We start from the raw sequence: 288358 nt of genomic DNA on the forward strand, positions 1-288358 counted from the left end.
CTAGCCCTGCACACACAAGTTGGAAGTCCAGTGTCCTCTATTAAACGCTTTCAAAAAACCACAGCTCTCAACAGCACAGTCATCAGTGCCTGTGGGTCTGTCCAAGAAGGATTTCAGCTCAATTCATGCTGCTGATAAACAGCATAAACAGGGATGAGCATTCGTAAATCTACTGCACAACATCAAATGAGTCAAATGAGAAACATGGCTCAGTAATTTTAATATGCTGATAAATTCTGTGGTTGAAGGTCCTTGCCTGTGTTTCAGGTACATGAGTAATGCCACCTATTATCTCCAGAGCCACTGAAAAATGAATGCAGGCAAAACAAGATTTCCATGATTCAACTGGTTAATCAAGGGATCCCTAATACACAGAGTTGTTTTCGGCACTTTGGTATCATCTCAGCAGTAATAAATTTTACAAGACTGCACCTTCAAGCCTTTATAGTTTTCAAGTTACAAAAAACTTCATAAATATGAATACATTCACTGTAAGAAATGCTGCTGTGAAGTAGCCATTAGTCATACTGCATAGAGGGGGAGGCTGAAGCATAGTGAAGTTTACCAACCTGCCAGCTCTCATTTTCCCTAAGCAGGACTAACATCCAGGAAACCAGATTCGTTGGTCTTTATTGAAACATGGGACCATGTGCACCATACTCACTCAGTTCTTTTATGGGGAGAAAAGAGGGCAGCAAGACACACTGGCAGCCTAAGGGGTGTCTGTGATCTGGCCCTGGCCTCACCATTCTGGGAGTTCATGTTTCCTCAAGCACTGCCTGGGTTCTTGGCCTTCCCCAGCCTCCATACAGCATCTGTGTCCAGCCTCACTCCTTGGATGGTTAATTTAGGCTATGGAGTTCCTCGGAGAACAGCCACTGTTTTAAAAGTGGCTGGCACATTAATGTCTCAGTGAAGATCAGAAACCCAAAGTAATGCATTCCGTGTACAGCAATTTCTGGTTTCTTCAGAAATACTTTTGTAAGACAAGTGTGTGAGTTCAAGTTTTGTTTCTACTAATGAACACACCAGTGACAGTGAGAGCCATAGCCCAAAAAGCTTGCAGGAGTTATTCTTGTTTCCATTATATATATAAAACATACCTACTTGGACTGGTCCTAGTGCATAGTGGAAGCCCATGCCAGAATCAGTAACCAGCAGTCACCCTCAAAAATGTCATTGGTATGAAAAATGAGATATCTTCAATGTTTTAAACAGCAGATCAACTTCTCAGAACTTCTGAGTTTTGCATCTTTTAATTCTTTTTATCATGATGATGATGATGATTATTATTATTACTGCTATTGTTATTGCTATTAGTTCTTTCACTTAATTATATCATACTTGTTCTTTCCTCCCTGAGAGTCCTGTTCTTGACACTTCAGGACTGACCTTTGGCACTGTAGAAACTGACCATTTCTTCTTTCATCCAATGAAATTTTTATGCACTCTTGCACATTTATCTTCAAATGCAACTAGAAGGGCTATGGTGCACTATTTTACAATTTTACATCTGAAAGTTAGACATGTCTTTGAAATTAGTTGAATGTAATCAAGGTACAGTCAATTGACTGTAAGACACTTTTTCTCACCTGCTTTTATAACTGTTTTGGGTAGGATGAATCACTTCAGATGATTCTATGCATAAATATGATCATCACTCTCTGAAAGCAATGCTAAAAAAAGTTACATATAATGATGAGATTCAGGTTTGCTTTAAAGTTGTTTATACAGTCATCTGTACATAACTTCTACCTGACAGCATGTAGTGAAACCAGCAAAGATCTCATACAAGAGGGCACCTCTGTTTACTTCTGTGCTCTCAGCTCTTGCCATGCAAGAGGTACCACTGTGAAAGCACAGGATCACCTCATTACTGTAATGCTTGTTAAATGTGAGTGTATAATAAAAACCACAACCTAGCCTACAGGCACCCCCCAAAAATTTCCAATAGTATTTACTGTTTTACCGTTTTCATCAGCCCTAGGTACTGCATTCTGCAACCGGGAAAAACACACTCTGACTGCACAGACACAAAACAGAGTTTTAACTGCAGAGGGCGTGAAAGAGCTACTGAAGAGCAGAGTGTTTTACTTCCAAGGCATGAATACCCGCAACATAATTTTCTACAAGTTCGAATTTTTCCACATTGGGTATCTATAATATCACATTTTTGTCCCAAAAGATCCTCTGAGGATCCATCTGAATGCTTTCTTGTGGAAAAATACAAACCTAGTAAAGAACATAAATGATTAGATTCATTCTAAAGGATATTTCTTTATGATAATCATGGACTAGAAATCCTTCTATTACCCTCCCTGAATCTAGTGGATGTCTCTTCTTAAGGAGATTTTCTTTCCCATTTTACTTCATACTCAGACCAGGTTTTTATTTCATTTGCATGCAGGATTGGTAATGTAGGATGGGCTTACATTTACCTGTTTCCCATTTATTGCCATTATTCCCAGGCATTCATTAATGCTCACTTGAGTCATGGACCACATCTATCCCAGTGCAGTACAGCCAATGTTTTCTAGGTTTTTTCTGATGCTTCTAAGGTTTTATCAAATTTGGCTTAAGATTCATTAAAAAAATTTAAAAAATAAAGAAAAAGACCTGAGATTTTCACTAAAGTACAAAATAGCACTCAAAAAACCACTTGAATATTCGTAATTTGAACACAGAATTGTCCAGAACTTGCCCATTTCAGCTGTAATTTAGGATTTTCCAGAAATCTGAAATGAATGTTACTCAGTGTGTGTTTAGAGCAGAATGAAAGAGGTCTGCAAAAAACACTACCAAGAATCCAGCCTGAGGCAGATACATGTTGGCAGGACCTGTCCCAGACGATAAAAAATGCTTTGCCATCCTCCACCCACACAATCTGATTAGCATGAATCCCCATTTTTCCATTAGCCCACATGCTGAGGGTGTTTTCCAGCCTCCTCTTGAAAGAAGTTGCATCTTTGTTTTGCACTTTGTAGTCATTAGGGCAGATGTGGGGCCCATAGCTGCAGAGCCGACACCATGCCCAGAGTTCTTTCAGCCCATCTCAACACCTTAGGTTATTACTGCTGGGAATCAGAGAAGATGGAGAGAAAAATATTGGCCCTTCCTCTGCCATCAGCAGTGTTTGTTGATAGTTAGCTTGGGGAAGATTTTGGATAAAATATTGATGGACACCAGCAGAGGGTGCATTGCTGCCACTGTAATGAATGTTCTTATACTGTAAGTAACCATAAGTAACCATGGTGCAGCAAAGCTTTGGACAAATCCTGCACATTCCCAGTCTGTGGAGCTGCCTACACAAAGGTGCACAATCAGAAGCAGGATTCAAGACCAAATTCAGTGAAGACAGTTGCTTTAAAGATTAAGAAAAAACCAAATAACCAAGGAGAAGTGATGTGTGTTTTCTGCTGTGCACTCAAAGCATTTTGCAGCTTTTCTTGAAATACCCTTCATAAAAGTACTTCTTTGATCTGCTGTAAGCAGCCACTCCCAGAAGGGGTGAGAGACACCTCGTTTCCTTCCTTCCTTTTCTTATCCTGACCTACCAGTCTGGAATGCAGTTCACCTCTGAGCATTTTCAGATGTATCATTTTCAGAGAGGTCTGCATGTCACAACACACAACCAGGCTCACTTTGCTGCTCACAAAGCCTGCACATGACAGCCAAAGAGAGGAGTCACATCCAGCTCTGACCCTCCTGCACCTCACCCACGAATATATGCCCTTGTCTGCAGAAGGGGCACAACGGTGTTAGAACAGCAAATACTCATCTCACCCTCAACATAGGCAGGACCTGAAACTGCAAACTTAAGAAAACAGTGCCCCACGGGTGACTCACAGTTTAGGCAAATCTGTGATTTTATTGCTGCAGCCCTATGTGCCGCCAGCACATCCCTTTGCAGCAGGAATCACAATGTACATCCTGCCCCAAAGTCATCCCACCTGGTGACTCTGGTGAGAGCTAGCCACTTCTTGCAGGATTAGTTTCCAGACAGGTAACAGTTTTTCAGCTTCTTTGTCTGAATTTCTACACAGCAGCACAACCCTAAATGCTAGCATACAGGAGAGAGAGACGAAGTACAGTGTCCACAAGAGGCCAAGTCTTTTTCTAGTTCTGCACAAAATCATCCTTTTTGGCTTATTGTGCTGTCACTGGATTCAGAGTGAGTATCAAAGAGAGATTTTAAATTCAGAACTGTCCTTCACAAGTGCCCCTATAACCCCACGTACCACAGGCCTGTGGGTGTTTAAACTGGAGTCACAACTAAATTCCAAACATTGTGGGCATTAATCAAGGCCACAATGTTCCCTACCAAATGGCAAGGGAGTTGAGCACAGCATAAATACACACACAGAACTGCAGCACAATAAAAATAATGATGACAATAATTATAATAATATTAATAAGCCCCCAGCATAACCAGCACGGTTATGTGTGGGTTAGCTGAAGATGGCCAGAGGGAGGAGATGCCATGCATTCTTGAGTGTGCTGCAAGGAAATTTCAGTCCCATTGACTTCAGGGGGGCTTCAGTGAGGCCATGTGTCTGCTGTGGAAAGGAACTGCTTCACACAGCATCGTGGGGTTCCTTGCTTTTTGTCTCTGAGCTACTCCTGGCAAAGCCACTGGTTACTAAGTGAAAACATACTTTTTCCAGTCACCAGGACTGCAAGCCATACCTGGATTTGGCTTTTTTTTCTTTCACTTTTTGTTGTTGCTGCCATTCTGATAGATTTGCAAATCTGGCTCCTTGACTAGGTGCTGACTTTATGAACCCAAGTTTGGTTACTGAAGCAGGGGAAGAGGGGTCTGACCTTGGGGCGGATTATTCCCCCTCAGTGGGATGGCTCTGCTTACAGCTTGACTCCAGCTAATAGGCGGCATTCAGTGTCAGCCCAGCAGCTGCCATGCAGGAGGTCTGTCCCTCCGGGCAGCTGCTGCTCATCTGCCGGCAGCTGGCAGCGGAAGTGACATCTGTTTTCGGTCCCAGCTGTGAGCGGTGCGGAGGTGCCAAAACCCAAATGCCTCAGTTCTCGATCCAGGAGCGAGGAAGGGCTTCTGATGCCAGACCACGGCCTGGCTTGCAAGGGAAGGGAGGGGGGGATCGTCTCCTTCGACGATGGTGGGCAGGGAGGAATGGAAAAAGAGTGACAAATACAGAGAGAAAGAATAAGCAACAGAAGCAGGGGAAAGGATGGGAAAAGAGCACAGGAGAAAACGGGAATGGCTGAAATGAAAATGAAATATGAAATTGGAAATGTCCAGTCTGAGGCACAAAAACAAAAGGAAGGAGGCAGAGTAATGAAAGAGAGGCAGAAGTAACAACAAACAACTAACCAAGGGAGACGATTATCTAAAATGGCTGCTGAATAGAAACATGCCTTGCTGAGCTGCCATCTGAAGTGCTACTGAACCTGGACAGCGTTCCTGCCTGCAGCCTCTAGCCTATCGTGCCATTCAAGGGGTCTCCATCAAGCGTTTGCCATCTGGTGGAGCTCTGATATATTCTCTCTTGCCTCCTTGCTTCTCTACGCTATTTAAATTCACAAACCCTTTTTTCTTCTCCAAGTCTCTTATTCTCTCATTTATCTTTGTAACTGTGTTATAATTCAGCATTGTGGCATTTTAACTGAATTATAATTTTAGTTTCTGAGACAGGAATAGGTGCAGGATGAAGGACAAGATCCATTTCAATCGGAAGATTGAAAGCATATTAAAATTAACCTTGGAATAAATATATCGAGAAATTGCACTTTGCTCCCCAGGTTGGTGTATGCAAGACAAGTGACTTATTCTATCACGAAAAGTATTTTCACAGTTGGGACTGTTTCCTCAGCACAGGTGCTGAAATTGTGTTTTTTAGATCTCTAAACTGATTGAGTATTCCTGGAAAAAATAATGAAAGAAAATGTATATTTAACAAGTGCTTTACAGACCTGTCAATCAAAATCAACCTACTCTGGGAAAAAATGCAGTGTCAGTGACTGCTTCTTTTCCTTGGTGCTTGCCAGAAGCACAAGATAAACTGAATTCTGGTAAACAACTGGGCTGGGGAATGGGCTGAGGGAGACAGATGTCATTAAAAATTACCCATCTGAAGTTGAAAGTGCAGGCATTGGGGCACAAAAATTTCAACCCACTTTCACACTTTGGTATCTCATTGCAGGCACCCAGAGGAGGGCATTCCTCATTGAACTGTGTGCCTTTACAAATTATTTAAAATCAGGTGCAAAAGATTGGATTGATTGAGTTGGGCAGGAATAATCTTCCCCCAGACTCTGGCCTACAGGAACACTGTTAACATGAGCCTATTCCTGAACCCCCAAACCTTCCTCAACAGAAATAAAGGGATTGTCTGCACATTGGTAGATGCTTGGTAAGATGAACTAGAATTTTTCAGATCAAAGTAATGGATGAAGAGGAAGGAGATACAAAATAAAAAAGCTTTTGCATGTCTCAGAGTGAATGTCCTCTTCTTCAGAAATAAAAGCCAAAGAAAAAGCAGTGAGAAGTGGCAAGTGTCTGAGGCAGGGAGAACAGAGCAACCAAAGTATGACGCTTCTCTGGTGGAGAGACAGGAGAAGTTGCTGTATCCTCAGAAATTGCCAAGCACTAATTGGAAACTGTACATGTCTTTGGAAGTTTCTCTTTGGATGGCACCTAGAACAGCACTGTGGAGATGATGAGACTTTGGTGTCACATAGAAACACAAATTTGATTACACCAAAAGCTCCATGGCAACCAGAAAATCTTTGTTCTGCAGCCTACATTAATTATCAAGGTGAGCTCAACAAAAGTTGACTCTCCTATGCCACTGATTACAATAGGTAACATCTCACTTCCTCTCTCTTTACTTTTTGGTATAGTTTTGGGGTGTTGGGGTTTTTTGTTTATAATGCCACTATCCTTTTCATTTCTTTCTTCTTTAGAGGACCATCAAGCCATTTTTTATTTTCCAGCTAGGTTGTCTGAAAAGCTAAAAAAAAAAAAGACTAACTAGAAAATCTTCTGCCTAACTGATTGAAGACAAAGTAATACAGATTTCAGATTTTGCATGAAGCTGGTTAGTTTCAGTATACAATTCTAATTAATTCAACTTTGCAGTTATGAAAAGTATTTCTAGGGCCACATTCTGCATTCTCTTTTCTGATGAACACTACCCAAGGAATACTAATTAGAATGCTTGAGGAGTAAGGTACGCAAGGCTGGCAGAGTCTGAGCTTTTATTTACTTTCTGTTATCTCTGTCCAAATGTTCAAAGCAATATGGGTGGTGACTGATTCACTAGCTAAATTCAAAACAGCATGTGTGTACAAAAGGCTGCCAAGTTTCTCATGTATACTGCTATTTGTGAGAAGCTATGCACAGACAAAAAACAATCAGCCAGTTTCTTAATTTCATTTTATATCTTTATTCCCATTGTAAGTACTAACAATCACCCAAAAAACCATTTTAATTTGGTTTGGATACACAATAGCATTAATCACAGTCCAGTTTCTATCTTTTTTTTTTAAATTGCAGTTTTAGTATTTTGTGATCTGTTTTAGTAATTCTGTTGTTGGTGTATTTGCTTCCAGCAAAATGGATTTTTCAGTGTTTGTCGAGTATTTTAAAAGATTGCTAAAGATTAAAAAGCCATAATGCAATGATTAACAGTACATTAATAAAGCTTATTATCTTCCATTTAGGATTAGTACTAAGTATATTGGATGACCCAAAACTTATTTTTTGTAGTGCATTGTTTGTTCTGTTTTCAAAATAAATCCATAAACAACTATATATTTTTTTTTTATTACAGCAGTTCATTGCAGTATCATTTTTAATTGGATTGAATTCCTCTTAGGAGAATGAGTTAAGTAAAACAACCCTAAAAAAATAAAAGCTCTGTTTAAGCAAATGATGTCATGCACAAACCAATGTTAATGCAGTATCACAATGTATAAATTAGAGTGGATAGAAAACATGAAGGATTTTCTAAATTCACCTTCTTATTATTTGGGGAAAACACACCAGAGATTGCATTTTAATCTTCAAGCAAACAAGAAAAACAAAATACAGTCAAAGAGACATCTTTCATCATGTCTTTTAAAAGCCTATGGGACAAATTCCTTCATCAAATTTATTAATGTAAAAGCACATTCAGAAAACTTATTTGTGAGAGCTGTCCTGTTAAATTATGAATAGCAGTAATAAATTCTTTAGTTCTTCATTTATTTGCGTACTCCGCATACGAACAGACATGAATATATGTATTAATAAAATATGCCTATTGTGTAGCCATACACAGAGCTAATATGAATGCTGATGTTGTACAATGTCAGAAAAGGACAAATTATTAATCAAAGTAGAGAGAAGAAAGAAGCAAAGAAGAAAGCAGATGATGCACAAGAACTTTGTTAGTTATCTTTGCATGACTTGTGTGTGGAAAAAAAGTCTGCTTTGGATATAGAACTGCCAGCTAACAACTCTTTATTTTATTCTGCAATGAAGGAAGTTTGGGACCAAGACCAGCTTCTAAAAGCGATTTAAACCAGAGATATAAATAGTCATGTGAAGGGAAGGAGGAAGGGGACCAAGCATGGAGGTTGTTATCCTAAGTTTTGTGTGAGTACCAGAGGGTGGAGCATAGTGGGAGTAAGGGGAGGAATGCTGTTTTTAGAGGGAAACTTGCTGAACTGACAGTGACAGGCTGAATCAGGGATTCACTGGACACCACTGGTGGGGATACTTCTCCAAGACCTTATTCCAGCCATAGCAAGTATGTAAGTCATTAACCTAGCCCCTTCACAAATTGCAGGAGAGATGGAATTTCTGGGTCTGATGCATAGGGAAAGACATAGGTTTCCAGGGACTCTGCTTGTATTGCTCTTAGTGATACTTCACATACTGATCATTCACCATTTCATCTTCCTGTCCCAACTGTCCACACCTCACTATCAATGTTGTGTATCTTCAAATTCACAATGCTTAGTCTCCTTACTACTACTTACTATATACATCTGCTAACCAGCAAGAGATGAGAATTGTATTCTGGTACATGAATTTACAGACTCTTCCTATTTCAGTGGAGCTACAGGAGCTCTGAATGATGGCACAGGGGCACTGGAAGAAGTGTAGCACCAAGGAGGCTACAGCCAGAGTATACTGCATCTGGAAAACTGGGGGGGTAGCACCTTGTTGTATCCATGCATATCTTTTCTTTGATTTGAAGTTACCTTCATTCCACAGAGAACAGGTACCTAACCATTCCAACCCTTCCTGCAATATACACTTCTCTTGATGTCAGGAAAGCTACACTCTGTAATGAACTCTATATTCACTAATAAGTATTGCAGCAGCAATTTTTAAATAATTTCACATAAAGTAGATGAGCTGTGCTTTAGGATTAATTTATCAGAAATAAAATTTAATTCATGCAGTCCCAGAGTACAACACACACACGGTTAAATTCTGCATGAATGCTTTGGTGTCCTCTGTGCACCTTTTTAAATTATGAGTACCTTAAAAAATATTTCAGTATCATTCCTCATAGTATATACCCAGTGTATCTCAGAATTATTTGTATTTCCTTTTACATTTTATACATAATATTATACTTGTATTTTAAATATCAAAAATATGCTGTTAAAGGATCTTAATAATAAATGGCATAAATCCAGAGTTTTCAAGAAAGAATAAAATGGCTTAAGACCTTTGGTGAACAGATGATGAAAAACTAACATTTCCAAAAGCCATGATTTATGGTCTTATGCTACCAACAGCTGGCCAGTCAGATCCGGGTTTCTGTCCTTTATTAATGCCATGATAAGAGAAGCAGCAGAATTTACTGTCTCCTGAAGCAGCAAAGAGTCCTGGAACAAAAAGAAAAAGAAAGAGGGAGTAGGGAAAACAGTATATTTACAAAAGTGAAAAAAAAAATATTTAAAATCAATTTTCAAGTATGCCAAATTACCATATGATTGTTGAAGAAACAAAGCTCTTTATTAGAAGAAGAACTTCTAAAACTTTCATTTTAAGGAACCGTAATTTCATAGTAATAACCATTTTCTCCAATCTCCTTGATGCAAAACTGCTAGAATGGTATGTACTAGAGACCACCAAAAAACTTGATTCTGTCACTGGCTTCCTAAATGAATTTTAAAATCTAAAAGGCAGCAGAAATTCTGGGGTTGAAAACGGAACAAAATACAGGATTTAATCGAGTAGCATAGTTAAAGACCTGCAACTTTAAGCACCTACTGAATCCCATCTGTAGTCTACCAACTACTTTAACTCACAAAGGCATTTAAGCACTGGGATTTCAATGGTTTAGGCTAATTTTTGTATCGAATAACTTCAAAAAGTAGTCTGGTTTTGATAGGCAAGTATAGAAACCAACACAGGAAACAGCAATAAAATGAGACATTGATTCTGTGCTTCTAATTGAGCACTTCAGCTCACATTTGAAAGAGTCTTTTGTCTAATTACCAAGTTTTTTTGATCGTATGGACTACAAAAGGCTGGCCTCTTGCTACCAGTAAGATTTCCATTTGTGCACTGGGAAAATAGCAATAGGTGTAGTCAGGCATGGAGACATCCCAGGAGTGAGAAATAGGAGAGAACAATTTCTGGGATGCAATGGAGAAAAAGAAAGGTCTACAAAACTCTAGGGTGGGGAGAATCTACAAAGAGAAATCAAGAGCTGTTCTCTATAGCCATGATGGATAAAACAATAGGTTTTATCCATCCATTTATTCCATGATGGAAGCAATAGGTAAGGACTAGTATACAATGGAACAGATTATTGGACAGATCAAGGAAACTCATCATGAGGGTCCCATAACATGAGATTCACATCCATCTAAAATGGGATATAGATAGGGGTAGGAGGATGGAGCAGTCTGATTCCACATCTTTTCACTCCTTTTTTTAAGATGCTACATGAAGGAAGAATTTGTAGAGAACACTTAAGAAACTTGGACTAATGGACAAAGAAGAAACTGTTTCCACAACTTATACAAAAATACAATATCAAAACTTGCTTTTTAATAAATAAGGCAACTGCTGGAGGGACCTACCTATTCAGCCAGCACAGAGGGGAGCTGGAGACTAAGAAGTTGCAGTTGAAGGAAAAACTGAAAGGGAAAAGGTGTCCCTGGAACATTCTCAATGTGGAAATAGGTCCAGAGGAGAGCCACAAAAAATTATGAGGGCTGGAGCACCTCTCCTATGAAGAAGGGCTGAAAGGGTTGGGGTTGTTCTGCTTGAAGAAGGGAATGCCCTGGGGTGACCTTACTGCAGCCTTTCAGCACTTAAAGAGGACCTACAAGAAAGATGGGGTCAGACCTCTTAGTAAGGTCAGTAGTGACAGGACAAGGAGTCTGGTTTAAACTAAAATAGAGTCAATTCAGACTAGATATAGAAAAGAAAGTTTTTATGATGGGCAGGTAAAACAAAAGAACAGGTTTTTCAGAGAGGTTGTGGATGCCACATCCCCTGAAACATTCAAGGTCAGGTTGGACAGGGCACTGAGCAACCTGATCTGGTTGAAGATGTCCCTGCTTACTGCAGGGTTGTTGGAGTAGGCAACTAATCTTTAAAGGACCCTTCCAAACCAAACTATTGTATGATTCTATGATAATGCTCTTATTAGCTTTGCCACTTATGTAAATGAAATTAAACATGCCAGAGAGGTAATTGGATCAAATTACAAATAGCTAGTTTATAACGGATTTTTTTATCATCCCTGAAAAAATGATTTTTTATTTGACTAGAATTTTGTCCTAAATATCATCAACTAAGTAAATTACAATTTGTAACCTTGGAAAAGATTACACTCCTCACAAATTCATGTTATATACTCCAATATGCAGTAAAATTATTTATTAGAGTTCTAAAAAAATGTGGTAGTATAAAAATGTACATAGCGTGTCTTGCTGGTCACTGAGTGACACCTTCTATCAGTTAAGCAAGGAGTGTGGAAGTCTACTGAGGTCCTGCTCCTTCAGGACCTTTTGTCATGGACCAAGGGTGCAAAGGCAAACTCAGAATCCACTGCTCTGGTTTGGCAGGGCGTTCACTCCCTCATTTCCCATGGGTATAAACTGCTGGATAAAGTACAAGGAGAACGGAAGTCATTCACACACCCACTCAGATGGCAAACACTGCAGTTGCTTTCAAAATCAAGCAACACATTTCTGGCTATTCAGAAATGCCAAATCTCCTTGTGCCCTTCATCACTTTTTGTTCAGTTTATCTCAAGAAGCACTTCACAATTACAGACACTCTCTTCCAAATGGGCTTCCAGCCATATCCGAAGTTGGCTGGAGCTGTACAGTATTTTTTTTCAATTTCACAAAAAGAAATAAAATACACCTGGCCAGGAATGCTCTTAATGTTTCTCCCAATAAATCTTTCCACATCCTCTGTTGGTTACTGTCGGTACACATTCCTTTGCAGTAATAAATTATTCAAGTTTTTGAACATAAAAGGAAGTAAGAGAAAGAAATTTAACTTTCACAGGAGAGATTGAAAGTGACACCATAAGATTTCTTTAGACTGAAAAAATCCTTTTCTAAAGCTAAACCTAAGGCTTTAGTGCTAATTTCCATGTTCTATAGGAAAGACATGCAAAGAATCATGAGTAATATTTGTAAGGCAGGCAATGTGGCAGAGTAATTTGTACAGAAACCTGCATGCAGAAGTGGTCTAAAACCCATTGAAACTGACTGCTGAACTGAAATTGGTTCAAAAACAGAAACATAGTAAATAAGCAGCACAAATTAGAACTGCAAGATTTACAGTTACTTCACTTCTAATAATCCGATTATTAATATTACCATTATAACTCTTCAGGAAACCTACTGGCACCTGTGTAGGACTGGTCACTGTAAGTCTGTTTTTTGGAAATAACCAGAAGTGTTTTTCTTTAAGGCAATATACATCAATTCATTTAGGATAACAAATGCAATAGAAAATATATTCTTATTCTAAGTACAATTACAGTTGATGGTTTAACTACCTCAGGAAGTATACACTGAGGATTTCAATAAGGCAATCTTTTAAAGTATTTATCATAGGGGTTACTAATTTTAGATTTATGCTGATGCTCCTTCCCAGTAACATTATCCCATTCTGATCTCAGGGTCACCCATTCACTGAAGGGTGTCCAGCACCTGGGCCCAGGAGACAGCCTCTGAGCACAGGAGAAATCAGTGCCACAGAGGTTAAGTATGTGCTGACTTTAACTTGCTTTACTCTCACAGGCACAGTCTTACTGGAAGGAGGTAGTAAATAACACGATGAACTGCACTCCCTCCAGGAATTTCAATTTGTATCTTTCTGAGAATCAAAACTCATTCTTGTGATACAAATCATTATTGTAGTATCTGATGGTCACTGCCTGTGCATAATTTAAAATTCCTGTTGATAATTTCTAGTCACTATCACAACCCCCTCCCCCCCAAAAAATAACAAACCAGAAAAAGAAATTTTAGCAACTGAAAGGTAAACACATTGTTCACAGCGTAGGCATAACACTGACTGATGTGACCACTACATTATATCTTAGGTATTCTTTCTCTCTTCCAAATCCTGCTAGGACTTTATTTCATTTTAGGCCATTAGTCTGCCTGTAAGCAGATATTTTCAATGTAATTTGAACATCAGCAGTTTTTCTAAAGAATATTAAAAAAAAATAAAATTACAGAATTCAACAATAACCCAGGAAAGGAAAAAAATCTTGTGAGTCTTTATTAATTTAAAGTTAAACAAACAAGTGAACACTTCAAGTCCTCTCGCTATACCCTTAAAACACCCATGGTTTTGACACTGCAATGTTATTTCTGGCAACAATGCTGACTACAGCTGATAGTGCCTACAGGGAAGCTTCAATAAGGATGCCAGGACAAACTTAATCTACCACACCTAACTCCATTGCACATACAGGCCTCCAAACTTCTTTTATATTCAATGGCATAGCACTAAATCTTTCAAAAATCTCATTATTAGTTGCAGGAAGTCAAATAATCAAGCAGAACCATGTCTTCACATGTTTAATTGCCTGATGTGTTTGCCTATACTGTAACCGCACTAAAACCCCGGATGTCAGAACAGGAGGATCAATACAAATCCTCATGCAGCCCACAAGAGCTCCCGCACGTTGCTGCTCAGCGCTGCAAATTCCAAGCACAGAACATCCTTTGGCATGGCAGTCAGTGAGTGCACAGCCCTGCACACACTGGATGGATCAAACAGGAATAGTTCTTCTCCTCATTAAAAAAATCCTTAAAAAAGACTGTGACCTTTAAAGAAGACTTGGAGGCAGTAATGACTTTAATGGATTAATAACTGGAAGTTCCACATGATCAACTGGTGTGCCACGAACTCCCCCCAAACCATTGTGATATTCACTGTCTATTAATTTCATCCAGTTGATTTAAATGATTCTCCTGTAAAAAGAAAAACGAATCCCCCCAAACATTTCTTGGCCATTAATAAATAGAATTTTTTATTGTTTGAACAGATTATTAACTACATTTATAAGCTAAAACCAAAACTTTTACCACTTTATATTTATGTACTTTGGAAAAGAAAGTACTCAGAAACACTGCCAATGTTATAAACCATAAATCCACATAACAGCACTTTGATTCCAAAATAAAATATCCACTTTGTCTGTTATTAAATAGTAAAAATACTCCAACATAACCATATTGTGTGATGCCTGTAACTCATACTCAGAATTTATTTGATGTAGAGCTGTGACTGTAGGGGTTTTCTGGTCTGCAGACTTAGACTGGGAATGGCTACAGGGACAGAGTTAAAGTTGTATTTGGAATATGCAATCTGATATTTTACAAATGTGCATTTATTTAAGAAACTGTGAGGATATCTGAATATTTATTGACATTTCCCTTACAATTCATTTCCTTGCTTCAATCTGTTTAGGATTTATTTTTTTCCCCAACTGGAACTTCACATAAATGCATTTCAATTTACATATGTACTAGTTCAGTTTAAGAGTAGCTTGAAAAACACACCTACCCTTTTTAGGTCAAAAAAAGAAAGTCTTTGCACGTGTTACCTCTGTCTTGTACTGCCGAAAGAATAAAACTGCCATGTTCCCTTATTTGCACTCTGTCAAGCTGTAATATTACTTGACATTACATTTAATAAAGATTTTTAAAAGTAACAGAATTGTACAGTCCTGATTAAATGGCTGACAGAAAGCCTGAAAACAGGATTTAGAGACGCTGCTAAACTTAGGCAATATCAGTATTAACACGGTTATGTTTGTATCGGGAACAGAAAGAGGGCCGGAGCATGCGCTGGCATGCTGGCATGCTCCTGCCCTTGCTGTTCCATTGTAAGCCTGCTCCCTGGCACAGTTTTGGCTCCTGACAGCTAACATGTTTCCAGACAATGGCTGGGCATGGTTCAGGGGACAGCACAGGCTAAGGAATGCTCCCAAGGGACAGGCTGAATGTGGCCACCCTCTTTTGGGAAGCAAGAACATAGCCATATGTAGATGAGGCATGCTGTGCCTTTTAGCCCTAGGACAAGAGAACCACCCCTGGCCTGTTTCACTTACCACTATGGATACAGCCTAGTACCACTGGGAAGTGACACTTGAGCCTTTCTCTCCCTACCAGATGCATCAAGAATACATAGAACCACAATCAAAGAGTGCCCCCGACACTGAGGCACAAATCCCATGTTGCTACCACATAAGCACAGTCAATAAAAAAATAAAGATTAACTACTCTGTGGACACCTTTCCCACCAAAACAGAGGAGAGAGAGATGAACCACACTAGAAGACATTAATTGTGCTGTACTGCACATTTCTGCCACCTTATGGAAAAAGGCTGGAGCCAGCAAAAGGAACTCATGCCCACTGCTCCTTTTCACAGGGTGGATATTGGTGCACACCAGGTACACCAGGAGACAGGGGAAGAAGAGAAAAGTGCTGAAACAGTCTCTGTTCTGGCAAGCATCTTGAAAAAGACTATATTGGCAGTACAAGAGGAGCTGCTGGTAATTTAAAACTCCACTGAATGCTGCAATTTATACAAAGGCTATACCAGGTCCCTCCAAAATGCACCTGACATCATATACTGAGTGTTTTATTTGCACTCAGAGAAACTGAGTGGAGAATCTAGCCTCAAAAACCTCAATACCTGAAATTTTCTTCTTCAATTAATACTTTTAACTCAAACAGTTGTTCTGAAGATGGACTGAGGTTCTTCCACTAGCAGAAATCAATGATCTAACATGGTTTCTTGTTTAATCACACCATGAGGAATTCATCAGTAGGTTCACAAAGAAGCATTTTTTTCCCCTCAAGGTATGTACTGGCATGCATCAACATATTAAAGCAACCTCCATTTCAGTAATAGTACAAATTAATCTGAAGTCTCCTTACTTCTTAAAATTCTTCCACATCACATTTTTTAATCCATGTGCCAAAGGATCTATTGGTAAGTGTTATCTCATACATAATATCAATGCAACAATTTATCTCAATAAGAAGCTAGCTATGCAGATCATTCTAAAAGATAAGAGAAGTATTTCTCTGAATATTTTTAGGTTTCCTTTCAAGTAATACATAAGTAATTAAGGTAGCACTTGAGTTCAGATAGGTAGCTGGGCTCAAAATTACTCGAGCAGGTTCACAATTGAACATCTGTACACATAGCCTTCCTTTCTGAACTAAGAAAATGCAATCAATTTTTCATTAGTGGATACTCCTCAAAATATAAATTTGAAATCTATACACTGAGGATGCAATGAGGATTAAAAAAAGGTGATGTGGCACTGGAAGAACCATGCTGTCACAGTGCTAATGTAGTTTAGCAGACCAATTAATTAGTGAATTCTGATAGATGTGAGTTAATTCCCTGCAGTTAAATGGTCATACATTCATGCTAATCAACCCAAACCTGGATAAATTGTGTATAAATACATGAAACTGTACTGTAACTCTCTCTCGTACTTTTGATCAGCCATGCTTCTTATAGTTTATACAAAGAAAATAGAGCGCCATCAACATTTAAAATGACTGTGTGAATACTCTGAGAAGAAACAAATATTTTAAATCTTCTGGAGACTGTGAGGATTATAAGTCTCTAGTGCTTTTGCTTTTATCTTTTCATGTAAGATTCTGTCTTGGGGTGACTTTATGATGTATCTCTTATCACTGCTCTATGCCCAAAAATTAATTTTGTGCCTTTCTGTGCCTTCAAAGTGAGCCCGAGAGGGGGGAGAGAGAAAAAACCGAGCGAACTTTTCAAAGCAGTTGTTCAAAGACACAGATACACTCCTCTCTTTCTGCAGCAGCAAGAGTGGAGGAAGCACCCTTCTTGCTTTTCAGCCAGCTTTTGGCTCCTTTTTTCAGGAGGGAGACAGAGAGTTGAACTTTGTTTTCCTGGGACTTTGGTTTTTCCCTTCTTCTCTTCTGGACTGTTTCAACATCAGAACACATCGGGAGAATTTTCCACCAAGGCCCTAGAGGTGGGCTCACGACCCAGCTCTGAGGAGGAGGAGAGACACTACTCCTACAGAAGGACTCTGAAATCTTCCCAGGTTTCTTTCCACAGTGAGAGGTTTTATTATTTAGCATTATTATCCCTTTGCTGTCTGTTTTTTAAATAAATAGTTTTTTTATCTCTTTCACTTTCCTCCGAGGAAAATTATTTTTTTTCCCGAACCTGGTGGGGGAGGGATGGTTGTAACCTTTTCCTCCAAATTTGTTCAAACCGGCACAGATTCACAGATTTAAATCCAAAGGTAAATGTCACTCTTTTGTTAAAAAAAGTCCAACAAAACAGCACAAACGAACAAACAAACAAAAACTCAAATAGGATTCTGTTCTCTAGTATGATAAGAATAGACAGATTCACCCTAAATCAGCAGGTTTAAAACAGCTCCATTATCTACATGTTCTACAGCATGTAGGTGACCAGGGTTCAGTTCCCTTCTTCAGTTCTCCAAATCTTTTTTTCCCCCTGTAAAAAACACTGTTAGCATGATCATGCCGAATGATCAATAAAAATTCCTGGACCAAAAAAATTCTCTGAAGAGTTTGTTATGAAGAACACTTTCAGCACATTCAATCACTGCAGCTTATGCAAGCGTTTTCATTCAGCACTTACCACTATCTGATTGAAGCTCTTGGCAAGAGTGAGTGCGCCAGCAGTGACATCCTAATGCCTGTCAACCATCTTGCCCTCTAAGTTGCTCCAAAAGCTACCTAATGCTTGAGCTAGCAGCCAGTTCTGCCACCTGTATGGGACTGGTACAAAAGTACTGGCAGACATAGGCCATTTAACAGATGTGGTCGCCTGCAAAACTACATTATGTGTTTGAGGTGGTCTCTTAATACAGTATGTTACAAATAATTCTATAGTATGAAATGTATTCATGTTAATATATGTTACTGTGCTACCTAGAGGATCTATGAGGTATCACTCTGGTAACCTTGTAAAAAAGACCATAAGAGTTTTTAAGGGGAAGGAAAATATTATTCTTGTCATCAATACAGGAAAACTGAAATGCTCCTGAGGCACAGAAACCTTGCTTTCCTCTCTGACAACCTGCACTCTGCAACCTGCTGAAAATCTAAGATTTGTCTGAAGTCGACTGAAGCTGTAGCAAGTCATTCCTCTGTTTTCAGAAAGTTGTGGATCAATCTGATTGCACTAATAAATTCAAGTGGAAGTGGGATTTAAGCCTTCCACATAGCAGCAACATATTGAATCACAGAATCACAGACTATCCTGAGTTGGAAGGGCCCCAAGGAGATCACTGAAGTCCCAGCTCCTGGGCCTGCACAGAACAGCCCCAAAAATAACCCCATGTGCCTGAGAACATTTTCCAAACACTTCTTGAGCTCTGCCAGGCTTGGTGCTATGATTTTCCAAACACTTATTGACCTCTGCCAGGCTTGGTGCTATGACCACTTCCCTGAGGAGCCTGTTCCAAGTGCCCAACCACCCTCTGGGTGAAGAACCTTTTTCCTGATATCCAACTTAAAGCTCCCCCGACACAGCTTCAGGCCATTTCCTTGGGTCCTGTCACTGGTCACCAGAGAGAAGAGAGCAGTGCCTGCCCCTGTGCTTCCCCTTGTGAAGAAGTTATGACAGCATTTCCCTCAGTGTGTTTGTGTGGTGGATTCTCTGCTGTCTGTTCCACTGTGAGAGTCTATGAATACTTTGATAGGCTGCAGCACTAAGGTTTGCAGCTAGCCAGGAATACAGAGCAGACCCACCACACACACAGATGCAGAAAAAATGGGTTAAGAGGTGCTGGCCTCCTACAAAACATAACACCCCAATCATGCAAATCATTTACAGACTGCTGCAGTTCTCCAGGCACCAAGCAAAGGCAGAGCAGCTACAGATCTGTACGACTGCATTTGACACGTGGGGCTAGCTAGTAGCAATGCAAAAGCAGTTCAGCACAGATTAGCTGGTTTTCTCCAATTATAAACAGAGAAATGCAGCACTTTCAAGCTCTGTTTCACTTGATGACTGGTGTTTTAGCCCTAGCTGGCAATAAGGAGGAAGACAAAAATGAGTATGCAGAGAAGACAGAGAGAAGTGATGGGGGAGCAGTTCAGAAGGGGGAAAAGGAAAAAACACAGTTAAAAGTTTAGGTACCCAACTATCTCAACCCTGAAAATATAAAAAATACACCACTTCTAAACATCTGGTGAGATTATATCAATGTCAGAGGCTCTGTCTGATAGGTAAACTACATCATATACTGCAGATGAAATAAATAACTTTAAAAAAGATCTTCAAAGAAGCACATAGGACATTTCTACCCAGTGAGATCTGGGGTCATCAGTGTAATTGTATTATGAAAGAAAAAAATAAATTACAAAAAAATTACAAAAACTACCCAATGGGGACAGAGAAAACAATACAGCACTTCTTCAGTAAACTTGTACCACAAGCAAAAAATACATATCTATGGTATATTTAACACAGTAGATTTCAATATTAGAGGTTTTTTCTTGCTATACCATATTACATTGACAGATGTAATTTGACATTAGATTGGTTGTGTCACTTCTCAAGAAAACAAATGAACACAGTAGTTCACAAACATCTAAGTTGCTAATAAGCAGTACAAGACATGAAATGCTTTAGCTATCCCAGGTTACAGAATTTTGCATCCAAATGTGCTGCAGCAGTTTCATATACTTTGTGACATACAATTTGTGATTGTGACTACCAGTGTTTTATAAAAAGATTGGGCAACTTTAAATTAGTGACTGTAACAAAATGGTAAGGTTTTTGGAAAGAATGAGTGATGCATTTGAATCTCCTGGGGGGTGCTAAAAATAAATGCAGAGGAAATGTGAGCATTTTTTTCCTTTTTCCAAGTCTAAAGCACATTTTTTTCCCTTCTATATGTGCTAACTTCATATGTAATATTAAGCATAATAGACATCCAGATCTCCAAAATAAGAGGTATGTGTCCATTCATTTAAATGGACACATGCCAACATTCAGTCATTAAAATCTTCATTATACAACTCCTACAGACCGTGAATAATCTGAAATACAAGCACACGGCTGCAGTAACTAATTGATTGGAAACATTCCTTTTGAATACAGATAATTTATTTGAGATGGTTCAGAGGAACAACTGTATGGCCTTCCAAAAAACAAAATAAAAAATTCTCCTTTGGGGAAAGAAGAAAACAAAACCCAAGAGATACTGAGGGACAAAGTATGCATAGACATGTGCTGGGCTATTGTGCACATCCAGCCTTGTGGCTTCCAAAGTTTTAGGATGATAAAATCAGTTCAGTGGGGTAAAGGCCACATTCCAATCCTGGTTACAGAAATACAAACCAAAGTAATGACAGTATGACAAGCCTGGTTATTTTGCAGTTGCAGAGACTGAATTTCAACTTTAAACTGTATTTTGCTACAGGAGATCTAATATGCAACTGGTTTTAAACTGTTCTCTCAAAATTTCAAAAACAGCTTTAAAGTGATTCAAATGTCACTGTTTTGGGCAGTAAGACACAGTGAGAGGGAGTGGCTGTCCAGAAGCTCATTGTTAGTCATCTGATATCGCAGATTTCCCTAATTTGATACTCTTAATTGAATCTAGCTAGTTGCATGCAAAGTGGCTCTCAAGTTGCATCATCTCATCATTCTGTGAGGAGGGACTGATTGCAGAATAAATCATAAAAACTTCATGTGTAAGTTACACACTGAAATTTGAAAACATCCTTGAATCACATCTGAATGTCCATCCTACAGTTTTCATCTTATCACTCAGACCACATCTCTGTGATAATAAGGCATAGTTTATGTCCATCTCTGTCTTTTCCTGTCTACAACTGAGGCTCTACAGCCTACTGGAATGCAAAAATATAAATTCCTTGCAATTCAAGACTTTCATGTAGGGCCAAGCTAGTTTACATTTAACAAAAGAACTCAAACCAAACCAAAAAAAAAAAAGAAACCAAACCAAAAACTTCAACAACAAAAAAGCCCAACACAGATTGATGAAAAAGCATCCAGAAATGAGACAAAAGGTTACAAGGACATGAGGTGACATCTCTCCTTGGAGAGTACGAGGAGAGGAGTCATCAGGGGTAAAACAAGTTACAACAGAATTTAGTAATAAGATTTATTCCCTTTGTCTCTCACACCAATATTAGGTTTGAACACATCAATTTCACAGTAATTTTGATTTTTCTCAACATTCTTTTGCACAAAACACAAACTTGTTCCCAGCTCCAAAGCAGTCTTCACACAGTGAATATAATAAGTAGAAAAGGAACTTAAACTTCTTGCAAGCCTGAATGATTCCATGAGCAAAGTACCTCTAAGCACAGGTATGCTCAAATACACTCAAAACTCCTGCGAATGGAGAAAGTGCATGTGCACTCTATTGTTTCCCTTCATGTATTTTGCCTGCACAATGTTTACCTACTCCCTTAAGACTGGACAGTTTATCTGAACAGCACTCTTGGACATGAACTGAATGAATGCCTACTCAGTAGGTACAAGGAAATAATAATAATAATTTCTGAAAATGTTGCTCCAAACTCTCAATTTCTCTATTCTTTATTTCTTTGTCATCCTTAATCCATAGTCTAAAGTCAATGCATCTGTCCTTCTTAAAGTTTTCAGCTAAGCAATGGTGGGAGCTTATGAATTTTGAATAATTAATCCTAGAGGAATTAAAATCTGGTGTGAGCAGAGGTTCAGAAAGCAGCAGTGAACAGTCTGCACCTAATCCAACAGGTGGGGCAGGAAAGTATAAAAACACACTAGGAAACCGTGTGGCAAAGTACTCAGTTTTCACTGAGCAGCCAAGAGGAATGGCAAGCACCATATCTTCCCATGGAAGCGTGGATGGGAGTAAGGCCATTTCCTCTCTACAACTCCCTGAGAGGAGGTTGTAGCCAGGTAGGGGTTGGACTCTTCTACCAGACAACCAGCTACAGGACAAAGAGGAAACGGCCTCAAGTTGCATTACGGGAGGTTCAGGTTGAATATTAAGAAAACTTTTTTCACTGACACAATGGTTAAGAGTTAGAACAGGCTGTCCAGGGAAGTGGTAGAGTCAGCATCCCTGGAAGTGTTCAAAAAATTAGTAGACATGGCACTTTGCAATATGATTTAGTGGGCACAGTGATATTCTGTCAAAGGTTGGACTTGATTTTGGAGGTCTTTTCCAACCTTAATGCTCCTGCTGTGATGGCTGTTCTGAGTCTGACCCCTCACCTGATCATCCCTCTACTGTTAAATCAAATGGAGGAATCTCTCCTACCACTAGCTACTGATTAAACCATGGCATAGCTGGAGGGTAAATAACCAGTTTCCAAAAAAACACTTTGAGTAAAGCCCAGTGGTAGGAGGGCAGACAAGAGCACATAACTTGCCTTGTAGCAAAACCATGGCAAACAGATAAAGCCATTAATAGCATTCCTCAGGGTTCACCAGTAAATCCTTATCCTTAAACTCAAAATGTATAATCCTTATAGTTGTAAGAGGACAGATGTGATTGCTTTTAGATACTAGTTTTCTCTTAGGCTATGAGGGTCCAGCTACACCACAAAGATAGAGCTCACAGATGTTCTCTTACATAAAAGTCAGGGTTTGCCAAGACAGGCTTCTCTCTCTTCTCTGCCAACAAGTATCTGCCCAAATCATGTAACACAATAGCCTGTCTATATACAAACAAAGGCACTCAAAATGAAAATATATCCAAGTGATAAAACTCTTGTAAAATAACAAAAAAATTGTGCTCTTAGACTAAAGGCTATTTTAAAGCTTTAAAGAGAAACAGCAAGAAATAGAATAAAAAAAGAATAAAAAAATGAATGAGATCTGCTTTAGCAGATGGATTAATTTTACTCTATAACTAAGATATTTTATTAAAAATAAGGCATATGAAATATTTTGTTAGCTATGAACACATCTGGTTTTCTGAGACTAGCATTCAGTGTTAAGACTATTCCTCAGGTATGTAGTATCTTGAGTTGCATAACAGAAAAGACTATGTTTTACAGCCTTTAAGACTTTCAACTAAATTGTTACCAAAGTTCCCTTTAAAAAATCCTAAAACCATCTTGTGCCTACTTGCAACTTAAAATATGTCTGTGACTGGCTGCATAGGTAAGTTTGGTTCTCCCTAGTACGTTCTGTAATAGGTATTTGATTAAGAAACCATTTATGGCCGTTTCCAAGGGCACGATTAAACCTGATATGTAAGAGTTTGTCACATCACTCAGTCCTCACTTTAAAATTTGAGTCATCCAAAGCTAATTGAAATCCATGGGCTGAACAAGTGACCAATGTTATTTTCACGGTGATGGATGGCACTAGTATTTTTCAGAAGAAAATGGATTGCCATTTTTCCAAAATAATAAGGTAGTAAAAGTGACATTGTAGACTGTCTTGTAGACAGCCTGCATGTGAAATGGCTTTGGCTCTCACCTTTCCCTATAAAAATTGAACACCCATCTATATTACTGTTGCCAATATTTAGAAGTGATGCAAGAATCATGATAATCATGATACTTGTATAACTCACTTGCAAAATGTCTAAAGTTTTTTAAAATATGCTAATTTTGAACAATATTTAAAACAAACTGAAGAACAGTCTAGAGAATTTAACAAAATTGTTGGATTATTCTCTGAATATAACAGTCAAAAATGAAAGCAAGCAAAACACTAAGTGGCTTCCACTCTCATAGCAACAATTTGACAGCATCCAACCAGTACAGATCCTGGACGTAATACTGTCTAGGAATTTTAAATTGATTTTAAAAAGTCAATTTTTTTTTTTCTAGAAACTGTATTATAATAACAACATTTATGTTTAAGGGAAATGTAGTAGCTTAATTTTGTGGAGTTCTGGTCTTGGTATCCACAGCTACCAAGGAAATAATACTCATGAAATGGTCAGTTAGTCAGATGGGAACACTGGATGGCACAGATATGAATCCCAGCACTCACCATGTGAGCTCAGTTATGAGACCCTACAGAGTTATTATGTCATAGATTTGTTTGGTAAAAAAGGAAAGGAATGTAGCTCTGTTTAAGCCTTATCCAGAACTAAAAACCAGTTCTTCTGTTCAAATAATTTACGTGTTAGTTTCAACTAGAAAGCACAACTTTTACCCTTTCTCTGACTTTGACTCACTTTTTTTTTTTTCCTTCCAGCTTCAGTATTTGCTTCCAAGTTCACAGCTGCATTTAGAAGTGCACGTATCTTTTTACATGGGCACTGATTTCACATTGTTCATCTCCTCAGCCTGTATCGATTAGATGAATGTGTGGTTTGGCTTTTCATGGATATGCTTTAGAAGTTTCCTCCGGACAAAAGAAGTAATCTCTGACTCCATTTCCACTAATTCCTCTCTTCATTCAATATCTCTTTTGTCTTCAGCAAACTGTATTCCCTTGTGCCTGCTCTTGGCCTCAGCTTTTACCCTGCATGTTCTGCTTCCATAAATCTGCTGCCTATTCAGTCAGCAGAATTATGTCTGCAGCAGTACAGACATGACACAGCCTCATCTCTTGACACTCCCAGTTGTCCTCAGTCACAATGTCCCCTTCACAATAACTACTGAGATTATCTTTCCATTATTTAGTTGAAGCTTACCTGGTAAGAACTTTTGCATTAACTTTTGCTGCTTAATACCCTTTTATATGCTCAAAATGAGATTCCATTCCCCCAGTCAAGCAAATCTAACAGCTATACGTTGCCTTCACGGTCCATTAGGAGAAGAGTGTGTCTTGTGCTTGAGATTGTCTGTGGACTTGTTCCAGCCCAAAGATAAGACTTAAAAATCCTTTCTCAGTTACTGCTTTTTGATTATTTCCTACTGGTTTCTGCATACCCTTTCCTATAACCAGATCAGATACTAGCAGAAAGGATTTCCTGAATTGTTTAGACTAACCCTCATCTGAAAAAATATTCTTGTGTTCATGCCCCAGCGATTTTACTCTTCTTATACCATTAATGGTGCAGGACATATTTTTACAGTATATAAACTAGACAACCTTATGGAAAACATGTAGTAGAAAAAAACCTCCTGTCTTCCACTTCCCTGAAATTTTTGAATTTTTTTTTCAAAGCTTTTCTCTCTTACCAATATCCTGGAAAACATAAGCAATGAGTTCCAAAATCTACACTTTCACGACACAGATCTCGCTTCTATAGAGAGAGTCATTAAGTCTAAACTCACTATTGACATCTTTTATACTTGCAATATATATGCCAAGAATATTATTCCTACTGAGAGTACATTGTCTGACATATTTTTCCTTTAAAATATTTCAATTTTTCCAATATAGTTTTATAGGATTCTATTACTAGAATGGAAATTTGAAGTGTCAATTTTAATTTTTGTGTATTTCTTTATGACCAATCTCAAAGCCTTGTGAGTATATACTAGATTTAATTTGTTCAAACAGAATCAAAAACAAAAAATGCCATTGTATAAAATGGTAATAAACATCAGTTAGGGGCAATTACAATTATAATTTTGTAATGACATTTAAAATGATTAATCAGGAAATCTTTAAACATCAACCTAAATATCAGAAAAAACATATTTTCACATTCAGAGCTATTTATAAAATAAATGGTAATTATGCAAAAAATCATCTTTCCCAAAACTTTTCTGAATTCATTCCATGTCATAAGGATGCATTTAGGGAAGTAATATATTTTAAAAGCATTGTATATGAATCCTTGTTTCTGCAACCACCATCATATTAAGTAAATAAATCACTGAATCATCAAGGTTGGAAAGACCTTCAAGACCAGCAAGTCCAACCAGCAACCCAGCACCACCATAATCACCCCTAAGCTGTATCTCCCAAGTGCCACATCCAGACATCTCTTGAACACTTCCAGAGACAGTGATTCCACCATCTCCCTGGGCAACTTATTCCAATGCCTGACCACTCTTTCAGTGAAACATTTTCTTTTCTAATACTCAATATGTGGCAACCAAATTCATATTCTGCAGTCAGTAAATACCAGGAGCTCTAAAGCCAAAACAGTCAGTAGAAACAATCCTCTATTGTGCTTAACTGATAATGTTCTGAGAAAGCTGCCATGGACACCAGACAATTCTCTGGGTCCTTGTGTTGGCCACTGTGATGTTATATTCTGCTTTGACTTTAGTATGTGCTTAAAGGACCCAATACTGTATTTACACAATAGATAATACATAAACTGTAATAAGTTATGACAAGCATTGTATTTCAAGACAATTATAATTTGTCTCTAGTAGATTTATAAGGCATGAGACTAAATACCTATTGAGTTTTACCACCCAAGAAGTACTGTTTTGGACTAAAATGCCTGGATTATATTACTGATATAAAACAGAAAATAAACTTCAAAATAAGGAAAACAAGCAATAGACTGATTTGTGAATGATGTCATTGCACACCAGCTCCAGGACATTAATTTTATCAAATAGCCTGAAGCTGTTTATAACAGCAGTTGCTATCAGTTAATTTTCAATTTCTTATAGTGTTAGGCAAAGAAAAATACAGTTCAGATGAAAATAACTAGAAAAGTCTCATAAGCAGCATTACAAAGCAGAACAATTGCATGATTGTGAGATTCTGCCAGCACCCACTGTTTACAATGTTTAATCACTAGTATGATCTGATTTGATGACTTAGAACCTAAAAACTAGATTTTTTTGAAGTTCAGATTTACAGAATAGTGCTCATTCATGACCAAACAGTCAAAATTCAAGAAGGTTAGTTGCATGCATTCATTAAAAATGACAGTCCATGAATCCATGTATTGCAGTCAGGTAATTCAAACTGCTGTGTCACTTGCAATTGCATTTAAGGTTTGTTACTTGTAGAGTCTTCTAAAGTTTATTTTTGAATCAATTCCTTCTCTTGAAAGAACTGCAAAAAGCACAAAAAGCATCACAAATCACCAGAACAGATTAGTTAGCTACTGCCCAGGCTGCCAGTCCCACCTTATGTAGAGACACACATCCAAGATTCAACATCAACAGATCATCAAGACTTGGTTTCATCTATTTCACTGGATGAGACCAAGTCCCAGCAGAGGCTGTTGGCAATAACAAACTCACTTAACTTTACAGTGGGTAGATATGTACTTTCTGACATCACACATCGTGTACTTCAGGTACGATAACTGAGAATGGCTTCTGGCCAGTGCATTGCAAGGTTCTGGTGGCATCCCAAGAACAGCAGCTTTCTGGGAAGGCTGTGAATATGTCTGATATGAATTGCTCATTTGTCACAGGTATATCCACAGTGTACTTAATCTAGGATTCCAAATCTTATTGGTTTTAAGACAAAGCATTATTGACAAGCATCTGTACCTCCAAAATATTTTAAAATAGTCTTGATAAAACATGTAAAATGCATACCTTTGTTTCTACTATAAAAAATTTCAACTACATCTTCAAATACCAGCCACCAGAAGGAGAAATCAGCATGAATAATGTGTTCATCTAAAGTGCATTTTGTTCACCTCTTCTGCTACCTGTCTATTGTTTTCTCTCCTTGGCAAATTCTGCTTTTCAACTGTGGCTTCAGACATCACATGAAAAGTAAAGAACAAAATCCAGAAGGTAGAACACTATTGTGAAGCTTAAATGAGCAAACTATAGAGTACAATTACATAAATAAAAGTAAAAGTAAGAATCGGATTCTAAAGGCAACATTAAAAAAAGTGAGAAATCTGGCTTGTAAACAGGTCAGAGGTACTCTTTCATATTTTACTTAATATGAAAGGTTCTGAAAGTAACAGTGAACTAGAGCCTTCTGGGATACATGTATCAACAGCGACTGAATGACAGCAGAATTTACCAATAAGGATAATATAACGTGCATGTGATTATTCATAAAACAGGTTAATAGATCAATTGATGTATAGTAAGAATAAAGTCAACTTTGGAATACAGATCGCCTTTATTTCATAAGAATTCTTTTCTTAATTTTTATTCCATGCCCAAGAACAGAATAGTTTGCAATAGTAAGTTAAAGGATTAATGCTGAGTTGATACAACTCATAAATAATCCCTAACAAATCTATGTAATAATTTGATCTGACATATACGGAAAATGCTTTAAAAGAAAGGTTTTTTTAAATATCCTTCTGTACAACATATGCAGTTCTGAGTGCTGATCGGGATGAAGGAGCAATGTAGCTACAAAAGCTTTCTTCAAAATCAGACAACCAGATTGACACAATCCACAAGAAAGTCAGAATTACAAAACCAGGCAATGGGAGAACAGCTCTTAACATAGTTACTAAAATTCACGGCTACATTAGATGACAGAATCCAAAAATATACCAGACTTAGACACAGATTCACAGAAAACTTCTCGGTTTTCAATAGATCTTGGACAGAAAAAGGTGCATGAGTCCAGAAGTACAACTTTCCAAATCCAAGGACACCTGTGATTCACGTAGTTCATGTGTTTGACACTATGATCCTGATATACTCTGCTTTTAGAAGAGACAAACTGCTAAACATGGAATGGCTAAACCTAAAATCTACTCAAACTCTGTATACTAAGTTGTCTGACTTATTCCACTCTAACATTACCTGCACTAAAGTGGATGGCTAAATCAGGAAGCTTTTTCCCCTCATGCCCCTTTAAAGATATAAATGAACCTCTCCTTTCTTATAAAGTGATTCAGATCAGGAGCCTAACACCCACAACTTATTTAGATATCATACCTGGATGTAATAATCAAATAATCCACAATATGAAAAGAAATTATTTTCTCTTTTTAAGATACCATAGAGAAGCTTGTATTTGTTAGAAAACCTCATCTAGCAGAGAAAAATTCTTGTGTGGAAGAGGGGTACTTAAAAAATTATTTTCTAAAGGCACATATAACCTGATATACACATATAAGCAGCAAAACACCAAACTAAGTCGCACAGATTCTTATTTTTCATAAACGCTGCACTTCGTCTGTTGTGATAAAAGGTAACTTATGAAATTACTACTTGAATAGTCACTGAAAAGAAAAGCTGTATATTGCAAAAAGTGTTTTTTCATCATAAAAATATATGTACTTCTGTGCCGGCATTAGTTGTCACTCATGAAGAGAAAATTACAATAGAACTTGATAGATTTAAATTGCTACAAATAATACGTAAGAAGAGGTTGGAGTTTGTTTAAATTGTACTTCAGAGCAGTTGCTATAGCTCCTCATTAAAACAGGCTTGTATTTTCTGCCTGCCTTTCTCTTGCAGGTTTATTTCCAATTTCCCATTTACTGAGTGTCTGTGTAAAAGTTCTACAGGTTAAGTAACAGGTATTTTCTTAAAAACCTGTGATTTTCTGTCTTCAATTTAATTAATTTGTTCAGAACTTTGTATATTATGCAAACATAAGGAAATTCAGATGCCAGACTACTTGATTCCAAAGGTAGTTCAGTGTAGCAAAGAAAGTTCTACCATGCAAAGCATTAAGTTCAAATATACAGTGGTTTAGTTTATATTAAAAAAATGAGAATTCTTAGAGGAAATGTATTTTTACAACTACATTCTGTTGTGTTATTTTTCCAACTTTCATAAACTGTCTGTATGTAGAAAATTTTGTAACTGAAAACACAGAACTAAATATTTATATTCAGTAAGAATGCAGTGGAATTTGAAATATACCAATAACAGGATGGAGATAAAACAAATTAAAATTGTTTAAACTGGAAAAAGTTTCCATTCTTCCTTGTGGTCCGTAAAAGGAGTGGCTCTGCACATTACAAGTCTCCATTTGCAGTATTTATTACACCAATCCCCCAAGATAAAGTAAGACAATTAAACATTTAAGAGTCCTAACACCTAATTGAGCATAATCAAGATGAGAAGTTCCATAAGTTTCAGTGAGGGTCAACATAACATTAATCTCATTTGCATTTGCTAAATGCCTAGATTTAATAAATGAAAGACAGCATATCAGAAAAATGAAACATGCCTGCCAGATACTGTTGCTTAATTCATGGAAGGTATACAGTGAAGCAACAGATAAATGACACATACTCTATGTAACTCACAGATACTGCCAGTTCACTTAAAAGTTCATTTTAACAAATGAACAAAAAAGCTCCAAAACTGTCAGCTGCTTTATCTGTAACTGCATGAGTTCATTGGGTCTATTCGCAAGCCATACCTATCACACCCATTCAGTTAGGCAAAGACAATTGTTAATGAAGAAATATTTTCTAGTTCAATCTGCTCAACCCCTGCTACCAATCCTTATTCAACAGAGCACTTCCAAGTTGCCTGAAGTCAAGTTTTCAAATTGCAGACAAACACACTGGAGGGAAGAAACTCCACTCTTCTATGCCATACCTTGTTTCCCTATACTTCAAAGTTTGGAACATTTCTCAGGAAGTATTTTTCATATCCCTTGTCAAGTCCAGTTCTATATGTGCCTTAGCTTTCCTGATCCTATCCTTACACATCCAAACTGTATCCCTGTACACTGCCAAGGCTATCTGTCCTTGCTTCCACTGGCTATGCAGTTCTTTCCTACTCCTCAGTTTAAGATCCTTGGTCAGATCTCAAGACATCCAACCTGAAAAACATTCCTGACAGTGCTGTAACAGGCATCAACCTGCAGGTATAACTGTCAGCATTTACCAGAATATGAAGCAAAACTGAGGGCAAAACACCAATACAAAAGCACAATGGACTTTATTGTCATACTTTCTAAGCAGCACCGTTCTCAGCTACATAACCCATCTCAGTGCACCAGTGAAATCACTGCACACATATATCCTCACTGCTCTCTTAACAGACCTCTTAACAGACTTCTCTTATAATTTTTAGAATGTTATTTTGCATAGAGGTGTTTACTCTTCCATGTCATATAAAACACAGTCCTGCTTGCTTAAGTTGGAGTGTGTGTGCTTCAAAAATGTGGCATTTACAGTGCAAACAAGAATATGGGTGGAGATACTGTATGTTGCTGAACAGTCCTCAGTAATTTCATTCTATAATACCACAAAAAGATGATAAAGTTTTAGCTTTCTGAAATAGTGGAGTAGTGTGCTTACCCAGGGCACGGTAATATTTTGTAAGGTATATGCACATTGCAGCACTAACTTAATATTCCAAAAGTAAATCTTGGTGTGGCTCAATTTAAAACCAGTATTATAACATAGTTTTCAGTTGATCATGTACTGCTGCAAGAATGGGATCAAGACCAAAGCCTCAAGTTTAGTGCTATGACTTGATCTGTTTTGAAATTCTGAGCAGTGCTATCAAAATCACAGCATGTGCAAGTGTTCGGGTTCGATGATAAAGTTAATGTAGATATGGACACACTTCTGTTACAGCTTCACTCATGGAGTTCAGTCCCCACCATCCTGAGTTTTCAGCAAAACTTTGTTTTAACAGCAAAAAAGTTTAAATGGCATTTATGTAGAAGATGTTTAGCAAATACCTGACAGAACACGTTACCTGGTTGTTACTAGGTTATTACTGATACTGGCCTGTACGAGCAATAGTGTGGCCAGTAGGACCAGGGCAGTGTTCATTCCCCTGTACTTGGCACTGGTGAGGCCATACCTCAAATCCTGTGTTCAGTTCTGGGCCCCTCACTACAAGAAAGACATTGTAGTGCTGAAGCATGTCCAGAGAATGAAGCTGGTGAGAGGTCTGGAGCACAAGTCCTCTGAGGAGCAGCTGAGGCAGATGGGGATGTTTAACCTGAAGAAAAGGAGGCTCAGGGGGGGCCTTATCACTCCCTAAAACTACCTGAGAGGAGGTTGTAGCCAGGTGGGGGTTGACTTCTTCTCCCAGGCAACCAGGGACAGGACAAGAGCCTCAGGCTATGCCAAGGGAGGTTCAGGGTGGACATCAGGAAGAATTTCTTCACAGGAAGGGTTCTCAGGCATTGGAACATGCTGCCCAGGGACGCGGCGGAGTCGCCATCCCTGGAGGTCTTCAAGAAAGTGCTGGTTGTGGCACTTTGTGCCATGGTCTAGTTGACAAGGTGGTGTTGGGTTGGATTCAATGTCCTTGGAGGTCTTTTCTGACCTGAACGATTCTGCGATTATTCTCAGACAAGCCTTACAATTGTTCATCCAACCAGCAAGTCGCCAGCTGCCTTGTATATGTTGTGAGATAGATGTTTACACTTAAAAGAAAAACACATTCTGAACTCTGAGCATTAGGGCCAACTGTGTAAAACTGAGCATTAGAGCCGTCTGTGTAAGCAGACTGTGTAAAACTGTACAAAGTTGCTATGTTAATACCAGCTGGCTTTAAATGTCCCTGCACACTGTGATAAAATGCTTTTTTGGTAACTGCACTCCCATCACTTCCAATTTTAAAACATTCTCTAGTTAATGACCAAAATACTACTGAACAATAACAATGCTTATTGTTTCCACACTCTTTTCATCTTCAGTCTATCAAAGTAAATTGTCATGAAAAAAGCAGATGATGGAAGCCTGTTTCTACCAAGACAAGATTCTTATCTACATAATTCTTTTTAAATTATGAATTGAACTTCATGAAGCATTTCCCATCACAGTTTGCACTCAATTTTAGGCACACAGTACCTTTACCATCTGCACTGTCTTCCTCATAACTACAGTACCAAGCACAATCCTGCATATCCACGAGGCAACTCTGGTCTGTGTAGGCTGCTCATCTCACTGTAAAAGCATATGAACAGCACTAAAATGGAGCCACCAGCTCCACTTAGGATCCTGCTGCTCTTGGGTAGACTGCAGAATGATTCAGATTACCAAACATACTCAAGGGAGAGTGCTTAGTGAACCTTGGGATATGTCAGGAAGAATTTCTAATTATCAATATTTGAGAAATACTACCTGTTCAGGCCAGCCTGCTCAGAATATTTTCTTTTGATGAGGGATATGAACAAAATAACATCTGGAAGTCTTTTATAACCCCCAGCCTTGCTTAAAAAAAAAAAAAAAAAAGCTATTGTCTGACTTGGTGATTCACAGTTGTAATTTTTCTAGTAACTGTCAACTTTCTGTTGCCAATTATTTAAATATCAAAATAATATATTCGCCTGAGGCAATAAAAGCAATAAAAATAAGAGTTGGCAGTTATTACTTACATTATAAAAATCTTGATTCAAAGAGTTCATCCAATTAGTAAAAGAATAAATGGCATAGTGTATCTTTTAGCTAAAGTGTTTAATTCTGTTTTCATTTAGATCGTATTTGTGTTCAAGTCCAATAACATTGAGTGAGAGTGACAGGGATCCATTTTGTGGATCCTGCCATCTGGCACAGGATCCCTTGGAAGAGTCACAGAACATCTGTTTAAGCACCAGATGCTCTCGAGGCAGACAGACTACTTGTGTGAGGGGCACCGAGGGTAAAAGGTCAGTCAGATGGGAGTCTCACTGGGCTGCAAGATGTCTCCTCCAAAGCACAGCCTCTATACTAGCAGCATCCAGGCTTTTTAGGTTTGACTTGAGCAAAACACTCATTCCAGACCACTTCTGCTCCATACCAGTAGCCAGAAACACATGAGCTGAGTGGAAATTTCTGGACAGAGTGGAAAGGTAAGGGAAACAAAGATAATTTAGAGCAAATAATAAAAGTAACAGGTAATTCTGTTCCTGAAGGAAGTAAGGGAAAGTGACTACTTGATTATACAAAAGATGCTGCTGCTACAGGTGAAAGGAAAAGAGAATTTCCTGTACTGGAAAGATGAAAGGAACAGGGAAGACTGCCTGTCAAGAAAGAAAGGTGAGCAGCTGTTGTATGGAAAGCAGAGTTGCTGCTGCTTTCCAGTGCAGAAGGGACAGAAAACTGCAGCCCAGGTTAGTGTTTTAACCCAAAGAATCCAGGAAAAGAGTATTTCCTGGGGTTTCCTACATTCAGATGTCTTCACTAAGTAGAGCAGTACAGTAAGAGCAGATCAATGCAACAATGCAGTTGCTGCAATTACACAATACACATTTTGCAGATTTTACTTCAGTCTAGTTCAAATCTGAGGCCTAGATTAAGTGTTTTCACTGCAGCAATTCCAAGGATAGCTATCCCACAAATCTTTGGTTTCCAAAGAGCAGATACATCAGGTGGATACTTGATGAAGCACTTTATCATCCTTCACCATCTTTTTCTGTCACACATGGTAATGCCAGGTGGAAGAGGCAGTGACACATATCTCCTTTATAAACCTCATACATGGAGTCAGCCCTTTCTGCTTGTCTTTTGTCGCTGTTATCCCCCAGAGAACAGCAAAAATCACGACATAAGTCCAGGTCAGATGACATGGCCAAAGTGACCTCGTTTAATCACCCATAACCTTTATAGCATGGTTTGCAAAAGAGAAATTACATGATTGGCCTATTGACCCACCACCTCTCAAGGTGATAGGTTGAGCAGTAAGACACCCATTTCCAAATATTATTCTTAAAGAAGGAAAATACTTTTCACAGTTCTCACAACAACTTGCAGGTGCAGAAAGGGTTTACAGTCTCTCAAACTGTTGTTCATTCAGTTCGCATGAGAACGAAAGCTTCCACAGAGGAGCTTTCAGATTTCTCTAGCTGCTCTCTCATGAGAAAGACAAGCTTCACAGTAAAATTCCTCTGCTAGCCCTTGCTAGCATCCACAGTCTTTGTTTCTGCTTTGAGTCTTCCTGTCTTTCCTTACACTGAAGTGCCAACATAAAGCCATCAGAAGCTCCCTGTTCATTCTGATCCTCCCTCTCCTACTCTTTCATCCATACTAGTTACTCCGTCAGAATACCCCAGATGAACTGACTTAATGCAGCCACTTGCATCTGAGAAGAGAACGTTTTCTAGGAGCCTCTAGCACCACTGCTACTTTGACTCTAGTCTGGTACCAGGTGGAGGTGCCAGAGTCTCTGGATGAGACTGCATCTTCCTGAGCCATGGGATGAAGCATACAGCATATGCAGAACTTCAGGATGTAGAGGCTTACAGTCAAAGCCTTCTGCTATGAGTTGGCATCGTGATTTCACCATGCTCATAATAAATTTCAGGTGCCTACAATTTTGTTCAGTTACAGTAGGCAAAGGTATAATCAAGACTGCTGGGAGCATTTTTCAAACCATACTTTTTTAATCGCGTACACATAACTCTACGGAGAACATCTTTTCCTCACATAAAGCAGTATGATATGATCAAGTCTTGAACCTAAAGATGTTCACATTACTCTTGAAAACTCCAGTGGAACTGGCACTAGAGGGACAGTGACCAGTGACAGTGATGTCACTATGAGCTTTATTAGTCTGTGATGGTATGAGCAGACCATTTCAGCAGTATATTCCACATGGAGCAATACAATATAGTATGATTCCACAGAGATTCCCTTTGTTATACTAGTGCTGCTACTTACCAAAAACCAAACAAAAAGGCAAAACACCATTAACATACTTAACATTTGTCAGCTGTGCTAAGGTACTAGAACACCAATACCAGAGGATTATTTTGGGAAGATCCACCTGGGGCTCTTGCTTCTATTCTGCTCAAGTATTGAAGCAGCCTGAAAACATTTCTAATTTGACAGCCTAAAGCAGCAATGAATAACTAAAAAGTTCCTCCAAACCCTGTTCTGGTGAATCACAGTACAAAACTAGAATTTTACAGTAAAAATGTCCAGAAAATATCTACAACTCTTATGGGAGAAGTTTCTTATTAATGCAAGAATTAGCAAATCTGTACATTTACTTTGGGGGTAAAATTTTACTTTCCAATTTCAAAGGAATAAATAGCCTTGCCATTGCTTAGCGTCACTTTTATAATCTTGCTTTAAAATGTTATCATCATTAATAATAAACTTTCCACTGTCTTTCAAAGTGAAAGTTTTACTTTGCTAATGTTAATTTTTATAGTATTAGCAACCAACCTTCAAGAACAACGGGGTTTTTTTTCAATAAGATATACCAGCATCACGGCAGAACTCAGTTAATTGACACTGAAATTATTTTTCCTTCAGCATCTTCCTTTATCTTCTCAGATGATAATTGGGTCTCTACTGAACATCTTCATCACTCACTGAGAAAAGCTTTTTAACATGCATATGCAGGGAAATATGATGAGTAGTCTGGCACAATCATTTTCATAACTGAGTAGCTGTTATGAATTCCATTTTTGTAAATAGAAGAATAAAACTGGAGGAAATCTCCCCAGCTTTCCTGTGCAAACTCTTGCTCCTGAGCTATCCAGATATTGAAAAACTGAAGTACCATTACTATGCCAACATGGACCATAACACTAACTAAACCCTGCTTCTTACAACCAGACAAGCAGACAAACCCTCCACCCTCCTAGGACACCCAGGTTCCAGGCTTCTACCCAGCCTACTTTAAATTCAGCTTCCTTGAATATAATTAACCAAACCTCACATTGTTTATATACATATATAATTACTAGAATGAGGTATCAAAATAAATTCTGAAATACTGCATAATTAATTTGCATGCCACTAAGAGAATATATTTTAAAATAAGTGTTTTTCTTAAGCACCAAAACTCTGAAATAACAAAGGAATGAAATCAATCAAAATCTTACAAGGTAAAAAAAAAAAAAAGGCAAAACAAAACAAAAAAGAAACCAAACCCCCACTATTCAGCCTAAAAGCTCAGAGTAAGGTAGAATCTTTCCTCTGTTCCAAGATTATGGTAGCGAATTCCTCACCACTTTTTCTTTCTCTCAAATCTGACCCTGTATGTTCATTCCTCCCACATCTTCTTACAAAAGATGACAGAGACTAAGGTCTGTATCTCCAGATCTGGCCAGACACAGCATTCCCTAAAATGTGTTCCCCCACACTGAGCATAGCATCAGTGGTCATGTCATCAATCACAGATGCAGAGAAATGAATATAAACATGATTCTTTCTAAACCTGATAGCTTGTTGATACTTGAAAAGCAATAAATCACTCTACAAGTATCTCATAAATAATGTTCACTTACAATGAAAGCATTAATAATTGCAATAGTATGTATGAAGATCCACACAGAAAGCTATTCACCTATCAGAAGGTGTGGAAAGAAAAAACTAATAGCATGAACAGTTCAAACACTCTAAGACACAATAGACTTAAAAGACATAAAATTTTGTGGGGAGGAAAATGTGGAATTGCACTAAAAACTTGTGAAGCTGTGAATCCGTACGCATTCCACTCTGCTGCAGATACTGGCCCACGGCTACTATATGTCTGAAAGAGGGTGTCTGTGGGGAGATTTACGAATTAACTGCACTTCATTTCCAAAAACTGCTATTCATCATCACATGATGTTTTCAACGAGGGCAGTCCAGCTAAAATGCTTCAGCTGAAACCACTAAGTATTTGCTAACTTGATACTGATGTCAATTCCAGGGTGGAGAAATTAAGGATCGTGGTAGGCCAATTTCACAGGAATTTTGCAGAGAACACTTATTTTCTGACTTTTACAACTCCTTTCTGCTACTTGAATTTTACTACAGCTCACTCTTCCTCTCTGCTTATACTAAAAACATTGCATGCTAGTTTCTTCTCTACTGAAAGATGCTGATAATCTCTAGCAAGTGGGAAAGATGGACTAATCTTTCATACAGAACATAATCTGCATCACTGGTATTTTTATTTATATCTGACAGATTGAGCAAACAAGAGCACTTTTGTAGTTGCTCCCACTTTAGCCTTCTCTACACCGTGACAAACAGATGCTGTTAAGAGCACCGTGTTTCAATATATGGTGCATTTATAACTCCTGGTAGGCCTTGAGTGTTCCTGCACAGATAAGCATGTTTAGGAATGTCTTGTTTCAAAATAAATATTAGAAACTTGAGTAATAAATATATAATTATCATCTGGATAAAGATGCCTAAAATCCTACTGCCTCTGACTATAATTATAGTAATAAAAGTATTGCTGACTGATGAAGAAATGTACAATTTATGCTGCAGGGATTGCAAATCAACACTTTTTTACACTCAGTCAGTTAAAAATCCAGTCTGCATTGTAAAACTTCATTGGTATATAGAATAACTCACCTCTGGACTGCAGTGATTAATCCTTCTGGCTTTCTCTTCCTGTATTATCTTTTTACTATGATCTATATTATTGCCATGATAATAGACTCATCAATTCAAGACAATACTCAGTCTTTACTGGATAAGACATGTTTATGTAAAATGCATGCTCATTGTCCTAAATCACGTCTTCAAGATATCTTTCATATGTAGTAAAACATTGTCTCAGTAGATTAGAGCAAATATTTCCAAACATGCCTACAAAGCACAACCCTCAGAAACATCTTATCTTATTTTAATATCATATCTTTAATCTTATTTTGCTCACTATATCCCCGGAGTGAATATTAAAAAGAAGACCTATTTTACAGTTGCCAAGTGGGGATACATCATCTGAACTGCAAATTTTAATTTAAATGCTTTAGATCTTCTAGAAAGATTAAAAACGTGAGTGGTATTTTCATCTATATTTATGAAGTACTTATTGATAGAGTTTCCAGATGCTGTCAGTAGGAGCAGAAGAGCCTTCCCTCATTCAGAGATGATGTGGTTATTGCAATGCTTTTCCTGTTGTCAGTGGAAAAGTTGGGGGCCGTGGTCTACATTTAATTGAGCCAGCTTATAATTAATTTTACATTAGACAACTTTTTGAGAAAATAGAGAGGAAATAAGCTGTTCTCTGTATCAATTTTCAATTTTAAAATACAAAGGTTAACTCAAATGTCAGAAATCAAATAATTAAGGAGTTTCTGTGTAGACTATTTCAGGATATTTTTGCATAAAGCATTTTAATAGCATATGATTATTCACTTTTTGCCCCACAAGACCCATTGAGAACATCACTAACAAGTGTGGCAAACTACCAAGACTGGTAAAATTATCATGGACTCCACCGTCTACTCCACCCATGCCATAAAAAGCCAAGTTCATTGCTGCTGCCCTGCTCCCAGTCTTTTTTATTTCTCTGTCCTGCAATGTTCCCTCCTGTCTTGCCTTTTTTCTCCCCCTCCCACCAAAATGTCTCTTTACCCTTTATTCTCTCTTCTTGACACCAGGTGCCCAAGCTGAGGGGGATTATGAACACATGAAAACCCCCTTTCAACTAAAAGGCCAAATGGGAGCAATGAGCTGCAGTGTGTTCCCTGGGAAAAAATGGGGAAAAAATGTGAAAGCCTATGTGGGGTCTGTTCAAAGTTTTTTTGGAAAGTACAGCCATAAAGAAAGCTGAAACCCAGGAACAACAATCCATGATGAATACAGAGGAATGTCGGCAAATTTCAGGGCTGTAGCTTTCACTAGCATCAACTGTGTGTGTACAAGAGAGAGATGTTTATAGAGCTGAATCACTTGGCTAAATCTGGATTAATCATCAAATCATATAATATCCTGAGTTGGAAGGGACCCACAAGGTTCACCGAGTCCAACTCACAGGACAGCCCCCAAAATTACATCACGTGCGTGAAAGCATTGTCTCACAAGAAAAGAGTAAAAAATATTCCTAATATTATGTTGACTCTCCCTACCATTATCTTCCTCATCAAGGAAAAGTGGGAAAGAAGAATTTAAAATTAAATTTAATTCATTTACTGTAGCTTCCAATCCCACCTTAGCTCATTGCTCAGCCTGGGCAGAGTCTTCCCTAGCAGGAACTCTATCAAGGATCCCTGTGAATGGACAGAAGCCAAGACACTTTATAGTGGCTGCACAGAAGGAAGAGTTCATCAGATCCATAAGAAAGTATGCCTAATGCATATAAAACCAAGCTATTGCTCACTTTTTGCAAAGCACAGTGTTAGGACAGGCCACAAGTATTTGGTAAGTGAATGAATCACATAGCTCAAAACACACTGCATTGAGTAAATCCACTTTATCTGCTACGAAAACCATACAAATAAGAACATTCCTTTCTTAATTGGAGAACCACCTCTATGCATAGCCAAGAGAGTTTTTCTTAATGTTACCCAAAAAAAGCATCCTATTTTTAAGTGGAAAGCTTTCGTTCAGTTTTACATTCACCTTGTACTTACCTTGATTACCAAATCAAGTCAAATCCTACAGATAACATGAATTTAGAGTTAACACAACTTGTAAGGGTATCAATTTACGGTGCTTACTAAAGCTTGTAGAAATAACAATCATGCTGCTACCAATGATAAAATCATAGGAACAAAAAGAGCCATCGGACCAGTACCATTGGAGTGTACTAGCTAAGCCCAATACCAAAGTACACAATCATAGGACCACAGCATGGTTTGAGTGGGAGGCACCTCTAAAGACCATCTAATCCAACCCCCCTGCAATAAGTCAGGACATCTTCAACTAGACCAGATTGCTCAGAGCCCTGTCCAACCTGACTGTGAATAATTCTGGGTTCTGGGCAACCTGTGCCAGTGTTTCACCACCCCGTGTAAAAAACTTTTTTATTTAATCTAAAAAACTCCCCTTCAGTTAAGAACCGTTAAAGTTACTAGAGCTTCTCTGCAATAACATCACTTTTGCCTGTACGCTTGAATGCCTGTGTTCTTTGGCTGAAAAACATCAGCAAGGAGACACCATTGCTACATTATCAGGATACAGACAGCTTTTTCTGCAAAGCACTTGCCCTAGGATAAAAATTAAACTTGTTGCTCTACTTCAGTATGGGAACAATGTCAAGAACCATATGCAAACACTCCATTTCATATTAAACTGATGCTGCCTCAAATTATTTAGAGATGTTCACTGAGTATGATTCCCATTTTGGCACAATTTGGTGCAAGCTTATGCTATAAATTAGCACTCCAAGGCCCTCTGACCAGTGTTCCCATCCCAAGTGAATCTGATCCCTCATATCCTTAATTATACTGGCAAATACTCTCTTAAACACAGCTGTACTGCTTCTAGAAAAATGGAATATTGATACAGAATCTTGGGAAAAAAAAAACCAAAACCAACCCTTGATGGTTTCAACAGTGCTTCAGAGCCTTTAAGAAAAAATTCTTACTTTAGAATAAATTTCCCACTCTCTTTTTCTGTAAAGAAAAACTTATCTTAGCTCTGTCCTGTTGTAGCACTTTAGTTTGTGGTGGTCTTTGATTTGAGGCAAGAGTGAACATTATTTTCAAAGGACAGCATGAAGAAAGATCCTGACTTACAAAAAAAGAAGTATGTTACTATGATTTGGGCAGTTGCCTTTCAATAATAACCCTGAACATTTCTATATGTCTCTGTGCTCAAAAAGATGTTGCTCATGTCCCACTTAACCAAGAACATGTAGGTGGTAATTAGGCACAGAGCCAGTGAGTCTCTAAGGAGTTTCTCTTAATGCTGTAATATCAATTAGTACAAAATATGCCCTTGCCAAATAGAAAGGGAGAATGGCCTAATTTATACCAGAAAAAATTGGAAGAGGAAAAATATACGGAGTTAATTACATAACAATGTTTGCCAAGCAGTGAAAAGCTGAAATAGATGGGTATACAGCACAAATGCATGTTTCAGATGAGCTTTATCAAGTAGGCAAGATGGATAAAGTCACTAAAACCAATACAAAAGGAAGGCAAAGACAACGTTTGCTTAAAAGAATAATCTTGCACGTAGAATGAAGGAGCTGAATGATCATTTTTTCTGTCACTTAATTCCTATTTTTCTATGCACGAAGAAAAAGAAACACTATTAGCCAGTGGTTTTGTTCAGCCGTGAACATTCAAACCCACCTCTTTTAGAAACATCAGTTTCAAGCGCTTATGGCTACAAGGAGTTGCTGGCACAGGAAACCACGCTGGCCCTTCCACTAGAAATGCAAACCCTGTTAACAACAAAAGCAGTAGTACAGCTGACAGAACTAACAACTTATCTTTGCTGTTGCTGTGTCTGACACACAACCTGTCTATGAAAACTTTCAGCAGCTATTTTCTTACACCACTAAATGTCATCCCCACTCTCACTCTACTATTTCAGCAAAGAGATTGAATTGTTTAGCATAGAAAGACAGGTTTTTCCAATTCATGCCTGAAAAGCGGGGTGGCAAGGTACTTTGCAGCAAAACTTTGATCAGTCAGTTAAGGAATTAAGGAAAATGAGGAAATCATCTGAGTTCACTAGGCCAGTTATTCAATAAGCCCTAGAAAGATCATAATTAACATTTGTTGGCTGATTCTAGGCAGTAAAATGCATTTTTCTCTATCATCAGGGGAAAAAACTAAACAAATGGCAAACAAGTCACCTAAGCTTTAGCAGAATGTTGAAAAGCTAAGAGGCTGCACCTACAGTTAACTGTTACCTTGTCCAAAATTTCTATTTATTGCAAAATTTAAGTAAAATCTGAACATGCCAGTAAGAGTCACTAGTAAGTTAATGAGGAAAATCTTACATCAACTGGATGTAAATGCCTGGTTAGCTCTTATTTAGTAACAGCTAATTACTTAAAATTGGGTTTGGAGTAAACTTTAGTAAGTGGAATTTTGACATACAAACAAACATGCTTAATGGAATTTTGGAGTGCAGTAAATCACCCCAAAACATTTTGAAGCTTCAAAAACAAAGCAGACTCTTCTCCCCTCCAAAAGATTTAGAAACAGCACATGCAGAAAACATATAATTCCATAAAAAATTAACTCTCCATGCTATTTCTTCTAGAGAAATCCTAGTTTAAATTATTTTCATAAGAAGAGTGTAGAGGGCACAGAAGCAGTACTGTCAGTTTCAGTATAACTTTAAAACAAGGATTTGTTATGACTTTATGGGAATGGGCTTGAATTTACTCTTGAGCTACACTATTGTAAGACACACCAGAGTAAATTACCTATAAAACCTGAATCAATATCTAAGGCACTGACAAAATTCTGCTTTAAATTTAGCACACAACTAATACCGAGCAGAGCTTGTTTTTCAGAAGTAGGTTTTCATCAGTAAACTCTAATCAATTAAGCAGTTAGGACATGTTGCAGAAATGTCAGTTTTAAACCTGCTGAAGGTTTATTCTCGGTACAAGCAGGTATCAGTCACAGACTGAAACTCTCTGAGCATATCTATTAGTTAAAGCACAGTTAGTCTCACTGAACCTTCAACTTTGCTCATTCAAAGTAGAGAGCTCTTAAACTGCACACCCATCACAGTATCAGAGTAATTATAACTGACCATCTACTCTTATGCATACAATTGAAGCCATGGTTTCTATCAGAACAAACCTGCCTGGCCAGAGATGAAGGGTGGGATCTGAAACTGACCCACAGCCTTACATGTGTTTCCCATGATGATTTACCTAGAACCACGTTCTGTTTAGAGTTTCATTTACTTCACACTATCCTACAGGACCAAACACCCATATAAAAATTTACTACATCATATATTGAACATTAATACTCTGCCTTACCTCCCTTTGTGTTCCAGAAAATGTTCATGTGATAAAATATTGGCTGATACAATAAGTTTCTCCTAAAGATACACATGCAGTACAGCATAACAAAATGGGCAAGCAGTTTGAAGAAATATGTCACAAATACATCACAAAATCCTTTCCTATCCTAAAGTATCTCCCTGTTTAGGCTCCAATCCCCTAAAAGGAGTCTAATAATATTACTTTTCTTTCTTTCCTGATGGATAACACAATGCTTAAAGAATGTTTTCAACATAAAACATTTTATTGATAACAAACTCATCATCTCTGCTTGCATAATTTGAGAATACTCTGAATAAAAACTTTTCACTGGAAACCTTCTCCACACAAATTTTTGGGTAACTAGCCCTTTCACACCAACAAGTGTTGAACAGGTTCTGAAAAATCAAAATCAGCAATGTTAACTGTAGATCCTCAATATTTCAGTCTCTTTGCAGAAATGTAATTATTTTTAGGCCATTTTCATATCAGTTTGTTAATTATTCATCAGGAAGCAAAATAAAAGTTACAGTCCTGACTAACACAAGCATCTGCAGCATTGTATGGATGATTTTAAAAATCAATGAAATAAATGCAAATTCTGAAACATGAATACCTTTGCTTCAGTTTTAATATGGAATGTCAGACTTCTCCTCAGTTACTTTTAAGAAGCAGAATACGGGATGTTTTATCTCTAGTCTGGGTAACTGCATCATATTTCACCCAGTTTTCCCATGGTAAATATAACAAGGACTTACTTAAATCTCCAAAAGTTATGTTGCTATATACATATACATCTCGCAGAGGAGAAAAAACGTTCTAATTGAAGTTTATTATCTAAAAAATGAGGAAAAGCTGCACATGAACAGGAGTCTGCACAAGAAATGGAGCTTCACCCTGACCCTTTCAAGTCCTTGAAAGAAGAAATTTAACTTTTACAGAAGGAACTAACACCCCCTCCACTTCCAAAAGCAGAGTCAAAAGAGAGAGGAAGTTCACTCGCTACTTCAGAGGAAGAGGCACATGCTGTCCCTTTTGACACCACCAACTATTTTGGTTTATGAACTCCATGATCTCATAAACATAGTTATGCCACAATTCCATGGAAGAATCTTTGTGCCTTGAACATGGCAAGCATAGAGCACATTTTGAGGACAAAAATAAAAAGCTGAACTATGGAAATGATATCTGACCTAGTTGAAGGAAAGTTCTGAAGGCATTTTACCTCATTTTGAACAATGAAAGACCTCACAGGACAGGGAGAGGCATCTAAAATTGCACAGTTCTGGGAGCAAGTGACCATAAAAGTTGGTGTGCAGTCAGGCTTACACAGTGTACTTCATTATACTGCTGTTGTTTAAGTAGAAATCACACATCATCCTCATCTTTCGTATAATTTGCTAAAAATTTCCTACAAAATTCAACACCTAGTCTGCTAAATTTAAGCACAGAACACTGGAATTAAATACACAAGTGTAAGACACTTGAGCTCATAGCTGCATAAAAATGGAAAGACTGAGTCAAGGAAAAAGTTGAAGGCAGAGGCTCTGCCAAAAATGTGCATTCATGCTGCTGCCAATACCACACAGGTTGAATAAAACTCAAATGTAAACAATCTCAGTTTTTAAAATATTCTGCTTGGTAAAAACTTCAAAGATCAAAACAGTTATAAATCAAGCAGATTTATGTAAGTACATTGAGAAGTAATGGGCCCTGATGCTCAATAGAAACTATGACCTCTGACCTGGTGAGAAAGTACACTGTAAGGCTTGGAGTATGGTTAAAATATTAGTTAGGAGGATGAATAAAAATTGGCTTAGGAAAGCAACTCCTCAAAGAATGTTTTAAAATCAAATTTAATGAGTTCAGACTGAAAATGCTGGAAAATCTATAATGGTGACATTTTCCACTTTTATTCAATCCAAGTATTCGACTGGAAAATAACTTCCAGGAAATACTTCACAACAAAATTCAGATGAAAATCACTACCCAGTGGAGTTTTTCTATGATCTTTCTCTGACTTGTGTTAAGCCTCAATCCATGCATTTCCATGTTTTAAGAGAACAGTTTAATCTAACTTCAAACGCTGTGCATCTTGAGATATGAACATATTTTCATATTCAGATGTTTCAAAACATATTTAGATGAAAGTCAGCTGAAATGTTTAGAAACTTAACATTAGTGAGATGAAGATGCCATGAGATTTGCTCCTGTTATCTTTGAATGTTAAAAAATAAATAGCCCTCAGCAACCACAAGCCAGCAGCAGAATGCACTGTGATTGTTCTGGTCTTGTCATTAATGAAGAGAAGCAACACATTCCTACTGGTGTGCATCATCTCTAGTTTAAAAATGGGCTTAGTAGGCACAACAGTGTGGTAATAATTTCCAATTTAAAACAAAAAAATTCTGAAAAGATACAGTGAACTACAGAACAGAAAGCCATAACTCTGTGCCAGACAATTTAACAAATTATAATTTAAGAATTAAATAAATACTTAAGAGTAATTGCAGAGAGCAAGTTAAGATGATAAAGTCAACATGTCTTTGTTTTTAAGCTTAAATGTGAATTCTTACTGTATTTCTTCAAAGAAATGGGGGACAGTTGATTGAATTTACTGGGATTTCCAGACTTTCAGCAAAATTCCTCCCCAAAGGTATTTAAGAAAACTAAGGTTCCAGAACATAAGACAGAAGACCTGCCAGGAATAAAGCCTTGCTCAAAAGACAAAGTAGAGTGGGTAGGAGTAAATGCTTAGTCCTCAGAACAGAATCCACATAGTTCAGGTGGGATTTGTTATAGCATCTATGTTGTTCAACATATTCATAAACAAATTGGAAAAAATAGTAAGTAATAATATGATATGAATTGCTTATGATATGAAGCTCATTAGGACAGTGGTTGACTTGCTTTGAATGCAGGAAGATCATTATAAAATGAGTAACTAGACAATAAAATTATAAATGAAGTTGAATGTAAGTGAATGTAAACCAATTCATCTGTACTTCAAATTTTAAATGATGAGAACTCAGCAGACCAGAAGCAAGCCCCTGTGCTTAGGACACCACTTAATCACCTCTTTGTTTTTCAGTCTATATAGCTGTTCATTAGGGGACACAGGGGAGGCTAAAAGTTTACACAGATCTCAGAAGACAAGAGCAAGGAACAGAAACCCATCAGGGCTAATACTTCCTCTCTGGCTCAGGAAATACTTAAGCTAGCAATTACTGAGTATAAGGAGAAAATTTAGGCGTGCTCTATATGCTTACCCTGATCTGATTCTCTCCTAGGCATTTCCTTACAGCTGCTGTCAGACACAAGACAATGACATAGATAAACTGTTCTGGTCCATTATGGCCACCTTTGATGGCGACATACTGCAGCATAATAAATCCCACGGCAGAGAAACCCACACCTGGGATGTATCAGGACAGATACTTCCAGAGGAGATGGGTGACAAATCTGAAAGAGGTTCAAGTGCCCAAAGGAGCTACTAGGATAGACAGGTGTCACTGGGATCTGATGGTAGTGCACAGGCTGGAGAATAAGGGGCATTTTTCATTCTTGACATTATAGAGCCTTTGCCATGAAGTGTAATATCACATATTATTTTTATATACTTAAGCACTGGGTATGATCCGTAATGGATGACTTTCACTGAACAATCAGACACAAGCAACAAATAAGATGTGGAGGTTAGTATCTCAAATACAAAAACCCCAACCACAGCTCTTCCAGCCCTTCTAAAGAAATCCCCCAAAGTTAGCCTAAGGCTGCATTACTTGACTTCTGCTAGTATATAGCAGGAGAGAACAAAAGAGGAAATTAATACTCCCAATATAGAGTTGATAGTGCCTCTGCTGCACAAATTTTAAGAATTACCACACCACAAGGACTGCAGCAAAAGCCATAGAATGGTTACAGTCACTACAATGTACAGCTCGAAGGGATTTTCTTTTTCTGTTTAAATGCCTGAAGAACTTATTAAGTTTTCCTGGTCCAACACAGTGATGAAAATTTGCTACAAACTTGGCATATTTTCACTATAAAACCAAATTTTGCATCCAAACTGGAAAAAGTTATCTGAAAAATTTCAGCCATGTTTTTAATTGAAAAAGTGCATTGAAAATACAAAAGGTCATTAGAAAACTAACACAACAGCAAGCTGCTAACATTTTCAAAATGCCTCTTAAGCAAACAGAACAACTTTAGTAATCTTCTTTGTTATTATTGTTTTATGTAATCAGATCTAAGCCAGAAAAGTCAGATGTATTCTGCACTATAGGTATTTTAGTTACCTGCTAAACGATGCCTCTGGGGGACAGCATGGAAGCCAAGTGAGAAGACTAATTTTTGATGCCCAGCTTAGACAGTAAAAGAGCACAAACATTGCTTTAAGTGGAGAATTGTAGCACTAAAAACTAAAAAGTGCAACTATCCTTAAACAGATGCAGGGAACTTCAGAGGTTTCTGTCAGGCAAGCTAGCAATGGAAAAAAAAGTTAAAAGCCATTTGTTTGCAAACAAAATTTTTTGTCAAAATCCTTTCATCTTAAATGTTTATGTTTCCATTAAGAGATAGCAGGTCAACATCAAAGCTTTAATAAGAAATAAAAATCAGAATAACTCATACTATCAGATTTGAAGATAAAACTCAGATTTGATCCTCATAGTATTTGTTTTTGCAAATGGTTCCAATTCAATGTTTATTTCCTATGAAAATAAAGCATCCAGAATAATTAATACCAACATACTTTTCTAAGTTGCCATATTGTATATTACATATTTTCCTTTCCACTAGAAAGTCTGGTATTTCACCTTAAATCCACTTGTTCCCCAAAATTCCAGTCCATACTACGAAGCTATTTCAGAGTAATATGTTTTATACAATTAAAATATCCACAAAAGAAACAACTGGCAACCTTTATTGACTAACATTGTCAGAATGGCTGAACTGAGGTATAAAAGGAAGGATGTTTAAAGGCCATTTTATGAAGTCACGACTTTTAAGATATGTCTACATGCCTTAATCATTTTGGCTGACAAGTTGATGGAAGAACTCTGGTTTCTCCAATTATAAGTTCAATAGCTGAAACAAGTCTAAAAAGGTCATGTGTAAAAGGCATAAAATATTAACCTCATTGTTTTCTGTGCAGCTCGTTAAACTCCTAGAACTTGTAATAGCAGAGACAAATTGAGCAACTTTCTGACCTTTCTCTGATAAAAACCTACACAGTTATTTAATGAAAGCCCAAAAGGTTACCAATTATTCTTCTTAAAAGCCCATCTTCCTCAGACCAGGAATTTGGCACTGCATTGAGAAATTAGTTTGTGGAAATGCTTCATTTGACTGCTTTTAGAAGAGTGGCAAATCTGTAGAAAATCCTCTGGTTTGTTACCTGTTTTGGCTAGAAGAGGCAGAAGACTTGAGGGGAAATGAGAACAGAGAAAGAAAAGTGGCTAGAGAAAATGAGCAAGAAAATAAAAAGAGCATGTATGCATGCATTCCAGGTAGACATACAAAACTCTGAAATAAAAGAACAGTAATCCCAATTTGTTGATCAATATTACCCAGTATCAAGCTTCAGGATATCTACTAAAATGAGCAGCAGCACAGCCAAGCAGCTGTGCTTCCCACAATGTGACGCACAAGAGCGTTGCAAGCAAAAGTGAGGCTGCAAAGTTCTGTGTTTATGACCCTTACTGACTTAAAGCTCAAAGCTTAAAAAACATTTTGGTAAAATTTGAACTAATACATTTCTTAATTGACTACTGTGCCAGAGACATGTTCTTTTTTAATTTCTTGACATCCTCTGAATGGTACAAAACAGATGTGAAAGGCTAGTTTGATCAACTAGATTTCAGTTCAAAATACAAAGCCATCAGGCTTATTTATCATTTCTGTATGTATTACATAGTTTAAAAAACCACTCACACATCAATGTATTTCTTTGGAAGTACTAAGATTTCTGTCTTTCAAACACTAAATTTAGAACTGATTTTCTGTAGTTAAGTAATATAAATGTTTAATTGACAGAAATCTTAGGAGGACTTCCAAACAGATTTGTTACTAATGTGTAAAAGTTATAGAAATATGCTAACAGGCAGTTGTTACAAACAGTGTGACTAAATCTGTGTTTTAAAACTGTACTATTTGCAGTTCCTGTAGTTATTTGTAGTTTTATTTTACAAATCCATGTTTGTAAGTCTTTTTCATCATGTGAGTTCTACTTATTGCAAAATATGCATTCATGGCTGATTGCAGATAGTACTAATAATTAAGGATAAAAATGTGTCCAGCCTCCATAAATACCAGTCTCTGGTGAATGACTGGTGATGAGTTTGTATTAAGAAACCCACAGATTCTGATTTCTATGAGGCTATCCATATAGAAAGTTTCAAACGGATTTGGTTTCCCTCTTTGTCCCAAACTCAGTGGAAACCAGATCACTCTGGCTCATCACACAGTTTGCACCATTTTCCTTGATGAAAGAGTGAACAGTCCATAGGATCATGATATTTAAAAGTTCAACTTCTGCCTCTTGAAAATACTAAACAGTAATTACTTGACCTTAAGGATTTCTACAAATAAATGTATATTTCCAGATTCATGACAATCTATTATGTCACTGCAGCTGAAATAAAAATATGTTATCTTGAGAAGGGTGAGATTTCCAGGCAGCATCCCAATCATTTTAATCAGATTGCAACCATTTGACCAATTCTATGTTGATTATTAAGTGAATTAAGAAGCATGCAGGGGTCATGTAGGGCAGAACCTATTCATTTTTAATGAGTTTCCAAAGTTTTATTTTGTGATTTTACTTCATTTGGCCCCTAGGCTCATTATCTCACAACTGGTTGCCAAACCACCCTCTACTTTGTGGATTACCCCATTGAGGGGTGTGTTCCCTCTTTTGAGAAACACTGACTTCATGTTTACCCATAATACTATTTTAAGGGATCTTTGATGAAAAAGAAATCATAAATGTTTACCTTTGGGGTTTACCAAGTCAGACATAAAACACTTCTAGCACACTAAGTATTTCTTGAGCGATCAACCACACTGCAGATGGGCCTCTTGTCTTCAAAAACTCTTTAAGGCTACAATAAGTGTCCAGTATGTTTGCATAAGAAATCACCCACAGTTCAGGCTCCTTTTAGTTTCAAGCAGCTTCATAACAATTATTTTGTTGCATCATTTGTCTCTTTTTAGTGTACGTACTGTGATTTTTCTGGCTGTCAGTGAATAGTTCCTTTATCTTAACAAAATAGAAGTTTCAGAGGCTAAAGTATTTGGGCTCACCTTAGCCTTGGCAAGCCTTAGCACATATTTGCTGCTCTGACACAACATTCTGTCACTGCTTCTCTGAAGTATTTTAAATTAATACAGTTCTATAACCAAGATATACTAGCGTTACTTTCTTATTTTAAAGCTTTCTGTGGCTTCCTGTGTTCATCCAAATGTGCTTTATTTTGGATGATTACTGTTCCTTTTTACTCCCTGTGAAGAGTAAGGAAGTTATTACTGAAACCTACAGACCAAGGTTTTATTCCTGTAACCTTTACAAGCTGTTGAATTTGAACTCCCATGCTAGGAAATGCTGCTTATATTCTCTTTTTATGTGTGCTGATTATTTTTTGCAATTCAGTCATAAGAAATTATTATTATTATTATTTTAAAAGGGAGAAGAGCACTAAATAGAGAAAATGGGTTATTTTTAAGCATTACTGTCATATCCAAGCATAAGGCCATTCACTACCTAGAATATGTTTAAAGATAATAACGTGTGTGTGTGAGATCAAGGCCCAATTTCAGTATTACTCCATTGCTCAGAATATAGAACAACATGCAGCTGAGGTGTCCTCTCAAATCTTGTGGCTCCAATGATATAAATCAGTACTTTTAATATATTTCCAGCCCTTCATGGATGCAATGATTTGACATTAGCTTTCATATTCTTTGGGTTTTTAGGAGTTCTTAAGACTCCTTAAAAGTAAAACTTTGTTTATTTAAGAATAATTTGGCTTCTTTTTATAGGTTTTCCTCCTAATATCCTGAATTTGCTTTTTCCACTACATCCCACTAGACTATTATTAAAATAGTCTTATTTTAATGTATAATAATACCATGCCAGTCATTGCTATTTTCAAGGTGAACTTCTCACTAAATTAAAGAGTTGGAACTTTACTAACCTTTTCATCAACACATGCCAGTAATATCTTCTATAAAAAAATGGACCTTTCTCCCTATTTTTAATTCACCTTGCTTATCAGCTATTTCCTTCAAATTATCTGAAAAATCCTCAAAAACTAATTCCGTAAGTTCAGACTCTGCATACTGAATACTCTTTTCCCCTTTGTACTTTGAACACATAAACCATTTCTAATAGGGCAGAACTGTTTTAGAAAAGAAAAAAAAAAATATTTCATAAGTGAGATTTAAATTAACAGTATTTTCAGGATGCAAACAGGAGGTTTTATGAAGTGGATCCAGTCTATACATCAGTATCAGTAATGGGGTATTCTATGCATGAGGTTTACAAGAGAAATAACTATTTGTGTACCAGCTGTGAACATGCACTTGTTTTGAGCAAATGAAAGGTAAAAACAGGTCACATATACAGCACATTAAAGCCTTTTCCTTTAATTCTCCTGATTAGCTTCTTGGTGTATCGGATAGTCATAAAAATACTTGATATCTTTTTCTAAATACCAAACAAACACTGCATTTAAGAAATGAAAATAAAGATTCATACTTCTTCCTTAGGGCGTCACAGCTCCTTCAGTACCATCAAAACTGAACTCCTTGGTTCCAAAAGCATTTAATTTCAACTTCCGGAATATATTAAAAAAAAAGTTGTATTTTCAAAAAATACTTATTTCAACAAATTTGCTTTTCTAATCGAAAATCTGAAAGACTGCCCCCATATTCTTTTATATCAACATATCCTAACACACAATATATAACCCTTCTAAACATAATATAATTTCATCTGAATTGTACTATGGCCACATGTCTCAATAAATTCCCTTTTTTTTTTAAATTAGTAAATGTGCATCTATCAACCATGTATGCTTGATAGTGATGACATAAACCTGTCAGCTAGAGGAAAGCTCCATGAAGTAACCTGTCATCACTCTTTTCCTGAAATAAACTATAGCTTTCTGGGACTTCTAGAAAGCATAGTGACAGAAGTTATTGCAACAATAGGCTATGCTGCACTAGTACAGGTGCTTTTTGAGTTTCTACTTCTTCTGGACTCCCCATCATGCCTATATGAAATTCCATCCTCAAGCATGGCAGTCACCTACAGGTTCATCTATTAATGGCTTGTACTAGAAGTAAAATACCTTGGTGACTCTCAAATCAGGCTTTGGACTTAAGATTAAAAAAAAAAGAGACTGTTTTAAAGATGTCTTTTCATGTAACAAATTGCTTTTGTTCACAGTCTCTCAGACCCACCCAGACTAACAATAAATTTTGGGTTATGTTATTTCTGGATTTGTACGTCGAGGCTTTCCATACGTCTTCACCTAGAAACAATTCCCTTCTCTATAGATCTGCAGCCAAAAGTAAACTTGATACATATATCACATATATACAAACGATCTGTAGAACCTATTCTTTTGTTATCTATCAAATACTGACAAGCAGGAACTCAAGACTATATCCTTGTCTTTGTGAGCGGCAACACGTTTTAAATCCATTTTAAAACAAGACAGCTAGAACTAGCTTACTTTGCGAAGTGTTTTACTCTAATTAAGACCTTTTCCATGCTAATGAGTGATAACTATTACATAATGATTCTAGCTTTTTATTTTCAAAAGATGGAGGCAGCAGTCTGGTGCAATTCTCTTATCACCACAGATCAAGAATTCCCACTCAGATCTCTTACTGCTCTTATACGTGTCCGTTAATATTAAAATGTCTTGGTGCCATGCCCATCAAAATCCACTAAAGATTATTAAAGATTTTGTTTTCTTCCAGTTAGCTTTACTAACATATCCACGTGTCTATTTGATTCACTTGCATATAAAATCATATAAACACAATGAAGCCTAAAAGGCAAAAACTGCAGTTAAACTAAAGCAATATTTGAAGCGTTACTTTTTACCATGATAAGGTGACAGAGCTATGTTTCAATAGTTATTCAAATTATTTTTACCAAAGGAGGTCAGAATTCACCCTGAAAAAAAATGGAGTTTGATAGCACCAGAAAGAAAACCGAACAGTTGCATGCCCTTCACTGTTTTACAAGCAAGTGACAAACTAATGCCATATAATAGCAATATTCATATTGTGTTGGCATTAAAAGTCTATAAAAGCATAAACTGATAGGTATTGATACTCCCAGCTCTTAATAAAGCAATAGAATTTGATGGGAAAAATCAAGTCCTTGGTATACCAGAAAAAGATATAAAACTAAAGTCACATTTAATCAATTATATATAAACCCAAACACATAATTCAACCTAAAAAAAAAAACAGTTAAGATTACATTTATTTTTCTTTATTAAAATTTCCATTGAATATCTAACTTCCTTCTTCCTTCACTGTTGACTGAGTTAAGAAGCTGCAAAACTATATCTGCACTGGAGGCAAGGCAGCCCACTCTTCTGGTTGACAGAACATGTTTCCCAGGCAAAATAGTTTATTTTTAAATAGCTTTTGTGAGTACAAAGGATGTTGGAGTACTAAATCTTTTTGCCTCCAGCTGAGGCAATTTGCTGCTATTACAGACACTGTTTCAACACCTATATGCTATGCCCTTCCTGTCACCTGAGTACCAAACTCTGTTTTGATGAGGGACATAAAATACTGCAGAACCACTGACTGAATGTACTTTCACTATTTTTCTTTTTTTTTTAATGCTGAAAAAAGCAGGTTCCCAAGCAGAAAAGCAAAAAGGGTCCTGATGTTTTAATGGATTTCTAAAAAATGTTTACCATTTATTCCTCTCTAATCAAAAAGCTTACATTTTTGTCTATAACTACAGGCTTGTCTGAATTTTGAACAAGAACAGGCAAGAATCTTCGCAAAAAAATCCTTTTCATGTCATATATATTTCCCTTTGATTTTGTTTTAAATGAAGATTCTATCATTAATCATATAAATTGCAAAAGAAGATAATTTGCACACAGAAAGATAATTACATACCTTACATTGGATAAAGAGACCATAAACCAAAATGTTTTTCTTTTTAGTTTCTCTTGCAAATTTCTTGATCATAGTTAGGTCTTCCATCCCAACGCTGAAAGAATTATTTTCTGAAATATCCAAGTGCACCTGCAAAAGAACAAATGAGGAAAAAACAAAATCCACTTTTTCCACAGTGTACCATTTTAGACTGATGGTTTTTAGTATCTCATTTTTATGTGTTAAGCACACACAAAAATACAGACTAACTGTAGTGGTTTAAGACTTTTCTTAGATAGCTTCTATTACTACTTCTATTCCACTACTTACTTATACATTTAGTGATATGAAAACCATTTCTTTTCAAAGCACGAAGAAACCAATATGCCAGAACATGTCATGCATCTCAAAAATATTCAATTAAATTAGAAAACAAACAACATTCTTTTATAAGCTCTAGACTAACTTCCACAAGGGTTTTTTTGTTTTGTTTTGTTTGGGTTTTTTTACTATCAGAGCACTGTAGAATACATGTGTCTTCCTTAAGGCTGCATCTTGAAGGTTTTCAAGACAGAACTGAATTCTTTGAAGTTTAATTGGAAATTTACTATCCTTTCAGTATAGCATATTAGTTGCCTAAATTGGATTAATTTCAAGGTAACACTTCAAGTTTAAAAAGCAGAAACTACCTCAAAAGGTAGGGATATGACTGTCCTGAGCTCTTGGGCAGGGAAAGGCAGGTCTCATTTCCATCAGGGATGCTGCAGAAACATGGCAGGTCTTACAGGACCTGATCTGAGCTCAAGAAGCATTTGGACAACACTCTCAGGCATATGGTGTGATTCTTGAGGTGTCCTGTGGAGGGCCAGGAGTGGGACTTGATGATTCTGATGGGTCCCTTCCAACCTGGCACATTCTATGATTCTATGAATTCTCTCCTGGGTATCTTGTGCAGGGCCAAGAGTTGGACTCAATGATCCTTGTGGGTCCCTTCCAACTCAGAATATTCTGTGATTCTGTAACTGGTATTGCCAGGGACACATCAACTAGAGCTCAACCCTTTCCCAAGGCCTACATGTTCCATATTTTAATCAATTTATCTTACAAAGCTTCTATTAGCTGTAGAAATCAAAGTTAAGGATGATGATTTTTACATATAAGGTTTCAGTATCTATTAACAGTAGAAGTACCTTTACCCCTAGAAGAGAGAAAAAACACTCTCCTGGCTGAATGATTCCATCACATAAAACTTACCTGTGACCACTACACAGAGGTAGGGATATAGAGATCTCTCCAGAGACCAGTGCTTAGAAAAATTATTTCAAGTTCTCTTTGTACTTTATGTTCCATTTATACTGACAGAAAATAGGTCCTCATGCATTTTCCCTTGCAACACTTTTTAAAAAAGCTGTTTATTGTCTAAATGCATACTCACCAGAAGCAAAGCTATTGTCTTCTACTACACCAGCAGAGATTAATTTTCACACATACTCATTATTTTGTTATTTTCTACCCAAAACAAGGCTAAGGACTACTCATTTACAACTATTTACAAGAAATTACAAAACCTATTAATTTGAAAGAACTTAACCTAACTCCTCCTTACCATTAACCTCTTTGACAGCTTTAAAAAGAGGTTTTTCTCAAACTTACTTTGGTACTGAAATGCAAATAATTGTAACAATGGAGCTGAAGTACTAGCATTCCTGTCTTTCTAACCCTAAGCAAAGCAACAACATAAAAATCAAAGCCATTCATACCATCTACAAACATGAAAATGTATTGCTCAAAAAAGTAAAGTCAGTATAAGAACACAATTTGTCTGGTTATAGCATAACTGGAGAGGATACTGGCTTGATGCAAACAAATAACTGAAGTTTACCTCTGTGCTTCCTACTTCTCCTGTAACATTAATCTTCCCCTTTGTCCAGATACAGTAGTCCAATTGGTGCTTCAGCTTACAGCTGCCATAAAACAATCCAGTCAGGCACCAGGATAATGGACAGACTTTGAATCTGTGGCAACTGATAGGTGGGATTCTGGACAGAAGTCATCGTGCTCACTTCAAGCTCATCCTTTTATTGCAACAATGCTCCCTGGGCTGCTTAAACAGAGCATCTGGCACAATAATAACACCTGTCATTTTTACAACTAAAGAAGATGACTATTGGAAGGAAAAAAACCCTTTTTTTCTTAATTATCAGATTATTACAAAAAAGTTATTTTTGTCATGAAATCAAAGAATAGACAAGAACTTTCCAATTACCCAAATCCAATTACATTAGACTGTTCCTAGTTATGAGTTTAGAATGGAAGCAGTCAGTCGCTCTCCCCATTTATCCTTTCAATTCTTCACTACCAGAAAGACTTTTACTTTTGAGAGTAGAAAAACACATCTCCCTTACAGGCGGTACCTAAGACCTATGCATTAAATGTCATCATACTGCTTAAAATTCTGATTCCATTTGTCCAAGAAATATTAATATGTCCTTCTACATTGAAAGAAAGTGTATTATAGCACTGTTCATGAACAATTCATTCAGGTAATATGTTAAAAAAGCATATAGGAAAGAATAAAGTTCAGGAAAATCCCACTCATGAGCCTTAGTGAAGAGGACACCCAACAATGAATTTAATTAAAGACTGCGGAAGGAAATTTCTGTTCCCCATACCATCTGTAATGAGTTTTAGAGATCAGAAGTTTAAAGGGCTTCAATATTTCCCAGTGATTAATATGGGACAATGATTTGTTAAGCTAATTCTTTAGTCACTGAAAACATACCTTCCAGATCTGCTTTTTTTCCCTTCTGGAATTTCTAACAGATAGTGTGGTACTTCCATCAAATGAAAGTGTAGCACCAGATGCCCAAGTGCAATTAGGCAATATACTTTTAACAAATATATTTCTATCAGTGTTTTAAATATTAGCAACTGTTTCCACCTAGTTATGAGATTTTTTTCCACTGTCTAGTTCTGGGAAATGTCAAGTAGTTGTCAGAAACAACTGATGGATCTGGAATATAGTAAAGGGATTAAATGTATCATTTTCTCCTAAGGCTATTTTAAAAGGTGTCCACCTAAATAATTTGTGCATGCTGCAGGCTGTTCAAGCAAGTACAGTTTCATTAAAAATGGTTGTGGGTTCTACAAAGACTTCAAGGTCTAGTATCTCAGGGGAAAAACTCAAGTTTCATGGGGAGATTGTGTAAGAATTACTTACATTCATACCTATTTCTTAGGAGATATTAAGACCAGAATATTTACAGCTACAACTATTAAATCAAAGTTTTCACATTCCTAGCATCACATTTAAAAAACTATTTAATTCGAAGTCCCGACTAGAAAGTGCTACCAGCTGGGCACAAAATAAGCATGCTTTTGACACCTTAGCATTAGCTAGTTGATTAACAATTCCAACTTTATCTTCACACCCTCAAAATTCAACACAGACAGAAATAGTTTCTTATATTCTTGATAAAGGACTAATGAAAACATTTTCAGTCCAGAAAAGAGCATTTTTCACATCCAGTGGCCTTGTAAATGACCAACAGAATTGGAGACATATAATTGCTCTGATTATGAAAGGCAGAAATAATTTATCTTTGAGAATTCAGCAAAATTAAAGTTTTACCCTAAAGTTCCTCAGAAACAGGGTCAAGAAAAAAAGGTGGTCTAGAAAAAAAGTGCTAAATATTGATGTTCATAGAATCACAGTAACTCACTCCAAGAGAACAGCATACAATAGGTAAGGATATAGCAGGTTGATAGGTTTGGCTCTACAGCAGGATCAGGACAGGCTGGATACATGGGCGGAGGCCAAGGGTATAAGGTTTGAGAGGGCAAAGTGCCAGGTCCCGCATTTGGGTCACAACAACCGCACCCAGCACCACAGGATGGGGCAGAGTGGCTGGAAAGGTGCCCCGTGGAGAAGGACCCAGGGGTGCTGGCTGACAGTGGCTGAACATGAGCCAGCTGTGCCCAGGTGGCCAAGAAGGCCAACAGCATCCTGGCCTGTATCAAAACCAGTGCAGCCTTCAGGATCACACATCATTAAAAAATAAAGCCACCTAATTCTGTTTCAACTGAGCATTCAAGCACAGCACATGCTTCACAGCATCCCCAGCAGAGAAAGAGCACAACACCAAGGCAGGAGTTAACAGTTCAGTACAACCAGCCAGCCACAATGAGCCTTTCACAGAAATGTATAACTAACTGTCATTTGCTAGTGTCACTTTGTTTCCTGACAGGATGCAGTACATTTGTTGAAGTGCAAATGAGTTTTTTCAGAGACCAATTTGCAGTCTGAATTTAAAATTTTATTCTGAGTTAGCAGCAGTTTAAACCTAGTCTAACTTAAAAAATATTTATATTAAATATGACTTATATTTGCATTAAATACTATTTTAAAATATTTAATGAGATACTTTCTACAGTAACTTACAGGAGTTACCTACCGAAATAAGGACAACTGGATATAAGAGAGGAATATTTGATTTTTCCAACATATCCACTAGTTCCTGGATTTCTTGAATGGCACACCTTTTATCCTAAATTAAAATAAATGTTTAGAATTACTGAAAACAACAATTATTTCATAAAAATGGAATTCAAAGTTCTGTTATTTACCAAAAAAGAATATACCTCACTTTTCTGGTTTTGGGGGGGTTTGGTTGGTTAGTTGTTTGTTTTTAATATACTTGCAATGGTATTGTCTGGCAAAATTATAGATGTTGGAAAAAGAATGAGATTACCCTTTATATACATATATATATTAACAAAAAAACAAGATTAAGGGTCTTGATTGGTCTCAGATATGGTTCATCTAAAACCAACCTGCTCCCATACAAGGACCCAGATACAGATCACATGGCACGCACATGTCCTGAATGGGAAACACTACCTTACACTATGGTAGCAATGAATGCACAGTTAGATGACCACATGTATGACAGGCCTCTCCTTAAAATACAATATACACTTCAATACAACATCTCTGAAAGGAAATTTTGAACTACTTCCAGTTTTATCCCTATGGTTTAAGAATTCATGTCTGTCACAGTGACAGAAGAGAGGAACCAGAGGAGAATTAATAGACCAGTATCTCAAAGGCCTAGTTTAGTGCACATCAGAAACACAAAATATCAGAATGGACAGGGAATATGAGGACAAAAATAACAAACAACTTATTACTCAAATATTTAATTATTTACCACTACTAATAAGTTTAAGTGCAAATTAAAAAGCATGCATCCTTACTACTTACATTTACACAAACAAAATTGTAGCACTGTCCTGAAATGATGTTTTGTAGATGGCTATCATTTTTGCTTAGAGATCGTGAAATAGCTTCAACCTGATTAGACAAAAAAAAAAAAAAGTCAAAAATTGTATCTCAGCCTTAACTATCTGCTAAAGCTTCCCCCACTGTGGCAGAGTGTGTTCATTCAAATTATTTAAAACTGGCAATTATTATTTCCACTACAAAAAATGAAAATTGCTCAGAATTTTGGGGCACTCAACCGTGAAGCATGGAGCCCAACATATGTTGAAGTATACTCCTTAGGGAAGCCATTCCAGAAACAGCTCTAGAAGCATCAGGCAGAAGTGCTGCTGCTGGGGTTAGGATGTTCAACTGTTTCCAGAGATGCAAACACTGTCCATAAAATGATCTAATTATTTTAGATGTCTAATTCTGAGAAAACCTCTATAATACTCAAATATATACATTTTGTCTTCATGAAGTTAAAAATTAAATAAAATAAATGTGCATGAAAGACCACGTGCACTGGTGTTCCAGGATTCTGCCCAGAGCAAGGGTACAAGACTTGACTAGAGTTTCTCCTTAAAATAATTTCCTCAACGAATATTTTAAAATACTTTCTTAAGTACAGACATACTTATTTTGCAGCCTTTTACACAAGCTAAGTAACCATCTTATCCCAGATAAAATAAAAAGTAGATTCTACTGCATTATCAGCTTCAGGATTGCCTTAAGTAAAACAGTAAACCAGGTAGCAGAGGGTGAATCTGTTCCCTAAGAGCAGATTATAAAAAAAAAAGAAAAAAAATCTTGAAATTCAGGAGAAAAAAAATCTTCATGTTGCTTCCATTAAATCAGCAAATCCCACTGTTTCACTATACAACTGAGCTTTATTTCTGCCCAAAACACATATTAAGTATCATAGAACAGAAGCAATACACTGCTGTGTTCCCTTAAAATGCCGCTTAATCCACAATCCAACAGAAGTTCCAAATACAACATTTAAAAAGGCTTTGCAGTGTTATGTAAAGCTGTATTTGTTAATTTTTGTCATAATCAGGAGCTACCTTGTTTGCAAAGGAAGGTGGTTTGAAACCAAAGAGTTGATATTTTTGCTCTAAAGATTTTAGAAACATTTTCGGCTCAAAATTTGATAGCATAACCACAAATAGCTGACATTTAATCTTTTAAGATTAAAAAAAAGTCACAGAAGGTATGAATTACTTCAAAATACTTGGCAAATGCAATAATCCAGGGCCCACCTGGCTTGAACCTCTGAAGATGTAAAATCAGAAATCCCTGGTATCTTCTCAACCTTGCACATACTTCGATGAACACAAGCATACTGCAAGCCAGCATCTTTTCTGAAGGTATTTGGAACATGACCCAAGGCAGAAGGCCTACTTTTATATTTTCCTTTGAGATATTACCATATGTGATGCTTAAGCATTGATGAACATTTAAAAATTCCTTCAGTGTATCAGAATTTTTGATTTAACTTGAACAATTTTATTAAGTACCACAGTAGCATTTTTTAACCACCATACTATCCAGCAAAAATGAAATCTAAATTCTCTGTTGGAAAAGTAAGCACAGCTGCCTAAGAAGAAGCTTCAATAAATCATCAATTAACTAAAACAAATTCTTATTCTATTTGCATTTTATATCCTATTCAATATTACTTTTTTTAAAATTAAAATTAATATTAATCAATGTTATCAGCTATGCAAGAGAGCAAAAATTACCTAAAAATACCACCTTGGTAAAAACTGATTGTCACATAATAGTTCAGTGTTTAAATAAAAAGGAGTATATGGATTTGCTTTATTACTTCTGGTCCTTGTAACAACTGATATTCTTGAATGCTTTTTTAATTACCAGATGCCCTGCACTGAATTTTCAACTTTATTCAGCATCAACTTTCATAAAATCAAAGATTAATACCAGGACATTTGGAACCTGTAAAAGTTATTTAAATTATATCAGAATTTAAAATCACAATTAACACCAATGCAGCAGGTGGACAATGCAACCATTAAGGAACTGGTGAGTTTCTACTAGCGAAATGATAGTTCTTTTTCTATTTGAAAACAACCAAATATTTTTATATGCTGCTCATGGATAATTATCCAGTCACAAAAATGACACACAACTTCATCCAGCTGATTCCATTTCATGTGACAGAAGCACTTTGTCACTAAAGAAACAGGAGTACACAATTTCCAGTGACAGAAGAAAACACCTTCAGCTCCCATTTAGGTTTGTTTGCTTCAAAAGAAAGGGCTAAATAACAAATTTAAGGAAAGACTCAAGTTATGTCTTTAACAGTATGATATCTTTAACAAAACATTCATTCATTAGTCATACTGTTTAAAGTAACACTGATTAAAGTACTGTTAAAGTACTTCACAAGCAACAATGTAGCCATAAAAATTTTTAGAAAAGCTTTTCTTTTCATTTTCTTTATCTTATTAGTTCAATTTTTAGGTCTTTTTTCCCCTGTTATTGGCATTATCATGTTATTAGAGCTTCTCTCAGAAATCCTTCTAACAAAATTTCTTTTTAATTAACTTTAAGGATATATGTAGAAGTTAACAAATACCTCAGAAATAAACATGGCTGCTACTGAGAACTGGAGTATCAAAAGTATCTAAAATGTTAAAATACTGGACCCAGATAATATGTGCTCTACTGAATTATTCCCAGTTGGTCTCCTATTTAGATTAATTACCTTCCAATTATCCCTTTGAAAAGCCCAGCTTTCAGTGTGGCATATCTATATTGCTTAAAATAATTATTTTGCACAAAATCAAGTCTCTCTCACATAAGGTGCTGTGCTTCATTTGAGAACACACAGGCTTGTGCATATATTGTTTCTAAGTTTAGAAGTTCTGTCTATTGGTAAGCTTAAAAATTAACTCAGAGATTTTATTGTTTAAAAGTATATGGGTAAGTGATGTCTTCCTACTAATAGCAGAATAGTTTACACAGAGATAAAAATGAGAACTAGCAATGGATCTGGTGTCAGTGAAATGGAAACATACTTCTGTCCCATCATACAGCTATTCAGACAAGAAAAGATCTTATTCAACTCTGCTAATTTTTTTCACTTTTAGATGCAGACATTTAATAGATATAAAGTATGATTCCATACTAAATACAATTCTTTCCAAACAAAAACTGTAAGTACAATGTCCAATGACATTTCCAGATATAAAACAGCCATACAGGTTGGTAGAGAAATATAGCCTTCTAATAATTAACACACCATGCAGAAGATCAACAGACATAAATAAAACATTGCAGAAGTAACAATATGCAAATCAGAAAACCTGTATTTTTGAACAGCTATTCCCTGTCTGTTTCTCAGGGTAACAGGAACATGTGATATCATCACATAAGATATAATTAAGACTCACCCCAACACCAGTCTAAATTTAAGCAATTATCAAATGTTAATTGCCTTTGGGAAAATGGAAATATGATAGCTCTATTAGAAAGAATAATGAAAAAGATCGTTAAATGCCAGTAGAACATTCCATCAATATCCTAAAGCAAAGGCTTCAATGAGCATTCACTGTGAGGGAAATGTACCCCTATCGCTCTACAAAAAGGCTGATTAATTTGATTTTGCATTCACAGCTCTGCAGGAAAACAACACACTCTTTAATTGGTTCAAACTCCAAGCCAGACTTCAAAGTAACAAAAGCATTTCCTCTGTAACATATTTGTAACAATTTGGTCTTACTGAATTCATAAAATCTAAAGAAAATTGCCTCTCTGTTGTCTGGATTCAATTTCTCCTCTAATCTAATATGGACATTTTAAGTGGATCTGTAAGATCCCCCTGTACAGCACAACTGGGCAGAAGATGCTTCCTTCTTGGTAACTTCCACACCTGTTGTTAATCCCTTGTAATAAATACTACAGTGACACAGGAAGCCTCACTTTCTGTTTTCACATTATTTAGACCATTTCTTAGGAGCAGTGGCAACCAGAAACATTAAATTAATCGTACAGTTGAGAGCCATAGAGTTGTACTTACTTTTATTTGGCTTTTCAGAGATTCAGGAAGGAGAAAACCTACTTGTGTAAGAGTTTCCTTCACATTGGTGATAACACAAACTTGTTGTGATAGGTTGTCTGTGATCAAGAAAAAAACCTTAGTATTTCATGCAAAAATAAATTAATCCAAATTACTAATCTGCTAAACATTACCTTCAATCCACATATTGTTGTTTCTTGACAGAACTTTTTCAACAGCTGTAAATTTAATGGCTACAAGGTACAGTTAATGTAACTACGTAATTTATATAACATACATCTCAAAATTCAAATTATATTTTATATGATTTTGTACAACATGATATCATTACGTAAGGCCTGTCCCCAAAGCCCATTTAAGTCTACTAAAATGTATTTGTTTGGGTCCATATTGACACTAGTTGACATCAAGAAAACTTTCTGAAAATTTCATCTCTCTTATCATTTCAACAGATCACTAAATGCAGTGTTAGTAATATTGAGTAAATTAAGGGGGAAAAAAGCAAAAAACCCCAGGAGATAACATAAATCCTATTCCCAACAATATATACTAAAAAATAGCCCAAAAATTTATTGATGATACTGTTTAAGGAGACAGAAGATGTAACTGTTCACCTCAACAGCAAAGAAGTTGCAAAGTTAGTGGCAAAGATCCTGGCATGGGCAACTTCCTAGATGTTTCACTGGGGGGGGGGGGGAGGCAAACTACAGTATTTTGTTGCTATCAAGAACAATAGTTTCAAGTTATTTCCTGATCTGTTCCACAAAGCCAGTATTTCAGAAAATTAGTAATTTCTCTTGTTATTGACTACAGGTTTTAGATTCAGTGAACATTTTCCTTTCTTTAAGATAACAAATCAAAATTCAAGTCTGAAACTCTCAAATCTAATTCAGGACTTTACCCTTTAGATGCTGAATTAACACACAGAAGAAAACATAAGATTTCCAATGTTTTTGGGGTAGCCATTCCATAAGCAACTAGAAATTTCATAAAAGTAAAGTCTAATTATATTTAAAGCGGACTACAATGAACTCCAGGGACAGAAATATACCAAACATCACCACAAAATAAATTAGGAGTGAAAGACAAGAAAAATTATAAAAATACGGGCTAACTGGTCTTCAAACAAGTCTGGATATAAACCTATGTATTTGTTGCATGTGGGAAGTTATTTCTATAATTACATACCACACAATAAGTTTAATCAGATGCATTACTTCAGCAGTGCAGAAACATCTCACTTTCTATTGTAAACACACAGACTTCTTTACAAAAATAGACATAAAGACCTGAAAATTAATTTTAAAGCTGCTGTAAAGTCAACATTATTGGAAAGTGACTTGTGATTTTTAAGCAATTTTCTGTGAGCAGGAAAAGTGAATTAACCACTGAGAATCCCAAAAGATAATTAGAATGATTTTTTGAATCATGGGTATTTATTACGTCCAATATTTATAATGTGACAACAAAAATAGTGGTGGCAACTGACATTGTATTAAGTTAGCAAGAATGGGGAGGGAGGAAGAAAGAGAGAGAACAATAAACATCTGCTTATAAACCATCACAACCAGATGGAAGTGCAAATGAAAAAAATGCATGACCAGTTCTCACAGGACTGGAAATCACAGGATACCACAAGTGTGGGAGAAATTATCTTCCCATAGATTCACTGGGCAAAAAAGTATACTGAACATGGATCACAGTTGGCTTCTACTTAATACAGAATAACTTTACAGTCTGAAAAATGGGAAACCATATTGAATTAATTTCTTATCAGCAGAAAGAAACCAGTGGGTAGATTGAAATCAGATCAAGAGCCACTTGAATTTAGTACTGTACACAAAGTGCAGATACAAGATAGACATACACAATAAACCAGACTAGCATATCAGATTTCAAGAACTCAGACTCTATTGAACTAAGTAATTTAATGAAGATTGGAGCTATTACAAAAATCCACATGTGGAAGAAGGCTGTGGAGTCCAAAAACGCACCATAACTTAAGCTCAAACAGTTGTTTTTAAAAAGAAGTCTGTAATCAACAGTAAGTGTCAGAACTATTCTTACAAAAGGCTGCTCAAAGGCTGCAGCTATAAAAACCCATCTCACTCCTCTCTCCAGCCCTCTTAGATCTCTAATTTCCTGTAATATAGATGAGAAAGGAGAGGCAATTACAAAAAAGCAACTAAGACTTTCAGGTTGAATTTAATAAAGAAGAGAGAAAATCCAATGAAGTGTGGAAAACTATTTTTTATCTGGAGGAGGAATGTAATGTTATAAGGGGAAAGTATGTTAATAAAGTAGGAGAACATTAAAGTAGTAATAATACCCACATTGAAAAGATGCTGCATGTTTTTAAATGATCAAAGAAATGAGTAAAAGAAGTCTGGGAAATCATCATTTATAAAATCATCATAGTAAAGCAACAGTTCTGTTATAGTTGAGGTTTGAAACTCAACTTCCATTTAAATCTAATTTCAAGTGGTCAAAGATCCATGTGTTAATTTAGACTGCACCTTTGCTGCACTGTGGGAAGGAAGACTGAATGGCGCCTTCCTCCCCAAGATTGCCCGTGTCCCACCTCTGCTAAGATGATGGAGCTCTGTCACTCAGCATAGTCATGCTGAATTCAGTGAGCACATCTGGAGTGCTGGCTCGTAACTCCAGGGATTCCATGAGTTTTGCTGCCTGCCAGTAAAGCTGTGTGCAGCATTTCATTCCTGCTTTTCAGAATTCTGTTTGGGTGAACGAAACAGTTATACTGGAAAGGCACGACACGGCCATGTCACCAAGAATTTTAATACTCGGCTAAAAACATTTTGTTTTCCATTGGACCTCTGGATAATTGAGGCTGGAAGGAACTCCAGGGTCTCTCATTCAAACTCCTTCTCAAAGCAGGATCACCCATGAGGTCAGGCCTGTCACTCAGCCCCTTACTGCTCTGGCATACAATCTCTCTGGGCAACCTGTTTGCCGCTTGGTTGTCTGTCAAGGGTGAACGAGATTATTCCTTTTACTGAGCTGGAACTTCCCTTGGTTGGGTTTTTGCATCTCCTCCTGTCCTCCCACAATGAACCACAGTTCTACTTTACTTAACTACTTTCTGCCATAACTTCCTTTTCATCTGCCCAATGTTTTTTTTCAGTTGTTTTCTCACTACTACATTACATATCAAACCCTCTACCTTGCTTTGGCTTCCCCTTCCTCTACTTATTTAAACTTATTATTTCCCTGGAAATTTCCTCTCCCCAACACACATCACCCAATTCCAGCTGTACCTGATAATGGAGTAGTGTTCCCCATTCACATGCATCACATTTGATCCCATCCATCACTTTTAACATGCACTCAGAGCATATTTTTTGCATGAAATAAGAAATAGTTAAAACTTTACACTGTCAAATTTAAACATTAAATTTCTCAATCAGGAGTTTTCTTCATTAAACCTAAATTTGACACAAGATTTCAGAATTCATTCCATAAAACGTCATTTTTCCTTCATCAGGAAACTTGATTTTCAATGTTTCTACGCCCTCCTTTGATATCCCAGAAGCTTTAGATGACATTATTATTCACCAACACCTGCTGCAGTCTTTATCCTAGGATCATACCCAATCATAAATTAAAATGTGTGCATGTTTATGGAACTACCATAGTTAGATGATGTATTAAGTGTACTCTAATGGAAGACTTAGAAGTTTACCTTGAAGAGCATGCCACAAATAAGCAGCAATTAAAATAATACTTTGTTTGAATAAAGATAATAAATATCACATCCTAGGGAATTAATACCATAAGAAAAAAAATGCATCTGAATGGCAAATAGGTTTTAGCCTACAGACATAATTTTTTTCTCTTAATTGCACATATATGTGTGTACATACACTTGTTTTTGGAAACATGCTCATACCACACCACTCTTGGTATGCTATTACAATTCCTATTGCTTCCTATTTTAGAAGCACATCTCATCAAAATACTTTTGAAGTTTGCAGTGAATTCCAAGTAGTAAATTAATTTATCAGAATTCCATTTGCACTTTCTACATAGCAATGGCTTGACTGGTCTGGAAATTCAGTATGGTTTCCCCTGGCATCTTTAGAAACATCTTTGTTATGAGATGCTACCACTGTAAACATACAAAAAAAAAAAATAAATACTGCCACGCATTTAGTTCATTCATGCTCAACAGAATGAGTTGAAATTTTTATTTGAATAATATAGGTAACCAAAAAATCTAACTTTTTTTTGTTTGTTTACCCATCCCACATGTCTCTGTAGCCACAAAAACTAAAAACCAAACTTGACACTGCCTCCTACCAATATTAGTACACAGGAAAGAAAGGAAAATTTTGTGGTAGAAGGCAAGAAAATAGGGTTCTTCTCACTTGACAGTAGCTATTCCAAGGAGTATTCCCCACCTGCCAGTCTATTTCTTTGGCTCAGAGCAGAGAACAGCCACTGGTTCATGAGTGTGCCCATGAAAATGCAGCCTACCTCACATAAGTTCTCTGCCCTTTGCTCAATTTCTATTTTTATAAAAAGTCACGTGGTTTCTTCACAGAACACAAGTCATAATATGTAGCTCCCAACAGTCATAAACAGTTTGAAGGCATTACAATATTTTTCTCGGCACTTGCAAAAACCATCATTTTATCTACATCAACAGATACTTCTTTAGCCAAATGTGAGGGCAAGTTATCCAATCTGCAAATGCATGCTCTTGTGAAAAAGTTACTTATAAAGTAAGGCCCTTGAGAAAAGAAAAACAAGGAGGAGGAGGAGGAGAGAGTCAAACTGTAAGTTACAAACCTCTTCTGAGAAGCACCGTTTGAAGTTTACATGTTGGAACTAGAGTTCAAAATTATCTACCTCGAGGGCAGTAATCCTAATGGAATTTTTTTAGGATGTTTTGTATTAGCCTGATCTTAACTACATTTCTAGATGAGTCACCCTTATTGTAAGACAATGTTTTCTTACTTCAAGACTATTCAAAATAGGCGTGTGCCACCTTGTCTGCATGCTCTACAAGTTTATACCTGTGTAACTAAAGAAAAGCATTAAATTTGCTTTTTACAAAACGGTTATAAAAAGAGATTTGAGGAAGTGAGGAAACTAAAAAGAAATGTTTAAAAAAACAGTCTCAAAAGAAAAATAACTCATTAGTCTTTTTACATCAGTGAAATGTTTCTTTGCCTTGAATAAGAATTATATGCCTGTGTATAAATATCTAAGGCAAAAAAATGTATGTAGGGATGCATGATTTTCTTACTTCCACCTGATAAGTTTAGCAAGCTGAAATTTGTTGAATTCCTGAAGAAAACCAAATGTTTTAATCACTAATAAACTGCAAATGACATGAAATTTGGAATTGTAGTCACAAAATCAAATGTGTACACTCAAAATTTCTTCATCACTACTGAAATCATCCAGTGAGAAAATGTGTGTCCAGCACAGTAAACTGGGTAACTTAATAATAAAGAAATCAGCTGTAAAGACTGAAACAGCAGTGGGGAGCCAGTGTGAGGCCAGAGCCCTTGGTTCCCTGCACCCTCCTAACCCACACATTCAGCTTCTGGGACATCTCCAGAGGGCCTTGACAGCATGCAAAGTGGCATTTGGAGAGCTGGCATCTTGCAACTCAACTTGACAGCCATGTAGGACTTCCCCCTCAGGCACTCTACATGGCACAAAAAATGATAAGCAAGAGCACATCACTTACAAGAGCATGTAGTGATATGGCAAGTGGGAATGGCTTCAAATGGAGAGTAGGCTCTGACTAGATATTAGGAAGAAATTCTTTACTGTGAGGGTGGTGAGGCACTGCAACAGGTTGCCCAGAGAAGTTGTGGATGCTCTGTCCCTGGAAGTGTTCAAGGCCAGGTTGGATGAGGCTCTGAGCCACTTGATCTAGTTAAAGGTGCCCCTACTGATGGCCAGGGGGTTGGTCTTTAAGGTCCATTCCAACCCAGGCTATTCTATTGATTCTACGATATAGCACCATGTAGTGGGTTTTGAACTCTCAAGAAAAGCAAACACTGTCATATAGTCAATTACCCAGCATATAGGAAAGGCCTAACTGAACATGCCTTGGCTTGCAGGATGGTTGCCATTCTCTAAGGTGACCTATCCTTGAAGGTTTCCTATAGGTATAGCACAACACAGCAGATCATAGCTAATAAGATTTCTTCTGTAAAACTAACCATAAGAGTAAATGACGCCATACAGGGGTACATCAGGATGATGCTCTGAAGGACAAAAACATATTCTCCCCTTAAATATGCTTTAAGTGTGGAATGAACTGTGAATAGAGCACGTGCCTAATATTAATTCACATGGTTCAACTGTCCACTACCAAAATGATTCATGCTACAGCAACCTGAAGATCTGAGATCTGAAGCCTTTTGAAGGGCACAAAATAGATAAGGCACAACTTTCAAACTGCTGTCTTGGACAACTAACAGTGCCAATTCAAAACCCCATTAAAGATAATTAATTATGTAAGATAATTCTGTTATGCAGTGTCCTAATTTGCTATGGAGGACTCATTATACTGCTTGCATAAGGAGAAAAGAACACGTACAGCTTCTGCTTCCTGAACTCACACAATGCAGCAAGAAGCAAATCTAAACTTCAGTAATCTTAAAGTACAGATTTTCATAGAAACCACCATAGTAAGACTGCTGCGGTTACTGAAGTAGATATATTGCATGCTGCCACAGCAAAGGGACATTAGATTAGACATTATTAAAGGGATTAGCCTGACTGACCACCATGAAGGTCTTCATATTTACTTTAAACTACACAAGCTTTTTATTATAAGTAACAGCTGAAAAAGATTGTACTGGCTTTAAAGAAAACAAAAAGATGTGATAACATTACATATGCTAAGAAGGCTATGGTGCTGGTGAGGCGTAAATACTGCTTTGTAAATTCATGTCAACTAGTCCCTGCCACCCTCTTTTCTTCAATATGCTTGGAATTCCTAAGCTTGAAAGCTAGGAGTGTGGAACATCTAAGAATCCTACAAAAAGTAATATTTTCAAAAATCCCAGGCTTCTATCTATGAATATGAGAGCCCATTGCCTGTCAGAACCAGAAATTTCCAGGCTTCCCAGCCCTATCTTCTTGATTTGTGCCTGAAAAATTCAGTTAAGTAATTCTAATAATGCATCTAATATGCAACATTTGCCCACTATAATAACCAGAGTGGACAACTAGCCATTCACTCACCATGCCTCAACAGAACAGGTTTTGCTCTGGTTTTCTTAAATAGGAACTTCATTCTTTTCTCTGGAAAGGTATTTTTAATCCAAAAGGAAGTCCCTTTCTCTTCATCAGTTTCTGGGGTTTTATCCCTCAGTTCTCAACAAGGAGTCAGGCAAGAGTCCCCTGAATCACTGCCTGTCAGTTTACAATAACCATCAGTGTGGTCATTATACAGTATTTGAGAACTCTTACTTTCTACATTGTTTTTAGAGTGAGTCAACCTAGATAAAGGCTAAATCCAGTCTTTAAGTTAAACTGCTATGAAACCACTGCCACTGGAAAAAAAAAATATTAACAAACTGTTCAACAAGATATTTATAAATTAATGAAGTATCTCAATATCACATAATTGCCACATCAATTTAGGCAACAACTGACTGTATGTAAAACAGTGACGAGCCCTAAAGAGTTAATATTTAATTTTCACTCTACAATGTAGAATAGAAAGATGGAACATATTCAGAATTGACCTGCAAATGAAAGAAAAAAATAGATTGTTTATTCCTTATAAAGTCCTTCAAAATTAATCTCTGTTTGACTGTAATATACACAGCTTTTTATAAGGTTCTGTATTCTAAGAGAAGTAAATAAATATGCGTAATACAAAGATTCTAGTAAACGAGCTAAAACAACTTGCCTAAGCACATTTTATCCATCATAAAACTTTTCTTAAAGAAATTTCAAACTATTGTACACAAAATCCTTAATTATAATCAGGAATATGCAAACTGACAGTCACAAGGACGAACACATACCCTTAATGATCGATTCAGCTGCATACAGATCCCGCTTGTAGGTCACCTAAAGGACAGACAAGCCTCATTAGATTTAACACAGCAGGAAGGAATGTAAAACCAATAACACAATTGCCCTGAAGGCAATTCTTTACATTTTAAATACCATAAACAAGTGATATTGTCAATTTCTTAATTTGGTAAAATATCACTGGCAATTTATGAGAACAGAGGTTGCAGAAAGTACTGGAGACTTGACAAAACCCCTTTCCCAAATACTTACATCTGCTTAGAACTCATTTGAAACCTAAAACTATTTTCAACACTTTGAAAAATCACAAAAACATAATAATGCATCTATTTTTTTACATATCAATTCTATGCTAATTTTATTGCAGAATAGATTAATTTTCAACAGGACTTGGGATCATAAAAATGACAGACAGGGAGAAACCTTGTTATTGCTTTTACTAATGTAGGTGCAATTTTTCAGTAGTGCAAGACTCTTTTTGTTAACAAGAGTCCAATCAACCAGTGGGAGTCAGTGAGACTACAAGTAGACTGTGCATGAGTTTTCAGAGAATTAATAAACATCAAGTTCACCTTGAAGACATTAATCAGATCAAGTTAGGTGAACAATAAGATGCTGAATATTTACTTGGTACTTGCAAAAACACCCTCTATATCTGTCTTTGTACACTCATGGTGGCTGACAGTCCCAATCACAGACTTTGCAAATAAAATAACAGAAAATTAAAGTCAGATCTACCCAAGACATTAACAGTGTTTGCTAGCACTGCCTTCACAATAACAAGCAGTGACTTGAACTGATATGACTTAAATATTTGTATTTCTTTTTACTGTAACTTCCTGTAATGCTAAATAATATTTACTGGATTTTCTGTTTTTTTTTTCTCTAGAGCCTGAATAAATATTTCTTTCTTTTTGAAATTAACTGAACAGGATTCCAACAGCATTAGTGCTACAAAGTAAATCTTACACCAGGATACCATTAATGGTATACTTAGTCTCCAAGCAAGTGATTATTTGACTTTAACATAAGGATTCTTGTGACCACTTTCCTTCCAATCTCATAAATTAAGCTCTGTATTATATTCAGAAACAGATGAATAACATCTCATGATTTCCCCAATGCATTACATTCTTTTAAAATTTAAAACTAACTTAATTCCCTATAGTTTGTCCTGCAGGAGGAGCAGCCAGAGAATGAATCTATCCTGATAAATCTTAGGAGTATCAGTTTACAAACAGACTTTCACATTTCTACTTACTGTTGGGAAGAATCAATGCCTTGAAGTTAGATTTAAGGATAGAGTGACCAACTGAGTGATTTTGCTGCAAAGTTTCTTTCTATTCACCAGACTCTAGAGGGCATTTATATTGAATTTTCAGTAAAGTATAACAGATTATAATCCCAAAACCTTTCAAGAAACAAGACTAAGGTCTGTCAAAAATGGTGTCAAATACTCTAACATTTAAGGTCTCTTTGAGGTGCAAAAGTATTTTTGAACAGCCTGATCTAAAAAAATGGTAGGTGCAGTCTTCAAGAAAACAGCACAGGCGAATAAAAAATTAAGAATGAACCTTTAAAAAATCTGTTCTGAAATTCTTAGACAGACATCAGCAAATGCTTTGTTTCCTAGAGAAATAAATCATTGAAGACCATATCACATGCTTCGTATGTATTTCTTTCATAATCTTTGATTTTATAAGCTAATTTCAGATAAATGCTCCTATAAGTTTTGTGAAAATTGCAGAGTTCACAGGAAAATCCTTCCAGATACCATATGTGACCACCCCTTACCAGTCAAGGAGGGAAGGTTTCTCTACACCTCTTTCGAGTAAGATGCTGAATTCAATTCCCTGAATGTTCCCTATTTATAACAGTTGCACAGAGCTTCAGCCCAGATTTGTCCATAGCATTCTAGATGCACTTGTAATACTAGAACCTCTCTTCTCTAATTTCATATTCTTGTTTCTCTATCCATGGCTGACATATGGTATTTTGCCCACATACTTGGGAAACTTGCTACCCTCTGTGATACCTACACCACATTCAAAGTCACTGCCTTCCAAGAACAATCCATTAAATAAGACCTATACTTCATTTGTTTCTAAAATCAGTTCTTGATATTTGGCTGCAATGAAAAGCATACTTTTTTCTTTAAACTGTTTGCTAAGCAATCCTTATAAATAGGTTACTTCTGATCAATTATATTTTTATTTACAAATCCTTAAATCTTTGTCTGCAAACTTTACCAGACAACTATTAAATACCTTAGAGACAATAACAGCTTCTGCAGAAACTGGTGAGACATGGTGAGAATTATCTTTTGAAATATATCAATTATCTAATTTTTCATCTATTTAATGAGAACTAGTACAGTTACAGTCATCCTATTTTTAATTAAGATGTCATGTAATTACAAGTCAAACTTCTGCCAGTTGTATGTTTTATCAGCAGCACTATCTTTATCAGTCAAGATTATAGACTTGTAATAAAGTCTTGAAGTCAATTTCACAAAATAATTAAATTCCATGTTGGTTCACATTAATTACATTAATCCCTTGACTCTTTAAATAACCAAGTTTTTCCTGTAGCAGTGCACCTTTTTGTTTTGTTGATCAATATCAAACTCACAGGCTCCAAATTACTCAAATTCTCATTCTTTACGTGACAATATTAATTTTCATTTTGTCCTCTTGGACATCCAGTGCTCCAAGACTTTAAGAACGTTATTGCTGCAATCCAGAATATCACTAGGCCAAATATTAAAACTCAACACAAATACCTCACAGTCACAGAGCATGAAAACATGAACTGCTTATAGGAAAGACAGAGCAGTCTTACTTAGTAAATGTCTCTTCTGTATAATAAATACTCTATTGTACTTCTTTAATAAAGCCTCAAAAATCATCAGATGAGTTTGTTTTCCTGTGTGCCCTTTTTTGTTAATTGTCAGACTGTAAGTTTTCACTACCTAGGAAGATGTTCTTTTAAAAGTTATTCCCCAAAATTACTTCCATGTAATGTTTAAAAGTCTTCTTCAAACTGACTTAGCTTGATGAACAGTTCAGACTTACAAAAGTGGACATCAAATGCAAAAATACAACTCTTTACTGAATAAATACAATAAAGTTATGACCACACACATACACAAATGTACTGAATTTCAGTTTAATGAAGTTTTTCCTGTCTCTTATGCTAAGACATCATACAGATCTCCTTTGTATGGAATAGTTTTGTAGGATTAGAAAATAATCTGTTGCTTTTTAGAAATGTGGATTTTTCACTCTGCCAACATAAAGTCTATAAATCTGCCTCAAATTTTAAAAAATGTTCTTATACTGAATTTTTTATCTACATTATGCATACACACATATATCAGAGTATAATACATTCTGTTAGTTGATTTTACACTTTAAGAGCATATTGTCCCAGAATATTTAAGGTAATTTTACTTTCAAGGTATCAAACACAGAGAAACTAAAAATGTGGTGTTGATAGTCTTTCTGTTTCCTTTTTTGGCTGTCCTGACCTCAAATACCTTATAAATAGTTATACAATAACTATCTTTAAAATAGAATTTAGGAATATTTATAATACTGAAGTAATTTGAATTACTTGGTTGTTTTCACTACAAAGAATGATTTTAATTTTGTAGTTTGTTCCCAGAAAGTAAACTATCTCTTGCTTTAGCTCCAACAGTGACTTTGAAATGTTACTTTTCCTAATGTAGAAGTGCTCAGGTAGAGTAATTAGTGTTAATTCAAGAAGATAATATATAAACACACACAACATTTTCCCACAACTTTGAGTCATTTAATGTTATGTAGGTTGTGCATCTCATGCATAAACTGAATTCTTACAAATATCTGATCTGCTCTTTAAAGATTCAAGATCCACATATGATGAAACTTGTTTTTAATACTTGAACTTCAGAAACTGTTAACTGACTGCAGTCCTTCTGTTACACATCCTCTGAAACCTCAACTGAACGAGGATTATTTATTTCAGATTATTTATCTGGATGGAATATCTTTTTGCCTTGTGTTGAAAAATAAGGCTGGAACCATTGGGAGAACATCAGTTCTTGGCATATGAAATTTCATTTAGCTCAGCATTAAAAACCTAGCAGAAAAAAATAACAATATATTACAAATTACAGTATTATGACAGCTAATGAAAGATTATTGTGTTTCTGAGAGCTGACTAGTAACAGCAATAGTTCCTAATCATTTTGTAAGCAAGTACCACTTGAGAAAACTGGCAGTCTTCTGCACTTCATCAAACCAAAGACTGAGCATGACTGTTCTTTAATGGTACTGCTCCAAATCACCTGCCAAACACCTCGGTACAGAGTGACCGATGCTGGGTGCTCTTCAAGAAGGAGCTGTATTGCTCTGTAGGCTCCAAACTGAAATCAGTATTTCCTGCAGAAACAACGTAATATTTTACATACCTCATCATTTTTATGCCTTTCACTCTTAATGTCTTTACAAGCCACAGAAACACCAATGACTTTTAGCTACAAAAATTAGACAGGGCATAGGATGTGAGAAGGTACTTTAATGACCTGGCACCAGCATCTTTGTGTTTACTGTATGTAACATATTCACTGCTCTGCATGGCCTGCAGCACAGTGTCTGCACATAAATGGCTGCTCTTGCTACTGTCACACTCTACACAACACTGTCAACACTGAGACTGTGCTGGGTTGACCTTGGATAGATACCAGGTGCCCACCAAAGCTGCTCTGTCATTCTCCTCTTCAAGTGGATAAGGAAGAAAAAATATAACAAAAGACTCATGGGTCAAGATAAGGGCAGAGAGAGATCACACAAACCAGACTAAACTCAGGGAAATTAGTTTAATTTAGTTTAATTTATTACCAATCAAATCAGAGTAGGACAACAACAAATAAAACCAAATATTAAAACATCTTCCCCACCCCTCCCTTTTTCCCAGGCTCAACTTTACTCCAAATTTTCTCTACCTCCTCCCTTCCAGTGGTAAATGGGGATAGGAAATAGGGGTTGCAGTCAGTTTATCATACAATGTCTCTGCTGCTCTTTCCTTCTCAGGAGGAGGACTTCCCTTCCCTTCCCTTCCCTTCCCTTCCCTTCCCTTCCCTTCCCTTCCCTTCCCTTCCCTTCCCTTCCCTTCCCTTCCCTTCCCTTCCCTTCCCTTCCCTTCCCTTCCCTTCCCTTCCCTTCCCTTCCCTTCCCTTCCCTTCCCTTCCCTTCCCTTTCCAAGTTATCGTTTTCCAAATGTTTATAGGCCTCTTTAAAGTCCAGTGCTACGGCAATGTGTTCCACACACTACAAAGTTAATAGGATCAGGATTTTGTTTCATTAACAGTGTTGGGGTGACACTGACACTTCAACAAGTGTCTTTTAAAACAGAGATGAGCACAAGTTCAAGTCCCAATGAAACTGGGGACTGGTTACTAATACTACTCCTTGGGGCCTGATACTGGGGACAATACTGTCTAATATCTTTATTAACAACCTGAGAAAGGGGAAATACCCTCAGAAAACCAGCAGATGACAACAAAGGAACAAGTATTCATTCAATATGCTCAAGGGTCCAACAATAATTTAGAAGGATCCTGAAAGGCTGGAGAAAGCAGCTGAGAGAAACTTTGTGGTCTATAACAAACATAAATACAGCATCCTGCATCTGGGACAGAACGACCCTGGGCAGCAGCAGTCCATACTGATGCTGAAATATAGAAAACAGCTTTACAGAGAAGGAGCTTCTGGACAAGCTGAGCATGAGTCAGCAGTCTGGAGCAGTGGAGAAAAGGAATCAAACAGCTGTATCAGTAAGGAAGTAGATCTCATTACGGGTAATACAGGGATTATTTGGCCCTTTAGAAAACACACCAGAGTACTGTTTTTAGTTTTGGGCTCCCCAGTATAACACAAAGAGGAACAGAAGGAAGCCAGTAGAGGTCTGCTAAGATGGTGTGAGAGAACTTGGCTTGTTCAGCCCAAAGAACAGAAGATGGAAGATGGGGAAGGGTTAATTCATGGCCATAGAGAAGAATAAACTGGACTTTTCTTGCAGAACTTTTTGTTGGCCTTTCTTCCTTCTCCAGTGCAAGACGCAGTAAGGGAAATGTTGATGAAATAATATGAAAAAAGTCCCCATACAAGGGTGATATTCATTAGAATTGCCTTCCCCAGAGAGGCTGTGAAATCTCCATTCTTGGAGAATCTCCATTCTTGGAGATATTCAAAACTTAGCTGTACAAGGCCCTGCACTGCCTAATCTAACTAACCTGGTCCCACTTTCAGCAAGGTGTAGGACCAGATAACATCTATCTATTTCATTCAGACTTAATTATTCTGTCATTCTAAGCCACATTTATCTGCTGGGCATCAATAGCATCTACAGATAGCAAAGAACCAGATGAACATTATTATGAGAAAAATGAGCATTATTGGTGTATTTTGCTACCCTTCATGTAACTATCATGCTTTGCAATGCGAACAATGAAATCATCCAAAAAATTATGTAATGTAAATATGCATGACATAATCTGTCCCTTAGAAGACTGAATAGGAAAACAGACCATATACAGTTTCAGAAAGACTGTATGTCCCCAACAGGATATCAAAAGAAGTTCTGTATGGAACCAATGCACAAGTAAATTTTCCTGTTAAATTGCACAGGAAATGTGCACTGCAGATTCAGGAAATTACCTTTCTGTGTAAGATTTATCGTTATACTTTTAAAAATAATGTCTCGTTGGAGGAAATGTACTGTCAAAGACAGATGCAGTGATTTGAGCTGCTTCCAGATCTTTCAGTGTGGTAATGAATAAAATAAAATAAAATAAAATAAAATAAAATAAAATAAAATAAAATAAAATAAAATAAAATAAAATAAAATAAAATAAACTTTAAAATTGCTTGACACAACAGCCACTAAGAAAGAATAATGTCCCACCATCCAAAACAATGAAACATGATACTTTGGAGTAGAAGGGACATATACTTTGGCACCTGCACACATAGATGTTTTGTCAGTCATCAGGAACCTACCAGATTACCAGACAAGGTAAATGATGTTTAAAAAAATTTAAAGTATTATTTGAAAACGTCTTAAATATTACAGTGCTACTGAATGTAATGAACTACTCTAAAAATCGAACTGTTGATAGCCAGGTATTTGGCATCAGAAAAAAAGCAATGTCCTCATAGGAAAAGTAGAGGAAAATAGACAAAAGATACAGAAATAGCAGAAGAAAGCCCGTATCATAAAAGAACATTCTTAGTTTGGGGGATTACAGATTTATAGTTTTACAGATTCTTAGGTCATTCAAGTACCTAGATGTTTTTCCTATTTACAGGAAAATACTGTCTTCATTGATTATCTCAAGTAAAAACTGTCCAAGACACTCTACAATACTGAGCTCTAAAAAGAGCTCAGACAAAACCAATTCTGAAATATGAAACAGAAAAGTTTAAATTACAGTTGAAAACACATCTGAATTTTTATGGTAATATGCAAATTTTATTAATTTTAAATTATATATATAGAACTAGATATTATTATTGTCTTTACCTTCCAGAGGTCAGCTGTTCCTTCAACAAGTTTGGCATTTGTTTTACAGTATTTCAGAACCAGATGCAAACATTCAGTTCCATAATCCAGGTCATAGTCTGTACACTGTAGTAATTAAAAACCAAAAATATCCTCAATTAGTCTTCGATACTTCTAAGCAATAACACATTTTCTTTCATTAATTAAACTTTACATCTCAACAGTCCTATCCACAGTAATACATCTGTATTAGGCACATAGGTTTAGGATAGATCAGAAATAAAACCGCTCCAAGAAGCTTATGCCAAATTGTGGCTATTCAGCAAAATGTTATAGAAGTAAACAAACACTTTACAAGCACAGATGAAATCAGTTAGGTGCTGCTAAGCCTTAGTATCTTGCTAAACCTTTACACTGTTAACTAAACGAATGAGAAGTTACATGTATAAAAAAATTCTTGACGTAGTCAAGAGAGGCCTCACCAAAAGACACCATTAACCTTTCAGTGACAAACCTTTAGAGTATGGGAACAAATCAATAGATGTAGAAGCATGACTCTTCAAATGCTGGGCCTGTTTTGGTTATTGCAGCATCAAAAAAGGGATGGTAGTAACCTCTGTATTCCTTACGTGATTCCCTCTATTTTTTTCTCCAGTTATCTGCACAAAAAATAGCAGTCTCATGCTGCTCCATGATCCTTACAGATTAAAAAAAAAACAACAAACAAAAGTTTGTCTACCTTTTAGGCATCTAGAAAAGATATTATTCTCTCAACACACCCTTCCCAAGCAGTTTGGCTTCCTATTGATAGCGATTGTAAGAATCTCATTAATGAAAAACTGAGTAGGGAGCAGAATATCCTGAGCCAAAACATAGGTAGAAAAGCAGGAACTGGGAGCTTATCAGTCAGGACTACCTCAAGATGAATTAGCCTGACTAAGATAAGAAAGTTCTACTATTTTCGTATTGCTAAATTACCAGTCCATACAGAAACACAAATGCCATGTAACAAGGAAGGGTAACTTAAGATAGCATCTTTATAAAAAAAGGAGGTATTTGAGAAGATCAGAGGCTGGCTAGCACCATAGCCAGTCTCTATTTCAGAGTGACTTGTCAACAGTAAGTAAGAAAAAACAAGGCAATAATATGTTCTTACCTTCCCAGAATGTTCCCTTTGCCTCATATAAAGCTATTATTCTGGCTTCAGAAATCACTTTAATAAAAACTCCCTGAGGGACACACTGAACCAGAAGCAACTGCCTTAACAGTACTCAGTGAAGTACAGGAATCCTGAATTCACCCAATTATTTTTTGAATAGCAGTATTTTTTTAGCAACTGCAGCAGGGAGTATCTCATTCATCACTTTTTTCATCGCATGCTCTATTACTCTGACAGAAAAACCACCTTCTCAACCCTTCAAAATGCTCTACCACATTTCTTCTCACATCTTTCCACAGATAAAGAGATCAGTATTTATTCAGTCATTTCATGTGTGGAAACTACTTCAAAACTTTGATCAACGCTTTTGCCCTCCATTTATCTACACTTGCCTATGAATTTTATCATAATATCCTTCTACAAACCTTCTCAGTTAGCCCTCATCTCCATTACACAGAAAAAGAAAGGGTACCTCCACTTCCTGTTCCAAATTATTTATGAACAAAATAACTGCACAGGTCTCAGTACAGACCATCAAGAAACTCCACTGGTGATTTACTGCAATGAAAACTGGTCATGCACTTGACCTTGTTTCTTATCTTCTAAAAAATAATCTACCCTGGTAAATCCTTTCTCTTATCCCAAATCTGTAAGAGTCCTTCAAGAGTCTTTGGTAAAAGCTTCTGTGAAACATCTTATTAAGGCACTTAGGTTGCTATCAGCTCAATCAACCTCAAACAAGATGCCAGTAAGGTCCTTAAGGAATGACAATTAGCTCTGCAATACATAAGCTTTCCTTTATGAACACTTCCATTGTGTAAAATTTAACCCTGGGTCCATGTTTCAAAGATACTGTGCTCAGTAATTTCCAGCCCCTCCAGGATTCAAGAAACCAAAATTGCCAAGCACGTAAAAATTTAAGTGGGTTAAAGAACCAAAAGAGAGTACTGCAACACAACCTGCCTTTCTTTTTATTAAGTTTCTCAAGAAGTTTATTAAAACAGATGAAGAAATTTTTTTTTGTTCTATTCTTGTTTTATAACATATCAGTGAAATTCAAGGAATTCATCAGCATTACACATCTGAATTGCAATACTCATACACACAGATATCTTAGAAAAAAGATAGCTATGACTTTTATATTCTTTAAATCAGTAATTTCTACCATTTAATTTGTCAGCCAACTTTAAAAAGTACTTTAAATATTATTGTTCTTTACAGACTTTTAGCTGAGTTACAAACCAAAATTGACACAAGAACATAGAGTAACTTAAAAAGAAGGGGGTTTCAAAAAAAACACTTTGGAACATTTTTTAATTAAGCAGAAATTTAAATAAATAGGATAGAAAAAAGGTGAACAGAAAAGATAAAGGAAGAGGGAACTCTAGCTCCAAAATACATAAAAATGCAGTGATCTTCTAAGTAAAGCTATCCAGAGATAAAGTGCCAGTAAAACCAGAAATGGCCTAGTCAATTCCAAATATTTATTACCAAAATGTTTCCTTTTTCATTTTGTTTTTAAGGAAAATTTTCTGGTAGAACACAAACTATTTTTCACTAATGTGAGTAACATACAGATTAAAAAAACCCATGTATTTTTATTTTTGCTTCAGAATGGAAGAGAAAACTTCAGAAATAAATTTGGCTGCGAAAGAATTTACTCGGCAATAAAATTGTTACATTTTTTAATATATGGGTAATGAATGCAACTAAGACAAAACAAAGCAATTCCAACTTTTTAGCAAGGTATTAATCACATATAATTAGTAGGGAGTGGAGAAGTTCCATAAATGGGCTAAGGCATCTTGAGGGTATTGCTTGCTTCAAGGGATGAAATATGACACAAAGCAAAGTAATAATTAAAAACATATTTCACTAACACTTGTATATCATGACATTTACTACTCTAATTATCTGTAATTGTTTCAACCTAAACATATTGTCAGAGTGTACTGTTCTCCAAGTCTGATACACTGATGTCAGAGAAGAACAATGAAATGAAGTAGTAGCACAAGGCCAGCTGTTTATATACAATCTACATGCTAAACAGTTTCACATGTGAAATTTTAAATCCATATTCAAAGAGCAGAATTCAAAAGCTTCTATACTGCTCTAAGAAATTCAGTTAGCAAATTAAGCATTATCAGAGAGCTCCTATAAAAAAAAGTCCTGCATCAGGCACGGTATCCCCAGACAATTGAGGGCAGGAATTGTCCTGCTCTGCTCTGCTCTGCACTGGGGCAGCCTCACCGTGAGTCCTGTGTGCAGTGTTAGGGCACCTCAATATAAAAAAGACATTAAACTCTTAGAGAGTGTCCAAAGGAGGGCAACGAAGATGGTGAAGGACCTTGAGGGGAAGACTACAAGGAGTGGGGAGACGTCATCGCAGTTAAAACTTCCTTCCACAAGGAAGTGGAGGGGCAGACACTGATCTCTTCTCTTTGGTGACCAATGACAGGACCCAAGGGAATGGCCTGAAGCTGAGTCAGGGGAGATTTAGGTTGGATACTAGGAAATGGTTCTTCATCCAGAGGGAAGGAGCAGGCTCCCCAAGGAAGTGGTCCAGCACTGGCAGAGTTCAAGAAGCACTTGGACAATGCTCTCAAGCACATGGTGGAACTACTGGGAATATCCTGCGCAGGGCCAGGAGCTGGATTCAGTGATCCTTATGGTCCCTTCCAACTCAGGACACTCTCTGATTCTACAAAAATTCCAGAATATCTGTGAAGAAAATTCATACTCACCCAGGTATACAACCACTCTCATCCTAAATCTTCTGTATGTAATTCAGTGTACATCTAGATTCAATTTACAATACAAAAATCTGTTTAAAACTCTTACTCTTTCTAAAGCCCCTTTATGACTGAAAGCCTTTTTAACATAAGTTTGACAGTGTACAGTTAACTGAACTTGACATGCACACACAGCTTTGTGAAACAATAGACATAGTTTTAGTTTCACACCACAGATTTGAAATGATGGAAACAGCTGGAAATACTGGCAGAAAACATATCCACAAAAGAAAGAAAACATAATAGTTTAGCTCTTTAAATGACACAGAAGGAAATATATTACTTAAAAATCCTTTTGTAGTGTTGAATATTCAAAGACATTATAATAGGTAGCTTTGGGAAGACTTTTTTGTGGGTGTTTTTTTGTTTGTTTTCCAAGAATGAATAAAGTTTGAATAAAGTGCTATGAGTGGAATGAGATACAGATTTTAGCATTACACAAAGTCTTCTTCCTCTTCCTTCCAAATTAGTTTGAAAACATTTTGAAAAACACTACTACTTCCTAAAATGCAAGGTACATTGTTGTTCCTTATATGTAAACATAGAGTAAGAGGTTAGAGAAAAGAGCAGCTATGCAGCCTCTGTCTCCCTGGTATTTACTAAGAGTCCATATGCTCACTAGTTTTGAATACAATACTTTGAACACTAATTTACTGGATCTTTATATGGGAACTGGTAACCATACAACGGAACCAGCACAGATGAAAAAAAAAAAAAAGGTTCAATACAGCACTGTCACTTTCTTATCTTTTCATAATTCCTTAGTTTATAAGGACACAAATTAATATTCTTTATGCATTAACTAAAAGAAAATCTTCAGATTTGCTCCTTTACACAGGTACCTTTAACGCCTGTGTTGAGCCAGCATTCACACTTCTGTAACCCTTGACTGTGTGACCTTTAGCACTTTTTCCACTGCCACCAGCATATCCATTTTATTCTCCCATGTAAATCCATTCAGTAACAATACCAGAACACTTGCATTTAAAATGCATAACTAATCAACAATAGCAGAGCTTGAGGATTTTTCCAGATCCTTGCAAATGAAGTTTCCACTGCTGAAATGCCAGAGGACGTCATGAACATTCATCATCAGGAACATTTAACTGAATTAAGAAAAGAAGCAGACACAAGCTTTCACTGCACCTGAAGTGGTCTATTTTTATCCTATTTTATAAAGATTTTTTTTGCCATGCTCATTACCATGGAAACCAAGAAAGTGCTGAATCCAACAGTGGATTTGTAGCAAGCACTCAGCCTACATCAATATACCACAGCTAAATGAGAGATAGCAGAAGCAGCAAACAGAATGAGGAAACGTGAATGAGGAAACACTGAGATCAACATTAAACCAGATAATCTCACCTCTGAAGTTATTTTTACTGTAGTTAATTATTAAAACTGCTATGACATACATCCAGATGCAGTAGTAGTGAAGAGAACAAAGATACAGCAATTTAGTCTCTAACAGAATTAACCAAGCCTGGTTTCACACAGATTTGTATCTATATCCCAACACCTTTCAGTGCAGTAACTGCAAGTGCCTTTTCTGTACATGCCATGATTTCCTGACAATTAGACCCCTGAACACTTCCTGATTACACATTGGAATATTTTGGTACTCGTGTTGCTTCCAAGTACACGAAATACCCATCTTTCAGTTACAACATGAAGAAATAAGAAAATAGTAATATTCTATGTGACAAGAGTAGTAGTCAAAACACTGTGTTAGGACTCATTGTTTACACTTTTTAAATTATCTTGCAAATTGGAAAAATACTTGGGAAAGAATTATTTGGACTAGACAAAGACAAGAAAAATCTTGCCCTAATGCAGAAAAATACAGATTTTTAGGTTATTCTAAGAAAATCTGAAGAAGTAATTGTTCACATTCTCCCAATAAAGAGATTTCTAAATATATCATGTTCAAAATTAAGAAACCAACAGATAATTTAATCGAGGTCGGAAGCAGAGGTAAGCCAAATTCAGGCCAAGCTAAAATGCATTTTTAAAATTTAAAATATTTTTTTTAAGAGGTAAGACTATTAACTCTTGAACAATTTACTTCAGAAAAATCACCTCTTGAATTATGCAAAATCATAAATGGTCCTTTTCCTTGCCTTTCAATACACCAAATTGTCAATAACTAGGAGATTAAAACCTCTAGCTTCATTACCTTGTCTTCTTTGTTGCTATCTCAGAACAAGCAACAGATGACAATGTAGGTGAGTGGTCTCCCATATGCGGGATACCAAGATCCTCACTCAGTATTCAGCATTTTCTGAGCCTGTGCCAAACAGGTGATTCTCATGGATACAGGACACTTACCAGGGTAAATCAAGTAACACAACAATATTCTCATAATCCAATCTAACTTCCAACTTGAATATTTGCATTGTGTCTCCTTAACATACTCCTTCCAAATTATATCTGAAGACAAAATACCTTTTCACAGCCATAGAGATGCTAAATTTCACCCATGGAGTGGAAGCTTTGCACCACTGCAGCAAACAGTTCCAAGAGCTAATATGTGAATTTGCAAAGTTCTTTGAGATCCTACAGGATGAGGAGTGACAAAATGGAAGTAATTATCCCATTAGCAAAAATACTTTTTTTCTTGTGCAAGGCATTAGAATCTCTCCAAACATTCTTGTGGCAGAAATTAATTAGGGCAAGGTGGGGATTCAGACAATATCCTGGTTCTACCATTGCGCCAAAGAACTAATCAAGTACAGAGCTATCTAAACTAGCACAGTTTTCTCCAGACCACCAAACTAGCTTCAGTTTTTGAATAAAAGAAGGCATTACTGACAAAATTTCTTTTAGCATATTGACCCTGAAAAGTATTCTGTAGAATTGGGTAGGCTTTAAGGATAGGAAAAAAATTATTTATTCCTCTAAATCTCAGGGCAAAGTTGTCAGGGTAAAAAGATGCCAGATGAAATAACTGAGATCTCTTTGGAAGGTATCTCAGAGCTACAACCTGTAGACTGTACAAATAAGGATATTCATTTAAGTGAGGTTGACAACCCTGTATTTAAGCAACAGTCTGTGTGCATCAGCCTGACAGTGATGCACACTGGAATGTGAATGGAGAATGGAGAAAGGCAGAACAAAATCTCCTGCAAAACTGCATTATTAAAAAATTAGCACTGTAGCAATTTTGCATCCAAACAAGAAAAATATTATCAGTTTTCAGCATGCATTAAATGTAGTTCAGTAGAACTCAGGTTCTACTGAAGTTCCAAATATTTTTTTTTAAAATGTGACTAAAGTCATAAAATCCAAGCTGAAATGGACCACAACAATGAAGGGGTGCTGTTAATTACACGAAACTTCTCATGTAAGAAGAAACAGATTTTCTTTTAACATTTAGGAGCTACACAGATTTCCTTGTCAAACAATCATATCTAAAATCCTAATGACCCATGAAAAAATCAGAAAGGCTTCCTCTTGTTAGATTATTTCATATGCTTAGACTGTACATTGAAAAATTCACAAATTCATACTAGCACTACACAGATAATTAAAATTAGGGGTAGGAATATCAAAAAAATATTCAGTTGAGTATCCAGCCTACTTGGATCAACCAAGTAGGTAGTTACACTAAAACTGTAATTACCAGTTATATTTCATAGGCAGATGGAAGAATGCTGCCTTTACGACTCCATACAAAGAAGAACGTTGGGTTGTAGTACTGTCCTCGACAAATTGTACTACAAGATTACTATCAGTCTAGCCAGCTCTTGCCTAACTCACAAATCATTTCTTGATTCAGTATTTCAGAATACCTTTAATGAGAAGGAAGAAAGCCTATAGACACAAACTTGAATGCAGAATTAGGACAAATACAACAACAATGGCATATATTTATAAGACCTGAACATAGAACTATAAACTACAAAAGTAAAGTGGGTGACCAGAGCTGGGGATATAGCAAAGGAAGTGGACCTCCATATACACACATAGAGCATACAGAAACTGCAAAATCCATTTGAATAAGAATGAGGTTAAACAATCATCCTTACAACACAATACACTTAATGGAAGATTTCTGATGCTTTTCTTAAAAAGACAGAGGCCAAGAAACAACCCAGTACAACTCATGATAAAACCTACATATCTTACACACTTTTTGTCATACGTTTAAAACAATGGTGATGCTTTTACACTACAAAAATGAACAGCCCTGACCCATACCACTAATTCATGATGGAATAGAGTCAGACAAAAAAAAATTATCTCCAAGTGAATTCTTACAGGAAGTAAAATATTAATTTGGTCAAACTTGGTGACAACTTACATGCCTTGACATACACAAAGTTTCACGTTTGGTGAATGTTAAAAATAAAGGTTAAGGTGCCTTGAAGATTCAGATATCTTTAATCTTGGCAAGGGGATGAGCAGTGGTTTTTTTCAGGATTCCAGCACTAGAATTAAATGCCCAAATTTTATCTCACTAACATCTTGACCCTTCAGTCCTTTTTCTGAATCTGACCCTTTCCTCCAAAGTCACCAAAGTTTTAGTCAACAATTTGTCTGCTACTGTTCATCTAATCGCTTGTTGCTCCTGGCAATAATAATTTGACAGACATTGATGTTTTTAACAAAGAATGAAGCCACAGGAAAATCCCCAAATCAGTCTAGACATTTTGCCTCGAAGGACTTTGCCTGACTTATGCCAAAATATTGCTAAACTGCTACAGCTGACTCCGCTTCCCTGCTACAGAGGATACTAAAATGCTTCACACATGTTTGAAGAAGAATCCCAGTAATGTTGTGCCCTTTCAAAACGTACTTTAGAAGTTTACAAAATCCACATGGAATACACTCCCTATTATTTACATACAGAAAAGACAATACTTTGAGCAAATACTTTTACAGTGGCCCTAACAATAGCCAACTTCCTTTCTTACTCTGGCAAAATCTTCCCTGAACATTTGCAGGGGTTTGTTAGAGGAGAACCGTTTTAGGATTTTCTTTTCTTCTATTAATGACCAGGTTGGACAGTTTGCAGACTATCTCTTCTCCCTATCTCAACCCAAACTGTGGACATCTTGTAATGATTTTTTGGGGGAGTGGAAGAACATCTGCCTCCCAGAATTCAGCATCAAAGTATGTGCATGATTCTCTCTGACACACTATTGTTTTGTATCTTGTCATTACTATGTTTATATATAGTCATTCTCTCCTATGCAGGCAGATGCTGTAATGGCCCATAAGTAAATGTAATTGCTTAATATTCAAAGAGTGGTTAATGTTGGCTATGAACAGATGCTGTAATTTAGTGTAGTCTCAAAAAGAACTAATCTCTACATATTTTCTACACAGATTAGAAAGAATCCTAGTATCAGCTGATCTGTGTGGATATCTGTAAGGAGGTTATAGACATGAATCAGAGAAATGTCTCTAAACATGCTTAAGTTTATTCTCCTTCGATGAGTATTCCTGCTTCCTATTTCTATTTTTTTTTTAGCTCAGCTCCATTGTTCTGATTAGCTAAATATAAACTTCTATAATCTGCAAAAACTCTATTATCAACAGATGATTAACTATATATGCAATACAAACACCCCCCCCTCTCCCCCCCCCAAAAAAAAGTGTGTCACTCTTGCAGTAAATTTCCACAGGTACAGCAGATCTTGAGGAAAATTTTAAGATAATGTATAAATGATCAGCAAGCAGAAAAAAAACCCAAAAGTGTATCACTTTTTTTTTTTTTTTAGTAAGATTCTTATAAAGCTATCCCTCAATTTTGAATTAGTGATCAGACTTTGCCTTGCCACCCACATATGAAGGATTCCTAAAGAATAGCATTCTAACATGTCCTGCTCTTTTTTCAGCTGTTTGTAGCTATTCCTTTCACAAGGTTCTCGGCTTCCCTGGACTGGTGGCATTGGTGAGCAACTCTCTAGAATTCCCTGAATTCATGCTGACAACTCCTTAACCATCGTATCGTCTTCCCAGGGCTGTTTGTTTACATATCTGACATAGAACCTGGTCACAATCTTCTACCTACCACTCCTCTTCTGCTTCCATTTTTGGTTGCTTCTCTTCCAGATCATGAAAGGCAAAGCTTTTTAAATGTTCCTGCTACCTTTCTTGCTTTAGCAGAAACATTTCAAGCGTTCAATGCTTTGTTAAGTTTGGGTATTTCAGCCTTTATATATTGTGGTTGTGTTACTTTGTACAAACACATGATATGACACAACAAGATGCTTTGTGTTAAAGACAAAAAACTTTGAGATCTTTGCACATTTCACAGTATGTCAAAAACAAGTATTACAGAAATCAGTCTCAGCCTACTCTGATTAAAGGAAAATGGTAGTCTACCTGACTTCCTGATACTCTAATTCTTTTAAAAGGTATGCTCCAGGGAACACTTGACTTCTGGAAAGTGAAGTCTTTCCCCCACCCACCTCTTCCCAGGCTTGCAGGATCATACTTCACATTTGTTCCTATTTAAATTAAGAAGCAGAAAAGAAACATGAAACTACCTTAAGCAAAAATGAACAAGTCTGGTCTAAGAAGTCTATCCCTTATTTGCTATCTTTGGAAAGGGTGGATTTTCAATTAACACTTAAACTTTCCCGAATTTCTGTGGGATTTATAAGGATAGAAAAGAAATATGTATTTTCAAAGATCAGGAATTTGTTATTAACATAACAAAATAAAAATAATAATAAAAAAATTCAACTGGCTGATTTTATCCCAGGTAGTTTAGAATTGAAGTAAATCATGGATTCTGTCATTTTTTAACAACAGAGGTTCCAGAGGTTTTACTAGTTATTAGAGATTTGCATTTTTGATTTTAAAATTTTTAACTTGTTCATTACTAATATTTACCGTGGTTCATTACTAAGAACTCACAAATTAGGACATACTAGAACTAAGAGTAGTGCTGCAACATAACATTTATCCCCTTAACAAATTTATATGTCCTTTTACCTAAAATCCCAAGGAAAACCCCAGAATTTTGCAAGTTTGTGGTCAATATATTTAGAGATCTTACATTCACGAACACATCTGGAAGTAAACACTCTAGACCTATCACATCAGATGGTGCATTTAAATAGAGATGGAGTTTAAAAGCAGTATTGCACCTTACCCACAGTGTAACTGAAAAGCCTGTGTTACTCAAAGCACTAATTCAGATGGACAGTTTCTTTCCAAGGAATGCATGTTTGACTGTTGTTTTTCTCCACACTGTTGTTGCATAAAGGTCACAACTGTATAAAATACACAGGCATAGGATCATGATCCCATGTGGAGTCAGCCAAAATTAATATCATTCCCAGCTTTGTGAATGACTTGCAACATGAGTAACAAAATTATTTTCTCTTCTTTGTTCATCTGTACAATGATACTTACCTTCATCAGGTTGTGGGAATTGATTAGGGATATGTTAATATTTAGGAAGCATCATAAGCTGCATCCATTCCTACAAAAATCTGTCCTACAGTAGCTTGACTAGGTTTTTCAGGACAACGATTATCTGTCTTTTTTTATTTGTTTGTACAGTTCCCAGAACAATAAGGTCTTAATCCTTGACTTGGACAGCTAGACACCATTGAAACATAAATAATTAGGAAACAATATGAGTTGAGAGATTTTAGCAGAGTGTTATACTTCCCAAGGGGCCAAAGCACAGAGCATTTAAATGGCCAGAATTTAGCCAAAGCTAAGGGAACTGGGGACAAGAAACCATGGCCTTGGTTGCTTCTAACAACTTTGGTGGCTTGTTCTTGAAAGAGCAGGGATACAAAAAAGAAGACTGATGGAATGCATATGTGAGAAAAAAACTATTCAGAGGAGCATAGGAACTGCAAATATAGTTGTCTTTTGAGTGAGGCATTTAGGGCAAGAGCTTTTAATGTATCTGCCAGCTCTACTGTATTTGCAAATCATGAGCAAACACGGTAGAAAAAGTACTGGGTTGTTTGGGGGGTGGGGAGGGAAGGTGGTTTCAAGAAACAGCACATAAACATGCAATTTCCCAAAAGATACACACATCAAGAAAGAGTTGTATGACCAACAGTAGCAGTTGTCTCTTGAGATGTGTTCTTATGCACACAAAGGCTGCACTTCTTATGAGTATACCCACTACATTCCAGGTAGAATCTCCAAAGTATCAGCTGTGTGTCATATACTAAGAATACCTCCCTGCTTCCTATCAGAAGCAAAAAGGTTGAAGCCAGTCCAAGCACTTAAGCAGCTCTTTATTTCAAATAGTCCTTCATCTTCAGCATCTAATAGCTTCAAGTATCAAGCATAAAGGGTATGACATGGAATTTGTGCCAACATTTCTAAGGAAAACAATTACTGAACAATTAAGTAACAGCTTCTTCATTGCCTGTCCTCACATTTTTCTGTTGTTAGTGACTTCTAAGCTTTGTACTCTCTGAAAGTGAGTATCAGAAACTTGGGCTTGTTTAGAATTGAAAGACTGATGGGAAGTATGACTGCCAGCATTAACATGAAAAATAATTCCTTCCAAGTGACAAAAGAAATGCTCTGTTTCCAGTCAGTCTGGAAGATACCTGGAGGACAGGCAATTTCCACAAGGTGATGAATGAAAAGGAAGTAGAATGTCGAGACGAAAGGCTGGAATGTTTCCAGTAAACTGTGAATGCAGGGTGAGGCAAATTAAAGCAGTCTTCAGGGCAAATAAAGGCAAAAGAGTCAGGGTTTAATACACTACCCATAACTTTAATTCTCTTTAATAAAGTTAATGTTGAAGCAATATATTAGGAAAAAATGAAGAACTACAACAGAGACTAAGTAAATATTATTTTCAGCCACTAATCAAAGTATGTATAATACACATGCAAAAAGAAACAAAATAAACATTTACCTAGATGTAGCAAGTTATATTATCTCAGTATTTTAGAACAGCCTGTATCCCACTAAATTACTATAAAATGTCATTATTACACTGTGCATCCAAAACCCTTTGATACTCAGTCAACAATACATATTTTATATAGACACCTAACTTAAACATATAAACCCACTCATTTAAGTAATACATTTAATGTACAATAAAAATTAAAGAAAACTGTCTTTCCAGCTATCAACCCCTCTTGTATTTGACAGTTAACTAATCATAAATTTGAACACATTAGAATGATAAGGATTTTGTTAAAAGACTCAGAAGATGCATACAGTTTGATGTGATCGGAAAGAGATGCTGAAGCTCTGTTCTTGAAAGAAGAGAAATAAAGTTACCTTTTTTTCTTTTTAATTGGAGTAAATGGAAAAAAGGTCTTAGAAAGTCTTAATGTCTTACCTGTTGGTATGCTTCATAGATTGTATCAAACAAGAAAGCCTGAGGCATTTCACTCGCTCTGTACCTGGCACGTTCCAGTGAGTGGTCTAAGCAGCCATCAGCAGCAGAGGCAATAACAGTAGAAACTAAAGGACGGATTGCTCCAGCTGCCTGTGAAAGAAAACACAACACGAGACCTCAGTGTTATTAATATTAATTTATATCACATAGCTTTAGTCAAAAAAAGCTTGAAATTTATTTTTATCCCTTCTTTATCTTTCCTGTATCTTAAAATATATAAGTCATACTACTTAGTCTGTATGAGACTTTCAAGATTAATGGAGCATGGAAGACTATGTAAGTACACACTGAGGGACACCTTACCAAAAAAAAAAGAAATCTTAAGCCCCTCATAAACATCTACTGCAAATACATGCACAGATCTGAGATGTTCATTCTTCAGACTTTCTTCTGTATACATAGTAGGCAGCTTCAGTGAGGACAGTTCTAGGCCTATTGTGATAGCAAACAGCAGCAGACAAACCTGAGAAGCCTTGACAATCCACAACACCTATTGCTTTCACAGATCTCAACTTGATCTAAATAGATCTAAACTGATCAGAACCATACTACAAGAAAAGTTTAAAAAAATTGAGCTTGTTCCTCTGTGTTGAATTCACCCTGTGAAATGCCAAGTAATCACATTTACCAGTGAAATCAGAGGGAACACAGCATATACATCTGAAAGCACTCAATAACCAGCAGCACTGTGCTGCTGAACAGATATTTAAATGCTTATATTTCAGTTTCAGTTTTGCTTAGATTTGAAACCAATTAAACACATACCTTTGATTTTTTCATCAATATATAGTATTAAAGATCTGCGGCATCTCTGAAACAGAACTCTCCTATGTGGATTTAGGCATTTTGATACCAGAAAGTTACTCACACTACATCAGTGACTTATCAAATGCTCACATGCTTTGGATGTAGCTCAAAAAAACTGGGACAAGAGTGGTTCATACAATATGAAGAATGTAATGGCAGAACACTGCTTACGAAGTCACAGGGCAAAAAGCATGCTCCTCATCAATGCTAACCACTGAGAACAGCATCTTCACACTATACTGCTTATTATCAATTTTTAAGAATAATAAAAAAAGAATAATTGATGCTTCTTCAAAACATGTGGAATTATCCAACATCTTAAATCAGTATACCTAGAAAATCATTCCCAGTGGTGAATTCTGACACTTTTCACTGAAGTCACAGATTTTCTGAGGTTTAGTGAATTTTGACACAGAAAAAAAAAGTCCCTTATCACATATCAGCACTGCTGTTATTGATATTACTTATCTCTGTTGGCAAATCCTGCCCTAATATGAGTCCTGTCCATTCTCAGAAGATTTCTGACCTCAGAAAGAGAAAGAACAAGTTCTCTTCTCTCCCCCTTTTACACTACTAAACAATTAAACAAAGAGTAACGCAGTCCGCGTGTTGAGCACTTTATGAGCTCTAAACTACAGTTTAGTAAACTACTTAGTTCATTCTTTTACAGAATGAATACAGAGATGTGAACCAATTTCTCATGCCCAAAGAGTTCTGATATGCATGAGCAACCAGGGCAGGGTGAAGGAAGTGAAAAGATACAAAAGATTCATGTGACAAGAGATATATCTGAACTACTTTCTCAAAATCTGAAAAGCACTTTTTCTTTCTAATACATGGGAAGAGATACCTATATAAAAACTACATGGAGCAAAACACTATTATCCAAAGGCAAAATGTGGTACAGAAAGACCAGTAAAAATTGTGAAATCACATAATAACTGTCTGTAAAGAACCACAAGAGGTCATCTAGGCCACCTTTCTGTCCTAGACAGGATCAATTTTATTTCTGTAATAGAAAAGACAAACTGAGAAAACTAAACATCACTACAATTTTAATAATATGTCAGGGTATTAAATGAGGTGTAAATTTAACGGACGTACTTAGAGCAAAAGCTGTGCATAGCAGAAGTAGAGAGACTAAATTATCTGTAATTTGTCCTCCCTCTATTTCTTGTGATTCAAGGACATGCATTATTACATCTATATCCCAGCTGCTGGGCATTTGGACTATGTTATTTTGCTCTGCCATCATATTTTAATTGGTCATACACACACAAAATTATAAAATTAGAAGGTCATGGGAAAAGAGAGAGAGCAGCATGCTACCCACAGTTTTTCTGTAATTAGCTATATATTTGAATTTTTTTTTCTGGAACAGTTACCATTCCAGAAAGCCATTTAGCCAAAGAGGATTCCTTAGGCTGATCCAATATTTTATTACCGTTTTTAACAATCCTGTCATGTTACATTTTCAGCATAAAACCGGCTGGAAGAATACAATGTGACTTGCGTAACCAAATCTCACAAGTGAAACATGCACTCTGAGGAACAAAAAACCAAACTGCAATTCTAAATAAAATTGAATACTCAGAATTATGTTCTTAAAAGAACTCTGAAACACATTGTTTTCTTGCCATCTGGTTAATTGCACAATAAAAAATTATGAATATCTGTATTGGTATCTTTGTGACAATACTGAACCACAACTCCTGCTCTGCTGAGGCCTAGCTCTTCCAAACAATTCAGAAAGACCTAATTTCTACTAAATCCAAATGCAACATTTTTTTAAACTCTGCAATTAACTTCTCAAGTAATTGAAAGCTTCACGGCACTTAACATTTAACAAGTGCATTTTTCAAACAACTACAGTTTTCTTTTACAATACCCCATAACTGAGTCCAGCGTGGCAGGCTGAGATTTTCCTCTTTCTTCCCACCACTTCAATAAGAAATTACAAATTGGGCACAGGAAGATTTTTTTCTGCAGCAGGTCCACTCAAACTATACCTGACACTGATTGAAAACATGAAATTTAATACAAAGAATAAGATTTATGCCTGACTTTTGATCATGCAAAGGAGAGAAATTCTGTGTATTTAGAAACAGGATAATAAGCAGTCATCTGATTTAAAAAGAAACCCCCAGCTTTTATTACAGAACAGAACAACCCAGTCCATGACTGAAAGCAGAACAGAGAGCTCTGGTACTTAGTAAAGCCAAGAAATTTCAGCTGCTCAGAAAACCTTCATATGATAAGGAGCTGCAGCCCAAAAGCCCCAAAAGCTGAGCTCGAGCATACTTGCTAAGGTGCAGCAGTATTAATACCTTAAAATCCTGAGACAAGATCCAGAAACTGATTGTCTGTTTTGCTCACTACTGGCTCACCTTTCCACAGGACCTTTCCCTGTCTCACAAACACACACAGGCTCCCTCAACCAGATGATGTGACCCAAAACAGGACTGCATTTACCACCCCAGTGACACATGAACTACACTAGTTCCTAAGGCCACTTTCAGACTGGGTGAAATTGGGACCAAGCAAGGGAAAATACTGGCCTGTGGCCCTGCACTATCTTCTTACAGCACAAGAGAGCTGCATCCCAAACACAGGAAACCTTGCATCTGCAGTACTGCTGGCAACATCCCTGAGCTGGTATAAGCCAACAGAGCTGCCAAACCCACACTGGCTCACACAGACCTCACCACATGTGCTTCTGCTTCCAAAACTGGCTCATTGTATCTTCATTCATGGTCTAAGCATAATATTGGGCATGTAAAATCAAAAGAATTGAGCTGTGAGTTTTGTCTTATATGCAGGCCAAAGAGGGGCAGACTTTTAAGAAGTATGGCTCATTCTGCAGTACTTCCTTCTGGTTAGCACAAGCCTCCCCCCAACTCTGAAAAGCACAAAGCCTTTCTGAATTCCAGCTAGCAGCCTTGCAATGAACTGAATGGAAAATTTAGGAATTTAAGACAGGGCGACAGACTACATTTTTTAGTTCAGAAACTTAAATATTAGGGCACAGAAGGGACAATAATACAATAACGCAGTATTGTAGTTAATGGGAGTTCTGTCCCTGATAATTGTGGGGTGTAAGTGAAGAACACAATCACTCAGCTAGTCCACATCTATTCAGTTACAACAAAAAGCATTTTAATTTTTGCAAGGAATTTCCATGTTGGTTTTTGTGGTTATAAATTGGTAACAAAAAATTATTTCCATATTACTAAAAGAGAGTATATACTGAGTCTCAGGTATTTGAATTTGATTTGTTCTAATTTGAGAGGCATTGACTTGCTCTTTATGTCAGGAATGCACAAGTATTTGGCCCAGCTCTCACGCAAGGTTCAGACATGAACTTAAAAATGAATAAAACAAAGAAAACGTGTCCTCATTTAAAATTAGAAGTACTTGCTAATGTCACTGTAAAATCTTTTTTGTACTTTGAATTACCATAGCACAAAATACAAATCCTGTGAGTCTAAAGCAAGTGCCTGGGTCTTAGCCTGACATTTCTCTACTCAGAGTACTTATCTTCTGATTTCTAATAGTTTTGAGTCAGACCTCAAGGAGGTTTCAAAATCATAGATAATGCATCATACACCCTTCTTCAATGTGAATACTTAACAGAGAGTTAAACTGAAATTCTTTAAATGTTCACTTTACAGCCTTCAAGCCACTCTACTTTGCACTAGCTTTGGCATGTCCAGGAAACGCATTTCTTTCCCCCATTTTTGCATATGTTTTTAAATAAACCAGTTAAAGTATTCAAATATGAGTGGACAAGCTCTTAAAATACTCTTTTATAGCCTAACAGACATTGAAATAAATACCACTAACGGGTTATTTTTCTTTTGTATTGGAACACATTGGAAGAAAAAACATCCTCCTAATCTATTACTTCCTTAAAACAATGCTAAAATGTCCTAAGAATAGAGAATTCTATCAACTTCAGGGGAAGTGACAGACTCCTGTCACTCAGAAGTAAGCTCATCCATCGATCTGGTGAAACTGAACCTGCTTCCAGATGCTTTTATAAACAACAGGTGTCTTTTATGACCCATTTTAGACCGCACAAATCAAAAACATTTGCAAAAAGTTCTCAGTTTTGTGCTCCTCTTTTTTGCATAACTGCCTAGACCACAACATGCATTCAAGAATTAAAGATTCAATGGTGATTGAAAAAAAGGTAGAGAATGAAGTGCATGATGAAGGTCAGTATAACAGGGTATTTTCAATGGATACAAGGTGTACTAACCCACCTTTTCACTAAACAGTAACATATTGTTCTCAGTTTATCATACTTCCATTCTAACAAGAAATTGTTTAGATGTATGTATCCAGTGAATCTGTAACCAGGGTGTGCTTAACGATCAGACAACATAGTCAGTTCAATGAATGTTGGATCCAAAAAGTATTAATGACACTTTTTATTACAAAATGAAATATGAATTTTTAGATCACAGAAGCCGCCACACAACATAACAACTTGGCTAACATAATGCAGTGTAGCTTTCTGTTACTGAATATTCATAAACGTTTTAAATACTCATTTTTATTTATAATAAGGTAATATTAGGTAATAAAATGCAAACAGAACCCATTAAAATTATCATAAGGATTAGGCAGTGAGATGGAGCTTTTATCACAAGAAACAAATTATCCAGCTTACAGATATCCAAAGCACAGTGCAATATTCACCTGGGACAAACACACCCCACTTACATCACAACACACCAAGAACAAGTTATCAAAGACCCAAAAGCTCCAAAAGAGCATGAAAACCAACACAACTGCATTGCTGATTTGGTCTTTTTGGGCAGCCAGAGTTGAAACAGAACAATGCTAAATAGCTGCAAAGCTCAACAAGTTGAATGACATGGACTAGGAAGAAAAAAAAGTTGTAGTGGCACAAAATCCTTACAAAAAATGTCAGAACTACAATTCCTTTTGTTTTAGAACAGTGTGGTAACAAACTCAGACAACCACAGATCCTCCAGGCTGGCATACTAAAAAAAGTATGCTGTCTTTGGCATGCCCTTGTTCACAGTAAGCCCCAAGTACTAATGCAGACCCACAAAGTCCACTCACACAGCCAGTCTGGAACCCTCAACTTCAAGTGAGTGGGAATGACAGCTTAAAACTGTAGAGAGTCTAGTCATAAACAGGCAAAGCCTTCCACCTCTCTAACACGACTTCTTTTCTACTTTTTAATTACACCAACAATACTTTCTGTCTCCATTCATAGCCTCTGTCTGCCATGAAATTAATTTTCCCTATGCTATCTTCCCAGCCTCTAGTAGCATTAAGAAAGTGTATATTTTATGTTTTCTTTATTTTATATTTTAATCATCCCAACTAACAATTCAATGTTTTAATATTACTTAGGAATAGGCCTGATATGAGACATAGAAAAGCAAGCCTATGAGTGCTAAGCTTAAAAGAATGTTCCTACTCTTAAGCCCTTACGTGTTTTCTCAATATTTGTATTCATAAATTTTAATTCTTTATTCAGAGTTGTTTTCACCTCTGACAAGCAAAATAGAACTGGAGCAAGGCTCACAAATAATTTAGCCACCCTGCTTTAGAAAAAATAAACTTGGCTTGCATATATACACTGAAAATAGAAGTACATTAGAAATACATTTTCATAATTTCAAAGCAGCTAACTTCTTTGAAACTGTATGATGGAGATGGTGGGGCTTGTCACACTTAGTAGGACAACTATATCCATCTTGGAACTCCATTAGAGCCAGTTTTATAATTGTGAACTTGGTAAACATACAAGCAATTTTATCTTGCTTTTCCATGAAGACAAGGATTGCATTAGGACACTGGTGAACTACATAACAATAACAATCAATGGTAATCTAGACATGCTAGGTATCTAACAGTTTACAAATATGTCCTGGAATGGTTTTTGTTGGGTGAAAGATTATTTATATGTTTCCAAACACTACCATCTCATAAGCATTTCAGTCTAAATTAGGTCTGGCTGTGAACCAGCAGAAGCAGCTCAGAATAACTATGATTAATTTCTTCTCATTTTATTCCATCAAACTGTTTCCACATGTTACTACAGGGAAAGTATTCTTTTACACAGATCAAACTACTTTCCAGGAAGGGCACTCACAGCCATCTACAGTATGAAAAAAAATACAGAAATAAACACAGTACCTCTGATTCATGAAACAGGTAGAAACTTGCATTTCTATTCAGACATCTGCATTCAAACTAATTGTATCTACAGTAATCAACATACTTCAGCCACACTCAGTAATTATCATTTAAGTTAGAAGAGTAGTCTCTACTGAAAGATTTCCTATTTCAAATTTATCAAACAGAACCTTCAAAGGAAAAATTCAAAAACTTAATTATAAGATTAAAATATTTCACATATTTAAGAGGAAGTTCTTCTAAATTTCTTCTATATCTAATAAAACAAAGGCATATAACCATTTTTGTAAAATAAAGCAATTAGAGAATTACTTCTAATGCACATTTAAGGTATAGCATTAAAATACCATATCTTAACCTTATCTTCTTGTTTCTTTTTTTTTTTTTTTTTTGCTTTTCATTTTCTGTATTTTGTATCCAGCTCTTATCTAGGGATACATTTTTTTTTCTATAACCAAAAGTTTTGATCTATGAGTTTTATGATTCCAGAGCAGAGATGGAAGATTTAGAGTATTTCCTCCTCCAATCTACAGAAATCCTAGCAAAACAACTCTATTTCAACAGACAAGAGGGAGGCAGAAACAAAGTCATGACACAAACCATAAGCCACCACTCCTGTACAGAAGAGCAGTTGAAAACAACAATTCAACTACGCAAGCAAAGTTTTCTAAACTTAGGTGTGAACACTTGTTCAAGCCCAAACTAGCCAAGCTTCCAAACTAAACTAATACAAGCCTGGACACAGTCCTCAGAGTTCATAACCTCATTCTGGACCCAGAACCCACCTACTTTCTGGATAGCATGGCAAGGCAGCAGCTTGGTTGCATGGTTTCAACTCAAACCTGTCACAGTCTGCCCCCATAACTCATTCTGTAAATGTCATGTCCAAAAGACCCCCCCAAACCAGCTGTACACTTCTCTTGAAGGACCAGATACTGCAACTAGTCAGTCAGGACTATAGGACAAGCAAGATGACTCAGTAAAGAACAGCGCACCACAATAAAGGTAGAGGTACTGTCATTAGCATGCAGAAACACAAATTTGAGTCCAGGGCATCACATACTTTCACCCACACTCACACCCACACCCACACTCACCCATGTAGCAGATACATAACTTATGTGACTGTGCTGTGGTGGGATCAGGATTCCTTCTACTTATTCCTTCTACTGACAAACAAGCACAGTCTGCAACCTGGGTTGTGTATCCATTAGAAATTAAGGCTGACGAAAAAGGACTACCTTCTTCTGCAAGGGTATCTTCTGTTAAATTCTTTAACAAAAAGAGTAATTCTAAATTGTCTTATTTTGAATTTTGTGGGGAAAAAAACCCCAAAATTCATAATCTTTATGGGTACAGCATGTTTGATTCTCATTAGTGAGCACTAAAATTTCTTTTATGTAGGCAGTATCACCAGCCAGCGCAATTTCAGCTATCTTCACACATTTGCACTGGCAGCTTTTAACTGCCCAAGGACAGAACTGGTTGAAATGTTAAACAAGCCTAGTCTTACACAGATATTAAACCTAATCATCAACTAGACAAAAAGAAGGTTAATTAGAACACATGTAAGGAGTTTTGAACACTATGAAAAAAAGGCTTGTATGCTAAACTTCACCTAATTTCCTTAAAGTCTGTTTACCCAGCTGGCTAGAAGCAACAGTCAAACTCACTAAAATTGGGCACATGTTAATCTTAAACCAACACCAGGAAGGAAGAAGTTATAATTGTGTTTATTCCTAGCTGAAAGAGAGGGGATGTTTAATCAGAAATTTAATATACACTTTGATCCAATGTTAATGAGCTGACACTGTGTTGTACATTGAAATGACTTCAAAGACATAGGATGCCTTAAACAAATGTAATGTATATTTATGACACTGTTTAAGAAAAAGAAAACATTTCTTCTAATGAGGTCACTTTTATCAGAGCATACTATCTGAGTAACTGGGTATAGCACATGTACATCAATACATGTCAGAGCCCCAATCAGCTAGAGCAAAATAAGGAAGATAACAGAAACTGTTGCTCAAAAATTAAGAGTGCACATGTTCTTTTTTACTTTACATAATTTCCGTTCTTTCATAGTTAAAATATTTACTTCTAAGCATCAGTAAATATTGTTTTGGTATTATCAACCACATGCTAAATTCTAAATGTTATTCTGTGGAACAACTAAGATTTCTCAGAGAAAATAGAAAAGATCTCCCTCAAAAAGAGAGAACAATAGGAATACATAACTGAATATATATATATGTTTAAAGTAGAGGAAGGAAGCAGAACTAGGTGTATCACAGGCTGCAATTTTTCAACACACAGCACTGAAAACTAGCTCAAAAACATAGCATAAGTGGAAAAGAAGCAAAGCCAAGTACATAAGCACTAAGAAAAAGAGTGGTACTACAAACAATGACACAACATTTATGTGAACATTTGATTTCATAATAAAATTGGATTTTTTTTTTAAAAAGCAGACTGAAAGTAAGTCGTAAGAATGTCATTTACATTGTCCTTGTATCATGAATTAATGACATAAATTTTTGAAACAATAAAGCATAAAATTATGAAAGTTAGCAGGATTAAACCAGTATATATATATTTAATGCGTCATACAAATTATATAGCATTTCTTCTACTGCATTCTTTATCTGTGCATTCCTTGTGAGAATTCAAGAATGGTGAAGGAAGTCAGTGTTTTTCATAGACACAATAGTACAGAACATTACATAAAATAAATTTTGTCATATTATTAGCCAAAAAAGGTCTTACTATCTTAGTCAACCTATTTAACTATTTTTTTGTCACAATGCAATAACTGGTAATGTTTAACAACATCCTCTCATTTAATAAGGTTTTGTTTTCCTCTAGACAGGTTTTTAAAAAATATTTTAAAGTTTGTGATATAGAGTCTGTATAATGGTACTGAAGATCCATATTAAGTATATGATGCAGACCACACATGGCATCCCACACGTAAGAGCAGCACACGCTGGTGCAGAGCTTCAAGACTTTCTTATGACCTATTTATTCTTTTCAGTTGTCAGCAATAATTGTACATTATACACAATTATGATGGATTCTATAAGATGCGTAATTCAGTCTAAGCAATTCAAACATTGCAAAGCAAATCACGTGGCCAGTATCCCATCATCAGTTTTCAATACTTTTTGAAGCATTTCAAAGCATACTTACAGCTTTACATTTTGGCAGTCACTCAAAATAACTGACACTAAGATGAGATACCAGCACTTTCTTGTTCTAACTCATACTGCAAATCTAGGTAGCAAAATTTAAACAAAACATTTGCTCTAAAATTAATGAAACACAAAACCAATAATTTTTGCCACTAAAATTAACAAGACTGTTTATTTTACTTTGACTGCATAGTCTCCCCTTGCATGAACAAGTAATGAAGCACAGCTTACAGGCAGCAAGACATCTTTCATACCCCACATACTGATTTACATTGCAAAAAGCTATCAGTGATCATGCACTCTGCCACAAAGGATTTTGCATATTACAGTAAATCAATAGAAGGATGAGTTAGCACTTGTATTCAATGGAGCAGAAATCTTGACATAACTGCCACAGGAGTGAAAATTGTTTTTAAGAAGTTTATACTTTAAGAAGAATATTTTATCTCCAGACAGTGTGCATCATTACAAAATCAACCTCATGATGTGAAGGCTACTGATCCACTGCCTGTCATTAAACACATGATTTGCATCATTTTATAAAGAAGAAAAAAAAATCTCTATGTGTTGTAGGAAGACTCTTGCACAATTTAATCAACCAAATGCAAAACTGCAATGTTTAATTAATAACTCTTTCCCACACATACAGTCCTGAGCAACCAAACCCACAGGCACTGGAGTTTGTGGTCATGCAGTGCCCTAAGCAACTCTGCACTTGCTTATCAAATGCCTTTGCGTTATGAACTTGCTCAGCTGCTTCTCTCAGAACTGCTTGTGCCTCTCCTTGCAGCTCACCTTGGACCTGAGCTTCTTTCCCTTACAGCCCATTAGATTCAAAATTTCAAGTTACCTCTTTATACAGGCTTCATCTAATACCTTCTGTTATCAAGGGCCTTGTAAAATGGATCATTACGCCTTACCATGACAGTTTGACTCAAATAGTGACTTTAATACATGTATGTGTGGATTTCATACCTCATGAATTCTCTCCTACATGCTCCAAGGCTCCTCAAGGCAGTTTTAGTTCTATCTGTACCACAGCCCACTTACTTCTTGGAAACAGGAGGATAAGCACAGAACCAGTCCAGCAAACTATTACAGCATATGAAACAGGCCAATTTGGCTTTCTGAAGCTTCACCCAACCTGCAGGGCTGGTGGTGTCCTTGCCACAACCACTCAGATCACAAACTCAGCCAAAATGCAGCTGGGAACATTTCTGCTTGAAAACTCAGATAATCTTTCTTTTCAGGGCAATATTTGGTGAAAAGGGGTAAAATTTACATGCCTAACCCTTAGTCACAGAGGTATGGCTAAGAACCTCTTCCAGATCTTGCCATGTAAGAGTTGCTAGAATGATCCAAGGTCTTTATTCAGCTTCTCATGCATGCTGGACAAGATGAGATTTCCCTTATTTTAAGGAACTATTCTTTAAAACTTTGATCTGCTGCAGGAAGGAGAAATCTGAGGGAGTTTTTTTGCACATCTTTGCTTAAGGTTGCTTCATTTCCCAAACATAATATTGTTTTCTCAGATGAAGCATATAGATTTTAACTAGCCTCAAATCAACAGCAGTACCATCTATGCCATTTCTCTAAATTTGAAGGAGGTACATTTTATAGACATAACAAAAAATTACGGCAACAACCACTTAAATATAGGAAACTATGCTCAGAATTTATTTTCAGGATAAACTAACCCTATTAAAAAAAAAAAAGGAAGGTAAAAATTAATGTGTGTAGACTTTCAGAAGCTAAAAAGTGGTGGATTAAGCTTTTAAAAATACTAGTTTTAGTACTAGGCTGGTTCTGATAGTACAACATACAAATGCTGCAAAGAAAAAAAGGGAGATTATAATTCAGGTTTCTGTCTATGATTTAGGTATTTCAGTTGGCTGAGTTGCATCCTTTCTAATAAATGCAGTGAATCATCTAAATCACTTAAATTGAGACTGGGAAATGACAGAGCTGTTTCTCCCTTTACCAATGCCCTCCCACTGTCAAACATTACATCTTGTTAGGACTAAGACTACAAGTATTTACTAACAATGCATCAGTTCTCCATTCAATACAGAAAAACATTTAGCAACTTGGCTGAGAAGGTTTTAATTTCCATGGGACCAAAAATGCCATAAGCTATGGAAACATCACTATGCTTTCGATAGTTATCCATTAAAAAGGAAAAATGCATTGTATAACTGGTTTTTGTACAACAGCAAAACCACACTTCATTTCTTCACACATTCAGGCTACTAAGGAGCTTCTGATCTTTACAATAACATAGAATCATAGAATAGTTTGGGTTGCAAGGGACCTTTAAAGGTCATGTAGTCCAACCCTGCTGCAATGAGCAGAGACGTCTTAAACTCTGAGTGAGATCATGTTGCTCAGAGCCCTGTTCAACTGGACCTTGACTGCTTCAAGGGATGGGGCATCCATCATTACGGCAGCTGGTGTGGGGTCAGTAGCTCTGACTGAGGAAGCTGTGACCAGTCCGGAGAGATGGTCCCATGGAGGATCGTCTTCCTAAGGCCCGGTGTCTTCCCTCAGCTGCTGGCAGGAGGGCCCATGCAGGAGCTGTCAGCTCTTTAGTGATTGTCAGCTCAGCTCTGCAGGGCACCTCCAGGCCAGACCAGGGAGAGAGACAAGAGGCCCACGTAGCTGTTCTGCACGAGGTAGCTTTATTGGTCTGTACTCCTGTGAAGGGGACGCCAGGGACGAGCATCGCTCTGCCCTCGCAGGGGCAGGGGGCTAGCTTTATAGGGATACAGGGGGTGGGTGTCAGAGGGTAAAGGCCAATGGGTTACAAAGGATCTGCATAGGGTCTCCCAGAAGATTCTGGGTCTGTCTTCTTCTCGTAACTGAAGAGTAGCTGCCTTCGCGGGGGCATCCTGCTGGGAGATCGAGCAATCTTCCTTATCTCAGCAGACGTGCCTCCAGGGCAGTGGCTGGGCATACCCCACACATCATCTCTTTGGGAACTCTTCCTGTGTTTCACCACCCCCACTGTAAAAAAATATTTATCTCTATCTAGTCTGAATCTACTCTTTTTTAGTTTAAAATCATTACCACTTGCCCTATTTCAACAGAGCCTGCTAAAACGTTTGTCCCCATCTTTCATATAAGCGCCCTTCAACTACTGAGAGGCCACAATAAGGTCTCTCCAGAGCTCTCTTATCCAGGCTAATCAACCTGAACTCTCTCAGCCTTTCATCATAGATGTTCAATCCATCTGATCATTTTTGTGGCCCTCTGCTGCACCTGCTGCAACAGGTCACATCTTTCTTGTGCTGAGGGCCCCAGTGCCGGATGCAATATTTCAGGTGGGTTCTCACAAAAGTGGAGTAGAGGGACATAAACACCTCCCTGGACCTGCTGACCACACCTCTCCTGGACCAGAACACAGTTGGCTTTCTGGCCAAAAGTGCATACCTGTCAGCTCGTGACCAGCTTTTCATCCACAAGCACCCCAGTCCTTTTCTGAAGTGTCCTCTCAATCCTTTCATCCCCCAGCCTTTATTGATACTAGGAATTACCGCAGTAGAGCCACAGGAGCTTGGACTTGGCCATACTGAACCTCAATGCTCACCACCAGACCACTGCTTGAGCTTGTCCAGGTCCCTCTGCATAGCATCACCCCTCTGGCATGTCAACCACACCACTCACCTTGGCGTCATCTATATATTTGCTCAGGGCACACCTGATCCCAATGTGTCTGTGTCAATGATGAAGGTATTAAAGGGTATTGGTCCCAATATGAACCCCTGAGGGACACCATTTGTCACCGATCTCCACCTGAACACTGAGGTGTTAACCATTACCCTCTAGACACAGCCATCCAACCAATTCCTCATTTGAACAATCTGAACTGTCCACCCATAAAATGCTTCTCTCTGCAATTTAGAGATAAGGATATTTTGGATGACTCTGTCAAAGCCTTAGGGAAGACCAGAGAGGCAATATCCATAGCTCTTCTTTGTTCCACTGATGTAGTCACTCCATCATAGAAGGCCTCTAGGTTGGGTGTGCAGGACTTGCCCTTGGTGAAGCCATAATGGTGCTAATCCCCTCCCTGTCCTCCATGTGCCTTAGTAGGCTAAGAGGATGTAGGTCTAAAATATTATTTTATTCTCAAATTGATAAATAACACCCTACAACTCATTAATAATTATTTTTACATTGACATTAGTCACTCTCCTAAAGTACAAAACTCATTCCATTCATGTCGAGATGGTAATGGTAATACATCATCAGTTCTTGATTCTGTTTTTGTACAGGAGTCTGACAGGACAGTGAGAGCTCCCCAAAGCACCAAGCATACAATGAAAGCAGAACTTCTAAGAACACAGAGGATAACTTCAGATGACCCAGTGTATAAATATTAATCAAAAACAGTCTTGTCACTGATGCAGCCTTTGCAGCTGGCTAAAATCAGTCTTTGAATATAACAAAGAGGACAAAGACCACGTGTAAAATATTCTATACATGGCAAAACCGGAGGAGATAACAAAACAAAAAGATAATTGCTCCAAGAGAAAAAGTGCAAAGAAAGGTCAGAGTGGGCAGAACCCTGCCAGCATTCTGTTCCCATTCAAGTACACCACACCAGAACTTCCTATTTATCCACCCAAGTCTTCCTTTACCATCAGTGGAGGGAAACAGGTAGCTTTTGGTTTGCCACCCACCAAGTTTTGCTAATGTAACTCAGCAACCATAGATAGCAAAAATAAGTGGGTGAAAGAACAGGATCCACAGGGATCTGTGTCTTCTGCTCCAGCCTTCCGCTACAGTAAGAGTCATAATGGCAGCACGAGAGGAACAGACTGAACACAACACACAGTGTTTTCTGTCTGGGAGTATTATTTTGACTGCCTCTGTGAGTAGGAGACCACGAGACTGAGTAGCACTGTACAGCTGTATTGGCATGTAAACTTTGTTCAGGTCCTTGCTAAAGCTCAGAATAAAGTAATGATGTTAGACAGCTTCCAGAAACCAGCTTTTAAGAATGCCATTTCGACTTAGTCCTTTCAACATAACAGACTGTACTTTCAAATCTAGTTTATGTTAACTAGAGAAAAAAATCTTTGGATGTGCCTTCTTTTTGTAAACTTTCAATAGAAGAACTGACAAGTTCCCCCCCCCCCACCTTCCTGATTTCTTTTTCATGTAAGTATTTTTCATTTTAGTTATGTTGTTTAAAATGCAATGTTGGCAATGAGATATTGCTAGAGGCTTTGGACTGATGCCTTCTGAAGCTTCCACTTTTCCCAGCTTTTACTAGCTGTAAAAAAATTGTTTCTAGAAACATATAATTTTAACTGCAAAATTACTGCAAAAACATAAACTGAATTTAATTGGTTACAAAGTAATATTTTGACATAATCAAGGAATTGTTTAGGGGGTTTAAGGCATAATTTATTAGTTCTGGTTAAGGTACACATTTTTATTCCCACAGGCAAATAACAAACTGATTAGTTAGTGTAATAAAGCAGTTTATTTGTCTGACAATTGGCAGCTAGAAGTGCAGCAACTTACTTGATCAATTGCCATTTTAAAGAACATTAAAGCCTCTCATAATTATGTTATCCATATGGTATGCAGACATAACAATACAGCATTACCCCTGTTAACACAAGTTATTCAATATGATGTTTCTGCCAGGTTCTGTACCTTTCTACATAACGCAAGAGGAAGTAATTACTTTTTGTACTGAAAGATTGAAGAACTGACATCCTTTTAGATATGCAAAGAATTTGACCATAGGAAGAACTAAACATGATAGCTGCTCTTGATCAATTTTTTTTTCTGATATTCAAAACCATGCATACGAGTTTTGAGAAAGTCCTAGCTTTCCAGTTAGTTTTTCAGAATTCTGTAGTTCTCAAGTGGAGACAGCCACCTGTCTCTGGGAAGGTGGTTTTCCAATTTGTTACATAAAATGAAATTCTCCTCATGCTCCTTAATTCCATTACTTTGCCAGGTAGCATCAATAGCACCCATCTCTTAGAGATTTAGAGCACACATCTCTCTGAAGGCCCAGCCTCACTGAATTCAGTGGATCTAAGCCAACACAGAAAGCCACCACAGAGCAAAGGAATATCACACACATTTCAGACAAACGTTATACAGTGGAAAAGACTATTACACATGTACACTATCACCTTTTTGAGATCAAATGATACTTCAGTGATCTAGGTAAGGAAATATTTACCAGTCAGAAGTTCAGATGAACTAGAGTACACGGACATGAGAAGGTCAATGGAGATTACCTTGGTTCCCCCTACTTTTTTACTGAAAATACCTTACCTTTCTTTTAAAAAGAAAACCAGGAGAAAATATTGCATTAAAATCACAAAACTTTCAAGAAAAAAGTGAACAAGTTAAACACAAATTCAAATGAGATATGATACACCTTAACATGCAAAGACAACACAAACACATTCCGGAAAGTTATTCTCATTTCAACCCAAAACCAGTACAATTACCTCCATTCTTCTACCACTCTCAAAGAATCACATTTAAAACTGATTTACAAAGAGGATTTATTTTAAAGTCTTTGGCAGAGAATCAATTCTGGAATGCTATTTTGTGCTTTATGAGAAAGGTCAAAAACCTTGTTAAAATTCAAGCAGAATTTAAGTTTTAATGACTGGAAACTTATGTTCTATATCACTGAAAACTATAGTGCAGAGTTTATATTTTATTGCCATTTCTTATTGAGCCTATCTACAAAACTACAGGCCTACTAGGAAGAGGCTCGATATATTTAGATTTCCAACAGAGTGTTCTGAGAGGCTTGATATAATTCAATTTTCATAATAAAAATTTTAAAAAGCTATATATTGCCCTCCCACACTATGAACTTTCAAAAAAAGGTGTAGGAGCACTAAGGAAACACCACGGTTCATTCTTCAGACTCATTATTCCACTGTCAAAATTGTGAACCACCTGTCAATTAGCTTATCTTTCACCACATTTTCTGGAAAAGACAAGCAGTGGTACATTTTCCTAGTTTTCTAGTACCCAAAAAATCTGTTATCACTAATGACTTCTACCTCAAGCCATGTCCTTGAAGCAGGGAAGCATTATGCTATCTTATTAATGGAGAATTCAAGAACAAATTAAAGATAGCAAATTTTGCAAACAAGCCTGTGGCTTAGTTGTGATTTCTTACATCTCTGACTTAGCCAGTTTATCTAACAGTTCCTCCTGTTGCTGCTGCATGCCTCTCCTACCCTTCTACTTGCGTAACACAACTTCAACCAACGCTTCTCCTTCATATATCACTTACTTTCTCAGAAATCTTTTTAGTTTCTATGAGTAATCCCAGTCCTCAGATGCAGTGATAAACAGAAGAATACCCAACCTACAGCTGGAGGCTTCCTACTTACCAGCAGTTTGCAATGCTCACAGGTTCTAAAACAACTTAGCATTAATACAGAGACAGTTTTTTTGCTGCTTATTCAGGATTTGCATATAAGTTTGAGACAAAAACACAAAGCTTACAAGTCAACCAATGCAGTACACTCTTTGGCTATATTAGTAATCACTAACAGAACTGCTAGCATTAGGTGATAATTCTGCATGGAAAAAAAGGTAAACTGTGATTACATAATCTACCTTTCAACTAACAAATTGCTGATTAATTCAATCTCTCACTGACAGTCTCTATGGCAATAATTATCCCCTGTAGCAAAATAATACCTGCGGCATTTAAAAACGTCAACCTCCCCCACCTGACTTCTCTGCATAATTGGGAACCTGGATCTGTTCTACTTAGAAAATACCCATCACACATTAATAGAATTGCTAGAAAATTCCTTATTTATCAATCATGATTTTATGCTGTACAGTATAAAGCACATTGCAGAGTTACATTGCTGTATAGTACATACCCCATGTTCTTTAGCAGCTATAACCACTTTTGCAACAATATCTTCTTCAACAAAAGGCCTCACAGCATCATGGATAATCACTACTTCTGGCTTCTGGAGCAAATGGCTGGAAAATTCATTCTCTGCAAATACTTTCAGTCCGTTGAATATTGACCGGTGACGAGTTATTCCACCTTTTACTACTGTAACTTTTTTGTGGCCGTATTTTTCAATTATAGTCTTCATTGTTTCAGTATTTTCAGGAGAGACCACCACAATAACATCAGATATCCAACTTATCCTAGAAAAACCAGCACAAAACCAGAGAAAGTAGATATGAATGACCAAATAAAAGTGGAGCTATATGAAACAAAGAAATTCATTACAACAAATATTCAAGGTGGCTAAATAAAGCATCTCTCAATATACTCAAATCCATGTTTTTGTACTCCACTCCTTAAGGGAGAGCTATAACAGATTTATACCAATAACACTGGAGTTCTGTGAAGGGACTTCCTTCCAACAACCACTTTGCAGAGGGGCACATTCTGATAACTCTTCAAAAGCCTTCAAAACATTTCTTACTTCAGCATCATTCCTAACTTCAAGCAGAACTTCTAAATCAAACAGTGACAGTTTGCTAATCAGTTTCTAATAAACTGGTAAATCCTGTGACCTGGTATACTCCACGTTCCAGTGAAGTACACAGTGTACAAGGGAATAAGACAATCAAGAAAAAGTCTGAAAAAAGATCACTATCAAGACAGGCATGAGCAGTAATTTACAGAATGGTAGTGAATGAAAACTGTAACACTTTAATATTGACAGGAAACATTATACTGGTAGTTTGAAAAAAATACATATTTATAAACACAAAGGTTTCTGCTTTAGGAAGCTAGAAAAATGTAAAAACATAGCTGTGCTAGTTAAGAATATCATATCAAAAGTACATTTTTAGAGATGTCCAAGATTTTACTGTTAGTATCAGTCAAGCTCTACAACTGAGGGGTTGTATGGGAAGAAGTGGATGACCCACAGACCACATGATTAAAACCAGTCACAACTGAAGCTAGGTTGAAATCATACTTCTGTCAAAGTATCTAGGAATACAAATTCTAGTCATATGTGGCATACTGTACTTCAAAACAACAGAAATACCGTAATTCAAATCCATTGTAGTGTCTTATTTTTGAAATGCCTATGTAGAGAACATAAAAACAAAAAAAAAATTGTGTTCCCTTTCTGTTGTCTCCACAGATGGCAGAAGAGCTTTTTAGCAAGTCAGACAAGAAACTCATCAGATGAGCAATGATTAAAAAAAAAATTACGATGTTAAAATTACCCATGGGTAGCTTACACATCCAACTGTGGAGAGAGACAAGTACAATACACTGTCACAACTAAAACTAGCAAAACTACTGAAACTAATTTTGCAGACACCAGCAGAACTAAGGTACTAAGAACTAAATATTTCCAGCTAGAAAAATCAGAGTAAGAAATTCACAGTTCAGAAATACACAGGCTCAGGATACTGATTTCTGCAATAACACATGAGTAGGCATTGCCTGGGAACTATCCTTACTTCAAAAGCAAAGTTATCTGTGTTAGAACCAGTCCCTTAGAACTACGTGTAACAACAGAGCATCTTCCACCTTATGTACGGAGAGGGGGGGTTGTAATTAGTAATACATGGAAATTGTATTCAGCTAATTGTAAAATAACTATTTAAAATAAAGTACTATTACCATTCTTCAAAAGAAAAATATTTGTCCTTATGTTCATTTTAGTATTAGCAAAGGTAGAAAACACAGCCAAACCAATATATTCTCAGCATTCTTTAAGTATTGAAGTAGCTCAAATGTGAAATCTGAAGTCATGTGGTTTCAAGTTTCATTTCAACTTGTCACTCACCACAGGTCCATCCAAAGGTTTAAAAATCTCTCATATGATTTCTGGCACACATTTAGCTACAAAATGTAGCACTTCTGCATGACTTTAGCTTGGAACTAGGGCAAACTAACTGGATTCATCTCAGTTCTTCTTTTAAATACCGAGAGTCAGTCATTTAAACAAAGCAAAATTCAAGAAGAGCTATTTCACACTAAATGAGAACAAGAGCTCTGCACTTCTATTTGCAGAAAGACTGTAGCCTTATACAGTACCCAGAAACTGGACGGTCTGCACAGTCACTGTGACTGTGTAAGAAGAGCACTGACATTGCCCTTTCTGGAGTTAAATGAAACAGTTTATGAGGCAACTGGGTAGTAGTACACAGCATCTTCTGAGAAGAGGGGAAGAGAACACAAGTACTGGCCAGCCTGTGATAAATCTCTACACAGAGGGGTGGAATGGCTCAAGGCCTCCAGTGGTACAATACACCAAAAAGTGACAGGATGCGGTCACAGCTCCACCCTGTGTCTGCATAAACACATTTGTAAACTTGAGTATGTCCTCCTTAAACTCATTCCGGACCCACATTCTGTAATTAGAGCTGGGATTTAGGGATGTAACATATTCATGTAAGAGCATAAGTATATCCTCTAGATTGACTACATACAAAACAGCTTAGGTTTTGTCCCACTAAAACTCATGGAAAGTACTAATCCAGTAAAGTATGCCACAAATCTTAATAAATGAGAGCTGTGCACCATACAGGTTGCTTGCTCTTCTGAAGATCTGCTTATGGAAATGTTGCAAAATGTTTTAAAGAATTAGAAAGATATCAGCATACACTCAATCTGGCAGTAAATGAATCTTATTTCTCTCCCTCAATTTGTCATATCCTTTCCTTTAGAAAGATTTCATACTAAAATAATAACCTACTCAGGACCTGCTCAAATACAATTTAAAAACACAATTTCAATTTTAGAACTGTAATATTGGATCAAGCTTCAGAAAGAATCAGCACAACACATGAAAAAGATCACAATGCTGTACCCCAACATGCTTTAACAACACACAATTCTAGTGCTTCCAATAAACCACAGGCTGTGGTTCCAAAGTGGAGAATCAAGTCTGACCAAATGAAGCAAAATGACAAGCCCAGTTACAATCACTTTACAACTGCCTTGGGAGGACCCCAATACTAGCAGAAAGCAAACAGTGAGGCAGAAAAGGACTATATGTTTGTTTCCTGCATCTATCCTTCTTGTCATCACCTACAGACAGATTTATTGCCTAGTAGAAAATAGTACTGTTCCACTAAATTTCAAACAAAAGTACAAACACTTACACTAGCTGAGTTAGAACTGAAAGTAGAGGAGCTCATTAACTCAGCAACGGATTAAGCTATTACTTCAAAACAGGCTGCAGAGGAAATGAAATAAACCCACTTTGAAACTGTATCCCCTAAACGGCATGCTGAAGTCCAAATGTGACCCAGGTTTAACCCTCTATCAGTTCACTGGCATAGAAACCAGTGCTGAAATCTGACATAAGGCTTAAATACACTCAATCTCCTGCAACAAACTATTCAATATAAACAACTGACACCAGCAAAACAAGGCCAGAACCAGGCAGTCTCTGCTGAGATGGCTTTAGCAGTGTTAGACAGGATCTTTCACTGCCACAGAAACTTTCAGAGGTGCAAGATTAATCATTATATTACTTTTGCCAACCTTACCAAAAAAACAAATGAGAAAAAGATGTATCAAGAACAAAATGCATTTGCAGAATGCAAGCATAACTTCTTTTTGCTCCATAACAGCTTTGTTATGAATTTATTGATATATGAAAAAATATATTAATACAAATATATCTCTTACAGTACAAAAATGGAAGCAGGAAGCTTTTATGGCATATTAAGAAAGTCTGGAGGATCTCATGTACAGAAGCCACCCAATGTTTTCCAGAAATAAAATGCTCCCTATGAGTCAGACATGATAAAAAAGATACCTCCATAAATTTGCTATAACTATTTTTCGCTCATAAGCTATTTCAAAAATAAGCTAATGATAATGGAACAAAAAGAACTATCAGAGTAGAACCATTTAACAAAACTGTAATTGTGTGACCTATAGAGCCAGTGAATATGCATCAGTCAATGGAGAAAAATACTTGGCAAATAAACTATACAAGACACTTCCAAAGAGGTGCTCCTTTGGGAGCTTCCCCAGGGGACTTAAGAGACGTCCACCTGTTTTGAGATACTACAATAAAGTAAACAAAGCTGCCTGAAACCTCTATGAAAAATTTTAATTCTGCCAGCGAAGATATTAACTCTGCTTTTCCTCTTTTATAACTACTCACTGTACTTTCAACAACTGGTGAAATATGAGCACAGCAAGAATAGCAACAGTGTATTTGTTCCACAATGATTTTAAAATCAGTCTTTACCTTAGTTTGTTTTCCTCTCTATAGCTTTAGTAAAATATGCATGCACATGTGCATACAGAGCTAGGATTCCTCCCTGTCTCAGAAAAGGAACTGAAAAAGTTCTATTCTAAACAAACATACACACACACCAAAAAAAAAAAAAAAATCAAATGAAGAAAGAACTCTGATAGTTGCTACAGAAGCAAAAACAAGGAATGCCATTCTAAATCAGTTGAACTTGTTGCAAAAGCCTTGCATAGTTCAACAAAAGCAAGAACAAATCCAGAGGAAAAAAGAGACATTGAAGTTTTCTAACACACTTTAATTTTAGTCTGAAGGTAGGGCCTGACCTTCCTATCAGTGCCACTGCACTGGCAATTAAAACCAATGATTTTTCCTTACCCTAGTTCTGCTCGCCTCCTCTTCCTCAGGGTATCATCTGTGATTATTATTGGCAGGCCAGTGTTCTACATGCTGTTATCCTATGCAACAGGACGCACTGCTTATTCATTCATGTCTGCCTTTGTCTCATCCGCCCAGTTTTCCACATTGATATTCAGTCTCACTACTTTCAGCTGAACAGCATAAAAATATTTTTCTACTGATCTTTAAAAACCACATGCAAAGCAGCTGCACATCGTTGAACTGTTCGTGTATTTCATGTCTATACACTGCTACCTTTTTTTCAGATTTAAAGAAGCTCAAAACCAGTGGCAGTAGCTGAGATACTCAGTTCAGTTGAAGTTATTACAGGCCACCCATTCAATTACATCAGGTGAACAACAGACATGAGAAGATAGAATCAAGCTAAACACAAAATCTGCCACTTCTGGGCAGATTATGGGATGAACTGCAGTTCCTCAATTTTACATTTCTGCACTTACATTCGCACAAAGTAAGAACAAGGTACATCCTTTGCAGTTTCAGTGCCAGAAGTAAAAGTGTTGAGATGAAAATGAAAGCCATCCCAAGCTTTGGAGTACATCTGTTCCTAGCTGCTCATACACATCTATACCAGTCAACACTCTAACTCAGCAGAGGTGGCAGGAAGCTCTGCCTGCCAGAGCACTGGCAGCAGTTATTGCACTCCTAAGCAAAAGCATCAAGCTGTTACCTTCACAATCAACTTGGTTAAACTGTACAACTAGAAATCAACCTTCTAATTTTTCACAGCTTTAGGACAAATATAACGCTGTTGCTCAAAGTATGGCTATTTTCTCAGAGCTTACTGGCAGTAAAAATAGGGGGGGTTTTTTTATGCATAACATTTCCTTCCCAAACCCCCCTCTGTTCTCTTTTCCAGGTCTCCGATACACTGAGTGAGGATATAATTCTTCTCTGTAGATTCCCATGACATTTTGGCAGAAATTACAGCCGTGGCAAGCTTTGGATTGGACGCTTTGCTTACTGATGTGCTTAGCTTTGCCACTGGCTACTGTTGAAAATTAAATAAAGAAAACAAGCAGTACTTCTTTCATAAAGTAACAAGTGACCTGAGGGAAGCCTCTCTGGGTGGGAATGGAAAAAGAGTCCCAACTGTGATGTGTACAAGTTTCCATGTGTCAAGAACTTTGGGAGATGCTGGCAATTTTATTTCTTTCACCAATCTCCACTCCTCCCCATTTATTCTCTCTAAGCTAAAGGTTTGTTTTCCTACAAGTTACTGCAACATATCCAGAATTCCCCTTGACACCCTGCTCCTACCTGCTGTGTTTCAAGTGACACTAGATACAAGACTTACATTATGTTAACATTTGACAATAATATATTAACTGTCAGTCCCATGCCTAGAACTCAACAGCCTTATGAAAAGGAAAAGCCTGGCTGCTAAGAAATCCCATTACTTTAATCCATTGCTCCAACATAGAATCATAGAATGTTAAGGGTTGGAAGGTACCCTAAAGACCATTTAGCCCCAACCCCCCTGCCATCAGCAGGGACACCTCCCACTAGACCAGGTTGCTTAAGGCCCTATCCAGCCTGGCCTTGAACTCTACCAGGGTTTGGGCATCCACAACTCCCTGGGAAACCTGTTCCAATGCCTTACCATTCTCACAGTAAATAATTTCTTCCTAATATCTAACCTAAATTTCCCATCTTTCAATTCATACCCATTACTCCTTTTGGTATCACTACAACATAAACATGGAAAAGTTACAAAGGAAGCTTCACTCTACATAAGCCATCAGTTTCTAGTCCAACTATAACTTAAATATTTGTGCTTTAAACTTCCTGCTGATGCAAGGTATTTTACCATGGGCAAAAGTGGAGTATAACGCAGTGCTGTACACCAGTGAATTCATTCATCTCATCATGAGGATGTAGATCATTTTTCGAGGCCTTTGGACATTATAAAGATCATCTCTAGTGGCAGTGGCAGTAGAGATCTCTTTTCAGGGCTGATGGATAATGCTATGACTGTCTCCAACAGCTGCGGTGGGCTCATAGCTCACCAAACCAGCCACTGTAGCTACACAAACCCTCGAGCTTCGAGGCTGAGGGGCCTCGAACAGATGATCTCCATGGGGCCAAGGAATGCGGCACACCCTCGAAGCATGGGCAGGGCTGGGGAAGGAGGGCGGAGAGCCGCCCGGGATGGCGGCGCTGGAGCCAGGCTGGGGTGGGGGAAGCGCCAGCTCCCGCCCGGGACTTCCTCCCAGGTGAGGGGGCCCACACACACCTCGTTCCCTGCCCGGTCTGACCGGGAGGGGAGGGACGGAGACACACCGCAACGCAAACTAGACTCGCCGGGGGTGCCAGGACCTGAGCGAGGGCAGCGGGGACTGCCTGCGGACTCTCCGGAGCACGGCTAGGGCCGGCAGGAGCCCGCGGGGCGCGGTCGGGAGCCGAGCGGCGCCGGGCTCGTTACCTCTCCATGGCCCGCACCGCGTAGCTGACGAGCGGCCTCCCCTGCACGGCGCAGAACTGCTTGGGGGTGGCACCGCCCAGGCGCTCCCCGCTCCCACCCGCCGGCAGCACGGCCGACACCGACAGTCCGCCGGGCGCGGCGCCGCGGCTGCCGAGCTCCATCTGCGCTGGGCCCGGCGGCGGCTCCGCTCCGCGCCCCCCGCGGCAGGAACAGCGCAACTGCCCGCCCGCCTGCTTTATTCGCCCACGACGTCCGCGATCCAAAGAATCCAGCGCCCGCCCGCCCCCGGCGCGCACGGGCCCTACCGCTCGCCCCCCCCGCACTACGCAAGCCCTCGCAGAAGCTCCCCCAGCCCCATCAGCCCCGCAGGAACGACCGGGCCGCAGCAGGGAGAGCCCGGGGCAGCACTACACGGCTACAGCGGCCACACAGCGGCACCGCCCGGGCACCGCCGCCATGGGCCCTTTAAATGCCGGGGCGGGGCCGCACTGAGGGGCGGGGGAGGCGCGTCCCGCCCTGTCCCGCCAGGAGCCGCGGAACGGGGCGGGGGGGTCTGGGCCCAGTGAGGAGACGCACACAGCGCGTGTGGCGCCGAGGGAAAAGTGGGCTGAACCGTGGGCCTTCCCTCTGCGTGAGAGCCCGAGAGCTGTCTGGGGCCACCTGCTGAAACGTGGTGATTGTTTCCGCTCATCCTAGGAGAGGGAGATTGGAATAGCATCATATTGGAATTCTTAAGGTTGGAAGACCTCTTAAGTCATTGAGTCCAATCGTTAACCCAGCGTGTCTGTAGTCACTGTTAAACTACATTTCCCAAGTGCTGCATCCACACACTTTTTAAACACTTCCAGGGATAGCGACTCCACTACTTCCCTGGGCAGCCTGTCCCAATGTCAGCCCTTTCAGTGAAGACATTTTTGCTAATATCCAACATAAACCTCCCCTGGTGCAACTTGAGGCTATTTCCTTTTGTTCTGTCCCTTGCTACCTGGGAGAAGAGACTGAGCCCCACCTGAGTCCAGCCTCTTTTCAGGGAGCTGGAAGAGCAATAAGGTCTCCCCTGAGCTTCATTTTCTCCAAGCTACACAACCCGAGCTCCCTCAGCTGCTCCTCATAGGACTTGTGCTCCAGACCCTTCCCTAGCCCCATTGCCTCTCTCTGGACATGCTCAAGCACCTCAATGTCTTTTTTGAAGTGAGGGGCCCAAAACTGGACACAGCACTCAAGGTGTGGCCTCACCAGTGCCAAGTGCAGCAAAACTACCAGTTTTCTGGTCCTGCTGGCCACCCTATTTCTGACACAAGCCAGGATGCCATTGGCCTTCTTGCCCACCTTGCTCATGTTCAGCCACTATCAACCAGCATCCACAGGTAAAACACAGCAGTAGTCAATTCACTGGCAGGAACTGGGGTGTTCCAGCTCATCTCATGGTGTTACTGTAAGCAGTGATGGCTGAGACGTTGTTTGGAAAATTCCCAGGGCTGATACCCATTAAATGGCAGAGGAGACACAGTCTGGTGATCACCTCAGTGAGGTGCCAGGTCTCAGGGCAAGCCAGGAAGGCGAGCCAGTGAGTGCGAGTCAAGGTCAGGAAGGCATCAGACCAGGTGCCGACACAGGGGACTAACAGTAAAGACTGCTTAAAAGTAGCTCCCAAAGCAAAACGAGGAAAGGAGGGTTGAGAAGAGGGTTGCTTCTAGCTTTTTTCATAACAGTTCTTACTAGTGGAAGAGCTGAGTTTGCACTTTACAAGTTAGATGCTTTAACTCAGTCATCCAAGCTTGAAAGTGGATGCAGTCAGGGCCCTGGCCTATGCCTCTTTCACATTATTTCAGAAAAAATTCAGTGTCTTATGTGCAGGCTATCCTAAGATGACCAAATTCTTTAGAGTCTGCACAATTTCTTTATGTCTTTGAGAAGATAGCTTATTTACAGCTTTTCAGGTTTCTCTTAGCTGTGTTAAGAGCAGCCTAAGAAAAACACAGAGACCTTTCTGAGGAGTAAGTCTGATCAAAAGAGCAGCATGAAAGTTTATGTGCCAGCTGAGCTGCTTTGTCAGTGCCAGCTGTGGACTGGGGTAAAATGATAACGGGCTTGCAGAGGCATCATAAGTAGGAGTCATACAACAGGAGTCAAGTCATCCCTCCTAGCAAAGACAAGACTTCACAGGTATTCTTGATACCTGCAGAAGTAGGAAAGTCATGGACAACACAGGCACTTTACATGCAGCGGTGTCTTGACAATTCTGGCAATGAGCAAAAATCACATCAACTTGTACCATGCAGTGAAACATGAGAGGGACTAATGTCAGACATTTTGAATGCAAACATACAGGTGAGCCTTCTGGATAATGATGTCTCAAAAGCTTCTGTAAGGAACAAATGTATTATGGGTATTGAAAAGGGGCATGTATACAAGAGGAAAATGTATGACTTACACAGATTGCTGAAAAACTTTTGGAATTGAGACTTTCCACCAGAGAAGGAATTAGCTAGAAATTGAACTGCCTTCCTCCCAACAAGTGTTGGTCTCATTGTCTTCAGGACAGTTTAGCATGTGGGATTTTTTTTTTTCAACCCATTGGCTCAGCAACTATATTAAACTGTTTATGTTCTTTTTTCAGCAGGTCTTTTATTTTCTTTTCTTGGAAAGTATTTCACTACCTAATTTCTGACTGATGGCATGTATTTTTGTGTTGTCTCTTTTCGGGACTTGACAAGTTTGTACTGTGAGTCAGCATCACTTCACTATTATTAGATGCCCAAAATTAATTTTTCTTCTCAAGCTAGGCACCTCCAGTATCCACAATCATCTTGGATTCTAATCTTTTCTTGCAGCAGTTCTATACAAATGCATTCATGGCACCTTATTCTGCAGCATTCCCACTTTTTCATTTTTTTCAGTGTAACAGATATTCTGAATTCCTGTCTCAGATCTTCATGCTTTCATTCATAAAGACCACACCTCTTGTTTGCCTTTCTATAAGGAACAAAATAAGTTCTGTTTAGTTCCATGGCTTCTCACACTGTACATGAGTTCTGAGGGGTAGGTAAGACATTACCAAACACCAAAACAGCCTTCAGAATAGTTCCCCCTTCCTTCTTGACATTGTGGTTTTATATGTCTTCACCTACACCCACAATCTGTTGTGCCCAGTACCTTTTCTCTTGTCCAGCTAGTGTTTCCCCACTTCATTTCCTTCATTAATATTAACTTATTCTGTGAAGGAAGAAAGAGCATATGCCGATTTGGTTCTGTTCTTGTTCTGAAGTCCATGTTCCTTACCATGCTAGGGATATGAGACTTGATCAATCCAGCATAAATTATATTTGATGGATGGACTTTGATGGATGCAGACTTCAGTGTCATCAAATCTGTTGTATATTATGGTGAGATTTTACAATCCAGCCAAAAAGCACTTTGAAGCTGCTTTTGGCTGCACTTGAACATCGAATGCTTCAGAAGGTTTCATGCTTTCCATAGTCCCTACGGAGTCAAAAGATTCTTGTCTGGTGTCGATAGCACCTGTTAGTTTTTCCAGAAGCCCGTCAGATTTTTGGGATATTGGTTATACTTGTTACTGCTATTTCTCCTTGATTTTTTATGTTTTCTTAGGCAATGATATGGAAGGAAGAGCATATTTAATAATCTTATCCATGTTTTAACATGGGTTGAGAAAACTGGGATTTGGGGGGTTACATTCTTTTAATATTCATTTGTTAGTAACATGCAGTGAAGCACTTTGTGACTGCAGCAACATTTTGTGAATACATAATTTATTTTCTGTTCCATTCCATTATACATTTTGTATTGAATCAATCTAATATTTCAGTTGCTGTGCATATATATGCATGCTCATATTGGAGCATGCATATAACATTGGAAGTGGGTAAAATGTAAATTCACACATATTGGAAGAAAAATTTTGCACAGTTTTTGGTTGGATAAAAAGGGACAGAGGCAGCATTTACCTCAAAGCAAGTAAAGAGCAGGCTAATCCATCATTTCTGTGCAGGGGTATAACATCTGAAACCATAGTTGTAGTTTGCAATTATGCAGTAAATATGCCAATCATATGTTTGAAAAGAAAAGTGGTGGTTTTTTCTTTTTTTTTTTTTTAATTGAAGAAAGAAGATATGTACAAATTAGAATCAAATTACAGTAGTGAAATTCACCTGACAATTTGACTGCTGGGGGAAAAATCATCTGTTTCTATGACTGAAACTCATAATAGGATTGTCAGAGAACATTAAGTTATGGGAGTGGTAGAAATCATTCTGGAAGGTTTTTGTGGGAAAATTAGTGAAAGAATAAGATTTCTTAATTTAAAATTGCAGTTGAGTCTTCTGTAGATGTGGTATAAATTAACTGAGAAATTATCCTGTTTTCAAAGTATCTCTAAGCTCTTAAAGCATTATATTTTTAATGCAGGCAAAATAAGATGAATTTGCCTTTTCCTGACAAGCAGCAAGGTTCACTATTGTGTGTTTTAAAGGAAAATGCATGCAATCAAGTTAAAGTAAATTGTAAAAGCAAAATTACAAAAAATCCACAATGTGGAAGTGCAAGATCTCTAAAGGACAGCATAAAACTAAAAGCATTAAAAATCTGAGAGCCCTTCTTGAAGCTAACATGGTATCTGTAGCATTCTGAGCAGTTGTGCAGGCTTTTAACCAGAACCTTGTGTTTGCAGGATTGTATTTCACTAATTTTATCCAGATATATAGATTATTACTTCAGTGGTGGCAAGCCATAAAATGAACATTGAGAGCTGTAAGGAAGGAAGTGGAATACCAGTTCTCTTCAGACAGTTTTTCTGTTCAAGTAGGATAGCAGCCTTTGTTCTCCCGAAGTCACCAATAGCTGTCTCTAATTATTGAAGTCACTGTTTACAGAAATAGACATAGGTTCTTTGCCTATCTAAAGAGATTAGAAAGTCCTCCAAAATACAAAAATTTCAGTTTTTATCTTGCATGCCTGTTGCTATTTGTAGCACTTTGCACAAGATCTCAAAGTGTTAGGCTTCATTGAAAGCATGGTTATTGTTTCCAGGTATTTTATTTCCATTCTGATTGATCACTAGAAAAAATAATCATGGGACAGTTTTATTTTATGCTCTTCACAATTTTCTAGTTGTTGCCTGAGTCTGAGGTCTGATCAGCCCTCCACGTGGTCCTTTTAGACTGACTTACATCTTCACTATTTCAATCTTTGTTGCACAGCAGCTGCCTCAAAGTATTTGCTCACTGTGGTGACAGTGGTTTCCTTGTCAATATAGTATCATAGGGAACATAGAGCTTGAGGCAGTATAATAAGTAGGGCAATGTTGGAAAAGGCAAAAATATTTTCTCTCCAAAGCATATTTAACACCTTCAGGGAAATCTTCTTGTATTTTCCATTAGTATATATTTATATTTGTATTTTTACAAATATGATTGCAAAGGGTTTTTTCTTGCTCTGAGATTCTTTGATGAAAGATGCTATAGATGTGTGGAATATTTAGATAAAGTTGTGCTATTGATTCACTCCTATTGGTGTATGGAACTGAGATCAAAACAGCAGCTACAGCAAGGAAGTTACACACATGCACAACTTAAACGATGTAAATGTTGACTATCAAATATCAAAGAGTGCTTACATACCTTATATACAGTGTGCATAGAGCCACCTATAGATCAGAACCCTAAGGGAAATTCTAAGTGCTATTTCCTTTATAGGCAGTTCTGAAAAATATATTTTTTAATAGTTGAAGTGGAAATAGAGAATATTAATGCTAGAAATGTAAAGGAAATGTGGTCTTTGAACAAGAGGAGTGTTTTCATGCTTGCATGTCGTAGATATGTTGAAAAACATGCATTGAGTTTCACGTGTTGTATCCTATGTGCTTTACATGTGCAAACCCCTTTGGCATTGTTTTACGTGGTTTTGGTAGGTAAATTTCTGCTATGAATACTTGATACACAGAGGAGGCCTCTTGCTTGTGTTCTGTGCAAGTGATAGAAAAAAATTGAATAACATTGAATTTGATGTTTGGCACACATTTAAAAGCTAAAATGTTACATTTCCCCTGAAGGGTTTATCCATTCTCTACCTGATAATCCTCTAGGCCTCTAGGATATGGAAGGTTATTTTAGGAGCTAATGAGCATTTTGTGTACACAAAGTAAAAGAATTTAAAGATAAGAGAATTACCCTATAGTAATCCAATAATTAATGAGAGTGAAATTCCCTGACTGCAGGAGAATTTGTGAAATTCAGAAAGGTTAAATATTTGAAAAAAAGACTTCTACTGCTTTGGGGAGTGCTTCGGCAAGTAGGTGATGAGATGGAGGCCTCGTAATTTTTCAGAGGCCTTGTAATTTTTCATTAGAAATGGTTTACTAGTCTTAAACACTTGGCTCTGGAAGGCTCTTTGTAGATTCTAGGTGTGTTGGTCAGATGTTCAGTAATGCCAGGTTTGGGTAGGCCTGCCTGCTCAGCTTTAACGTCACCATGTATTGTGCTGGTGTATAGGAATGGTGGTTTAGGGTCTTTGGCTGTCAGAGTGCGTTGGATGGTGACACTAACGAAGATGTGCAAGTTGAGGGATGGAAATCCCTATGGCTGTTTTCCACTGTCACTGTGATGTAAGAGCAGGCACCAGCCATTAGGATAGTGCCCTATCATGTCAGTAAAAACAGTTACCTCTGAGGAAAGACTAATGGTAGTTTCCTTTTCCAAAGATGATTCAAAGCAGAGATAGTCTGTGAACTGGTTGAGTGAGTAGTGTTGAGCCACAGATGTCAAGTCACCAGTGATATAGAATGATGTAATAAAACATTAGAGAATATATAAGAGTTGAAGTTAGATTTGGAATATAATTGGGATTTTCATGCTCTAAGTCTTTGTTTTAATTTTGGTGTGTGTATATTATCATGCTGTGTTTTATTCTTTACCATCTTCTGTGTTATTTCCATGGAATGTGTGTGAAGGAATATGAAAAAATTCACCAAACTTCAAGTATGGAGAGAATTAAATAACACCAAATAAAATTTGCAGGTTTGGTATGCATAGGTGTACAAGCCTTACTATTTATTGCTACACTGAAAGCATTGTTTCTGCATCTCTTGTCATGTTTTAAACCGTTAAAACCTTGCTGTAAGAATACCAGGAATGTTATTCATTAGCCCTGTGTCTAAGGACTATAGATGAAGTCAGGTGCAGGTAGTTCTTTTTCTTCTCTACTTTTGATTTTTTAGTGTTACTTTCTAACTCTTTTGGTAGTTGGTAAGGGAAGTGCCTTAAAAGTGCCTTGCAGAAAGGTCTGTGAATCCTTTTTCCAAACAGTTGCTTTATAGTGAGCAAAACATGAATGATGATAGTCCCTAAAAACAGTAGTCTTGTCCTAATCTTTTGCCTCATCCTTTGCTGACTTGTGCAGTTCTAGCAGGAAAATGTCAGATTGGAAAGGGTCAATCCTTTGATCCTGTACAGTTTTTAGAAAGATCAAGGTTACAGATTTTTCCCAACTGCAGCAATGTGGCTACCTGTCATCCAGCAATTATACAGAGACTCAGCTTGTTTAACGTACACCACTGAGCAACCATCAAAGGTTAACCATTTTCCAACGTACTAACCTAGCTGGATGCAAACCAACTACTTAATGAAAAGTGCTCTTTATCCTGCTCCTGTTTTTCTGAGTAATGCAGTCCAACTCATTTTACTTTAAAAAGTCTTCCTGGCACTTACCTGTGCCAATACACTTGTGTTTTTCATATGTTGCTTTCTTCAGTACTGAACACTTCAGAAAATTGATTAAAGAATGCATCCTTCTCTGTGTGTGTGTGTCTGTGTGTGTGTGTGTGTGTGTGTGTGTGTGTGTGTGTGTGTGTGTGTGTGTGTTTTGGAAACAAACTGTGGGACAAGTAACCTAAATACTGGAAAGAAACAAGCCTGGTCATTGTGACACCATGGGAAAGAGGATTTGATTTTGCTAGAGCCAGAAGTTTCAAAGGGAAGGGCAGAAACAAACAGATTTGCAAGGGACTGCATTATTTGACTAGATAAAGGGTACCACAAAGTGCTATGTTCCTAAGATTCAGACAGTGGTGTGAGTGGTCTGTCTAATGCGGGTTTTTATGGAAGACATATGCCAAGAAGTATTTTAATTGAGCAAATAAAAATGGAAATCCTTAGTATTTACTTTATTCTTGGCAAAAAAGGTTGCAAAAATTTTCTTCTGGGAGAGATGTCAAGATTCATAACTGATTACAAAAAGATCAAAAGAAAATATGGGGACAGTAGTTGCAGAAAACCTAGAAGAGGTTTTGTGGATAACTCACTAGGGTGTTTTTGATGGCATTGTTCACAAAATCAGATTACTGCAATTTTATACATATATATGGCATGCAATATATTTTATGAAGGTGGTAAGCAGGATTTTGAGACAAATTCTTCAACAAGGAAGTCCAGGTGTGTGACAGACTGATAGCTTTCTAAGAAACCTGTACATGAATCTGGTCAGCTTAGGCAGTATTCATTCTCCTCAGAAGTAGGAGGCTGTGGTCACCCACCAGAAGATGTGAACAGTGCAGTGAAACATGCATTTCTGTGAAGATGGTAGATTCTTAAGTCTCCCTGACTTCCCTGGTTCAGTCCCTGTGGAATGGTACAGACACACTGTGCTGTGCATTCTTCCCTTTGCGTGGGAAGTGAAGACACAGAGACAGTCAGAAATGTTTTTTTGCCACGTGTATTTAGACTTGACAGTCTGCTACAACAGCAATGTTCATGGGCTATTGGGCTTGGCAATCTGCATATGGAGCAAGTCTTTTGAAGTCTCATGAAAAGTTGTGAGGATCAGAAGAAAATGAAGGATGCACAGCACATGCCATCCTCCACATGCCATTTTGTTCCCTTTTTTTGATCCATCTTCTCTTTTCTCCTCTTCTAGACATACCCAGGTTCAGACATTTCAATATCTGAAAAAAAAAGATGCAGTGCAGTGATACAACTAGTTCCCAGGTGCTATAAGCTGTTCTGGCTACTGTCCTAAAAATTGCAATAAAGATGCACAGAAGCAAAAGTTTCAGCAGGCTTTTTCGATGAAGAAAAGAAACAAACACCAAAAGCAAGTGTTCCTTGCTAAAACCAAAATTTTTGCAGCCTTACGTTTTAGAAACACTCAGACCTCTGTTCTCCATCCCAACTTAATGGCCATAGGGAATCTAAAATGGCTTTCTCCAACCCATCCCAAAGTAAATGAATAAATAAAAAAGCAAATAAGTAAAAGAATAATCTAACAAGCAACAGATGTTTAAACTTGCTTCAGCTGCAATTAAAACAAAGTCTTTGTGCTACAGAGTGTTTTAAATCTTTCCATAGTCACTCCATTTCTCAGTGGCTGTTCTTGTGGTAGGGCTAGTACTTTTCTCCTTAGGCCCTCTCTCTCAACTCTCCACTGTTTTATATAGAAGAGCTTTAACTGTGCCTGGATAGCTCTTCTTTAGCCAACCAAACATCAGACTTCACAGAATGGTTTATGCTTTTACTAAGTTGCTTTACAACTTCCTCACTAAGTCACTTCTCACTGGGGCTAACAAAACAAATCAAATGTGGAACTCCTAAGCCAAGTCAGAGCACTGCTTTTCCTCCCAGCACTCAAAATGAAAAAATAATGCATCCAGACAGTCTAAAAAGAGATTTAAAATGTTTATGTATCAAAAGCAAGTGTGCTGTAGTAATATATTTCAGAACTGCTATGGGTTTAAACAATGAGACAATTACACACTAGTGTACTACCACTAGAATAGAGCAGGGGACAAGAAATAGACAAAGTGTTCAAAACATTTTTGAGTGGTTTAATATTTTTTACTTAAGCGGATGGTAGTAAAAATCAGTCTTTGACAGGAGTTATCATTGCAGGTTAGTAAACAGAACTGTATTATCCTTTCAGGGGATTTTGATTTAGGCTTCTTTTCTGATAGCTGACTTCTTTCTTTAAATTTTATTTTCCATTACATTCAAGAAGTACCATATTTCATAAACATCCCTATTAAAGAAGTTGTCCAGATTTTCATTTCTATTTCATTTCTATTTCTTTGTGGTTGTAATGAAGGATTAAGAAGGCCTGAACTTTAGGTAATGTAACATTACCTCTTTCACCATCATATCAAGCCAAAGGGAGGTAAGAAAATGCAAACTCCCAAAATGGAGTTACAGTCCAGTGTTTCTAGAGAATTCTCTCAGCAATTAGTAGAGACAACTTATTTTCAGAGCATGTTGTTCCATAAGCATTAATTAAAAATGAAGAGTATTTTCTTGTCATGGAAGTACTGAGTAAGGTAGATTTTTGATTATTAACTCAGTGGTAGGCAATATCTCTTGTAAATCACACTTTTTTAGTGTGTCAGCCCACATAACTCATAGAAGGAGTGAGCTGAAAGGCTGTCTTTCAAAAGGATGTCTTTCAAAAAGATGCATGGGCAGGCTTTTTGTTGTGGGGGCGACGTTCAGGCAAAATTAACAAATCCAATGACAGAATGTCTGCTTAACTCATAAATCTCTAGAGAATTTTCAGGTTTAGCCTGGAGCGATGTTTATATGTATGTCAATGAACTTAAAATCAAAGCCCTTTGCCTACGGGAAAGGAAATGCATCATGAGAATAGGATACCTTCCAACTCTAAGGATTCCTTATAATTTTCAACTGAACACCTCCAGGTTAATACTGTAGCAACAGGACTCTCACAGTGGAATGTATTGAACAGTCCTTTCTTGATTAATGTTGTACTTCTTCAGGAAGGATATAAAGGTCAAGGTTAGAAGGACTAAAGTGATTTACTAGCAGAAATCTGTTAGGTATTTTGAAGGGTGTTATTCAAATGTCTGCTTTATTTCCAAACAAATAACTGAGCTTGGATTGGGTGGTTTTGATTCCAAGGCTGTTGGAGACAGCAACAGATTTGTTACTATTATTAAATAACTGAATAAATAAACTTCTCAAGGGCCTTTCTAGTCTAGATTGCAAATGTCAGGCTCTTATGACTTCCACAGTTGATAAATGTTTTAATGACACATACTATCTACTACTGCCTCTATGAAGTGTGCCTCTGAGTGCCTCCATGCTATCAAAACAATAAGCATCTGGCTAAGTCTGTTTCTAGTGATGTCTGAGGAAAATTGATTTCCACTCATTATAAAACAATTTACCCCTTAGCTGGGAGCAGATTTTATCAACTCAAAAGTAATGAAATAGTGATGGCAGATTAACAGATTATTTCTAATTTATTCCCTTTTAGTTTTCTACAGAAGCAAATATGAGAAATTATAAAATTATTCGTTTCTTTTTTAGATGTTTGAAATGCTTTATAAGAAGCCCTCAGAATTCTGATCTGCCGTTATGATTTAACATCACTGAGAGAGTCAACTTCTATATATTTTTGGTGTAATAAATCTAGACTATTTATAGTCTAATTTATGGAAAAAATTATCTAATCTGTCTCTACATTGTACTTTTTCAAAACATTTACATACTTCTTGTATCTATTTGACTCAATACTTTAGGTGAAAATTTTAGCATGTTTGTCTTTCCTTTTTAACTCTGAAGCAAACTTAAAATGTATTATATTTAAAATTATTTCAGTTTAAGTAGTACTATTTCACCGAGTCTTTGCGAAACTTTAGTCACTGTCGTCCACAGGAGCAATGGCCCATATCCTACCCACTGCAACTTTACATGTTGAAGATTCTCCAAAAGAAACTAATTAGATGTACTTGTATAATGCCTTTTGTCTGGATCCTTGGATAGACCCCTGTGAGTTCACATGTGACAGGATGAAACAGAAAGCAGATAGTTTAGGCCACATTGAAGCATTCAGAGCTACAAGTTGCATCACAGAGTAACATTATTCCTTCTATATTCTATATGAATATTCTATATTCCTTCTAAATTCTATATGAACCGATTTCTAGTGCTGCTTTCCTGCAAATCTCTCCCACAAAAGGCCACTCATGGCCAAAGAAGAGATCTTAGCTAACTCAGGCAGCACATCAAAGTTAAGTTGCTGCTGATGGACACAGCTCCTGCTGGCTTCCCTCATGTTCCCCCAAATATGCCAGACGTAGAGATGGGCCCTGTGGTCTTTCTACAGCATGTCCACCAAATTTTCACAAAGTCATTTTAGCAGAAGTGTGTCAGATTATTCGCCTTTGAGTAGTTCTGTGTAAAAAGGCAATATAGAAGTTATAATCTCTATTTCTAAATGCAAGCTCCTGTCAAATGTGTATTTTGTTCCTACAGCCCAACTTCACTGACTGCAGAAGAGTTATGAGCAAGATATGCAGTTTTTTCACCATTCTTATTTCTGGAAGTTAAGCACAGAACAGGTAGGGCAGCTTTACTGATTTTTAGTGACTACTGGCCTTGAAATTGGTTGAATTTTGGTCCATTATCTCAATCTTTTGTGCTTTATCATCTTGAATAAGTAGCTGGATAGCAATTTGAGAATAGATAGATGTTTGAAATTTGGGAAAAATTCTTCTGTCGTGAAACGATTGAACGAGACTATAATGTCTGTTAAAATAAAAAAATAATAAATCTGTGAGTCTGCTGGACTGATATGCCTAGAAGCAACGTAATTTCAGTTCTCTCCCTGCTAACTCCTTTATTTATCATCTTTCCTTTTATGCTTAAAAGAAGCACCTTTAAGATCAGAGAATTTAAGTATAAATGGTCTCTGGTCTCATCATTTTAATATTTTCACAGTCACAAAACTGAATTTGAAACAACTAGGTCATTAATGCAATGGGGTTTTTTAACTGTGCTATCATGTGGATCACTTAAAATTTAATTTAAAAGTATATATCTCTTTTACATATGGCAAATTTTAAAGTGAATTCTTGAAAGTAACTTTGAGGAAAAATCATTGCATTTTGTCAATAAAATTTAAGATTCAGTAAGTCAAGTCAGGCAGCAGCAGTGATTTTCAAACAGTTCTACATTAATGACCAAGATCTCTGCCAAGAACTTCATGATGAATCTTTTGGAATTAAAATGCAAAATAGGATGAGATAAAAAGAAGGTCAAAGAGAGCTTGTGTGAGACCTTATCAGGCAAGATTTTTCATTACTCTCCTCTTCTGTAATTTTTACTTTGGGTGCAAATGGATTGTAAAAGTTAATGATTTAAGAACAGCAGAATCCCATGGTGGAATCTTGCCCAGTGTTTAAATATAGCTTGAAGGATTAAGAACAGGTGATTCATGGCACTGTGTGTTGAAAGGTAGATTAATTACTAATTTTCTGATACATTTTATAAGAATTTTTGGATAAATGTGCCAGACTCTATTTGTTCTGTGGAAAAAATGAAACCATATGTAATTTATACCATTATTCTGACTTGATCATCACTAATGAAAAGAAAAAAAATGGTGATGTCTCACTAGCTTGTAAAACTTCTCAAACATACACTTCTTCTGAAATGTAGAGCTTGAGAATTGTTAAATAAGAACCTGGCTTGGACCAATAAGCACCATCTGTTAAACGGTCATATAAGATTTTTATATCCAGAAAGATTGTTTCAATGTTAAATTTCATGGATAGACTTTTAAAAACCAAATAATCTCCCTTTTTTTAGGTATTGTGACTGGTTAAAATGTGTGCATTTTCATAGAGAGCCAGACAATACAGTTTTTTAGCAGTGTTTATTTTTTGTAAAAAAAAAAAAAAAAAGAAACCAATGAATTTGAAAGGAAGTCATATTTGTCTTTTGATTGCACACTTTTTAAACAAAAATAATACAGGGTGAAGAATGAAAAATACAGTTTTTATGTTGCTATGTCAAAATAACACCTAAGTCTATGAATGTTCAAAATTAAAATATATATACCAAGAATGCTAAAATGTCTATTTTACATTATCTACAAAATGTATGTTCTAATCCAGCCCCAAATCATAGGAAAATACTTTGATACATATGAAAAGCTATAAACATAAGGAAATTTTGAAGGGAAATAACACACATAAAAGCTCATTAAATAATTACAACAACAAATAAATAGTTTGTTCAGCTTTACTTTTTGATTGCTGCCATGCATATTTTAATTTTTGGTATACTGAGATAAGGGAAAGGTGAGCATGCAAAGCACTTTTTTTTAGAATTAATTTGAAAGCAGATACAAGGTGGTGTATTTTTAAGCTGTTGTCAGAAGATCATAAAACATGATATAAAAGGCAATAGATGTGATAACTGTTCTCAGGAAAACACACAACAAAGCATCATTTTACAAAATTGACTTCAGTGAATACTCTTGGCAAATTTTCTTTTCTTCCATGGCTGGAGAAAATGTAAAAGTTTATAGTGTGGTTTTGGAAGGCTTGTATTATTCCCCATCTTGAGCATTTGGAAAATCACCCAAAAGGTCCATATGCTGAGAATGCCCCTTTTGATTTTGGTCAAAGCAGTAAGCATGTAGTGTCAACTGAGAACACAGCAATGGCAGACTTGTCTTTAAGCAGTCAGAATGGTAAAGCAAATGGTTACAGGTGAGTTCAATTTTGGCACAAGGAGAGAGAGATGAGAGAGCAGAGAATGTCTGACTTCTAACTTGTACTATGCTTGCTGGATTTACTGGCTCTTTTCCTTTCTTTGTGGTGCTGGATGGGTTTTGCTTGAGAGGTTCCCTCGAAGTTGTGGCTGGACTCATTGTGCTGCCTGGTGTATCGCTTGCACTTGCAGGCCGTGACCACAGTTATTTTGTAGGTTCTTATACTTCCATCCTGGCACTGAAGCTGGATCCTCTGAGTGCGAGTTTTGTCATTGACACACCTCCACTCTTGCGAGCTCCGCCTGCTCCAGTACTTGGTTCCGTAACCTCCTCCAATCCAGTTGGGGAGCAGTGGCAAAGGGAGGCATTCACCAGCACACACCAGTTCCTTCAGGGGATTAATGCTGGTGCACTGGCCATCTGAGATGTACTTGGTAGATCTCAGTTCTCGACAACCAACTTGAACGCGATCTGCAGAATGCACAGAACAAGAAACATTGATATTCAGAATGGAGTGATGTCCTTAACCAGTCATTTTCACATTAATCAGGTATGTTTTGCAGAAGTTAAAGTAGGCTGTAATCTTTACAGGGCATCTCTTTACTGTTGTGTCCCCCATCACAAGGGCCTCAAGTGCTGATGGTATCTCTGGATAATACCACAGCATAAAGAAATCCTAATGACATGCACTTCAGCAGTTGTGGTAGAAGAGGCAATTTTATTCTCTATCCTTCTTCTCAGGGACATACCTTTTAGAAGAGGAAAAAATGCCCCAAGGGAAGAAATGTTTCCTGCTTGTTCTCAGTCTAGGGAATCTGCTCTGTGATATTATACCACTTATAAATGATACCATTTATAACAATTATGTTGGATCAGTAGCAAGGGGGAAGACAGTGCTTTGGAAACAGTTGAAGTGCTTTTAAATGAATTTCAAATAGTGTGTTTCTTCTCATTCCATGGTTACAGTGGACTGAGTCTCCCATGAACTCTGCAGCTCCAAGCACACACTGCAGAAGTAGTAATTGCTGAAGTTACCACAGAATGGGGTTCTGTCTATGAATGATTAGCAGTAACAATTTCAGAGGGGTCGTTTTGCCCTCAAGAGAACACCATCTTTGTAACCGTAGTAGTGTGTATATTATATGTAACATAGAGGATCCTGCAAATTCTCTCAGGCAGCTGACAAACTCAACATGCAGAGCTTCTCATACAGGCATGTTTGTACCCGTCTATATGTGCGGCTCTGCACCCTGCAATAAACACAACTGTTTATTTCAGTAATTACACTTTGAAATAAACGCCCACAGTGTGCTTAATTTTAATAAGCAATCTTTACTGGCTGTGCTCTCCCTCTTTCCGAAGGACAATTACGGCACAGATTCTACACACAATGCAATTAACTAACGCTTTTAAAATAGAAGTAATTACTAGAAACATTTCAGAGTGAATCATAAAAGGCTTTGAAGGTACATCTACATATCACAGCTACAGGCTGCTTCTGTTTCTACTTGGATTTTTGGAAGCAAGTTCTGAACTGAGGCACTGCATTAAGATTGCTTCACCCTGTCCTCTGTGTCTCAGGGTGGGCAGGCAGAGAGACTGTAAATCTGCAGGCTGATCCTAGGGACTATTGACAGGGCTGCTCTACTGCCTGCTTTGCAGAAAAGATTCAAACCTGCCTTCCGGCAGCTGCACTCAGGAATGTACCTGGAAGCAGCTGGTCACAGCTCTGAGTTTGTCTTTCCTTCTGTTTTTCTGTCTTCCCTGTCTCAGCTTTTCACCAGTGACAGCTCAGTGACAATGAATACCTACTGGGCTGTTCCAGTAATCTCATAATGATGAGATGTTTCCTGTGCATTTAAACCCTTAGCATTCATAGAAGCTGACACACCTGGCTTAGCTGAAAGGTACCGGTGTCACTTGTTGCCTTCACTTTCTAGGGATGACTATTTTTATCAAGTTGCTGTGGGTCGGTGTGCGTGTGTTTCTCTATTTGGATTTCTTTCATTTTAAGAAGGTGGGCAGGGAGGGAACAGATAAAGTCAGCAGGTTTCCAGATCTGCACGTATCTGACATATATACATAAAACTCAGAAGGGAAAGACGGCATATAAAAAAGGCAAGTTAGAGCAGAGATCATAGGTAAATTACGAGCTGATTTGTTTACTTTTGCTGGAGGTGTTAAGCGGGTAAGTGCTAAAGCAGGAAGTAAAACTAAACAGCGGGAACAAAATTCAGAGTTTTTTATTGCACTTGAAAAGTAGCCCAGACACCTCCCCTGCCCGCAGTGGGAGGTGAGTTAAAAAAGAGAGCGCTCTGGAAATGCCTCTCTCTCCTTTTCCTTTATCTCGCTTCCCTGCCGGATAACCCATAAACCCTGCATTCCTGGATGAACCTCCCTCAGGAAGTAACCTGCCCGAGAGAGCCGGTCCTACAGGACTTCCCAGCACGGGGGTGGGAGGGCGGCTGGCTCGGGGGCCGCCCGGCGAGGCAGATCCCGGCCGGGAACCAGCAGCATCTCCCCGTGGTCCGGCTTCCCGCAGGCGCCGGTTCCCTGGAGCGCCGCGCTCGGGCAGGGGGGTGGGGGGGCCGGGGCGCTGCCACGGGATGCGCAGCTCCGAGGGGCTCCGCTCCCGCTCCCGGGGCCGGGCCAGGCGGGGCTGCCGCCCAGGGCTGCGGTGGAAGTGCCGCCGATGGGATACTCACTGTTACGGTCGGATCCAGTGCTGGTGTAGTGCCTGCCTCCGTTCCTAGCTTGATTCAATGTACTGTTGCTGCTTGGGCTCGCCGCAGCGGGTTTAACAACGTGGGAATAAAGTATCTCTGTGGCATCGTTCTTGAACGCCAAGGAGCTTCTCGTGAAGATGCAAGCCAGGAGAAAGCCGTAGAAGTGAATGGCAGGGAGAAGCATGGCTGGCTCAGTCTCTGTCTGACAGAGCTGGATGAAATCTTTTCCTTCTGCTTCTTCTGTGTAACTGAAATTGCTCTTGAAGGTTTCCTTTATATATTCAGAGAGGTTTGGCATTCATTCAGGTGTAAAGTTGTGGATAGCTTCAGAATGAAAACCCACAAAAGGGGTGGGGTCCCTACATGAGCTGCGAAGACCTTTCACCAATAGGAGAGAAGCCTGCAGTAAAGGAGGAGTTAGATGCACTAATTGCAGGATTCCTATTTGGGGATTTAGAGAGTATCAGAAAACTCTTAGGCACCAGCACACAGCAGCATTCGGGCTGAGACCTAGAGACTGCTGGCTCTACCCTGCCATTCCCTATGGTCCTGCGTGCCTGGCACTTTCGCGTGATGTGACTAACACGGCGTCAGAATGAGTCTCTCCTGCCCCTTCTATGCAAAGTTATGTACCCTCTTCTCAAACTGAGCTGATAGGATGCATCTATAAGGATGCAAAAATTTATAGAACTTACAGAAGACTGCTAGTTACACAAATACTGTCTGCAATATGCCAAGATCATTTAAAAAAATATTGTGAATAATTTAAATCTGCCTCTAGATGCTTTAAATTATGCAGCTTTGATCAACAGGGAGTACTGCAAGAGAAAGTACTTGGTTTAGGGGAATATTCTCTCCCTGGTGTGCAGAGTTATAAGTATGTATTTCTGTATCACCACACATAAAAAGTATCTCCTCTAGGCTCCTTAGTACAAACATATCCATATTCATAGCCTCTCACCATGCTCATTCACCAAAGTAGTCTTTTTTAGTTTTGTACATTGCCTAGAGCATTCTTATATTTTAATGTATTATTTCATGTGATAAAAGAAACAAAGAGAACATGTGCAAATCTTTTTTCAAAATTTCAGGAAAATAATCCTTACTTTGACATACTATTTTATTGTGTCACACACTTACTTGATTTTACATAAAATTACATGGCCCAGATACACACACCAGTGTAAACTGGGATTTACCACTAGGCCAATGCTTGTCTGCATCATGGTGAATGCTCTATAGATTTTCAATATAAATAAAACAGTGATCAACACTGAAGACTCTAGTGTTCTAACTAGAAACTAACCTTTTTCCTGAGAAAAAGTACAGCCTTGCAGAAGGCCATACTATGTAAAGGTTAGACTCTAATCTCACTTACATTCTCTGTAACTGAGTTGATATCTAAAGTCACACTGGATTTTATTGCTGTAATAAAATCAGAAGTGGAACACAGGTTAGTTACATCTACTGCCAGGATCAAAATCTCATTCATTCAGAGAAGACAACTTTGTTTCACCCTAGTCACAAGCAGACATTTGTCTATATCAGCAACACTTTCCTCTTGGATCATTAAGAAAGTTATCCTGGATTTCAGGAGTAAGGACAGATCCACAGTGAGTGCCAAACTGATAGCTTTTGCTTAAAAGACGCAGAAAAAACAGGAGTGTTGCAAGGTGAAGTGAGTTTTACTGGCAGAGCTGTGTGTGGGGAAGTTGAGTTGATTGCCTGCATCTATTATGACTAGCCCAACCCAGTTCTGGAATAACAAGAATGTTGCAAGGCAGAGTGAGATCTTTCAGAGGAGTAATGTATGGAGGAGTGGGATCACTGCTAACCCCTTACAAAGCTCCAGGTTCCACTCTCATGAAACATCTTATCTAACCACAGAAGCAAAGATAGGCATTTTACCTTCCCATTAAAAAAAATAAAAAATCTTAAGCAAATTACCAAAAAAGATATGTACATTACAGGTCATTAATATTTGAGCATTATTTTTTTTTTTAACAGCAGTGAACCTTGTTGATGTTCAAGTCCTACTTCATTTTTTCTCATATTCACAGATCATACAGATCTTTACACATCTCACCTTCCCTGCAGGATAGTCTCTGTGCTGAACTGAGCCACTGTAATGAAAAGCATGGAACCAATTTTTCAGTTATCCACAGTACCTGTGTATACCAGTCAGGAGAATTCTTCCTAGTAGAGAGATTTCCTCACATTAGACAAGACTTAAGAAAGTCAGAAGTTTCCTTGAGGGCTGTTTTCTTTGAAATAAGGCATATAATCTTCTCACAGGGAAAATGAATGGGACTTTGGAGTCGTTATAGGGTCTACAAGGAGCTTGCTAGGCCTCAACCTTTTCAGGTTTCAATGAAAGTTAATGATCATCCTTTCAAATTTAGTCTATATGAAACCATTAAGTTTGTCACGTACATCTCTTGGTCTTGTCACTTGGACAAGGAAGACCTCAAGAAAAGCTTCTTACAGCCTTTGAAAAGGAAAAGGTTGGCCCTGAATTTGCCACAGGAAAGATAATACAGATTACCTCATTCGTTTTTTTCTGAGCACTAGACACAGAGTAGACATTATTTTATTTTTACTTTTATTTTCCACTTGTTACAAATATTATATGAAAATATTGTGATTTCAGTTTCTTGTCCAGTACTGTCAGCCTCCCTGCTTTGACAGGTAAGCAGGCTTCTGAGGAGTTTGTCAGTTAATTTGATTTATACATTCTTTATCAAACCTAGAGATTGCAGTCTTTCACTTTTTCTGAGTCTCCCTGAGAGAGATTGGAAGTTGCTTGAAGGAATTCTGATCAGACAAATTTGGTTATTCTTTCTCAGTGAACTTCAGAATCAAAAGGTGTTCTTGCTTAGCTCAGAATGAGTTCCCAGACTTAAAATAAATTTACTATCATTAGTTAGATGTTGTGATAAGTTCTCAAAGGTGAAGGCTCTAATCCTTGTAGCCTCCAAAATAGACTTTTACAATGTATAGTCTGTTCTCATTCTAGTCAAATTCGATGTCTTGTGTAGAACATTGCTCTGCTTAATCTGTAATACTGGCCATAAGGAATACATTACACAAGGTCTTTGAAGTCTGTACTGGCTTCCTTTTTGCCCCCGGGCATAACTCAGGATGTTCTTATTGATCTATAAAACTCTATGTGCTTTGAGTCCTAGGCAATAAATTCTCTCTCCTTTATCTTCCATTATGATGCTTAAGATCAGCCAGGGCATACTGACTATACCTGAGTGTCTGGAGAGGTTGAATGCTCAGTATGAAGGGTCCAGGAGTCTGGATTTCACTGCTCCCAAGGATACAAGAGAGCTTTGTTTTGCTTCTTGGCATGGTGTAAAGGCCCTTGTTTAGTCAGATGCTTGAAGAGTGACTGTGGAGAAGGCACAGGGCAGAAACCCATTAGCTAGATTAATTTAAATGTTTGTACATGTACCCAGGAATAAAGTGCTACATTTAACTGCATGCTTTTTTCAACTTAACTGCTCCTCCTATCTTAACAGCCTTGCTTCTGAGTGAACCTTAAACACAGTGGTAAAGCCATCCATCACTCTTCAGAGAGAATGGTATCCAGAGGTATCTGCACCTTAAATCTTGCATTTTCCATTTTCTGTGATAGAAAAACCACACTCTCTCAATGGATGTGGAATAATATAAGGCACACGTTCCGTAAAGATCCCAAAAGAGAATTCCCTTCTTTGTGGTCATTTATAAGTCTGTCAGGATCCCATTCTCCATGTTTCTTAGACACTCTAATGATGTCCAAAGGGCAAAGTTTTGTGCAGAGTGCACACACCTGTCTAGCAGCACAAAACAGCCACAGGGAATAGAAGAGTATGCAGTGACAAGTACAAATGACTTCCAGAGAGCCTTACGAACCACATGATCACGGAACATGCACAAAAAAAAGAAGGAATTCTCAATTTTTCATAAAACATAGGCCTGCCCTGTTTTAATAATGACAGAAAAGGGCCCCAATTAAGAATGAAGGCATCATGGAAAGAAAGGTTCAAAATTTGGGTTTATATTTTTATTGTTAGTTCCAAGAAGAAGACCATTAGAGCACTGCACTTCTATCTTGTTCCAAAGCCAGATACTTTGAGAGTAAGCACAGGCTCAGATAAATGACTGCAAAAAATAAATTGACATTTATTACTTTGCACCTTAAAACAGAAATGACTGTCAGGCTATTTTCTGTTAAGCAATAAGTATATTAGTAATGTACTTCAAAGGTGCATAAAACTTGATTTGGAGCTTGATAAGAGAACTTATCTGAAAGTGAGGTAAAATGGTAATAAACACAACTGTTGAGAACTTGTAAGCTGTTGTGCAACAAGTTAGCATAGTTTTAAAGCTCATACAGAAAACTTGTTAGAGAACCAAGATACCCTCCCATGCTGCAAATTCTAAAACCAAAGATTTTTTGGATACTGAGGTTTTTATGTACTGACACTTTTTCATTTTTTAGCAAATTACATTTGAGAGACTCAATGGAAAACATAACATATATTCTCATTAATAAGAATGACTAATTAGTTCTGATTTCGGTCTTCTTCATCTCCCATAGATGCCATATTACAGTTTTATTTTTTTCTGCTTGCTCTTATACATAACACAGGCAGAATAATTTAGGTCAAGCTGTGGCTTCAAAGGAGGTAATTTATCACTTTTATCAAAAAAGACATTAAATAGACTGAAAAGGGAGAAATACCTTTTTTTGTTTTTTTTAAATTCTAGGAAAATTTTAAATTCTAGGAAAATTTACAGAAGAGTGAAGAACTCTTCTTGAACATTTGCAGTAAGATTTTAAGACAAGTTTGAAGACAGTGTGGCTTATCATCCGAAATGTATTTTATGATTTCTGCATGCATTGAAGAAGAAAGAGTAACAAAACATTTTACAAATGAAAAAAAAAAAAATAGAGAATAACAGCCTGTCCATTTGTGATAACATTTTCAGAAACTCTTAGATGACACTGAAATGTTGCACTTCTATTTTAAGGAAATTTCGGGCAGGAAAGATGGATTTTTTTTTTTTTTTTACTACACATAGACACTGAAGTCAACTGGACTTTGGTATCTACATACTTTGTAAAGTGTTGCCCTAAGGAGTGAAAGTCCTATTGATTTTCAGTGAGCAAGTCACTTAAATGCTTTTGAAAATTTTACCCTCAGGTTAAAATTCTGAAACTCCTACTCAGTGTTAAATAGGCAAAGTCCCATCAGCATGCCCCAGTTGCAAATAAAACAGAAACTGAGTAAAGGTTTTGAAGTCTGACTTGTTTCTTTATGTGTAATTAACTGAACTCTTAATATATCACTATGTTTCAGTAAACTGCTTTGTGTTTCTAATTATGTGGTCTGAACTGATTACAGTGTATTTAAAAAATGCACACTACTACAAACCAGCTAAGAAAATCTGGCACCGTGTCAGGATTTCCTAGGCAAACACTTGCCAAACCTGTTGTTAGATCCAAAGTCATAATTTAAAAACAAGCCTACAAGGTATCTGGAAGAAGATCCCTCTTTCCTTCCTTCTGCTCCATCTCCCACTCCCTTTACAAGGAAATCACTTTACGTTATCAAAACAGAACAGTTACTGACATTTGTCTCCTGGTAGGAAACTTATCCCTGCTAGTTCAGATTTTAGATTTGACTAGTGCACATTCTTGTTAAAGAAAAAAGTTGCCTTCACCAAGAATGATAGTGTCCAAATTCTTCAATCAGATAAACATGCACAGCTCCCTGCTGAAATTAAGGAAGTTCCTGAGGGCAAAACCTGGCCCCAAATTAGAATTTTAATAACTGTAATACTGTGTAATCCTTTCCCTGCCAAGAGACAGAAATGGCCCATCCTGCACAACAAATTCACAGATTTACTGCACACTCAGTATCAGGGCTTCACTTTTAACCCATGAACCACAGTGTAATTGATCAAAGTGTATAGAGCTTATTTTGTTAAAATTAATCCGTCCAATATGATGGTGCATGTGTTCAGTTCTGAGAAGTTCTTACTTGCACATGTGGGATCTCCTATAATCCAGCAAATGTTTTCACATTATCATCCCAGACACAGTTTTAAACAAATCTGCCTCTGTCTCGAAGGATCTATCTTGATGTGTTCGTTTTTACTCTCGGCTATGGAGAGTACCAGAAGTTAGTTTCAGTCACCTAATTCTCTTTTAAGTCCCAAACTGTTTCATGCAATAAAGGAATGAATCAGTCTAAATGAAATTAAGACACAGAACCAAGTATCATCTGACTACACAGATACTACAGCCCATTCCAGACTTCCTTTCCAGCAATTTTAATTACCTTGAATTCACATGTGAAAAGAAAACATAACAGGAAGAGCTGATTGTGATCTCAGGGGAATGCTCTAGAATCTCTTTTAGAATTACATTTTTACTGAACTAAAGCTTAGTAAAACTTACTCTGACTACAATACAACCTTAACTAATAGGGTGGCAAAATCCACAGAGAGTCAAGTTTCCAAAATTCTAAGGCTAAGTGCCTAATAGTTTTTAGGCATTTTTACAGTGAGAACATTTTGTTGTTGCAGTTGAGTCATGTCACTCACAAATATAATACAGAGAAACACATGCGCAGTCTGTTTGGTGAGGAGTGTGAAAAATGTTATTGACATGAAGTTGAGAGGTGGGAATGAATATTCAGTACATTCCACCCATTCTCCAGGTTCTATGTAAAATTTAATATCAAAACACTTCAGGGAAGAACAAGAACAGCAATTCTTTGCAGCCATAAATGTCAAGATTTCAAAATCTTTTCTTCAATCCAAGTCAGAAAAAAATCTTCACATTCTGAAACTCCTTACAGAAGAAACTTCAGAGAAAGAAAAAAATCTAACCAGATGTTACTATTTTTATTTTTTCTTTGATTAATCTTGAATTTTAATAGTGGCAGTTCAACAGCAGTAGGATAATCCCTGCCTTAGGTTTTAAAGGATTATTTCTCTCATCTTATCTAAGCTTAAAAGTTACTTAGTATGCCTTCATGGTAATAAGTAATTATTAGCTGTACTTGCTTAATCACAGAATTTTAAGCAAAACAATCTTCTAGCCTGAAGTGCAGTGGGATTTCAGTTTTCATCTAATGCTCTATATATCTATATGATCACAACAGATTAGCACTTTGAATTAAAATGTAGTTAAAGTTATATGGTTACAAAACAACAATGAGGCTGCTGTCAGCAGAGATAATCAGCAATGATTATTTTAAAATTGCTACTTCTCTGAAGACTAAACTTTGTCCATACTGCTCAAAACTGGCCATAACAGTACCTCTTGTCACTGTTGCACCTCACATCACTGTCCAGGAACTAAATAGGCTCAGCAACAAATGCATGTTACCCAATATTCAAAACCTTGCCACTATTTATGCCTGTAACCTTCAGGCAATGAAGACATTCTTTTTCCAATGCAAAGCATGGTTGTTGTGAGCGACATTTATTTTGGGACTTCAGTCTTTAGTCTTTGGAATGACAAACTGGTTTAGATGACTTATAAACAGTATTCAAGAGAGGAAATGTAAGAACATTCTGTTTGTTCACTTGGCCTTTCTGCAATTCTTCAAAGCTTTTCAAAGAGTTGCTTTTCTAAAATGTATCCTAGCATGGAAACGTTAGACAAATAAAGCTTTCATAACTGTCACCATCTGAGTTTGTTTTTCAGGAGGAATATTTCCAATAAATTTTCACTCTGAAGAAAACCAGAGTAGTGTCCTTCCTTCTTGGAGTTTTCATCTAAAATGTAGCTCTCATCTCACATATTCATGCCTGCCTGATTAGAACAACAAAACAATTTTTACTGTAAATGGAAAATCCTGCAGGTGAAAATCCCTGGCCTGATTCTTCCGTGATGGTAACCAGACTGGCCTCCTGAAAGTTTTGGAGATGTCTATTTCCTTTGTATAGCTGGATGTATCAAGCCACCTCGGTATAAACAGCCAGCAAGAGACGGTATTTTGTTTAATTTTTGTTTTTCTCATTACGTGCTACCTTTGCTACCTCTTAGGAGGGTAAGATCATGAAATCTTGTCTTCCAGCCTCCCTTCAGAGTTTTGTATCACAGATGCTCATTTCCATCCACCTCTTGCACAGCTGAATGGAATTAGCGCCCCGTGCCGACTCCCTCCTTTTCTTCTTCTATTGCAAACTCTGGCAAGCTGTTGGATCATGAGAGGTGTGATAACAACTGCCTGGCATTCCCGTGTCTGGCCCCCTGGCTGCTCTGTGCGGGAAGCACGTTTAGCAACCAAGAGAGGAGACAGAGGACTGGAGCGCATCTCTCCAGAGATTTTTTTGCACTATTGAATTTTCAAGGAAGGAAAAGCATTTGAAGTACCTATAAAAGCTACATACTTGCACAATGTCAGAAACAGCCAGTAGATCAGGCAGGTCCAGGAGGCAATCTGGGGACAAATGTTATAAATTCAGAATTCTGAGGAGATTCTCATAACTAGTAGGTGGCAATGCATTTTGCACCCATTTATATAAAATAATTTGTGAAAAAAGGATTTTACAAATTTATAGGATTCATGAAAGTACCTGTTGCTGTAGAGCTCCTCACAACAGTGAAGCAGCATATCTATGATAGCTTTCTTACTTTACGCAAATCATATAAAGGAAAACTAGTTAAAATTTGCTTCTATATGTTTAAGAAGTTATAGCATAATTTTTGTATTTTATAGGTGTAGAGGATGTCAGTAAATGTTATAGCTCAAATGCCTACCTGAACTGTGAAGTTTTGCCTGCTCTAGCTGATGTAAAGTTTCCCAACTGCTTCTTACTTGAACTGTTCCACATTTACAAATGTAGCCTCCTATAAATTGTGCATAGAATAGATCTCTTTTGCTCCTTCTAACAAACAATATAAAGAACAGAAAAGAGAATCTCTTACGCAGAATAAAGTGTTTTATTTTGGTCAACCCAATCCATAATTCTTGTCAACATAGTATCAGTATAAGGTCTATTAAAAAAAAAAACCCTAAAACTGAAGTGCTGGAGCCAATTTATTCATTAATGACTTTCTCTGTTTTAAAGTGAGGAAAGTTGATATTCTATTACTATTAATTCAGTCAACAAGTATAAACAAAAATGAAAGGATATGATGGTTACTTAGGACAGAGGAGTGTATGGCAATGAATTTTATTGTACATTCTAGAAAACACCTTCAGAAATAAACTGTTTAAGTTAGATAATTTGTTTTCTAAACTGTCACAAGGAAGAGCCACGCATGCTTTTTGCTTCAGCATTAGGGGTCCAATCTGAACCTTGCTGAAGTCAATGGAAATCCTTCAATCATCTCACAGGGAGTTGTGTTTAGAGCCTCCATGCAGTAAAACACTCATCAAGAGAGTAGCTGGCCAAGTTCTGATAATCTGTGTTCTGAGCATGCACTTTAAAATAACCCAAAACATCTTTCCAGTAGGTGGCACATGAGATTTCAGAGTCTACAACGTAAATACAGCAATGGCATGTCACCACCAGCCCACAAAGCTCTTACGTAACCAGTTTGGACTTAAAGGCCAATATGAATTTTAACTGTCTATAGGCAGCAATCAGTATGGTCTTTTTACTGGCTTTTGCTTAATTAGCATTAGATTCACATTTCCATGTTAAAAAGAAACATCATATTTATGAATGGCATGGTTATAAAAGTTTTGATTTATCCAGCTTGTTAAAATAGTTTACATCTTTTCAGTGTTTCCATTACTTAATGTTTATTACTAGTGTCAGCACACTTGTGCTAATTACGTGATGGCAGCCCTTCCCAAGTACTCATTCCAAACATCTGAGGGAGGATTTTTTTCATTCTTCCTGGTAGAAGTGTAGTCTGCTTTGAGGTCATTAGTGAATGTATCATATCCTTCCCCCCAATATGCATTGCTTCCTATGGACATTCAACACTGAGGCTCCAATTTGAACCTCATGCCACAGGCAGTAATGCCACTATAAAAAATCTGGGACTGTCCTTGAAAGAGAGGTTTGGGAATCCTCCCATTCCCATTTGGGTCCTTTTTGTATTACTAACTGTTCTTTATTTTGATACAGTAGGTAATGTAGCAGTGACTTAATACCACGTCACCACTTAAGACTTATCACACTTTGTGAGACTACAATACCTGAAAGAACTTGAAAATATCTTAATTATCCCACACAGAAAGATTAAAGGAAGGAAGACAGGCCCAGGAATACAGAGGGTGCTTAATATAATCATACTTCAGGATTATTCTTTGTTATTAAGGTCCTTTTTGGCTAGGGGTGTTGCAGAGGATTGAAGTCACTGATTGTTTGCCTTATTACCTTCAGCAAAACATCTGAGGAGCAGGAACACTGAGTTTGCTCTCCAAATCTAACCTTCAGCTTTGTGGCACACATAATCTTTGCATGGTAAAAGTTCAGACTGTATCTTGAACCTTAATTGGTTTGGGCTCCAGCATCAAAAGATGGCGGCGTACTTGAAAATATCTCATTAATCTAATCACATTATTTTGGGACCATTACAATGCTTTTTATGTCTAGGATTTGCATCTCTACTGTCAGGCATGTGTGGATCTTGAGAAATATTCTCAAGACCTAACTCTCCCATAATTCACACCACAGACCCTTAAACTAATACCAAGGCGTTATTTAGACGAGTGCCAGGAGGTGGAAAAACTCTCACTACACTCAGAAGCACTGATTATACTCAGTGGCTTTGTGTGGGCCAGGCTTTTGTTCAGGCAGCCTGCCTGGCCTGCGCCCAGGCAAAATCAATCATAGTAATGGTTCATCAGCTAGTACTGGGGAGGTTGGTTTTCTTTGTAACAGTGTAAATTATTTAAAACCAAGCTGTGAGTAGGCTATGTACAAAAGTAGAGATGGAAAAATTGTGGGACATGTGGCTTAGGGTGCCCATATGTGCAGTCAAACCCACTTTTCAGTTTGTAGTCTAGACATGGCCTTATGGCTCGGATTTGGCAATACTGAACCTCACGGAGATGAAAGTAGGGTTTAATACCCTAAGGCAGATAGATTGGAATGTGGAGAAAACCTAATAATGCAGGTTACTTTAATGTCTGCAGTATGACTGTGGTCAATCCCTCTCTTTTAAATGGGGAGGGGGAATTTCATGTCATCAAAATTTGGCAGGTACAATTCAAGACAAATAGTTTGAATCTCTAGCGAGTGTGGTTTGGAAACAAAATTAAAGTTTCTAATAAATTCCTGTAAATTTTCTTTCTGAATGTTCAGCTAAACACAGCTTCTCTCTTGGAAGCAGCTGTAATAATAAAATATTTTACATTTATAAAGTGCTTTTCATCCTGAAAAGTCCCAACAGACTTTGCAAACTGCATTCAATCAAAATCACCTAAATATGACTAAAGCGCATGGGGAGCAACAACCAGACATGGAGGCACAATGCATACCTTGGACCACAGGAGCTTCAGCCATGAACACTGGACTAAAATTCCACCACCATTGAATGAATAATACAGTTTTTATTTACACGAAATGGCCAGGACCCTGGATTTTTCAAAATACTCAGGTGATTGTAAACTTTACCAGTCCACTAAGTACCTGGGAGGGTAGAAGCAGTGAAATTATTTGGTTGGGATTTGAATACTACAAATGTCTTAAAACTAATGCTTAGAGTGTTAGGCTTTCCTTGACAGATATATCCGGATATAAATGTTTTGCATGCAGATGAGACAGTTGTCAGGTACAACGCCTTAGTGAGGCTGCAGACAAGCAAAAGTCCTTTCTTACAGGAGACTGAATTGAACGTTACTAGTATTCATTTGCCAGATTGGTATGCTCTGCTAGAAATAAAAAATACTAGACATAGCAGAAACTTAGAAAGAAAAGAAGTACTTCATGCAAGCAACTGATATAGAAAGTAATATTGGGTGAATGTGTATATTAGAATCAGGAGCTTTTTCGTGAGAGTGGAATTAAAATGGAGGATATAGGGAGCGCTCTTTTTGTTCACTTACAGACGTGGCATTGTATTTTGGCATCAAGCATGTTGGAAGATGGAAAAATGCTTGACACAAGTCAGGACTGAAATGTCTGCTTCTTTAGAAGCAGGAACTCTCACACAGTTCAACTGCAATTGTGCATAAGCAAGGCAGGATCTAGCTTGCTGGAGAGTGGCTTGAAATGCTGAAATGCATTAGTTAAGACTGGAAAAGTAAAGGATTTAGTAAATGGCATTAGAAATACTAAATCAAATTAAAACTGCACTTTTGTGTATTGAGGCAAAAGTCTCAAGAAACTAAAAATGTATTTCACCCAAAGAAACAGATTTTTGGTTTATATACTCCATGCTAGCTTACTCCTGCCAAAGGTCCAGTCCTTATCCAAGCACTTTATGTAAATTATCAATAGAACACTTATGGACAAAACACAATGCATATGGTACAGATGATAAACACGTATATAAAACATTTTAAAACATACATTTTCTTCTTCCCTTTCAAATTGTAAACTATAATCTACATACTTTCTTTTTTCTTTCTTTCTTTTTGTTTTTTTTTTTTTTTTTTTTTTAAATGAGATTTTGGAAGAATGTTCTTAAAATTGGACCAACTTCATTTTAAAAGAAAGTCAGGATTACAATTGATGTTACTTTTTGGGACCTATTATTCATTGAAACTTTTTTTAGCTTTCCACACATGGTGTACTGGCCAAGCTGTGTATGTTGTTCTGTGCCACAAGCTGTAAAGTCTTTGACAGTATAGCTTTGTTTCAGGGATAACTCTTTAGAAAAACAGCAGAAAAGTACTCTTTTTTAAAGTGTATGGAATGCAAACTTTTCTTGTTTCTGATTTTGTGTTTGTAGGAGAAACATAAAAAAAGGAAAATTGATGTTGGATTAGGTCTTTAAAAGAGCCAAAGAAAATCAGCTGTCCACTTTAATTGGTTCACAAGGATGGTTTCTTTTCTATTAGCTGGACATTTATCTGAAAAAGACAGTCACTAAAGCAAAGCACTATTTTTCATTAGAGTACAAGAATATGAGACTATGAAAGCCACAAAAATATAGGTAAATTATTAATTCTAAAGGCTATAGATATGGCAAAATACTTGGCCTACACATGAAAAGTATTCAAATGTTATTTGTTACTCTCTTTAAAATGGAAGTGTAAACAGAGCATAGATCCAATTTTACTTCATTTCTCAAGGCTTTTTTAAGATTGGAGGGCCAGGGGAGATTGCCAGGTGATTTTATAAAATACATCCAGGTTCTTCTGTACCTGTATTTGACTAAAGCATGTGTTTCAGAAAGACACTGAAATGTGAAGGAAGACCCCTTCAGAGATGTGTAGTCCATCCTTTCTGCTAATTTGAACGTTCTCCCTTGTTATTAAGAATATATATCTTATCTGTAGCCTGAAGGTTTGGGATTTCATTTTTTGGCCACGAAGAATTCTTGGCTATATTGCCTAGAACTTCCCCTTGTAAAGGTACAGGCAGTGCCTTTACAGTGATCTCAGCGATCTCTAAGTCTTCTTTTATTTCTCTCATTTATCACTGTTCAGTCTCTCAGACAATGCCAAGCTACTCAGCTGAACACAAAGGAGTTATTTTTGTCTCTAAGAATATGGTATGAGGCCTGCTATACACAGAGTACAAAACATCAAGGCATTCATGACAAAAACCTAATATAAGAACAGTGCCATCAAATTCTGAGCAGTGTTAGAGTGAAGAATACCTTGATAAAAACAGTTATATCTGTCTCTACCTTTTACAAGCTTTGCTTCATTATGCAAATAGGTACCTCTAGAAAATGAATTAGTTGAGGTGGACCCCCCTTACCTCTGTTTGTTTGGGTTCTTTAAAAGATCATATAACAAGAACTCGGCCTGTTTCAGGCTGGTTGCTAAGTTTTCACTGGATGCTGGATATTTGTACCTCTGCACAGTCCAATTATGCATTCTTTCTAGAATCATCCTGCAGTAGAAATTCCAGATTCATTAGACTGAAATGTACTGGTTTATGAATAAGTTATACAGACATTGTCTTCGATTCTAAAGCTGTGCACAAATTGGGAAGTTGGTGCTTTCGTGGACATGAAACAAATGTGTTCCTAGAACTTGTGGGATGAAGGTTGGTGTCATTTGATGTGAATTGGGAGGAAGGTTGCATGTTCAGGCGAGTACTGTGGTTTCAGACCAAAATTTCCATCCCCTAGAGGTATTTCTTCTGTATTTCATCAGGCAAACTCATGAATCTGCAGAAGGCCTTAGCAATTATACTGATGCCCCACATACCAGCGGAGTGCGACAGTCCAGGTGCACACCAAGGAATAAAGGCAGTGAATGCTGACATTTTAAACCATGTAAGGGTACATATAATTGCTCCTCATGTTTCATAAGTGCTATAGAAGTCACTGAGAAGTAAAAACCCTCAAACTTCTACTAATAAACAAGGATCTAACACAAAGATAGGAAACTAATTAGAAAATCAGACAGAATATAGTGAATAAAAGAATGGAGCATACTATTAAATAGGGTGCCAAGTAGTTGCACATCAACACTAATCACTTTATACCAAATTAGGAGCTCTACCTCAACTATTTCATAGAAATCTTATGACTTAAATCCAAAAGAAGCATGAGTTCTTGGGCCTTTCTTCTTTTTTTTTTTCTTTCTTTCTTTTCATGTAGCTATTATTTATTTGTCACTCTGTGCCAGTTCTCTACATAGGAGGTCACGCCCCACAAATCATGCTGCTTGAGAAATGGCTAAAAGATGGATGAGGCCAAGGCATAGAGCTGTGCTGGGGGAATGTCTGTTGGGAAAACTGCACAGGGCAGAAGCAGAGGGAGGCCATGAAACAGTGAATCCACCTCCTGAACCATGATAACTCCAGAACCTACCTCCCTCCTCATCCAAAGCAGAAGCTGGAGAGTACACCAGGAAAAGAAACACTGATGCTCTTCAAAGTTAACTAAATCAATCACAACCGTGAGTGTGGGATCTACATGGTATGGAGTCAACCTTTTTTTAAATCATGACTATGTATCTACTTGTCCAACAGAGAAATTGCCTTTGGCAAAAGTTTAGTTTAGTGTCATATACATAATGAACCACACACTACAAGAACCATAGATTCTATTTTTATTTTCTACTTGGTTTTCCCTGACTTACTGTTTTGCTAGGAGGGAATTTAAAGTGATATGGTATTCTTTCATAAACATAACCAGATTGCACTCAAATATACACCTACATCCCCATTCAGCACAAAACCTTAAATTCTCATCTTGTGGTTTTCTGTGAAATCTTTTCAGTCTGTCACATTTCCTTTCCCTATTGTTACTACAGACTCCATGGGGTACCATAAGTGAAGATTCACCAGAATGCTCTATTGTAAGATCTTTCTTTTGTGCTGGCTTTTGTCCTGGCAGGAGATAAACCATCTCCTTCACTCTGTCTGGGACACAGATGGGTATGGGCAACATTCTTCCACTATTGAGTCATTAATCAAAAGGATCTATTTTTCCCCTTTTTAGTGGCCTTCCTTTCTCAAAATTTTGTCACTGAGTAGACTGTTGAATATTTTATATTTATATAAGCCTGATCTTTTCCTAAACCAGCTTGAATTGATTAACTTAGTGTCAATATTCTCTAAACCATGCAGAATTTCTTCAGTTCTAATAAAATATGGACACTTGAGATCTTCCTGACTCCACTGCTTGTTGAAAGATGAAAATGGGCAAAATGTAATGCAGCAATAAAGAGCACTGTTTACCATGGGTTTTTTTCCAGACGTGGCAGTTTGATAAACTGTAAAATTTGTCCTTGAGCATTCAAGTATCAAAAAATGTTTGTGATTTTCAAGAATCTGCTGTTGGTATTTGTGAAATAGGCACACAACTGTTCCTTATTCCTTCAGGTGGGTCCTAAGGGCTATGTTGTGGGCCATCCATAAGGCCTACACGTACTTAAAACAAATGTTTATATTTGCAAGCAAATACAGAATCTTGTACTATAAAATTTGGTTTTGCTCAGATATCTTACCATTTCATAGCCATATTTAGTCTCATGTTAAAGATAAGAAGCAGTACTCTGATGAAAATCCTTCACAAGCATGTCCTCTAAGTACCTCAGACTATTAAAGACCTTTGTGCTTAAAGTATTGAAATGTAACTAATTTCAAATGTTGATGATACCCATGACAGCATTTAACCACTGACATTTTAGCCTGTGCTTCTTGCAGTATTTATCATGCTTTTATCTGTATCATAAAACAATCTCAAAGCATAGAAACCAGGTAGCTTCTAGATAAGATTGATCTAGAAGATATGATCCAAAAGCACACCTAATGTTCTCCAGCCACACATCCAGGCTATCTATCTATCTATCTATCTATCTATCTATCTATCTATCTATCTATCCCAGAAACACCTTCCCAAATCCTGTGTGATGTGGCTGTTAAGTTCTCAGCAGTGACTCATGCCATAAATGCTTTCCCATTAGCCTGCACTACTTACTAAAGTAGACATCATTCACATGGCCCACCTCAACCTATCTGCAGAGCAGAGATTACCTAGATGGGCTTTGTGAATCTGACTGGAAATTTCAGCCCATCCAGCAAAGTGAACTGCAAAATGGAAACACAACTGGGGCAGGCTCTTCTATGCTCGAGGATTCATTGCATGTACCTGATGTATGTAATGTAGTAGCTAAGTAAAAAGCCCTGGATCAAAATTTTTCTCCTTAGTCAGACTCCAGAACAATTAATTTCTAGAATATGCTTTTTTTTGCCTCCATGGTGTAATAGGATGAATGTTTTGAGAGATTTCCTTAGAAGCAGGGTATTCTACTGAACTTCCTAGCAGCAAAAAAAAAAACTTCGAAGAAGAATTTTGAAGACAGCATTATTGACAATGTATGTTATACATTTGCCTGAAAAATGCATTTTGTCTGCTATGTTTGTATTTCTCATGAAGCATGCAAAGAGAGAGATAGGGTGTCTTTTTTGATACAAGAAAAAAATGGAGACAGAATCTCATCTGTGTATAATTATAGCTGATGTGCTGAAAATTTGCAGATCTATTGTGAGCTCATCCTCAGCAAAACCTCACACAATCCCCCCTTTTTGTGCCAACAAATGAGTTAAATAGCCTGGACTTTTCCACATTGCAGCAGTGTTGGGAAACATTACCAACACCACTATATTTCTAAAGAGGTGTAATACATTTCTGTATGCTGGTTTTTAGGTTAAGTTTGGCTGTAAATTTGTAAGCACATGCAACCATGTAGTACTTTCCCATTATATGATACAATAAGAAATCTTAAAATACACAAGCTATATATTTAAAACAAAGTAACCACAAATTCTTACAATTCAGAAAGCAGCAGTATTCCTGTAAAGGGAGGACATAATTTACTGAAATTATTTTTACTAGGCAAGCCCAATTTTTACTTTTATGAGGTCAAGATAAGTAACATGGATGTCCTAAGTTATTTTAACAACAAACTGCACTATTCAAGCTTTACATTCACTTTTAGGATTAGTAATGCCTATGAGATTGTTCCTTGCATTTACCTAAAGCTCTTAATTTAATTTTAAGAATGTAAGAAAGGTTTTACTGGGTCAGACCAATGGTCTATCCAGCCAACTTTTCTGTCTTCAGAAGTAGGAATGTCTTCAGCAATAGGAAAAGCTATTCAGTGATTAACAAACCCAGCTGTTCTCAGAGGCCCATTCCTCTTTCTTTTACCATGATACACCACTGTTTTGTCAGGGTAGCCAGAGGTACATCCTCACCCTATTGTATTTTCCATCCATTTGTCTAATTCCTTTTGGAACTCTTGATGCCCTGACATCCCCTGTGATGGCAAGTGCCAGAAGTACACTACTTTGTGTCTAAATAAATGCATTTTTTTAATTTGGTTCAGGCTAATATTCTACAAATTTCAAGTTGTCAGATTATAGGATAGAATGAACAGAAATTTTACTTCTACCTTATCCAGAATTCTCATGACATCATCACTTCTCTTCCCTGCCTTTTCCTTTCACTGCTGAAGACTCCCAATCTTTTAAGTCTCTCCACATAAGGTAGCTGCTGAATTCCATATTCATTTAAGTTCTCCTTAGAACACGTTTTATACAGAATGCCAAGACATTTTTTAATCTTTTTAGAGCTTCTCATCAACTTTGAGATTCAACTGCTATACTGGTTAGAAGAAAACTGAAGCTTTCCATATTATCAATCTGATAGTCGCTTTTCTAGTAAGACAGGTAACTTTTCCTTATTGTTTATGCATAGAGGTCCAAAAATTACTTCTGGAGAATACACTTTGACTTTCCTCCATAATAATTTCCAACAACTATTTTGTATGTAATGCTTTTCATTAACTTAAAAGCTAATATTTAAACAGTACCTAATTTTTGCTATTGCAGGCTATTTAGCTGTGCTTAAGCTAAATACTTACACTTTCCTCCGGTGTGCTATTTGCTTAGTGCTTTAGTGCATTTATCTGTATCTACTGCTCTTTTAATTATGTTAGGCTCTCCTGGAATGTCTTTAAAGTGTTGCTCAAAGACTGAATCATGTATATTCGTTGCCTTCTCTGACACTCAGTATTGCTTCTGCTCTAGTAACTTCAACTGAATACTTTTCACTTTCATTTGAGGGGTGTTTTTTCCACCTCATCTGCTAGAGATTTAATTTTGCATTAGTAACAGGTATTATGTACAAGCACAGAAGCTTACGGCCACAGGTAGTTATCTTTTTTTCCTCCCAGGAGAAAAATACAAGCATTGTGCTGGCTGTTAGTGATTTATAGAACACAAAGGCCTCATTCATTCTCATTTCAAGGTCATCGATGTGTGATCTTCTTTGAACAACTTGCAGATAAGCATCAAGAAGTCCTCATGAATAACAATGACTAAACTGTCAAGGCAGTAATAGTGTGATTGAAGAGAGCATCCTCTAAATGCAACATATAGTCAGGAATGTGGAGAAAACTTCCATGCCTTACAGTTGTGATAAAATGGCAAGTCCCATTTTTAATATAATGGTGAACTGGAATACTGATTGTAATCAGGTCTTAAACAAATGGGTTATTAGCCAAGAAGAGAGGGGGGTTGCATTTTGGATAAAGCAGAGGGATGTGCGGGAAGCTTGGAGAATACAGTATCTATCTCTGGCTCCTTTGTTCCTCTGTGGGAGGCCACTTTATAGCATTCAAGGACATGCCCTGATGGTGCTGCTGAGCTTCATATGAGCACATTGACAGGATGCACAGTTTGGCACAATTGCCTATTTCTGATCTGAATTACAAATAGCAGTGGTGGCAAAGATCCAAACTGACCTATACTGGTGGAATAATTCAAGTAATTATTCAGGAAACTGTAGTGCAAACACATTTAGTTCTTTACTTTCCTGTGGGGTTCGAAATGCTGCAAAAATCTCATGGTATGCTACACAATCGTGATTTCCATGCTGCACACGTAGATTAATAACGTGGTGAGGTATTTCATGAGACTGAGACAAGAGACACACAACAAGGTTCTAAGGAGTGATAAACTGGGTTTATTTAATTCCTGGATAAGTTTCATGGAAGTAGGACACATGTGAAAATTGGATGGTAAAGATTCCCATGCCCAGATCAACTAGGAATGTCATGTATACTAATTAAGCAAACAGAAACAAGAAAATAGTTTCTATGTATTTTTGAGGTGCATACAATTCAGGTTTCCAGTCTCAGTGCCAGATAAGCATAGTCAAAAAAGATAATTGATTGGTTTTATGCACCATTGCACAGTGTCTAAAGGCATTCATAATCTATGGTTGATTGCATTTTGAATATTGCCAAAATGAATACAATCCCCTCACTGTTGGACAAGATCACAATATTTGACAATTGAGAACTTTGAATAATACATGGTCCCATCACGTCTTTTCTATAAAATTAAGACTCTTTTATGTCTGAAATCAAAACCAGTCCAAATAGTTAGGATTTTGACAGCATTTTTCAATTAAAATTGCTTATTTGTATAAGTTGTGCCTTTGTCATATAAATATACATTCTCACAGTATGAACTTGGATACTATTCAACTTTCAGTTTTTCTTATATGTTCTTATAGTAAGCGGTCTGCCCTCTCAAAATAAAGGGAGTTCTTAGTTTGTGAGACTGAGAGAACAAAACAATGTTCCCATTTTAAAATTCTGTCTCAAAAGTTAGTGTCAAATGTGGAGACATATTTCAAGAAGAGTGACCAACATTCACTTTACCATAGCACAAGCTGGGGAAAGAATATGTTCTATCTCTGAAAACATCCTGCTTCTCAGTCAAAATTTGGAATACAAAGCTATTTTATTCCAGCTATTTAAACATTTCTGAGGGAACATGGGAACAATCACTATAACCCGTGAGTGTCCCAGTCAAGCAAGAATGCTGAATTGCTTTTAACATACCAACTTTCAGGCACTTCAAAAAATTATTCTCAGGTTCAAACTTCACTGCATGCATTCAAGTATTTCTAAAGTTTTTAAAATAATTTTATTAAAATATCCTTCAATCCACTTCCTTCCCCCTCTCCCCCCCTTCTAATTGCAGAGAGCTCTGCTATTTGGGCATCAAGTTGAGAGTCAGTAGATCTTAATTTTGTTTCCATCACTACTATTTTGTGCTTTGAATTTTGCACTGATAAAAATAAATTCTTTAGTATAAAGCTTTGGGATTTATTGATGAAAATATTGATTCACAGAAACCAATGAGATTAATTTTGGTTGCTGGCTCCCAAAAAAAGCTCTAAGTTATCTAGATAGCCTGGAAGAAACTTGAGACCTAAAACCACACCAAAACCCTAAGTGGAGTAGATTTGGAATAAGTTCACCATTGCAGTATATCCAGTGAACAAGCAGCTACATTTTGCTCAACTGAAATTCCTGCCACAAATCTGACAGAGGAGCAATCTGAGGGGGTCTATATGCATTGGACTTGGGGCATAAATGACCTCCTTGGAAGAAAGTACACACAGAAGGACTGATGGACCTGGCATGTTGTGCTGATGCTGGAGAGCCTCTGGGACAAGGGGAGTCCCTTTGGGTACTGGTGCCCCTGCCCAAAACTTACCTCTGAATGTTCTCCTCATTCTTTACAGGCAGAGGAAGAGGGAACTGGGGTGCTTTGGGCACCTAGCAGATGTCAGAGCTGCAACTTGCATTTTCTGTTGGCTAGCTTAGCATACAATCTGCACAGCAAACTGATTTCAATTAATTCCCTTCTAGACAGCTAATTTTTCCAGCATGGCAAGTTCACTCAAAATTATGAATTTCTGTAAGTTAGAGAGTTTTCAGGAGTCAGGCACAGCAATACTAAGTTTTATAACTCATATATTTCCCTTCTATATAAGTCTTCTGCTTGTGAGTATTGCATAAAATTTTCACAAGATTACATTTCATAATGGGATTATGAAGACAGGGACACTTATTTCTGATATGTTTGATCTTATCTTTTATCTCTATTACTTAATTTTTTTCTTTCTTCTTGTCTACCATTTCTCCAATACCCTTGTGATACAAAACGGCATGGGCTATACAACATAAGTGATAATAGATTGCTGATGAAAATGCATTGCTGAGAGTCAGGGTATAATGAGAAGCTGCACAATTAGGAACTTTAAAGCCCAACAGTGAAGTTCTGAAGGCCACCAGAGCACTGAAGATAGAGGTGTCACACCATGGTGCTGTCAGGAAGGCTGCAAAAGCACTTGTCCACGCTGGCTGTTCTGCGAGGGCCGTGAGGTCTTACTGCCTTGATGAGGTGGACAAGGATGCTTTGAGGTTATGGAACACCATTTTGGAATTTTACTGTGGGAAGTCTCAGGTACCAGTTCCAAATATTAATTTATATCACTTTTGAAGTTCTGTGAGAATTCTGCAGAACTGCTTTCTACCTTTGTTGACACTGTTTCCAAAACATTATTTGGGACTCCTTTGGTTCTTTTAGGCAGTATGGGAGAATCAGAGAAAATTGTTCAGGATGCACTGTCTAATTTTAGCACGCACATTGTATGTTAGAGTTGTTTATGTATGTGGTTAGGTTAGCACAGCAATAGAGAAGGGGGAAAAAAACCCCAAACCAGAAAGTCAGTTGCAATGAATGGCAGTTCAGCTTGTTCTTATTTGTGGTGGAATTTTTTGCTGGTAATTATTTTGGAAAAAACCCAGTCTTTAACTATAATCCCAAGTAGTCAGCACTGCTTACTAGTGACCTAACATTAGCACTAAAAAGCATAAGTGTTACTGGCAGTTATTAATGTTCTAATAGTATATGGTTTAGTCTGTTCTGAGAGTTAAGATGATACTGTATAGAAAGCTTGCAGATATATATCCAGCTCAAATTCCCAACAATGCACTGACAGACACAGGTAATCTTGTAGAAAACTGTCGCAGTGCAGACTTCGCAATATTTTATTCCTGCCCTTGTTGAAGAAAGTATTTTAAACATGTGAAATACTTTTTTTTCAAAGGAGCATTTTTGAAATCTGGAAGTTCTTCTATTACAATTCTCCTTTCCATTCTGAAGTTACATGTTTCCTGGATCTCTAGGGCTTTCTAAAAATGTTCAGTTTTAACAAAACAGTATATTTGGGTAGCTTTTTTAAGGTAAAAATCTTATCACCTTGAATGAGCTAAAGTAACAAAAGCCAATGCTGTGTCTGTGTCTTTGAGTGTGTGTGACTAGAATTTTTTTTATTGCATGAGACATATACTTTTTTAATGGAAAATTATTCCTAATCCTCAATCCACACAAAACAAGGAGCTCCCTTGTATCAATAACCTTTAACTAACAGCAAATCTTCTGTTCCCTCAAGGCAATCAGGTAGCTCTGACACTTGCAGCTACTGTAAATTCACCTAAGAAGAAATCAAACTGGAGGGAGCCTGGGGAAATATAAATACAGTAAATGGATTAAAAATACTTCAGCTGGTGCTTAAGATTGCATAATCATGAAGTACTACATTTTCTAATAAAACAAATCCCTAGAACTCACTAAAAGTTAGCCTGCCGTGGGGTTGGAGCAATTACCAGATACACTTAGAAGAGGAGGTGTAGTATGGATTAAAGCCATGTTCATACACCAAAATATTTGAAAGTAGAACAGTTGTCTAAGATGACAATTCCTTTTAAGGTCTGCTGGCATACTTTACAGAACACATCTCACACATTTTTTAAAAAAAACATAGATCTTTCTGTAGAAGTGGAAATGGGCTCTATCCATATGTGATTTTATAACTTGTGCTGGTCTTTTTAAAAAGAAATCACATTCATGCTGACAGACAAAAAGTAAAATTCTCAAAAGTACCAGTGTACTTAGAATTCCAATTGTCTAAATGTTCTTTATAATTCATGTTTTTTCAGCAATTACTCTACGTTTAACAAATTTCCAAAGAGTGCATATTGGATTCAAATTGTGTTCTCCTGCAAAGACTGTTACTTGCTCAAGTTCCTTACCACTTTTACAGAAATACTCTCAAATATTTTTCTCCCCAGTACAGTTCTGTGAACTTGAACATGTATCTTTGTTAGTCATGGGCCTAAATAATGCCAATACATATCAGTATACATACCATACCCCTACATATCATTGAACAAAATTACTCTGAAAAATGAGAATATGGGCAAAAGAAAATTTTAATCTAAGTTAATTAAACTGTTCCTCTGTGAAAGGGAAATTATCACGCCTACTAGCTGTAGAAAAACCTCTGAATGAGTAACAATTATGTAGTTTGTGAAAATCTTGAAGTTCATGAAGCTGCTCTTCAAGCATCTCCTCCAGTGTTTCACCATTCAACGTTACCTGCTCCCTTCTTCTTCAACATGAAGAAAGAAGAAACAAAATCAGAAACAGTTGTGAAATATAATTATGGTATTTTCATTCTGCTGCTAATTCACAAAAATATAACAAATTTATGAATGTGATTACATGAACATAAGAGGAAAACAGTGGACTTGATCTAGAAGATCTGTTCCAAGTCTAGATCCTATTTTCTGTGCAGGACAGTACTGCAATGGTGACTTTTGCCACGTACAAAAATTTAAGAGACAACTGAGAATTAATCCATTAATTGCCTTTGATGCACTGCTATGCTTTCCAGATGTCATTTGACCCTAACTCTTTTACTAGGTTTAGCTAATTTTTAGTACCTTTAGCCTAGGTACAGTACTGAGTATATGGCAAGAATTGTAGAATGAGAACAGTAGTAGTAACATAGTGTGTAAGTAATTCATTCACATAGTTTAGGTCAGTAGAGCTTTGAGAGACTAAACAACAGTTACAGGATCTCAAAATATCAAATCAGTGAGACAGATGAGTCAGAGTTTTTCCCAAGGCAGAAGGCGTGAAGAAACAATTTCAGTGCCAGGTAGCCAAGAGACATAATGTAACCCATATTTAGATTAAGATGCATGATCAGTATTATATAAATAAAGACTTTTTAATAATTCGGATAATAATTATAGGAGTCCTGGTATTAAGATTGCACTCCTTTTCCCCTGAATGAATGTACATGCAAGTTCTTACATGGACAAATTCAAACTCTTCTTCAGACTTTAGTTTTATTTTGTATTGCATATAATCATTTCCATCTATTTAATATTACAGTATGAATTCAGCACAGGGCATGTATTTTCCATGTTAAATCTTCAGGGCATTAACTGACCAATTAAGTTATTACACTTTTTATTATTGGGAATGCCTATGCTCTCTGAACACATTCTCTGAACCCTCCTGGCTACACAGAGAGTGTTTAGGGGTCAGCAATGGACACAGACCCTCCAATACCCAAGGAAATTCATTTAGAACTGCTTTTGTGCATCTCTGTGTGACACAGTCTTGCACCATATAAACACGGTCTCATTGCCAACATTTTAAGAAGACAGAATACTGGAAGTTTACATTGAAAATTACATTGGCAGAGGTCACTATTAAATATTATTTGAAAATTAAAAGTTAAGGGCTTTTTTTCCATACCTGCAGGTTACAAAACAGCCCACTGACAAAGAATTCTCTGAACTAACAGGGGCACTGCTATCAGTCATCAGTAAGAATAGTATTGACTTCTCCTTGTAGAGAGCTTTGCAGATATTCTTCTAGAAAACAGTTATTTCTTAAAGGTGAAGGTAGGCAACTTTGTTAGGAAGTAATATTTAAAGTTTTAAATGTGCATAGTATGTTCTTATGAAAAACACCAACCTTAGCAGAATAGCTATAAACCATTTTGGAAGTGCACATACAACATTTTGAAAGATCAGGATGAAATTTCTGAGACTAGACTTACAGGATCATTTGCCATAAGGATGTTGTTTACAGAATGTTGTTTACATACCCATAGAAGAGCTGCAACAGACAATAATTTCTTTTCTGACTGTTGATCAGACTTGGAAGCCAAACTGCTGGAACATTCCTGCATGCAAAATGGCCAGGGAACAAAGTTAAGAGGGTATGTTGAAATGAAAGATACATCCAAATTGTGCTGATAGAAAAATAAGACAGAGTATAATAAACATGTTGGACCTCCTCTCCAGCAGACCTGTCACATTAGTGGTGGTGGTCTTTATTCTCCAGGGTAGTATTCAGTTATCAAGTCAGAGTGAAGCTGGATTCAAACGAGGTGGTTCATCCACATGATGCAGTCTGCTGGGACAATTTCGCCATAGGTTGCATCTGGACTGTTTTATCTTCTTTCCTTATTGTGTGTAATATATTAATTTATATTACACATAATACTAGAAAAATTAAATAATGTTTTTCAGGCAGCAGCCTAACCATACCAGTTAATCACTACCTTCAAACTGAAAACAGTCTGAACTGTTTAGATATAGGCTCAAGTTTTTATTATTTATTGGGAAAAAAAAACCCTCCCAAAATTCTGCTCCTGAACCTGCTAAAGGGTCACTGGGATGTCATTGGTGCCATCAGCAAGATTAATAGCATGAGTGAGAGAAGTGATTCAAATTCCTGAATGCTTTAGACAGTGCTGAGTATTTGAAACATCTGCACAGGGCTTGCAGCTACTGGACCTACGAGAGAACTGTACTTCTCTGGAGCAATAGCTGGAATGCAGGTGGGATATCCTACTGATCTTTCCTCAGGCTTCTGGCTTTCACCAGATAAACACTGATAACATATTTCCGGTTACAAGAAGAAAAAAAGGAAATACGCATTTATCTACAGTATTTTGCATTTCACTTTCCAGGTGAAATGTACTTAATAACCTAGAAAACAAATTAATTGTACTAATTTTTTATGTATCATTAGTATAAAACAGGCAATTTAAAATTTGTCCCAGATAATACTTTTGTTCTTTGATGGATGTTCTGTAAGCAGCAGAACTGCACAAACATGTGAGATGGAAAATAATTCTGTAGTTGGATCTACTTTCTTGGGGGGTTGGACTAGGTGACCTCCAGAAATCCCTTCCAACATAAGTTAGTTGAGTCTATAACATGTTTTTAAAAATACCCTTGTGGAAAAGCCTTTGATGAGAAGTATTTAATCATAGAAGATAGTAAGGAACTGTGCGGTCACCATACTGTAATGATATATATAATACCAATTTCTCCAAAAAAAAGGGGGATGAGTGCCATCTTACTGCTTTGTTTTTCACTGTTATATATTTTTTTCTTTTTACACTGAATAAATGTGCTCTAAAAATGCAGGTCTTCTCAGGGAGAGGCATTGAAACACTCAACATTAAATTGAGGTAAATAAGACTACAAAGGTGAGAATAATATGCAAGTAGTTTAAGCTGTAGGTATGAAAATAGATCATACTTAAAATATTTGGGACATTGCATTAAAAAAAGCTTACTTATATATTAAAAAATGCAGAGCTTCAAAATGATAATTTTAGAAATTATAGGGGACTTGAAAACCAGAAATTGACTAAAAACCCTGAAAAATAAAGAACAGTTTTACTATCATAGGCAAAGAATAACTGAATTCTAAAGATTATAAACTTTGGTAATTAAAAATATCATATACTAGGCAGTGGTTTTAGTATATTTCATCTTTCCAATGGCTTTCCATTCAGCCATTGAACAACAGGTTAAGTTACAAAGAGCTATTGTTCTATTGGTTTTTCAATAAAGCCCTGTCAAAATCACTGGGAAGTAAAAAAATAGCAGAATGATTTAGCACATCAAGTCCAAGTGTCAGTTGCTAGACTGTGATAAAACTTTTCCACAGAAGAGTTTTTCCCAGAGAGGGTGAAGAATGTGGGCAACTGAACAAGAGAGCATCCAACAGAGACAGATTACATTTTAAATCAGGTTTAATCTGAATTTTATTGTCCCTAGCAAATCCATGTTTCTATATGTGGTCTCTAAAGTAATACAATGATAATCTCCTATACCCTTGGTGTGTGGCTGAAGCATGGACATACCAGGAGGCTTCTGAAGTAGGGAAGAAAAGATGTCACTTCCCAAGGCATCTGTAACCTGATGATTTACAAAATTAGTAACCTCCTGTTCTGCCCTATCACCTTTGTCAGTAAAAGCAGGTCTGTCTGTGCTTTCCCCTATTTCTATGTTCTGTTATCTCATACTATAAGGTCATGTCTTGTTGCAACTGCTTATCCATGCATAACCACATTAAGCATTTTTAGTACATAAATATGAGAAGTTTTTGAAAAAATATGTATAGCAAGTCAGTCATTATTCTGAGTAAACCAAAGGACAAATGATCATTCATTCACTTATGGACAGCAATCCAGGAATAGTAATAAATAGGTGATAGGCTATGTATTTTGGAAAAAAACCAATATGAACCCAGTGTAAAATATGGTGACAGTTCAGTCTGAATAAAAAAATATTCATTTTCTGCCCAAGTTTCTTTTAACTTAGTGGGATGTTAAGAGTCAACTTGCAAATGCAGAAAGAAAAAGATATTAACTTTACTGAATTTTAGACAGTCTCTATTTAGTCATCCAGATTAAGTCTGTAGCTACCAATTGTTGATAGATACAAGCACCTCAAAACCCCAAAACATATCAAAAAAACCCCTCATCCCACATACATCACACCTCTGCGAGGAAATACAACAAAATACCCTCCAGAGGCTCTCTCTCTCTCACACTCTTTTCCCATACTTTATTACTGGATTTTCCTATCTTATCATGTTAATTAGACTAGTTGATAAATCACTTTTATTATTAAAGGTGACTTTAATAACCACCTTGCCTTTCATAATTCTAAACTGGTAGCTCTATCTTGTTGATTGAAAACACTGAACTTGAATATAGAATGAAAAATGTGCAGATCTCTGTACCAGTTTCTTCTCCATTACAGTTCATCTTTTCATGATTTTAAATTCCCTAGAGATATTTTTAGAAGTTAAATAAGGGATTAAAGGAATTTCTCTTGTCAGTTTCATACCTTTAAGATGTCTAGTTTTCTTATTTGAGGTTTCTATTTGTTTAAAAGCTACCTAGCTAAAATAGAAGCCACCCACATAATTTTTTCCAAGAAAATTAGATATTTGCAATATAATACTTTGTACTGTAGCTCCATTCCTCCATCATACACACTACATCTAGCTTCAGTGGTCTGAACAAGCAAAGGCATGCACATAATTAATTCCATGAGGGACAGCTTATTCATATATTTGCACACACAACTCTTGTCCTTTGTATATCAGTTACACATAATTTACAATGACTATTTCTGCTAACTTGAGTACTCTGCGTAAATTAAATTCTAAATAAAGCTCCAAGTTTTCAGACGTATTTTTGTTGTAGCTTGATCAAACATTTTCTATTGTTCTACTTGCACATGAGTGCGTGCACACACACACACTGGAAATGGCTTTTTCTATTCTTTAGCTTGTGCTATGCAGTAAAATGGTTATAAAAATAGCAACATGGCAACAGTTGCTTGCACATGTGGATGTCATAAACATTTTGTGTTCCTTTACAGCCCAACTCAATCCAAGGCACTGTCGCAGCAGTGGGCCCACTCCAGGAGCCGGCACGGGAGAGGGGCTCTCAGGCACCAAGGTGATTTGCAAGTTGCAAGGGAGTAATACATACGGTGTGAATTAGCTGTAAATTAAACGCACAAGTGTTTTCTTTATAAATGACATATATTTCAGAGGAATTTCTTCTCAGAAAGGGTGATTAGACATTGGAATGGACTGCCTAGGGAAGTGGTGGAGTCTCAGTCTCTGAAGGTTTTTAAGGAAAGACAGGATGTGGCACTTAGTGCCGTGGTCTAGTGGGCATGGTGAGTTTTGGTCATACATTGGACTCAGTGATCTCAGAAATCTCTTCCAACCTAATTAATTCGGTGATTCTGTGATACACATATGTGGACATAGGATCTGTGCTTAAAAATAAAGAAACCATAGGAATATAGTTTTTTAAAAAAAAGCAAGCAAGCACACTTTTTCTGTGTTGAGAACAAATATGATCCAGGAGACATCCCAGAGGCATCAGAGGTCTCTCCCAGCTCCCCTTAGCCATTGCCCACCAGGGTCTCCTGCTGACCCACCCAGCACCCCTCTCCGAGTCCTGGCTCCCAGTGTGGGCACCCCTCGTTCGCCATCAAACTCCGTCCCCAGCATGAAGCCCTGTCTCGATTCACGCCCAGGCTGGGGCTCCCATTTCAGTGTTACTCCATTTCTACTGCACCCAGGTCTGGGACCCTCAGTTCAGGAAGGACATTGAGGTTCTGGAGCATGTCCACAGAAGGGCAAGTGTGATCGTGAAGTGTCTGGAGCCCAAGTCCTGTAATGAGTGGCTGAGGTTGATGCCTTTTCCTGGTCTTAAAATCAAGAGTCATACACGGTTAGAAGGGGAAAAGGGATTTTACCTTGGTGTTTATTTTTAAGGATCCTTAGGTGTACACATCCAGGTCATATGCATCGAGATGCACCCCGCCGAGTCTATCCCCCCAATATTGGGTATAACCTTATAGGTTTTACTAATTAGCATATCTATCAAAGATTCCCCAATGAGAGGCTCAAGTGAGCCCCCCTCCCCAAGGAACCTTCCCCTGGATGGTTCTATCTTCGTTTACAGAATGTGTTCTGGAGAGGACCTTGGGGTCTGGGGCACACTGATCCCTAGCTATGAAGCTTCTAAAATGTTTAGTCTCTCAGCTTGACAAACAAGTCCAAGAATGTAGGCAAAAAGCAGTAGGAATACAGAAGTTGTAAAAAGGTATAACGGGGGTATAAAAGAAAAGGCAAAAATCTTCATGGCATCAAGGTAGCTTCGGGTGTTTAGCCTGGAGTAAAGGAGGCTCAGGGGTGACCTTACTGCTCTCTACACTGCCTGACAGGAGGGTGTACCAGGTGAGTCTTTTCTTCCACGCAACCAGCAACAGCACCAGAGGACACAGTGTCAAGCTGTGCCACAGGAAGAAATAATTTCTTCACAAAAAGGGTGTTTAGACGTTGGAATGGCCTGCCCAGGGAAGTGGTGGAGTCACTGCCCCTGGAAATGTTTAAGGAAAGACTAGATGTGAAGTCAGTGGCATGGTCTTGTTGAGGTGGTGGTGATCAGTCATAGGTTGGACTTGACGATCTCAGAGGTATTTTCCCAAACTGATTCCCTGATTCTAGAGGCGCGCTGGAGGTCCTGGCCCCAACAGCCCGGCCCAGCCCGGCCCAGCCCGGCCCGCGGCTCGCGACCGTCCCCCGCGGCCGCCCACAGCGGGTCCCTAAGATGGCGGCGGCCACCACAGCGGGCGGGCAGGTGAGCGGGCGGGCCTCGCCCCCCGGCCCGCCCCGGCCGCGCCGCTCCCCGCTCGGAGCGGCGGCAGCCCCCGCCGGGGCTCCTCGTACCCGTAAGGCCCCAGCGCCCTCGGCCTCGCCCTCTCGCTGTGCTGGGCTAGGGGGGGCTCGGCAGCGCCACCGCACCCCGAGGCGCGGCTCGCTCCGTCCTCCCGCGGCGGCGGAAGGCGCTCGGCTCCCCCACACGGCCCCGGGGCGGCAGCGAGCGGCTTGGATCCTCCGAGAGAGCCGGGGCAGCCTTTCCGAGGCAGCGGCTGAGCACACGTGGGCCCCGCTGGGGCCGCCCGGTGCGGCGGCGGAGAGCCGGGGCTGACAGGGAAGGGGGGGCTCCAGGGTGGGGAGGACATGAGATCCCGCATAACGGAGGGTGCGAAATACAAATCTTTGAGCACAGCCTTCCTGAGTGTGGAACGCGCCACCCGGGATTGCTGCTCTCTGCAGTAGGTGTGCGTTCACCGTTGTCACGTCCGCACTCCCCATCGGCGTGTCCCGCAGTGCCGGGGCCTTACATCGGCACGCTTGGGGTCTCTCACAGCTGCTTTTCTCCAGAGACCACTTGGTGGTGTTCCATGGGCAGATTTTGCACGCATAGAAAGACAACTATGGCCATTTGTCCCAGATCTTTCCCCTACCCGACAGCTGCAGTTGACAGCTGGCCGTACCGAGTTCCGGGCAAATGGCAGCGTCCCACAGCCGCTGTGTGGAACAAGCAGCCCTGTGAGTGCCTGGCTGCCTCTGGTCAGAGAGTGCCACAGGTCCCACACATTTGCAAGTTATTTTGTGTATGTTTAGTACACCCAGAACACGCTGGAGTGGTTGTGCAGCCAGTACAGGCCACTCTTGACATGCCTGTCCGTGTTTCCAAGCCATTTTGTACTTGTAAAGTTGTATCAATTTTGTGTTTTAATAGTGATCATAATGACGTTGGGCACAATAGCTCATGTGTTAAACCCATTTTTTTCTGACACACAGTTTAGTTTTTATCAGCCACTAGTAAGAGAGATCCATAATTCTTATGTTGATGGATTTTGTTGCCTTGCAAGTTATGACACATCAGTAATATACTCTGAAAATAAAAATTGTCTGCATTTTTCAATGCTAAATGTACAAGCAGAGTTTTTTAGATGCGTAGCTTTAAAATGTCACGTGCACAGTTTTAAAGTAAAGCCGTGTAAAATAAAGTTGCAACTGTAATGCAAAGTAAGCAGTTGCCTTGTTCATCACAAGTACTGGGTTAGCTGACCTGAGTGAGAAGCCCATTGTCCAGTTAATGTACATTAATTTCTCACTTCATGTCTACCAACCGTGATTCTCCACAGGAAAAAAAAAATAGTGTAAGTGTAACCTAATCACTGGAGTATTTTTGTCAATATAAAATAGAGACTGTCATTTTTTACCTCTTTATCTCTCTTAGACTATGCTAACAGTTTGCAAGGTGCTGTGATACATATATTAATTTTGGTGTGCACATTAAACTCTAAGTTCACCTATGTTACAATGTAATGAATCCATAGTGGTGTAGTACATTATACTGACAAACGTACTGTATACTGTCAGGCAATAGAAAACCAGCTGAAGATCTGTGGCTATAAGAGCAACATGGATGTCGTAGCACTGCATCTGGCTAGACAGTAAGTAAAATGTTTCTTGTTTTGACTTTTACTGAAGTTGAGCACACAGTAAATAGTAAGCTTTCATAGTGCTTTCTGTATCAGGACCTCTCTGAACATTATGTATATGTGAAATGCCAGTAGTAAATCATAGTCTTACGTAGTTACATACATGTTGTGAATGAAGAAATGGTGAGGGTACACCGACACATAGCAGAATTGTGCTACAGCTAACAGCCTCATCCTTAGATACACAGTCTGTCTCCAGCAACCCAGAGTTGCTTGAGGGTCTGTGAGTTCACAGAGTTGTACATGAATTTCTGCCATGGGGAGCAGAGGAGTGAGCCTTGATGGGCCGATCTCTGCCTGTTCTAACAGGCTTGTAAGGCTGGGTGGAAGGAGTATCAAGAAGGCAAACAAAAAAACACAGGACCTGCCCAGTCTAAGAACTGCCAAATTTCTGACCTCCCTGAAGAAATCTGTTACTGCAATGGCAAAACTCAGTGGTACCACCTTTGAAATTACCTGCGTCTCTACTGCTGAGAACTGAAGGGAGGGCAGGGCAACATGAAGTGAATATAAGCACAAGAACGGTTATTTTGGGCTGATGAGAGAGCTGATCTCCTCTGAGAGCTTTATGAAACAGCTTGAGGTGTGGGGCAGATGAGGAGAAGAAGATGTGCTAAGTGAAGGAAGGCAAAGCTTTCATGAACCTGTGGGTGATCTAGGTTGATAGAGGTGTATGCTGTAGTATGAACATGCTGAGAGGCTGCCATAGAGGGATGGATACATGACAGGACATACTTCAAAGTTTTGGGAAAGCGTGCTTTGAATTTCTGGCCAGGGCACAATTCCAAGTGTTGCATACCTGTCTGCAGCCTCACAACTGCATCCACTGCTCACATGGTTGACAGCATATAGAAAGAACTAATGTAGTTTAATAATTCAGGGACAAGGTTTTCAAGGTCTCTTGGTCCAATGAGTGAAAAAAAAAGAAAGGTGTTAAGGGATTTCAGTGTTGTCTAGTCTGTTTTTGATGGAAACCATATGGTCTTGAAAATCTAAATGTGCTCACTAGTATGCTTAAATTTCTTATCCTATCTCCTGATTTACACCAAGAAAGTATTTGATAATTTGTGATGTAAAACATATAGTTACTGTCAATTTTTTTAAGATACGCATTTTAGAAAGAAGAAAATGTGTAAAATTTAAGGGAGAAGTTGAAGTAATGAGACAATTAAAAGGTGCATATATACATACTTTCTAAACAATACAATTATTATACTGCATATGTAAAGAATTAAGTCTGTGTATACAGTCTTAATTGGCATATTTTCTGTTCTGAAATGCTTGAATGTGTGCCCTCACTGGCTTTGAAATATTTTTTTTTTTGCTATAGAATAAAAAGAAATGTTCGCATGGTAGATACAGAAGTCATCTGTCTGCCCATGAAACCATTTTGATAAAGATGATGCAAGATGGATTCTCTGATGATTGGATAGAAGTGAACTCCTTTTATTCTGTATCAGTTTATATAAACTTGAACCTCATCCAAGCTCAGTATCAGATCATGCCTCCTTTACTGTTGGTTTGACATATTTTTCTGCTAGCTGAAATAAGAAAATGGAAACAAATAATTAAAGTCAATCAAATGAGAGAGAATGAGTTTATATTTTAAAACGACTACTATTAAAGGGACATGAAACAATGTATTTTGGACACTGAAAGCTGTCCTCCCAGGAAAACTGCTTAACTTAGCAGTAGGTAGAAAAAGAGTGCTGCAGGCCAAAAAGGATCAGTTTATAAAAGACATACAAAGTCTGGAAGGCATCTAGAAAAGGACAGGCTCTTTTAAAATGTTGGAGGAATTAAGCTCTACCTGGGGCAAATTAGATGCCTTAATATAAAAAAAAAGCCACAAACAGCAAACCAGATTGAGGCTTGGAGATAGTGAAGATGGGGCTGTTACTAGACAGGGAGTAAAGCCAATTAAATGTAAATCTGTAAACTAGTTGTAGAGTGGCAGTGGCCAAGAATGTAAGAAATTTTGTCTTTGCTACCTGAAATGTAGTTCAGGGGTGCACAGGAGAATCAGATAGGAGCTCTGTGTGTCCTGTCAACAGCCATCTGCTTGTCCCTGCTACTTACAGTGGTGTCTTTTTCTGTTAGTTGTGACAATAGACACATTAAGTTAGTTTTTATGGCTTATCTGAGAAAGCCAAATAAACAGTTTAACAAAGTAACAACATGAGAGATAATCTGATTTTCAGTAATACAAGGGACTAAAAGTATAGCACCTCAACTTTGTAGGGTTTGCTCTTGACTGACTTTCATTTCCAAATGCAAGATGAGAAAAGGCATCCACCCACCCTCCCTTTGTCTGTACCTGGAGGGTGTGTTGGAAAAAAAAAAAAACCCAACAAATAAAATGACAACATGGAAAGATAGAGACCAGGTTTCAAAGTTGGAAAACAAACATGACTTTAGCCTGATGATATGAGGTTAGTTTTTTTCAGTCCTGTTACTTTCTGAAACACTGGCCTTAGTCTTGCAACACATTAAAATCCACAAGGAAATTTTTATTATGGCAATTAAAAATTGTCGAGTAAAGGTAATCTATAATTTTTCTAGTGGAAATTAAGAACATTTATTTAAAGCAATGAAAAATAAAGAAGAGCAATTAGTTAAAATTCCTTGGCACCTCACTAATATTTTGTGGTCAGTAGGTAATTTTTTATTTATAGTACACTAGCAAACTCAAAGTGCTAGAAACACAATTTAAAAAATAAAAACTTACTAGCACATGGGAGATCATTTCAGCCTCAGTGGATGCAGTGGATGTACTAAGTTTCTATGAGGACAGGAGTGGAAAAAGGGCAAAATATTTCACAATATGCACTAATATAAAAAATAATAAAAAATGCACATTGACATGTTTGATGTCTGTCTTCTGTTGGCTTCTCTGGCACTCTGGTTGGACAATCCCCACTGCACCTTCAAAGCAGTTTTCCTTTTAGCTTCATGTCCCCAGGGTGCCAAACTTCTCCTCCTGTGTGCTGAGCAGGATTTCTACAAACTGCAAAGTACATGTGACTCAGACTCATAACTCATGCTGTTATGGAAAAGCAATTAATGTATCACTTATTTTGTTCCTGTTTCTTTACCACCTGCTGCCTCGTTATGCTTGCAGGTGTGCAGATTGCTTACACTGTCTCTGCCATCTTGTTCTTTTTGTCTTTTTCTGCTATAAATTCTAGGGAAGTGTGCCTTTCTAGTTCTTGTATAATATTATTTATGAAAAAATAAAATATTTATAAAATTACTAAGCACTACTGATGTTAAATTTGTTACTCTTTTTTTTTTTCCACCAGAGGACTAAGGAGTATCCCAAATCTATCACAGTTTCCCAGATTAAGGTATTTGTGGATTAACAACAATAAGGTAATAAAATACTTCTTTAAAGAGCAGAACAATGCATCTGTACTCCCTGATTATTTTTTTTCTAACACAGTATTATATAATTGTCAAACTCATCAATTACTTTTAATTTCCAGGCTAATTTAACTGTCAAATATAACAGATTTGAAGAAACCTTATTTTTTTTTAATTACAGAGTATAAGCTAATGTATTTTCCTTTAGATTGACATCAGATTTATCAGTTCTGTGTATTTAAGAAGCAGAGGTTCTGTGCTAATTCCTCAGTTCCCAGTGTAGCTAGAGTGGGCAGTTCTTGGAACAGACCGAGGGGTGATGCGGCTGTAGGACAGGAGTGGATTGCAGGAAATGCATGGGTCTTCTTTGCCCTTGCAGACATGCACAGTTTATTTCTTGGCAGGCTGATGGTCGAGGTCAAGTTCGTTTTTGATGTCATGCACACAAAAGTGACATAAAACTCTGGGAAATGAGCTTCTCCGTGTGCACGGGAAGCAGCACTGCAGTTCTAGGGATGATGGGGTATCTGTTGCCCTTACACATTGTGTCACCTAAACTTGGTGTATTTAAGAGATTTCCAGACAAATGGTTGGAGTGTGACATTGGGCCACATTAATTTCTCTTGTTTCCGATGCAGTGTAAGGTCCTAAACCAGTTACACAAACCACGTGCCTCACTTTCTCCATCTGTGCAAATCTGGATCCTAGTGTTTATCATATCCTCCATGGGTTTTAAGACAGTGTTCTGTTAAAATGTCCAGACAATACAGTTTCCAGTCAATTGTAAGCACATTTTGTTTGACACAAAATCATCTACTAGACAGTAGAATTGTCTGATTTAGAAATCTACATGTTCATAGCCAACCATTACTAAATGGTTGAATTGTATCCAAACCCTCACCATTAGTCAATGGTAATAAAAAGCAAGAAAACTAATAAAACCCCATAAAATATTTTTTACTGTACAGTAGTTTACATGACTTTCACAGTGAACCCAAGTTCTTAAATCACCAGAATTGCTTGCTCAGGTAAGTAAGTAGATCTGTGAGCAGCAAAAAAAATAAATTTACATTCCATGTCACTTCAGAGCACATGTATATCTGCTGCCCCAGGCTAGCATCAGTTACATGGCATCTTATGTCCAATTCATCAAAAGATCTCTCTTTATCCAACTATTTTCAAAAAAAGCAGAAGTATAGATATATTAAAATATTGAACTAAAATCACAGGTATAATAAGGCTTTTCCTTGTATAGCTAAAGGACATTAAAGAAAAAGAAGAAATGGCCTGATGACTAAGCAGAACTGATCTTGCTGATCAAAAAAGATAAATTAATTGGATTTTTGATCACTTTCCTACCTAAGCAGTAACAAAGAACATTCTTTTGTTGTTCTGTGTAACTTGTGTGGAGAAGTCACTCAGTGGCTTTTCATAGGAAAAGCCTTACTTAAATGCCTCAATAGGAGGAGCATATTTTTCTGTACACAGTAATTTTATCAAAAAAAAAAAAAAAAAAAAAGAGCAAACTTCAGATGATCCTGAAAACAAAACTTGCCAAAGATAGGGAAAAGCACTGTACCAGGGAGTGGGAAAATTTCTGTCTTAATTCTCTTCCTTCCAGCTTTCAGATACTGTTAGTGCACAGAGCAAAGCACATTTATTTTGGAGTCAGTGGCAAAATTCAAGGACTGAAATAATTCCTTCCCTAACAAATTATTTCCCATGACAGAATTCAAAGAGTCAGGAATAACATTCTGTTTGTTGCTCTTGCATTTAAACTGTGGGATAAAAAATTCAGCACCATTAGTGCTCCCAGTTCTCAGCGATTATAAAGGTCAGCTTGTTAACCCACTGCAGACACTTTACCTTGCACTGGAGTCAAGCAGTACTGGAATTGAGCTTCTCCAAGCAAGAAGGTGTGATTCCATAGGGACTGAAGATAACTCTTTATTGGGAATACACCTCTACACATACTTACTTTTTTTTCTGTAACTCTAATTGATTCTCTAAATATGATTAGATGACATTTCTGAAAAATTAGGACAAATTCGTGCTCTTTAAGCCTGCTAGTGAAAAAATAATTTAAAAGCAAGAGGCTTGGTTTATTCCAATGATATATTTTAGGAATATTTTTAAACCAACATAGAATTATTGTGCTCTACAAGGGTCTTCTCACAATAAAAATTATTTCAAATGTGGATAGAAGGAAAGGAGAATGTGGAGACCAGGGAATTTCAGAGAAATGTCCTTCCAAATACAAATGTTAAATCTGTATTTCAAAAAATTAGATAAGGCTGTACTGCTTGTATTTGATGTGTAATTGGTATTTCTAATGAAGGTTGAACTGTCAAGAGAATCCTTAAACCAAGAGTCTTAAACAGAAATATAAGAAACTACTTGTGGTTAAACAGTTTTCAAGAGGCCACATTTATAATTCTCTGACACTGTATTTAGACTGACATATAACACTTTGCCTAACTCTGATTTCAGATCCAAGATTTAACCTTCTTGGTCAAAAACTATTGCTTGACTGAACTCTATCTCAACAATAATGAGCTGACAGATATATCAGGTACCAATCTTCCATTTTTAGATTGTTGAGCAGAGGCCTATACTTTCTTTTCTCTGTATTGGCTTCAAATTCATAAAACTGGATGACAGGCAAGTAACTTATTGGTTGAAAGCTCCTATGTATGCATAATTAGAGTGTGTTAATTATTAGATATTTAATTTTTCCAGCATACTTGAGTGGCAATAAGGTGATATGTTTATTCTGGTATAAGGGATGAAATGTCATTCACTTTATGTCAGGCAATTGTGAAAAAATTTTGATCTTACATGACCATATTTAATACTGAGAATTCATAACCAGAAGTATTTTGCAAAGTTACCACCAAACTTGGTTTATTGTAAAAATGCATCTGTCTTCTATTTCAGTTTTGCTTGCCCTTGTAGATTGAAATGGCTTTACCAGACTTGTGAATTTGTGAATGAACAGACCAAAGCATAATAGATTTCTAAATATTTTAGACATTTTAAATGTTAACATTTTATTTTTCTCTGTCTCTGTAAAATGCTGGGATGAGAAATGATCTTGATTAGTTTCTGTGAAATTTTGAGCTAACTTTATTTTTGAAAGACATAAGCATGGATACAAGAGACAATACAGATGATAACAAAATATGGGTAGAGAGAAGGGTATCATTAGTAGAGAAATGTGGATAAAATACTGTATATAGTTTGGAAAATGGGATGTCTAATCCTGATGTGTGAGGATGTGAACACATAGTCTGGGTCACAACAATATTTTGTAATGGCTTTTAAATACATCAGTAATTACTTGGAACTGAACTATTTTCTAAGGAATTCACTGTTTATTATTTGTGAGGCAAAGGCAGTATTAGGGATATATTATTGTTTGTGAGGCAGAGGTAATATTAGGTCAAGGTAAAAGGAAGTGAATTAATCAAATATTATAGGGATATAGGAGGAAGGAAGGGAGGCAGAAGAGAGGTTGCAGTTGCGGCTGATTTGTTGATGCAAGGGTGATGTGGACAAATGGAAAGAATTGAAATGAAAAAAAAAAGTTAGGCATGTGTTTAAAGGATGTGACTAGAAAGGTGAAAAGGACATTAAAATCTCTAATTTATTGTTTTAATTAATATCTCATGCAATGTGTTACCAAAAGACAGGCATACATAGATAACTAAAATATCAAATTTGGTGTACAGCATAGCAAAATAATGTTCTAGTAAAGGTAGATGTGGTGAGAATGATTAATTATTTTTCATTTTATTTCAGGTGCTCTGAAACACTTATGTTCATTGCAGATTCTGTTTCTTCACAACAACGAGTTAAAAAAACTTGGCAAAACAGTGAAGGAATTGAAAGGAATGATAAGCTTGCAGACTCTAAGTAATACCTTACTTTTATTTTGCAGAACAGCAAGTAGTAGCTTTCTAGTTTCTTATCAGGATATTTCTTGTCTGTTTCCGCTCATTTGCTAATAGCTTTTGAGGCTAATTATCAATTTAAACCAAATTTGACAGAAGAAAGAGATGTCTAAGACATGAAAATTCCACAAGGAGTACCTCAACTGAGGAAAAACTGCTAAGTGAGTTCAGAAGTGAACTTTTTGGCTGCTGGCTAGCCAGTATCTTGGATGAGTAGCTTGGAGGGTGTCTAAGCAGTTTACAGCTGCCTCTTTGTAATGGAATACAGGAGTACAGTGAGATTGTCATAGAGGTGAAAGGAGTTGAGAAATGGGTGTTATTGCTGTTGAGAGTGTGAGTGATAGGTTATAGAACCCAAATTCCTGCCTCATTAATTCTCTTGCTTATAGAACTTCCTATCTGCATCTTTTTGGCAGACTGGATTTCTAGAACCTAAGAATAAATACACTTTAGGTATTATTCATAACAATGTCTTGTTAAGGAGCATACACTAGCTGGAAATGGAAATTTCAAATAAGTTATACAAGACAGTGTTGGCACCAGTAAGTTGCAATGTAAGAAGTAGCCTCCAGGGAAGGTAGGATTATATGCTATTAAGATATTGAAAGTGAAAATATAAGCAGTCTTTTTCCATGATTCCTAAAGGAATGTCAACATATGCCATGCCAGGTGCTTGGCAAAGAAGAAGACAGGAAACAAGTTCTGTGCTGTAGTGACATGGTTAAGGAGGTGAATGTCAGAATGTCACCAGGCCGTAACACCTCCTTAAGCATTCAGAAAACTGAATGTCTGATTGTGGGAAAGGAAAATATGAATGGAAAAGTAAACTTTTAATTGACTTGACTTTGGGCCAAAACTAAAAAAACAAATCAAGTATTTAGGAAGACAACATGCCAGCCAAACTACTGATATTTTTTCATTATATGCAAGATAGAAAAATTAGTCCATTTAAGAATTCAGTCGTTTGAAGTGATTAGGCAGAGTCTGGAAAGACATCCTATGTATGAATGGTGCAGTCACGGTTTTAATGTTAGTTCTACGAATTAATAAGGAGCTTCAACAAGCACAGGAAGTTTGTTGTACTTGTTGCAACCATCTGTGGGAAATACCTAGCAGATAGTTAAAGTGCTGCTGAGTTATTATGAATGGCAGTTACAAAGGCATGGTGAAAATTGGATGCAAATTGGACTGGCCACCACCATAGAAAAGGAAGTGTTTGAAAGAACAGTCAAACAATATATGTAATATACTGATCTACCCTAATTTAAAAAAAAATGTTGTTTAGTTCAAAGATTTGTACAGTACTACAGTAACCAGTGGAAGAAGCTTAACAACCTTAATAACCATAACTTTAAAGTCATTCTTTCTTGACCTTTGCAGTCATGAAAAAAATTGTCAGTGTGTTTGCTCCAAGGGGATTTCATAATAATGAGTTCTCGAATTAACAGGTCTCTATTGGTTTAATAAAATGCCCTGTCATATTTGAACTAAATTAAATCAGTAAATGAACAAAATAAATTTTAAAAGTCATATCCTATACATCATATTACTATATAATTTATCTGCCTTCTTGCATTATTAATAAATAATAAATGGCTGCAGAATTTGCACTGTGTAGCTTTGAAAAGGGCTGTGCCCATAGATCACTTTTATAAAACAAAACCAGTGAGACTTCTCACTGTTATGAGGTAGATCTTTTTTATTGCCAAACAATCTGATTTTAAAAAAACCCCGCTTGCTAGCCTTCAGCAGAGCTCCTGGATGCTTAACAACATTTTATTGTTTTGTAGCTCTTGGGGACAATAGAACTATTAAAACACAGTATTATTGTTCACGTCAGGAGTAGCATCCAGCTGCCAAAATGTTGCATTTTTCTTCCTGAAAGCTCTGTCATGATTTTAGCCACTGCCCTGCACTGGATGTGTAGCATAACAACCATCCTTCATCAGGTGTCTAGGGAAGACACTCGGCTTTAAAAGATTTACTGCACATGCTGCTCACAACTGCAGCCTTTTGGGAGATTCAGAGTGCTTCTTTATGGGCTCACCTTGTGCTCACATCTCCCTTTTGGAATCCAAGATTTTTGTTACGTACTCTGTAAATTGCCTCAACTGATTTATTGTCCACAGCTGATAACATCCTGCTGCTAGACCTCAGAAAACTCTCTTGTTCACTGTTTCTGCCCCATGTGGCAGAGGCACACTGTTTTCCTACACTCCAGATAGAGAAAACAGACAAAACTGTGGAGGAAGAAAGCATTATCCTAATTTGTAGAACTAAAATTGCATGACCTTGACAAGAAAGTAGATAGCTCAGCCAGGAATTGATCCCAGATGTTTTGTAAAACAAAACCATCTTGATCTGTACAATGGTTGAATTTATTGTAAAAGTAAGTAGTAGAAAAATTCACGTTCTCTAAAACAAACCTACAAATCAGTGTTGTTGAGCAGGGATGTAGTCCAAGCAGCATCTAGATTCACAAGTGTTTAATATCAGACCTGGTTTGTGCCTTGGAAAAATCTCTCTTGAATCATTATTCTATTCCACTACCAAACATAGCTGCTCTTAGAGATCTTTCTGAAACATTTTTCTCTTTGGAATGCTGTAGTATATTTTCTTGACTCAAAAACAGACTTATCAGATACATATGTAATATTCTTTCTGATTAACACTTTCTAGGAAAAAATAGATACATATTACTTTGTTCAGTAAAAATAGAACTTTTGCTGCCACCATGTGGGTTTCTTACTAATTTTAAGTACAGTGATTTTAAAAAAATTATTAAAGAATTAAAAGTTTTCCTCTGCATACATGGGACAGGTGTTTTCTATGTAGGAAAATACATAGACAGGTTTATTCCAGCCCTGTTACTTCTCAAAAATATCTGCTAAATCCCATCAAGCAGTGAGCCCTCTCAGCAGCCATACTTGTCCTGAACAACATGAAATTGCATCCCATAGTTTACAAATCTGTGTGGAGTATTTTCAGGCTTTTTTCTTCTACTGTCTCTTATTCAGTAATACCATCTTCCTCTCCCTAACTGCTAAAATGATATTATAACAGAATTTTTTTACCCTAGAGCAAGTCCTAGCCACAGGCTCTGCACAGAAAAACAGATTACTGTAGACTGTAGCAGAAGTTGTAAAAATTATTAATTTAAGATTTTTTTCCCCCACTCTGATCTCAAGGTGACAGCCTCCTGATTTTTTTTTTACTGTCTTAGAAGAACAGTATTTGTATAAGGACATAAATAGCATTATTATGTTTTTTATTTAGAAAAGAAGCCCCACCCCACACCACTTGTTTGTTTATTAGCTGATCTGTGAATGAACCAGTTTCTATTTTAATCAACCTCAGATATCACTGTCACTAAACCAACTGATTTGGCATGTGAGCTAGGCTAATGTTCCACACCTGGCAAAGCAGCAGCACAGGACTGATACCTGTCTCTGTGTTGCAAAGGTTTGGTTATACAGGTAATGTGAACCTGAACATGAACATTTTAGCCAAGTTGCTAATGGGCTTTTGAAGCTCAATATCTCAAGCCTCAAGGAAAGCTAGTGGGACACAGGGTGTCCGGAATTTAGGCCCTATGAAACATTTTTCTCTTAAGTTTCGTGAGTTCTCAAACTCATCATCTGTCAAAACATCAGAAGGCTTTGTATTTACATTTTATATTGTGTCTGTGGGATACAGCCTTTTATCAGCTCTGATAAAGTCTTAGATGTCCTAAAGCTCATCTGATATTAATAACTCCGTCCTCCTACAAATGTTGTGTCTTACGTTTAAGCTTGTCACACCTAGAAGACCATTGTTATTTAAAATAGGCACTACCTAACAATATGTGAGAAAATCAAAGGGAAACTCTTCAGTGTTTTTTCTGTAGATCTTAAAAAAACAAAAAATACTTCAAAGGTTTGGAGTGCATGATGGCACCTTCACTCAGTTCTTGCCTGTGGTATTTTCCATACTCTGCAGTAAGTCAGTTCCTGCAGTCCATGTTTAGGTGAGTAATTTCACATGTGTAAAGAGACTGCTTTGTTTACCCAGAGTAAGAGCAACTTGAATTTTATGTTTCATACAAAATCTTTTGCTCCTAGTGACCTTTAATTTTCCTGCCTTGCAAAGTGCTTCTTTCACTGGGTTTGGTTTTTTGTGACATTGTTTTTTTCTGCATGCATTTTGCAGACCTATTCCAAAACCCTCTGGCATATGATCCAGACTACCGGCTTTATGTGATATACTTCCTTCCTTCAGTTCAGCTCCTTGACAGGAAATGTAAGGATTGCTTTCCTCTCTCACAAAGCATTGGCCGTTGCTTTTGATTTTAACCAGTTTGAAAAAATAGGTGAAATTATCTTAGCTGTTCTTTTACATACATTTGTTGATAGAGAAAAATGACTAATGAACAAGATACTCGTATTTTGCAAGATTTGTCAAGCAAAAAGAGTTTGCATGGCATAAACACTTTGTTAAATGCTTTTGATTTCTTTTTCTTTTTAAATTGTTTAGGTTTTTCTTGTATATTTGGGTAAAGATGAAAGCCTGTGCTTAGAAACATGTACCTACCTCTGTGCATTCAGACTGGTATATATTAACATGGGTGAGCGTGCTTATTTAGGTATGGATAATATCCTGAGCTATCTATGTGTTTCTGTACATTTAAATGTGTATATGAATGTTTCTTGGTAAGGTAAATGCAGACTAAGCTTTCAAATATAATAAATATTCACAAGTCATCAAGAGATCTTTCACAGCTTGTTTGCAGATTGTAAATTCTACAGAAAAGAAAAATTTCTTAAGAATACCCAGATTTTAAATCAGTGAAGCATAAACATGCCACAATGTACTCAGAAAATCAGCTTTGGTGATAATTTTGTCTCTGGTGTTTGGAGAACTGTGTGACTGGCACGACTAAAATTACTGGAGAGCACTGAGAAAATAGTTGATTCCTACCAAGCTCTAGTTTAGAAGAGAGTAACAAGGAAAAATCAGTGCCTTCTTGAAAAGGGACTGAGCAAGGCAGATGCAGGATATCTGCAGGTGCTGGGAGACTGTGCAGCTGTCGTGAAGGAAAGCTGATGGATGGGCCCCAGCAGGTGCCAGGGGGTGATGAGGAGTTGCCGGATCTCACCAGGTGCCCATTTGCTCACACAGTCATTTTGCACTGGTACCTCCACTCTCCTGAGTATTTGCTCTTGTGTTAAGAGTTGTGCTTAACACAGCTGTCAGGCTGTGTTGCTGAATATCACTTTTTGACTGGGAAATGATGACTGAAGCTTAATGTGCTGAAAAATACGTGTTGCATTTACATGTCTAGAAACACTTCCATAAAACTTCCTGGACTTCATCTCCTAAATACAGTTCTACTGTAGTCAGTCCTGGATTAAGACTTGAAGCAGTAATTTGTGTCAAGCTGTATCCTGGACTTTCTATTTAGTGAACTATTTCTCTAAAACATTACAAAGCTTCTTCACCATCTGTAGAACATTACCAGAGCATAGTCCTGGCTGTCTCCTTTACACAAGACATGTGCTCATGTTCTCTTACCTTCAGGCATGACTACTGCAGTTCCTTCCTAATTGGTCCCCTAGACACCATGACTCCAAAACTTCCCTGAACTGAAAATGCTTCTGCCAGTTACTTGTTCTAAAAGTTTAGCTCACTTCTGTTCCATAGCTGAAGTACTAGATTAGTATAGAGTTCATATATTTGAACCTACCATCCCCAATTTAACAGGCTCAAACTATTTGTTTAAAAATTAAAATTATTTCTTTTAAAGTGCGGAACAGGAAGAATTTAAGCTTTTCTTAAAGAGATTGCACTCCTAGGGTTTTCTCTGTAATTGACCAATGGGAATTGAACTGGCCTTAAACCAGGACTTGTTTTTGCTATTCATAATCAAAATCTTTACTGACTTCTGCAGTAGGTCTCATTTAAGCAGCACACAAAGTCTTGCTTTCTAGCAAGAAACTGCACTCAGAAGAAAATATTTTATTGTACAGGGCTTCACCCTGAAGCCTTAGAAAATACCACTCCATGCTCCCATTTTGAATTGTTCTGAAATTGTGTCATTAACATCACTATTGTTTAAAAACTGCGCAGAAAATACATGAATCACCTTTTGTATACAGCCTTTTCAATTGATAGAAGAAAATTATATTTTTTATATCCCTTTTAACAGCAGTTACACAAAGAGAAAGGGAGTCAGCGCTTCATCTCTATAACCCCAAAAGGGCTTGGGTCATGCAGTCAATAGCTTTTGGGAAGAGAGTAGATACATCCCTGGTGACTACGGTGGGATCTAGCAGATGCACTCAACCAGCCAGAAGACCAATAATGCCCACAGGTATTTACAATACTGGAAGGAAAAGAATACATTTTTAGGTGATTTGAATTAGAAACATTTTTTTCATTCATCTGATAAAATGTTATTGGTTTTAGTAATAAAATATAAATGCATCAAGAACTCATGAAGTAAGTAGTTGTAGCAGCAGCAGGCAACAAATGAATCCTTCCACTTGAGAGTATTGTGGCAGATAATTTCTAATCAAACACTTTAGTTACATTATTGTCTTTAAAGACAGCTGAACAAAATTTTTTGTCAGTATGAGTCTTGTGTTTAGTTTTACCTTTATTTAAAATGTCTCAATACACTTCTGACTCTCAGTGCTCAGCATCACAGAGTTTTGATGCCCTCTAGTGCTTTTACAAGATAATCTCTTGAAAATATTTTCTTCTAGTGTTCTAAATGTTACATATCTTGCCTGGTTTTGTAAGCAGATTCCTCTTTACACTTTCTAAGCTGAGAATATTTTAATGATGTCTTATAATAGCATATAAAGCAGTTTTTAGAGTTATTAAACCATTCAGATCTGGAAGCGAGAAAGCAGGTGAATACCACCTGGAACCACGAGACTTGTATCACAATCCAGAACAAACTTTGAAATTCCACCAATCTTGTCATCTTTTTTATGTTTTAAAGATAAGAAAACCACCATTGTGCATAGATGACTGAAATAGTAGTATTTTAAATAGTGTAGATGGAAGTCTGGAAAGTAATCAAATACCTGCCAGTTTTTTTAAATGTATATATCACAATAGTAAAACTGAAAGCACTGTATTTAACAATGATTTTGAAGAGGTTGGGAAAAGGAGGATAGTTTAAGCATATTTAATAAGTTTTTGCTGATGATGATCAAAGTGGGCTGACAGCTGTCTTTAGCTCTACCCTGCAATCATGCACATATACAGTGGCATCATTATCTGTGAAAGAAAACAAAGCATGGCTGTGTATGTCTATAGGAAATAAAATACAAGAAACTTAAAAACACTTAATGAAAATAAAATACAAGAAACTTAAAACTACATACACTTAAAACCCAACAAATACTTGCTTCCACAGTAATTTAGTAAAATATTATCTTAAATATTTCAAATCATGTGCTAGTTTTCAATTAATTTGAACAAGCAATTTAGGATCAGGATAGTAGTCAATCCTCAGCTATTCAAATTGGTGTACAGCCATTAACGTCATAATTTGAACTTTCTGTTATAGGTTGTGAATTTGGAAATAACACAAATAAGTAAGTACTGTTTTGGCTTTCTTCTTCCTTTTACATCTCTGAAGCATTTAATCTCCTCTTACCATGCTTAAAAAATACCCTAACTAGAGAAAATGTCCAGTAAAAATGAGCTTTTGAAACAGTTTCAGGTCTTTGTATTTAATATAGCTGCAACTCTACACTAGGTTTGATGTCTAAAATTTAGTATTGAAAGGTATTCCACATTTGGAAATTGGTACATAAAAATGCCATTTATTTGTAAGATCAAATACTGATCACTAGAAAAAGCATGCTCAAAGTATTAAGAGCATCAGAATAGCTGTTCTGTATTATGTCCCAGAAAACATTCTCCTGACTGGCTGTTCAAAAATACACTCTCTGGAAAATATTATGACTTGTAGAATGAAACTTTTTTAGTCTGTACATGATGTTATTTTTATTCTGTTCAGTTTCAAAATCATAGAAATAAATGTAAAACTTTTATTTCTGTGTCTGGATCGAGACAGGAGAAAGGTTGCATTTTAATGTGACATTTTAGATGCACACTTTGTAAGAATAAATCTACAAACTTTAGGTATCAGGCTTGGCTTTATTTTCTAGCTTTACACATGAAAAGATTTGAAAAATGCATTAAAGGAATTAATAAAACCCTACATGTGATATCTTTTAAAAGTACTCGGAACACAGATCTTTAAAATCAAGCTTATTTCTGTTGAAAAATTAATTCTTACCTGCCTTCAGTGGAGTTAGCTGTCCTCATTGATAGAATGGATGTGCAGCTGCCTCGAGTCTTACAGAAATGCTGAGGCTTTGCAAGGTGCCTTTTCGTGACAAAGAGCATTATACTTAGTGGAGATAGTCCTGTGGCTTATATGAGGTGTGTTACTACAGGGACATCTTTAAGAAAGAAGTTCTTACAAGATAGTTTTAATATTGTATCTGAGTTGGAAGGTTTTGGTTCCTTGTCAATCCTGCTTTGACACTGTGAGTCTGTTGCTTTTCTCTCCCAGACTGCAGCTGTGGCAGGATACATGAACACAAGCTCACAGGGATCTGGATTCAGAGCTTGGAGAATGGATATTTGCCTGAGGGCTAGTTAAGAGATCCACAGTGAAATACATGTGCATTTAAATTAATGGGTATAAAATCACTTGAATCACGTCCATTGAATCAGAGCATTAAAAGTACACAATTACAACTTTTGTGGGGGAAAACACTGAAAACAAAGAAACATTTTTAAGTCTACTATAAATGTATTTAAAATAATTTATAGCATGATCTTTTCAAATAGAATCCTATGACTCTGACCTATTCTCATTTTGTTTTGCTGTCTTAAATTTGGTAGAAGAAAACCTTCTGTAAATTTAAAATTTTTAAGTCCTCCCTCTTAGCGACATCATGACTGCTACTTTCACTTTCTACACAGCGTGTGTTGTAAATTAGTCCTGAAGTGGTTTGGAAATGTTCAGGTAATGGACTTGCTTTGTTCTTTTGGCAGAGTACCATTTGAGGACCCCAAAGATGCGGTTTTAGCACGGGCAATGACAAGATCTCTAATGGAATTTTCAGCTGTGGATTGGAACAAAGTAGCCACCTGCAAAGAAAGACGGCTTTAAAACAAAGCAGAGGAGCCCCTTGAGAAGCTGACAGTCCAGTTTAGATGAGAAAAAAACAATTTCCCTCTCTAGTGTTAACCCCGTAAGTAGGTTAACATCTCAATAAAACAAGTACACAACATGCCTCTAATTAAGTGAATTTCCAGAAAAAAATTGTTATTTTTTATACTACATATGTAGTATAGAGAGTGAAGAAATTAAGATAACAAATGATAAATAGTGGCAGTGTTATAAAAAACGTTGCTTGAAATGCAATTTACTGTAATTTTGTTATCAGAAAGTACTAAAATGCACACTGATTTTTAAGAAACTAAGGATAAATACTTTTATTTCTTATAATACATTTCCTCACGTATTTCTCCTTCCATTCCATCAAAGGCCTAAAGTCAATGATGCTTTCTAAACATATCAAAGCCCTTCTTTCAGGTTGTAGCTTGTCTTCCGAGTTCCTTCCTTCTCTCCTAAGTTAGCACAGAGCCACAGGACAGTCTACATTGGCAGGGATCTCTGGAGCTTACCCAGTCCAACCTTCCTGTTGAAAGCAGGTTGGAGATGAGGTTGTCTGGTGGCCTGTCAGGGAACCAAAGATTTCCAATGAGCAAGGCACCACCACTGGGAGAATGAAAGAAGGATTTGTGCTGGGGATTTTAGCACTCTTCCAAAACCCTGACTCTTTTGCCCTAAAGGGCTGGCATTTTCAGAGAACCCTTGAAGAGCAACACATCCCTGTGAGCCCCAAATGCTATGTGTGGAACAGGGAAGCAGCAGCACTTCTGCATTCCCAGAGCTCAGAGTGGAGGGTGACTACAGCATGACTGAGTACAGATCTGAGTTCCAAGCAGGCAACTCGCTTGCCAGCTGTCATCAAGTTAAACTTGTATACTCAAGCTACAGGAGGCCCTGCATGTCACATGAGAATGTCACCATGTTACAGACACAGGAAACAGAATTGCCACATAGCTCCTTTCTTTTAAAAAATTTCCCTTTATTCTTCACAATCTACTAATCCTTGAAATTAAAACACAGGTACATTCCCTGCACAGGTGCATTTATGTATCCTCACTCTTACGGTTTTCAGAATATTAAACAAAAACCTTCAACATATTAAACAGTAAAAAAATTAATAGCATTTTCCCTCTGTTTTGAGGACGGTCCTTGCTCCTTTAATTAGAAGAACACTGCCATGTTTAAAACACCAGTGATTCAGCCAACAATAAGACAGTCTCCAATTTTGCCATCCTTATGCAGCAAGTGGTATTTTCAGTTGTGGCATTCCCACTGACTTCATGAGACACAGAAATAAATCTGAATGAAAAGCAAAGTTGAGGGAAGCTATTTTCTAGATCTGGTATTTAGTTGAAAGCTGAAGTGAAATCCCAGTTGTATCAATGCACACATGAATTTTCTCATTTAATTCACTGTGACCAGTTCAGCATGAAAAATATTAAGCATTTTTATGTTTATGAAATAATTCATAAGCAACATCCCAATGTGCTCTAAGGCATCTTTACCTGAAAAATGATTTAGAATGCATTATTCTTGTCAGTCAAAATATTTTGAGTCATTCTGGTCTTCCCTTCATTAGACTTTGGAATATTTCTGACCAAACCAATAGTGAAATACACATTTCACCATCAGCTTGAGATACCTGAAACAGCAGTTTAGTTTTAGACACTATTGTTGTGCTCTCACTAGTCAAAAATATTTACAGTAATGTCATGAAAAGTTGAGAGTTCAGATGAGTATCTTCAGAAACTTAATTGCTACTGAATTCCTTCAGATAAAGCTTCATAAAGTGCTGAAAAAAAAAGCAATTTAACAGTTGGCCTTCCAGTGCTTTTAACTACAGGTCTATATATTTGCAGAAAAAAATATTTAAATTACAATTAAAACAAGTTTTAAGTTAGGAAAACATGAATAATCCAAACCAATGCTTTTCATTTTTCACTAAGTGGTTCATTAACCACAGATATTCAGAGTTTCACTAGGCTTATTGTTGGTATACATACAGATGGATCTATGCCACTCTAGTTTTTAGCAGATAATAAATACCTATCTTGACAATTTACAACAAAACCTGGAGTATTTATAGACAAAGTAGGCAATATTCTATCTCTTGATGAACAGAGACATTCTGTCTTTTAAAGGAAGTCTTGCATAAGCCATGCTTTAGAACTCAGACATGGTCAGCATAAAAAATTCTTTAGTACCCTTGAGAACTCTCAGTCCCTTCCTACCCTCTTCTTACTCCTCAGAATCTTGAATTTTTTGAAGATCAACGTCATCTAAGGCAGTCTCACTTTCCAGTGGACTTTCAGGTTGCAGGGCTAGTGCCTCCATCTCTTTGGTAAATTCAGGTTCTTCTGTTCCATCAGTAGGATGATTTGGATCCACTTCTTTTGTAGGATCTGGACCAGGATCTGACTGTTGTTCACTTGTAGAACTACCCTCTACTAGTTGCATTTCATCTAAACAAAAGAGAAATCACACAATTAATAAACACTGAACTCATTTGGAAGCAAACATTTTTATTACTGAAGAACAATAAACACTAGGATACTTTGCATCAATTACAGAAGTGATTAATGTAGTGAATCTTCATTGAAAAAACCCAAGATACTAAAGCTTTGTTTAAGTTGGTATAAAGTTACTGTGGAGCTATACACAGCTCTCATTTATATATCTTCCATTTTGCCAGACTTCTTTATAATAAAGAGAGAAGCAAAGTAGGACACAACAGTTATTTCAATGTTCAATTCAAATGCTTTATTGACACTGTTCTTATCATCAGCTTTTCAGAGAATGGCTGCAGGTCAGTTAAACACAGAGTACAGGTGGGGTTTGTTTTCAATCAAAAACCATGTACACGACTACATAGGAAGCATTTCTGCATAAAACAGACTGAAGAAATTATGTGCTTAAAAACAATGAACTTTGGTTGAAGTGAGCCATCCTAAAATTTATAACTTGACTGCCTGGAACAGAATCAGCTATTGCACCTTTACTCTTCAAGCAATGTTTTCTGAGAAAAAAAAAGTTATTTAACAACTTTTTTACCCTGATTCTACTAAGTAGGGCTTGCATGCTAGCAATTCTGAAAAGAAGGAGGGGAAAGCCTAATTGGGAGCAAAAGTAGTTAAATCTTGGTTTCTTGTTCTCTGTTGTGATTGATAGTCAGCCAAAAATTGTCACAGCTAGCCACAACTGCCAAAGCCCTGCCGAGGTCTTACTTGGCTGTGAGCTAACAGCCTTCAGCAAAGCCTGAAGTGTGGACTTCCTTGACACTCACCCTTGCACAGTGGAAACGCTTAAACCCTTGGGTTTGCATGTAGTTGCAGCTGCTGCATTTATTTTTTTTTTAATTACTAATTTCCTGATTTGCAGGGGGTATTACAGGATTTGCAGGGGGTATTACTAACTTTCTGAAACAAAACTGCTGTTGATATGAAATGCTCGGATACAACACCATTCACAAGGTGACCTGAAGCCCAGATGACTTCAGTGTCTTGCTAACAGTGCATAATCTGATAAGGTCTAGAGGGTGCTGGCCATGTACCTGAAAAAGTCAATGAAGATGAACATGTAGATAATGGAGTAGAAATGTAACAAAAAATGTTAGCTTCCCTTTTTAGGTAAGGAGGGAGAAGAGTCATCTACCAGGATTCTGCCTCTCCCTCTGAAAAGGACAGCACCTGGCCATTGACTCCTTCAGTAAATATCAGCCTGCAAGGGCAGGTGTTTGGCACCAGTGTGAGGCATCACTGCTCACAGCTCATTTAGTTTTGTTGTATTGGTATGCAATACCAGGGATTTCTAATATCTTTGCCTTCAACTTCCACAGTCATCCTAATCCCATGCAACAGCAGCTCTTGTAACAGGATCAACATAGGAAACTGCTGAAAAATTCAATTATTACTAATTTATTACTGATTTATATCCTGTTATTTTGAGTACAGCTCTAATGAACGACATTACCATTGTAAGGCAACCATGATTTGTGCAGTGCACTTCTACAATCCTTAAAACAAAGGAAGGGAAATCCAGTAAGTTGTGAAAGTGAAAAAGTGATTTCATCCCCAACTTTCCCATTATTTCACTTGGAGAAACATTGCATTAGAGTAAGTTAAGGGAAGGGGTGATACAGTGTTTTTTCTGTTACTACATTTTAATTACTTGTTTCTTGAAGGGAGAAAACCAGCATGAGCAGTTTAAAGACTACTGCTTGCTTTCCTGACATTCGAAGCACACAACACAATTAACTTGATACTGTGATTATGAAGAGAAAGTATTATGGGACACTTAACACCTACATTAACCTTTACAACTACAAGGAGCAGGCTGCTTGCTTATTATCCAACTTCTCCTAACAGCTCCAACAAAATGTAGAGCAGCATGAAACTTCGGCATGAACTTGATTAAAGATCTGAATTTTGAAACAGTGTAATGTAAATCAGAATGCTTTCATTGTAGAAATGTGCGTTACTGTAGCATTAAAAACCATGTTTGGAAAATATGTGGCATTTTTAAATTGAAAGGCCAGAATGCCAACAAACTCAGCTTTGCTGTTACGTTTCATCGAAGATTTTTCTCCCAACCTCAGCTGTTACAGTTTTAAGACCTGTTAAATTGCTCCTTGTGATGAAGTTAACACAGCATTAGTTTCAGCAAGGGAAAAACAGATCCTAACCTTTCTTTTGCTTCTTTTCTTGTTTCCTTTTCTCTTTGGCAGCTTCTAGTTCTTGTTTCTCATGAATTTCCTTCAGGGTCTTGCAGACTTTCTTGTGGGTAAACCAGTGTATTTTCTGGCAGTTCTGGTCACAGTACATCACCTGAAAGTTAGCAGAGTTATCAATTCATTTTCATGTACTAAAAAAATAGAACATTTCCTTGCATTTCTTAATGCACCAAGTTAAATGTCTATGTATAGCATTTAATGGTATTTTTAAGCAATTTGCAAGGTCATATGGAGTGATTCTAACCTATATAAGAATCTATAAAGAGCAGTTTTTTATTAATTCTAAACATACAGAAATTTTACTCCTTCTCCATTCTTAGGCATACACACTTTGATTTCCAAGTACTCCTACTTGTGAATTTCAGGCATCTTTCCCAGAAGTAGATAGCTTAAATGTTTTCAGGGCAGGCATGCATGCCATTCCTCCTAAGTCTACACAGTAAACAGGGAAGCATTCAAAATCCTCAGCACCTCAGTGGCACTATTTTTCTGATTCTTACCATCTTACATACTGAACATCTTTTGTCTGCTCCCTTTCCCCCACAAGTTGTACAGAATTCAGCATCCACAAAACCCACTTGGCCGGTAATCGCTTGTGTAAGTACAGAAAAAGCTGTGGGGTCAGAGCCCTGAAAGACAAGAGGTGGTGATGAGATTAAAACCCAGCACTGTGGCAGAGAGGGACACGCAAGGGAAGACCAGAAGCAATTAACACAAGCGTCAGCCTCACTGAAGCTGTTGCAGCAGCAAGAACATAAAACCAAATCACAGAACTTAACTAACGTGCACAACTTAACATTTATATCTTTAGATAAACTTTTATTTAAGAAGTTAAGTCCTAAGCTTCTGTAGAATTTCTTCTGTAAGTTATTACTAAACTCCATGTTCTTTACATCTGTAGATCCTATGCAGCAGATTTTTGCAGCTCAGTCTCTGTGCTGGCATACACAAAAATGTTTCATATGTCACTGTTGTGCTCAGTGCATGCAGATGCTACAGACCAGATCATCAGAACTTGAAATTTTCAATTATTTGCATATTACTATTTAGATGTTATTTGCAGCATCCTTCCCATGCGATGCAAGCAGTAAGGTTTAGGTAACCATACATTAAAACTATTCTTTTGGGCAATGATGTAAAAGAAAAAAATGCCAAGCTGTTCTGGATGTAAGTAATTCCTTAAACTGTTAGACTACCATGGAATATATACAATCATAACTACTACGACAACACTGAGATGCCCAGACTAAATCCAAACAATTGTGCAATGACAAAGGTCAAAGGCTTCCAGATCAATAAAAATCATAGCATCTCCTCCCTTCTAGTTCTGCACAATGGACAGAATCCAATGGAATAACTGTCACTTCTTTAAAGGCAGGAAAGACTGCAAGCTCTCCTAAGAAAAAAGCAACAGGAAGGAAAATGTTTACTCTAAAGCAAGTTGTAATGCATCACAATGGCTTGTTTTCACACTGTGTTTATCTTCCTGGCTTAGACAAACAGTAGAGGCTGCACTAAGCCTCAGGGCATTTTAGCAGACCTGGAGCCACTTAAGACAGAGGCTATTTTTAATTGACTCAGAATAATCCAAACACGTCACAAGATTGTTCCACTTCCCCAGTGTTTGTGCGTACAACATCTCACTCTAAGAGACCAGAGAGAACATGCTTAAAAAAGAACAGCAACTCTCGTGAAAAATTTATTATGAAGCAATAAACAGTCCTAAAATGAAGAGTGTGTTAGCAAAGACATAAGAGGATAACTGAGGTTAGATTTGTAACCTGTAATTTTGATTTCCTAATTTAGGTATACATTTTGCTGTACACTGCATCATCTTGCCTCTCTCTCTCTCTGTGATAAAAGGAACCTCATAGAATGTTTTTCCTTTTTCTACCATCATGTATCACCAACTTTTTGTGTACAATAGAACAAATGAATGCATTAATTCTAGGAAATTACTCAGTCTTAAACTGAATTTAGACATTGTGAAAACACTGCAAATTAAGCTTCATTTTTGTCTGAATCTACCATTTCAAAAAGTGAACTGGCATAGAAAAACTGAACAGACATCCCAGAGGAGGAAAGGAAAGCTCAGAGACAAGAAAAAAACTGCTTCAGTTTTCTTTAAAAGCTGAGGTGTTTAAGCATTTGTTATGAGCACATGAAAAAAATACTACTTGAAGTATTTTAGAGCATTTTCCTGCAGTATGTAAAATCTAGCTCCAGTTAGCCAGAGAGTTCAGGGACATCAAAAACCTTTGCTTAATGTAATATGCTGCAGAAGCTGAGGACAGAAAGATGGCTCAATCTGAATTTATTATGCAAGTTACTTAGAAAGGATTTTCTTGACAGGAAAAACTTACTATTTCAACAGGAGCAATACTTCTCACAAGCTGCTGGAGCAATGTAGCTTCACAGTAAGGAAACTTCCGGATACTTTCTCTAATTAGCTTCTCTTGATACACAGGGAAACCATCTTTATCTCTCCCTTTCAAGAGACTAAATTTTTTAAAACACATGTAAAATAAGAAATCACATAGTAAATATTAAAGAACAAACACATACAGCATGCTGTACTCTGTCTTCTTTCAGACTATAGGGAAGAATTCATAATAATTTGGCAACTTCGTATGTCAAGGTGTGTTTAAAATGCAAATGAAAGCATTTTTATTCTAATGCACAATCATTATGAAATTCACAATAAATAAATGTATGCTCTGAAACCATGACTTACTAATTCTACCACAGAGAAAAATAATCATCTATAGGTGGACTATCTACTGTCTACATCTAACTAAAATATCAAAATGCTTTGTTTAAAAATTATCACTGTAACAATAAACACTGATAAATGAACAATACCTTAATATACAAATTCCATTTATTATGTTTAATAACATGTTATAGTCCTTATACTCTTTGGCTGCTATTTTTTTATATGGATCACTGACAAACTATTTCATTTCACTATGTGAAAGCTGACTTCATAATTTATTTTCAGTCTCACAGAAGATTTCAGTAAAAATCCACAGAGGCCTACAGGGAATGTGATCCTTCTAAAAGCCAGGTACTTACTTTGATATTTAAGATCAGGCAGCTGGGTTTGTTACTCAGTAGATTCTGAATACCTGTCTAAGAGATTTAAGAGTCTAAGACTCACCCAGAGTCTGTGGGATTTGCAGTTCTCACTTGCTTAAGTGTTTTTGAAACAAATCTCAACCTGTATGACTGCTGGAGAGCAAAATGGCACAAGAAGTGTTCCCATATGAACCATTTTGACATGGAGAAATTCTTTTTTCAAGCCTATCACTCCCCTTTTTTTCCATCACACACTGCTGTCTGCTGCTTCACAGGGTGTATGTGAATGCCAAGTTCTCACCAGTTCCAGCAGAGAGCTGAAATTCTAGGAGTGTTTCCTTTGTGCCCAGGAAAGAACAGTGTCACTTCAGACACAGAGAAAAGGGAGTCAGTGCCATCCTGAAGTAAATGCAGCTGGGATTATTTAACAATTTATTTGTCATAGCCTTTATCCAAGGCAATCCAATTTATTCCTGCAGTTGTCTTTTCCCTGGTACCTGTAACACTAGGGCATACATGTGCTTTCAGACCTCTCTGTAGAAATACACACCTTTTGATAAACCCATCTAGTTTATCCTCTCGCTCTTTTAAAAATGTAATGCATTTCTGGAAGATGCAACTGATATAGTGCATTTTCATAGCAAGAACTTCATTCATGTCTTTCTGCTTCATGCATTTCTCACAAATGAGATCCAGAACCCTGTAACATTTCTGCAGTGCTTCTACTTCGGCCAACAGAGGGTTCTCTTTCACCAGCAACACGATCTAGAAGATTGAAGAAAATGTAATCCAGTTAAGACTTCTGCATAAGCATTAAAGCTTATATAGCTCATTGTAGCTAAATTTCAGTGGAGATTCTAATAATCTTCTACTTCCTTCTTATGTAGTCTTCCCTTTCTTTTTCTAGTCATTATTTAGCATTATTATTCAGTATACTATAATTCACAGTTCCCATACAAGAAAATATTTTAAATTAAGACTGGTATTAAAAATAGTAAGTTTGCTTGGTTGGGTTTTTTTTTAGAATAAGAACCTGAAGAATCAAAAACACTTCTAAAGAAAATTACAGAAACTACCATACACTATCCTAAAATCTCTTTCCTTTTGAACACCTAAAATAAACTGGACTTGTACGATTTAAGCAGTTTCACAGAACACATCAACCTCACATAATCCTGGAGTACTTTGTGAAATGAAATGTTCTAAGAGGAAACTCTATGCTCTACTCACTCAATTAGCCACTGGTGCACTACTGTCTGTGTACACTGCAGATACCTGGCTGGAAACTGTTGACAAATTCTGGACTTTGACTGGCAAGCCCAAGGAATTTGTATTTGAATTTAGGTGTATTCATTTCTCTGAACTATGCTAGAGGAGCAAACCATAAAAGACATTATTGTCAGCAATATCCTGGGAAGTAAAAATAAACATTCTCTTGCACATACTTTCAGAAACAGCAGCAGTGCTAGATGTTACTGTGGCAAACCAGTGATGAAGGTAGGAAGATACATGCTGAGAAAAGCATTGAGAGAACAATGAGATTTTGTTAAGATAGGAAATTGTTCTGTGTTTCCACTTCAAGAGGGGCTGGGAAATAAAGCCAAAAAGACAGCTATTTATGGTTACTGATATAAGAAGTAAGAATCTCTCCACTTAAAGGTGTTAGCTCAAGATTCTGGTGTATACGAACACTGAAATAACTTAATTTTTTAATCACATCTAAATGTTGAGCCTGATTCTTCCTCATTTTTAGAAGTAGCTGAATTAGTAAATAATGCTTTTGATTTTGGTTGAACTTGCAGAAGAGCTGAATGCTTCTTGACACAAAGAAACAGCTCCCATGCCAACAAACACATACAATTTACACACTACTCCACCTTAACAGGATGCATGTTGGTAGTAGTAATAATTTTATGCAGAGGCCCAGCTAATTTGACTGGCAGTTTTGGTTCTTTGTCTAAGCCTTGTGGTTTAGTATAGTAGTCCAGCCTTTCACGTGGAAAGAAGTTGTTGATGACAGTCACACAGTCATGTTGACCTAAAAGCACAGAAGAAAAAAATCACCAGTGAAATAATAACCAAAAAAAAAGCCTAAACCCAAATCTAATATAGGCAATACAAGTGAGAATTACCCACATGCAAAGGAGCTTTGCATGACATACTTTGCACTGCAAACAGGTAACTCTTGTCATTCTCTTGTGAGTAGCTTTAGTAAGTGTTATTAACTTACTGACTCCCAGCAGGGAATGCCCTCATGAAAACTCATTTTGAATATTCTGTCCCCTTCCTGCATCCTCTTTCCCTGGTAAGCCACAACTAAGAGAATAACTATTTCTCCCCCAAGTTATACTATACTAGTAGTCTCATACTGGTGTTACAATTTTTCAAGGTAAGATTTTTCCACTTTGTACTTCTAAAATTAATGACATTTGCATTGAGACTCTGAAGTTGTCAGATTTGAAGCAGATATTAGTATATTGACCTAAGGTGGGAGAAGTTATAAGAACCGAACATGCTTAAAGTTTACCAAAAATAAAAGGGCTATGATGAAAGTAACAAGATGAGAAAAGTTACACCCTCTTCTTGTTTTCCACATCTGACAATATAATGGATTACTTGACTAAAGGGAAAGTAAAACTTATCTTCTCTAGTTCAAGACCACATTCTTTAAATTGATTGATTTGTCTTGGCATTAATCCTATAATCAGAAGAAGACACAGCCAACCAAATTCCAGCATTTAAAATCCTCCACTGTTTTAGAAGAGACAGTTCTGAGCTAATAGAGCACAGTGTAAGACAAATGACAGGGGAAGAAGTATCCTCACTTCCCACACACAGGCAGATGAATTAATGTTGATTGGATGAAGAATAAAAAAAGAACAGGAATAGATTCCAATGTTCAAACTTTTACAGAGTAGTGTATCTCAGTATGCCTGAAAATATTTATGCTACCTTGGTGATGTGATGAGATTTTAAACAAGAATTCTCAAAAATTATGTTGGAGATAATATTCCCCATTCACTTAACTCCACACAGCATCACATTGGAAAAGACTCTCCAAATCCAAAGGATAATTCATAGGAATAGACTTCTCTGATACATAAGTCAATAGTTGAGGTTTTGCTGCTCAAACCTCAAGTGAGCAATGTCAACCTTTTCTTCTATAAAACAGCAGAATGAGATAAAATGGAAATTGAAACTTAGCACTAAATCACTATTCAAGGAAGTAAATCTAAATGGCAAGGTAGGCTTGAATCCAGAACACCTAAAGGACTTCAAAGGGAGTTCTCAGGCATTTAAACACCATGAGAGGGTTGTGTTTGAAAGGAACTACAGGTCCACATTTTTGGTTTTTGGGAAGCAATAGCTGTGCCACTGAAAATGACTCCACTTAACCTCATAATGTTTTATCAATTCTCCTAGCTAGAAATAGAGAAAAAGTGGAACATTAATCCAGGAACCTAGTACTGCCAAGGTGGGCAAAAAATTTAAGAAGGGCTTATAAAAACAAACAAAAAGACAAGAAAAAGAAACACAACAACAGCAAAAAAGCCTGTTGCATGTTTTGCCAGGGATAACTCCACATGCTGGAATGACAAATCTCTATCTTACTCTAGTGAAGTTCAGGTCAGTAAGTAGTGACTACCTCAGAACAGGTTCCAAGACTTCTCCCTCTCCCAAAAGCAGGGAGGAAGAGTGGGTGGTGGCTCACTGCCAGCACACAGCTGCAAAGCTCAGCTGAGTTCCTGCCTCCTGGCACTACAGTTGTTCTTTCCCACAAAGGAAGCTCCAATCAGCACTTGGTGCTGCACTTCGGACACCTCCAATGTAACCAACTTCCTCTATTTTCAAAGTGGTGACATTGCAAAAACTTATACACATCAACAGCAGCACCTGTTCTCACAGGTAAGATCATCTGTGGTTTTAGGAAATCAAACATGGGAATAGAACACAAATTGACACTTACATGAGGAGATGTGGAAAACAAAGCTCAGCAATGTGTCAGTTCAGAACAAGTCATTAAATAATGTTTCTCCAACAAAAAGCATCAGAATCTAAAACTTTACTTTTTTAGGAGTTTAGGAAATGATAATAATTTTCATCTTACCCACAAAAGCAGCCATCTGAGCTGCTGTCCTTCCCACAGAGTTGACAACATCAGTTTCTGCTCCAGCCTCTAACATCATCCAGGTGATTTCTTTATTTCCTGAATTTGGAGGAAAGATTTGGGGAATGAGCAAGGACAAATCAGAACTTGTAATTCTCTATGTTTCAGAAAAAGATGTACTGAATTTCTTAAAAACCAGGAACAACACTGAGGAAAATCAATGTTCTTAATGTTGTTATTTTAAGAATGGATTAAGAGAAAGGCACATGTTTATTTAGAGTTCCAGAGGATGTAACTCTGCTCTCTGTAATGCACACTCAGCTTCCCATGGAGATTATGGGAGTCATACTCATGTAGCTACACTAGAGCCTGGTCCCTCTGGACAGCAGTATAGAAGGAAATTCTACTCATCTAGTTTGACAGTTCAACTATATTTGCTATTCTAAGAAAAACACGTTCAGGACTATGATGTAGCAGGAACACAGTGAACAGAACAGATTGTTCCTTTCTCCACAGTGGGAACTGGGTGTTCAGACTGGGCTACATACCAAGTAAAATGAAGCTAAAATTTGATGGGAAGATTAGATGACTTAATTGGTGCCCTTCAGAGACTAAAAAAGGACACTTGTCACCACTCCTGCTGGTTCTGCTTTCAAAGGTATTATTACTTTATCAGTTTTTGTGCAGATGCTAAGTACAGAAAAGTGAATACAAAAAGGGGATGGTGGATGAAAATTAATGTTTAAAAACAAAGTCACTGCATCAGTAGTGCTCACGTACCTTTTGCACTCACAGATAAGACACTAAAGTCAACATTCAGAAGCATTCACACCCAGGATGACAGGTTAAAAGCTCAGCTGTGAGAAAATGGTAAAAATCCAGCATTTTCCATAAAGCAGCAGTCATTTGAAAGCCTCTAAGAGTTTGTTATCATCTATCTGCTGCAGCTGTGATATTGCTCAATACCACAGGATACTGAAATTTCCCTAATCTTTTTACCTAAGTTTTACCTGAAAAACAATCTGATGCTCTAGTTGAGGTTCATATACACACATAAGCCTTTTTTATATACTTATGATGAAAGAAGGCAGTTTAAACTCTACCTTCTAAGAAACCTGACTTCCCTAGAATCTCATTTTTGGGAAGACATAAGTGGCCTAGTAAAGAAGATACTTAAAATAACCTAATATTCCCAAATATCATCTTTTCCCCAGAAGGAACAATATTTTAATGTAGTGTCTTTTTTTCACTCAAGGAAATTACTGTTCCTGCCATCAGGGAAAAAGAATGGCAAGAGGAAAGCTGTAAACCACCACTTGAGACAGGAGAAGATACATACAGCTATAAGCGCTCTGATTAAGAGTGAAAATTAATGTAGGAAAACATGTTTTTAACACTTACTAAATACATTTTTTAAAGTCCACAAGATAGTTGGGAAAATAGCGTAGGAGAAAGACAAAATTTGAAAAGTACTGGATTGAGAGGTCTCAAATATTACTAAAAGCTACTGATTTGCAGTACTAAAAAGGCAGTCTGGTGCAGCATAATTTTCAGTGTAACACAGTCTGAGTAAATAGAATGTACCCCATTGCACAAGAAAACTGTCCCAGGAAAGTGAATGTTGAGATCTCTAACAAACAGGACGAAGTAGGTACAGGACAAGCAGCCTGAAAATGCTGAACAAAATCAATTTTTATATGAGCCTGAACAGTAGCTCTCCTCTTCCACTGCCCACAGGATTCTACTGGTCATGATGTAGTTGCACGGTTCATATAAATACCAGCAAACCTGAATAATAAAAGCATGTCAATACTTCCTTTTAAAATATTAATTTATGGCACATTGTACCCATTGATGTCATAAAAATCAATGATCTGAGTTTAGTAGGAAGTTACCTGAAAGTCCAGCAAACATCAAGGCAGTGTATCCATGCTCATGTTCATTGCAGTTTACATCAGCTCCATGTCTCAAGAGCAACCTGCACATGTCCACCTTCCCCTTGTAAGCTGCGTGCATCAGAGGGGTCATGCCATGCTACCAAAAGAAAGGAGAAGCAAGTAGAATGTTACATCTCTTGATCTTCATACCACTGATCATTTTTACTTGGCCATAAACATTCAATATAACTACTAAAGCCTCATGTAATATCTTATTTACAAAACACCTCACAAAATTGTTGTGAAAAAATATGGTTACTAACATGCAGCAGATTCCTATTTCCAAGTCACTTTTCTGATTATGCTGTGCTATCGATTTGAAAACAGAGCAATGTATGAAAAACATTCACAGCCAATTTATCATTGTCCTTTTCCATAAGACATTAGTGTTAAAGACAACTAATGTTTCTGCTAGTTGGAAAAGCTTCATTTCAAAAACTTCTTAGCTTCCTATGTTAGTCTTTTCTCCCCTGCTGTAGCTTATATGATAAGAAGCAACAAAATTAGAAATAGGCTGTTGTTTTAAACATTACAAAGATTTGCAGTCTCTGAAACCCATCTTGCTCATTTTTAGTCATGATTACTGGTAACTTTGCCATCCACCTCTCTCCCACTTCTCCACTCTTTTGGCACTGTGTCCATGATCAGCCAGAGCTCTGAAAGCCCTTGTGAAGACACACAGCTCTCGTTAGACTTTAACAGTCACAGCCTCAAGCCCTGCTGGTTTGATCAACTGCCCCAGCAGGAAAAGCATTCGCTTCAGCATGGGAGGACTGAGGTGTAACTATAAATGTAAAGCTGGGCAAACCCCAGAGGAAATTTTCAGAACTAGGGTGAACTGTCAGTGCAGGCTCTCTCCCTCTTCAAGGGCAGGGAGAAGCATGTTGCTGTTTGAGAAAACTGCATGACACTCCATTTTTAGAATTTAGTATGCTTCTTCCAGTATGCTGTTTATTTTCACTTAACATCAGGTCAGGATTCATGTTATCAGCCAAGACACTTTAACTGCCCAAGAACACCCTCCAACACTGCATACCAGGGAGTGTGCTTTAATTTGTCCCTGAGGGAAATGAAAATGGCATTCTGTTCCTTTCTTTGCCAGTCAAGGCTGTGTGCTTGAGTACACTCATGTACACCATTACTGCAGCTCTGTAGATGCCTGGTAATGCGATACCCAGAAATAATGTAATTATCAGTTTGAGCCCTAATATATTTCTTGTTTCAATTTATGACAGAGTGAAACCCAAGTAAGTTTAATTTACCAGCATAACTTTAAAAAAAATTCTGAAGGTGAGGGAAATGGGAAAAGTTAAAATTAGGATAATTTTAAGGCATTATATTGTCATCATTTTCCATCCTAACTGAAAATAATAAAAAGTGCTTACTTGATGCATTATATTTTAGTAACCCACATATTTTGGTAAACTGCATTACAAATTGCCATTAAAGAAACTGTTGGGGAAGATGAAACAGGAAAGCCTTATAAATATGATTGCCTAACAAAAGATTTTGGGAATATGAAAACTATAAGCGACATCAAAATGAAGGCCACCTTTGAGATATAAAGTCTTAGTTACTGAACAACTAGAAAACAATGGTATAGCCGGCTGAAGGTAATCCCCTCTTGATTAGACAATACCCTCTGCTTGCAGACAGGTCCAAGGGTCAGAGCAGACCCTACTAGCTCAGCAGAAGGGGTCCAAGGAGTAGTTTTTAGAAGTTAAAATGTAACACTCTATGGTGATGTAATAACTCTTATAGGCTGTATGTAAATGCTATAGGATTTGCACCTTGTATCAGATTGGCTAGTGAGAATTAGAATATTCAGTACAGAAGATGATTTATTGTATTGTAACAAGGACCTCGCTCTCTTAGGTCTTAGCTCTTTTCTCTCTTAATTCGTCTCTCTTACGCTCTTAACTCTCTTAGCCTCTTGCTCTTGCTCTTAGCTCTCTCTCTCTCTCTCTCTCGCTCTCTCTCTCTCTTACACCTTGGGCCTGCTTGGAGCTGCAGCTGGCAGCTCTAAGCAGTGCCCTTGTACCCATGCCCTTTGCAATAAACAGCGTGCCCAAAGATCTGCTTATAGAGATCTCTCGTCTCCGGCCGGGCCCGACCGAACCCCCCCTCATCCCGATCAGTTTCTACAGAAACAAAATACTCAAAGACATCACTTCATGAATATGAAACAGACTGGTTTTGCTAGGTTTCACTTGGGGTGCCACTAATGTGAAATAAACTTTCTTTCCTACTATATAAAATGTGCTTTTTTGTATTACATTTCATTATGTTATGTCAAAAGCAATTTTACAGGCCAATTCCAGTCTGGAGTCACAGTAGGGATTTGTCTTCTTTAGCAGCACAGAAAGATACTGCAGTAAGAGAATATAAACACAGCACGGTTTTCCATGGGAGAAAGAATTTTTAGAAAACAATGATGTTTAAGTTTGGTTATATCTTGAAAGCCAGTTGTTTCAATTAAGATCTGAAGATTATATGACAAAGGAAAGAATTGGGTTTGTTTTATCCTGTCCTCCCAGAAAACTGTTTTTAAAATCCTTTGATTAAATTTTGGAAGTGTCAGGCTGTGGTGTGGATCAAAAAAACATATCAGGCAGAAAATACGTGGACAGTTGCTATAAAATTGGATTTAAAGTCACATTAATATCAGTTTCTCACATTCACAGCAAACAAAAGAGGGTTTCACACAAGTTTATCTGGAAATGCTTGGTATCCTGTATTATGTCCCTACACTGAAACTGGCTTGACTGCAAATACTTTTCTCAGCTTGAATGTCAAAGACAGGTCCAGCGACAGTCTGTTTTCTCACAGATGACATTTGAATTGTCAATACAACATACTTAAAAGATGAAACTTGCAGATGGTTTATTAAGCATACAGATGAAACAAATTTTTGCCCCAATATGAAAAATCAGATGAAGGATCCATTTACCACGCAACATTCTTCTGACCAAAAAAATCGAGCCTTTTAACCTTATTCCCTACGACAAAAATTAATCCTTCCCAGTTTCTAGTTTGTTTTGCAGGGATGTTACAAGGTAACATCTCTTCTCTCCTGCAGGGCTGTAAGTGTTCCCTGTATGTCTCACCATACAAGCTGAATAGAGTTTGCAGTGCCTCTAGAAATCACCTGGCTCTTCTCTTGACTGGGCTCTCCAGCTCACCAACCAACAAGGCCTTCCTGGCATAACACGGCTCTTGGCACAGCCAACCTGGCCATTACAGACCATCCTTCCCAGTTCCTCATGTTGAAAATAACCCAAAAACAGACTGAGGAATGGGCTTCCAAGAACTATGTTGACCTAATGCTGCCATGGTGGGGAAGTCAATTCATGAAAAAAACCCAAACAATGAACTGTGGGGTCAGTGGGCTGAGGCAGCTAACAAGGGAAGAAAAGGATGTGTAACGAGGTGGAAGGGGCAGGCAGATGAGTACTAAAACCAGGGAGGGTCTGGACTCCACCACCGGACACAGAGGAAGAAGAAAGCAGGTCAGTCTATCTCCCTTCAGCACCCAGCTGAGGTGTGCTTGAACAGGATGAATAAAAACAAATTTATAAAGATAATAAACTAGAAAAGAACCTTCTGCCTCCTAGGAACTACAAAGGAAGTTTCCAACAAAACTCTTGCTCAACCTTCATCAACCAGAGGAATAGGGAAACACAGAATAGCCAGGGAACAAGAAATGGGACAAACAAACAAACAAAAATACACAAACTATCTCCCACTCCAGTCACATGTGCATATTTGGAACAAAATCTCTCCATTTTGTGAGCATTTATACACTCATGCTGTGTAAGAACACAGACATCATGTGTATTTTTAAAAAAACATTGTTTTGTGGATAACACAATGACAATTCACTACTGAAGTAGTCACATAAACCTGTGTTACTCTAGTGAAAAGTGCAATCCAAGTGCTCCCAACATTCCCACGCTCACTTCACCCTTCTTCTCAACCACAGAACCTTGTTAAGATGTGGCATACAGGCTGGATCACACTGTAGCAGTCCCTCAGCAGGTGCTGGGGTACACTAAGACACTGCACATGTGAGCACCAGCTATTTAAATAGAGTAGCAAAAGTAGAAAAAATGAAAGGGAAAGGGCTGTCAAACCCTAGCTGAAAAGCTGCTGTAGACACTTGTATGCCAGCAATATCAAAGCATTCACCTCTCCCTTTCCCAGCTCATTTTCCAATGAGGAACCCAGCCCCACATTAACACAGAAAGAGTGTCTTATTTTACCCTTTAGCTTCAGGCAACTATACCAGTTCTATTCAATTCAGAAAATTATAAACAAAACACACAACTGTAGGTTTGGCTTTTATTTGAGACAGTATTTGGGACATTACTAAAAATGACATAAAAAGAGCAGGTGCTACAAGGCAGAAACACTTGTTGATGTGTATCTTCAAAATCAACTATCTGGTACTGAATGCTGCTAGTCTAAAAATACAACTTCACTCTTCACTGGATGAAAGCCTTTAGAAATTTCACCCTTCAAGCTTTTGAGTAAGATTGCTCTTACACATCTTAAACTTCCTAAAGAAGGATTTGGAAGGAGGTCAACAGTTACATGCACAAATAGTTTTCACTGTAGCTAAGTATGGACTAATTAGAATATGAAATACTGTTCAGTAAGTGTTGATCACAGCCATAGATCTTCTCCTTTATAGTCATCCTACTCAGCTGTTGGTTTCACATATGTAACACATTAGATTCCTCTGATGATATTTCAGTTCATCTGCAGTGATGAAAAGTTAAAGCCTACATCAATCAATAACCTGAATCGAAACCAGATAATTCTTAACAGCAGTGGCATTTTCCTTGGTTTGTGTATTTTGAAGTACTGTGTACAAAATATCAAGACAAAACTCTTCCTCCTCAATAAAGGCCAAGGATCTGGCCATTTTCTGCTAGCATAGGATGTTCATACCAGAATAGAAAGATAAACTACCTGAAGAATCCTCCACTGAACATACTCAGTATGAGTGAAGCTACACACACCTCAGCTATGAATAAGCAGGCTGCTGCTGTAATTCCCAGGAAGTTTTGGTTCTGCAGCACAAAGAAGGGGACTGGTTTTAAATGATGTATTACAGAACTGAACAGCTGAATTACCAAACTAGAGGAAAAAAGTAATGCTGCTAATGCCAGATGATAGTTCTTCATGTAAGAAGATTATGAACAACCTTACAGTTATTTTAAATACAGAAAAATTATGTACTTTTCAGGTCAACTCTGTTGGCCTGGTCTGCAGAAAATAGGGCTTGTAGTCCTACAGTACTCCTTCACAACCTTAACTACCAACATGATCAGAGGAAACTTCCACAGTTGGAAAGCCCATGTGCATCCTTGATCCTGCCTTTCTATAATAAACTGAAATGTTTTAGCTCCACGCTGTAGATGGAATTCAAGTTGGCAAATTGCCAACAAGAAGTCACAATATTTACAAGCTCTCCACTCTCTGGGGAAAGGAAAGTCCTGAACACTTTCTCCCATACTAGGTTTCCAAATTAGCAACCACTCCATTTATAATGGAACAAAAAATTACTAAACTGTGTGCATTTAAATGAAATATATTTGTATTTCTTTTACATCCATTTCTACATCCCATCTGTTTGTCCTAATGTTTTAGGACACCTGAATCTAAATGTCCCTATAGTTTTTAAGTGGCCAAACTGTTAAAAGACCAGTTTTGTAGAAAGGCCATTGCATTTCTTTGTTTTCATAAAGACAGTGATTAAGCCTAAATATCCTTCCTTTCTTCGTCTACCTAAATCCACAAAGACACAACAACAAAACCATTTATTTGGTCAGAAAGGATGCTGAGAAAAAACAGGACTGTATCTGCTGGATATCTCCAACCTTCTGGAAGATGGGCATCTGGGAGACTCATTTGAGTGAAGGGATCTTACACTATGGTGACACTCCCAGCAGAGCTCTGCAGACAGCAGGAGGCGAAGGGTGTGAGAGACTCTTGGAATAAGGGCAGGAAAAGCAAGCAGACTTAGAGGAGTAATTTTTTAGTTTTAAATACATGTACCAACAGCAGAAGCAGTGCTGAAATACTGCATCCAGCTCACGTTTACATTTTTGAAGAAGAAGCTGAAACAACTGGAAAGGATTTGGAAAAGAGCCACTATTACAGTTCATTTGCTGCAGAAACGTAACTTTAGGCAAGATACTTAAAAGGTCACTGCATCTGGAAAACATTAAAATGTGACTTAGTCCTTGTCTAAAGGTACATGGAGAAAGGACAGCTGATTGTCAGTAGTTTTTAATCTACAAGAAAGCGGATCCAAGCAGTTAGAATATGTGGTCAAACCAAAAATGAAAGGAACAGATTATGTGCTTATTTTTTTTAAATTAGGAGGTGCACTATGTAACAGCCTGCTTCTGAATGCTGTGGGTTCTTCAGCCTGTGGAAATTGTTAAATTGTGATTGCATGCTTGCTATACCACAGCTAGAAGAGAGAACTGCATTAAGCCTGTGCTCATTCTATGGATTGTCTCATGTAAAAACGTCTTTAAGGATGGAAATGAGTTCCTAACTGAATTGAGCTTCCATTTCAATACCTAAGCATTCCATCTTCAGGGCTTCTTTACTTCTTAACATTAATAAAATAAGTAACAGTAATAATATAAATGTGAATTTTAGGATAAGCAACTAAGGCTACAGAGAAAAAAAATAAGACTTGATGCATTGAGAGCCGTCACCAGTTGTGGCAACAATGAATAACAGATGAAGCTGACGTTTAACTGGGATTTCACACACTCTTACTTATGTATAGATATTAGAATAACACATTGGAGCAAAAATGGGTTATAATAGAAAAATTCTAAAGCTGACATGGCTGACGGCTTTAAGAATCCTAAACAAATCTGAACTCTCTGCTGTTTAATATGCATGATTACACACCATTCTTGGGGATAAAAAGGAGTCAGCAAGAAGTTCATTGCATAAACTTTTTAAGCTTTATGGGCCTTGTGTGTATTTAGTCAGATGTAAGCCTTAGACAAATACTGTTAATACTATTTCTTCTACAACAATAGCCTGAGGCATAACTCAGATACGGTTTCTTTGAATAAGCCATATCCTCTCAACATTAAATCCTGCATGTTGCACTAATACTGCAGCAAAGGTGCAGTCATTCAGCACAACTTCAGCAATTACACTTAAGGAAAACCTTTTGATGTCCATACAATAAAGCACATTTGCAAACATATTATACCTTGGGTTCTTAAAGTTCACTGTAAAGCTTAGTTTGACTAGTTTTACAGGAACTTGTTGAAATTAATACACTAGAAATTCAGGTTTAGTATTTAACTTATTTAAGAACAATCAGAAAATGGATCTGTTAGCAGAAAAAAAAGACTAATGATATTCCATGAAGATACCTGGTAGAAGAAGTGGTGATTTTCCTCCATTCAGCATTCCTGAGACCACACGTACAATATACCCTGTCCAATTTTGAGCCTTCCAGTGCAACAAAGACATGGATAAATTGCAACAAAATCAATGGAGTACCACCACTACATGGTAGGAAACTGAGCACTTGCACAGTAAAGAGAGGCTGCAGGAGCTGGGCTTACTCAGCCTGGAGGAGAGATGGCTTTGGCGGGACCCAACAGCAACCGGCCCCAGCTGACAGGGAGATCACTGAGAAGACAAACTCTTCACTTATGGTGGCAGGAGGGCAAGAGACATTGAGCCTAAGCTGAGGTTCAGACATAAGTGAAATACTTTTCCACCAAATCACAGTAAGAGAGTAGAACAAGTTGCCCAAAAATATTGTGCAGTCTCCATCCTTAGAGATTTACAAGGCCAGACAGGTCAAAACTCAAAGCAATCTCATCTGACCCTGGAGCTGAAGCTGCTTTGAGCCAAAGGATGAACTAGACACATTTCCAGAATTTCCCAGTGATTCCTATGAAATTATAAAGCTGTGAAAAAACGCACAAATTAACATTTAAATTGATAAATTACACATGGATTTAACATGCATGGTGGGGAATTAGTTTTGCTTGGGTGTTACATTTCATATTAATGTTGCATGCTTTAGAAAACATTGTAAAAAGAAAAAGAATAGGAAACATGGAGCAAACAAGGCTCCTTTCTCTGTGAACTTATTCCCATCTTCAGATAGCACTTCAGGATTTAATCTTCTACATGTCTACCATACCCACCTCTATAAAAGGCTGTGGTTGCATTTCTGATCTAGCTACTCACTCTCCAAGCATGTTTATGGTTTGGCAAAGACAAGGCTTTGGGCAATGAGACCCAAGCACGGGATGGGGACAGGTGTTGTGTCTGCCACAGAGGGACTAAGGAGAGGGACTACTGCTTGTGAAGGTGACAAGAAGTCAGGGAGCACCCCCACGTGTTTTGCTGCACTGTTTATCTTATCTTAGAGACAAAGCTCATGCTGGAACTTGAGAGAAAATACAGTGTAGTACTTCAAGTAACATTAAACTTCCTTAAAAAAACAGTAAGAACTCTTCAAAGATTCACTATTCATCTGCAGGCTGGAAATAGCTTGAGAATAACTCTGATTTTCAGGGCTATAGCAATTGCTGTTAGAGAAATGTTATTTAACAACATGAAGGCCTTCAGACCTAATATTTTCCTTATTAAACTCAGCATAATGTTTGTACAGTTTTGCAGTACCTCATCCAGGCAATTGACACGGACATTCTTGTTCCCCAGTAGCCTTCCAGCCTCCTCGGTGTTTCCTTTGATTAAATAAAAAAAGACACAAAGAGAGAGAAAAGGGGGTGAGAAACAGAATAAACTGAGAATCTGGAGGAAAATGGTCACTTCCATTTCTCATTAGAATCAAAATCTTTGTATGCTAACTGCTTGAGATGTAGATTAATCACCAAGAAATCAATTGCACTTGGAGAAGAGGCTTAGGAATGAACAGTGTTATGTTCCAGAAGCTAAAAGCCAAGAACTCACATCAAAGAGCAGTTGGAAAGCATGAACTACAAGTAAATATCCATTTTTTGTTAAGTAACTGATCTACACACACAAGAATGGGACACTCATATGTCTGATCATAAACAGCACATGAACAGTTCCGAATGTGTATAATGATACTGATAACACATTTTGTACTTTATCTCTTTTGGAGCATCTTTCGTCTAGAAGAGCTGTCTACATTCTCACAAAAACAAATTACCTCATTTCAAAGACTTTTTGGTCTAAAAGAAACATGCTTTATCATTTACTCACATCATTTTTCCTGTTTCAATTTGAAATCTGCAACATATCACATTCACAGAAGCTAAATGAGTTTGCATTTGGTAATAGACAATAGAGGTAGAAAGGACAAGGACCCAGGTAGCTTGATCATTCACATTTCTAGAAATTGCCAAATGCGTAAGTAGACTGAAGTCTGAAAAAAAAAATGTGCCAGGAAAAACAGGCTACACCTTTGTATTTTTCAATTCCCTACCAAAATCCTTTTGGCTAAGCCATAGTTCTAAGAACCTGATTTAAAGCCCATTGGAGGACTACCCAAATATTGCCAGTGCAGCTTCTACAGGCACAAACAAATAGAAATAAAAGAACATTCAAAGAGTCTGAGTTTGGAGAACATTTATTGCAAATTAACAGAAACTTCTAACCACCGATTCAATCATAAGCAAAGTTCTTTCAGCAGTGATGTGCTTAATAAAAATAAGCACTACATTCCTTATTTTAATGATTTTCATATGTATCTTTATACTTTCAGAAGGAGGTAGTCATCCAGCAATTTTTCAGCAAAACAGCTCTTGCAACTTCAGGTTTGGCTAAAAATCCTGTTACAAATACTAGAAATAATTTCTTCTCAAAAGGCTTTTTGGTGTGGTTTAACTACATGTAGTGGGTTCAGTTTGTAACCAGGCGGAAACACCAATTTAGTGTAGTGGTTTGGTCCAAAATAATCATTACTGTTTACCTTCTGTGAGATAAGAATTAGGAGAAAAGCAAAGCAGGCACAAAACTTGAAAGAATATAAAGAAGTTTATTATAGACCTAAAAGAAGGGGAAAAAAAAAATAAAATCATACCACACCTTCAGAACACTTCTCCTTCCCCCACCTTCCTCCCTTCTCCCACTGACAATGTAAAAGACAACCCTTGAGATGTTCAGTCTGTTTACCACTTCCATAATAACCTTGCTCAGTCCATTTAGGAAGAGGAGTCTCTCTTGCTTATGCTATGGAGACATCTCCACAAGAAATTCTCTCATGGCTTCAAGTATCACAACGAGACAGCCGCCCGGGTTGGTTCTCTGCTCGCATCATGTGAGAGTCCCTTCCCCCAACTTGCAGCTTTTCCCACAACTGCTTTCGAGGGTCCAATCTTGAGCTACTGGGGTACCATTTTAAGGTTGAGCTGTTCAGAAACAAAAGTGCTCTTCACCCATCTCTGGAAGCATTTTCATGTCTAAGAACAGAGGCCCTCCCCCTGTCCCTGGGAGCAAAGGGTCCTCCTCATCTTCATCTCTAGGACTATCTCTGGGAGCATCTCTAGGAACTGAGGTCTTCTCCTTCTGATTTGGAGCAAGAGTCCTCATCACTTCCATCTCTCCCTGTTCAAACTTCTCATCAAATTACAGCTGCTTCAGCATTTGCTTACTCCAGCGCAGGTGCTTTTGCTCACAAGTACAGTTTGAACACTCCACCCCCCATGCTTTCATGAAATTACAACGGGTACTCTGATATATCATAGTCCATCACCACCATAGCTTTACAACAGAATTTCAGCTTTAAGCATCTCCTCTTTCTCCTCCCTCAGGTTTTCAGCTCTTCACAGCATTAAAAGGGTTAATCTCACCCGGGCCTTGCAGCTGAAATTTTGCTTATTGCTGTTGGTCACACGATCTTTGCTGGGCAGCAGGGCAGCTTCAGCTGAATCTTCATCTTCAGCTGCACCGGAGAGGGGGAGTGGCCCGTCTGCATGTAGCAGGGCTGTGGGGGGCCGCGGGTGGAACAGGGCCCATCGGCTCCAGGATGGCTGTGGCCTGGCCACAGTACGGGCCCTGCAGCCACCTGTCCCAGTGCCAGAAACGAGACAGAGCTCCCCCGGGCTTTGTCCATTCTTAAATTTGGACCACAGAGGCGGTCAAAATTTTAAGTGGCTTAAAAAACTGTCCATATTCAAACTGGCCAGCTGATAGGTTCTGCCAGGTCATAGAACATCACTTCCAGGACTATGCTTGCTAACCCATGACACTACACTACAGAAGCTTTTACCATTTTTCTTTTAATTCATTAATTTAGGGAAAAAATGACAATCACCTGCTCACACACTTGATAAAGACCCCTGACCAACAGTCAGGGAACCATCAACTAACTTACTCCCCCAAACACACATGTATTCTAAACTTTAGAAGCTTCTTAAGAACTGGATTGATTTTCAGAAGAGCATCCCAGCCAAAGAACAAACATCAGTAAGAGCAAGTCTTCAAGGGGTGATCTTCAATTAAATTTTAATACAAGCAAAGTTGCATTTACAAACTTAGAGTTCTGCATGACAAAGCATTGAAGGATTTTCAAACAAGACACTAAACTGACGGAAGTCAGATTTCTAGAATTGGCCAGAGCTAAAAGTTGGAGCCAGGCTCTTCTTAGTGGTGCACAGTAGGAAGCCAACAGATAACAGGCAGAAATTGAAATAAAAGCAAGCTTTAGACTGGATACAAGGAAAAACATTTTCACGATGAACCCAGTAAGGGAAAGAGGTTGCTCAGAGACACTGTGCTGCCCTCCTCCTTGGAAGTTTTCAAGACCTGATGGGATAAAGCCCTAAGCAATCACATTTGACCTCAAGCTGACGTGTTTTGAGCAGGAGGTTGGCCTACAGACCTCCTGAGGCCCCTTCCAACCAGAATTATCCCATGAACCTAATCAGAAGCCTCAGGTGAGTTAGACAGAGGTGTCTGCAAGACGAAGGTCTGAAACTCTTATTAAACTGAGTCAATCAAACTGATTCTGGTCCACAATAAATTCACTGCTGACTGTCCTACACTTGTGTCTCTGACACACCGGAACATTTTAATACAACTGAGAGTGAAGCACCAAGTAAAATTTTCATGAGTTCAAATTGCCTGAAAACTACATACATAAATGCATGGAACATGTGAAGTGTTTTTAGTTTGCCTTCAACTAATTAACGTTGCTCATGATTTTCAAAATACCAGTTGGAGGGTAACTATTTAGTTGGGGCTATGAAATTCACGTTGTTGGACCAGGAAACTCTAATGACAGAAAGTTCCCCCGGCAACAAGCATGTGTGCCACATAGTGTGATAAATGTGCCACATAGTGTGATAAAACTGTGATAATTACATGAAACGCAAAGTCAGAGAAACACTGAATGGGTCCGGTTAGAAGGGACCACAGTAGCCTGGTTATCTGGTCTAACCTCCCTGCTCAAGCAGTATCATCCTAGAGCATGTAGAACAGAATTGCATCCAGACAGTTCCTGAATATCTCCAGTGAGGGAGACTTCACAACTTCTCTGGGCAATGTGCTCCAGTGCTCAGTCACCTGCACAGTAAAGAAGTTCTTCCTCTTATACAGGTGGAATTTCCTGTGCATCAGTTTCTGTCCACTGCCTCGTGTCCTATTGCTTGGCACCACCAGGAAGAGCCTGGCTGCATCATCTTGACACCCTTCCTTCAGATAGGCATTGATCCCCTCTCCTCTCTCTAAGAAGACAGTATAAGATAGTATGAGGGATAGTAAAATATGACAGTGTAAGGGATAAGAGGTGCCCAACACCCCAAAACAAGCTGAGTTTCTGGTAATGTGCGAATAACGTGTCTGCAAAGACGTCCTGGGCTGGCAACAGCACATGGGGAAAACCATAGAGCACGTTAGAAGATTGGATTACCCCCAAGAAAACTTCTCTTTTTTTTTTTTTTTTTTTTTTTTTTTTTGGCAGAGAACATTAACACCAATAATTAGGCAAATGTCAACAGACGTTACTAGTAAGACGTAAACTTTCCTTAGCAGAGTTAGACCCGCCCAGTTGAGCTTCCCCAGCCCAAGTGCAGCGCACCGCGCCCCCCAATGCACTCTCTGAGTGACGCGGGCCTGCCTGAGAGGGACCTAAACCCAGGGAACAGCCACTCTGCCCGGCAGAGAGAAGAGTGACGGGCCCGAAGGGCGGCGGGAAGGCAGGCGGCCCTCAGCGCCGTGACCCGAGAAGCGCGGCCGGGGGCGAGGGGAGCCCGGGACCGACCGGTAACGGCGCCTCACCGGCCGCCCCCAACGTGCGGGGACACAAAACCCCTCCCTGCGCACGGCCAGCGGGGCCCGTGGGAGCTGAGGCCCGGGGCCGCGAGCGGCGAGGGCCAGGAGGGCTCACCTGTGGCGATCACTGCCAGTAAGTCCTTCTCCTCCGCGCTCAGGTCGCCTTTCCTGGGGGGAGTCATCGCGCCCCCCGCGCACGGTAAGCCGGGATCAGCCCGGGACGGCGCCCGCAGCACCCCCGCCTGAGGCACCGCCCCCGCCCCGCTCCTCACGGCGCCTTCCGCCCGCAGCCCCGCCCTGCCGGGGCCGGCTGAGGGGCGAACCATTCCTGCCCAGGGATGGGGGTCGCCACGTGTCGGTCTTTCCCCCTTCGCCAGCTTCCCATACGGTGCTGCCGGACAGAAGGAGCCTGTCCGTTCTTGCCCGTATTTCCAAGTTGAGAAATACGTTCTTCTTTTCTTTTGTCTTCCCTTTTTGGCTTCTCTGTGTCTCCTTCGTTCCTCCCCCCCCCGGGGAGGTGCCGGCAGTGGTGCGGGCGGGCGGAGGAGCCCGTGTGTCAATGTGTCCGTCCTTCACTCCTCCATTGTCTCCCGCCGTCGCCGTTGCTGTCGCGCTCGCTCGCCCTCCCCGCCCCGGACCGCGCAACCACCCGACAGGTGCGGCCGGGACGGGAGAGCGCCGGGCGGAAGCTGTGCCGGAGCCCCGCCGGAGCCCCGCGGCGGCGCTGCCCAGGCGACCGCGGCTGCTGTGGGGCAGCTCCGGGCGGGCGGGCGGGCGCGGCGGCCATGGCGGGGCAGGGCGGGCGGCGGCGTCACAGCCCCGGTGTCGGTGCTGGACCCCGGCTTTGGAAATGCCGCCGTTCTCGGGTTTGCGGAGCACCGGCGGCGCTGGGTCCGCTGCGGGAGGGCGGCGGTGCGGACTCTTGTGCACGCCGGCCCTTCCTTCTGTGCACTTGCTTTCTTGCCTTTTTATGGCATCGGTTGGTTGGGTGGTTGGGCTTTTTGTTGTTCGGTTTTTTTTCCAGGCAGGAAGAGCGGTTTGTTCGGCTAAAGCGGCCGAATGGAGCCGTGGTTGTGCCACGGCATCGTGTCTCCAGGAGGAAGCGGGCGTTGATGGATTTGGAGGGGAAGTAACGCGCTCGGGGTGTTCAGAGCGGTGCCTTTTGTTGGCGCCTTTCTAAAATTAAACTGTTGGTGGAAAAATAATCTTTGTTACAGATCCAACTTTCCACTATTCCAGCGGAAGCTGGGTAGGCACAGGGCACAGACGATCCTGCAGATTCTCTCCAAGGGACAGAGACTGAGGTTTAACATCCTTGATTTTTGCCTGTACCAGAGAAAAGAGCAGGACTCTGGTACTTGGTGCTTTTACCCTCCTTTGCCCTACTCTTCAATATAGATATATATATTTTTTTATTATTCTTTCTTTTAAGCAACCCGTTTTTTCCCCCCGTAACTAATTTTTGAAGGCATAGCTTTATCAGCAAGCCGAATTTTTTCTTTCCTTAATACTTGTAGCTCCTCTCAATCTTTACATATTGAAATTTCTCTTTCTAATACTAATCTTGTTCTCTGTTTTGATATCTGTTGATGACTTGTTGACTGACTTTCAGAAATGGTAAAGTCTCACTCATAGAAGAGCATGTTCTCTGAATATAGTGTATCTTCATGACTATTTGGGTAAAAAATCCAAAATATGATACAATTTTAACAAAACAGCCAAACTATGTACGTTTCCATAGTTTTAAAAATTATGGAAATATGGGGCATGCCACCATTTAGTTTTACTTGCATGAACAAGTGTAAATAAAAGAGATTGGTTTGGAGTTCAGATTATAACAGATTTCCTTGACTTCTTTTGTGGGAAACCAAAAATGCCTTGAAGGAAACACTGTTGAAGCACAAGTGCTTTTAATATTCTGATCCAGAAAAATATCGCCATGTAGTGCTAACAGAAGTATGTCACTGGCTCAACCATGAACGCTGAAATTAGGGTTTAAGTGGTCTTTTGTTGGTTCACTGCAGGTGTGAATTTTACCTGCTGTGAACAAATTTTGTGATACTACAGTGCCCTGATAATCTCTGTGGCACTGTTAAATAATGAGAGCCTTCAAGCTTCCTTTTGCATTCAAAAAAAAACCCCCAAAACCTGTCGTGCGTTCAGCATACAGAAGTATGCATGTTACATTCCTTTTATTTCATATGAGAATGTCAGTATTGCCATTGCACCCTAGATCACAGAGTGAGCAGTCAAACACAATTTTTCCTTGGCAGCCTCACTGGATCTTACTTGGTGACTAAGGCTACAGGAGTGCTCCATCTGCAAGGGTAATAAAATACTTTCAGTGCTAGTTAAAACATGTTTCTCACTCTTACCTGGCTTCTGTATGACCTTCAATCCTGTCATATGCTGATGTTTCACAATCTTCAGTTTATCCATGTGAGATCATGATGAAGTGTAATTGCCTCCATTTTATGAACATAATTTGAAGCATGGAGGCAACAGGTGGTTTTTTTTCAAGGCAGCTTAGGGAGTCAGTGTCAGGGCAGGGAACTGAAATATGAAAATGTAGGTTCTGTACCTTTGTGTCTTGCCCCTTAATGCATTTTCTTTTATCTGCTGCATCTGTTTGTTTCACATATTTAAGATGTGGGTATTACTGCTTGGTAATTAATAATTTACATTTTGGATATTACAGTGGGAGAAGGAAATGTTAACCTGACTCTGATTCAGAACATTTTTTAGATTTTAAATTATATGTGTACATATTAAGAACTCCCTATTTCCTCATCAGGTGATACATCTGATACTTGTAATTTGTGAAGCAGGAACCAGTGGTGACATTTTTCCCCAGCAGTTTGCTGGTTTTAGTGCCTGGAGGTGTGCTTGTGGGGATTTGTGATAGCTACTGTTACCAATGTATAGGTGATCCTAAGTGCCTGTGTGCAATTGTCAAGAGTAAGATTCATGCAAGAAAATAACAAGGATTTCTTTAATTAAGTAGCATTCATTTTGGGAGAATGTACAGAGCAGTAATGTTTTTCTTGGGTCAAGTTTGGGGAGAAGAGACTGCTCTATGCCTTGGAGAGTGCACCATGAAACTCTCAGTCTTTGGACATGGAAGAGAGGGAAAGGAAATGCTGGACTGGTTTCACTGTTTTCTTTCAAATGACCTGCCTTCAATTCTGTCTTGGAGGGTTGCCTGAATTCTGGCCATGTAGTCTGCAGAGGTCAAAGTTTCTGTAGTCTCTTTCAGTGCCTGGGCCTGGCACAGTCAGAAACCTGTTTGACCCAGTACATTTTATCCAGGGGAAAATAAAATAATAGGTCAAACAAGTATGCATACTTCTGTGACATATTTCCTAGCTCCCATCTCACTGGTTCACAGCTAGGGATTTCTTCAGTAAAAAGTGGTGTCTTTGTCTTTATATTTTACAGCCTAAGGTAGCTGGTAGGCTTTTTGAATTTAAGTAAATTGTGTGTATGCAGCGTCCCATGATTATAACTTTCCTGACTGCTTGAAAGAGGACCTCTTCTTTCCTGTTTTTAAACCTGCTACTTCATGGTTTTGTCCAATCCCCAGCTCCCGGTTTTGGGAGCCAATGAGAAATTGGTTCCTGTTCAACCTTGACATGCAGTCATGCCTTAACAGACCTGTGGTGTCCCCTGCCATTGTCTTTTTGCCAAGCTGAAGTCTTAGGTGTATTGAGTCATTCCTATGTAAAATCCATTTCATATGGTTGCCAAGAGTGTTTTTGTAAACTAGCTCTGTCTTCCTGCATGCCCTGGGCAATAGGAAATCTCCTTCAAGTGGAGCTGAGCCTTGCGGACAGACCCCCACTGGGTTTTGGTCCTGCTGTCTCCAATCCTTATAATTATATCCTGGCCAAAGTTAAGAGGATCTAATAGGATTATTCATTTAGATCAATTCAAGTTCATGCAAGTTCAAGGGGTTTTTATTGCTAGAAACATCCTCTGTTTTTTCCTCTTGGATCTCACAAATAGTAATCTGTGGATAAGTTACTTCCGCCCCCTCCCCCCTCCCACCAGCCCAGTTGACTGGCATTGTATAACTCTTTGATTTCTTTAGTGGTTTTATTTTATTTTAAGTGAGACATTTTTTCAACTTTCATCTGTTTCTGGATCTCAGGGCAGCCACTTGGTCTTTGTTATGATCTGTCAACATTGCTAAGGCCTGTTTTGTACCAGAGGGTAGGCTATAAGACCACAAAAGAATAACTGAAACTGGCGAGCACTGATACGTTTGAACACAAGTGGTGTCTCCACAATAGCTACACACAAGGTACTCTACTGCTGAGATGTTACTCTGAGACCTGGATGGAGATCTCCACCTACTACCAATGTGAGACCTTGCACAAAGTTAGGTTTTCTCTATACTTTGAACTTTAGAAGCAAATCCCAGGACTTGACTCTAGCTGTATCCAAAGTCTGGCAAGATGAGGCTTAACACTTGCTTCATCTTCTCTTGAATCCTGACTTGAAGGAATTTTATGTATATGGGACAGGACACCAAAGTGTTCCTCAAAGGATTGTCTGATCCAGACTATTGGATGAGCATGGTTGAGGTGAGCTCATTCAAAAGTGTTCTCCAGGAAGAAATGCAGGTCAGAGCAGTGTGAAAGTACCAGTTTGGGAGCTGAACATCCATAATGTACTCCTGTCTGGGCTTAGTAGTCTGATTTAACTTGAGTGTTGGTGGTTTGCTCCAAGACTTGATCTGATTGAGCAGAGCCAGCCTTGGTGGTTTTGCACCTAAAATATATACAGAGTAACAGCCAACTATAGAATTTTCTTTAAAGAAAAGTGATCACAAGTTTATTTGTATAGGTTCAAAGATCATTTTTGAGCATATGCTTTTATTTTTGTGTCTCTAACTGCTGTTCATGCCAGGGCAACCAGAATCTTCCCATAGGGGGGTGAGGATTAACAGTGAAAAGAAGAAATTTTGAGGTGCTCAGGTACTGTGATGATGATCATGGGCAATGTAAGTGCCTTAGATGAATGTGCATTTGTACTACCTGATTAAAAGCTTCCTTTGAAAAGGTCAGCATTGCTTTCACAACAAAATCAGATATCTGTGCCCCTTTCTCCCTTTATATACCCAGCACAGGAAAAAAAGAAATTGTTCTTTTGCAGGTTGAGTTCATATTCTCTTAATTGTTAGTTCTAGATGGTTCTAGTATGAGCAACTTGCTCAGACAATACATATTTTGGGTTTTTTTGTGTGAAGCTCTAGGTCACTGTGGTTTTATTGAATTAAAAGAAATCTAAGCTTTAAACAAATTGTTTCATGCCTATGAATTCCATGTAGGTAGGTACTTCCATTTTTTGGAAGAGATGGCATGCAAGCAGCTTTTTGCTGTTAAAGACTGAGGTGTGTTTAGTGACAGCAGAGCAATGTGTGTCAGGGTGTGCCTCAGCACCTTTGCAAGATTAAGCTCTTTCCCACTTAAGCTTTGCTAGTGGTAGCAATAACCCAGTAATGCATTAGCGCAGCTTCCCTTAAGAGTTGATTTGCAATGGCTTTTCAGATGGCTGTTTCTAAAATAAATTCAAAATTTCAGAGGTATAAAGCAAATAAAATTACATAAAGCTGCAAGGGAAATATATCTGTGTGTAGAAGGAGATTGAAAAACGGTAGCACATACAGAATTTGTACTGCTTTTGGAGATTCATGAGTGCAATACTGGGAAAAATAGTGTTAGCATTTAGTGAGTGACAGTGAAACCTTTTTTTGGTGAAGAATGGTGGAGGCACTTGGGTTAAACATTTCGTTAGATCTAATTAGTGAGTAATTTTTTTAACCTCCAGACGGGATTATTTAAACTCTGCTTACAGTCATGTGCAGATATATATATACCTGTTTGTAGGCTTAAGGTTATTGCTCAGGACAGAGGAATTAGATCATTCATTGAATGGATGTGTGCTCTTTGATTCAGATTGCTTTAGGAGACATCATCTTTTATTCCCCAGCTTATTTTCTCTCCTCATTCCTCCTGTGCAAATTCAAGAATTCCTATGTCTGTGTTGCTCATAAGGCAGTAGGCTGTCACCCACATCTGTCTCTCTGCCTGCGTGTACTGGTGAAGTAATTCCATTTTGATATTTCATGAGCAGTAAATCACCTGTGAACTGCCATGGTTGCCCATTAAACTAGATTTGATTTCTGAAATGGTTTCTTTTTCCGTGTGATCCACTACTGATTAAACATGAGTCTTCCCCTCAATTGCAAAAGTACTTACATGTTAATTTAAAATAGTAATTATCTATTCAAAGATAAATAAAATACTCAAGGATCACTCAGAGGTAATGCTGGTGTGTGAGAGGAAAATTGACAAACAGAAAAAACCTATTTTTTCTCCCTAGAGAGGAGTCTATGGAGTGCAATAATACCCTGCCGTGCCTGAAAACCCTTTTGAACTTGCCATACCATAATTCTTAAATGTAGCTGTAGATCTTGTAAGAGACTGCAAAAGTCAAAACAAAAAGCAAAATAGAGTCCAGTACCCACATGCAGTGGTGTGGTGGCCATATTTACTGCACTGTAGTGCTCTTCACCATTCTTGCATACTGTACAGCTGAGAGCAGAATGAAACACTTCAGGGTTTAACATCTTTGGTCTTCTGTATAATGTGGTTGTATAGTGCAAGCACAGTACAGGGACTCATATGTGTGTAACAATTTGCTGGTAAACCTTCCAACTTGGATCGCTGTTTGTGATGGGGATGGTTAAGTGCAAGTGGCAGCTCATGTAGATCAGATTGCAGGACTGTTCTCACTCCATCTTTAGATATGTTTTTGTTGCTAAGCTGGTTTTAATAAAGTAAAAAGCCTTCCTCACACGTGCCATATAAAACAAATAATCAATATGGAGTTACATATTTTGGTTTTTAAATTCCAGCAAGTCAGGAAAATACTTCCAGGAGGTAAATCAGTAGTAATTCCTACTCTGTCTATGAGAGCTTTTAGTTGCTGTGTGTCTAAGAGCTTTTGAAATTAGGAATGTGTTTTTTTTTCTACTATAGAAACTTCAGAGTGAATTTTAAAATTCACATAGTCCTCATACATAGGCATATTTTGGCATTCTGTATAAGGATTTGCTCTGCAAGATCTGAGCTATTCTTAGGTTGGATGGAGAAGTTTTGTGTAGAGATCACTTACAGTTTTTGCAGACTCATGGTGGCAGACAAAGATTACTGCTTTTATTCAGCCTGTAAGACGATGGATTACCTCTAGTGAGAATTAGGACTGCGGACAGACAGGTCAAGCAAAGGGAATGCTAGACACAGTCTGGGACAGAGGTTAGCCAGGGACATTGGAAGGAAGCATCTTCTGTGATGTCTTGAATCTCAACGAGTTACACCCTTCTACAATTTTTTCAACTACTGCAGGCAGAACAATTAAATATGGCTTTTGGGGTTGTATTTCCTTGTAATAACTACTGTCTTATGTGTTTTCATTAGATGTGTTTTCATGCAGAAAAGAAGTCTAAGCAGTTCAGTGGTTTGTAATTTGCTAGCTCAAGTGATCCTTTCATTTTAGGTTTTGTTTCCATAAATGAAATCCTCTAGTTGTCTAGAAATGTTTTTAAGAGAGAAGATACATTCAGCATTCAAGTTATACATTAGTCATTTTTTCTTCTGAAAAGACACGGGTGAAATCTTGGGAAGATGCTACTGAGCATTAGCAGGTACAGGGCTTGTAATTTATTTTCACTACCATTTCATTCCTTGAGTAATAGAAAATTAGAAAAACAAAGTATGTTACTTCTTTTAAATGCTTGAGGAGAAGCCAGCTTTTTAGAAGAGGGGATGGTGAGTTTCTTTTCAATCTACAACCTTTGTATGTGCCAATATTGATGTAAATTTGGTTTGAGTCTGGTTGCTGTTTTTTTCCATGTCTCTGCACCTTTCTGAAGCCTGTGTTGTTAAGACTCTTTCGTCTTGGGTCTGCTTTGACTATTTTCTTAATGTGTGGTTTCTTGTGACTTGACCTGAGGATCCCAAAACCATCAGCCAGTGCTATGGAAGCCCAGTGTTGTGCTGTTGAACACCGTATTCTGCCAAGATGCTTGTGGGTTTCTTTCCCTACATTTTGTGTGAAAAGAGGCCCCAGTCAGTGTTCCCCCAGGGCCATGTGAAGCTTTGGCTCTGCCCTTAAAATTTATCGTCCTGCCCATCAGTCTCAGCTCCCTTCTCAGCACAAGGAAACACCTACTTCTTCACTCAAGCACATGCATGAGGTCTTTTGCCAGGTTTTAACTTTGTCTGTCTTGTTTTTGTGGGGCCTTGTTAAAAGGCTTCTTGAAATAGAAAAAGTAAAGGAAGCTTGTAATTCTCTAGAAGAGCCAAGAGAAGGACTTTATTTTGTCAATTGTTTTATTCCTGTTAAAATGTTTATTGGTGTATGCTGAAAAGTGCCTTTTTCCCAATGTGCCCTGCCTTCAGTATGTCAATTTGCATTGCTGTTGTGCCTCCAAGATTCCAAGATTATGATGACAGTGAACTGGTTGTTTGGTGATTTACACTGCTAAATCGTCAAGGCTTCAGACTCTACGGCCTCTCCTGTGAGGATTCTTGAACTTCTATCTGTGAGCAGTTCCCAGCTCACTGAAGCTAAATGTGTGAAACCAAAGCATTTCATGGATAGCCTGTTTGATGCTAGGATTAGTTTAGTATCTTAGTGCCCTCCCTAAGCTGTATTTTGTTGAAGTATAGGAAGGCCTCATTGTGTCCCCATTTTCCTTTGTCCTGTCAGTTTAAACAATTGTTGACCTTTTTAGTAGGTATCAGCACTGCAAAAGCAGTGTTATGGTATGAGGAGACAACATAAAGTCTTTTAAAGCTCAGGGAGAGCAAGGTGTTGGTGACTGGGGACAAGGACTGAAGGCCATGTTCCCCATTTATTATTTTCGACATACTTGTTACATTTTTTTTGTAATCCCACAATAAATTACTTAATTTATCTTGAAAACTAGGCTATGAAATTACTGAATAAAGTACTTTAATTCATGCTCCTTACAACTGGTTAATAAAGGCTCATATCAACATATTCTTATCTGAAATACCAACTTTATTTTTGAAGCATTGTCAAGAATAGCAAAAAAATACCAGTTATTGCAAAGCCCCCAGTTGAGAGCTATGTTGAATATCTGCTCTCTTCTGTTTTAGATTTGAAAAAAAATTGATTTAGGTTGTCACTTCTCCTACCTTTGCATTTTTATCCTCCCTTAGCAAAGAACATATGCTAGCTTTTCTAGTTATTCAGTTCTACAGGGTGTATCAAATTCTCTAGGCAGAGCAACATTTGAGGTGGGGTACAAATGTTTTGGTTTGCATGGCCTTCAGCAGTCAGTTCACTGACTTGGGGAGTTTGGCTGTATCCATGACTGAACAGCTCTACATTCTAGGATTTAGCTAGGTTAACTGCCATGTCCTTCTGAAGCCTCAGAGGGACCAGCCAAGCCTTTCATTGTTGCTTCCAGAAAGAAAAAAAATCCTTTAGCTGTCTCATTAGTAAACCTTTTAAATTCTTCATAGTTTGCATCTTCATAGGAAGTGAGTTGTAGAAATCTAACGTAGCTTTTACTGGTGTTGTCGCTCTCTTGTACATATGTATGTATGCATACACCTATAGATACACATCCTGTGGAATCCTTATTAGGTTATCTGCAGAAGCAGGTTGCTGATACTGGTCTTTCCAGTGCATCAAAAATGATGCTGTAAACAAGAAAATAGTTTTCCCTGTTAATAGTGTCAAATATCATTGTGCCAAGCTGATATAGGCCAAACAACCACAAAGTGGATGCATGCTTTCTCTGAAGGAAACAAGGCTATCTTGGCATAGTGCTGCTTTATGCCCTTTAAAAAAGATACTAAACATATTCTGGTTAGAAATCCATAACTCCTGCAGTAATGCTTGGCTTCTGAAACTGGGTTGGGAGTGGGTGGATGGCTGTGGTCTGATGCTGAAACTATGCTCTCAGCATATTTGTGGTACGCTGATTTTGAAACTTCTCAGCCAGTAATTAAAGTTCTGTGAATTATATCAGAAAGATAAACAAGCAGGTCTACTGAATTATCTATAGAACTGAATAGTATACAAATACTAATTGCCTTATTGTTAATTTTGGGTGGGTAACTAAATTCTTAACTCTGCCTGAGATGTTTATATCTCTCAGCTATAGACTTTTACACAGATGGCCAATCTGCAGGTGTGAAGTTTGATCTGATTCAGATACCTAAAAAGTGCCTTAAATCTGAAGCCGTGAAGCTGTTCACCCACCTCACTCTAAGATGGGCAAGCAGGATATTTTAGATAAGCTATTTTCTGGGAGTGTTTATGTTTCTCCTTATGGTGAAAATAGGCAAGAATTTCAGGGTCAGACTTAGGGGTCATCATTCATTTTTAAAGGCAGGTCAAACACACCCCATGTTTGGGTTCTGACAGTTGGCTGTTTAGTCAAGAAAAGTCAATAGGGGTTTTGGCTTAGCTGTTTGCCTTCTAAAATGATTGACAGTGAAATAGGGAGTGATCCTCGCAACCAATAGTATCAATTAAATTGCTGGGGTTTGCATTGAACTGAGCTGACTGACAGCTCTCTTGTGCTTCCATTACCAGTGCGTGAGCACAAAGCACTGCAGTGTATTCAGCACTGCCTGCTGCCTCTGTGGTGGAGTGGGGTAAAATATTATGTACCTGCTCTGGTCTACATCTGGGTGAAACAGATGTCTCAGTAACTTCTACTAGCTTCTTGTAATGTGATTAAGCTGTTAGGAGATTATGCTAATACTGGAAAATAGATACAAATTAGTGACACAACAGGCTACTTGCTCTATTTCTTTTCTACCTTGGGTGATTTATATTGTTGCTTTATTTGACTTCCTTTTATGGCAATGTTTCTTCCTTCTGAGATTTTGGCCACCTGTATATATAAATGTATTTTTGACAACCAAGTTTTCATCTGATTGCAATTATGATCAAAATTGCATATAATTACCACTTTTTGAGAAGCAAAACTTTAAAAGCATTCATAAAGCAATTGATTGCAGTGCTGTGTTTATAGATAGACTGTGAATTACTTGGATTCAGTTTGATGTATTTCAAAGTCTCCTGAATATGGATTACCAACAAAGACATATTCTTGGTTTTATGCATTTATATTTTCAGGTAAGTCTTGCATTTAGTGTCATTTATCTTTAGATATAGCATGGAAGAAGATTAAGAAACGCAAACTTGAGCTGTCAAAATTGAGAGAAGATGCAGTGCTTTGAGAATATTCAGGACTGTGTCTGTGTATGATATTCCAAAGTACGGGAAGCTTTGCCAGACATGATTGCTTGGCATTTGAGCTTTTGGTTACCAAACCAAAGCTGATCTCGCAGTTCTGATGCGTGAATAGTGTTGGAGTCCAATACTCTCTGACCAGCATTTTTTAGATACTCCATATGTGGAGGGTATGATGTTTAATATCTAATTTCCTCACCTGAAGATAGTTGATGTTACATGGGATTTCTCATCTAGCAGAGTAATACAAATTATCCTGAAAATGTCATACAATTTTAAATTACGCATAACAAAGTAAAGCAATTGCAATACACAGTTCAATCACAATACCAATGTGATTTCCATTGCCAGTCTTGACAGTATTCTCTGTGGGAGTCCCCAGTTTTTGGGAAGAAATATGTAGCTTGAATGACAATATGTCTCAAAGACTTTTTGTTTTCATCACTGAAGACAACTAGTTTGAATGTTTTCCCTCATCTTACAAGAAGCAACCTAAAGTCCTCCTGCAAAATTAGTAATACCACAAGTTGAGCCAGGATAGTCCTCTTGGGATTTTTGTTTACTTCTCCTCCTAACCTGACCTTACTCAGGTGCCACCAAGCTCTCAGTGCTGTTGTTGTAATACTCTTAAGTGGAGTGTGCTGTCATGGGTGAGTAATGCTTGTCTTGTGTGTTTGTGGATGTAAGAGACAGCCTTCTCATATCAAAGCTTGGTTTACTGGGAGAAATTTGCCTTAGGTCTATAGTCTCATCTCTGGAAGTGGCTTGTAGTGTTGGTATGTGAGAAAAGAAACACAAAGAGAAGAAAAAAAATAAAGTTGAGGGAGGAGAATGTGGTGGCATAAAAATATAGATAGAAGGGAGCGCTATATTTCTTTCTTTTATGTCCTGTCAAACTTGCAGCAATTTTGAAGTGTAGAAGCTTGTATCATTCATGTGTTTAATAGCCCTTGATAGACTCTTCTTCCAAGAATTAATCTAAGAGCTTTCAGGCTTCCACATAGAGGTGAAGAAATGCTGTTCTGAAGTAAGGCTGAGAGTGCCGGTATGGGAGCTGCCAAGCAGGGGGTAGGATAGCAAGTGACTGCTCAGTCTGTAATAGTTATTTTTCTGACTCACCTAGTGTAACAGTTGATTGTGTAGGCACCCCATGTGTGGCCTTTAGGTTTTTTTTCCTCAACAAGTAACTTGGATGTGAATCAGTATCTATTGCCATAGAATTATCTTAGCTTGATCTGAGAGGAATTGTACCCATCATTGCCTAGAAAATAACTGTGTGCATGTTGAAGCAGTCCAAGCATTGACTGCTTCTATTCCCTGCTCCAGGAATTTATTTACCAAAACTAGTATGTTCTGTCAAAATGTTCACCTGCTCTGAGGAGGAAGCAGCAACTGCAGGGAATATGGGACTGCTTTTGGGATGCAGAGTGACACAAGTCAGTTGCAGACTCCTTTTTTTGTTCAAGTGAATACTGCTAACATCGGAATCTGTGCTAGCTGGTATGTTTGGAATGCTAGATCTGGTGCAAAGCCTTGTGTTTTCACTGCTGGCCCTTTGTACCAGAAAGATCAGAATTCAGATGTCTGGAAGCTGATTCACTTCCCTCAGGTAAAAAACCATGTGTTCATCTTGGTGAACTTTTTGCACATGCTTTGAAGAAATAATTAGGGAGTTCTGAATTGAAACTTGCTTCAAAATGCTTAAAGCAGTTGTTCTATTAAAATCAAGGCCTTCACCGATTGCAGGTGTGTAGGAGGTGCTGGCTATTAATACATCCCTCTCCCATTACTGTATTTAATTCATGAAATAATAAACTGTTAGCAACTGGGGGGCATTGCTTTCTGGAGAATGCACAGATTTTATTTATTTTTTTTTATTTTTAACCTTAGCCCCTTGGTTTATTCGTTTTCAAGTGCTGCAGTGCTTTGTCCTGGAGTCATTAGTGATGTCCAGTGCTTTTGCTGCTTCTCAGAGCTTTAAGGTAGCAAGAAGAATGGAAGATGCACATCTTCTGATTTTATTGTTGATACTGAAATTGCATGTGTAGGGTTAACATTGTAAAAACTTTCAGTGGGCTGATACATTAAAAAAAAACAGAAGCAGGGTGGAGTTCAACAGAGGAGTGGTACTCTACATGAGAAAGCTGATCTTCCTGCCTTCATTACTGTACTGTTATTGGGTTGTCTTGTGTCTTACAAGCTTCATTCCTGGCAATGAAGCCTCTCTGGTATTTTTTTTAACACATTTTTTTTTTCTAAATACCTGTATGTATTGGTTTATTAGAGACCTGGTTCAAGGGAACCCTATAAAGTAACTCCATTAATGATTTCTTGCAAATGTGCTGTAAAGAGTGGCTACAGCAATTCTCCCCCAAACAGTAATGAAGGATTGAGCTAAATTGCTGCAGTACCTTTACAGTCGTGTTTTTGCAGAATTTCAGCTACACCATTTTTCCTGGAACAAAATCATCTCTATGGCAATTGCTAAGACAGTTGTGTTTTTCAGGATGATCAGGACATCCAAAGTCTCCAAATTCAAGAACCCTGTTTTAGCATTTACACAGTCCATTGAAGGTGGTGTCTTGTGTGAGGAAAAAACTTTGTTAGCTTTGGAAGAATTCTGTCTTCCACTTGTTTTTTCAGTTCACCTGACCCCGATCTCTGCCTGATCCTTTTTATCCCCTTCTTTTCCTAAGAGGTTTTCCTGATGGCAAGGTATGGAACCTTGGAGTTGGATGACTAGCTATTACCTTAAAATGAATGTTAATTGGATATGAATTGATCTGTAGCAACATACCATCTCCATTATCTCAGCCTACTCCAGTTAAGAGTACAGCACCTGAGAGAGCTCTCAACAGTGAGGAAAACTCCTGCTAATATGTTGTTCTTAAAGAATTACATCTAATTCCTCCTCTTTAGTTGCTGGTACAAATGTTGTTATTGAGAGACAACATTTTGTGTGTGTCAACCTGAGTGTGTGATTTAATTTTCTTGACTTGTATTTCTACCTGTCAATTATTAAGAATTTTTTACTCTTTTTTTTCTTTTTTTCACTGACTGTTCCATGACTCATGCATTTTTTATATGGCTCCTGATGACACAACAGAGAAGTCCATTATCTCGGTGCTTCAGTTTACAGTTCTCTTGACATTGTGAAGTGCATTGAAAGTGCTTCAGTAGTGTTACTCATCTGAGCCACTTCTGTAGAAAATCATGGGTTAGTGACCTAAGAAATACCCACTCTCCTGAAATAAGTGCAGTGAGGTGGATCTCTAATGCAGTGTGTGATTGTACATTCATTGGTGGCAGTGGGAACTGGGGTTTTTGTGAAAAAACTGGGGGTTTTCAAGAAACATCTTCCTGTGCATCCCAGTTTAGCTGTTAGGTGATGTGATTTATGGTGCAGACTTCAGTGAGTCTGTCTTCTCATTTTTTTTGGGTTTAGCATCATAGAATTGTTTGTGTTGGAAAAGATCTGTACTATTGAGTCCAACCATTAACCCGGCACAGCCACCACTAAACCACGTCCTTAAGTGCCGTCTGCATGTCTACCAAGTCCATCTACAAGTGATTTAAATACTTCCAGGGATAGTGACTTTACCACTTCCCTGGGCAGTCTATTCCAATGTTTCACAATGCTGTAAGTGAAGAAAATTTTCCTACTACCCAGTCTAAACCTCTCCCAATGTAACATGAGGCCATTTCCTCTTGTCTTGCCGCTGATTACTTGGAAGAGACCAGCCCCACCTGGCTATGGCCTCCTTTCAGGTGGCTTCAAAGAGCAGTAAGGTCTTCCCTTTCCCCTCCTTCTTCTCCAGAATAACTTCACAGGCTGCATGCCCAATTCGTGCCTGGAGAATCTTGCATGAGCACAGGTTTTTATTATTTATTTAATGCATGGTAAGTTTCATTTTCATCAGGTATTCATTTCTACTTGCTGCAGAATTAAATCAATTTCACTTGTTTCATCTCTTTATTTGCCCTCTCCCACTAGGCATGCTAATAAAGGACAAGTACTTTTATTGAAGTACATATATTTTTTACTGTGGACCAGCACTGTTCTGTGATTAAAAAATAAACATTTAAAAAAATTTAAGTGCCTTGAGAGCTTTTAGAAGGCTCTTTTGGGAAAGCCAGGTCATGTGGATTAGCAATATTCGTATTTCATGTAAACATTAAAACCTCATGTTGACTGTATTTACCCTGCACATCCTTACGTTACTGTTTTGTCCCTGCATGTTGCCCTTGAGGCTGTAAAATCAGGAAAGGGGTTTTAATGTGTCAAGAGCCTGGCTCTGGCTTTACTGTTCCTAATGGATGTCACCTTTGGGTTAAAGGTTTCATAAACATTGTAACTGTGCTGGTGCCTCTGTGGGCAAGTCTGCAAGATAAACCTGGTTGCCAGTACTGGGCGTCCTGGTGAATTGTGCTGTAGTTGAATTTACAGACCTCCAGCTTATTAGTCACTTCTTAAAACAATACCTATGTTTTAGGAACAAAGGGCACAGTGTCCCGGTGGAAAGTGGGAAGCCTGATGAGGATTTGGTGAGAACCAGTGGCTGCATTGCATCCGCTCTTGTTTTCTTTTCCCCTTACATTGCTCTGTTCCTCTCTACTGGTAATGATTTGTAAGTTTTCCACCTGCAGATTTTGTTAGTTCATAATTTAGCTGTCTGCTGCCTTTCCAGAGAGCTGAGACAGCTGCTGGTTGCGTGCTGACATGTTTCCTCTCTGGCAAAAGTGCAAGGGCAGCTCTTCCTCTATGCTGCTCAAGTTCTGTAATTTGCATTTAATATAACTTCTTGGCTTGCTGCTGAAAGAAGTGGAAAACCCTCTTTACCCTAAGTCTGGAACAGTAACTGTGAGAGAATGAAAACACCCAATAACATTGCTGGATAAAAAAGACCCAGTAAAGCCTTTTAATGTCCTGGATATTCTTTGGGGTGAAAAAAAAGATTGCCCTTGATATGTGGGTTGGGATGTTTCCTTCATAGCAACTCTCTCCATCTATGCTTCTATGTTATTTGCCTTTGAGATGAGTGCCCCTGTCTTACATGGTATCTCAGCAAGAGAAGGAGATGGAAATAATTCCTGCCAAGCATCTGTTCCTGTGAAAGCTGGTGGTGCTGTGTTGGTGGTATTCTGGCAGCTCTCTCCATCTCCCTGTCAGTCAAACGCTGTCGGCGCCAGTCCCCACAGCAGCAGCAGCAGCCTGTGGAGCAGTGCTGCCGACCCCGCCTCCTCCAGTGGGCTGCCCAAAGGGTCACTGCCTGCCCTGTGGGCTGTATTTAGTGCCCTGCACACAGAGCCGTAAAATCTTGATAGTTTTTATTAAAACGTTCTTTTTCTTATGTTGTCTGGCATTGATTCCCTTCTCTCTGTAACTAGGGCAGTGAAGTTCCGCTGCTGTGAAGCAACTGTTCGCAGATTCATCTGAGCATGTTAATTTTTGAAGAATCTCAGATGATTCTGTTATTTTGGTTAAAAGTGTAAAATGATGCTTAGAAAAATAGTGTTGCTTTGAATAAAGGTTTTCAGTATTTTTTTTTTTCAATTTAAGCAATATGGTTCCAAGAACAAATGGTAGAAATTTCAGCCTTACCAAGGCTTTAAATAATTCAGGAGTTAATCATCATAAGAATTTCCCTGTGGTATGGATAAAAGACTGCATTTTTCTAACTTATTAAGCAAGTTCATACTTGCTGAAGCGGTGAAGTAACTTTTACTTCATCTGTTGCAGGTTTTATAAATTAATTTTCTTAATTAATGCTGGATTTATTAATTAAAACTCTTACAGTTTTTATTAATTGTGTGAGAAGGATTGGTTGATTAGAGGAACTGCTGTATAATATGTGTCTGGATATCTACAACTGTAGATGTCCCTCAGTTTTAACTGTTTAGGGTCTTTAGCAAGAAAATGAGGAGCAGCTATAGAGAAAGCTTAGCTCTAGGACTTCAAGCAGTCTCAGGAGAATATGCCAACTCACCAATTTATGAATTTTTAAAGTATGGATCTGTTTTATACAAGCCTGTTAACAAGAGTGGGAGTGGAATTTGGTAAACTTTAAAGTCATGCATTTTTTAAATTTTTCTGATGAATTTTGTAGTTGCAAGTTAGTAATTAGCAGGCTTAGACATTTTGTGGTTTATATGGAAAATGAACCCATTGTGGAGTGTGGTGCTAGGTTCTGTACTGCTCTGACATCTGCTTGAGTATTGAGCAGTAAATCGAGAATAATGCCATTGCTGAGTCTCTCCCATCTTCTGGTGAAGAGTGGAATCTGTGAAGGGAGTGAGCTGTCATTTCCATATCTCTTGCTTGCTTTCCTGTGAAAATCCATGAATCTTGGAGGATGTTGGGCTGCAAGGTACAAGTTTGACCGGTGGTTTGGGTTTTCTTTTGGAGGCTATTTCCTTCTTACCCATACCTGTCTTAAGATCCTTACTCCACTGAAACCATTACAACTTCTCTAGCAGCTGTTTCAGAATTTGCCATTGACTTTGAGCTGCCCAGGTGCTGTACCTTTCAAAAAGAATGTATATAACAGTTAAAGGTCTTCTGTGATTTCAGAGTTTTACAGCTACCTGACACCTGAGAGGCAGTCAAATGTGCTGTGCAAGTTTATATGCTGCCACCCTGAATTAAGCCTTCAGCCACCACTTTTGTGCTGTTGTTAGTTTCTTCTTGATAAAAAACAGTTTTTGCATTGCATTCACTTTTGTACATTTTAAACTGTTATCCAGGCACCTCTTGTGGTAGCAACAGCACTTTAAAATCTCATTTTCAGGAGCTGATGCCATTCTGGACTGTTGTATAGATCACTGGGTTGGTTTTGCTCAGTCTCAAGATGCAGTTTCTTAATGAAAGATCCTGGGCACGGCTTGAGGCAATAACTTATAAAGCCAGACCCTCACTCGAGCAGATTAAAGCACAGTACATTTAAAGCTAAATATAGAAGAAGGCATATCCTGTGTTCCTAGTAATTAACTATTCAAGAGTCTCTTCAGTTGAACTGAACTTCTAGTCATTAAATCTGCTACAAGTTGTGAGTCCTGCTTTAACTGGTTTTTTTTAAAGTTTTTTCCCAGCTGTCTTAAAGGACATCTTTTATGTTCACAGGGAACAGTTAAAAGTCCACAGCTGAGCTTCAGGTGCATGCAAGCTTTTTTGCAGCTTAAAAGTACACTGCATCAAAGGAAAGAAGTCTGGTGTGAGAAAATTAGCATATGCATTTCTGTCTTTTATAGAAACTGGGAAACTGTACCAGTGTGCTGGGTTGAAGGCTTTTGTGTGTTCCTTAAGGAAGTGGCACTGTCAACCCCAGCCTGATGGCTTGTTTGTGCTCTGGAAGAGCTGTGGAAAGCAGATTAATTCCTACAGTTCTTACCTGATGTGTGGCTCGCTTGACCCTTTCTTTGCAAACCTCATGGGCTTCTCTTGCAATCTCTTGAAATGAACATTTTTAGACTCAAAACAAGGTGTAAGGTCTCCAGGCAAAACAAGAACAAATCAAAAATACCTGAGTGTTATAGATCATTCTCTTTACAAATAACTGAAGGTCAGAAAGACAAAGCAGATGACTATGTCAAATCTAGCCAGTCACTGGCTAGAGGCTATAGCGGCTGTTGCTTATCCCTGTAGACTGCTAGATTATCTGCCTAATTAACTTGTAAAGTACCTTCTGTTCCTTTAACACTGAGCTGTCTCATCGGGGAAAGAGCCTTAGGAGCTTTGCTGTGAAGGCACTTTTGGATCCTACAGCACTTAGAAAACTCCCATGATATCATGGTTTGCCATGTTTAACTCTCTTCGCAGATGAGCAAATAGTTTTTCCAGAAGGCTGTTGCAGTTGTTTCAAAAAGCTTCTTGGTCTGTTACAACTGCAGCTTTAAATCTCAGTGATGATGAGTGTGAATCTCAGTTGAACTGCTTGTTGCATATTTGTGTTTTTATGACTTACAGGAAGCAAACCCCGTCTTGACTCTGAACTTTACTGGCTATTTCCAGTTCATCTGCCTGCATGCACAGTTTTTGACTGTGAATAAGTGGTAAACCTAGACTAGAAAGCAGTGGTTTGCCAAGTAAAACATTTGAAATGTTGCAAAAGTGGCCAGCTAGGGATGCTGCCACTAGAAGTCTGGTGAATGTGAATGTATTGTATAGCTGGATCATTGTTAGGAGAGTTAAGTGAACTTCCAGTAGTAGAGAAGGCACTGCTTGGATAGCAACGTGTGGTTGATGGCTTCTTTCTCAGCCATGGGGCTTGAATTTATTTTCATTTGTGGTAGGAAGCATGTTGGCAAATCTGTCTACTTCTAAACTAGACCTGCAGAGTCCACAATGAGGAAATAAAATATTACAGATTTTTGTAAAACTAAAGTTATTAGCAGAACATGCTCAAAGTCTTGCATGAGAAGGCCTTATTTTGGACAAGCAAATAATATGTAACAGTGACCTAATGGCCTGCAGGGTGTGAAGTAGGTGGTCTCCAAGTCTCAGGGCTGGCACATGCTGTGGGCTGGACAGGGGGATGACCTGTGGTGATTCCTACATGCTTCAAAGCTTCCTCTTACTTGCTGTTGTTTGCATTCACCTCTTGGTTTAGCTGCTCTTTGGGTAAGCTGCATTTTGTGTGGTGCAACTGATTATATCCAAAGCTTAAAAATAGTTGGGTTTTTTTTAGATAAAATGGCATTAATACAGTATCACTTCACAATTTTTGTGCCACCATGTGTTGAGATTTGCTGTAAAGTAATACAAGTCCAGTATTTTTTGCTGTTGTATGATGTGCCATGTAGGTCCTTCACTCTGTATTTATGCACAAAGTTGATGGGGCGAGGTATTTGTTTATCTTCTATTATTTTGATGACACCCACATGCTTTTCAGAACAAAAAGTTACTAAGATACAGTGATGCTTGTAAGAAACATTTGATTAGAATTTGATGGTTAAAGCAGTATCTTTGTGGTTAGATCACAAAGCTTTGTCTGGAGCTGGACAGCATGTAACCCTGGGCATCTGTCTGCCTGCTGAACATGCCAGAGGGTGAGACCTGTGCCATGCTGAGCCTCACCAGGATGGTTCCCAGTCCTCTGCTTTAGTGGCTTTTGTGTTCCCAGCATCCCCATGAGCTGTGTGGGCTCTGCCCCAGGAGTAAGGGCAGTGACTTCATCACCATTTGGTTTTGAACCTTCACTGTTTTTTACAGAGATGCCAACAGCCAGGTTTTAAGAGAAACACATCTCATTGAAGTTATCCTTGGATTGCATTGCTCTTCATCTTAAAGATAATATGAATTACTCTTTGAATATGTGTTAAGAACTTTCTTTACCTTTCACATGTTGGGATCTTGCTACACCGAGTCTTTATTTTGCCTTTAGATTAAACTGTTGTCTGTAAATGCTAGAGTATAAATATTTTTCCCTTTTTTTCTTTCTCCAGAAATTTTATGAATAAGAATCAGAAGCCGGTGCTAACAGGCCAGCGGTTCAAAACTAGGAAGAGGGGTAGGTTGCATTACATTTTTTGCTTTATTTTCCTCTTTGTTAAAATGACTAGAAATAGAGCAGGTGGAATAGTTGAAAGTTCAGCTAAAGGGTTTTTCTCCCCTTCTTTTCAGCCATGTTAAGATTGAAGATGTTACTGTTAACTAAGCTCTATGAATTCTTTTATTTTCACTATATATCCTACGACCTTATTTAAAATTCAGGTTTAATTAGCTATGAAGTCTTGTGGAAGCTTCAGTTAAAGATTAGATGCTAAATGAATTTATAGTATATTTACATCTGATGAAGAAAACTTGCTAGATTTTTGGTTTGGGTGTTTCTTAAAATGTCCTTTTCAACTACGAAAGCAAAATAGGAGCTTTTATTTAAAAGTTGTGTAAAGAAAATTATCTGGACTTTTTTGTTTTGGTTTTCATTTTTATTTCTTTGACTCAAATCAATACCATGCCTTTAAGTGAACCTTTCATATCAAAAAAGGAATTTTCTCACCTGCCTTCTCCATGAGATGGTCAGATCATCTCACTGGCCCTGCTTTCGGGTCAGAAGGAGGTCAGAAACTCCCTTTTCCACAAATATTTATTTCTCCTGGGTTGGCGTAGTCTTTTTTTTAATTGTTAAAATAAAACAATTATGTGAGTCATATTGTACTCATTGTGATACTCATTTTCTGTAAACATGACCAGCAGTTTGTTTCATTAAGTACAGTACAGCATCAATTTTTAAGGAAAGCTGAGTGGTGCTGATTGTACTGACCAGCCAGGTATTCTGGCACAGCAGGTGCTCACTCATACTAAGAATCCATTTGTTGTGGTTTAGGTGGCTGGGATGAATGCCCAACAGTTTGAGGCAGAGAGACAAAACATATGTAATTAATTATTTTATTCCCTTCCTGCTCCCCCACCAAAAAAACAAAAACAGAAGTCTGGTTTGTAAAAAGAAGGATCTGATTTTTTGCTGGTATAATAGTAGATTATTACAGCAGGCACAGGTGGGATTCCTATCTGTCATGACAGAGACTTTTCCCATCTTGACTTTCCTGTTTCTGATCAAAAGTTAACACCTTGTCTAAATGTCTTGTGACAGAAAATGTAAATCAGAGCATCTTCTTAGTGTGTATGAGAGAAACAAAGAGTTGGTAAACTTTCTCAGAAAATTTCAAATTCTATCACAAGTCTGAAGAGCTGAATGATCAGTGTCTACAGATCTAGGATGATCACGAAGCTTAGATAGGAATTGCAAAATAATTTGTTTTCAGTTATGTTAAAAAGCAGTGCCATCTTTCTCTTGTTTTTCCTCCCTTGCACCCAGCACTCCTTCAATTTGTTTCACTGGTACAGTCTCTTCAATGCAAAATGTCTTTCCTATAGTGCACGTACAGCATTTGTAAGGATAACTAATTAAAAAAGAAACCAGTATTGTTTGTAGTTAAATGTCATGGTGCTCCAGTAATTAGTGGGATTAACTTTCTATCAGCATGGTTGAGAGTGTTGTGCAGTGGGAGCTATACACTGCATTAACTCACAACCATATAGACACAGCCAGAGGAGTGGAATTAACAATCCCCAAAGAAATCCGTCTGTCAGATCAGCCAGTAAAAGCACTCACACATGCACACTGCTGGATTGATCCTATATATTTTTCAGTCTAGGTCAGTCAGTTATGGTTATATATGTTATTTGATAAACTTGTCTTAGAAAATGTTCTTTCTCTCTCATAGAGACTTTCATGTTATGTTTTCCACTGGGTTTGGCATAGTCTGTCCTAATACAGATTTGGTCTTTGACTCCTATTTAATACAAGCAATAATTAGAATAAGTAAAGATATTTGATTTGTAATTCTTGTCTATCCCTTGGATTTCTGTTTGCAGTGATTGGAAGTAGCCCTGAGTAACTCATTGACTACATGGATGAAGGAAATGACATGGAGGGTGGTCTGAAAGATTGGTTGGGATTTTTCTTTTGAGAGAGGTTACTTAAATGGGATTGTGGATATTAAGTGGCTTTAATATAGAAATTTTAGCATGCAAACATTTTTGTACTCAAAGCATAAAATCTCTTCTTCAAACGTGGTCATCCTGATTGCCTTAATATTTTAATATCCTGCTTAGAAATTTGTAGATACTTGTTTCTTTCTAGAGGCAGAGTGCCTGAGGAGGAGAAATGGCTTCCAAGTATGTTTATTCCCTTATGTTCCCATATACTTTTGTATCATAGCAGTGTCACAGGTTGTTATGTCTTTGCCTTAAGACTAAAAGATACTATTAGGGTTTTTTTTATTCTGAGTTTCAGTATATGAGGGAGTCCTGAAATGTCACCCAGGTAGGACAGAGTGCAGTAGCTGTGGTTTGACCGTGACATTTCAGTTTTCTGAGACTGTTCTGTGGTAACAGGCAGGCATGTAGGGGGTCTGAAACATGCATTTGCTGGGGACAGTGAGCTGCTTGTTTTTACCCATTTGTGTCCCATGGTACTCCTTTTTCCCTTCTGCAGATGCCTGGAGCTCTGCCGTCTCAGCGAGGTGTGGCACTGCTGTCAGTCATCTAATAAAATTAATTGCCTGTGTGAGCTCTTATCACTGGTCAGCTAGCTGCAACTAATCGTGGGTTGTGAACAACTTCTGAGCTTTCAGAGAGCAAAAAAGAATAATACAGTGGTTTTTAATTTAAAGTTTGAAAGTGTGGTTAATGTCTAAAATATCTTTGAGAGAGGACCGTGAAGAAGGAGCTTGTAAATCTCACTAAGCCTTGCCTGCAGCATATATAGTGGCAGACATTCAAATCACTGTGAAAAGATTTGAAGGAAGAAAAATGATGCTGTTAAGGGAAGAACATTCCAAGGGAAGGAAGCATCTCACAGTTCCTGTCAATCTAGGCAAATAAAATAGTTTGGTTAGTTTTTTTTGGTATGACCTCTGTACCTTTAGAATATTCCTTTTTCAGTGAGGGTCAGCAGTAGTTGGTGTCTGGCCAGTACTTGTGTTTATGGAGCAGATACATGAGATGTGGACTGCATTGACTGAATGCATGCATGCAAAGGAATGTCTTTGTGTCTTCTGAAATGGAAGAGGGAAAATTAGAGTAGTAAAAGTGCCAGTAGGTAGTAAGGCAAATTTATGTATCCAGACAGTTGACAAATACCTACAGGACAAAAAGCTTCCCAAAGCATTGACAGGATCAAATAATGCACACTGAAGTAAGTTGACAGGCAATACCTGATACCTAGGTTCATTCCCATGGAATACATAATATAGGGTTAATAAAAGCTTAAAAAATGGTGCAAAATAAGCTAAGCGAAATGCTGCATAGTACTTGCAGGGAGAAAATTATCTAATAAAAAGTCAATATTAACACCTTTACGTTACCTTGTTTGGCCCCTCTTCTTACTTCATGTTATCTTTTTTCTTCCACAGAATTACAGTTGTGGGCCTTCTGATGAAGAGATAAAAATTAATTCTTAAGGACAGGGCTATGAATGTACTTTGTGATTTTCTTAGAAGCAAAAGATAGGAAGTACGGATTTGGGAACATGATGAAAATGAAAAGCTGTGTATAGCACTGCTGCAGTGGATATTGTGTGCATCACATCTGCAAGCTACACCTGCCTCTGCTAGCCCAGGATTGGAGCTGTGCTTGTTTAGTAATTGTGCACTTGACAGCTCAACAGACTGTCACCCCTTGTTGATGATGGCTTCTTACTCACCCTCTTGTACTACATCAGCATATTCCTCTTCAGTATATTAGCTTGGTAGGAAAATGTTTCAATAAAATTAAAAACCGTTTTTCATGCAATGAATTCACCTCCTGTTCCTGTGTAAATTTTTGGGTTGTGATAGACAAGAAAATAATAGGGTACTACAGATGAGAAGCGGACTTCTGGGGCAGAGGAAGAATCTATTTAAAAGAGCTAAGAAATATTAATCATGGTATTTGTGTTTGCACTGAGGACTGTGTACCCATGATACCAAGCATATAATACCTTCCAGTTTAGATGTGAACATCTTAAATTTTTAGGCAAAATACCTTTGAAAAAGTAAAACAGATTTTTTTTTAAACTCTTAAGACAAAAATCTGTCTTCTTGCTGGTTGATGTCTTCAAGCATTTTTTTTTTTTAGCCTTCAAATTATACATACTTATTTGGCAATCCAAAAGAGAATAATTATACTTAGATGCTTGTCTATGGGTGGAACTGTGTTTCTTGTGCACAAATAAAACTGCCTGAAGTACACATACTGAAGTACTTTTTCAGTAAAAGACTGGCTTGTTTGTGGATTGGTTGGCTGTTTTGTTCCTTGTTTTGGGTTGGTTTTTGTACGTCAGGTTTGAGGAGAGCTGCAACTGAGTATTTGGTAACAGGTCTGGTGGCTTGGATAGGATTCCAGTAGTGTGCTTCTCTATAGGCATTTGCCCAGAGCAAAGGCACGTTCTTCAATCCCGCTTTCAACCCTCTGTTTTGTCCCTGATGGCCGTGCCCTGCAGATAGGAGGGGTGGTTCCTCAGAACACAGACTCTGGGTTTTCATCACAGCCGAAGTCGGCGTAACACGGCTGGGAGCCTGAACGTCTCCAAGGTCTGGTGCAAAGTACAAGCCTGGGAAGAAATCATTTGCAGTCCAGACAAGGGGCATATTGACTGTTGTATTGGGTTGTGGGAGTGTGGTAGTGGAGAATCTAGTTTGTCATTATAGTTGTGTGCATCACTTCAGGATGATCCAGAGCTGGGAGCAGATGGTTTCCTGAGCATATGTATGGGCGTCCGTGGAGTTGTCTCAGTTTTGGTCTGAGGAGGTCAGGTTTGGGAGATGGGGAAGCAATCCTGTGGAGATGAGTAGTAGACACAATAAGTCACTAAAAGCTAGGCTTAGCAGGGGATTTCTGGAAAATAAGGGGATGCTGCCGTTTTCCAGTGCTTAGTGCTTGAGAGACAGCCCTTGAACTGCAGCTGCCAGGCTCATTGGAAGGACAAGCTGACTAGTCACCTGAGCTTCCCAGTGGCCTGGGACACTGAGTGGAAGGGACTGCTTTATGCCTTCCTGGTACAATTGCTATGGAGGAAGGGCATGCATTGGAAGTGGAGGAGAATGTGCAAGTGATGTACTAAAGATAGTAGAACAAGTGCACCCTGGGTACATGCAGCAGAGGAGAGAGAAAACTTTTCTGTATGAGAACTAGAAAAGCTATCAAAAGTAGGAATTTTCTGTGAAATAGTTATTTAATTGCCATTAAAGTACCATGGCAGGAGGGAAGACATTAGGGAAGAGAGGCTGTTAAGAAGCAAGGCCTGGGATGAAAAGCTGCACTATGAGTAGCAGGGAACAGAAGCCTGCAGCCAGAGGATGCATAAAGGCCAGAACCTCTTGTCACAAAAAGCCTGCAAGAGTTGCAGCTGGCATGTTTCAGACTGGATTAGCACATGTTTAGACAGAAATTTAACCAGTCCTCATTTATCTTAATAAATAAAAATCTCTGGATTGTTCCTCTGGATATGATATTTTTGGTTTTTCAAGAACTTGTATCAATGTTTGTGTCAGCAGGTGATAACAAACCTGGGTTTTGAGTGCACAGAACAGCTTGCAATTTTGTTTGTGAAGTTCAGTTATTTTAACACTAACAGCTATTTCATTTGTGCCCTTATATAAAGCCAGGGCCTGTTTTCTTAAGAAGCTTCAAGTGGCCATGGTAAGCTGTTAACTGCGTGTGCAAAAAGGCAGCAAGAGGTATGGGTGAACCTACATAAGAGTTATCTGGAGGTTGCAATTATGTCTCTTGTGACTAATGACCTTGACACAGGGACATTGTGTCTGGGGGTCGGGCTGTGCCTTAATCGAATTCAGTAAGGGACAGCTGTAGAAAATGCAGTGTGAGTGCTGTGTTTCTGTGTTCCTAATGCTGCTTAGGTCTGTGAATATAGAAGAAAAATTCTTGGTTACATTGCGTTGCCTTGTCTTAAATGTTTATTCAAAAACTAGTTTTATTAATACCTCAATCTCCTTTTTTCCTGAAGACTTGTTTTTTTGAAACGTTTTAGCTATGTCACCATAGTTGCTAAAAGAAAAATAGCAAGAGATGAAAAACAAAATGTTCATACAATGACATTATGTATGCATAGCTTGGTATTGCCTTTGTTCTGCTCTCAGATTTAGCAGTGCACAGTGCTACACACATGGGATAGTATCTTCAGCAAGAGAAGAGTATGAATTTTGAAAACAATTCCAGTAGTTGCTTTTCCTCTATTTATTTATTCACATATGTTTGTGTGTGCTTTGGTGTTGCAGAATTTCTGCAGAACTGCAGAATTTCCAGAAATGATACAGGCCAAACAAACTTTTGATGTGTTGACCAGAATGAGAAGAATGTATTAAGTGCCACAGTCCTTTCAATTGCTGACTGAGACAGGATTTTAATGAGTTTAAAAATTGACACTCTGTCTCTCTCCTCCTTCTTTCTCTCTGTTTCAGATGAAAAGGAGAAATTTGAACCCACAGTCTTCAGGGATACAATTGTCCAAGGCCTCAATGAAGCTGGGAATGACCTGGAGGCTATAGCCAAGTTTCTGGATGCAGCAGGCTCACGACTTGATTATCGCCGCTATGCTGACACACTCTTTGATATTTTGGTAGCTGGCAGCATGTTAGGTAACCTGCAGAGTATCTGACAGAGAATTTTGGCAATCAGCCTTGCTTGCTTCTTTTAAGATGCTGTCATCCTCTACAGTGGAAATTATAACCTGTATTACAGTTTCACTGTTTGCATCTCATATCATAGCACTGTTTGTTGTTTGTCGTGCAGTAACACCTCGGTATTTGCTGGATACTGCTCTGAGAAGCCTTCAGTCTGAGCTAAACCAGCATATAATGGCAATAGCAAAGGGAATGAGAGAGATGCTAACTAGGGGAAACAGAGGGATTTATTAGCATAAAAAGGTATAATACAGACTCCAGGTTAAGCGCTGCTGCAAATCTTGCTTTGTAGATGTTGCAACAAAAGCTAGCTGAGAGAAGTGAAGGGTAATGAGGTGTGCTTTGTGGATGTCCATGGGGACATTTCTACAAGGCATCAGTGGCAGCTTTTGGCAAAAACATGCTTTTCACTTTCCTCTTCATTTTGAGTAAGTTAGCTCCTTTTACTGGCCACGTTGCTTTGATTCCTGCTTCCTGCTCTTTGGTGAGAAGAAATGATGTAAGACTTGAGGTAATGCAGGAAACAACAGCTAAAGTAAGAGTTAAAATAATATGTAAGGGTTGTGCTCCAACCCATACTTATTTGATCACTCTCAGTGCTCTCAAGACCAGCTGAGATTCCTTAGGGTGAACTGAATCACTCAGTCCTGTGAGGACTGTGTGATCTATGGTGCAGCATATCAGCCAAGTGTCCCTTCTGTCAGGTACCACCACAGCTTAGTAAAGCTTGGTCTGTCTCTCCCTCTCTCCTCTCCCTTGTTTCTCCCTCTCCCCTGCTAACTCTTTCCTTGGCCTTTTGCCTCAGTGATATTAACGTAAGACTTATTAGACTTTTTAAATCTTACATTCTTTAAAGTAGAAATCATTCCTTACCTTTTTTTTTTCTCCTTTCTTATAGCTCCTGGAGGCACACGCATAGATGACAATGACAAGACCAAGATGACCAACCACTGTGTATTTTTTGCAGATGAAGATCATGATGCCATCCGAAATTATGCTCAGGTCAGTAAAAGCATAGCTGATTACTGTTTTCCATTTATGTGTCAAAAGAGATTACAGAAGAACATCTGCAGACTGTCTAGGCTGCAGTAGGCTAGCTACAGACCAGTTGAAAATCCAGTTAATCATTAATCTGCACTAACCTATACATTTTAGGTAAGAAAATAGGATGGCTAAAATAATCTGATCACAATTGGTAATGCTTTGTTTACAAAAAGCAGTCTTGCTTATCACAGTCTGCCATTGGTTGAGTCTACTTCTAGACACCACCCTTTTTATTTTTGTTGACCTTTTCTGTGTGCAGACTGGAATATGACCACATTTTGAGAAACACATGAACTGTATCAGAAGTTTGGCTTTTATAAGCAAAGGTGTGGCCAGCAGGACCAGGACAGTGTTCATTTCCCTGTACTCAGCAGTAGTGAGGCCACACCTTGAATCCTGTGTTCAGTTTTGGGGCCCTCACTACAAGAAAGACATTGAGGTGCTGGAGGGTGTCCAGAGAAGGACAGTGGAGCTGGAGAAGGTCTGGAGCACAAGTCCTGTGAGCAGCAGCTATGGGAGCTGGGGGTGTTTAGCCCGGAGGAAAGGAGGCTCAGGGGATACCTTATTGCTCTCTACAACTGCCTGATAGGAGGCTGCAGCCACATAGGAGTCGGTCTCTTCTCCCACGTAACAAGTGACAGGATAAGAGGACATGGCCTCAGGTTGTGCCCGTTGAGGTTTAGGTGGATATTAGGAAAAATTTATTCACTGGAAGAGTTGTCAAACATTGTAGTAGGCTGCCTAGGGAAATGGTGGAGTCACCATTCTTGGAGATATTTAAGAGATCTGTAGATGTGGTAGCCTAGGGACATGGTTTAGTGGCACTTGGCACTGCTGGGTTAACAGTTGGACTCTATGGTCTTAAAGGTATTTTCCAACCTAAACAATTCTATGAAGTATATGAATGACAAAAAATAGAAAGCTCACGCCTCCAACCTTTAGTTGCATAACTAGTTAGGAGTTGGGCATATATTTCAAGAGCTTTCATTTCTTCTATGTATGTGATGTATAATTTCTTCCTGCAGGAATAAGGCTTGCATAAATAGGCCTATGTGAAATTATTACAAAAAACCCATGAACCCTAACACATTCTTGAAAAGAAGCTAACTTTGCATAACTCATTAATGGAAGATAATAATTATATGAGACAGTACAGTAAGAATTCTATGGAAAGTTCAAAGCCACCGTGCAATTCTGGATACCAGTAGGATTGCATAAAAATGCAGTACCCTTGCAACTCCCATATGTCAAAACTGTATTGTTAATTAAGCATGTATTTATCTTTTTAAATTGCTACTTATTACTGCAGTGCTGAAGACAGCAACTAAAAGCATAGAAGCTGCTGTCCCTGCTAAGGTGTCTAGGGTGATAAATTGCTGGAAAGGTGCATAGTTGATTTAAAGAGTGCTGGCATCAAAATATGCATTGGTAAAAAATGTTTGCTTAATAGCAGAAAGCTCCTTTAAAAAATATCTTTAATAATCTAAATCAGTGAAATATACTTATTTCTGGAAAGGGAGTCAGTACTTCTTGTGTGTCAGCTTTATCATCTCTTAAAAACAGGGTATTCTGCTTCAGGAAAATCTCTGTTATCGGTAAAGGCATTGATTCTGTCTTCTTGAATTTTAATATTTTAATAATCTTTTGAACAAAAATTGACAGAGCCAGTCCTCCAAGGAGCAATTTAAAGTAAAAGATTGCATATTGAAAAATGGAAAGGAAGGCTTCGCTTCAGGATTTGAAGGAGTAGAATTTTCAATGTATTCTCTGCACTTCAAACCAAAATAAATCAACATTTTGTTATTTAATGCCTGAAGAGATGTGTCCTTTTATTGACCTTGCCATTTTTTTTAATGCATAATGAAAAATAGAGTTCTTACTATATTATGAAAATGTGGAGTTAGTCTAAAATAGTATTTAGACCTTTTCCTATCTAGAAGATTCCTAGAAGGTAATTTCTTACTCTGTCTCCCAAATGAACCAGTACCGTGGCTTTTTTTTGTGGATTTAGTCACAGAAACAATTAAAAGTGAAGAGTCTTCAGGTAAAAAGACTGAAGTTAGTATTGATATTTTGGCAGATTATTTGCATATGAAGTCATACTTCTGTCATTTACAGAGACTTAAAAAAATACACGGAATTCTTTTTGGAATTAACAAGAAGCTTACATTTTCATCTTCTTTTCTGAGGATTCTGTGTCTCTACCTCTCATCACGGCCACAACTTGGTTTTTCCAGTTTTTCTGAGCCAAAATACTACCAGTTAGGATGTTTGGATGTATCTTATATTCTGGAAAGTGAATTGAAGCTTTCTAAACCTAATTTTCCTTCCTCCCCCATCCAGTGTGGCAAAAATGTCATTTGTTCCCCACATAAACCTTTTTACCTGTGACAGTGAGTCATATGCTGTGTGCCTTTGTACAGCAGTGCAAGCAGTGATTTGTTTATTTAATTTCTTACCTCTTCCTTCTTCACCTTGAGTGAACTCTGCACCTGGGCTGCTTCTGCTTTCATAATCTGTGGTCGCATGATGGGAAACAAATGGTCAAAACTGGAGAACAAGTGGTTCCAAAATCATAATTGTTGTAGAAGCTTTGGCAAATGTTCTTCCTCTTTCTCTGACAGTAGCGTGTTTTGTTGTAAACATTTCTGTTAGTTGATTTGCCAAGATATTGCATCTACTGAAGCATGCTGACTGCCCCACTGCCTCAGCCTACAGCTGAGAGCTTCTCCAGGGGTGCATTACTAGGGGAAGGGTGCCAAGTTACACTCCTCCTCCTCCTCTTCCTCTCCCTTGCTTTTATCTATGGATAGGGTGAAAAGTAGAGTAGGGAAAAAATTTTGAGAAATATGAAAAGATTCAAACTGCTATAAATTCTCCAATTCAAGCATTGCTCTATGAAGCAAGAATCACAAAATTGAGAGAAGGGTGTTTTGTGCTCTCTGTGAGGCAGACAACACTACAGAAATACCATTCTTGAAGCTGCTTATTTCCCTTTGCTTTTTTTTTTTGTAAAGAAAGATGGCTGCAATTGTTATACTTTTTAAGTTAATCTGTGTTTATCTTTAGGTCTTCAATAAACTTATCAGGAGATACAAATATCTGGAGAAAGCATTTGAAGATGAAATCAAAAAGGTAATGTTGATGGCAGTCTTTACTGGAATGCTAATGTTTTTTACTCTGTATCTAGTATAATTGTACATGTATGAATGTGGTGCTGTTAGGTATTTTATTTAGCTCTACTGGAAAAGAGGATAGAATCTACAGGAGGCAGCGTTATTCTGCAAGTTCAGCTCTATGGGAATACTGCAGGAAGCGCTTGATGTAGAGTATTTCTGAATTAATGATTCCTTTGGTTGCTCTGATCAAACTCACCTTCTTATTCCAGACTTTTTTGTGCAGAACTTTGATATGCTTTGGGATATACCTCTTAATGAGAAGTGGTATTACTGTCCTGCAAATGGAACATCTCTCTGTGGTTTTTTTCAAAAAATAAATGCAAATCTGCTATACAGAATATCTCTTGATGTATGAGTATTAAATCCCTCCTGCACTGTGGAATGAACCCTAACCACAAGTGGTTTTGTATTTGAGGCCACAGATAATGTGTAAGAGAAAGTCTTCACCAGTGGCAGAGTGCTCAGGATTTGCCTGTTAGACTGTAGTGGCTATTTGTGGATACTATTTTGTTTTGTGATGCTGAATTCTAAGGAGACAGGAGAAACCAAGGTAAAAATGTTTGAAAAACAAAATACACATTTATTTTGTCTATTTTGAGTTCCTAGTACCAGATATAAACATCTTTTTCTAACGGCCTGAATAAGTAATAAACGCTGTACTGTCCTGTAACTTAACAGGCATGCTGGTACTGGTAAAACCTGTCTGTGACTAAAGTATCATGTTTGTTAAACATAAAAGTGTGTTTCCTTATTATTTAAACATTAGAAAGGTTGCTGCAAGGGTCAAATGAGGGCACATTTGGAGCTTGATACCTCACCACCGCTTCTTGTAGCTGAATTAATTTGGCTCTGATTTATACATTCTTGCTCATACAGGAAATTATTTTTACACTTGTGGCCAGCATGCCTATCAACTGATGCTGATTACTCAGTACATCATTCTAAAGACCTAAATTTACCTCTATCCCCACACAAATCTAATGTTCCTGCTGTTAATTACTATAATCACTGACATGAGAAGCGCTGACTCACAGCATTCAAGTTTCAGAGCGTGCTCAGCATATTAAGCAAATGCCATGTCAATGCAAGCTGCCTCCGCTCATTTCGGTAACGTGCTTGGCTTTGCATCCTCTTAAGTTTCCAAAAATTCACTTTGCACTCTTAGTGACAGGATGAGACTGGTTAACACATAATAATTTAACTTAGTTAAGGAACAAGTGCCTCTGATACAAAGTTTAGCCACATGCCAGCTTGAGAGAAAGCTGCCATTTGAGGTGTGGTGTGACTAGAGCCAAGCTACTCATTGAAAGCCATTGGAAACATCTTAGCCATGCCAGCATGGGATCAGAGCAGGCTTGTTCATCTTGCAGACTGCAAACCTCAATTTTATGTACATGCTTTTGGATAGTTTTCAGTGTCAGACTACATTTTGTATGACAAATCATGAGATGAAGTTTGCACAGTGGTCCCAGGCCATGGGGAAATCTTTCCAACTGCCCTTCCGTTGTCACCCATGGTGCTGGTATGAATCTTGGTGTGGCTTCTGGGGATGCCAGGTGTATCCTCTTCCTCAGTTAATCCAGTTTATTAGAGACCTAGAAACTAGGAAGGTGGTTGTGAGAGTGTTTGTGACTGTGTATTGCACCTCCACTGCCACTGCCCTTAAAACCCCTGAGGACTACTTGAAGGTGCCTTTTGCTTACCTTCTCCCTCCCCCTGCTTGTGTGAACCCACAAAGTGGCTGTTTCTCACTTAGGAGGCTGCAGGGTTTTTAACTACTTAATCCTTTAATCCCTTCGTGCTGTAACTGATACAGGAGTAGCTGCCCGTGGAGGGCCAGAAGATAGATACATTTGTATTTCCAGAAGGTGTTAACTGCCATAGCCAGTGGTTAGGTATGTATGAGAATTACTCGTTGATGTTTTCATGGGTCACTGTCCCAGCAGTGAAAGTGGTGTTTCTGGCAAACTCATTAGGCAGATAGAGCACTTGGGGGAAAATTAGCTCTTCTCACAGAAAAAGGCATGCCAAAAGAAACAAAGCAGTACCAGCAGTTCCATGCTAAAGAAGCAGATGGTGTCAGTGGGACTTTTCTTTCAAGAGAGATTATCTTAGATAGCAGTATTTCCACAAGTATTTGCTTTTTGTCTTCTAGATCGCAACTTTGTCATTGGGACATTATTTTCTACCATCTTTCCCCTTTTTCTCTGCTTCTAGCTTTCAGTTGTTTTATTTCCTAAGTCTCTCCTCAGAATTTCCAGTTACTCATTTTTCTAATGGCGTAAGCAAACCATATATCTAAAGTTTTACATCTAAATTATTTTGTGCAAGCAATTTAAACAGAAGACAAAGATGTTTAGATGCACTGCTCACTTGCCGTGTTTGGTGTAGGCAGCTTAAGTTCATAGGAACATGGCCCAGTGTATTGGCATAGGCCCATGACATGTTGCAATAATTTCAGTAAAATTTTAAGTTCCAAACTTGTGTTCATCTTTCTCTACATATGTACTTCTGAGGATGAAGAATGCAATTACTGTCTGTTTAGTGTGTTTGCATGTTTAAGTGATTTTCTAGATCAACTTTTTAATATCGAAATTGGGATACAGATAAATTTATTTTTTGTCTTAACAGTGGTAAATATTACTGAGTCATGAGAGGACGTCTCAAGTACTGGGAGATGTTGTGATGTCTGTTATTTGTGTTCCTATTTTCCTGATGAAAGAACCATAAATTAAGCTAGGAACTAGGAAATAAGAGGACAATAACATTCTGAGATCAAATGGGGAGTAAGAAGAGATGTTTTAAATCAGCTTAAAGTCAAGACTCAGCAGATATCTGTTGCTCTATTAGCTGCCTTCTCCATTGCTGACAATTCAGTGCTGTCTGCAGATGTGACAGACTGTCAGCAACAGACCAGTTCAGATAATGAGGACATAAAAAGACGCCACACTCCCTGTGTGGATAGAGTTCCTTGATTTTCACCATTTAAGATTTCCAGATCACAGCAGGTGATGAGAAGCCCTTGTTTTTCTTGTGTGCTTTTTAATGTTGCATGCATGTGTTTACTTGTGTGTATCTTCTATGCCCAGAATTTGTACTTAAAAGACTTTAATGATAAAAATAGCATGGAACATCCCATTAGGTCTGGTCTTGTGCTTATTAGGTATTCTGAATTTCTGTTTAAATAGATGGGAGTTCTTATAGATATCATAGCAATACAAAATTGTGAGCCAGAGCTACCCTTTTCATTCCTGGAATCAGTTTGTGTCTAACAAAAGCAGTAATGTCTGTGCTTGGCTAACAGCAGGGAAGTATCAGCCTGGAGAACGTTCTGTGGGTGGTTGGGAACTATTCTGAAGTGTCTTGGACATTTTGTGACTTCCTTGCTGAGGTTTTTAATTGTGATGGTAAAAGGAGAGTGCTTAAATTAATCAGAAATAAAAATCTGAAACAGCATCTTTGAACTGAATATTTTGTTCTTTTTCATGTTTTTAAAATGGGTTTATGAAAGGTTTTTGGGTTTTCCTGTCACCCAGTCTCCCCCTAAATATTGTTTCACAATATCTGGAAAGTATAGAATAGTATCCTTAAACAGCAGAAAAGGACAAGTTTGAGCTTCTTTTGAAAAATATTAGTAAAATAAAAATTAGGCTAGTAGCATCAACAGTGCTTTAAGTAGTGAGGGGTGTGTATAAGATGAGGGTTCTGTTCAAAACATGCTGCAGGGAAGTGCAGTTCAAGAGCACCAGAAACCACATTCATGCTAAGAGACTTGCAAGGAGAGTGTTTCAGAGTAAGGGCAAGAAGACAAGGCTTCAAACTCCATAGACGTGTGATTTCAGATCTTCTAAAACATTTGAACAAATACAGATTTCTCAAAATTAGAGTTGATAAATTTTTGGGTATCCTTCTCATAGAATCCATCTCCATCTTGGACTGCAGCTTTAAGTTCGGCTTTGCAGCTGGATTCTTGCTTTCCTGGCTCAGATTTGACATGAATATGTATAACTGTTCATGATCTACACATTACTGATAAAACCTAATGGAGGTTACAGCTCAGAAGTATGTCAGAACCTGGTCTGTCATGTTAAAGTGGTCGGTGTGACCACTTTCTAATCAAAATCCTCATCTATCGCTTATGTAGAAGCAAAAGAAAAAAGACTTAAGTGGGGTACACAGGAATCTGAAGCTGTTTCCTCTTTATTATCAGTCTCAGTACTTCCAGTAAAGAGGTCTAATTCTGATTTTTTTTTCTTGTGCAGATCTCATTTTAGTACAGTATTATTGATAAAGCTTGTATAAAGAAAGCTTTAAATCCACAGGCTTCCAGTTTACACTAGGGTTATATTAAAATTCTGTAAAAATGTTCTGGGTCTTCCATATAATATGACCCTGGAGTTCCTCTGCTTGCACCATTATACACACCAGTTAGTTGCTGCATTTGGAAATACAGCACACCATTTGTTTCTCATTCATATATTTAGAAATAATAATTCCATTCTTCTGCATCCCAAATTTTCATACATTTTGTGGTTGGGTTCACAATTTGCTGAAATAAAATTACACCTTGAGATCTTGTAGTTTCATAATTGTTCTTTTAAGCTAAAAGTGTATGTTGCAGTATTTGGCTGAAGCCCACTGAATAAAATTCCGAGTGATTTGTCTGTGGCTGAGTCATTCAGGCCTGTGTAAGCTGTAATTTAAAGCTGATGTTATTACGTAAGTACTACCGTATGAATGAGGTTTTTTTCAGTTCTGTTCACTAATGCAGAGAAGAACTATTCATAAAACACTGCATGAGATTTAATAATTTCATTAATTACTTGGATTTTTAAAATATCACTGCATTCAGAAAGCTTTACAGTTGTTGATAAGCTGCTTAGATATCTCAGAGATCTCTCACTGTCCATGGTAACAAGCAAGGACAGGGACGTGTGTAACATTCTGTCCCTTGGTATGGGTAGAATCTGGTAATTAAGAAATACCCTTAATGTGGAAACCTGGTGAGAATTTTCTATCAAAACAAGCTGTGTTGTTTTAATTCCATCTGTTGCTCATTTAAAAAAGAAAAAAGGGTGTCCTTACAGCAGAAGGTCGTGACACCCTTTTGGAGGGGTGCCATTTCTTCTTTCTTATGAAGAAGAATATGAGAGTTCTTTTTAACTCCAGAAATTTGTATCTGCAGTACTTTTTTTTTTTCCCCTTCTGTGGTGATGGTAGGTTTGTAAGCTAACATCTGATGGAATCAGCAGCTTTTTGCATTGAATGAAGCTGTCCTTTATTGTCTCATCTCTTTTTTTCCCATCACCCATATTGTGATCACTAACAACACATTAAGAAAACAGTATTGTTAACAGTAATGACATTGACAAAATCTGATTGTGCATGACTTTTTTTTCTGATGTAAAGGAAAAAGGGCATAATTTACTTCATCAGTATGCTCTCAAGTCAATAATTTTAGCACGAAATTAAGATTTTAAAAATAGACTTAATTGCCATTTTTAGAATTAAAAGGTGTATGTGTAGTTCTGATCTTCCAAGATGAGATTTGTAATTTTTTCTCAAGCTATTTGTTTTCTCTTGTAATTAGTCCTGGGAATGGCAAGGTCTTAAATCAGCCTGTGTTCCTGTCTATCCTTTGTCAGCTTTATCAAGAACTTCTGAACTTGAAATATATTTCGTATTTTAGCCAGTAAAAAATCTATTGTAATTGTGATGTGTTCCCTTCCCTAAAAGAAAAACAGGAGACTTTCCCATCCTTTTATTGTTTGCATGAGCAGTAGTTTTTGAGAGCTAGAAATCAAATTGCAACTCTGTGTGGCTTAGCTGGAAGTCTGAAGATGTGAATAGGCAGGATCCCGTCTGTGATCCTGTAATTTCTGTGTGTCTCAAGCCTGTGGCAAGTACTCTTATCTTTACGTAATACATATATATATTTGGAGAAGGCAGGTCCTTTATATCTAAGGCCATATTCCCCACAGAATCATAGAATGCTTTGTGTTGGAAGGGACTTTAAAGACCATCTAGCTCCAAACCCCCTGCCATGGGAAGGGACACCCAGGTGGCTCAGAGCTCCATCCAACCTGGCCTTGAACACTGCCAGGGGTAGGATATCCACAACTTCTCTGGGCAACCTATCCCAAAGCCTTGCCATTCTCACAATAAAGGATTTCTTTCTAATACCTCATCTAACCCTACTTTCTTTCAGTTTGAAGCCATTCACCCTTTCCCTGTCAGTACCTGCTCTTGTAAATAGTCTCTATCTTTTTTGTAGGCTCCCTTCAGGTACTGGCTTGTGTTCTTAGAGAAAGTGAAATTACAAGGGATCAATGAAATGACACTGTCATGCTTCTGGATAGATTTTGATGTGATTGCTCTAAGTTGTAGTGAGACTTCTCAAGAAATAAGAAATTAAACTGTTAATATTGATTTCTACCTTTTGTCTACGTATGCCTCAAATATATTTTTTTTTTCCCTTGTCTGGCCCACAGCTCCTGTTGTTTCTTAAAGCCTTTACTGAGACGGAGCAGACAAAACTGGCAATGCTTTCTGGCATCCTGCTAGCCAATGGGACTCTTCCTGCTACAATTTTAACAAGCCTCTTCACTGACAATATAGTCAAAGAAGGTAATTTTCCATATCTTTTTTCTTATCTTAGCTCTTTCATAGGAGATGTATTTTATTGCAACATATTATATATGTTGCAATAAAATGAAAGTTGTAAACTTGTGACTGTACAACAGAAATCAGTATTTTAAAGCAGAAGCATTTACGGACAGCAGTGCCCAACATACTTTGTGAAATCTAGTAAGAGGCCAGTCAGACAGAAAAAAGCCACAAAACAAAAACAAACCCCAAAAGATTTAGGGTTTTTTGGAAGTCATACTTGTGTATGCAGAATTGTAGAATGTATGTATTATTGTGGCACTATAAAAGTGTGATGCATATGTATTCCTGAGAGATATGTGCTGGCATTCCTTCAAGTGTTGCTAATACCTCATGGGTGAGAAGTGGGACAAAGATCCCATGCAAGCCAATGGGATACTGCAGAAGAAAACTAAATTAATCCCTCATTTTGCCTTCACACTGGTAGTGATCAGTGACTGATACAATTTCTCATGAATCTGTGTTTATTATATGATGAATAAATGAGTTCTTTCAGCCTTAAGCCTTTTGAGATTAATTTTTTAAGGATTTTTGTTATATATTTATAGCCATTTACCTTGGAGTCCTGATTTTCCAACTGCTTGCTTAACTATTTCTTTCTCTGGTAGTTCTGGCATGACTATCCTGGCATGATTGCAAATGTACTGGTAGTGTTGAGCAGTTTCATGACTTTTTTGGTTTTGTTAAAGAGTTATATATTAGCTAAAATGTATTCTAATTTTCATTTTAAAAAAGCTATTCTAACTTCATGTTCTCGTTTGCAGCCATTGCTAGCCATTACATTTGTTTTCTAAGTGCTGCAGAAATAAAAGCCACAGCTGCAGCTTTGCTCTGTCATCACTCACAGCTTTTGGAATCAGAATTAAACAAGGAAAAATCTCAAACAAAAGCACTAATCCATGTTTTTAGGGTGATTGTCTGCAATGTGCTTAAATTAAAGTCTTCCTAGTTATGGGAAGACAAGAAGCATCAGAAAACCCAAATTTTTAAAAATCATGTAAATTGTTACATCTTACATTTAGCATTTTAAGAATATAATTCTTATTTGCATTATGAACTTATGCTTCTAGGAGCCCTAAACTTTTGTCAGCGCTTACATATACTTTTGGTTCTTGGTTTATATATACTAAAAATGCATCCGTGACAGCATTTGAGGAAGATTGTTCAGTCAGTGTCCCAGAGTAGATATTTTATACAAGAATAATTAAAGATGCAAAGATAATTGAAAAATGGGGAATGGAGCAAGGCAAAACAAGCAGATCATACATGAATAAACTCAAAGCTTTCTTTGATTTACAAAAAAACAATGCTGCAGGCAGGTGAGTTTAAAATACACAAGGAAACAATTGGGTGAGCTGAGGGAGCTGTTGATCAGCATGGGACTTGTAACATTGGCTAGGAAATGGCTGAAAATGAGGGTAGATTGTGTGGACAGGAGATTACTCTGACTTTTATATATAGATGGAAAACAAAATTGTCTTTCGTGGATTGCTGACATACTTGTAGTAGAGGCAGAGAAAGGTCTTGGTGGTGGTGGAATCTTGTCAGGGTTAAGTGTACCCTTCTTGTCCCCTGTGCTGGCAAAGTAGTGCAAATGCAAAGAGCACCTAATGGGGTTACTCAGTAAAATAAATGGCTGAAATTACTTACTGCAAATAAGAGGGGAAAAAAGCAAACAAAAAGAGAAGAGCTATTTAAAGGAAAAGAGTGGTAGCACGTGCAAGAGTATAGGAACAAGCCAGTGATAAATTTGGACTTTAAATCAGAAGTTTGAAAGTATGTGGGTAGTGAAGCTCTAGAACTGCCTCCCTCTGTCGTGGTGTAATTCCAGCCAGCAGTCAAGCCCCACACAGCCACTCACTCACTCCCACACCAGCAGGATCAATGAGAGAATGAGAAGGGTAAAAGCTGGAGAACTCATGGGTTGAGATAATGACAGTTTAATGGGGAAAGCAAAAGTTGCACACACAAGGAAAGCAAAACAAGGAATTAGTTCATGGGCAGGTGTTCAGCCGTCACCAGGAGAGCAGGGCCCCGTCACACATAACGGGTACTTAGGAAGACAAAAGCCATCACTTAAAGTGTTCCCTCCTTCATGCTTTTTCCCCCCACTTCATATACTAAGTGTGATGTCATACAGTCTGGAATATCCCTGTGGTCAGTTGGGGTCACCTGTCCTGGCTGTGTCTCCTCCCAGCTTGCTTGCCAGCATGGCAGTTGGAAAAGCAGAAAAGGTCTTGGCTCTTTGTAAGCCCTGCTCAGCAATAACAAAAACATATCTGTTTTATCAACCCTGTGTTCAGCATAAATCCAAAATACAGCCCCATACAGCCACTGTGAAAAAAATGACTCTACCCCAGCTAAAACCAGCACACCCTCTAATACTGATACTGGCATAAAACTTACTTGTTTTAAGCTAAAACTAGAAAAAGTGTTTAGAATATGTGTATTGGGACAATGCTTGGTGACCATTCCGTTCAATTTTGAGCACATAAGCACATGGATATGCTGAAGTGTGTTTGCAGGGGGAAGTTATGCCTAAGTCACCTACTGGTTGACCTGGCTTCGTGAGTCTTGATTAGTCAGCTTGCAGCAGTTAGGATTGCAGCATCATGTCCAACATGTAAAACAAGCCCAAAGAAGTATTTGCAGGCCTCTCTTGGCATAGCATTGTACATCCCTCGTTCCATACAGTACTTCTCTAAGGATTGTGTCTTACGACTAAGCTCCTGAAATAAGTTTGCCAAAACTGCCATAACAGTCAAGATCTGTAAAGACTGTCAATGAGCTTTACAGTGGTCTGGGAATAGTCTCTTCTGTTCTTGTTTGGTGACTCATTTAGTCAAAGTATTCCAGAAATAAAAATAATGAGTATCTATCTCTAAAGTGGCTAAGAGTGATGAAGCTCCTTCTCACCAGTAGGTTCCCTCTAGCTCTAAGAGTTTCTGGGCTGTCTGGGGGTGAGACAGAAAACTCCAGTGGCCAGCTGTAGCATAGGACCATGCTTTTCAATATGCATTACCATTATCACTGCCTTCAGTAGCCCTGATGTTGGTATGGGTGTAGTATGGAGAAACATAACTGACCAAGAGGTGACTTTCCTCAAGGGTGAGCTGCAGCTCTGAGACCTTTCAGCTTCCTTCAGCTCCTTGCACTTGCTGCTTGCAGTGGAGAATCTGGAGCAGTTGTGGTGGTGGTGCAGCTCTAGGAAATAGGAGGTGTGGGTTTAATGGGTCATTAACTCCCATGGGAAATCCACAGCTAGTGGAGGTAGAGTTTGTTTGATTTAATACACAAAATACTAAGTTGTGCCTCAAGGAAAGAATTTTTTCACTTTAAAATAGTATTTGTGCCTGGTACTACTGGCTACTAAATGCCTCTTAGGAGGATATAGTACAGTCAGTCACCTTGAAGTTGCAAATTTATTTAACCTTACTCCAGGATTTGCTAAAAAACATTTGAAGATACATTTTTTAGTTCTTATTCCTGATTATCCTTTATTGTTTTGTGCCTTTGTTTCCTATTGATTTAATGCATAATTTTTCCTTTTGCATTGTTCTCAGTCTGTGAATTGTGAATGTAGGAAAAATAATTGCAAAGAAAATCTTTGAACAACTGAATGGAGATGGGCAATACCAAATGAAAAGATTTTCAAACAATCTAGCATAATTCAGAAAACTACTTTTGCAGTAAAGAAAAACATACATGTTTCAGCTCTATGTGTTTGTTTCTGTTGTCATAAATGTATTTTCATTCCATAGTCTTGTAACTTTTTTGTAACCTTGTACTTCTTACAGTCAACTCTAATTCATGTTGAAAATTGCTGAAACATGTTTTGTGCTATTCTCTAACAGGGATTGCAGCCTCCTTCGCTGTAAAGCTTTTTAAAGCATGGATGGCAGAGAAAGATGCCAATTCCGTTACCTCTGCTTTAAGAAAAGCCAACCTCGATAAGAGATTACTAGTAAGTACAGTATATTTTCAATAATCCTTATCTCTCCCAGGGAAAAAGAAGGAAATGAAATACAGATGGTAGTTTGCTGTAAGCATGTTAACTCCCCCTCAGACTCTGTTAGCATTTCTAAAATGTTTTGAAACATAGCAATATTGTTATGGCTGTAGCATTGATACAGGTTCAGGAATATTAAGAATCACATGTTTTTACATTCTGTCTCTTATTTTTCCTGTAGTCAGATGCCTTCTGAGAGACTGTATATATGGGGCTTGGGAATTAAGTAAATGGGTTTTTTTCCTAACCACTGCTAACAAAACATACCAGCAAATGGGCATGAAAAGCTCTATTTCTTAAAATGTTTTCCTTTTGTAAGTAATATATAAACTATAAGTAGTTATGATTAGAATGTAAGTTTCTGAAGTGTGTAGTGTAGTGAATGACTAGTAAGCAACTTTCTGCAGCAGTAGCTGTCTAGGTAGCATAAATGGTCCTGCAGTGGTGACAGCAGACCTAGTAGGTGCAGTGCAGGAAGGCTTTCAGCCTTAGGACTCAAAACCTGTGTTCTGAATTTGTAGCAAGGTATTCAGAGAATATATGAATATGTAGCAATTTCATGTGCCTTTTTTTCCCAGTGTCTTTCTGAAGATCATTTGGGGTTTTCTAATCGTCATAAAGATTGCTGCTGTGATAATCCAGTCAAATACACATCCTGTGTCACACTGCCTGGAGACTCAGCAGTGTTTTCTGTTTCTACCTCAATAATGTATAATTAAGCAAGTATCTTTCAAAAGTGAAGCAGCCTCCCACGCCCCTCCATCTCTTCAATTTGTACTTGATTTTAAGTGTCCAAGTTGTAAATAATTTGCCATTAGGCTGGGAAATGGGCGAATTACACTGTTTATGGGGGGCGGTGCAGGGGGGGAAGAAAACTGCATCTTATTTGTATTTCAAGCTTGACTGACTTAAACTTTCAGCTGTTGGCTCTCATTACTCTGCTCTATTAAACAACTGTAAAGTATCAGATGATGTGGCCTAGCAAAGATGCCTTCATGAAAATTTCTTCTTAATCTCATTAGTCAGTAAGTAAACAGATGGAGAGTCTCTAGCTTCTTTGTTAAAAACAAGTGCTATCCATCCCACAGATCATTGTTAAGACACCAAGAATGGATGGTAAGCAAATGCCATTGAATGCTTTCCAAGATGGGGCATTTAAAACTACTGTAGTAGTTTTTAAGAATAATTTTAACTTTTCTAAGTAGCTGGACTTTCATAAATTGACAGTGTCTTTAAACTAGAAATGCCCACAGGAATTAATGTTAACTGTACATAGTGGATTTTGTGATTTTTGTTAAATGATGCATTAATGGTAGGCCAGGGTGCCTGGGCCACTTATGTATTGTTGAATGTATTTTTATTAAGAGATAAATGTGTAGATGTGGTGGGAGGGCGTGATAAATGTGCTTTGCCTGTAATGGCTTTGCCATCTATTCCTTTCTACTTTCCCTACAAGACTCTTGGAATCTAGAAAAAGTGTTTTGAGCAATGTGTGAGGACTGTTTTGAGCAATGTGTTCAGCTCATAGCTATTCATAAGTACATGCACTTCACATGGAGTGGATGCTAGCTTATTTCCATAACTGGACATCATTTTTTCCCTCCATTACAGTGAAACACTGCTATATCAATGAAGTGTTGACTTTTCCAGTGTGGATACAAGCAGCGTTTTAAGTGAAGTAACAGGTTATTCCCACTGTTTATTCTTAAAAAGTGTTCTTTCCATTCTGTCAAGAGTCAAAGTTGGTTATTTAACAGAGAGCATTCCTGTCTTTTTAGGAACTATTTCCAGCCAACCGGCAGAATGTGGACCATTTTGCCAAGTATTTTACTGAAGCAGGTCTAAAAGAACTCTCAGATTTCCTCAGAGTTCAGCAGTCACTGGGGACTCGTAAAGAACTTCAAAAAGAACTACAAGAACGTCTGTCTCAGGAATGCCCAATTAAGGAGGTAAAAGTGGTTTTTTACAACTTTCTGTTTATATAATCATAATCAAAGGCTTAAATCAACATTTGGTAGAGAGCAATAGATTTCTTCTGTTTTTTGCTCTGTGTTTAAGACTAAAGCAACCAAATATCATCTGGATTTACAAGTGCAGATGTCTGTGGGGTGTGGGGGGCGTTTCCTTCATTTATGCTTGAGAACGTATTTCCTTTAATTGCATAAAATGTTAGGTTGGGGGGGAGGGACAAAACCTGTAGTCAAGTTATAGTAATGTCTCTAAATAAAAACATGCCAAATACTTCCTTTTTATTATTCTTGTTCTAATTCTGTTTCTTAATACTTCTGCACTGTGGTGTTAGTTGTAAATGACTACAAGTATTTGGAAAGTCAGCATAGTTTCTGGTTCATTGGAAATCTTCCTTTTTTCCTTCTCCAGGTAGTGCTTTATGTGAAAGAGGAAATGAAAAGAAATGAGCTGCCAGAGCCAGCAGTGATTGGTCTCCTGTGGACCTGTGTCATGAATGCTGTGGAATGGAACAAGAAAGAAGAGCTGGTTGCAGAGCAGGCCCTCAAACATCTAAAGGTGTGTGCATGGGTGAAGAGGAGAAGAAAGCTGTGAATTCACAGAATAAATTCTTTGGCTGTCAAGTTTTTACCTGTTTAAATCCAGGAGATTTAAATTTTTGAAGGCTGATGCTGAGCATACCAAGTGTTTTGTATAGTCTGACATCAGGCAAATGGATGCAAAACTGAGATAGTTCAGATCATTGAGTGCCCTGAGCCCCACAGTGCAGAGAGCCAGGGCAATCCAAGGTGGTCCCAGCCTGAGCACCTCCCCCTTGTGCTTTCCCAGGGTGCCAGGTCCTGAGAGGCTCCTTGCACTGGGGATGGGGCTAAGCAAGTGCTGGGACTCAGCCTGTTCAGACCTGACTAGTAAATCGGACTAGTAAGCCTGCAGGAACTGCCTTTGCAATGTCTTTGCCAGAAGCAAAGGCATTTTGGGAGCATGGTGGGGCACCTGCGCTGGCTTTGCAGAGAGCTGGTTAGATCCAGGCAGGATGTGAGGCCAGAATCTGGGGATCGGTTATTGCCGATGTTGGCTGTGGCAGCTGGATACTCAGCTGTCGCTGTTATTCCCCAGAGAGCGGCGAATCACCACACAAGTCCAGGTTGCAAGGTATGGCCGAAGTGACCTCGTTTAATCACCCATAACCTTTATAGCATGGTTCACACAAGAGAAATCACATGATTGGCCTATTGGCCCACCACCTGCCGAGGTGATAGGTTGAGCAGTAAGACACCCATTTCCAATTATTCTCACAAAACTGAAAACAATTCCACTGTTCTCACAACAACCTGCAGGTGTAGAAATGGTTTACATTTTTACAAACTGTTGTCCATACAGTTCTCATGAGAATGAAAGCTTTCACAGAGAAGCTGTGAGAAGCTGAATTTCTCTCACTGCTTTCTTATGAGAAAAAAGTTTCACAGGAAGATTCCTCTGCTAGCCCTTGCTAGCATCCACACTCAGCGACTTGTCAAGTGATAAGCCAGGAGCTGGCTTGGGACTGTGTGTACATACAGTGTGGCTACTCTCTGATCCAGCTAGTGCCCTTGAGGATGAGGGAACTGAATACATAGGAAGACAGGCCGCCATACTGCAGTACCACCATTGCATGTTGGTACAAAACTCTCAAGACCTTGGGATAGAAAAGAAACCCCAAACCAGTGCAGAGGCATCAAATCACTGCCATCATTGGTATTCCTGAAGTAATTGTGCAGTTCAAGACACTGGATCTGAGACCAGAGGCAGGGGCTTTTCAGCAGACTTAGTCCTTTGAAACAGGTAACTTATGACTAGAAGAATACTAACTCGTAGCCTGGGCTTCAGAGGTTTGCCTTGGAACAGAAGCAATCTGGGCTTTATTTTTTATGGTAAAATAGATCTTTCTTCATATTGGATGTCTCTCCATGGTTGGGTGTTCCCATGTTGGTTTAGCTCCTACTGCTGCTGTCCTTTTGTCTGAATTCCGTTTCCCAGTCAGTAATCCTAGAAATGCAGTTGCTTGGGATATTGTGTAGTCTTTGATGGTAAGACTGAATGCCTTCAAGTTTTCTCAAGTGGCTCAAATAGCAGTAGAAAGACAAGATAGTTTCCAGAGGGGGGCGAGACATTGTTTTTCTTGTTCTTTTGATGTAAAATTTGATTATCTCTCTTTGAGTTGTAACAAAGTATCCATTTAGATTTATTGTCTAGTACTGCAGGGCAAATTAACAAACACTTTATTGAATATTTGAACACTGGGAAAAGAGAAACATAGCTGGCTTTGTACAAATACTGTGGACTGGATGTTTAGTCTTATGTATCTCACTGATCCAAGCCATCAGCTATGTATATATCCCCACTGAAATTAGGTAAGGCATTTTGCCTATATAAGATAGGCATCTTTCTAGCTACATACACTTTCTAAAAGAGGACAAATTTGTATGGGGTATTTGCTATTTGCACTTAGAGGTAAGATTTTAATAGAAGCAATAGAAATAGAAATTCAGGCTTTGATAGCTGCTTCTTTACAGTTCAGTGCTCAAAAATGAAACAGCATTTTTCCCATCCTTCCTCTTTGGACAGGTAGAGACAGATCTTGGATCCTTCTCTTTGGGCTCTCAGCTACCTCAGTGTATGAGCCAGCTCCAGAAACTGGATTAGCAGTGTTAGGGTGATAGAGAGCTTAGTTCTGCGCCCTCCTCTGTCTCAATGTGCCAGGAAACAGTCAGGGAGTTGCTTTGACCTGGTGGTGTGATTGGGATGTGTATCAATACATACTTGATGTGTGACATGTCAGATGGTGGGATTTATTCTTGTATGGCTCTAGCTGACAGGTAACTTTTACAAAGCACATTGCCAGAGCTTTGACATCTGAGTACCAGTCTCTAACTTACCAGATTCTTTCAGTAAGGTGTACACAAGGCACCCCTGGAAAGATGTGTCAAAATACAGAGTATTGATCTAGTTTACAGATCTTAAAAAGGATGGGTGGCTACCTAATGACAAGGATGAGGCAGGCAGCCATGAACCAGAATACTCGGGCAGTGCAGTAAAAGTCATGTGTGCCATCCATATGGCAGGACCAGCAGGAGCTGACCTCAGGAGGAGACAGGGCAAGCTGTTCAACCCTGAATCTCACAGAATAAGCTCCTCATCGTCCCAGTAACCTCACTGTGACACTGGGGCTTAGTGCCTAGGCCACCTCCAATGCGGAGAAGAGATGTTCTCCATGGGTGGGGAGAATCTTCCAGACAATTCTCACTGGAGGCAAGGCTCTGGAGAGCTTCACAGCAGTGTGGGTGCTGACCCCCTGCTCCCTAACATGATGCAAATGGAAAAATAATGCCACTTGCTCAGCCACCTTTCAGAAGAAGGTTCCTTAGTCAGTTAGACATTTGTGAAACTCGTAACTGTGAGCCTGTACCAGTTGAGAAGTGAGGGAGGAATGCGAAGGGAATAAAGTCAGATGTGGCAAAATGAAGATAATTTACTTCCAAACTGAAAACATAGGATTTTTGTTAGTTACTTAATGTTTGTAGACAGCAGCACTTCACAAACATATGGATGGGGGTGAGTTCTGCTGAGGCTGTTAAATAAACCAACTGCACTGTATATTGCCCTGCCTCCCTGCAACTTGCCTAGATACCAGCTCCATGCTACAAGGGCTAAAAAGGGAAAAAGAGCTACTCACAGCCTGCACAGGTTTTTCAGTGCTCTTACCAAAGCACTGACATTGTTTCTAAAGATGTGGCTACACCTGCCAGAAGTGGAAAAACTTGGCCTCTGGTGTTAGCTATACCTAGCCATTTTAAGGGAGTTTCTTCTAAAAGTGCTAAGTAGCATCAGCCTGCTGAGCTGCTCGTTACTATTGTGGTTTTGTGCTGTCTTTTTCTGAAATAGCTGATAATTATTACAAAACACATTTTGGGACAACCTTTCAAATTTCAGTTGATTTTCATGTATTTTAGTAGTTATTTCCATGGATCATATTGGTAAAACCATCAGGGTTTAGCCCCTTGCAGAGAGGTGCTGAGGTTCATGTACTTTTCAACATGCCTATCAGGGCCGTGGGTGATGGGTGGTTTGTCACCTGACCAAGACCAGCAGCAGCCCTGGTCACTCAGACCAGAACTCTGTGGTATCAGGCCATTGCAAATGCAGCTGGAGAATGCCAAACTGGGGGTTACTGAAAACTAGGAAGAAAGGCTGAGCTGTTTAGTGTAAGAGCAGATGAAATAGTAACATACAATGTATATTTGGCTAGGGTTTCTGAAGATCAAAGGTAATTTGACTTCATCTCTGAAAAATGCTCTTAATATTAGCTTAAATTTAAGATTGCAGTCTTAGCTGGACTCATCACAGGCTAAGATGACAGGAAATTTGAGAGATATGGACATAAACACTAGCTTTTAAGGAAAGATATGGTCCTTCAGTGTAATTTTTTAGTTTTAAGATCTGAAATAGGAGGGGAAAATTGCATAACAATAAGTTTTTGCTTTGTTTTTTATTATATTAATCAACTCTAGGAAAAGATAATGAAATGTACCACTACTGTCTTGTCAGAGTAACATTAGCAGTTAATACTGTGCTTGGAAAATGTTGCTGTTTACCAGAGAAAAGGGTGTCATGGTACTCTTGATCGTGGTAATGAGAAAAAATAAGGACAGCTGATCACAGTTAACTTGGAATAATTTACTTTATTTCAGTTTCCTGGGACTTCTAAAACCCCTGTGAAGCTAGAGATATTTTTTTCATGTATTTCATCCTGGGATGTCTTACATTATGAACATCTGTAAAGTATCATTCCTGAATGAACAGAATGCTGCCTTGTGAAATGTATGACAGCAGTACTGCTGGACTGTGGGCTTTGTAAATTGATTTTACAGAATTCAGTAACTAAGTGGTACTGAATTTTAGTTTACAGCATGCAGGACATGCTACAAAAGATCATGGATATTTGTGTATATGCATTGTATGTGTTTAAGAAAATGCAGGATGCAAGTAAATCTAAGGTTTCAGTGAAACATTTTCAGGGATGAAATTCATGATGTTTATTCTAAAAAGTTTATTTTTATTTTAAGTGTACTGACATGCATTTTGTTTTTTGCCCTCTCTTCCTTTCAGCAATATGCCCCCCTGCTTGCTGTGTTCAGCACTCAAGGCCAGTCAGAGTTGATCCTTCTCCAGAAGGTACAGGAGTACTGTTATGACAACATCCACTTCATGAAAGCCTTTCAGAAGATAGTGGTACTCTTTTACAAAGGTAAATGTGTATAATTCACTGTTGTATTCTGTTCTTGGATTCTCAGTGCCAGCCACTCACCTATGATGTTTCACCAGGTAGTGCTTATGAGAAGGCTGTATTGGCATTGAAGTTTTGAAAACTTTGTGCTTTGATAGTTCAAAGGAGTGTGTGACTGCAGAGAAAGTCAAAACAATCCCTTCTCTCCCTCTGTTGCTTTCATCCCATGTTCAAGAAGCATGAGTAGGATCAAGTACTGTCCATTCAGTTCAAGTGCAGTTTAGTCCTTGTAGAAAACCAGTTCTAGGGAGACATTTCTATAAATTTCTGACAGATTTCAAAAGTATATCAGAGCTTGGTTTTAAGAAGCCTTGAAAGTGCAAACCCTCTTAGCAGGAAGATTTTTGAGGAGTTTGGAGTTGGGGTTTTTTTGACTCACTCCCTGCCAGAAGGAGCTTTCCTTATTATTCTTTCCCTGCCAATTTTTTGCAGGTACTATAGTTTTGATGGATTTAATTTTTATTGTGAAATTGACTTCTTCACAAGTTTATTCTGATCAGGTTGTCATAGAGACTAATGGTCTTTCACTGCATGTGATGGGTGGGTGCGAAACAGTTTGTTGTGACGTTCTTGCTATAAATAGTTAGAGGAGAAAAATCAGCAGGAGTAGAAACCTAATGTTGATCTTTGTTCACCCGGTTGAATCCAGGTACATGTTCAAGGCAAATGAGTTCCAACTGTTAAAATAATTTCATGGTTTCAGAAGGAAGAAGGAAGTGAATTGTGGATTTATTTCTATCCTTCTGTCAGTATAGTGTGGCCTCAATGATAAATGAAAAGCAATGCACCTTGTCCTTCTGCCCTCAAATTCTACAATTTGTAAATACTATTAATGACTGTAGAAAAGCTTGAAGCTGCAAGCTGCAGCAATCACTTGATTCAATTTTCTTTGGAAAAGAACATTTGCTTCGGACATGATGAATGAGAGGCGTAATTGCTCTGCACTCAGAGCGTAAGTGATGGTTACACCAGAAATAGTCTTGTGTAGGATTGACTTCAGAATTTTTGTAGATTCATTCCTGTATTAGCCTGCAAGAGCAACCCTGACATTCTGAAGCATTTAAAAAGAAAATAAATCACTGCATTGTATATTAACATGCTTGAAGAAGAACCCAGTTTCCATCTACTCTGCTCACCCCACGTGCTCTTGTTCTGACTCTGGAGGTTACTTGGGCAGGCTTGTTCATAGGGCTTCAGCCTCAAGACTTCAGCCTCAGCACTACAGGTGCCACAATTCTGTTCAGGATTGACATGATGTCTAGAGGAGTGTTTGGAACTACCATATGGCCTGTCCAATATGTGCTGTGCCTGTATTCCTGCTTGGAATACCTGGGACAGGCATGCTGCAGCACCTGCCTCTCTGCTGTCTGACGCAGCCAGGCGGCAGCACAGCTGCCAGCCCTTCCTGGCCCTGTTTAGGCTGAAGCTGGATCTGCCCTGTTTGACAGACCTGCTGCCTGCTGGCACTGCTCACCTGACCTTACAGCCCCTGCCATAGGGCCCTTCTGGGTGCTGGACATGGAGAGCATCAGCTCCATCTGGTTTTGGCAGCTTTGGAGTTAAACAGTGTCCATTAGGTGAGGACATGGTATTTTGTCAACCAGGGGAGATTGTGGGAGCACTAGGCCTTCAATTCCTGTTTCTTCCACATGATTCTATTGAGCTTTAGTGTCTCATGGTGTGGCTTGTGCAGTGCCATGCTGCCTGCCTCTTCTTTGCTTCATTGCTGGTAGATTTCATCCTCTCCTTCTCCCCAGTTCATATCTATCCACTAAAAATGAGCCATCAAGTCTTTTTAGAGACATACACTTCATTTAAATAACTTGTCAAAGACAGCATATCTTCTGTTTCCTCACAGCCAAGGAAAAAAGCCCTATAAAGCTGTTACTGGCTGTGCCAGTGGTGAGGGAACAGCAGACACCCTTGTTCCCCTTTCTGTTGTTCTTAAGTGTAACATGCACAAGATCTGGAGAGGTTTCAGGGTCCCTAATGAACTTCATCTAGTGACAAATAAAGGTATCTGAGTATCTGTGAATGGGCAGACAGAAATGCAGCTTTGTACCAGCATGAATGTGGACAGCTTGTTGCTTGTTACTCACTGTGAGGGAGTTCTTCCTGGGCATAAAAATAGTCAGCAGTGATGATAGGCACCTAATGCCAGTCACACTTTGACTAATTTAGTTCTATGACTACTCTCATCAGCATGTCCAACATCTTGCATCTCAATGCTTTCCATATTTCCATCATAAAATAGCCCTTGGATTACTTTCCTGTGAATTACCTGGAAATACTGAAACATGTTGACAGCTGGGGCTCATTAGCACCTAGAAGATCTTGAAAGCCTGTGGTGTTGATTTTTTAATTTATTATTCTGTCTCTAAACAAGAAGGAGCATCCACTTTTTCCCCAATGTAAACCCAAGCCCTATTTTCCCTTAAGTAGCAGCAGCTTCTTACCAGCTTTCAGGTGTAATTTGCAAAAGCAGTTCTGTAGTTGGTTAAAGCTTGTTGACATCATTATTATTATTGTTGTTGTTATTGTTATTATTATTACTCTACCCTTGTGTTCCTGAGACAGTATAGAGAAAAGTAAACTGTCCAGTTCTGTACTGACCCCTGGGTATGATGTTGCTTCTCTGGTTTTCACTTAAAGCTAGTACAATTGTTAATCTGCCAGCTGCATTTTGACCAAGATCTAAAAGTCAGTTGCAGAATAAGAATTGCTGAATTCTGAGTGGCACTCAGTTAGTTTGCCTGTCTCCTTGCTTACATTGTAAGGTGTATGTTGTTTATTCCTTCCTTCTGTATTGCAGTCTATCCCTTAACTGGTGGTAAAATAAGCACTGTTGGTACTGGATTACATGCTATATATCATATTCACCTGTTGATCCCCTTTCTTTTGTGTCCATCCTTGAAATTTCAAATATGAAATCTTGACACCATTGAAATTAAAAATCGTTCCTTTCATGAGGATCAGAATTTTACCCTTTGAACAGCAAACACAAAGCCTCTGTGTACTTTTTCATTAGAATTCAAGACAGCATTTACAAAATACAAAAAGGAATAACTGTTCACAAGTACATGTGAAGTAGGGCCCTGGTTTGAGGCATAATTAGGCTTCAGAGATACTCTTTTGCAGTACCGAGATACAGTAACCAAATGATGCAGACTGACCGAGGTTCTCAAACTCTGCAGGAATACTGCACTTAGAAGAATGGAATCTTCAAGTTCCACTTCATACAGGGGTTTTGGTTTTTGATGGATCACAGTTCTTCATTATTCAAGTACTTTTTTTCGGTACTTGATGCAAAATTTTCCTGGGAAAAGCCCAGAACAAACCAGAAGGGCCTTAACTGTACTGTGGGTGACATTCCTTGCATTGAAAGAACCCTTGCCTGAAGGCTCTGTTCTCCCAGCTGAGTTAGCTGCAATAGAGTTGAATTCTGCAGATTGATTGACTGTGTTGGCAGCTGCCAGGGTGTGCTTTTCCCTCTACTGCCCATGGCTATGTGGTTTAAGTTAAAAGCAGAAATTCATTTGAACCGGCTGATTGAGTGCAAAGCTGAGACCTGAACTTCAAGTAACTTTCCAGTTAACCCTGAAGAAAAGAGACTGGGCTGTTCCGTCTCTCTGCTCTGCAGCTTCTCCCTTTCATGAGGGACGTCCCTGGAGGCTCTGGCCGTGGGTGGTTTGAGTGGCAGTTGGCTGCACCTGCAGGAAAAGCAGCTCTCTGGGGCTGACATCACCTGGGAGTGCAGTGGAAATGATGTGCACACGCCCACAAACCACAGTGTTCAGCTTCAGCTGTTAAAATACATCTGTAATCAACTTTAATGAGGAATAACTATATATATACAAAATGAGTCATTCTCTTCATCCTCCTTCCATTTTCCCTTCCCACTGCTTCAAAGCAACTTTAGAGGTATGACTAACTACACCCTATCCTGCATGATTGTTGAATTGAGCGTCTTTGTGCTGATGGGAGAATGTCATCCCTTATGAGCACTGGAGGCATGAATGTATTACACATAATATTTCTTAGAAATGAAAGGAGCACTGCAGTTATCCTTTTTGTAGTTCAGGGCATTTTGTTCTTCTCTGTTGGGGTAGGAGGTTTATTGCCATGGAGTTAAATACAGGCAAATTTTTCATCTTCCACTCTTGTGAATGTTTTAATCTTTGAGGGACACAGAGAGATTACATGCTGCTTTTATCAGATTGGGGTTTTGGGAAGGGAGGGAGAAATTGCACTTTCCTCTTTGGCAACAAAAAAAACATTGAGCTTACAGGCTGCAAATCAAAAAAGCAGACTTAAGTCCTGTTTCTTTTGAACTGAGCTATGGTCCTACCTGGAGGTGCTTTCTTGTACAGTATCATAATGTGACCTGTAATACAGCAGTGGGCTTCAGCACTTTCTTCTATACAGCAGCTTCATACTTGTGAATGCCCACAGTGCCCCAGAGCTTGAGCTGGGGATGGGGTTGCTCTACTTGGGTTTTTTTGGTTGGTTTTTTTTTCTGAAATCTCTCCTGATTTTCTTTGCTGATCTCTATGTGTCATACCCTGAGTAATTTTGCAGATGTAGTGTGAGACTCTGAAGTGAATGTAATCTTTTCACATGCACTTCTACATTAAATTGCAGGCTCATGAGTCCATGTGAAATATTTTCAGGTTTGCTAAATTATAAATCCAGGTTCATTAAGTAATGCCTTTGAGCTGCTCTTAGGGACTACCAGCAAGTATTTAATGCAACATGTTTGAAATCTCTTTCTTGTCTCCAGCGTTTCTGTAACATTGGAGAAAAAGTTCCTTTTGGCAGGTTGTGATTTCAGGAAGACTGTGGCTCTGTGTGCCACTCGTAGGTTCACTGAGGACAATTTGTATTTACGGAAAAAAGCCTAGAGCCAGCTCAGTCCTGTTTTCCCTGCATTTTCTCAGCATTACTGTCAGCTGCAGAAAACTGCAGAAGAGGTTTTATTTTGGAAAAGTGCCTGAGAGACAAGGTAATTTCCAGTCACACACACTTACTAAATTCCTAATTTTCAGGAAGATTTCATATTCAGTTACTGTTGAATGTCTTGGAACAGTTTTAAGTTCAAACGTATCCCTGGTTGCTTCCATCTGTTTATTATTCAACAGCATATGTGAAATGTGCCTCCTCTGTCTCATTTGATCAGATGCTTTGGGGTTTTAGTGTCATTTATTTCAGTTTGTATTCTTCCCTTCCCTGCCACATCTGCTCTAACTTTAGGCTGAAGCAGAAGGTGATGGTTGGGGTCGGTGCTTTGGCAAGCAAATACCCAGTGAGTGGGACAGCACCAAGAAGCTCAGGGAAGCAGTGAAGTACATAAATGTGTTGATTTTGCAGAGCAGGGAGGGTAGTTTGTTTAAAGACAAAAAGAACAGAAATTTTAATGAGGTGTAGAAAGCTGTCTTTAGTCTTTTTATAGAACAAATACAGTTTGATTTTTTTGTTGTTGATGTTGTTGTTTGTTCTTGCCTCCTGCATTACGTAACTGCCAAAATGCCATTGTGGGTTCCAGATTTTGCCTCCACAGCCATCAATTACTGATATACTTGGCTTGGCTGGATCACAGGAGCTTTGTCCGGGGGCTAGAGGTCTGTTGCTAGACCTAAATTTGCATATGTTGGTAACAATAAGTGTCCTTGCTATTTATCAGTATTTCTTTATTCTGAATTGTACTCAGCCTCACGTCCTCACTGACAGCTATTTTGTTCCTGATGCTTGACATAAAAATGTTAGCTGTGCTGTCCATGCAAGTCAATCCCTTAAAACGGGTGGTCTGAATAGTGACCTTAAAACTTCCTAGTTAAAAACAATAGAAAACCTTTAGGGGAAAATGATTGCAAAAAATCCCTACTGGCTGTCTCTTAAGTGTTCAGTCAGGAGGTATCTGTCACTTTAGATTTCTAGAACCATGCATTCTGTGATACAACAGCAAGAAAAAGCATGGCAATTCTTATTGTGGTAACTTCCAAGCTGTGCAAGCTGATAATTATATTTCTTTTTATCCAGCCATCTTATGTGGTGTATTTAAAACAGATGAATAGAGAACTCTTCTTGGTGGAAGCACAATATTTGATACTTTATTTTAATCCTAATACATTACATGTTTTATTGCATCTGGAACCCATTATATGTATCAAATATTCTGTATTTGTAGCCTAATATAGATCATGCAAAGCTTGTTCCACTACAATCATATTAACTTTATGCTGCCTTTTAAAAATCTTTCTCCTCTCATGTTCGAAATCTGCTAATCTCTAAAATGTACATTTTATTTTTTACAAACACTGATCTGTATTTCAGCTGATGTCCTGAGTGAAGAAGCTATCCTCAAGTGGTATAAAGAAGCACATGTTGCTAAAGGCAAAAGTGTTTTTCTTGACCAGATGAAGAAATTTGTGGAGTGGCTGCAAAACGCTGAAGAAGGTATGGGTTCATTTGAAGAGCTATGGTAGTCTCTTTTTTTTTTTTTTTTTTCACATTTTAGTTGTACCAGGATATGAAGTATTCAGGACTTGAAATACAAAACAGCAGGCGTAACTGTCCCAGTTGTTTCCGGGCATGCCTAAGCCTAACAACACTTGCTGCTTTTTTAGTGATTATGGTGTCCCTGTGAAGTCTTTTTTTCATTGGGTACCACTTGTCTACAGATAAGCTCTTTTAGCTTCTGCAGGGAGGAACTCTGCACTGATGACAGCATAAAGTACCTTGGTGCAAGCACATGCAGCCAGAGTTTTCTGTCTCAGTGCCTTTTCTGCTATTATCATGTTTAATGGCACATAGCATGAGCTTGCCTGTGCCCTTCCTTGCTCTTGAAACTGGGTTTAGGTGAATGGTCAGGCTAAGATTATGTGGTCTCTATTTGCTGCTTTAAAATGGTTATTTAGAAGGGGAACTAGTTTCTTTAGTCCCTAACTTGGTTTTCCTCATGTTCTTCATAGGAAAATACTTGTACTGAATAAACAAATTATCTTCTTTTTGCATGGAAAAAGAATTCCCCATCAGTTGGGAAGATAAATCTATGTGTAATAGATAGAGATGAAATTATTAGTGTTCATTTGCATCAGTTTAATAAAATTAGTTTTATAAACTTGGAGGGAATATGTAGTAATGACAAGGAACAGATAAAACTTAGCAGCAATTCACATGTTCAGGTAGTAGCATAAAAATGGCAGCTGCTTTCACACTTGAGATTTTGGGTGGGCAAGCTTGGTCTCATTAAGCTTTTTTTTTCCCCTTTTAATTTTCTGCTTGTATGCCTTGGCTGTTCTTTATTTTTATCCTTTCCTTCATGTCCCCTCTGCCAGGTGTCCTTAATTACAATGTCCAGTACAAACAGAGACAAAATGTTTGTGTAAGAACACGCAGACCATGTTTGCTCTCAGAAATCTGACCTACACTGTAATATGTGTTGGCAGTGAGCCCTTTCCTGTCAGGTGAACACAGAAATACAATATGATTCAAAGTAGCTTTAGGTTACAAAACCAGCATGTGTATTCCTGCTTTTAAGTTACTTCTACTTCTTCTGCTCTGTTACTAAATGAACTTTATCTTACACTATAAAAATCATTTAAAAATTTGGTTTGTACAGGTTTCATACCTCCTGTAGGGTAACACTACTTTCTAGACAGGCTTGGATGGTGATGTCGATTGATATTTGCAGAGCAAATAGTTTTAAGGGTGCTTCCTGGATGAGAGCAGTACAGGCTACTCTTAGAGATTAGAAGAGTGAGCAACTAATGCTGAGCCTTTATTAAACTCAGCTCAGGTACACATTGTGTAGCTCTGTAGATGAGGAGCAGAATCACTCATAGCAATGTGGTGAAGATTTTAGTGACAGATGTGTAAGTGAAGAGCTCCACCATGGAGGGCGACAGAGCAAACCTTCATCTCCTGAAGCTGTGTGTTTCCTTCTTGTTTGCTCTGTTTGATCTGCCAACCTTTCCTAGGAACTACTAGGTGTGGGGAAAAGTTCATTTTCATTTTGGAAGGATATCCTGTTATTTTTATAGAATTACTCATGTCAGTGTCCTTGTGCAACCTACATGAAGTGTTTTACTTTCTTCTCTTCTAGAGTCGGAGTCTGAAGGGGAGGAGAACTGAGGTGGTTCCACAAAGCACAGTCTCAATCTAGGTTAATGCCAAATGCGCTTGGGAATGCCGTACTGTTCAAGCAAAGAGGCTTTACTTCAGTGTCATACAGAAAACTATAGACTAGACTTTCCTTTTGTTTAGAAGAATAAAGGTTTTTAATGGAGCCCTGAGGCATTAGATGCTTTACTTGGGACTCTACCTCTGGCTCATTGTACACTAACTTAGGCAAAGACATTCAGCAAGGAGCCATATAGAAAAAGTGAAATGAAATACTTATGGACTCCTTTTTATTAACGGTCTTTTTCAGGTACTATGGTATATGAACACTCCAATTTCTGTTTATAGAACCGTTTGGTCTGTGTTTGTAGCTCAATATTGGCTTGTGTATGTGATTTGACACCACCACATTTTTTTGAATAAATGGCTTTTATATCTTAGTTTTGTGATATTAGTGTGTATGTAAACTTCTGGCTTGCCAAAGTTTTTATTATTTTTCAAGTAAAAAATACACAGGAATGCCAACAGACCATTTTCATACTTCTTCCCCAAAAAAATCAGTGTTTGTAGCTAAGTGGTGTAGGGATCACCATCAAATCTTTATTCCCATCCTTACATACATCTTGGGACAGATTACCCATATTCCATAGCAAAGTCATTTTGTTCATTCTGTTGCTTAATTTAAAGAAAATGTACAGGAAGAAATCTGTGGAGTCCCAATTTTGCAGGTACAATTTATGCAAATGATATATAGATTAATGTGCTCTGCTCAGTTCATACTACACTCAGTTATTAGTGATTGCTGAATTTTGAAAGAGAAACCATCTCATTTTAGAAGTATTAGCTTTGAAACATGCATGACTAGAAGTCATTACATGTGAAATCTGAAATTTATTTACATCAGGTTTAGAAAAGAGAGACTTGTATTCTTTCAGGGAAAAGCATGACAGGGCATAGTCAACTAATGAAGTGGTATATTTTGCCATTAGAAACCAATAAGCTAACAGATAGTACTGATTTTTCTGAGGGAAAGTCAACACTTCATACAAACCACAGATCATGTGAGTGTAAGTGTCTTGTCTCAATATGTATCTAGCTTTACTGTAAACAGCAGTTAGCAAGTGGAAATCAAGTGCTGTTGAATGCCAGCTTTCCATCTAGTACAGCATTTATTTTTCTGACAGGTATCGATCTTTGGAAGGAGAAATACGTCATGGTGATGTTTCCAGTGACTTTGAGAAGACCAGAGATAGTAATATTAAAAAGCAGAACTGATGCATTAGCTGCATACTTTCCTTTTTGGTCCTTGTCACTACAGAAAATAAATTTGCTGGGCATGAAAACACATGCACAAAACTCTGCAGCTGTGACGTGGTAGTATTGAGTCATTGATATGCAGCCACTATTGCTAAAAACATCTTACATTCAAAATTGCCATTTTCTGAGGTACTAATGAATATTTAGTTTGGTGTACATAAACCCGGTTTTCTGTATAATCTTAAACTTAGTCTGATTTCAAAGGTGCTAATCTCGAGTAATTTGCAGAGATCACAATACCACTTCCCTGCAGTGAGACTGCCAGGGAGAGAGAGCCAGGCGCTGCTGGCTGCGGGCTGGCTGGGCCATCTGCTGGAGACAGAAATCATCGGCTGCAAGAGGCACTGTGAGGCCACAGGCGGCAAATCTGGGGTGCCTGCTGCAACTGTGCCCCCAGCATACTGTGGGTACGAGCACAGCTGAGTGGAACCACTGCACTGAAGTTCAGGTGCCTCCAAGCCAGGCACCCCAGCTGCACCTGGTAATTGTTTCAGGTCCCTGCCAAGTTGAGATGTTCTGTGATTGCTGACTTAGTTGTCCCAGCTCCATTTATAGACGTGGTGTTGGAGAGAAATGGGTGTTTTTAGCACAGGGCTGCTGGCCAAGTTGAGACTTGTGATTTGGAGCAGGGTGAGGAGTTGCACTCTGGGCTGACAGGAGTTGTTCACTTTTCAGTCACACAGTGCCCAAAGCCCTACATCTTTTGTGTTCATATCATGCCTAATGTGTAGCTCCTGGGAGCCCCTCTCAGCTTGCCCTTCCCCAGCAAAATTATTAGGTACTAACAGTTTCTGAATGTAGTTTTCAGGAATTTTTCCCACTTACTCTCTGATATCAGTTCAGATGGGAACTTAAATGTGTTTTTTCGTCCAGCATTTCACATATATGCTGGTAACTGAACTAGATAGGGGCACAAATACAAATAGATCTGGTTTGCATCAGACTGAATGTCAGTACAAAAGCATGTAATGATAAGGTTTTTCAAGAAACCTGTAGATTAGAAGCTGGGCAGAGCTTTTGATGTGACTCCCTTCAGGCAAAATGCCCTTCCCTGGAAGCCTTCACAGAGTCTGCTTTTCAGTCAAAAATGTTCCTAACCCAAGGCATTTCTTCAACACAACTCTTGAATTAGTGTTTCTCTGCTAGAGAATCAAAGCTACAGTCAGTCCCAAATATATATTTGTAAATACAGAATCAGTTGTCTTTTAAAAATAAAAATAAAAGTATACTTCATAGAAAATGTGCTTCACATAATATATTGCATTCAATTTTGAAACTGCAGTCTTAATGTCAGAACTGTACGTCTTTTACTTGACAATAAATTGAAATAGGGTGCACCTTAAATGGGGATTCCTAAATTTGAAGGTGATTCTTCTATTCTGGCCTCTCCCTTTTGAAATCATGCTGAGGTTTTAACTAAGAAAGCCAATTATATTGCTTTAAAACAATCCTCTGGTGTGCAAGTGCTCTCCAGGGGAGAGACTGCATCATCCTCGGGATGCAACAGTGGGGTTTTGCAGTGAGGTTGGTTAAAGCGCTGGTTGTGAATCTGAAAGGGGCTGACACAGTTCTTATTTCTTCCGGCTCCAACTACTTAATTGCATTGGAGGCTTGTCTGACTATGTCAAGCCCTATGCAAAGGGGGCTTCCACCCCCTTGCAGTCAGTAATCCCACAGATCACAAACCATCATTGAGCTGACACTCCCTGCATTGTTTTCAGCAGCAATCCTGCTTCACCCTTACTATGCTTTGGCCGATAGAGATTTATCCCCAAGAAGGTGATGACCTGCTGTGCCAGCATCACCCTTTTCTGCCTGGCCAGCATATCCCAAACCCAGCAGCCAGACCCGTGCCAAAAGGAGTGATGGAAAACTCCCGGACCTCATCCCTAGGGCAGCTGCAGGCTGGCTGAGCAAGGAAGGCATTTAACACCCAGAGAAACCAGTATCTGCCAGGTGAGACTGCTGCGAGATCCCAGGGTCCACTCCATGACCACACTTGAGAGAGGGAGGGATACGTAGGTGGCTTTGTGTGTGTGCACAATTAGGATTTTTCCACAAAAATGGCTGTTGAAGCAACGTAGAGCCATTTTCTCAAGTCTTTAAAAGCCCTCCCTCTCCCCAGTCTATTTAGTGACAAGGTAGTGTTAAACAATGCCTCATAAATGGGTGGGTGTGGGAGTCGTGTTTTCCTTCGGTGCTGCCATAATCCACAGTTTAAGAGGCAGAGCTCTGATCAGAACAAACACCCATGAACTGAGCGAGCAGCACTGAGGGACTGATGGACGGGGGGGGAGTGTTGGAGGCCCTTCCTCCCCAGTCCAGGTAACACTTGAGCTGAGGGTGTCTGGTGCAGCTCTTCATGGGGCTCCCGCTCCCAGCACAGCTCCCCAGGGGTGGTGCCTGGGTCAGGGCACTGACAAGCAGCTTTGGTATTGCATTAGCAAAAGAAACAAGCTTCTTTGTGTCTGTATTTGAGCAGCACAGCTTTGTTTCAGGGCAGTTTGTGCATTTCAGCAATGACAGGCCAGCACTTCAAGGGAAGCAAAGGGCAAGCAAAGGGGGCCTGATCCCTTATGTTCACTAATGTAAGGGTGTAGGGTTGCTGAACTCTGGTTTCTACTTTGAACCTCTTCCTCAGAATGTGACCCACCAGAACCAGTGGGTTCAGCCTAGTTGCAGGTGGAGGGCACATGGTGAATCAGCCTTGCCAAGTCTGTCTAAACAGCATTTGGAGAATAAAACCCGTTGCTCCCAAGCATGCCCTTACTGAGGCACTGGTAAACTGCCTGGTAGTTCTAACAGGTCCCTTCTGGCATCTCAAAGGCTTTGCTTTAAGCTCCTGTCATGTTCATGGACAAGAATAACTACCTTTAAAATCACATTTGCACTTAAAAACTGTGATTATCTAAAATAAGTCTTGTGGGCTGAGACAAACCAGTCCTTTCTCAAAAGGAGCCACAAATAACATTACATGGGTTAATTGCAGCAACCATTCAGCTCTCACTGAGCTGTGCTGGTTATTAAGAACCAAAATTAGGACAAATTACATAAGTATGTATTTTCCAAAAAAAGCTACATCTTTTGATTTTGAAGGGGGGAAAAATGCAAGGGTTGACTTCTTCCTCTTTTCCACCAGGCTTTTGGTTTGTTTTTGCTATGATATTTTAAGCAAAAGTTAATTCTTGCTCCTTACCAGCCACACGGGCCTTTACAGCTTCATGTAAATGAAAACATATTCCAGGAGGGGAAGTTACACCAACACCTGCAGAAGACACGATTCAGGCAGGCGAGCACTCCTGGGCTGTGCATGTAACCTTTATTTGGTCCATGTCACAGGGCCACTGCACTGGTGTCCTGGATGACCAAAATAGCTCACTTGCTATTTTTTCCGGGCAGGAATCTGATTAACACCATGGTGACAGCCTCAGTTTCCTCCCACGGAGGCCTGGGAGCTCACATCACCTCACACACTAGCAAGGGGTTCAGGTGCTTGACCCCATCAGGGTCTCTCCAGTTTACCAATGTTATTCCCTGATGAGAAAGAAGTCCTGAGCTTACAAGACCTTAGGAACTTCAGTAGGAGCTGTGCAGGTTGGAGTCTCACCTCACCACTGCTCCCTGCTGCCCTGGGGCCCCAGAGGCCATGCTGGGAGAGCAGTGTCCTTAGTACTCATCAGAGGAGATCCGGATTAGGGGAGTGAAGGGTACGTGCTTGTTTTCCTGCTGCCTCTCCCACACTGATGCAGGATGTTGGTCTCAGTTGTCAGCAGGCAGCACGCCTCTGTTTTGCAGACATACAGGACATGTCCCCCCCCCATGGGAGAGGCGTTGCTGGACTGTATGTGCCAAGATCCATCATCTTCTCCCAGTCAGCATGAGGGAAGAGGCCAGTGCTGGAGCTGCTAATATGACATGGCTGCAGACTGACAGGTGACATTTTGGTACTTGGATCTCTTGCTCCCATGGCTGCCAGAAACTCAATTGCCTCAGTCCAAGTGTCTCATTTAAGAGTTCAATGTTAACAACTGCTCACTGCGTCCTACACTCACCACAGCTCTTCTACTGATGGTGTTACAAGATTCCAGTGTTGGCTTCCATGGTATGCAGCACCCTTCACCCCACAGGACTGCAGGGAAACTGCAAACCACTCTGGAATGTCACCAGCAGGGAGAAACATACCCTGACCACTGAATTTCTCTGATTTAGGAACAAACAAACAAACAAAAAATTATTCAATCCACAGTGAAAAAAAGAGTGTATCATGACTACTTCAGAACAAGAAGATACGTTTGTGTTGCAGTCTCTCAAAGTTGCATCAGTTGCCTGAGGTTTTTCTGTTTATTTTTCCCTGATGAAATGGGCTAACATAACACTCTCCATATCATTACTACTTATTGCTGGGATATTTGCATAGCACTGACAGCCATAAAATATGCCAGAAGAAATAAGAAAACAGTATTGTTGATGTATCCCAGGATATGAACAAAATAAGGTTTTTAGCCAGACCTACATTATTAAACCCACTAGGTCTAGCTGGGAAAAATCAATAAACTTTCAACTACATCAGTCCTTCCCCAGGTCCAAAATAGAAGCAGCAGCCTTGAAAAAAAAAAAAAAGCTACTGAGAACAACTGATCTAAAATTTAGTTAGATTTGTATCAGTAAGACCACCCAAGAGAAAACAGATGGTATCTGTGATACTGAAGGAGGTTCTAAAGGGAAATGAGAAGGCAGATAATTTATAGTTTGTGGAATAAGTAGGACAGTCAGTGAAAGAACAGGTTAAAAATTGTCACAGAATCTCTCTCTTTTATTGATGACCTAGAGAAGGTGAATTTATCACGAGGCTTGCTGCCCATCCCTACATCAACTCTATTCCTTTCAGTCCCTACGATCCAGGCCCTTGGGATGACAGCAATGCAAAGACATCTTCTGAAAGAGCCTGGAGATGATGCTCTACTTCCACAACCAGAAATTTTTATGGTGTCAAGATCTGCATTTTGCTTTAAGGCATCAGTGAGTCCAGAAAACTAAACCTGTTAAGCTGTTCCAGAAGAACTCATTAATGCTGATTTCTAATCAAAGGGTATCTCATCCTGTACCCAGCTGAGAAAGTCCTGAATTCTCTCTCCCATCACAAACCATACATAATTCAATAAATCCAACATGGAAATGTCTTCTGCTCCCAGACAGATCACCTCTTACTTACTGTGGTTTCTCACCTTCCTCAACCTCACAGGTTGGCCCAGATTTCCAGAAAGACTGGGAAAACATTTTGTCACACTCTGCTAAACTTCTGGACCTGCAATCAGAGCCATCTGCTCTCCCACACTGCTGAGGGGCCTGTGCAGACACGTCCTGCAGCCCCTCACTTGGAGGAAGGAAAGGGGATCCCGCTTTCCCAAGGGCTGGGGCAGGCACCAATGCCATTGCTTCAGCCCCCTCTTGGTGTCCCTCCAGCTGGCACCCAGCCTCCCTGCTGGGCCCAGGGGGAGCAAAGCTCGTGAACCACATCTGGCACAATTCCGCTGCTCCTCAGAGAAATGTGCGATGAGTACTAAAATAACCACAGCAGCCAGATTTGTAGGGATGCAGTCCCTAGAGATCCCAAATAGGCCAGTAGCTTGTCAGGGGAAATGCCAGCAAACACTCCAAAGACAGAAGGAGAGAGAGAGAAGTAGCAATCCCAAGAGAAATATAGGACATGAAAAAGAGGACAGAAAGATAATTCAGAATACCCGATCATTCAAGGTCATGTGTTGTCCCTTCTTGCACCAAACAGCACTTACATAACTCTCATGTGTTGCCCCTCTTACAGTCTCACCAGATCCCTGTTACTGATGAGCAGAGACTGCTTTAATTCAATTTTTTTTCTTCTATTTCAGCTTTTAAGTGCATTTTGTGCATATTCACATCCACAGTTCTCTACATGTTTTTCAGTTTTGTAGGGGTGAGTTTTAGTATTTTTATAATAACTGGCTATAATTTAATGATCTTTGTAGCATCTGTGTCTATTTATGTTATAATTTAGTGGCTGTTACAGCAACTATTTTTTTTCTTTTAAAGAAACCTTCTTGAAACAGCAGCTCATGGTGATCTTCTAAACTGAAGGATTCTTGAGGCAAAATGCAGCTCAGATGACACAGGCACACATCTGGATGATTTATTTAAACGGAATAAAACTATCCTCCCTTCAAGCACTAAAAAACAGACACTTGTTTGTGCTCTGCCTGTGTGCAGCTTCACCTTTATGCATTACTAAACTTGAGTAGGATGGATGAAATGCAAGAATCAGATGTAGGTAAGAAGAATCAGCATGGATAAATCAAAGACATGGATATATTTGCTGAAGAAGTCCTAAAGCAACTGGTTCTCATGACCCTAAACTCCAAATGGCTTCAACAGGGTGTGGGAGAGGTCTGAGAGCTGCATGGGCAACTGACTGAAGAGAAACACATGGTGGTGCTGATGCTGCAAAGCAGCCCTGGAGTTTTAACATGAAAAAAGCACAGAGGAAAAGTGTGGTTTTCTGGGGCATATTAATCCTCAGAAAGGAAGCAAAAGGACAGCTTCTTCCCATATCAAAGGAAGAATCCACTAGGGACAATTTTAATAGTATAGATGGGAACCTAAATGTAAGCTAGATGAAAAGCACAAAAGCATGGCCTTCTACAGACAACAAAGCAACAACCTGCCAGTCCTGCATCAGTGGGAGGTCTGAACCGTGCTGTAGATGACATTTAAGCTGGAATTTTGTTTCCATACTGCAATTCATGTTAACTTTTCTCACCAGAAGTCACTTAAAATATCAGGAACCCAGAGATATTTTGAATTCCCAAGAGGTTTTAGTCCATCCCATAAAATGGAAGAATCCAGATAAACCCCCAAGATGAACAAGATACTCTCATCACCACTGGAGACACCTTCCTGTTTGGGGAAGGTGTTTGGAGACAGTATCACCTCTCACCAACCACTTTTTGCTGCTGAGCTAGTCTGTAATGGATAGGAATACATTCTTCTTCAGAGGCAAACAAAAAAGAGAAATCATCCAGCTCAGGAAAATAATATTAAACAGATAAAGTGATACAGCACTGTGAAAAACACCTGACTGCTGAATAAAAATATCAAGTGTGCTCTACTGCCCAAATGCAGAGGTGGCTTCGTTAGTGCAGCATTTGCTTAGTGAAGGGCACATGCCTTTGACACAAGATAAATAAAACAATGAAATGAAGAACTGTCTTAGTACTTAAGGATTTACCCAACATTTGGAGTAAACCCTTTGAGGGATCTTGTTCTTTGTTCTGTCAGACCTGTGACCTTACTGTCCTTTGACTCAGAAACAGAGATGACACTTAAGGAAGACATTAAGATGCCTGAAAATGCTGGATGAGTTCTGACAGCAGGGACTTAGTAGAGTGAAGTGGTGCTGTCTCAGCCCCAACATAGGTATAGCAATGAGAAGCAGATAAAAGAGATCTGAGGTCCATTCCTTTCTTTCTTAATGAAAAACTTCTTTGCACCAATAGCCAGAATTGAGACTAGAAACAAACCCTGGCCTGCTGCTGACAAGGAGAGGACAGAAGAGTCTGTCTGACTTTGTCAGCCTGCTTCTATCATCACTTGTAATAGTTGATAGCAATCTTTTATCCCTCATGCCAGCAATCCCACTGAACGGTGCAAGGCAGCACCACAGTGCACCCAGAGGTGCCAGTGCTCCAGATCTGTCCACTTCTAACATAACTTATGGCCTGCTCTCTCTAAATCATGTGAAGAAATATTTCCTGGGGAAAAGCAGCCTTCAAGAGCACTTTATTCAGCATGCATATTTAAGACTGGATCCTCTAAAAGATTGGTTCATTTTTAAAATGGTTTCCTACCGCTGAAGCAGCCTTGTTTTCCATCAGCACTGCAGTTATTGCTCTGTCAGCTGCTCTCTCTCGCTGTGGCATCAACAAGGAAGCAGCACCAAGCACACTTCCAGCTGCTATGACTTGGGCTGCTCTAGAGAAATTGTGCCATCACGTTTCGATACACCTCTAGGAGAAAAGCCACTCCTGTGGCAACAGGCTAGCAGCTTCCCGAGCTGCCATCTCTCATTCATACATAGAAAGTGGAAATAAAACACAAGATGGTGCCAAAACCACTTTCCAGCTGATACTAGGAAGTAAACAAATTATTTTAAACTGAAAATCCACCATCATTTAAAATTCTCTGCAGAATTAAGTTTAGATTTACTTTTATGTTTGCTTAGAATTCAGTGTACATTCTGTAAAGCAGAGCAACTGTGAATAGTCTACTTTAGGATTCTTCACTTACTCTCTTTCTTAAAATAAAAAAATAAAACAGAACAGTACAAAACCCACTCTATCCTCATTCCTAACTGTTTGCTTCTCTTACCCTCTTGCAGAAGGGTTCTTGACCTATGTGAAGTGCACAGTTAAAAGGAAACTATTAGCACACTGGCAGAACACTTCTCTTTGTGTAAACTGTATAGTAAAAAACAGCTGCAAATAAAAAAAAAAGAACAAACCAAAGCTAATACCTGGCCAATAATATAACACCATTTTCAACTGATGGCTGTCTTGATCAGCACCAACAGAAACCCACAATTTCAAAAGGGCAAACCCTGAATTAAGATTTCAGGCTGGGAAGCCAGATGATAAAAAGAGACAAATCTTGTGACTCCAAGAAGAAACTTTGGTGAAAGATAAGCCATGATCTATCAGCTTTATCTTTCTTTTAGGGAAACTGTACCAAGCCAATTCGACTGACAGAAAATTCCTGTGTGCTTAAGGGATTAATTACTTATTGCAAATACCAGTATCTGACTGTCAGCTTGTGGAGTGTCCCTAATGCAGATGTTTGGGCACTGATAGCAAAAAGCACTGACAGTAGACTCCATAAGCAGCTACTTTGTAGGATAAAATAGGAAGCTAACTTTAAATGTGTATGCCTATATACTGCTTAGCTTACATAAAGTCAGAAATGCACTCCACACCAGTACAAATGGGCTTATTTTCACAGTGATGTATCTGCCACTGTACTGGAGCTGGATTTATATAGCTCAAGAGCAAAGCAGAAAATTCAGAATAAGCATGAGACTTCAGGGTTTCACCTTCAAACCCTGGGTTATCATCTGACACTTCAAGAAACAAACAAGGTTTGTTTCTTCTATTTCCAGTTTACTAGACACCCATTCTGCAGTTAGTGTCATCTGCTTGCAAGAAGACTACTGGAAAATAAAGAGCTGTTCCTATAGATGAACATACTCCTGAGCACCCTTGTTGCTTTAAATTTTTATGCGAGGGCCTGGTATACATTTAGTACCACCAAGGGAGAAGATCAGACGATGAAATTGCTTCCCAGCTTGTCCCCACCCTGTGCACAGATGATGCTGGTGATGCAGCAGAACTGGCTGGCAGCAGCAGGTTGTTTTCCCAACTAAAGAGTCATCGCTTTTTCTATGCACTCCTCATGCACGTGCAGAGGTGCTGAATTCACATTACTGGCAGCTCAGGGCTGTAGGTCTTCTCTTTGCAAGAAAAGAAGCTAGGCTATTCTAATAAGGAGATATTTTGAAGAAAGATTACTTGCTAGAGGCACATAGCATTATCACCAAACCAACTGCTTCAATATGTATGTCAGGTGTCTAAAGAAGTTATGACACTGGTTTAAGATTTTACATTAGGAAAGAAGTTAGGTTCTTTAAATTTAACTTCTGAATTTTTAGCCACTTACTGTTCATGCTTTCAAGGTTTTGCTCATAATCAAATCATCTATTTCTGAAAGGTTCTTACTTCACCACAGGACGACGGCAGCTAACTTTACCACAGCTAAGCCACGCTAATAGAGCAGGGTGAGAACACTGACTGTGCTTTACAGAAACCACAGAAAGAAACAACAGATAGACAGAATGCCAAGTTTTGATGTTTCTCTTTGTCCTGTGAATTTGTTTCACCAGGAGATTGCCGATTTGGATGAAATGTCTCCATCTCTTTCTCTCTCTCTCCCCTGTTCTTTAGCAGGATGTCAAAGGAAAGTACCAGCTCATGATATCTCAAGGAAAAAAAAATTACTGTTCTGGCTCCTGGACAAATGATGTAGGAATGACAATGGAACTGTGTTTATTTAGTCTACATAGAAGGCTGGGGGTAGATCTGACTGCAGTCTTGCACTCTCAGAAAGAAGTTAGAATGAAGACAGAGCCAAACTTCTCATTTGACACAGCAAAAGAACAGGACAATGACCACAAGTTGCTACAAGGTTAATTCTGATAATGGAAAGATTTTCCCAGTGAGAGTACTCAAGCACTGGAATCAAGTTGGTGTGGCCCTTCATCCTTAGAGACATTCAAAATTTGATGGAACATCTGTCTGGGAAAACTGCTTTGGCTTTTGAGCTGAAGGTTGGATCAGATGACCCCCAGGAGTCCCCTCCAGCCTGTGTTCTCCTTGTTTCTGTGACAGGCAGAACACAGCTCATCACACAGTTCACATGCACAGGAGGAACAGTGACACAGCCAACACACAGAGCTGGTGATGATCACTTAGCAAATCAACTTACATCAGAACCTTTGTGTGCAAATTTCCTTTGTGATGCCCAGCTTTCCTACCCACCCTTACACTTCCACCATACAAGGTCTTGGTCAAACCATCCTTTACTGTTCTGCTATGTGTTTATAAAGACTTAGGATTTCTGCTTCTTAGAATTTCTTGGAACTCTCCCAGGGAATCACCTGGGAGGGCATTCAGCAGATGGTATCCATTTTCCCCTCAAGAGGTGATGGTTTCCACCTGGATGTGATAAATAGGAACTCTTCGGGATGTGACGGTAATGAGAACCCACAGCAGACATAACATAAACCCAATAAAACCTGCAATTAATGTGAAAGCTATTTACTCTCCCACTGCTTACACCCCAGTGTTAGTCCACAAGCATTAGCATGTCCCATTAATCACAGAGTTATTAACTTATATTTGCTGTTGAAGTTTGCTGGGTTTATTTCAGACTGAAGAACAGACGTGGCAGTGGGTCAGGTACCAGCACATTGCCATGATCCCCTTCCCATGGAAACAAAGTACGATACACACAGTCTCCAAGAGGCTGCTTTCCTGCTAGTTATCCACCTCTCCAGAGAGACATGCAGGTGCCTTATACATAACAGGACAAGTAAGCTTGGATTTGTCTGAAGGAAGCCCTAGACCACTTCACTTCCAGGATCTAGAATTCTCCCTTTTTCTCTTCCAGGCTTAACTAAAAGCAGCCCAATTTCAGAACATTTCTGAATCCTGGTCCTGAATAGAAAGACTAGGCTTTTGATCAAGCCTTTCATGTACTACTATTCAAAATACCATTACACTGCTATTTTCAGCTTCCAGTTGTTTCTTTAATACATTAGATGTAACAAACTCTCCTTATCCTAATCCTCTATCAGGCTTAATGCAGAATGGATTTTAAATGTGACGAGAGGCAATTCTTACAGTTAAGATCTTTAGAAATCCCAAGACATAGCTTTTGAACTTAGAAGTATTTGCCTCTTTTACTATTTTTAACAGGCTGTCCTCTGAAATGCACTTTCCTTTTAAATTCTGTGTCCTGGGGCTATTTTAGTTCTTTGTTTTGTTGTTTTGGGTTTTTTTCCCTCACCTGTCTACAAACTTTAGAGAGACAAACTTCACCAAGCCTATCTTCTCTGGCAAGCACTATTCATGAGACAATTCAAAAGACATGGACATCAACTGAGTTAACAAGGGGACATGCTATTGTAACACTCAAATGTTATTTTCCACCACTGCATGGTATATCTGGTGGGAATCATAAAGAATGGCTCAAAAAAGCAAGGCTGGACATAGAGCCACTCCACCCAGGACAACAGCTTTGCACTTGCCTGTAGCTGCTTTTGCTTGAGTAAGTCTCCCTTCTAGGTAGTTTCCTAATAGAAATTTAACTTCCCAGGCTCAATCCAAGAGCTTTATGCCGTTTGGATTTTTGGTCAGAAGGTTTGTCAAAGAATACATTCATTATCTGTCTCTCCACAAGCAAAGATGAACAAACCGTTATTTCCTTTGTAACCACTTGTTACATTTATTAAACTGAACAGGAGCTATGTCTTTGTGCTTTTGGAGGAGCTAATTTCTGACCTAGTTGTGGGTTGCTCTAGACACAGTACTTAAACGGCCTATTTTCCTGTCCTAATTTCCCTCTCTCTATCTACAATGCTCCACTTCACTAAAGAAATAAATAAAAATGCCAGTTTTGTACATTTTTTCTTCTCTGCAGAGAAGACTCTTCAATCCAAAGAACATAGACAAGTTCATTTTGTATGCCAGACTCGCATCTCCACCGTGTCTGGCTCATAATGATCAGTGACAAGAAACACCACCAACAACACCTTGTGTGTCAACCTGTAAGACAGCAAAGATCCACGCAACAGCTACACCCACTCATGCTATTCCTCACTGCCTGGTGCCAGAAAGGGCATCTTTAAGGTTGGGGATGGAGTGGCACAAGTGCAATAGCACTGCTGGGAACTGGTTTTGTTCCAGGAAGCAGGGAGAATTTCATGACTGCAAGCAAACATCACGGCACAGCCAATTCATTACTAACACATCAGGGAATAACTGGGGTATGTCCACAGGACATTTGTGCTGAATTTGAGGAAAAAAAAAATCTCGATTGTTACAGCAGATAACATTTTAAGTGTATGTTTAATTGACTCTGTGTTCAGTCAGAGGTTACTGACAACTAAGGTGATGAACTGACAGGACTCCATAACTGAGGCAGTTCAGGTGACTGAGATGACTCAGATTTTCCTACCCAGTGACACAAGAAATGACTGGACATTGGAAACTCTGCATCCATGGAGAAACATGATTGACGATAAACAGCATTTTACTTCACAGACTTTGTTGACAGATTCTATGGTTGTCACCAAACTTCAGACATACTTAAGTGGGACAGGAACATGGTTTAATGGTCAACTGCCATGGAAGGATAAGGACTTTATTTACTCCAAGTAAAGCCAGCTGAAACCCTGTCCTGTTGTGCGTATACACTATTCACCTCAAGACTAACACCTAAATATGCCAACTGTACACAATAAATACTACTCCTGGAAACACCTGGCTTTCTTTAACCCTATTTTCCCCCTCCCTGGTTTTGATGTGCATGAGAGACTTTATATAAATGAAGGGAAGAAAAATTACTTTACAAGACAAAGAGTGAAATGAAATACCTTAAGTGCTGTCAACAACGTATTGTAAACCTGGGAAAAATAAAGTGATAAAAATCAATTTCTGCAAACAATGTTTTACTCACAACATTTTAGACACCATAATAGGAGAGAGTAACAAAAAAGGTCAACTGTCTTAATTTTAAGACAATAGTATATACTTTAGGAGAACTTTGTACATACTTGAGCCTTCACTTTTCAAATTTGTGCCTCAGAAGTGACACAGACCTTTAGATTTCAGGCACATAATAGATAACAGAAACCAGCAGTACCCATGTGGGGTCACAGCCTACAGAAACAGAAGAGATTTGCCTGTAAGCTGAGTTTTCATTTAGTGTGTTACACTAAAAGGCTTCATGCAGTGATCCTCTGGAAAACAATCCAGCTGATGGAGTTTACTGGGAAATGAAGAGTAAACTACTCAAACAGCTTCATTTTAAGTTTTTCAGACTAGTAAGAAGTGTGCCAGAATTGAGCTCCAGTAACTCTGTGCTTCCATTCCCCTCTCCCTTTGCAGAAGCATTGTTTTGTACTGTCTCGTAAGTGCACGTCAGCAGCATCACAAGTGCCCAGTTACTCTCCCCCCACTGCAGTTTCCCATGAAAGCAAAACTAATTCACACTGTAGCTCCTCCTGTCGCCAGCAATGCCATTGAAACACACCATAGAAGGGCAGGAGAACAAAGACTGTGCAAGGAAGCGGAGAATAAGCACCAGAAAGACAAAGAAGTGAGGAAAGAAAAGCAAAAGGCGTACTCTGCTCTCGGTTATGTCCGGCAGCTCTGGATCTGTGTAACAGATGGAAGTGCAGAATTTATCCCCTATAGAGACAAAGGCTCACAAGATAAATACCCAGGGTCCTCACTCAGACCTCAGCTACTTAAGAAATCTTTCAAAAAATTAAAGTATCACTATCTATGTTTTCCTTACAAAGAGGGACAGATTTCCCTCCAACTGCAGGAGAGTCTTTTCATAACTAACAAGTTATAATTAACCAGTTAAAAGAATTGAGCCAATTTAGTGCTGAAGCCTGATGAGAACTGGGAGCACAGACACACTCCTGACCACCACCAGAAATTACAGACGTCAGCACAGCTGACTGCTGTATCAGCAAAAGTGTCATTTTAAATCCAAACCCTATTATTCCAAGTTTCTACTATAGCTTGTGAACAAAATTGGAAAGGGGATGGGGGAAGGACCCCTGCTACATTTCTCATAGATCTATTTAGTTAATTGGAGCCTTTGAGTGCTTACATCAGCTGAACTCTGCCCCAGAGTTTATGGTCAGGGCTGGGTATGAACCAAGTTGCATCAGACATGGCTAGATGCCTACCTGAACATGAAGCAGTGAACATGTAAAAGACACTTCCCACCCACAACAGGCTATAGGAGCTGGGTCTTTTAGTAAGAAACACCAGCATTAATTAAGAAAGTGGAGGTACTGCTTTTAATAATTAATAGTGAAAGAGATCTTCTAAAAAGAAGGGCAGTGGATGATCATATTGAATAATTCAGCACTATAGCCAAAGCAACAATGGCACAGTAACTTTAGATGTTAGCATTTGCAACAAAATCCAACAAAAACATTTGATATGCTGACGGCTGCTTGTGTTCAGGAAAGGGCATACATCCAAAATACACTTTCCTATCAAGTGGACAATTTCTGAAACCAGTCTTTACAATAAAATTATGAACTGCTAGTAAAATTGAACTGAAACAAGTGACTTTATACTGGGTTTATGCTCTGCCAGAGTTGGGCCCAAAAGATCAGAAGCATGGCTCAGTAAAGGCAGTAGCTCCCGTCAGTAAATCTACATTCCCAATAGGCCAAATTAGCCACAACATTAAGTCAGTTTAATTACCGTGAAAAAAAAAATCTCAATAGATTTTTAACTCTTCCTGTCATTTCTCAAAACTTCAGCAGCAGGGATGTCATGTTTAGAAACAAACAAACATAAAGCTTCAGCACCTGTTGAGCATTCAGATTTAATTTGTGGTCACAAATATTGGAGAATTTTAATTTGTTGCCTGTCTAGCAGCTGAAAGACAGAGATATACATCAGCAGAAAAGCAATGAGCTTTTGTTATTGCATGAGAAAAAACCCGTGTATTATATTTAATTGGAGAAGTCTAGCAAAATACCAAAGAGCATGGAAAAAAGATGTTTAAAAAGAAAAGATGTGAGTGACAGACTAGGAAAGACAAAGCGTGCTGCTGTTCAATATCTCACTGCTGGCAAGGAATTCGCCTGCTGGGGCTTCCCTTAGCAGATGAAAGCCAGCCAAATTACAGAAAACAAAATGCTTTCAGAATTTCCTCCCTGAACTGTTTTGATGACAAGTTCCTGTTAAGAATCGTCGTGAATTCATCAGAAAGTAGATGCAGCTTCCTTTGCTTACTAGAAACTGATCCTCACAACTTCTCCAGCATCAAACCCTGATAAAATAAAACTACTGTGCCATGTACCCTTACAGACATCCCGAGGGAGGAACAAGCGTGTCCTTGTCTCTTTGTGAAACCCAGCAAAAAAGATAAGAAACTACCTTGGACACTAATCCCACAACACATGTTCACACTGGAATAGCTGGCAGATATTAGATCTGTTGTATTTATTATAAAGCATCATTCAGCAGACTGCAGCCCATGGGAACTGTGAAGACAGGATTTTGGATGGTTATAGTGAACCAGGACACCATTCAAGCTAAGTACGAACATATAATAAAAACTAGGTACTGAATAGCAGGAAATTATCAATACAGGTGGAGGGTTTTGTAAAGTAAAATAATTGTAATTAAAATATTTAACCCTCAAACTAAAGAAATATACAGATATGTAAGGAGGCACAGCAGAAATGCGATTTAGTAAAGAAAAAAAAATGTTAAAAATAGAAATAAGAGTACAGCGGCAGTACTGGGTTGACGGCAGGACTTGATGGTCTCTTCCAACCTTGATGACTCTATGAAGCGCCGGTAAAACTACCAGCACTCCGAAGACTTTCACGCTCTGTACAAGTAAATCCCTGGATGTTTCCTTGGGATTACACAGGCCACGGATTACAGGGATGCGCCGTCACCGGCGAGGCGCCGCTCGTGCGGGGAACAGAACAGTCTCACGGCGGGTCCCGGCGGGCGGGGGCGAGGCCCGGGCTCGTGTCGTCACAGCAGCGGGGAACGGGGAGCGGGAAAGGGAGCTCCTCTGTCACAGCAGCGGGGAATGGGGCGCGGGGAACGGGGAACGGGGCGCGGGGACCCGCCCGCACAGCGCGAGCCACCGAACCGAACCCGGCCCGAACCGGGCCCGGCCCGGCCCGAACCGGCCGCCGGATAGCGGCTGCCGGCGCCGACGTCACCGCCCCCGTTTGCATACATTTACCTTTGCGCCCCGCGGCGGCCAATCAGCGGGCGCCGCTCACCTGCTGCGGCCGCACCCGCGCGCGGCCGGGGGCGGGGCCGCGGCCTCCTGGCGGAGCGGCTGCCGCGCGGGGCGGCGGTGGCGGAGCGATGGCGTGCGGGGGCTTCGCCTGCTCCAAGAACTGCCTGTGCGCCCTCAACCTGCTCTACACGGTGCGTGCCCGCCGCGCTCGGCCCGGCCGCGGGGCCGCTTCCTCGCCCCGCTGGTCCCGCCGCCGGGTGGGGTGGGGTGGGGAGGTGGCGTGGTTCGCTGCGCTTTGCTGCGCTTCTCCCGGCGGGCTGTGGCTGCGGGCGTGGGGGGGCTCCGCGCTGCGGCCGCCGGGCGGTCGCGGCTTCCGGCTCGGGAGGATGGGGTGGGAGCGGTGAGGAGGTGACAGCGCTTAGGCCGAGCTTTGTCACCGCGCGGACGTGGCTCCTCGGGATCAAAATCCAGGGCGGCCAGGGAGCGCTGCCCGCCCGGGGCGGCGGCGAGTGTCTCATCTCCTGGAAGGAGCGGCCCCAGGGCCTGGCGCGCTGGTGCCCTTTCTCTCCGTCTGGAAAGGGCGCTGCACCAACCCAGGCGTGAAGCGGGGAAGGGTTTGTTTTGTTATTTCTCAGCCAGGGATCAGCACCCAAATAAGTGCAGTTCAGTCAGTAACGAGGCCCCCAGCAACCGCCGGTGTTCCCTGGGATGGACCAGGGAGTTACAAAGTAGGGCTGCCTCGGGTGGTGGGAACATACATGAGGGGGGAAAAAACGTAGGATGTTAAGCTGAAATAGATGACTTTGCTGGGGATCTCCAGGCAGGTGCTTGATTTTGTTCCAGCATGTTGGAGGGCTTGTTTTCAACAGAGAACAATAAAATCTCCAATTGTGGTGCAGCTATGGGGGTTTTTCCTTGCTATC

At 38.4% G+C, this 288358-nt stretch overlaps 6 protein-coding genes across 7 annotated transcripts in view; 3 read left to right on the forward strand and 3 right to left on the reverse strand.

The window, feature by feature from the left end:
* Positions 1-7421: 7421 nt before the first annotated feature.
* Positions 7422-118847, reverse strand: LOC138106449 (D-ribitol-5-phosphate cytidylyltransferase-like). Its single transcript, XM_069007063.1, is given in 10 exon segments — positions 7422-9858; positions 54992-55120; positions 59425-59517; positions 60234-60323; positions 64276-64373; positions 72300-72345; positions 79876-79980; positions 93095-93244; positions 111228-111507; positions 118390-118847. Coding segments are annotated over 10 exon segments (1554 nt in total). The 3' UTR covers positions 7422-9753.
* A 13326-nt stretch (positions 118848-132173) lies between these two features.
* On the reverse strand, positions 132174-135933 carry LOC138105686 (sclerostin domain-containing protein 1). Its single transcript, XM_069005799.1, has 2 exons — positions 135615-135933; positions 132174-133380 (listed from the first exon to the last, which is right to left on the reverse strand). Exons 1-2 carry the CDS (start codon positions 135931-135933, stop codon positions 132965-132967), a joined length of 735 nt encoding a protein of 244 aa, XP_068861900.1. The 3' UTR covers positions 132174-132964.
* Positions 135934-166326: 30393 nt separating this feature from the next.
* LOC138106452 (leucine-rich repeat-containing protein 72-like) lies at positions 166327-185779 on the forward strand. The gene is made up of 8 exons (XM_069007067.1): positions 166327-166379; positions 167975-168048; positions 171399-171468; positions 173950-174031; positions 179601-179690; positions 181597-181761; positions 182971-182998; positions 184476-185779. Exons 1-8 carry the CDS (start codon positions 166350-166352, stop codon positions 184591-184593), a joined length of 657 nt encoding a protein of 218 aa, XP_068863168.1. The 5' UTR covers positions 166327-166349; the 3' UTR covers positions 184594-185779.
* On the reverse strand, positions 185555-212043 carry LOC138106450 (ankyrin repeat and MYND domain-containing protein 2). 2 transcript variants are annotated; one of them, XM_069007064.1, is made up of 10 exons: positions 211833-212043; positions 207140-207204; positions 198410-198548; positions 196515-196613; positions 194284-194444; positions 192957-193171; positions 191692-191827; positions 189829-189957; positions 189281-189422; positions 185555-187061 (listed from the first exon to the last, which is right to left on the reverse strand). In XM_069007064.1, the coding sequence occupies exons 1-10, from the start codon at positions 212041-212043 to the stop codon at positions 186838-186840; spliced, it is 1521 nt and encodes a 506-aa protein (XP_068863165.1). In that variant the 3' UTR covers positions 185555-186837. The 2 variants fall into 2 exon arrangements, with proteins under 2 accessions (XP_068863165.1, XP_068863166.1); XM_069007065.1 differs by lacking the exon at positions 211833-212043 and adding an exon at positions 210809-210967.
* A 218-nt stretch (positions 212044-212261) lies between these two features.
* BZW2 (basic leucine zipper and W2 domains 2) lies at positions 212262-269953 on the forward strand. The gene is made up of 12 exons (XM_069007066.1): positions 212262-212373; positions 232466-232530; positions 238985-239161; positions 240105-240208; positions 243320-243385; positions 249921-250056; positions 253950-254059; positions 255883-256053; positions 256484-256630; positions 261218-261356; positions 267726-267848; positions 269497-269953. Exons 2-12 carry the CDS (start codon positions 232473-232475, stop codon positions 269523-269525), a joined length of 1260 nt encoding a protein of 419 aa, XP_068863167.1. The 5' UTR covers positions 212262-212373; positions 232466-232472; the 3' UTR covers positions 269526-269953.
* Positions 269954-287499: 17546 nt separating this feature from the next.
* TSPAN13 (tetraspanin 13) overlaps positions 287500-288358 on the forward strand; it is a 16511-nt gene continuing 15652 nt past the window's right edge. Inside the window, exon 1 of the mRNA XM_069007068.1 lies at positions 287500-287626. Within this exon, the coding sequence (XP_068863169.1) occupies positions 287564-287626 (63 nt within the window). The 5' untranslated portion in view covers positions 287500-287563. The remainder of the gene's footprint in view (positions 287627-288358) is intronic.

The sequence above is a fragment of the Aphelocoma coerulescens genome, chromosome 2 (assembly GCF_041296385.1).
Source record: "Aphelocoma coerulescens isolate FSJ_1873_10779 chromosome 2, UR_Acoe_1.0, whole genome shotgun sequence".
NCBI classification, from domain to species: domain Eukaryota; kingdom Metazoa; phylum Chordata; class Aves; order Passeriformes; family Corvidae; genus Aphelocoma; species Aphelocoma coerulescens.

Bases quoted from the DNA above. Each gene is read 5' to 3' on its own strand.
- LOC138105686 (XM_069005799.1), bottom strand. From the start codon at position 135,933: ATGCCAAACCTCTCTGAATATATAAAGGAAACCTTCAAGAGCAATTTC. The intron at 133,381-135,614 runs GTGAGTATCCCA...TGCATTCTGCAG, and splicing joins CACTGGATCCGACCGTAACA to ATCGCGTTCAAGTTGGTTGT.
- LOC138106452 (XM_069007067.1), top strand. From the start codon at position 166,350: ATGGCGGCGGCCACCACAGCGGGCGGGCAG. The intron at 168,049-171,398 runs GTAAGTAAAATG...TTTTTCCACCAG, and splicing joins GCACTGCATCTGGCTAGACA to AGGACTAAGGAGTATCCCAA. The intron at 171,469-173,949 runs GTAATAAAATAC...CTCTGATTTCAG, and splicing joins TGTGGATTAACAACAATAAG to ATCCAAGATTTAACCTTCTT.
- LOC138106450 (XM_069007064.1), bottom strand. From the start codon at position 212,043: ATGGTTCGCCCCTCAGCCGGCCCCGGCAGGGCGGGGCTGCGGGCGGAA. The intron at 193,172-194,283 runs GTGGAGTAGTGT...TCAATCTTCTAG, and splicing joins CCAACATGCATCCTGTTAAG to ATCGTGTTGCTGGTGAAAGA. The intron at 191,828-192,956 runs GTGTGTATTTCT...TAAAAAATTTAG, and splicing joins CTAGATGGGTTTATCAAAAG to TCTCTTGAAAGGGAGAGATA.
- BZW2 (XM_069007066.1), top strand. From the start codon at position 232,473: ATGAATAAGAATCAGAAGCCGGTGCTAACAGGCCAGCGGTTCAAAACT. The intron at 243,386-249,920 runs GTAATGTTGATG...TCTGGCCCACAG, and splicing joins TTGAAGATGAAATCAAAAAG to CTCCTGTTGTTTCTTAAAGC. The intron at 267,849-269,496 runs GTATGGGTTCAT...CTTCTCTTCTAG, and splicing joins GCTGCAAAACGCTGAAGAAG to AGTCGGAGTCTGAAGGGGAG.